This window comes from Tympanuchus pallidicinctus, unplaced genomic scaffold (genome assembly GCF_026119805.1).
Source record: "Tympanuchus pallidicinctus isolate F22 unplaced genomic scaffold, pur_lepc_1.0 scaffold29, whole genome shotgun sequence".
Classification (NCBI taxonomy): Eukaryota; Metazoa; Chordata; class Aves; order Galliformes; family Phasianidae; genus Tympanuchus; species Tympanuchus pallidicinctus.
The window spans coordinates 2,777,674-3,002,213 of record NW_026294746.1 but is presented as its reverse complement, the minus strand read 5'-3'; the positions used below and the strand labels follow the sequence as shown (position 1 = coordinate 3,002,213).

The 224,540-nt window shown below is 53.5% G+C and overlaps 5 protein-coding genes and 2 long non-coding RNA genes across 13 annotated transcripts; 4 read left to right on the top strand and 3 right to left on the bottom strand.

The window, feature by feature from the left end:
* Positions 1 to 20,255: 20,255 nt before the first annotated feature.
* On the top strand, positions 20,256 to 118,516 carry SAMD11 (sterile alpha motif domain containing 11). 3 transcript variants are annotated; one of them, XM_052691546.1, is made up of 24 exons: positions 20,256 to 20,375; positions 21,158 to 21,221; positions 21,972 to 22,058; positions 22,966 to 23,062; positions 23,774 to 23,820; positions 24,286 to 24,391; positions 27,170 to 27,390; positions 28,173 to 28,462; positions 30,533 to 30,632; positions 43,404 to 43,502; positions 54,908 to 54,950; positions 56,203 to 56,982; positions 58,012 to 58,052; positions 75,644 to 75,822; positions 81,511 to 81,561; positions 95,824 to 95,948; positions 101,840 to 101,932; positions 104,402 to 104,566; positions 107,110 to 107,260; positions 110,925 to 111,040; positions 111,148 to 111,226; positions 111,776 to 112,479; positions 114,219 to 114,343; positions 115,201 to 115,554. In XM_052691546.1, the coding sequence occupies exons 12-24, from the start codon at positions 56,214 to 56,216 to the stop codon at positions 115,408 to 115,410; spliced, it is 2,808 nt and encodes a 935-aa protein (XP_052547506.1). In that variant the 5' UTR covers positions 20,256 to 20,375; positions 21,158 to 21,221; positions 21,972 to 22,058; positions 22,966 to 23,062; positions 23,774 to 23,820; positions 24,286 to 24,391; positions 27,170 to 27,390; positions 28,173 to 28,462; positions 30,533 to 30,632; positions 43,404 to 43,502; positions 54,908 to 54,950; positions 56,203 to 56,213; the 3' UTR covers positions 115,411 to 115,554. The 3 variants fall into 3 exon arrangements, with proteins under 3 accessions (XP_052547506.1, XP_052547505.1, XP_052547507.1); XM_052691545.1 differs by having other exon boundaries at positions 20,258 to 20,375; positions 58,012 to 58,103; XM_052691547.1 differs by lacking the exons at positions 20,256 to 20,375; positions 21,158 to 21,221; positions 21,972 to 22,058; ... (5 more) ...; positions 30,533 to 30,632; positions 43,404 to 43,502 and adding an exon at positions 117,662 to 118,516 and having other exon boundaries at positions 54,927 to 54,950; positions 58,012 to 58,103; positions 115,201 to 115,311.
* On the top strand, positions 116,150 to 117,310 carry LOC128084894 (uncharacterized). 5 transcript variants are annotated; one of them, XR_008208721.1, is made up of 6 exons: positions 116,150 to 116,358; positions 116,597 to 116,630; positions 116,801 to 116,902; positions 117,005 to 117,072; positions 117,175 to 117,208; positions 117,243 to 117,286. It is a non-coding gene; the product is annotated as an uncharacterized LOC128084894 (long non-coding RNA). The 5 variants fall into 5 exon arrangements; XR_008208724.1 differs by lacking the exon at positions 117,175 to 117,208 and adding an exon at positions 117,107 to 117,140; XR_008208722.1 differs by lacking the exon at positions 117,175 to 117,208 and having other exon boundaries at positions 117,243 to 117,310.
* Positions 118,085 to 152,959, bottom strand: NOC2L (NOC2 like nucleolar associated transcriptional repressor). Its single transcript, XM_052691548.1, has 20 exons — positions 152,853 to 152,959; positions 152,630 to 152,761; positions 151,938 to 152,112; positions 151,313 to 151,429; positions 150,569 to 150,689; positions 149,962 to 150,052; positions 149,476 to 149,554; positions 148,737 to 148,847; positions 147,491 to 147,604; positions 146,650 to 146,838; positions 145,015 to 145,154; positions 142,180 to 142,291; positions 136,471 to 136,584; positions 136,215 to 136,316; positions 132,064 to 132,207; positions 128,191 to 128,304; positions 125,451 to 125,586; positions 122,215 to 122,358; positions 120,468 to 120,644; positions 118,085 to 119,429 (listed from the first exon to the last, which is right to left on the bottom strand). Exons 1-19 carry the CDS (start codon positions 152,870 to 152,872, stop codon positions 120,514 to 120,516), a joined length of 2,286 nt encoding a protein of 761 aa, XP_052547508.1. The 5' UTR covers positions 152,873 to 152,959; the 3' UTR covers positions 118,085 to 119,429; positions 120,468 to 120,513.
* Positions 152,960 to 153,056: 97 nt separating this feature from the next.
* KLHL17 (kelch like family member 17) lies at positions 153,057 to 168,897 on the top strand. The gene is made up of 12 exons (XM_052691553.1): positions 153,057 to 153,165; positions 159,568 to 159,811; positions 160,357 to 160,478; positions 160,852 to 161,073; positions 161,849 to 161,965; positions 162,415 to 162,628; positions 162,742 to 162,886; positions 163,006 to 163,173; positions 163,533 to 163,621; positions 164,664 to 164,737; positions 165,793 to 165,974; positions 166,196 to 168,897. The coding sequence occupies exons 2-12, from the start codon at positions 159,601 to 159,603 to the stop codon at positions 166,422 to 166,424; spliced, it is 1,773 nt and encodes a 590-aa protein (XP_052547513.1). The 5' UTR covers positions 153,057 to 153,165; positions 159,568 to 159,600; the 3' UTR covers positions 166,425 to 168,897.
* Positions 168,898 to 170,648: 1,751 nt separating this feature from the next.
* Positions 170,649 to 181,970, top strand: PLEKHN1 (pleckstrin homology domain containing N1). Its single transcript, XM_052691552.1, has 15 exons — positions 170,649 to 170,861; positions 171,880 to 171,979; positions 174,284 to 174,430; positions 174,541 to 174,621; positions 175,368 to 175,458; positions 176,746 to 176,870; positions 177,065 to 177,214; positions 177,363 to 177,443; positions 178,967 to 179,036; positions 179,393 to 179,547; positions 179,822 to 180,001; positions 180,139 to 180,375; positions 180,504 to 180,614; positions 180,819 to 180,867; positions 181,063 to 181,970. Exons 1-15 carry the CDS (start codon positions 170,782 to 170,784, stop codon positions 181,233 to 181,235), a joined length of 1,830 nt encoding a protein of 609 aa, XP_052547512.1. The 5' UTR covers positions 170,649 to 170,781; the 3' UTR covers positions 181,236 to 181,970.
* A 763-nt stretch (positions 181,971 to 182,733) lies between these two features.
* Positions 182,734 to 188,576, bottom strand: PERM1 (PPARGC1 and ESRR induced regulator, muscle 1). The gene is made up of 4 exons (XM_052691549.1): positions 188,293 to 188,576; positions 185,989 to 187,821; positions 185,492 to 185,608; positions 182,734 to 183,826 (listed from the first exon to the last, which is right to left on the bottom strand). The coding sequence occupies exons 2-4, from the start codon at positions 187,817 to 187,819 to the stop codon at positions 183,747 to 183,749; spliced, it is 2,028 nt and encodes a 675-aa protein (XP_052547509.1). The 5' UTR covers positions 187,820 to 187,821; positions 188,293 to 188,576; the 3' UTR covers positions 182,734 to 183,746.
* Positions 188,577 to 205,061: 16,485 nt separating this feature from the next.
* On the bottom strand, positions 205,062 to 206,315 carry LOC128084896 (uncharacterized). The gene is made up of 3 exons (XR_008208727.1): positions 206,242 to 206,315; positions 205,602 to 206,089; positions 205,062 to 205,491 (listed from the first exon to the last, which is right to left on the bottom strand). It is a non-coding gene; the product is annotated as an uncharacterized LOC128084896 (long non-coding RNA).
* Between the last annotated feature and the right edge of the window lie 18,225 nt (positions 206,316 to 224,540).

The window sequence follows — 224,540 nt, the reverse complement described above, 5'->3', positions numbered from 1 at the left end:
GAGTTGGGAAGGCAGATGGGGAGGAATGGATGTAGAGGGATGTTGGGCTGGGGAGACCTCAGGGATTTTGTGTCTGCGGTGGTAATGCATTGTGAGCACAGGGGGTAAAGAAGCTCTCGCTGCATCAGGTGGTAAAGAGCAGCAGAACAGGATGGTCCTTCAGCTCTGCTCGCATTTGCAGAGCGGGGAAGGCTTGCATATGAAACAAAGGTGTTGGAGGATGCAGAAGGGAGAGCCAGTCCTGATGGCTCACGGGGACGGGTAGCCTTCACTTCGGGTTAATGGTACGCTATATTTACACAAGGAACGGAGGATTTTCGTGCCTCGTGTTTTCTTAGAGGCGTTACTTTGTGCCGGTGAAGTGAACGCTGGGGCGTCGCGTTGGGGAGCAGCCGGGAAGCAGCGGCGCGAGCCGCTCACCAGCGCCACCTGGCGGCAAGGGCAGGGATTACCAGGCGTGGTGCTCACGAGCGCCACCTGGCGGCACGGGCGGGAATCAGCGCGCGAGCGCCACTTGGCGGCCGCGCTGCGGAGGGCCTGGAACGTTCTAGAGTGCGCGGGCGGGCCGGAGCCGTGGCCAGCTGCCATGCGGACCGCCGGGCTGGGAGGAAAGCTCGGCGTGTTGCCTGCTTGTGGACGGCAATGCGGCACCGGGCAGCGTCCCTCAGTGTCCTTCAGGCAGCCGACGACCCTGCGGTGCTGCGATGGACCCCCGCGGACAGCCCCGTTCGTGCAGTGCCAACAGGTGTGCAATGGGGGAGGGAGGCTGAAAGCTCGCCCAGCTCTGTCGTTAACAAAGTGGCTTTTCCTTGCACCAAAGCACAGCAAGGATGCACAGCTGGCTTAGCATAAGACTTACCAATGGGTCTCGTTGCTGTGGATGGCTTTGCTGGGTGTTTTCTGCTCCTGGGTGCTGTTCTGTGCAATGTCAGCATAAGGGCTCTGTACAGCCTTGCTTGGCTCACAGCGCGGAGCTGCAGGGCTGCATGGTGCATGGGAAACGTGTGCGTGGGGAGGAGTTGCAGTGGGACGGGGGCATTGGCTTTGGAAAAGAGCTTTGTGTGATAGCAGCGCTGCGTTTCACATTGCATGAGGTTTTGCTGGAGCAGACCATGAATCCAGAGTGTGAGATGCAAGTCTGCCATTGCAGATCGATTGGATGAAACTCACTGGCAAAGCACAGGCAATTGCAAGTCAGGGAGTCGAATGTTCGTGGCCTGGTAGTGCTGCTGAATGCATCCATCAGAACGTGCAGCCACAGCTTCATGCTGTTTGCCTTTTTCTACCCTCCTCCATCCACCAAGCTGCTGCATTGAGGCCTGGCCTGCTCTGAATCTTATTGCAGGTGGTATTGATTACCCCAGGTGAAAATAATTCCTTTTCTTCCCTGTTCTGGTGGTTCGGTTTCCAACTGGAAACTGGACTGAAGCTGATGGCAGGATATGTATTCCTTTCTGACAGATTAAGCAGTGAAGCATAATTGTATTGATTATTCTTGCATCTGCTGCTTTTATTCGTTCAAGCATTGCATAGTCCTGGTGTGAAGGAGGCTCTCAATGCCAGCACTGCTGCCTGCTGTTGGTCACTGCTGTTGGTGGGGGATGTTGGTGCTCTGCAGCATCACCGAGTCTGTGCATCAAACCCTGCTGTACCCAATGGGGCAGCTGGTGCTCTTGTGTCACTGCTGGGTATTGCTTTGCTGCTGATGCTGTGACTTCAGAGCTCGCTGTGCTGGCAGTGGTGCTCGCAGAGCTGTTATCCCTTGTTGTCCTTCTGAGCTGCTTACAGCAGAGCTCCTGCTTTCACTCATTCCTTCTGGAGACAAACCTGGGGGCAGGAGCTGTTGGGAGCACCTTCATCTAAATGTAAATGTTGGTTCCCTGCCTTGGGCTGCCTGTCAGAAGTGGCTACCAGTTAATGCTCCCAATCAATTCGTCCCCATTAAGAAATGGTCTTTTATATGCTTATTGCAAACGTGTTGTTCTGGGGTAATAGGACCACATTTGTTTTGTAAGCTGGTGCCTCTGCTGGAATGAGAAATAGAAGAAGGGGAAAATGATGTGAGGCTGCGTGGGGTGGGCACAGCTCAGGCTCTTGGGTTTGGTTTTGGGTGACCTCCTTGCACAGAACCCACTGGAGAGAGGACCAGTCCATGGCTCCAGGCCTCCCTGGGAGCCCCTTGATGTGCTTGGGTCCGTGGTTTCCTCAATCCATGCAGGTTCTTTTTGGTTCTGCCATGCATCCCAGCCACATTGTGCTCTCCCTGTGGATAAAACAGAGGGAAAGAGGCTGGCTCGCCCTGAATCCTGGCTCCTGTTTCCCAGCCGTGGGTGCCAGGCTGATGTTCTCCACCTGATGGCAGCAGATGCTCAGGAAAGGACTGCAGCCCTCTCTACCCGTGGGCTGTTTCCAGGAGCTGGGGGTCTCACAGCAGTCGGTCAGAAAGAATGGTTGAAAGCAAATTAATGACGGTTGTAATTAGCTGTGTTTTGCAATATCTCTAATTATCGGTGGCAAACTCTTGGGGGGTTGGAGCAGAGCCGTGTCTGTGCTGGGAGTACCAGCTGTGTTTGTCAGTGCTGCAGAGAGCGCTCTGTGCTGGAGCATGGAGCAGCCATGGGTGATGCAGGGGGACCCAGCAGCCAGCACCTGTGGTGTCTGTGTCTGTGAATGCAGTGAGTGTGTGTATAGATGTGTGCTGAGTTGGTGCGTGGTGCCACTTGTGCATGCAAATCCGCCAGCAGAACGTGCGTTGGGTCCGGTCTTGATGTTGAATCTAAGCAGTGAAATGCCTTTTTTTTGTCCCAGTTGGTTGCCCTGCTTATTCAGGTAGAGCTTGGTGCTCATTTTGCTGGTGTTTGGTGCTGGGTTCTCTGCAGGCTGTGTCGCCAGGACTGGGAGTGCTGCTGCAACTGCTTGGAGTCTTTCCTGGGAAGCCTTTAAAGCCTGTGTTGGAGTGGGGGGAGGAAATCCGTGTGTCCTTAGCAGGGCCTGCTTTGAATTGCCTCTTGTGTGGTGCTACGTGGGGCTTGGCAGCCTGTCCTCCCCTTCTGCAGATGAGAGATGGCTGCTGTGTAGAGACTGAGTGCTAGGTTAAACGTGATATTAGTTCTGCTTGCTGATACCTGGACTCGTGGGGTAAAGTGCATCCATTCAGGTGGTGTCTTTGGGCAGTCTGTATGGATGCTGAGTGCTTGCTGTGAATTGCAGTGCCTGTGTTCTGTCTGCATCCACGAGCTGTGGAAAGACACCCACTCTAATTAGCAGCCACTGGGGAAGGAGCTCACTTGTGAGCACTGGGATGCAATAAATAAGATATTAACTAGAGGAGGTGGGGAGCCAGGAGGGGCAAACAGGGCAGCACAAAAGCTTTCTAAGAAAGAGGAGCCCAGAATAACAGGAGAAGCTTGGAAGCACACGCTGTGCTGTGCTTGCTGATGCCAATGGAGCCTGGGGCTGCTGTCAGTCCCGTGCACGTCACCGTGCTTCTCTTTTCCCACCAGCAAAGGAAAAGATGTGAGGATGTCCCAAAATACGCGGTTTGATGGAAGTGAATTTCACATGGAGGTGTGAGAGTCATGAGTGGCTGTTGGGAGGCGATGGGAGCCCTCACACAGACTGATTCCATGGAGCACCTAAGAGGAGAGCCGCTAGGTGGGGCAGAGCAAGGTCACACGAGTCCTCCGAGGGCAAAGGAGCAGCTGAAAACTCATTTTGGTTCTTAACAGGAAGGCAGCGAAGCGACTAAAAAGTGGGTGTGATGTGTTGAGATAATCTAATATAAAAAGGTGCCCTGGAGGCAGAAGGGGCCCCGTTTAAAACCATCAGCAGCCGTCGGAAAGCCTTATGGAGAGCAGCAGGAAGATGGAATCATCAATGCCAGAAGGAGAGCGGTGCAGCGCAGCAGCAGGCGGCGCCATGATGTGAGTTGGGTTGTCCAAAGCCTGGCTGCTGGGGAAGGTGGTGGCCCTCCTTGCCATGGCATGTGCTGGAGCAGGGCACGGTGTGTTGTGCATTGCACTGTGGCTGTGCTGAGCACTCGTGTTCCTCAGGCAGGAATTCGTTGTCACCGGTAGGCGTGCATGTGTCCACCTGTACTGACACAGATGCAAATACTTAATGTGCGTTTATTGCAAATAGAAATACACCAAAAGAGGTATGAGAGGAGGAGCAGGGGCTGGGGGGGGAGGGTGGTGGTGAGGAGCTGCTCCAGGACTGCAGCAGGAAGCAGCAAAGACACCCAGAGCAGCGAGCGCCCGGCACGTCTGAGCTTGCAGGCACTGCTCTGATCGTGGCACGACGGAAATGGGACAGAGGTTCAGTGTTACCACTGGCTGAGCGCAGGATAATGAGGGCACAGACAACCGTGGCTGGGCTCATTAGCCATTCTGCTGCCCAATTAGGCTAGGAGCTAATTGCTCATTAACGAGCCTGGACCTGCTGAGGCAGCTGGGCTTCCCTAGAAGTCACGGCTGGAGCCTCAGCGGAGAGAGGGTAGAACAGAGGCACGGTTTGAAGCCAAGGAAATGGAGAAATTCTGCTAAGAAAGGGCTGTGCTGCTCTGCTGCTGCTCCCCGGGGACAGCAGTTCGATCCCTGGCACCGCCGCTGCCTGAAAGGCACGGCAATTAGCCTGGCATCCTGCAGCCCTGCCGATAATGACACGGACAGGGAGATGCTCAGGAGCTTAGGGTGAAAGGTTATTCTGACCTGCGTTTTCCTCTGAGCATCCTCTGGAGAGAGGCCGAGCTGCTGGCTGGGAGGTGTGGTGGTTGGAAGCACAGCAGTCACAGCACAGGGTCAGCAGTGGGACTGCAGGGAAAGCAGAGTGCTGTGCTGGAGCAGCCAGCAGTGCCTCCTGGAGAGGAGAAGCTGGAAGCTGTGATGTGTTTCTACCTGCATGCATCAGCTGCCCTGTAAAATGGGCTTGTATTTAGTTTGGCATCCTGTGGTGCCAGGAGGGTCCAGGTCCCACCTTGCTGGTGGCACAGCATCCCTTCCCTCCATCTCCATACCTGCAGGTCTTTCATTTACCTCGTGCTAAATGCGACGGGGCCGGAATGAGAGCAGCAATGGGACGAAGGCACCAGCATCCTATTTTAGCTTGCAGACTGTCTGTCTGTAGGACAAGCAGAGCAGTGCTAGTCTGGGCTTCACACTGCGTGTCTCCTGGAGCCGGCCCCGCGCCTGCTATGGCAAGAGGTGGGGAGGGAAGGAATGCGTTTCTCATTATGAGCTGCAGCCTGAGAAATCCCCCTCCTCCCCCCCCAGGTTCTCTGCCCCCCAGCAGCTCGCTGATTATTTTCGGCTGAGGATGGAAAGCACAGCCGTAGCATTTTTCCCATAGGGGAGTGACCCATGCTGGAGGGGACTGAAGCCTGAGCTCTTCGTGCTCTTTCAGTCCGTGGCCACGCTTTGCACACCCGCAGCCCCTTTTCTCCCAGCACACCATGGCCTGTCATCATGCCTGTGAACGGCTGCAGGAGATGTGCTTGGGGCAGCAGGCAGAGCAGGGCTGTGCTCTGCACCGTGACCTGGGGCTGGCATTGCCTGGTGCAGGGGGAGCAGCACAGCAGCTGTCCCAGGTCCCCCTTCAACCCCCCCCCAACCCTCAGGCAAGCCCCACGCGCTGGGGAGCAGCCCAGCTTGTTTTCTCAGCTAATAGAAAGCACATGAGGAGTGCAGCAGGCACGGTGACAGCTGCTGGGAATGATTCACTTGGGACACAAACAGGAACTGATCCCTAGGCAGAGCCCAGCCGCTGCTCGGGGGGGGGGTCCGCCAGCTTCACAGCCCCCACCCCAGCCTGACTCACTTCCTCCAGCCTTGCCAGTGCTTGGTGTAGGAGGGCACAAAACCTCCGTTCCCCCCCCCCCTTACCCAACCTCTGTGCTGAGGCTGCAGTGTGTGATCTGCAGGGGAGGCCGCCCAAAGGTCTCCAAGCAGGAATAAATCTGACGTTGTATTGAGCCAGCAGCGGTGCAGGCTGCACAGGAAACAAGGGGAATGTTGGTGCTGCAGGGGTGTGCAGTGCACAGTGTGGGGATGGCTTCTGGTTGCAGCCCGTTTTCTGGGGTGCACTCCTATCCCTCACTGGCCCCTATTAATTAATGTTCTGCTGTTGTCCTGAGTCCTTGGATGGTGAAGGCTGCCTATGAGATGGCTTGCGTTGGGTTTTACCTTTTTCTTACAGCTTGTCTGACAGATTTAGTGCTTGTTTCAAAGCCTGATGTGCTGTGAAGGAGTGCAGTCTCAAAGGGCAAGGCTGGAGCATCTCAGGGCATTGCTGGCTTGCTAGGAAAGTCAAACTGATTTTCCCATCTTGAGGGAAACTCCCTGGGTTGGGTTGGTGGGAGCTGCCTGGACCTGGGGCAGCCAGGCCCTTAACTCCCTTCCAGCAGGAGGGAGCACAGCTCTTGGGGCAGCAGGCAGAGCAGACAGGGAAGAATCTGAGCAAGGGCTGCAGCAGACACGTGGATGGACCCCTTGATCCAGGCGTTGCTTTTTTAAAGCAGGAGGACCCTGTTTTGGGAAGCCTAGCTGTGCATGCAGCAAATCCAGGCACCTGCTCCATCTCAGGCTGCGCTCCGGAGCCGTGCGTCACCCAGAGGAATCCCAACACGAAGCCCAGCTGGCGCCGACCCGGGGATGAGCTCTGAAATCAGAGCTGGCACCTCGTGCTCAGCAGCCTGTCCTGTCCTGGCTGCCCTAGCTGGGTGGGAGCTCTCTGCCTCCCAGTCTGCTCCCCAGCTCTGCCCTTTTGCACTGACGCTGCCCTTGGAGTCGGGCCTGGCAGGTGGGATGCTGTCACTGAGGCTGGAGCAATATGGCACGGTTGAAAAGCACTCACATCATCCCTCCTTCCCTAAACCCCTCACATTTTTTCTGCGGCCGCCAGGCTGCCTGGATACCACTCTCAGCTGTCAGGGGATAATAGCCATCGAGTCCTAATTACAAATCACCCCGGCTGGGAGTTCCATCTGGGTCTGCTCTGGGGGGGGGACTGAAAAGGGAGGGAGCGTAGGAGAAATGCTGCACAAATGTGATGCTCAGAAGCATCCAGGCCTCCAGACCAAAATAGTCCACAGGCTGCAGGGCCTGAGGCTGTGGGAGGCTCTGCAGCACAGCGCTGTGAGATGTGTGCTTGCTTCGTTCAGCCCTGGGAGCTCTGAACTGGAGAGGGCAGATGGACCCAATCGCAAAGCATCTCCTGTCCGTCCTGCATCCATCAGTCCCCCTTGAACCTCCTGTTTGGCTCCCTGCAGGGAGGGGGCAAGCCGAAAAGGTTGCGTTAGCTGGAGCATCTCCAGTGCAGACTGTGGAGACCTGCAGGGTGTCCACGACAAAGTGCTCGAAGGCACCTGCAGCTGCCTGCTGCCTCCAGGGCTGCGCTCTTTGCTTTCCCCGCTGGCTGTCAGCAGCGCTCAGAAACACTCGTGAAGCAAAGTGTCTCCCAGGTACAGGATCCTGCAATGCAGCTTGCAGCCCGGCTCCCCGCAGCGCTGCTCTCCCTAGGAGTTACCCAAGGGCAGCCCCAGGCCAGCGGCCGCCGCCGCTTCTGCATTTCTCCTGCCGCGTTCCAGCCGAGGTCAGGCAACCTCGTGGCTTTTGCAGCCTCGTGACTGCTGGGGAGATTTAATTTTCAAAGCGTTCCTGACATCCCCTGGGATTGACCTTGGCTGAGGGCCGGGGTCCGTGACCGCCGGGAAGAGCTGTGCGAAGGCCAGGCTGATGAACAGCTCGCTGGGTTCCAGCAAGGAAAGAAAGAAAAGAAGCAAAGCAATGGGGAGTTTGGGGGGGGAGCAACCCGCAGCCCTTTTGGCCTTGGGCAGGCTGAGTGATGCCTGCAGCAATGCATAACCTGCTGCTGACACAGCACTGCTGTGCCTGGGGGGGGGATGTGTGTATGGGACCCAATCCCTGGCACACAGATGCTGGGAATCTGCTGCCTGGCACCGGAATGGATTTGTAGGTGCAAAGAGGAGCCTGCAGGGTGAGAAGTAGGGGAGGAGGTGGTGATTTCAGACAGGGGGTGTGGATGTGGGGAAGCAGGAAGGCTGCAAAGTCTGAAATCCTCCCGTGTTTCTGTAGGCATGGCTGCAGAAGCCAAACCAGCAGTGGTTTTGGTTTTAACCTCGTGGAATGCAAACACGAGGAGCGTGCTGGCACGGATTGGCACAGCAGTGTTTGGGTCTGTGGGCGAACATGAGATGCAGTTCCTGTGTATGGCCAGCACGGCTGCTGGGTTTCCTGAAGGCTGCTGCAAATGGTAACTTAAAAAAACCAAACTAATCGGGGGAAGGAGGAATAGCATTCAAAATATGGAACACCTCATAAAGCTGGGAAGGTAGGAAGCAAGGCGAGCAGGCACAGCCGGGGCTTGGACTTGCAGGAGGAATGGTGTACAGTACATAAAGCCCAGGGAATCGGCTCGGGGTGCAGGCTAATGAGCTTTTTAATTAGCTGCAAATGCAAGCGAGGCTGAAAACCCAAATAAATAAGTAAATTAAAGATTTTAAAGGCTGAACGCAATCAATGAGGAAGTCAGCATTTCAAATATTAAATCTCCAAGGCAGTTGAATTTACAGCAGGTTAGCAGCGCTGGGGCTGGGCTGCCCTTTGGAGGAAGAAGGTGCTGTTCTTTGGGCCAGCAGCTCTCTGGCTGGATCATGGCACCTGCAAACCCGTTCATCATGCCGTGCCTGGGATGTCCTGTGGGGCGTCCCACCCCAGAGCAGCGTTTGTGGCTGTGCAGCAGTCTTGGGTTACGTGGTGCAATGGGAATATGGGGCAATGGGGCATGGCCAGCATAACCCTCCTCCTTTTTGCATCCTGCGCAGAATAAGTGCTTGTCAGAAGCAATTCTTAATCAACCAGCGTGTCCCCTCGTGCCTTTGCAAGGAGGCAGAGCAAGAGCAGAAGCTGCTCTTCATTATGCTGATGCCCCTGGCTGCCCTCGGGAAGGGGGAATGCTAAGCAGCTTCAGACCCGCCAGCATGGGGAGCTTGGAGAGCTCGAAGCAGCGTTGGCACGCGGACAGTCATCGTGTCTCAGTGTGTTTGGAGCAGAAGGAAAAGCATTTGTATGTGTGATGTACTGCTGGAGTTTGCACCCAGGCTTTGGTAGTAACAAAAAAGGCCACGTGTGAAGCTCTGATAGCGACTCGCTCGTGGAAAAAATAACTGCATTTGCAAAAGCAAAGCAGTAATACGCAAATTCAGAGCTGCTGGAGTTTGGATGCGTGCTGTAAGGGCCACATGGGTTTGTTCAGATGGTGATTTACTGAGACTTGTGTAAAGGAGGGGGGGAGAGGAAGGTTCCAGCCCCCGGTGGCCTTGAAAGCGATCTGGCAGCGCCTGCTGGCTCCGTGTTGATGGATTTGCTGTCACGTCTCCCTGGCATGAGGTGACAGATTTCTGTGTCGGGTGAAGCCAGAACCAATAGCCATCCATCACCGTGAGGACGGGCAGGAGCAGCGGGGAGGCACAGCCAGGCGGCCACAGGCCCCGGTGAGGGGCTTCCCTGCCCTTCTTTCCTTGTCAGCAGCATCATGGAAACCAGTCCTGCACTGCATACAGAGTGTGGGTGTAGTGGGGACGGATGGCTCCTCGGGATGCTCCTCTTGGGATTTTTATTACTGTGCTGTGTCACCTGCATTGCATTATCCAGCATTTGGGGGAAGGCTCCCAGGGCTGCTGGCAGCCAGTCCTAGCAGATGGAAGGGCAGGTTGGCTGTGCTGCAGCTGGCTGGGCTCTGCCCGGAGCCTTGTCAGCTCTGCCCACCTCTGTGCATGAGCAGCAGAGCCAGAGCTGGAGCTCTCTGCTGCATCCTGCCTGCGGGAGAATGCTGCTCCTTATTGCTCCCTCTGAGTTGAAGTTCCAAGATTGGAGCTGCCTGTCCTGCCGTTTTACTCCTCAAGTTCCATTTCAGAGCTAAACCTGAGGTAAAGGCAATGCTGCATCCATCCAGACTTGTGATGCTGGGTGGAAAAATGCTTTCTCTATCCATACAGGTGGGCAGGAGGAGCTGCCTTGTTGCTCTTTTCCCCAACGTGATGCACGTGGTGTCTGAGCTCAGGTGGGTGGTGCAGTGCTGGGCAGGACCTGATGCTGCCTTACTGCCTTCAGGTGGCTCTGTTCTCTCCCTGGGCTCTCTCTACAGTTTCCAGTGTTGGGTTGTGACTCTGTATGAGGTGTTCGTTTCTAAGTTGCTCCTACAAAGAGCAAAGAGATGGAAAAAAAAAGCCTTGCAAGCAAAGAACACAAGAGCGTTCCTTTAAGCTGAATTAGCATGCACAAAGCTTGGGCTGCCGTTGCTTCTCCCAGGCCTTAGACTTTGCATCTGTTTTTTCATTTGCAATAGGCTAATGTGCTTTGACACTGCACCCCTCTGGGAAGCTGTCAGGAGGCAGTGTCAATATTTCCTTCCCAAAAAAACCCTAAGCATCAGCCCACCACCCTCTAACGCATTGCTTTACAATATGCTTCACAGAATTAAATTACAGAGCATGAAGAAAACATTCCCAAATTCCACCTGCTCACACCTTGCATCCCCAGAGTCTGTTGGTGTGGTTGTCCATCCTTTTCCATCTCCTCTTCAGAAGGGAGGATGCACCTGGAAGCTGTGATGCTGCTCAGCAAGACCTGGACTGGTTGGAGAGTGGGACAGGGAGAAAGCTGATGAGGTTTAACAGGAGCAAGGGTAGAGCTGTGCACCTGGGGGGGAATAACTGCATGCACCAGTACAGGTTGGGTGCTGGAAAGAAGCTCTGCAGAGAAAGACCCGAGGGTCCTTTCTTTTGGAGTGAGAAGGATACGGGGCTTGGACATACAGGAGTGAAGGCTGCATGAAATGTGCTCCCAGGAGAGCCTTGTGATTGCACGGCAAGCAGCAGCAGTGGTGGAGGTGTGCTCTCCCCTGGCTCTGGCATTGCTGCTGGGGAAGTGAAAGTCACACTGCTGCTTTCTTTCCAGCTGGACAGTTCTGTCCATGGAGAGAGAATGAGAAAGGATACAAATCCATCCTGACTCACTCCGGTACCTGACATGCACTGTTAGCATCACCTCTGGGATGCTCCTCGCCATCCCTGGCCCAGCACCTGCTTGATTCCTCAGAGCCCTTTTGCTCAGCTCCCGTCACCCCGTGCTGTCAGCTAACTGACACACAGCTCTTTGCTATCCTTGCTTTTATTTTGGGTATGTATGCAAGAATCAAATTCACCACTTTGTAAAGGGCTGAGGTGAAGTTCTCGAGCTGATAGGGCTTAATGAGAACTGTAAATAGTTCATTGTTCAGCAGCAATCTGCATCCCTTAAAGATGTCTTGCTGAATTAGCAGCATTGGGTTATTGATGTTGTGCTGTTCTACCCTTAAGCAGGCCTTCAATAAGCCAGTCATAAGTTCTCCCATGGAGATTCTGGTGCCTGCTGAGGCTGTGTTCTGATTGCCTCTGGAAAGGGCTTTCTGAACAGGAGCCTCTCCCTTGTCCTTCATGGCAAAGGAGAAGAGAAGGTACACAGTTAATTCTCTTACTGCTTCAAGTGGACTGAAGGCTTATAAACATGCATGCATCCTTCTTAGTTGTGTATCCTTCGTGCTCACGGGAATCTTTATTGCTAGGTGTGTTTCTTCTCGTATTTTCTTACTACTGACTCATTTCTCATTTGAACCTCATGGCATGGACAGTATTCCAAGTGTCCCACGCCTTACGGGGGGCAGCTGCCTCTCTCAAGGATGCAAATGTTATGGTTCTTTTCTGAGCCGTCCTGACTTCATCCTGCCTTCCCTGAAACTCATACACACCAGTGTCCATTGCAGCAGCCGGGGTGACTCCCTGGTCAGCACTGTGGCTTTGGGGTTTGCTCCTTCCCAACAGAAAACCAAAAAGCCCTACAGATTGCCATGTGCTTTCTTGCTCTATTGCACGTTGCCAGGCAGAGGAATTCCCCAGGAAGGCAGCAGGTGGAAGGCAGTCCTTCCTATGGTGATTTAACCCCAGCACTCCCCCTGTGTGATGGTGGGCAGCTCTCAAGAAGTGTGGGTTCAGTCAGAGGCTTTTAGATGAACCCTCACTGAGGCATCACAGCTGCGTTCAAATGCAGGGAGGAGATGAAAGGCGAAGCTTCAGCGCAGAGCTCATCCTCAGGCAGGGCAGAAAATAGAAGCGCTGATTTCTCTGGGCCTTTCCTCTGCCTGGAGATGCTCCGTTGGCCAGAATGTCACTTCTCATTTTCTCTGTGCTGTTTTCTCTCCTCTGTTCTCATTAACCCCTTCCTCCGTGCAGACCCAGCACAGCTCCGCCTGCAGCCAGCACTGCTGTGGGATGCTCCTCCTGCTTCCCTCAGCTGCAGTCCTCAGTCCATAGATGTGCTCTTTTCTGGGAGCACTCTACCTTGCTTAGATCTCTCTGATGTCTCCATTTTTTATGCATTGTAATATCAATACTGTCATTCAAGTCCAGATCTCAGGGACTTCCAACATGCTCAGCTCCTCGGGTACCTTTCAGTAGCATCCCTTGGTCACTCTGCACTTTCATTCCTCAACTGTGCAACCTCTGATGTGTGTCCATCAACACAGCAAGGCCTCACAATCTGCTGGCTCTGCATGGATCATGGAAGTATTTGGTTCTGGTAATTGGGAATCCAAAGTGGCACATCATCATCGCGTGCTGCAGTGCTGTGCGACTCCCAACTTGTGACTCTTTCCCAAGGTGGCCATGAGGGGCACTGCAGGGTAAGGAATGGGGACACCCACACTGCCCCAGGGAAGTTTGGCTTCAGAGGATGCCATTGGGGCACAGCAGTCCCTGCAACCACAAAATGGAACAGCTCTCAGCTGGGTGAGAACCGTGCCCATGGCTGGGCTTTGAGACAGGTTTGTGTGTGTCTGCGGGTGCAGAGGGGACCCGAAAAGAGCTTTGCAGCAGAACCACAAAGCAAATGGAAGGACGTGCGTGTTGAGGGGAATGAAAACGTGCACCTCAAGGTGTGGTGTGTGTCAGTCTGTTGTATTGCAGCAGGCACAGGCGTGTGCATGTGCTCACCCCTCTGCATGCATGAGTGGGTGGCCAGGTGCACACAGGAGTGCCCCTGGGTCCTTGCATTGTGGAGTGTGCAGTCAAACAGGACTTGTAAGTTGCGTGGCAGTAGGACAACCTGCTTGGAAACCACGACAATCCAAGGCATGTCCTTAAAGGAATTTAATAAAACAGAACAGCTGAATGCATCATTATCGATGTTTGGATTTGAGCGTACCAAGGGTCTTGCTGCAGAGGCAATGTTTTCTCCTTGGAATATCATTCAGGTTGAGGCAGGCAGGCAGGCTGGCTAATTTGGTTTGAATGAGCACTCTCTGGAGACAGCACGACTACATGCTGCCCTCAGCACCTGCAGTGCTCACCTGCAGCATGGTGGGATACAGCATGATACATGGCAGCTGGGTGCTGAGGGCTGCGCTCTTCAGCTCTGGGCAGTGGAGCAGCACTGAATCTCCTCCTGCAGGCTCTGCTTTCTCAGGAGGGGGAGCAGAGGAGGGGGGAAGCAGAGCCATCACCTGCCCGAGGTCTCATCTATCACCTTGAATTGTGTCGCGGGATAAAATTACTCATCCAAACCTAATGATAAATTAAATCAAACTTGGAGTAAAGAGGATTAATGGGCTGTGCGCGCACATGCACACGTTTGGCAAAGAGGCCGTGAACCCAGGGAGGTTTGAAATGCCTGCTGGAGCTGATGGAGCCGATCACAGGGTGGGCTGGGACTTTGCATCCCTGCACAGAGTGCAGCTCCCACCCAGCCGTGGTGGAGGTGGCTGCTGGAGGAATCTGAGCTACGTAAGAGTTTATCCTTGGGGAGGATAAGGGCCCGGTGTGGGTGGGGTGAGCATTGAAGGAGGAGAGCTTCTAGTAAATGACTGCTTAAGCTGTAAACATATTTAATGAAGGCCAACAGCATCTGTGTTGTTCCTGCTGAAATAGCGGGCTGGGTAAGAGCAGAGACTTGCAGCATGAACTGAGTGGGAATGTTTGGCTGTTGCAGCCGTCAGCTGCCAAAGCACAGGATGCAACAAATCCCAGAGCTTGTGTTTGCCTGGGGCTGGGAGCTGGGGGGCTCAGGTCCCCTTCTTGCTGTGCCCACAGCTCTGCGGGCTCTAAGCTAAGCTGGGCTGGGGAAGCAGTCCCCGGGACTCCCTTCAGCCTTAAGATCCATGTGTGTTACTTGAGTGAGTAGCTGGGAGGCTCTGATTTTCTGTGCCTGCTAAGTAATGCAGGGCTGAGCACACATGGCATCACCAGGACGTGGCGTGCGTGGAGCCGGCTCAGCTCAGTGCTGTCTGGGCACGAGGGCACTGAGGTGCTCCCTCTCACCCAAACCACTCCAATCACGTTGCCCTATCATCACCTGACAACGCTTTTCAACATCAACAGCCTCATAAAGCTTTTCCTAATCTACAGCAGATGCCGTCAGGACTCCGGTTATTCGCTTCACTTGGGGAGGGGGGGGAAAAAGAAATAACAAAAAACAAGAGCCAGCCTTCCTCCAGCCCACCACGCAGAGCTTCCATAACAAACGTGTGCGTGGGGGGGTGGTACATCCCCAAAGCAAACAGGGTGTTTCGCTCCCGCTCTCTGGTTTGGCTAAAAAAAGCAAACAGACCGCAGAGGAAACGCGTCACGGTGCAAAACCGTAACCAGATGGAGCGTGGGAGGGCAGGGGGGGGGGTTTCTGCGGCACAAAATGCGTGTTGGAGGGTTGGGAGACCTCCCCAGGGTGGGCTGAGGAAGGGGAAAGCCCAGCACCGAAACTGAAATGCTGGGGGCTGCGGGTGGAAAGTGAGATGGGGTGGCACTCGCAGAGCATCTTGCCCAGCTCCTTTCTTTTTCTGTGCTGTTGCCGCGTGCTGCTTTCTCTTCTCCCCCGCTTTTGTCTCTGTAAAATGTACATTTCCCTCTGGTGAGGGGGTCAGCAACCAGGAGGCCCCACGTCCCTCAGTGTGGGGCTCTGAGCAGCCAGGAATGGGGCATGTTGGCCACAGAGCCAGCAGCACTGGCAGGAGTGCAGAGGTATTGGGAGGGCCGTGGGGTGTTACAGTGTGTGTGAGCGGGGAGGCTGGCAGCGAAAACACATCAAGATCACACAGTCAATCATTAGGGCTGGAAAAGGCTTCCAGGAGCATCACTGTCCCCAAGTGCCACATCTGTGTGTTCCTTGAATGCCTTCAGGGATTTGGTGACTGCGCTGCTTCCCCGAGCAGCCTGGCTGATGTCACACATCCATCCTCCAGCCTTCAGAAGGGCTGAGGGATTCTTCCAGCGGGGCAATTCCCATCTGTTTGGATCCCAGGAACAGTGATAACCTGGCCCTGCCAGCCAGGGCTGTGTGAAAGGCTTTGTGCAAGGCTGCAGGTGGGGAGCATGGGGAAGAGTGAGTGAGAGCCGTTAATTAGTGCGACTGAGCGAGCATAGGCAGGAAGGTTTGTGAAAAAGGTATGGCAGGGCTGATTGATAGGAACCCGGGGAAGAGAGGGGTGTCTGAACGACGTGTGGAATGAAAAGCAGTGTGTGACAGCTGCAGGGGAGAGGTTTGTGGGATGCGGTGTGTGGAAATAGAAGATGGAGAGTGGTGAGGTTGCAGAGTGGGGCTGCCAGCAGTGAGAGGTAAGGGAGCCTGGGGGTGTGCGGGGAGTCTGAGCTTGGGGATGGAGGTGGATGGAGGGAGCAGTGGGGCAGGGAGGCTTCATGGAGGGCCAGAGAGGGGCAAGGTGTGCTCTGGGTTTGGGTGCTTGGAGGGTTTGGCTCGTGCACTGCTTTGGCAGTGCTGAGAGCTCTGTCCTGTCAGCATGGCTGATGTGGCTGCAGACTGTGTGCTGCAGGGTGCCCCGGGGGCAGGGTGAAGTTAAGTGCTTTCCACCCATAGAGCGTTTCAGGAAAGGGCTGCTGCAGCAACCGTGGCAGGAGGGAGGCTTGGGCGATCTGCATGGCCAGCCAGAATGGAAAGGGAAGGGTAGAGAGGAAACCGAACGCAGGAATGAAAAGCTGTCTGCGTGTTCCCCTGAGGAGAGGCAGGCACTAGTGGTTCCCCCAGTGACTCTCGGATGATTAGCACGCCTATGGAGCAGAGCTGCTGGCTCTAGAAGTGTGAGAATAGTTCTCAGTACAATGAAATGCAGATTCTTCCCAGTGTTACTGTGCTAGCCTGTGCCTCCCTTCCCAGTCCTACCCCAGCAGCGAGGCAGCTCCCACCCCGACTCTTCCAGACCCTGCAAACATTGCTTTGATGGAGACAAGAGCCTGCCTCGCTCAGTGGCAGCTGCTGGGAGCTGATGCCACTGCTTGCTGGGAGCTGAGCCCTGTGTCTGTTGCCTCTCTTCACCCTGCACGTGTTGCTTCATCTCTAAAATGAAGGCCAACACTGCTGCAACGCATCCTGGCATCACTCCCCAAATGCAGGGATGGTCTGGGGGGCTTTCCCTGCCCAGCGGTGGTCCTGCAGTCATTCACCTCAATGATCTTCCATGTCTTCAACGGAGACACGGCGTTTTCCTTCGCTGAGATGTTTGCTTTTGGTAGGAAGTGTTCCTTGATAACCAGGTCAGATCTTCCCATCCTGAACGTCCCCACACGTCCCTGCAGGCTGGGTGAGGGCTGTCGGGTGAGCGCTGCGTGGTGCAGCTGTTGGCTGCTACTGGAAAGCAGCAGAAGGGGGTTGGAGTTCTCCATTCGCCCTCCCCTCCCTCCCTCTGGGCGAGGGGTGGAGCAGGGAGAGAGGGTGGGAGCTCCAGACGCGGTTCTCATGGAATCCTTTTCCATCCCTTTCCCGGCCCTCGGCATGAAAGCAGTCCCAGCAAAACAGAGATGCAGATGGTCTCACCACTGGAGCCAACGCCTGCGTCGAGAGCCTTGGAAATGTGAGACTGTGCCACCAATGAAGTTCAAAAAGCGCTGCTGTCAATGCTGAGGAGGTTTCCCCACCCTTCTTTTCCTTTTGTTGGTTTTTTTTTTCTGTTTTGTTTTTGGAGATGCCGATGCCTTTCTTGCTTTTGATGCTTTTTGGTGTTGTTTCTCTGCGTTTTGTTTTCTGCTTTCAGTCCTTGGGGGCCCAAAGAAAGGCTGATGGAAATCAGGCACCCCCTACTTGGATGGGTTTTGCCCAGACGTCCCATTCTGAGATCCCATCTGGAAGGGTATTTTCCAGGTGTATCGCTGCACCTCCCCACCCCCTTCCCACATCCCCCCAGCATTACCATGCAATCAGTGCAAGCATTGATTAATGGGTGCCGTGGGCCCCCAGCCAACACCTGACCTGCACAGACAGAGATGACATTCAGCTTTGATTCCCTCAAACAAAGTGAAAAGCTCAGGGCAGAGGGGCTGGGATGCAGCCCAGGCTGGGCAGTGTTGTGGGGACAAAGCCAGAGCACAGGTGGTCCTAAGGGCACCGTCTGCGAGGCAAGAAGATTAATAACAGTGTGTGTAGCTGCTTAAAGCAAATGTAAAAACAGTACTGATGGCCGTGATATTTCTGATGCTGGAGCAGCATGGAGCTTCATCCGTGGGGACGGTGAAAATCTGGTGAATGGAAAAGGACAGGGAGGCATGTGAGCAAAATGCTTGGATGTCAGGGCATAGCAGGGCTCTGTCTGGTGGGCCTCTTCTTAAATTGCCTGGGTGAATGCGCGCCTGTTCCTGATTGATTTCTTCCTTTGAATTTCTAGTTCTGGCTGTAGGTGTGAACCTCTCCCGTTAATTGCAATAGAAACAAAGGGCTGCTCATAAATATCCCCACCTCAACAGGTCTCCTTATCAGAACTCCTGGAGGGGAGGAGCTGGGCTCTGGAGCACAGTGAGGACCTTTCCTCACTCGTTCTGTAAGCAGCGAAGGTGCAAGCAGTGCTCTGAGCTCCTTCACTCCTCTCGTTTCTGTGCTGGAGTTACGCCCTGCTTTTCTTTCACCTGAGCTGTTGCATCAGTCGTAGAATCCTAGAATCATAGAGTGGCTGGGTTGAAAAGCACCACAATCTCATCCAGTTCCAACCCTCTGCTGTGTGCAGGGTCGCCAGCCACCAGACCAGGCTGCCCAGAGCCACATCCAGCCTGGCCTTGAATGCCTCCAGGGATGGGGCATCCACAGCCTCCTTGGGTAACCTGCTCCAGTGAAATGTTCCTGTTCAAGTTTAGTTCAAACTCACTGACATTTTCAGGTGCAGAAATTCTTCTCCTTCAGCTGATGATGCTGCCAGCACACACAGCATCTCTGCTGCAGTGGCCTCGTGCCCTCCTTCCCCTGCAGACAGATGTCCTTGCTGTGCCATACGTTAGTCAAGGCCCACATTGCTGCGAGTCCTTGCATGGTGCCACAGTTTGTATTTCTGCTAAAATATAAGGGCAGGATGGCTGTGCAGAAATGAAAGACCCACAGCGCTGATGCTGAGACCCAGTGAAGCCGTGGTGAGATGCTGCTTGTCCTTCAGGAGCATTTTAGAATGTAAGTTGAAAAACACATGGCCCTTATTTCCAGCCCTCTGCCTGGCCTGTGTGTGGATGAGAAGTGGCTCTGCTGGTGCAGACCACCCCTACGTGCTCTGCAGCAGTACAGCACTGAACTTACTGCTCCCTGGTGTGTAACGAGCACCGCCTGCAGCAGCTCTGAGAACCTGAGCAGGCTCATTGCACTCAGGCCAGATGGTGGAGTAAGGAAATCAGTCCTTGCAGTAGCAAGATGAGTCCTGTCCATGCACGGTGAGTTATCACACTCACTGCAGGCTGGGTCAGCCAGCTGCTCATCGCTCTTCCCGCACCCTTTCCATTTCCTAGGTAGAGCCATCACCTTGCTGCCTCCTCCTTCAGCCAGCAGCTGGGCTGCTTGGCATGCAGTGTGCTGCAAGGCGGATCTGAAAGACACCAAGGAGTCTGGGGAGCACTAGGGTGCTCCCCTTCCCACGCTGCTCCCCAGGCAGGCAGCCCTCGGTGATCTGCGTCTCATTCACAGAAGTGCTTGCTCTTGAGAAGAAATGCCTGGTGGTTAAAGAGGTTCCAGTCAAATACCAGCGTGTAGGTAGCTGATTTCCATCACACAGAGAAGCATCGAGAACACAAACCCCTTGGGCTTGGTCTGCAGCAGAGAAATGCCTCTTGTTGACAGCAGGCGGGAGTGCAGTGCTTGGTGCTGGCCCGGCCTCACTGCTGGTTCTGACCGTTGCCTGCTTAAAGGTTGCTGAATGTGGTTGAAACCACGTATGCTTGAACTGATATTGAACCTTAGAGACAAAAAAAAATTGTTTTTCCAGTGTGGGACAGGGACAAGTGGCCGTACAGAGAGCTGATGTCATCACTGTGCTCTGCAGTAAGGGAGCTGCGCCCTGCATGTGCTGGTAGCTTCTCTTCCTTGGAAAACACTGCTCCAGCTCAACATTGCTTTTCTAAAGGGCTCCGTGATGCTGTTTGGGTTTTTTTCTGCTGCTGCTTGAGCTCCATTGGCTGACTTGCATCTGGAGGTCAAGTGCCTTGCCCCCACAGGTCATACAGCAGGCGAGCCCCTTGATCCCTGTCCTGACAGATGAGAGCAGGGTGAGGCACTGCTGCTGCCATTGCTGGGAGCTGAGCTCCAGGCTCTGGAGGCAGTGCACGGCCTGGGTTAGAGCTCTGTCTGCAGAGATGGGGAAGGAAGAGCTCTTTGCTTCGAACTTGACCTGGTGTAGGGTCTGAAGGCAGGAAGGTTTGTTCTATAAATGGACTTCCATCACTGCTGTTTCAGCTCAGGGAAAGTAAAATGCAGCACTGCACTGTAGCTTGTTCCACGGGCTGCACACCCCAAGGAGCTTGCTGCTGGCTGCGACAGCTGCTGAATGCTCGGCTCTTGCTGCAGTTTCCATTCCTTCTTAATAAACGTGTTTCAGCTCAAGCAGCACTTGAGCAGAAGGTAAACCCCAGGGCCTTCAGACAGCACGGAAGAGTTTTGTTACCTGCAAACATGCTCCTGCAGTGTGTGCACAAGGGCAGGTGGGCTGGGAGGTGCAGAGTGGGCACTGTCAGTGGAACGGCTGGTTTTCTTCTCTTAAACTGATGCCTTCCCTCTGGTCTCTTGTGGAAGTGTTACAGCACAGCCAGGCACTGGAGGTGTCCCCTGTACCATCGTTTCCCATCGTCCTTGGGAAGCTCATCTCTGTTAGGAGGGCTGAGAGAAAAGCCCAAGTGCTGCCTGACCGCCTGCCACAAACATCTTAATGCGTGAAACCTCCCTCTGTGGGCAGGCAGGTTTGGGTGAAGCCTAAGGTATTCCAACTCCCAGCGTTCTTTCCCTTGCAGCCCTTCCCAACATCCAGCAAGGGGAGCTGAGAGCCCGGCCCTATCCCCATCACTGCAACCAAGCTGTCCCTGGGTGAGGATGAACACTTTGCAAGGGGTGGGGGGGGGGAGGGCACACAGAGCAAAAGTTGTGTGTTGTTTTCTCCTGTTGCATCCCAGAGGATGTTGGAGGCTCAGTTGCACTTCAGAAATTTCCATCTTGTGCAGAGATCTCCATACCTCCATGCCTGCACCAGGCGCTGCTTTGTCCCCTGGGTGCAGCCCTGCTCTGGAGCGGCACGTTCAGCAGATCACAGCTGTGCTGGGAGCACGAGACCCCTCAGGCAGGATGCAGGTCGGGGGGAGGAAGCCTGACCTTCCTCTCCATGCTCTGCGGGGAGCTCCGGGTCTCCTGCTCCATGTAACATTGCCTGTAGCAACGTTCTGCCATTCATTCCAACAGGAATGAGGCTGAGTTATGTGTCTGGAGCTCCATGGGAAGAATTCATCCCTGCACACAGTGTTTATTCGTCCCTTGCTGTGCTCCCCTCCCCAGGTCTGTGCTGAGGACAGAGGCTGTGCCAGCATGGCATGCTGGTTTGGCTCTATGCACACTGCCAGAGCCATCCAGGTTGCTCCTGTGACACCAACAAGCAAGGCAGATGCTGACAAATTCCTCTCTCAGTTATTGGCTTCGCTATGGGGAAACAGTTGTGTGCCTTTCCCCAGGTCAGGGGGAGCAGTGCTGCAGGCTGAGAGCCAAAGGGGATGGGGGACTGAGGGGCTGTCCTAAGCACACGTGTAGTAAGTGCTTCTAAATCCCCTTAGAAAAGAAGGCAAAACTGAAGTTAAAAATAAACCCGGTCTGATCTGCAGCGCTCCTGTCTTCCCTCGTTGAATGGTTCCAGCTCCAGCTTGGCAAGGAGGGACTGGCAGACAGGTATTTGCCTCTGATTGGCTTTTATGTTCATTTTAATTGCTGCTCATTCCAACTGTTCCTTATGTTCATGTATGTATATGTATGTATGCATGAACGTACACGTGTACGCACGCAAGCAGCCACGCAGGACCACCCTCCCATGCAGGCAGTCAGGTCAATCACTGAGATCTTTGCACAAATTAGGTTGGAAATGACTTAAACTCTGTGGCATGCTCTGGGTCCTTCCTGGCAGCATGGAGACAGCAGATCTCAGATTTCCCTGATTTCTCTGGTAGGGGAGGAGCCTGCTGGCATTCTGGACCACACAGACATCCGTGTCATAGGGAGTGTGCCCGGGAGGATGATGCTGCTGCTACACAGGCAGCTGGAGCCCTGATATGCTTTAATGCAATTCTGAATGGCCTTGGATCTGCCTCTCGTGTTTCCCATTTAAATGTTCGCTCAGCATCAGACTTGCAAAGCGTGCTGCCTGCTTTTGGCCTCACTGGGAGACCTGCACTGGGGGGGTACAATGTCAGCCTAAAGAATGTGAAATATTTTGAATTATCCCAGCATTGTACTTCACATCTCAGGCATCTGCTCCTTGCGCTGACAGTGCTGAAGGAGAGACAAGCTTTTTATTTCCTCCCATGTTTTTAAGCTGAAGCATCCAAGCCTGGTGTCTCCATTTAGCTCCGATTGGCCACAGCGTAAAATGTGGCCGTGGTTGTAAAGTCCCAGCTGGCAGTGACCTCACTGAATGTTTTGCAGATCAGGGAACTGGTGAGCAGGAGGACTGATGTGAGGATCACACAAAGCTCAGGGGCAGAGGATGGAGCCCGCTCCCCCCGCCGACAGGTAAGAGGTGTCAGGAAGGAGCACTGATTTCCCTGGGGCCTCACGCCTGGCAGATGCTGCCCATCATTGTCACTGTGCTGCAGCTCAGCCACGATGTCACCACACACAGAGAGCTCCGTGGCAGCTTGAAAGGAATGCCACTCATTCATGGGAAATCCCCTGAGTGCAATGCCCAGCGCTGGGGGGAAAAAACTTGGAGGCTTTGCACGTGTTGTTGTTCCTTCCCTACCTCCGTGCTTCAGTTTCAAACGACAACAACCCTTCCCCCGCCCAGTCCACTCAATTTAAAGCATTTCTGCCTCCCAGCAAAGCAGAGCACTGCAGGATGCAGAGGCATGGCTGTCAGTTTGCCTCCCTGGGCCTTTGCTGGCCAAGCTGCATGGCAGTGGGTGCTGAGCAGTGCACGTGTGCATGGGGAGGTGGGTTGAGAGGGGACAGCGCTGCTGTACGTAAGGCTTTTTTCTTCCCACTTCTTGCCAACATAATCAAAATAACTCACTTACACCTAATAAAATAAAACACAGAATCCAAAAGCCTTCCTCCCCTCCAGCGGTTTGTCTGGATCCCATTCCTTGCAGCAGAGCTGAGAAAGCCACAGAGGGTTCTCATTATCATTATTTTTTTGTTAATTTTTTTCCAAAATGAAAAATACTCAGCGAGGCAGAAGGTGCTGCACGTGTCTGGCAAGGTCAGAAGGCAGCTCTTCCTATAGCTGCAGGCTTGGTGGAGACCAAGCTTGGTGGGGGGAGGACTGGGTCAATACCTGTATTTTTCCTTTTTGAGCTTAACGAAGCCCTTCCTTCCTCACAGATAGGTGGGGTTTATCACCTCCCTGCCTGCTCCATGCACATGTGTGTGTGCTTTTCCAATCAGAGCCCACACTCCCTTCCCTTCTGTTTCCATGTAGGACTGCTTTCCATCACAGCTGTAACTCTGCACACTCACGGAGAGTGAAGGTGGGAAGGAGTGACCAGAGGTGATGGCTGCAAAGGTGAAAGAGAAAGGTACTGTCATGTGAAAAACAATAAATTCCATGTGGGCTGGCGGCCATTAATTCACTCTTCTCTGTATGGTAATGGTAACAGCAAAGGGGAATGCTCCTGTGGTCAATTAAAATGCAAAAGCAATGACCTCAGATTGGCCATACAGAGCTGGGTGCTCTTGGTGGAGGCTCTGAGTAACAGTGATTGTGAAATGATCGACTGAGTGTGAGTTTGTCACAGACTGGGAGCTCGCAGCAGCGTGTTGACTTCCAGCAGCAAGAAAAGACCTCAGCTGTGTCCATTTTAGGCCTCTCCTTCAACCAGGAGGCACGGCAGCACTGGGGTGGGTGCAGCCCTGGGAGGATGCAGGAGCATGAGGACCATTGGCAGAGCCCACAGCGAGGCTGCCAGCACCAGGGATCTGAGCACTGGGCTGTTGGAGGGGCTGGAGCTCCTCCTGCTCTTCCAGTCAACCTTTGCAGCCGTTCCCTTGGTGGGAAGCAGCACGATGCACAGCGTGGATGTGACTCAGCCTGGAGATGCTGTCTCAGTGCCCACCGTTCAGCTGCACGGCTGTATGGCATCTAAGGGGGATTTATGTTCATGTTTAGTGTTTTCTTTTTACTGTCATGCATATTTAATACGCAGCTAATAAACAAGGAACTCCCACAGCTAAGCCCACTGTGGCTATGAAAACGTGCACTAACCCAATGCCTCCTAACCTCCTTTCAGCTGAAACAAGGAACAACAGCAAAGGGGAAAGCTGCCCTTTAACTCAGGTGAGTGGTCTCCACTGAAGTCACTGGGGTGTGGGCACATGCCCATCCTTATTACTTGCTAAATCCTTTTCCTCTCAGGCTTCCTCTCATGGTCCTTGTGCTCATGATTTCCCAGAGCTGAGTCCTTTATGCTGCTCAGCAGATGCTGTCACAACACAGACACGTGGTCTACCTTGCAAAGCCCAACTTTTTCAAGAGGCAGATGCAAGCTAAGTAACACCATGGAGCACTGACCCAATGATCACAGCAGTCTCTTCTTCAATCATTGCAATATAGAACATCTGAGGGTGAAATGGAGTTAATCATCCAAACCTGTAATTTTCAGCTCTTATCTGAGTGCTGTCATGCCAGCAGTGGCCAGCACTCAGGAAGGAGGCAGCAGAGAGTTTCTGTTAACACACCACCAACGATACTTTCCATCTGTGGCATATTTAAAAGCTGAAGCATCTGAATGTTTTCTTGCAGGCCGTATCACAGAGTGAAATCCTGCCTCCATCAGTGTCAGCAGAGGGATTGTGTGATCATATAAATTACAGAACACCAGCAAGAGGCAGAACGCAGCAACGTGCAGGTTGGGATAAGCAACCATTAATGCTCAGTTTCTATATATTGAATTATTGAAGTTGTTATTAAGAGTGTAATTGTTCAGCTTGGGTGCTGGTGGCAAGAGATTTCAGATGATAAAGATGTCTCCAGCGCAGCTCATCTCTTCTCACTAGTGTTGCAATTTGGTGAAAGCAGCCTGTATCAAAGGATCTGGAGGTTGGGGTATGGTTTATAGTGCAGAATAGTTTTGACCATGGTAAACTTTCTTGTTCAGGGTTCACATACGCAGCGTTTCTCATTCTTTGTGCATGTCTAAGCCTCATGTAGCATTGAACCACCCAGCTCTGCTTTTGGTTTTGAAAATAAGGAGTAATTGTCACATTTCACCTGCTGGAGCACAGTTCTTCAGCCGTTATCAACAGTCCATGTGAAACCTTTCCTCTCCCTCGTTATGTCACAGCTAGACTGTTAAATGTTTTCAACCATTTTGGAGGAGTCATAAAAACAAAAAGATAGCAAGAAATCAACTTTATCTCCTTAAATACCAAGGAGGAATGAGCTCCCCTAGCATCTTCCACCACTGTCTCTCTCTCATCACAAAAGAAGGACTGTGCTGGTTTGCTGGAAAGAGAAATGGGGGGGGGGGGTGAGATGGCAAAATCTCCCCATCAGTCCCCACCATCCCTGGGGCTCTTTCCAGGAAGCTGCCCCCATTCCTGTGCTGTCTGGAGCTGCTGCTGGCTCCATGCTGTGCCTTTGGCTGCCAGCTGTGGTGGGTGGGCGGCCTCCCTTGGGGGTCCCACTGCTGCCCCAGCATCCATGGGCTGAGCTGAAGCTGCCCCAGCCAAGCTTTGGGCCTGGGGAGGGGAGGAAGGCTTTATTCTGCTCCGGTGGTGCTTCTCAAATGTTTTTACACAGGCTTGCAGTGAGCGAGTGTTTACTGCTGAAAAATAGCACTGTTGGTGCCTCCCTCCCTTCTCCCCCCCACCCCATTCCTCTGGATTGCAAGATCTGTGTGTTTAAAATGTCCAGACCAGCGTAGGAGCGAAGACTCAAAAAGATGGAATTCTAAAGAGAAAATGCTTTGTAACTGCATGTGTGTGGCTTGCAGCAGTGCTGAGAACCTTCCCATATAAAAATCAGCTCCCAGTTCTTCCCCATCCTCCCCCTTCCCCTGGCTCTGTCCCTTGTTCTCGCCTGGCTCCAGCCCAACTTCTGTCCCTGTGCCCCGAGCCACCAGACCCCCGGAGCTCCAAGAGGTGCATGCAGCTGATGTCCCTGCTCAGGAACAGGGACTTTGAAGCATGCTCTAGGAAAGCTGTGCTGGATTAACACCTGGATGGCTTGTTCTGGTCACAGCCGTGCTGATTTCTCAGCCAACATCCAAACAGAGCCCTGAGTGATAGGGCTGCGTGGAGGACGCAGGTATTTCTGGTGCTGGTCCTACTCCATTAAGCTCAGCAGTAAATTTCTTTGGCAGAGGAATGAGATCTAACCAAATATTTTCTTTGGGCTTGGTTCTCTTTTCATTAGCTTTGTTTTATGCAGAAGTGATGTAAGCAAGAGAAGAAATATATATATATATCTATTTTTTGTCTAATTCTTACAGAATTATTACTGTTTTTGTGTAGGATTATTCAACTGACGTGCTGATTTCTGGTCACAGACTGAGATACCTCCAGAGGATGTCATAAACTCTTTTTTTTGGGTGTGATCTTTCTGCATTCTTCACAGCAGGGGTAGGAGATAATGGGGTTGGAATGTCTTCTTGATTGTGCTTTTTAGTTCTTTGTCAGGCAGGATAAAACTCCAGCTAATCCTGCCATAAATTTAGGTATTCCTAATCCTCCAGTATTCCCACTTTTGTTCAGGCGTTAGGTATGTGGTCGGTCCTGTGCCAAAAAAATAAAAGAAAATCTGGGGCCTTTAAGCAGCTACATTAACAAAAATAATATTACAAGCTGCCCAGTATTGCTCAAGTTCAGCTGGTTTTAATAACTCTCCCCTGTAACCTGTCTGGCCATGCAGTCCTTGCATGGGAGAGACCTGGGAGCTCACAATGTCTCTGCTGTGCTGATGGGGGCTTTGCAGGCTGCTGCAAGGAGACCGTGGGCACGCAGCTCCCAGCTTTGCTTTTTTACAAGCATCAAAATAGACAATGGGAGGAAAAAAAAATGATAGAAATAAACAAGCAGGCTGTTTTCGATTAGGAGCAGCCCTGCTCGGCCCGTGTTTGCTTAACAGTACAGATAATTAATCCTCTGAGAATGGATTCCTGGTCCAGGGCAAGACAGCAGGGCCTCCTCCTTGCTCCCGTGGGTCTGATTCTGGTGGGCTCTGCTGGCATGTGCTGGGGGTGAAGCCCATAGAATGGTCACTGGGCAGTTCTGGATCAGGCTCCCTTTTGTACTTGGTGTTGCTAAGCTGAGCTCAGGGGCTGTGTGTGAACTCATTCATCACGATGACCAGCCAGACTTGCCTCACTGCTGTGGTTTATGGGTGCCATCTGCAAGCTGTACTGAGGGCCCATGAAGCTGGGCTTTCTTGACTGTATTCCCAGCTTCTCCAGCTGTTCTATGTGGCCTCTGTGCACCTGAAGCATGGGGACAGCATCCCTACCTGCCCGGCTGTGAGATGCCCACATGAAGGATGCAGCCATGAGCAATTCTTACTGCCCTCATCAGGCCCTGCTGGTGGAAGGGAGAAGCATCCCTCTGCTGCCTTGCTTTAAACAGGGCACAGTGTGAGGCACAGACACAAATGCAGACAGCTCAGCTTCCTTCTTTTCTCTTTTCCCCTGCAGAGAAGCTGGCCCTGATCCTGGTGCAGAAGAGCAATCCTGCTGCTGTCAGAGGAGCTGCACTGACATAAATCTGCTGTAAGCAGGAGCATCACAGAGCCCTGCATTGGATGTTTTCCACCTTCCAGAGTGAACGGGTGGACTCCTCTGAAGCAGACAAGCCTCAGTGTGCACAGCTGTCCTTCTGAGATGGATGTTGCTATCTGCAGCAGGCAGCTTTGCTGGTAATTATCATGATTTCTGATAATTATTATTGATGATGGTAATACGCCGTCACGGAATTTGTGCTGTGGCATTCTGGATTGTTGCAAAACTTCTTGCAGAACAAACAGGCTCCTCTCGTGAGGAACTTTCCAGGTAGCAAAGGAATGTGTGATAAATAATGTCTGTATATCCAACCAGATCGAGATGTGAGTACAGAAGGTCAAGCTTGCTATTCTGCTTTCATACCATTTCTCCAGACACTCCCGTGATAATAAATAATAATGATTACCTAATTAACTGTAAGGCATAATAGCAGCTTTCATCCCAGATCTTAACAACTCTTTGAAAGGCGGATTTTGCAAATGTGGGGCTGCAGCACAGGGGATGAAGAGCTCGATTTTCATCAGCCAGTGCTCAACTCGCCAAAGGGGCACACAGGGAAGCATGCAGCAGAAGGGGCTGAATCTGTGCTCGTTGCAGCACTGCCCAGCACCTCACTGTTGAGGCTGGTTGTGCCACACGCACTCCAGACATCCACCCTTCCCACACTCTGAGCAGGTTGTTGTGTTCCCAGCTCAGAGGACGACCTCACACCTGGGAAGTGCAAGAGCAGGAATGCTCTGAGCACGGTGTGCGCCGATGCTCCGCTCCCAGCCAAGTCATGCAGGCAACACTGTGCAGAGCGTCTTGAAACATTTGCAAGATGAAAAGTAAATTTGTGCTGCTGATCATGTCTAGACCGTTCTGTTTTTGAAAAACAAGTGTGCGAGCAGCTTATCTAAGACAAATGTGTTTGTTTTAGGTTTTTCTTCCCCCACACCGTTTCTGCCAAGAGAACTGGAGGGCTGCGGTCGGTGGCACCACTGAGGGACACATGAGCTGACAGTCAGTCTGCTGCAGCAAATATTGCAGTCGTTTCCAACAAAGGCAAAACAAATCTCACGTATTCAGTGGCACCGCAGGTCAGGCACGAAGCTGTGCCAGCTCCCACAGTTCGGGTAGGAAAAGAAACCCAAGCAGTGCAGAGAGATGAAAATGATGGCTGACCAACCAGCCAGGAGCTTCTAATCACATTACTGCATTCTGCACACAGTGAGTAGTGAAGCAAAAACTCTCAATGAGGGAAAGAAAGGGAGAGAATTGCTAAAGAAAGATGAGGATGGGAGGAGAGGGAGAAGCTTCTCTCTTTGTCCATAAAGCTGGTGTCTTCCTTGCTTGGGAAATGAAGACCCTCTGACCCCCAGAGCTTTTTCCTTCCAGTGTGCAGATATTCTGTCAGACTTTGCTGCGCCCGTTTGGTACCTATAAAGCTTTTACATTCAATTCTATTAGGTTGGCTCTTTCCCAAAGGCATTAAATTCACATAAGAAATAAAAGCGTTTTGCAGCGCTGGAGCCATTCATACCTTAGGAAGTCGTAGAGCTTCATGAGTGGATGGCAGAGAGAAGACCTTCCAGCAAGGTGTCCTTCAGGAGACCTTTTCCATTTGCCACCAAAATGTCTGGGGCAAGAAAAGGGATAGTGATGGGCTGAGCAGGGTATGTGTGGGGAGGGCTGTCTGCTTGGTGGTGAACACCATCCTATGGGAGCAGAGGAGCACACAGTAAGAGCGTGTGTCTAGCAGCAGTGGGAGAAGAAGAAATATTTCCAGACTGGCCTTAATTGGTAGAATTAAGTGGAGCATCCACAGAGGGGAAGGGTGAGAAGCAGCAGTAGAATTCAATAGCATGGTGTACCTGGATGCCCTGCAGTGTTTTAGGAGGAAGCAGCCCCTCCCAGAGGGGCTGTGCAAATGCTTGCAGGGTGGAGGAACTCTCGTGGCTCCTTCAGAGCCTGGAAGAGCTGTGTGTGTTAGGTGTGATGTTTTTGAGGTGCAGCAGGCTCAGAAATGCTTCCCTCCATGCACGGGTAAGGGACTGTGATTAAAAATGCACCCACAGAGAAGAGAATAAAAACAGCAACCCAGAAACTCCTTGAAGAAAGATGTTTATGTCCTAAGTTGTAAGGCTAGCCGAGCTCCCCTAAGAAACAGCAGTAACAGAATTTAGCTGTCGGAACCCAGAGACGCATTGTTCTGATTTAATAATTAATGTGGAGTTAATTGACGCTTTTACTGAACTGAAACAGGATGAAAGAGACCTGCTGGCCTGGGCGCCATGCTGCTCTGAGAACAAGTTTGTTCTGTTCCCCTGTGCCCCTCTGCCCATTGCCTCCCCCCCCCAGAGCAAGGAAACAGAGCTTCCCTGCTTCCCTCTCCTGGGCCATTGCTTGGCAGCAATTTGCCATCCAGGCACTGACTTGGGAAGTCCCTGAGCCAGGCAGCAGTACCAAAGGATGCCTCCAAAAGGCAGCAGAGCAGACAGAGGGAGAGACAGGGAGAAGCTGGCTCCGTGTCATCTTCAAGAAAGTAAATAACAGTCTGAGTTTATGGCTTGAAACGCAGTGCTTTAGAAATTAAGAGTCGTGCAGAGTGTATCCAGAGCAAGATGGCTTTTAACCCTCTTGGAGCCTGTGCAGTGTGAGGAAATAGTCTCAGTCTTGCTAGGAAAAATGGCATAAATTTGGTAGCAGCGTTGTTAGTAGAGAATGGGGTGGTGAGAGGGTTTCAAATTAGGGCATAGCTGTGCTGGTTGTCAGGTCCCATGGGAGGGAGCTGCAATGGCCTCCATCTAATTGCAGCCAGTGAGAATCGCTGTTCCAGTCGCAAGGACCTCTGGATGAAAGTTTATCAGGAAGGAAAAGCTGCTTTCTGTAGATTTGGGGTTGTTTTTGGGAGGGTGCCAGGGTGGATGAATCTTGGAGCAGATCTGCCCCCAGTTCCTGCAGTCTCTGCCTCAGTTCTGTGAAAAATCCCTGTTTTCAGCCTGCTGATGTACTCTGATGCGTGGTGCAAGGTGGGGAGTTCTGCTCATCCAAGAAGGGCAAAAGAAGAGATGTGCAAAGGAATGCTCCTCTTGGTTCTCCTGTCCTTCCTTTCGCCTTTCACCCCATCCTCTATCATCATCTCCTACCTTGAAACTGGAGCAACAGCAGCAGCTGCTCAAGTCCACAGCACTAGCAGCTCGCCAGAAGGCCATTTGCACATCTTCCCATTTAATAACTGCTCTTCAGTGGCTGCCTCTGAAGTGCAGCCTTTCCTGAAGTTTTTCCTTTATTTTCCAGGTGTGCCATCGCCGTGAGCTGCAGTCTGGAGCTCCAAAAACGTGCAAGAGCAGAACTCCTATAAAACACTGACAGCATTGGGATCACCAGCACAAGGGAGGTATGTGACACTTCTTTCTCACTTGTGGTTCGGATGCTCTCTCTGGAGATAAGAATGCTGGAACGTCGGGTGCTTTGTTCTCCAAATAATTCGGGGGACAAGGAGGGATTGCTAAGCTTGTAGGAAGTGCTTTTTCACCACTCTTAAGTCCACGGAACCACGTCCACAGGCCTGAAAACCACCTGGGGTGTTTTCTCCAGCATATCTGCTGTCCTTTGAGTGCTTCCTTATGGAGTCTTCTTGCTGGAGACACTCATTAACCACACTGGGTGTTGACCTGCTCTTTCCTATGTCTGAACACACATTTAAAAGATTTGAATGTATCAATTTGCTACAAGACAAGCACACATGCAGTCCCCACTTCTATGACACGTGAACTGGAAGGAGTTGGGGAATGGAAGTTACAGAGAAGCACGGTGGCCAAGTGCTGCCACCTGCACTGAACGTGTTGTTCTGGGATCTGGTAGTGTACAGGACATAACACATGTTGCTTGTGTCTTATTATGTCTTATTATGCTTTGCTTATGTCTGTGTGGAGTTTACCAGCTGCTGAACGTACCATCTAAAAGCTGCTTTCAGAACCTGGAGAGATGAGCGTGTGTTATTTGGGCTCCCATTTCAGAGTCTCATAGCTGGAGGCCTCTAAGGAATATAATCCCATTTCTTTAGGGTCATGTGAACGTGGGGTGTATGCAGGTACATCCCTGTTTATTAAAAAGGGTTTTTTTTGCATGAGTTTATGCATACGTGGTTGAAAGAAAAGAAGGGGTAAGGATCTGTTTGTGGTCGTTTTTGCCCAGGAAACTAATTTAAGTGAAATAAATAGAGAAACTGTGGCTGTGGAATATTGTTATTTATGTGCAATCCCACAGTAGCCAGAAGCCCATCTTTTTTAATATTGCCAGGTCCTCTGGAGATCTATCGATTCTGCCTTTGGGTGAAATTCTAACCTGCACTTGGTGCTGCTTTTGCTTTGTTGCCATTTAAGATAATAAGACGCTGTGATTCTGTCCGTGGCATCCATAGGAACGGAGTTATGCCAATATTGGTGGTTTCAGAAAATGATTTGCAAGTGTGTGCCAAAGCCCTGCAGGGTTGGCCGTCCAGAAACACCGAAATGAGAAGAAAAGAATGACTCCATTGATCCAGTCTCTAAACTGTTCATTGTCTGACCTTAGGCAACTCATTTAATTCCTCCGTGCCACAGTTTATCTGTCAATAAAATAGGGATAATATCTATTTATCTCTTACAATAGGTTGGAAAATCTAATTTAAAAAAAAATGTTAGCAATAAGCTTTTGATCCCGTCAGGGCGGACAGCAAAGGATGGCATTATTTACAAATTCACATTTTCTCTTGCACGGAGTTGACATTGTTACCGTGCTATCCAGAATTAAGCTGATGCTACATAGCTCCCTGAAACAGAACTGGGCAGATTCACTGCACGTGGGAGGTTCTGATGGGATTCTGCAATTGGAATTTCCCTCTCGTTTGCTTGGGCGGTCGAATGGATTCAGTTTGGGCATTGCACGTTGCCTGTTGGTCCTGCTTGGTTTGGGCACAGGGAGGCTGTGCAGGTGGCCCTGGTTGGCTCCTGTTGTTCTGTAGGTGATGCTGTGGCTCTGGGGGGGGGTCAGCGTGAGGGAAGGACGCTGTGCTGTGCTTTGTAGGAAAGCTGGGCTGTAAGCAGAATAAACTGCAGGCCCAGCTGGATGAGTGCAGTCATGGCCTTCCCAGGGCTGCACCCCTTTTACAGCAGGATGGAAAGAGTGGATCCCTGAGCAAGTCTCCTTCTCAAGGTCCCACAGACCTTACACAGAGGGCACGTGTGCACCAAAGGGGAACAGGCAGAATCGCAGCAGGCGCAGGGGGAGAATTCAATTCAGGCTTTGGAACACCCAAAAGGGGATTAATAACAGTAATTAAAAAAAAAAAAAATTAGGAAAGAAAATAAATCTCCCATCCATTAGAAAATCCTTTGCCTCCCTGCAGGAGAGAGGAGACAGGGAGCTGAGCTGAATGCGGGATGCAAGAGCCAACTGCAGCCCAGTGAATTAGTCTTAACTATAGCGAAAACAGCGCTTGTGTAAATGAGGCCCCTCAGGGCCGATAACCGAGCAGTAAAATGTTACAGGAGGGAAGTAAGTCAGGGCTATAAAGCTGGGAAGTCAGGACTGGGTAGCCGGGATCTGGAGCATAAAACAGGCGAGATTAAAGGATGACAGATGAGGGTTGGGAAGGATGCACGAATCCGGACCGGCCTGAGGATTGTAACTCCTCTGGAGATGGGCTTGTTCCTCCAAGCACTGCCTGGTGCCAGAAAATGAGCAAGATGCCCACTGAGAACTTGAGAGTGGAAGAGTGAGGGATGGATGATAAATAAAAGAAGGGAATCTAATCAAATCAGCATTGAGTGTATTTGATTTAGGAGGACACCAATGAACAGAGAAGGGGAAGAAGGCGGCAGGGTGGGAGTTGCTGTTGGATGGGACCGTGGCTTTGAGTAAGATATAGCACAAGCCCTAAATTATCATCATCATTATTTTTTGGCTGGGCTGTGTTGTGACATCAATACCAATTTACACTCTGGGTGAATAGCACTTACTACCTTCTTGTCTTCATAAATTGTGCATTGTCCTTATTTATTTGCCTCCCCGTCCCCTTCCTCTCCTCCTGCATTGCTTCCCTCCCCCTCCATGTGCTGCTGGCTATCCTTGCTGTGTCCTTGAGCTTGGCATTGAACCCCACTTTGGAACCCCCAGCTCCGGGTATGGGAGCACTCAGTTTGTGTTCTTTAGTGAGAGGAGGATGGCGTGCACAGGAGATGCTGCTCTCGATAGACCTGTTAGCTCCTCTGCTCATCAGGCACCTGGTATTTCTGTTTGTGATGTTTGTGGCTCTCCTGTCTAGCTGTGAGCAGACATATTGACTGCTCTGAGTCAAAGCCTTCTTCCTGACATCACATGCTGTGCGTTCAAAGGTCAGCATTTCCTATGCTCGCTTTCTGCCCAAATTTAGTAAGCCACCTCACGTTGTGAAGTGCCACGAAAGGACTGCTGTGGCATCACGAGACATCTTTAAAGCTACCTTCAAGCATGGAAAAAGCGGGTCAGTCACATCACCACAACCTCAGCAGTGCCTGCAAGCAGGTCAGCTATTTTTGATATGTCCATAGGACAAAGCTGCTCCATCTTCTCCCTGTGCCGACTACATTCTAATGGAGGAACCATGCTGCAGGCCACTTGCCTTCCCAGGGCATCCCTTCCATGCCTGTTGTAGTGTTAAAAAGGCACAGAATCTATTGCTTTAGCTGGAGTGTAGCAGCCAGGAGGGGGAAGGACTGTCAGAACAGCGACCACGTTACCTTTGGTAACCAGATATCTGTCTGCTGTTCAAAAAGAGCAGAGCTTGGAGGGATGGAGTCCCTTCAGTTGCATTTATTATCACAGAATCATAGAATGGCCTGGGTTGAAAAGGACCACAATGCTTATCCAGTTCCAACCCCCTGCTGTGTGCAGGGTCACCAACCAGCAGCCCAGGCTGCCCAGGGCCTCATCCAGCCTGGCCTTGAATGCCTGCAGGGATGGGGCATCCACAGCCTCCTTGGGCAGCCTGTGCCAGTGCCTCACCACCCTACAGGCTGCCTTCTAGCTGGTGTGACTTTTGGCTTTTGATACCAATTCCCACTGTGTGGCTTTGTCGGAGGAAGGTGGTCTGTAACCATGAGCAGGAGTTACGTAAGGAGAAGAAATGTTGATTTGGGAAGCTGAGAAGCTGTCATTCTATGTAGAGATGCAGTGGTTTTACACCAAACTGCTGGATTTTACACCAGAGGAGCTGAGTTGTGCACATGTTCTGCTGCTGTGCCTTTGTGATTGGGCCAGTGATTAAATGAATGAGACAAAGGCTGTTTGGAAAGTGAATGTGTGCCACGTTCCTTTTTCAGTTTCATTTGAAATTATGATATAAAATTAACTGAAATAAATCTGGTTCGAAAGGGAAAACCTTCTTCAGTGGCTTGAAATCACACCTTTGTCTATTTTTGGGAAGTCTGCTTTGCTGAGAGGAAAAGAGATTCAGATGATGCATGGAGAAGCCTGATGCTGGTGCCTGCCCAGAGGAAGCAGACAAAGGAGGGGAAAGGCTAGAGGAAAAAAAAAGACAGAAAAATGACCTTATTTAGGGGTAGCAGATTTAATCATCTCTGATAGAATTACAAGTGAGGAATCTACTATGCTCATCTCTTTCCTGTAAAGACCTTTTTTTCCTTTCCAGTCTGCCTTCTCCTGTAGGGAGGAATCAGTATGTAGACGTTCTCCTTGGACAGCAGCTGTGTGATGGAACCCTCACTGCTGGGTCGTGCCCTTGCATAATGCATGATAAGACAGCAGGTTTGAATATGCTTAACCCTGTACAGGTGCATGGGGAGGAAGAGGGATGCAAAGAACCTTTTTTCTTGCTGGCTCTGTGCTTGGTTTGATTTGGGGGATGCAGATGGCCATCTCCCTGCTGCCTCTTCCCTCAGACAGCACTTCAGTGAACATTCTGGGCAAATATTGGGTAAAATATGCCATGTTTGATCTTCCTAGGCTTCCATTTCCTATTTCTTGTGCCTCTTCTAGGGAATCTCCCTAGAGATAACGACCCCAGAGCGGTGTCATTCCTGTCTTCATTGATGCCACTGTCTTGGATGAGCATGGAAGGATAACCTGGCTAGAGATGCTGGTTTGGAGAACAGCAGATAACCCCCCTCTCCTGATCTGACTACTAAATGTCAGCCAACCCAGCAGTTCTGTGCAGGAATTTGAGGATGTGGCCCCAAACTTGGTGACCACTAGGATGCTTTGCCTTCCTTCCCTGCCTGCTGGCGGATGCTGGGCTCCTGCAGAAGCACTTTGCCACCCATGAGCAAAGCAGAGCATTGGGATTAGCTCCCAACAGCCTGTGCTGCTGATGGAGGTGGCTGAGCTGATGTGAGGATGCCGTTCAGCTCCGTGCTGCTAATCCCTGGCTCTGACAGACAGACTTCTCCCTCCTGCCCTCCTGGTGACCTCAACCTAATCTGGAGGAGCTGGAGGTCAGGGATCATTCATGTGGTGTCGTGCTGTGTCATTCACTGTGAGTGACAGAACTGCTGTGATGAATGGGGAAGGGTCAGCGTGAGCACCAACCCGAGGAATGGATTTGTGGGGCTGCCAGCATCACTGCGTTCAGCATCTGCCCAGCACCCCATGGGCTGCCTGCTGCAGGGCCAGGAACCCAGAGCCTGCATCAGTGCTCCCCAATGGCAGGAGGAGAGGGTGGGAAGCAGCTCCTTTCTGCCCATCTCTTATTTTATGAGGCAGCTCTCCCATGTCATCTCAGATCCTTCCCCTGTACCCACGTAACAGAAGCCATGTAGTTTTTCTAAGCCATGCTAAGGTAAAGCACACGTCGTGACAGCACAGCTGCATCCTTTTAAGGTTGTACTGATAGAACCCTTCTGATAAAATCAAATTCCTCTCTCCCATTTGCTATGAGGCCATACCAGTGCTTGGAGGTGAACCAGGGTCCCACCTTTGGGGCTCAGTACTGCTGACCTGAGGCAGGAGGGGTAGGGCTGCCTTGCAGAGGCCGTCTGGCAGCAGGCTGGGTGTGTAGGTGAGTTTCCTGATGAGGTGTGAAATCCAGCACCCCTCCTCAGGTGAAGTTCTCACTGAAGTCCAGGAGAGCTGTGCCTGAACTGCTGCTCCTTCCTGGCTTCTGCTTGCACAGCTGCATGACTGCAGTTCTTTCCCAATCAGGGCCTGCAGTGCTGGGATGCACCCAGGTACGACTGCCCCAACATCCTGCTGGCAAGTTCTGCCTCACATCCACAGGCATTAACACAATCCTCTTCCTCGTGTTTCCATCATTCCCATGCTTCTAGTGCTGTTAGGGGGCACAGCTCTTACTAATGGGCATCCTGTCCCTCTGTGCATGCAGAACACTGTGCTTTCCCCAGGCTGATATCAGCTGGAAGGACTTTGATTTTTGTCCCATTTTAGGGTAGGCATTCTGAGATTGCTCTGTTTCATTTTCTCAGCAGAGCAAACTCAACTCCTCCTCGATGTGACTCGATGAGATGGGGCAAAACATCATTTAGTGATGAGAGGTGATGGCATTTCACTGAGGTGTCATGGATGAGGCACAATCTGTCTTTCCCATTCCCAAAGTGATTTCCAGGAAGGCAGAATTGAACGTGGGACCATCGTGATAAATGGGTGAGATTTTTAACTGTCGTGTCAGAACAGAAAAATCCCTTCATCTTATACAGGGTATATTTTTTTAGTGTTTGAAAATGAATCCAGAAGGAGGACATCTCCCCTCTGAGAGCTGTCAGGTCAGACAGGGGTGATTAAAACACGGTCCCAATGCAGTTGTTGAAGCAGCTGGCTTAGTGGGGCTGCTTCTGGGTAAGGCAGAGGGTTCCATTCCTGCTCACACACAGCTCAGCTGGAGCATGGTGACACAGGAGCCTTTTCCTGTGCCCAGCACCTCAGTGTCCAAGGCACGTTTTCATCACTGGATGCAGCCTGTGCTCTAATGGACACATCTGGGCTGCTGGGAGGGGAAGGCACCGTGTGTGACACTGTTTGATGTCGCCTGGGAATTCCTGTAGCTTGGTGGTAACGTGCGCGGAGGCAAAAAGTCTGGTGCAGTGCTCTGCTTCTCCTTCCTCCTTTTCCTCTTTTCCTTTTTTCTTCCCTCCTTTTCTCTTTTCCTTCTCTCTTTTCCCCTTTCCTCTTTTCCCTCCCCCTTTTCCTTCTCCTTTTTCCTCCCTCCTTTCCTTCCCCCTTCCTCTATTCCTTTCTCCTTTTTCCTTTCCTCTTTTCCTTCCCCCTTTTCTCTCTCCTTTTTCTTTTTCCCCTTCTCTCCATTTCTTCCCCCTCTTCCCTTCTCGCTTCCCTTCTCGCTTCCCTTCTCGCTTCCCTTCTCGCTTCCCTTCTCGCTTCCCTTCTCGCTTCCCTTCTCGCTTCCCTTCCCTTCCCTTCCCTTCCCTTCCCTTCCCTTCCCTTCCCTTCCCTTCCCTTCCCTTCCCTTCCCTTCCCTTCCCTTCCCTTCCCTTCCCTTCCCTTCCCTTCCCTTCCCTTCCCTTCCTTTCCCTTCCCTTCCCTTCCCATTTCTTCTCCCTTTCCTCTTTTCTCCCTTTCCCCTTTCTCTTCCCCCTCTTCCACTCCTCTTTTCTTTTCCCCTTATTCCTTCCCTCCTCTCCCTTCTCCTTCCCCCTGCTCTGCACACATCTCTATATGTACGTGTGTGTCCCTGCTCTATCGCCCTGTCAAACCTCCCCCCGCCAGCCCGGCCCCGGCCGCCCGTGGAGCGCGTAGGCAGCGCTGACGGCGGCTGTTGCCGCTCCGCTCCGCGCCGCCCCGCAGCGCCCCGGGGGAGAGCAGGCGGGGCCGCCCCGCTAATTGCGGCGTGCCGGCGGCTCAGCGCCGCTCCGGCTCCGCTGCCGCGGCGGCTCCGACCGCAGCGCCCCGGGGTCAGGCGGGGAGGGGGCGGCGGCGCCGGCTGGGCCGGCCCCGGGCAGCGCTCCCGGAGCCCCGCCGGCCCCACGCGGCTCAGCCTCGGCTGCCTCCTCCTTCTCCTCCCCCCCCCTCCTTCTCCTCCCCACCCCCTGCCGTGTCGCTCCCGGGGAGCGGCTCCGCGCTTCGAATCCGCGTGGTGCGGTGATGGCGCGGTCAGGCGGCCGTTTTGATGTCGTGGCGGAGATGATGGGATGATCAGCCAGTCCGTGGGATGCAGAGCAGTGCATGTGTGGCGTAATAAAGCTCTGGCTCTGTGCAAACACACGCAGTACCAAACAGCGTGGAAGGATCAGGAAGCCTTGTATGAGGGGCTGATGGCTCCGGGAAGGACCTGTAGGATGATTTTGTTTTTAACCTCTCTGGACCTATTGGCTGAAAACTCAGCTTTCCCATACTTGCATATAGCAGCACACAGACCTAACGCATTCGTTACGCTTGTTGGCCTCAGCAGTGAGAGTGTTACAGTGCCAAGTGGATCTCAAGGAGGAAAATGGGAGTGGGTTCTGCTTGCTGAAGGGTCTGCAGGAGGTGGTTGGGTGCTGTGCTGCTCTGCTCAGCTCTGGGGCACACGTGGGAAGGCTTCATGGGCAGCAGTGCACGGGGAGCAGAGGTTGTGCTCATGGATGGAGCTTGCATCAGTCTCGGCTGTAAGGGGGGAGGTGGGGTTGGGATTAATGAGATGTGAAAGCAGAAGGGAAGAGAGAAGTACGAGGCTTGGGATGCAGTCATAATTATTGCTCTTTTTTAATAAGAACTATGGATGCTTATCATCCCCGGCGCACAGCATTGTATGAGGTGCCCACGTCTGAGAATTGCTCTTTCCTGCCTCGCTGTCAGGGTCAGAGCAAATGAGTGACAGATCCAAGAACAGCACCTGGGGGTCCTCACCCCACTGCCACCGCCTCGGGCAGGGCGGGGGGCAGCGCTGAGCTGCAACCCCCAGGAGATGGGGGACCACGGCAGGGATGTGCAGGAGCCAGCTGAGATGCCTGGAAGGGAGAAGCAGAGAGCTGGAGCTGAAAAGATGAAGGACCTCATTGAACCTGAAGTGCCTCATTAAGTGCAGCACAGCTCGTGCGTGCACAACTGGCAGATTTTTCGGGAGATAGGCGAAAAGCTCAAACGGGGAGGGGTGGGGAGAGATGGGAAAAACACTTCCAAAAAACCACTAAAATTTCGTAGTAGGATGTGTAAGGAAGAAGATTAATTATGCTGTGCTTACAGGCATCGTGCACCATCCCTTTTAGAGCCGTCTGGCTGCTGTGTAGGGAAGCAGAGCTGTCTGCTCTCCCTGGCTCCTGACTCTGCAGTGCCAAACGCTCTGTGCCTCAGTTTTTCCACAGCTGAGCTGAACGTAATAAGTTGCTATCTCAGAATCTTTGTGCACGGAATCGAAAGGTAGCAAACATCCACGGGGCTGGAAGCAAAAACAAGGGACAGCTCTGCTCGTGCAGGAAGCTGATGTGGAAATTCAACTAAAGTAGGGATACGTTCAGGAATGTGGGAACAGCGGGTTGGTTTTGCCCAGTTCTTGGTACTTGGGGGTGCTGCTGTGAGCCACGTTGGTGTGGCATTGCTGTGATTCCCTGGCTCCCAGCAGTGAAATAAAGCAGTGGCACTCTGGCTGCAGGGAAAAGAGGAAGGGATGTGGGGAAAGGCATCGTTTCGACGTGGTTTAGTGGGCACAGACTTGGTGGGCTTTTCCAACCTGAATGGCTTGGAGAGCTGCCCTCTTGAGAACAGGGTGACTGAAGAGCTCCCTTTCTGGGGGGTGGTTTGCAGCCTGGATTGTCAGTTTGGTCTACAGCTTTAACCCAGAGAATCCAAGCTGGGAGCAGGAAAAGGAGTCAGAGCGGTGCTGGCAAACAGAATGGGGATCTGAGAGAGCAGGGGGAGAGCCCAGGAGTTGTGCCTCGTAGCCAGAAGACACACAATGCAGAATGATTGCTTTTGCTAATGGAAAGGTCATCTTTGGTGTCTGTTAGTGCCATTTTGTGCCAGATGTCGCAGGCTGCAGCTGGGAACTTGGAGCCTTTGTTCCGTGATGCTGGTATTCCCAACTTGGAATGATGGGAGAGGTGAGAAAGCACGCAACTGTTTGCATTCTATTTCTGTTAGTTTTATATATGCTGATGGCAGCTGGTGGCTGGCAGTGCTGGTGGCTAGCAGCAGCTAGCTGTGCTGGGGAGGAAGGGAATGCAGGGTGGGCATCTGGAGCCTGGCGTGGACGTGTTGGATGTTACCCTGCAGACATAAGCATCACTTGGAGATGATCAGTGGCTCACCAGTGTGGTATAATCACCAGAGACGTGCCAAGCACTGGGCCATGGATCACTCTCCAAGTGACAGTGCACTCTTATGCGTGTGCTACGCCTGCCCAAGGCCCCTGGTATAAATCCTCTTGCAGTGGGGCAGCACACCTTCCTTAAAGCATATGTCTGTACACAGGGGTGCCCTAAGTGTGTCACATCACTCTGTTATTGATGGGCACCATCGGGCCTCCATAGGGCCACTTGCACTTAGCAGGAGTAAACGCTCGGTGAAGCTGAATAGCACTCACTGTGACCCCACCCTGCAGCTCCCCAATGCTTGTTGGCCTTCTCATAGACAACTCCAGCATGCACAGCCCCACCATGGGGTGGTATTCTCAGTGTGGAGCCAGGGAAGGCTCCGGGAGGCAGAGGCTGCAGTCAGGGGAGGGGGAAAGATGGAGGTGAGGTGATGTGGGTGCAGAAGTGCTGCAGAGAAAAGCACTCTTCCATCAGCGAGCGCAGCAAAGAGAAGGCAGAGCTCCTGACTGGCACGGTAGGGATGGGTGGGTGGTTGGACCAGGTGGGCTTTTCCAACCTTAACGATTCTGTGACTCTGTCTGAATGGCTGAGCATCCAGAGCTGTGTGTTCAGGGACACAGATGTGGGTATCTGTAGCATGGGATGTGATCGGTGGGCACGGTGGGGGTGAGTCCATGGTCGGACTGGGTGATCTTGCCGGTCTTTTCCAACCTTAATGACTCTGTGATTTGATCAGTGCACTTATCTGCAGGAGCGTGGGGTTTGCACAGCCCTTGGCAAGCACGGCTGGAGATGCCAGACATGTTCTGTCGTCTGGGGCTGTCAGCACTTCTTTTGAAGTTGAGCAGATGTTGGTGCAAACGTTCCGGGGACACCGCCGAAAGAGATGCTCTGAATGCAGAAAGCCATCAGGCTGACATATGGAAAGGTCCAGGGATGTTGGTGTGGTTTATGTGTGAGCTGCCATGTTTAACAAAACAATTAGCATCACTAACGAGCGTTTCAGCATCAGAGAAATTAGAAGGATGTTTCCATAGCTTTTAAATGAGTCTCAGTGCTTCGTGCATTTCCACCCCCTGGCCTGGAAATAGTTGGAAAATGGAATTGGGTGAAGCATCACCTGAGCGAGGAGCACCTGCAGCTGTGGACACCCTCATTGTGCAGGTGGGGAGGGGGCTTAGGAAGGATGCAATGCAGAAGGGATTTGTGTAATTAAAGATGGAATAACCATCCTCTCTGCCTTCTCTCGCTGCATAAAATAGGACTGAGACAGAGGGGCTGCTGGCGATCCAAGCATGGCAGCATGAAAAATGAGGAGGAGTGTGATAAGAAACTCATAATTTATGTTCCAAGCACAGACTCACACCAGCGCGGAGGGAAATTTGTGCCAATAACTCCTACTAACTCAGAAAGGCACGCAATCTTTTATTGCACAAATTATTAACGACCAGAAAATGAATGGCTCTGTAATCAGAGCGGAGCTGCCGGCGCTTTGCTGCTGCTGCTTTTATTTGTGTTAAGTGCTGCAGCCGGTCCAACCCCAAAGCATTGCCCTCCACGTGCTCTGCACTGGTACAGGGTGTGCTGGGATGGAGCATCACAGCCCTATAGCTGGGCCAGGGGAGCCCCTGCTTGCATGGTATGAGGTGAGAATCTGGTTTATTCATATGAAGCCCGTGTGGCTGTGAGGTTTGGGGTGTCTTCCCCACCAGAACAGTTGCATCCTGTGGTGTTGAGTTCAAATCTCTAGGTGGTGAGAATGAAGAAAAGGGGCACGGATGGAAAATGAAGTCCCTGAAAGAGGGAAGAGGATGACGTGGGGTTTAGAATCATAGAATAGCTCAGGTTGGAAAAGACCTTAAATATCAAGTCCAACAGTAACCTAACCAAACTACCCTAGAGTTTGCTGTGGCTCAGCCTGCATGACCTGGCTGGGCTCACTGAGCCCTGTGCTGGAGGTGTGAGGGGTGAAGCTTCATCCAGGAGCCCCATTTTCATTGTGTGAAGCATATCATAGAATGGCCTGGGTTGAAAAGGAGCACAATGCTCATCCAGCTCCAACCCCCTGCTGTGTGCAGGTCACCAACCAGCAGACTGGGCTGCCCAGAGCCACATCCAGCCTGGCCTTGAATGCCTCCAGGGATGGGGCATCCACAGCCTCCTTGGGCAACCTGTGCCAGTGCCTCACCACTCTTTGAGTGAAAAATATGCTAAAGAAGTGCTCCTATTGTTAACTCAGTCCGTTATCAACAGCACTATCTCCCAGATGGCTTCATCTGAATAGGGAGGAGGGGGGGCAGCTCCTCCTTTTGGTTGAGGGGGTGTTGCTGAGGGCTGCAGTAATGAATAATGTTTTCAGGGACTGTCAGGGTTTCATTACTGCTGGTTGTCTGGTGCTGAACTCCCAATCACCACGGAACCATGCGTCTCCAATTGCCTCACAGCTCTCTGATGAACATACTTGTAATCTCATTGACCCGCCGCTCTGCTGCCACGCGTAAATCCAGATTTGGAGATCTCACGTCCAGTCATAAACGGGGCTGGCAGACTTGTGATCAACAGAATAAAGCTGTCTGCTGCCAGGTGGGTGTTTTATTCCCATGGTGGAGGTAGGGCAGCTTTTTGGAGAGCTTAAGCAGCAGGGGGAATCAGAAGCCTGCAGGAGAGGAAAACGGTAAAAAAAGGTGGTGTTTAAATGACATTAACGTTGGAAGTGAACATGGAATGTGGAAAATTGTGAATGGAGGGCTGAAATGGAGGGACATGACTGAAAAATAGAAGCGTTTGGGTGGTGTTTTTCAGACATGCAATTCTGGGTGCAATGCTGTGTGTTTTCTGGTGTTTCCATCCTTTTTGCTTTTTCTCCTTTGACTCCGCCGAGCAGCCCATAGGAAAGCTGTCTCATTCCTGCCCCCCTCCTTGTTTTACAGCATTCTGTTTGGATTCTTTGCCCTGGAGGCAATTGATGACCTTTCTTCAGCTCCGTGTCAATCTGGCCATGCAGGGAGACTTCCCCACACTGACACCAGGTGAGGATGCTCGTGCAGAACCATGCAAACAGCTGGCAGGAGGGAATGCTGCCATGCACCAAGTGCTGTTACTGCTCCATCCCTGTTATCCTCCTGAGTGCTGTCAGATCAGCAGACAGCTTTGGACTCCTCTCCCCCCCCATTGAGAGCTTTCTGTCCTCGCTGTGTATTTTTGAGGGCCTCTTTTCACCGCACGGGGATGGATGGACTCCTAAAATATACAGCCAATTACACAGCAGAATTTATTAGACTTTATTCTGGTGCACGTTACGTGGTGGGGGTGGGGAGGAAAGCGCAAACTCCGGTAGGAAACCCATAGCAACTGCAGCTGTAAGTGTGAGGATGAGAAGTCCCCATAAATACACCTGACTTCGCCATCACTGTTAATTAAATGCACGTCATGAAACACGGGCACAGGGAGCAGCAATGCTCGCAGGCACAGCAAGAGCGAGGCTGCATGGCCTGGGGCTGAGCTGCAGAGCACAGCCAGGGGGGTTAGAGCCATGCAGGTGATTGGGAGAGCCCTTCCCAGCAAGGCAGAGGGGTCTCTCCAATCAGTTAGTAACATTTCTTGCTTTGTCTTCTCATCTTCGTGGGTTTCACTGTAATGATCCGGCGTGCTGCGCTGCTCCGCTGCGGTTTCTGTTCCTGTCCCAGATGGGTGGCAGAGGAGAACTCAGCACTGATGCTAAGAGGGGCATAGGAAGGGCCTGTCCCACTCAGCTCTAAGGGTGAAGCTCAGGAGCCTCGTGCTATGCTTTGTTCCACTTCTGTAGTGTTCTCCCCTCCAAGTGATGCACCAAAATTTGGCTTCTAGGAGCAGCGATGCACGGTGTCCTCCCAGAGATGTGGTCCAGAGAGACCAGGATGAGGTTCTGTGTTAATGCAGCCCTACCTCATTTTTTCCCCCTTCTCATGAAGCATTTTTCCATTCCCAGCTCTGTTTCACCTTTGGTAATCTCCCTGGCATGTACTCCATCTGCACTCCTATGGGGCTGCAGCGCGTAGGAAGTAAAACCCACAGTTCCATCTAATATCTTCTGACTGGTTTTAACCATAGCATTTTCCATTTAATTGGGAAGGCAGGCACACTATGCATATTAACACAGCACAGCCTGCACCTCCTAAGCATTCAAAGCAGAGATGGCTGGGATGTGCCCTGCAGCAGCTGGGAACCTGCTGGGTGTCTGTAGCATCTCAGGGAATGGGATCTGTGCAGCAGGGCTGGCTTTTGCCCTCCTGGTGGATGCCCACTGGATAAGAAAAGGTACTCTCCCCTCAAAAAATTACATGCATTTCCATCATTTAAATAATTGGTCTGCAGACAGTGCAGCTGTTGCTTTGCTGTTGTGTCCATTGTTTTCCTTAGAGCAGAACACTGCTGGTCTCATTGTCTGCTCAGGGGAAAATACCATCTTCCCTCCAAAGCTCTTGGTTGTGTCGCTCCTTCCTCTTCTGTGATCCACCCATCCTCATGAAGGCCCCATTCTTTCCCTTCTTGCCTTCATATGCCACCCATTGCAGGGGTCTGTCTGTGCAAAACCAATAGCTTTGTCTTAATTTCACTGCGGTTTTCAGGACTCTCTTCTCCTTGATCAGTACTTGCCTTGAGACAGGCATATTCATTTGGATTGGGAGGAGGTCTCAGCAGGTCTTTTATGGTGAGAAGGCTTCCCAAGAGCAAGCTCACATACACACCTTGCCATGTGTGAGACACCACGGGCAGCTGTCACTGTGAGCTGCTTCAGAATTACTTGATTGCACGTTAGCTGTGGTCCAGAAAGACAGCAAATGTGCAGTTCTACCAAGAGGAGCTGCATGTTTTAAACTCAAGACAGATCCAACAAACAGTGTTTGCCTTCTCCTGGAAGAAGGCTGGAGCTTGCTGGCTCCACAGAAGCACATAATGATGGCTTCAGGGCACGCAGGGATTGATGGCACCCCTTGTCCTGTGCTAGGGACGGACATTCTGAGCAGCATCCACAGTAGAAGGGCAGCAGGGAATGAAAAGAGCAGTTCTTGCATTGCAACGTGCATTTCCCTGCCTGCTCAGCCCCTGCTGCTCCAGCTTTTCTGGTCAGGTAAGGATGGCATCGCGTCGCTGTCCTGCCCTGCATTTACCCACAGACTTCATAATTATGGCCTTGTTTAAAACAGATACTGCTTGTCGTGCCAGGAATGGTCACAGAGTGAGGAAGCAGCTCAGGATCCATTAAGGAACGAGAGGTGGCTACATTTATTTCTACCTGAAATTTCAATTAAGATTGCAGTGTAAAGTGTGCTTCAGTGTCAGCCAAACGGAGACAGAACGGCGCTGGGTGTTGAATTTTAGAGTCTGTCTGTCAAGAAGGACCAGGTGGAGATTTTGGGGGTTTAAAGGTCCAGGGCAGTGCTGGAATCACAAATGCACGTGGTGTTAATGTTTGAAAGCTGTGTGTCCCAGTGGCAGCAGGAGACCCAGCTCCATTGCATGTTGTTATCAAGGAGCTTTATCAGCAGCTGGAAGAATAGCAGAAGTTGTAGAAATGTCAGATATATAACTCTCCATGGATGGAAACAAAAGGAAGATGGTGGAGGTTGGATGTTCTCCTCATTGCTAAAGCTGGGAGGCACAGAGGGGCAGAGGGGCTCTTGCCCATTGGTTATCACTGCAAAACTCCATCAGGGCATCCCTGAAATGAAGGTGCTAAAAACCACTGGGCTTCTGTGCATCCTGGTGCTTTGTTGAATGGGAAATCTCAAACTCCTGGCTCCTGCAGCGTGCATCTTCCCATCTCCTTCCAGTTGCACCGTCAGCACAGGACTATGAAATGACATCTGTGCAAAGCATGCACACACACAGAGCCATGCAGGGACATGGCAGGGCTGCAGGAGAGCAGGTTGGTGCTGCTCTGCTTGGGTGTCCCTGCACTCCTGAGCACACAAACATGCACACACCTCACTGTGGTTTCTCCAGCCCTGTATCCATTTGATTTTACTATCCAGGCAGGAGATGAACTTCATTAGGGGAGTGGAGGCTCTGACAAGGATGGGGAATGGCAACAGCAGAAGGATGTAGCGATATAAAGTTATGTCAGAAAAACCTTTACAAGAAAAACGTCTGACATTAGAAATGGTGCATTAAAAATTCAAGAGGGTTGGAAGAGGGGCAGGAGTGGAAAGAGAGGAAAACAAACAAACACACGGGCTTTAAACTAATAAATCCTTCTATTTGGGGAATGCATCAAACCCAGCCTGCTATTAAAGCTGGTTTTATTTCTATTATTGTTAATAACAATGATAAATATATTTTTTCTTGGATCTTGATGCTGGGCTTATCTGCCTTTTCAACACACGCTCAGTGGGCTGAGCAGTCCCTCCCTTGCACTGTTTGCTTGTGGCTTAATGTGCTCCCTTTGAAACACAGTAAGAGCCTTCTTTTCTCTGCACCTCTGTGTTGGTGCTGCTGTGTTTGCAGGCATGCAGGCTCTCTCTCTCCCACGATCCTCTTTAATATTATTCATCCTTATTATATATTGTTATTCCTTATTATGATTTATCTGCCACGCCGTGGCTTTATTAAGATTGATACCCCTGTCCCCAAGGAGCTCCCAGCATGCAGCCCCAGCTTTCTCCTGAAGCAGCAAAGTCTCACTTTTCTTCCAAGCCATAACAAGCCTCATGGCTTGGCTTCAGCAGAAGGCCTTGGGCTTGCTTGTACCAAGGTGATGCATCCAGCTTTTGTCCAGCATTGTGGTCCCATTCCACTGCAGCACCAATGGGAGCTGCTTGTTGCTGGCCAGCAGGGAACCACAGCCCTGCTTTATTCTTCTGCATCTCCATTTTCATCTTGCGTATTAGAAGAGATTCGTTGAACTCCCTGAAAGCAGATCCTTGTGCTGGGGGGGGGGACCTTCCCTGGATTGCTTCACTCTGTGCTGCTCTTCAAACAGTTCACAATCTGGGGACATTTTGCACTGATAGAACATCCTACGAGGCAGTGTTACGTGTTGGTATGTACATGTGGGTAACAGAGATGAAGGAAGTGATGCTGGGTGCCAGTAGCATCTGGGAAGGAACCTCCTGCCTGCCTCTGGCACAGAGGTGCCCTGATCTCCAGCTGTGCTGCCTGGGGGGGAGCTGAACCCTGGATGTTCCCTTGTCTGTGTGCAAAGAGAACTGCACAGCCCCCCAGGCTGGAAGGCTGGAGCAGGGAACCTGCCCTGCAGGCTGCAACTGTTGTGTTCAAAGAAATGGAATGGAGATGGAGCTGTCTGAGAAGGAGACTTTGGAAATGCCAGTCCAGACAGCAGCTGGTAACAGGGGGAAAAAAGAGAGGGAAGATCATACACCATGGAATCATTCGCATTGGAGAAAATGACTGTGATCCCCAAGTCCAACCCCAACCCACCCTTTAGGACCATGACATGGGAGCAGACGTTCTTGCTCTGTGAATGGGTGTGGATCCCCTATGTGGGGCAGTGGGATCACTGTGTGGGGCGCAGGAAGCCGCGTGGGTCCCTCCCTGCATTGATTCCTGCACAGTATTTGGGTTTTGGGATCTGGCATCCAGCCTGGATGCCACAGGTTTCTAAAGCTGGCCCAGCATGACTCTGATCCTATTTGAAACGTTGGCAAAGCTCGTGTGGAATTCAGTAATACAAGAAAGAACGGGGCTTTGGAGTGCATGGGTTGTTTGGGACGGGGCTGACCTTTGTCCTCTGATGGTGACTGGAGGCTGTGGGGTGCAAGCAGCAAATTGTCACACTGTGTGAGCAAAGCAGGGCTTGGGGCGCACATATCTGCAGTGTGTGTGAGAGCAACAGACAGTGCTCCCCTTCCTGAGGAGCTGCTCAGCCATCCAGCCGTGTGCTTTAGGGATGAAATACCTCCAGAGATGGCTCAGAGCTGGGGCTGCTCTGTGTCTCCAATGGCCACCAAGGGGTTGAGGAATGGCCCATTTCTGGCTCATTTCTGGCAGGGCAGTGCTGACAAGGCAGCGGTCTGAGCGCTCCAGCCATGGGAGCATGGATTCCGAGGGGGCTGTTGCTTCTCCCTCTCTAATGCGATTGCCTCTTTATAATGGCTTCAACTTTCTATTTTTTTCCCCCCTTTATCATTATTGACCAAGGAGCATCAGTAAGGCTAGAGAATAAATAGTTCCCTGGTGGTTAACAACAGGCTCTCCACCAATTGGAATTCAAGCTGTGCTCCCTCTTACATTCCTTATAATCACACTTTATTGCATAGAGCAGAAAATCAAGCGGCCGCCCCATCCCTGCTCGTCCCCCTGGGTGCCGTGCTGTCTCCCGGCGGAGCAGGTGAGGCCGTTGGTTGAGGGGGGGGGGGAATCCGAAGCATTGCGGGTTGGGCGCCGTTTGCCAAGACCCCAGCTCCGTCAAAGCGGCGGGCGGGCTGGGAATTCAACTCGGGACGATGGGGAAAAGCACGGTGCGCGCATACAGACGTGTAGTTGTGTATCTACAGCGCGTGCATGTGCGCAGCCATGCCCTCCCCGCCCGCCCCCGGCTGCTCTGCACGGCGCAACCCGACGGGGCGGGCGGCGGGGCCGTCTGGCTGCTCGAGCTCCGCGCTGTTTGCTCAGCCACCGCCACCCCTCAACCCCCCCCCCCCCCCCACACACACACACGTCTGGGGCCGGTCCGGGGCTGGCTCCAGGCTCCCGGGGGCGGGAGGTGCTGATTTTCCAGTGGGTATTTGTCAGGTCAGAGTCTGCGCCGCCCGCCGGGCTCCGCGCCGCGCTCCCCGGGTTATTTATTACCTCTCTCCCCGGCGGCAGCGCTGCGGCTCCGGGGCTGCTGCCAGCAAGCCGTGGCGGCGGCGGCGGCGGCGGAGGGAGGGGGGGGGGGGAGCGGGGGGTCCTCCGGGGAGGTTCCCGAGCAGCGACGGGGCCGGCCGGCGGCCCGTCGATCGCTTTTGCCGGGTGTGCGGAGGGAACGTGGAGAGGAACGGCTTGTGTTGGGGCTGCGGGGTTCCAGCAGGCTGGAGATGAGATGGAGAGCGAGGAATCTGCCGGGAAAACGGTTGGCTTTGGTGGAGCTAGAGGCGGCGTTGGCTCTCAGCCTGCATGCTTGCAGTGCGCGGTGGGGGGGCTGAGGCTCCTGGCACCGATGGGCACATCCTTACTGAGGATCTACATAATGCACAGCCTGATATTTGCCCGGGGAGAGCTGCAGGCGCTTTGATTGTGCAGTTTGGGGCTGTTGAGACCCAGCTGTGCTGCTCTGGCACACACGTGCGGCCATGCAGCGTGCTGCTGCTTTTGAGCATTTTCTGCTCAAAATCCCCACGCTGTGATTTGGTGATTTGCATTGGTTGTAGTTCTGTTGAGTCACCGTATGGAAAGCTGGGAGGTCTAAGATAAAAACGAATGCGACCCCTGAGCTGAGTTTATCTGCTACGTTCCCTGGGTGCCTATAATCTAGAGATCTCCTCCTCTCCTAGTGCTTCCCAGGTCGGCTTTATTTCTGGCTGTGTTTCTTTGCATGCAGACTGCTCGTGCACAGGATGGGTTTGCGTGCCTGCAGCCCCCCGTGGGGCTTGTTGGAGGGGTTGTGATGTGGGCCTGCCCCAAGGGATGCGATGGGAGTGATGGATCAGGATGTGCCCCCATGTTTTGGAGTACTGCCACAGCACAGGGGGGAGAACGGCCTTGCTTTGAGGGGCACCACCTGTAGCCCCTCTGCATGATCCATCCCAAAAGAGTCACAGCATGGAGGGGGCTGGAAGGGGCTGCCCATGCAGGTGAGAAGGCCAAGGAGAGGCTAACATGAGAGGTGGTTAGCAGCAGTCAGCAGCTACTAATTATCCCACGCTCCAGCTCGTTCTCAGGAGAGCTGCAGAACTCTTTGATCTGCCTGTGTTTTGCTTTCTAATTGGATTGGGGTTCCGGATGCTGCTGGCTGAGGGGTTCTGGGGAGCTGATGGAAAGGGAGACGTGTGTCGGTCCTTAGACAGCAGCAGGGGAATGTTCTCTGTGCAGCTGGAGGGGTGCTTGGGTCACCATTCTCCTGCTTGTCTCCATGCAGCTATCAATAGGGCTCTTTTATATGGTCTCCTAAATACCCTTTTTCCTTCCCCTGCGTGCCCCTGAGGTTTCATCCCTTTCTCACTCAAGTTTCATGGAGCACAGAACTGAGTGCTGCCTTCCTCCTGCTCAACAATTGCGTTAAGCTTGCATCTCATTGCTGTCCCACTCTTCCAGTCAGTAGGTTTGCTGATTTAGTGGCCTTTTTCAGTCCTTACTGCAGTAGTGAGCCTGAGTAGAACTCCAAGAGCATCAGCAGGGACTGAGAAAGGTCTGTGCTCGAGAAAGAGTTGCAGAAGCACCGGTACAGTTAAAGTGCTGTGGATACAACAGCACGATCTCTATTATTAATCCAAATAGAACGCCTTTCTTCGGTTGAGTAATAAGATCAGAAAAATACCTCTACTCAGAACAGCTTCCAAGGTGGGAATGATGCCTGTGGCAAATATCTGGCGTAAGAACCGACCCCAAGGCCAGTTTCCAGTAAGCACCGTGCCAGCTGTCAGCTTAACCATTGACAGTCCCTCAGAGGTGGCAGCTGTGCATCCTGGTGTTCTTGGGGCTGGGGAGGACACTGTTGCAACAGAAGCAACTGCCGGCTGAAGCTCTTTGTGTGAGTGGTAGAGAAGGATGGGTTGGGGAGGGCTGTTTGCTTCCACCAGCAAATGGGAAACTTCTGTTGTTTTCTGAGAGCAGTAACATGGTGGTGGTGGTTGTGATGAAAACACCAACTAGATTGGAGCAATGAGCATTCTTGTAGTCAGACACAGCAGAGTCCCTGGTGAGCTGTGCTGGGTCTGCTTTCTTGGGTGTTAGCAGGAGACAGGGAGAGCCTTGCACTCGTTAGCATATAGATGTGCATCCTCATTGGAGTTTTGCTGTAGCTGTAATTAGCCCAGACCACTGGGACAGGCTCCCTGAAAGGCTGGAAGGAAGGAGTGAGCGGTTGGGTGGGAATAGGCTTGAGCATCTCCTGGATATTTACAATGGATTAGGCTTTTTATTTTAGGGTCAGCGCAGCCTTAACCTGTGTGCAGTGCTTTATGGCTAATGGCAGCACTGCTTCTGGGTGCAAAGCACATGTGAGGAATGCCTGCATGCCTGATGGACTTAAAAGGGGAAAGGGGAACTTGAAAAGATCTCTTCCCTCCACTGCTCGCCCTCATTGGTCCCAGCTTCCTCCTACCTCTTTCCAGTGAGAAATAAAACGTGTGATAGAACCCATCTTTCTGCCCCTCCAGCTGTTGGCACATCTGTTAGGAGGACGTGATGCAGGTTACCATATGGCTGCAACTGAAAATCTGGCTGCTCCCATAGAGCCAAGCTAATATTTCAGCAGGCTGTCTCTCCCCAGCCAGCACACAGAGACCCTCAGGTTGAATACTGGAGCTCTTCTTGTCTTCTCAGGGCACAAAGCAGAGCAGATGTAACCCTCGTGCTGCACCATGCAGCAGTGCATTGGTGCTTGGTGGCTGTCCCCACCTCTGGAGATGGCTTATGAGCAGAGAGCCCAAATCTGGAGCTGCTTCGTGGATCGCTGCAGTCACACAGCAAAGCAAAATAGGCAGAAATAGAAGCAGGAATGCCTGAGCCCACATGCAGCAAAGTTGGAGCTTGGAAGTGTGACAAACAAATAAAGCTCAGTGCTAACTAGCTGCAGCTTCCCTCGGCCACGGGCATTTGCTATGAAGCAAAGCAAGGGAAAGAGCAGAGAGCTGCACTTCTTCCAGATCACTGTGAAGAGATTGAGAGGGTCTGGCCCTGTCCATAGGTGAGGTTCAGCATGGCTGCGACAGCAGATGTGCAGAAGCAGCAGCCCAGCTGTGTGCTCAACACCCATTTGTAGAAAGGAGGAGAATTAGGATAGCACAGCACCTGGCTGCAGAGGTGCACAGTGATTTAAAGGCTTTAGAGTGTATTAGCACTAATTAACGTGCTGGGAAGCTGGAAGCCAGCTTGGGCAGCACAGAACTTGAGCACCTCTTAAATTGGTCAGGGCAGGCTCTGCCTAGTCTTTAATTTGCCCTCTCCAGCATGCACTGAAGTAGTTAGAACTTGGTGACACCAGAGCCTTGTGACACTTTGCTCCTGGAGGATTAGCTAACAGTTCATCTGCCGAGTCTAAACAGTCGTGCTCTCTGTTTGTATACACATAGGAGTGAGGGGGCAGCCCACAGCTTATTCTTCTATAGATGCTGGAATGGTGCTCCATGGCCTCTTCATCCTGATGGTCACTCATTTGTTATTGGTGTAACCCAGCAGCAGACTGCAGGCCCACGGATGGTCCTCCAGAGCATCTCTTTGTTGCTGTGAGTGCAGGCAGGAAGCAAGGCAGAGGGTGATGTACAAGCATTGGGACACAGCCAGGCTTTGGATTAATGCATCATGAGCATTGTTTCACCATCTTTTGATAGAGTGAGTTTTTCCTAGCCATGGAGCAGATTAAAGTAGCACAGAAAAAAGGCTTTAAGATTAAAAAAAAAGAAGAATCTGATGGAAGCTTTCTTCTGCATTACAGCTTTGATATCTCACGTCTTTCACAACAGTTACAAATTAGTGATAAATAACATCTGAAGAGAGAGGAATAGTAGAGAGGGAAAGATGTGGTTTTAATTGCAATCTGGGCCAACAAAGAAGATGGTTAATACAGAGAGAAGCAGGGGGAAACTGTCCAGTGGCTGAAACTGCAAACTCGTTTTGCTGGTGATTTCTCTAAGTGCTCTTTTTATGCACCTAAATAACAAGTCACATTTAGAAAGCTCCCCCTCCTCTTCCAGGTAGTAATTTGTGAAACTGGTGGCAGAAGGAGGAGGGAAATCCTTATCTGTTAACATGGTGCTTGAAGCACAATCTCTCCTTGTAATGTGCTCTGCAGGACAGCTCTCTCTTTGCTGCTGTTGACACATTGAGAGAAACAAAAGGTCCCGAGTTTTGTTACAGGCTTGCGTGATGTGATCCAGAAGTGAGGGACCAAAGGATAGAAAATGATCACTATTTATTCCCTTTACTGCCACAGTGCTTCTCTGAGCAAATGAAGGATGATGTGTTCGCTTTGCTGGTGCCCTGGAAACACAGAAAGACACAGAAAGTCCTGGTGATTTCTGCCCCCACACCTTACAACACATCCCAGTGGTGTGTTTGCAAAGCAGACCTGGTTCTTTCTTAAACCACGCCTGCATGGATTTGCTTGCATCTGTCTGATGGTGAATGTGTTGATGCTCATCCTGGCAGCATCAGGATGCTGCAGATGGGTTCGGACACCCAGAGACAGCTCTGGTGCTTTATTGCAGCAGGAGGGGCTGGGAGGACTTGGTAGTGAGTTTCAGTGCCTGTAAGGGATGGATGGGATCAGCTGGAAGCTGCGCCTCCCGAATCCTTCCAAACATCACTGAGTTCTGCCAGGAAGCCTCGTGTGCATGCAGGAAGCAGCCTGGCCCACGCCATCCCCATCACAAAGCCCTCCTCTTCCAGTGCCCAATCTCCACCCATAGCATCAAGTGCTCGGGTTTGTTCAGGATCAAAGCACAGCCAGGTAGATGCTGCCTGTCAAAGACAAAGCATATTCTCTTCACTTAGGACCAGGTTCAGATTTGAGCCTGATTTCTTTGGGGAGAAAAAGAAACCGAGCTGACTTGCAGTGGGAAAAACCTCTGGGCAATCAGCTTTTCCTGTAAAGGGGAAGGTTTCTGCTCAGTGTGGCCTCAATGCCTGCATCTCCCAGTGCCTCTTCCAAGCATTGTTCTTGGTTCATTAGGTGATAATAGAAAGTGATTTTTCCCCTGTCACCTTGAGAAATCGGAGGCATTAAGAATGAGAGCCTAAGCCTGAAAGCCTAAATGAGAGGGTTTGATGGGTCTGTGTATCTGCCTCCTTCATTAGAACTGGAAGAGAGAGGATTGCTCCCAGAGCTTGCATTCCTTGAGGATAAGCAGGCGAGAGGAAGGAGTGTGGCCAGGCTGTGTCAGGAGATGAGGTTTGGGGCTTGTTTTCCATCCCCAGACCCACTGAACCTCAGAAGGCTGTTTGCCCCCACCTGTATGGGTTGGAAGCGGTGGCTCATCCCAGCATGGACCACCAGCAGGTGTGGTAGGAGCTGGGAGCAGAGGGGCCAGAAGGAGCACCATGAGATCCTATTGGAGAGCAGATAGGAGGGATGTGAGTGAGTCTTTTCCTCCCTGCCAGGCAGGCAGGGTTAACGTGGCACCTCCTCCTGCAAGGAGATGGGAAGCACAAGGGACACATTGGGACAAAGCTGGGCATTGTGGTGCCTGTTCTGGATGGGGTTGGGATACGCAGCTCTCTTCCTTCTGCCACCTTGTAGGACCTTGTGGGGCATCTCTTGTGCTGTATTTAAGGGATGCTTTCTTTTCACTTCCAGGTAGGATTCTTCGTGCACAGTTGCTCCCATGTAGCATCCAAAGGTAGGGAACTCCGTCTTGTTAACGTGCCGAATTTCCACCAACCACATCACTTCATTTTGGGCTGTGTTGTCCCCCTGGGGCTGTCCTCGATGGACCTAACAGCACACCCAACACAGCTCCGAACACAAAACACAGAACTGAAGTTGGAAGGGACCTTTAAAGGCCATCTGCTCCCACTCCACCAAACAGGGACACCCATCAATGCTCTGAGCACCGACCCCGGTGTGCCTGCAGGGATGGGGAGGCACTCCAATCCTTGCACCAATGCAAAAAGCACAAAAAGCTTTTTCCTTACGCTCAGCCTCCCCCCCCCCCCCCTTCCACCTCGCGAAACCATTTCCATTCCCTTCATCCCATCGCAGCAGGATGAATTAGAAAAAGAAAAAAAAAAAGAAAAGAGAAAAGGAGGCAGCTTGCCAGTGCTGTGCCAGGCGTATCGGGGCGGGCTGGCGGTGGGGATGGCCGTGCCGGAGCCGTGCTGGCTGCCCCCCGGCGCAGCCCCGCCGCCCGTCGTTCACCCCCTCGCCCCCCCGCCGTCGGCGCGCCGTTTGCCAGCGCCTCCGCTTGTTGAAATGGGCCAAGTTCGAGGAGCGGCGGCGGTGGCGGCGGAGGAGCGGCTTTGCTCCGAGAGCCCGAACTGCGTGCAGCGGGAGCCGCGTGGAGGGGAGCCCGGCTGTGCCCGGCGGGGGGCGGCGCTCGGGGCTGCGGGCGATCCCCGGAGCTCCGGAGGACCGCGTGTGGGCATCTCCCATCAAAGCCCCGTCAAAGCGGGAGCGGCCGTCAAACCTCCCCCCCGCCCCCCCCCCACCTCACCCGCCCCCCAACGGCGGCGGTCGGGGCAGGTGGAGCTGCGGGAAAGTTCGCCGCCGGTGCGCGGAGCCCCGCGGGCAGAGCCGGGTTGGGAAGGGGGGGGGAGGGGGGGCGGTGCGGAGGAGCGCAGCGTTTAATTTTAATTATGGCATATAAATAAATAAACCAGGTGTCAGTTGAAAGGAAAAGAGCGGGGAGGGGGGGGGGGGGGGCGGAAGGGGGCTGGCTGGGCGGCGGGGAGCCCTGCAGCCTGGCGAGAAGGTGGGTCGATCTGGGGGAATCAATAAGCGTGGGTCTTTTTTTTTTCTTCTTTTTTTTTTTTTTTCTTTTTTTTTTCCCCCCCCTTTTTCTGTGTGTGTGCGCGTGTGTGTGTGTTGTGTGTTCTTTTTTTTCTTTTTTTTTTTTTTTTTTTGCAACCAAAATAATGTCTCCGGCGGCACAGACCTCTCCGAGATGTCAGGTTGCAGTCCGGAGGGGAAGCTCTGCGCACCGCACGGCAGCTCCCGGGGCTGCACCGCTCCATTAAGCGCTCCGTGGGAGCCGCGCTGGGGAGCCGGGCCGGGGGGGCTGCCCGTGGGCTGCTCCGGGGGAGCCCCGCCACCCCCGGCACCCGGGCGCCAAAGGTGCTCGTGTTGCTGCTGCTGTTGCTGCTGCTGCTGGCGCGTTCCATCCCAACTCCAGCCAGAGCCGGGGCAAGTTGAGCCGGAGACGTTTGAGCCGCCGCTGCGCTTTGGAGAGACGGGGGAGCGCGGCGGCACCATGCCTGCCATCAAGAAGGAGCGACTTGACAGGGAAGAGCTGGCCTTGGCGGCCTTCAACCAACCCATGGAGACCCTCCCCGACTACCTCGCCCCGCTGGCCGCCGCTGCCATGCCGGTGGTGGCCCCGCACCCGCCGGCGTACGAGCAGATCTTCGCCCACCGCGCGTACCTGGGCTTCCACGAGAGCCCCCACCCCCCGCACCCCCCCCACCTCCCCGAGGACCTGATGCTGGAGAGGTTCTCCTCCATCCCGGATTTCCAGCCCTTCTTTGACAACGGAGAGCCTTGCATCGAGGTGGAGTGCGGGGAGAACAAGGCGCTGCTCTACATCAATAAGTTGTGCCAGGGGAGCAAAGGACCCTCCATCCGCTACCGGGGCGAGTGGCTCACCCCCAACGAGTTCCAGTTTGTCAGCGGCAGGGAGACGGCCAAGGATTGGAAGCGCAGCATCAGGCACAAAGGTGAGGAGCCGTGCGGGGCCGTGCGGGGCGGGGGGGTCCGCGGGATGCTCAGAACCCGAGCGGTGCCTCCGTGCCCCCCGCCCGCCCCCCCCCCCGGGTACCCCGAAGTTTTTTTGGGTTTTTTTGTTTTTTCCCCAGCCGGTTTGCGGGGGGAGGAAGGAGAAGAGGAGGAGGGGAGGTGTGCGCGCGTGTGTGCGTGTGCGTGTGTGTGTGTGTGTGCGGGGGGGGGGGGCTGGGGGGGGAGGCGTCTCCTCCTCTCTTCGGGAGAGAAGTTGGGCTCCGTGCGGGCAGAGCGCGGCGGATTGCGGGGCGCGGCGGGGGCACCGCGGGGAGCGGAGGGTGAGGACGGAGCGGCGGCGGCTGGGGGGGATTGGGGGGGGGTGGTGGGAGGTGTTCCCGACGGCGGAGCGCTGCGGGACCTCCCGCACACGGAGCTGCGCTTTGCTCCCCCCCAACCCCCCCCCCCCAGCCTTCCTCTTTGCGGGGCCGGTGCGGGCGGCAGGTGGAGGCGGGGGGAGCCCAGCGGCCACGGAGCGGGGGAGAGGGAAGGAAGGGGGGGTGATGGAAGGCGGGGGGGGTGGGGGGGGGGGCGGCGTGACATGTAATTAGCGAGAGCCGGAGGTGGCAGCCCGGGGGGCTGCGGAGCTATTAGGAGGTGGCTGACACCTCGGCGTGTTTATTGATCGCTGGAGGAAAGGGGAATAACTTCAGGGGCCGCTCATAATGATCGTTATTGCACTCCTTTTAAAAAAAAAAAGGAAAAAAAGCGCTGAGCTGCTGCCTGTGGGAGAGCGCAGATCCTACGGGGTGAGGAGGGAGGATGAAGGCAGCCGGGGGGGCAAACCGCGGGGATCCGGGCTGCGGGAGCGACTCTGCATAGGGCTGAAGGGGGGGGGGGGGGAGAGGGGGCAGGATTGGGGCAGGGATGGGAGGGCTGAATGCGGAGCACTTTCCTTCTGCTGAGGTGCTTAACCTTTTTTCGTTTCTTTTTTTTTTTTCCCTTTCTTTTTTCTCCTTCTCTGCACCCAGGGAAAAGTTTGAAGACTCTTATGTCCAAAGGAATCTTACAGGTACATCCTCCAATCTGTGATTGCCCTGGGTGTCGAATTTCGTCTCCAGTGGTAAGACGATTGTTCAACTATGTGCTTTAGTTAAGACATCTCCCCTCTCCTCCGCCTCCCACCCTCCCATCCCAACCTTCTCTGCCTCTTGTGATCGCGGTTCTGGTCCCACGGCCGGCAGGTGGGGGAGCCGGGCTGAAGGATGCACTGCAGCTGTGCTCCGTGGGCACAGCACTGAGCAGCTCCTTCCTTCTTCTCTCTTAGAGGTGCAGAACGGCTGAATGAAGCGTTATGGCCGCACCCATGTGTTGGAGGCAGCCGGGCTTTGGGAGCTGTTAATGATTTTTTAAGCTGAGCGGGGAACAAACTCATCTTAAGCACTCAGTGCTTCTACAGCGTTCATTTCATAGGTGGCAATCAGTGTATTTGTAGATCTTCGCCCAGGTTTGGGTTCCTTGGGTTTTCTGATTCTCTGTTGCCCACATTTTCCCCAGGAAAGATGTTGGAGCGATCAATGGACTCAAGTAGGGCATGAAAGGCGTTTTGTCACATCCAGAAATAACCATAAGACCAGAAATAACCATAACATCAGAGCTAGACTGCAGAGCCATGTTCAAATGGGTCCTGGGCTGGAGAGTGACTCAGAGCACTGCTGCCAGTGGAGACCCTTCTTTTAATCCACTGCAATTAGCTGCTGTTTCATCTGTTGTTTCTGTGAGATCTGATGGACATCCTTCATTCACATGGAGCATCTTCATGGTGCTGAATGATGGAACCACTGTAAATCATTTCTGTATACTGTCGACGTGCATCCATATTGCTATATATAGAGATGCACACATGGATGTGGGAAGGGGCTTAGAGCAACAATCCAGCATTCCATCAGCTCACACAAGGACCCGGCCACAGCAGCACTGCCTGCTCCCATGGCCAGCCCAGCGGCTCTGGGGTTCATGCAGGATTTGTGCCGTTGCTGTGAGCTTGTGGGGCAGGGTGTGATGCTGTGTGCGGACGGAGCTCACTGCAGCGTGGAGTCGGCTGTGTGACAGCTTGCTGGGCGTCTTCGGGCCGAAATGCCACCTCGTGCGTTCCCAGCGGGAGCGCTGTCGATAGCCATGCGGGGATGCCGCGCGCGCACGGGGGGGAGGCAGCTGCCCGTGGAACAAAGGCTGTATTAAAAGCGGCTCTAAAATAGAACTGAATCTGAGAAGTTCAGACAGAGGAAAAGAGGGGCCGCGTTGTTTTGGGAAAGCAGAAACGGATCCTTCTGCGCTCGCCTCCTTTCGCTCCCCGCCGGCGCTTTGCGGGAGGGGGGCGGTGGGGAGGAACCCCCTGGAGAGCCGCCTTCCGATCCGCGTTTCCCGGTGCGCGCCGCGTCTCCCGGTGACCGACGGCCGTCCGCGCTTCGGACGTGCGGGCAGCCGAGCCGGCCCGGCCGTTCCTCCCCGCCGCATCGCGTTTCCGCCGCCGCCCCGGAGCACCGCGGGGCTTTCCGCCGCCGTCCCCCTCCGTTGGGCCCCCGGCCGAGCTCTGCCCCCGCTCCCCGCCGCGGCCCCGAGCCCGGCCCCGCCGCCCGCAGCCCGGCCTGGCGCCGCGCTGCCCCCGCCCTCCGCCCCCCCGGGGCCTCGGGGCCGGCAGTGCCGGGGGCTCCCCCGCCGCGGCCGGGGAAAGCGGCGCCCGGCCCCCGCCGCGCCCGGCCCCGCCGCCCCGCCGCCCCGTCGCAGCTCGTTTGCTGCAGCTGCAGACGGCGGCCGGCGCCGGGGCTCCGCCACCGACCGCCGGTTTCCTGCGAGGCGGAGGGGGAGCAGCCGCGGCGCGTCGGCTTCGCTGGCGCCTCCGAGCCCCGGGCAGCGACCGCCCCCGCGCCGGCGTCCGTCGATCCGTGTGTCCGTCCTTCAATCCCCCATTGCTTCAGTCTGTTCATCCGTTCCTCCCGCCCTCCATCTGTCCATCCGTTCATGCGTGCATTCTTCTATCTGTCCTTCCATCCATTCGTCTTATCTGGCTCTCCATCTTTCCACACATTCTTCCATTCCTCTATCCCTCCATTCCTCCCTCCCTCCATCCATCCATGTGTCCATCCTTCTACCTGTCCATCCCTCCCATCCTCTGTCTATCCCTCCATGCATCCGTTCTTCCACCCATTCCTCCCTCCTTCCACCGATCCGTCCATCCATCCATGCATCTATCCATGCATCCGTTCTTCCATCCCTCCCTCCATCCCTCTTTCCATCCCTCCGTCCATTCCTCCATCCCTCCATTCATCCCTCCGTCCATCCAGCCATCCATCCATGTATCCACTCCCTCCCTCCCTCTGTTTGTCCATCTGTCCATCCGACCGATTTTCCCATTCTCCTTTCTCTTCCCCCCAAGCCTTACGCCGAAGGTTTTCCAGATCTGGGTGGAGAAGCCATACTCTCAGTCCGTACATTTTTTAGGGGCAAGCAGCTGTGAGCTGTGAGCAGGGGTCTCCTCCATGCCTACATGTGTCAGCTGCAGGCTGGCACAGTTCACCTTGTTCACCCTCTTGCGTACAGCCTTGGGTGGGTTCTAACCCACATTTGCTGGTGATGTTCCCCGTGTTGGAGCAGGACCCTCACAGTGTGCTTCACGTGAGTTGTGCTGCCTCTGGGTGTGAGCTAGGACCACCATTGGCTTCTCCTCATCCTCCTCCTCACGGGAGGGTTCCTTGGGGGATGCCCATGCTGCGGTCTGGGGCTCAGCTCACAGGTGAGGAAGGAAGCTTGTAGAAAGCTGTCAGGCACGGCTGCGTTCAAGCAAAACAAAAAGCACATTTTTTTTTTCCTCCGTCTCCTTCGTTGCGTGTCAGGACACATGGTAATTGTGCAGAACTTGGCCAGTGACTGCGCTCGTTTGTTCGGTTACTGGGGTGGCATTTTGCTGGTGAGTTGATTTATGTGTGATCCTTGCTGTTGGCTCCTTTTCGCTTTGTTGGTGCTGTTTTCTACTGCTGCCTCCCGGAGTGAAGGCGTTGGTCCACAGCTCTGCCTGAGGGGCCCAACGCTGAGCTGAGCGGGGCCGCAGAGAGGGGCAGTGAGACCCTCATCCTGAATCCAGGACCTCAGAGCCACCAGTCCTGCAGGACTGCCCTGTGCAGAGAGCACTTTGCCCACTGCTGCGCAGCAAAGCTGGCTGCTGCAGACACAGGGTTCAGTCTGTTCAGCAGGATGGGATGTGGGTGCCTTTCCGAGCTCCTCCAGCCTCAGGGATTGGAGCTGGAGAGCTGTGGGGTCTGTGCTCACAGCTCTGCCTTCTCTGGGGGCCGCCTTATGGATGTGCAGAAAGCCTTCCTGTAAAGCAAGCTTGTAAAAGTTCTCATCCCCACGAGCTCTTTGTGGATTTATCATTATTTTTGTTAGTTTCATGCAGATTGGGATTGTTGCTGTTAATCCAGCTGTGTTTATTGGGGGCTGGCTTTTGTTTTCAGGTAGGCTCTGCTCAGGTGTGTTGGGCTGCACACCTCCGAGTGAAGTTGGACATCTTAATAAAAGCCTGTCCCAAACCTGAGTGCTGGCACTGGGGCAGGAGGCACTGCGGGAGGCATTCTGCCCACCCAGCAAGGCATTGTTGTGCACTGGGTTCCATTTGGTGGGTTATTAAACAGCCTCTGGAAAGGGAAATATTGATTGGATCGCAGCGAGTGAGCAGCAGAGATGCAGGAGTAGCTTGGGACAATAATGCTGTCTTGCTGTGGAGCTCCAGGTTATAGGATTGCTAACCCACCTGCTGCTGCAGGAGTGTCAGTGTTGTGCTGAGCTGCTTCCCTGTGCTCAACGAGTCCATCAGCCTGTGGAGAGGGAAATTGATGCAAGGTAGCTAAATAAATATATAAAAGCAGCAAAAGCAGCATCGTCTTGTTAGCAGCGTGTCAAGGGCAGTGTAAAGGTGAGATAGGATAAGTAATTTTGCTGTCAAAATTATTTAGAGATGTCATTAAACTGCTTAGGGCTGTCTCTGCTGCTTCAGGGCACAGACACCTGGTTTTAATTTGCAGTGGTCTGCATCCAAACCTGCTGGACTCATTCAGAGGGATCAGTGCTAATTTGGAGCCTGGTGGCAAATGCCTTCAGTGAACACGGGATCCAAATGGCAGAGGTGAGCAGAGGAGCAGAATTAACTCCCTCATAAACTCTCTTGGTTTTCCTTTCTGGAGGTTTGCAACTGCCAAGTAGCTCACGTTGATGGAGCTGATGAACTTCTCAGGTCACTGGAGAGCATCAGAGAGGTCACTTCTGCCTCAGACATTGGGAAAGAGCTCTGTGGCAACTTGTGATGGAGCAGTGCTTGGTCAAGATTTCATGCTCGTAAAACCACTTTTTCCCCCTTTTCTCTCTCCCTATTCCTTCTGGATTGCCTTGCTCTGGTTCCCTCTTGCACTGGCCCTTTATCTGGAGGGCTTCTTGCTGTGCAGCAGATGCTGTGCCCTGTGCCATCTCTGCCCTCCCTCAGATCAACATACATCATCTCCAGAGTGCCAACACCCTTCTCACCACTTCAGGGCCCTTTTCCATTTGAAGATGCTCACCCTCCTCGCTGCTGGTAGATGGCAGTGGAAAGCTCATCATCAAGCTCCACAGTCCAACTTTGTGCTGAGGGCAATGAAAGACATCCCCCAAAGGGTTATTTGTGGTTGCAGGTCTGTAAGGAGGATGGAGAGCATCCTCCAGCTCCCCTGCTTTGCTCTCATTCTGCTCCTGTCTGAAGGTAAATCTTCTGTATGTACAGCCTCCACTGCTGGGGTAATGCATTTCCTTTTCTTTTATTTTTGGCCCTGTTATTAAAAAAAGAAACACAACAAAACAGTGAAAGGGGAGAGGAAATTGCACATTCCCCTGGGTCATAAATACAGTCTGATGGGGGGTTTTGTTGTAACCTGTCTGAGGAGCAGGAGGGATGGGAGAATTCCTAAGCAAGGGAGGAAAGGTTCTGCTTACTGCAGCCTTGCTCCGTAGCTGGAAGGTGATGGGCAGGAGGGGTTTCTTACATTGTGCCAATCAGTTGGGAAAGGAGAATCTTGAGTTTTTTCCAGGTAATTCAGAAGCAGGAAGGCTTTGGAGCTGTTGATGCTAGAAGAGGGATGTGGCATCCTGGTCACCCAGCGCGTGCAACTGACTCTGACTGTTGGCTTGCAGCCGATGCCCACTCAGTGTGGGGAGATGATTCGACTTTGGGTCATTGGGAACACAGCTCAGGGGCTCTTCACTCCCACAGCTCCTCAGTATCAAACACTCCTCTGGAAGGAGAGCAGAGCACGCTGCTGGAGCAGTTTGCCATCTCCCTGTGGGCATCCTATCCCCAGGAGCCCGTGGTTATCATCATATCCCCAGGGCCTCGCTGATGCAGAGCTGCGTGTGCATTCCTCTGGGACGGCAGCTCCCGTGGTGCCTATCTCTCCCCATCAGGCTGCAAACTCCTGCTTGTAACCCCATCCTTTCTCCTTAGCCAGAGATGGATGCGATAGGTGGTACTCGCGCTTGTGCCGCGTTGCCACGGCAACCAGAGAGAACCCCCGAGATGGGAAAGGGCAAAGCATCCCGTTCTGCCACAGTCTGCAGCCTCAGTGATTGAAGGAGATGGGATGGAATTAGATAATCCTGGAATTCGCCGTGATTTGACGCCGGGCCTTTATGAAATAAGTAAAAGTAGCAGCCCTCGTAGTAAAAATGAATTCTCGGAGATCGATAACTTTTCCCACCGTTTGTCACAGCTGTGACTCTGAAGATCTCTTTTCCTGTGATATGGGGTGAACCTCACAAACATCCCTTTCATTTTTTTCCTTCCCAGAGGGAGCTATGATATCAATTCCCCTTTTATTTCCCCCTTGTGATTCACCCACTTAACCGTAAAGCACACTTAGAGAGGAAAGCCTACAAGACCCTTCAGCGATGGTTCAATGAACTCGAGCTTGGAGTCGTTACTTAAAAATTGTACACCATTAGCCTGAAGTATGGCTGTGCTGTGGGGTCAGCAGAAAGGAAAAATGAAAGAAAATAAGCTGGGTGTGATGGCTGGGTGGGCAGCTCTGTGTTTTTGGTGCGTGCAGTGCCTGAAGCTGCTGGGACCTGCTCTGTGCCCACCGACCTGAGCTTGTTGGTATCAGCACTGTGGGTCTCTGCTGAGTCTCAGCCTTACGTTGCTGTGATGGATTTCTCTGATACAAGTTCAATAAAAGTAATTTGGCGAGGCTGATAAGCATTTCTGTCCCCTTGTGGGTGCAGAGGGCAGAAATCATCCTTGCTTTTGGAGGATTTAGTTCCATCAGTGCCTCTGCTATTGTCTTTAAGACACTACAGAATCTCAAGAAGGGTCTTGAGAGGCTGTTTGAAACTACAGGCTCTCACTGTTACTGTGCTTTTCTTCCAGCAGCGTGATGCTGAAAAGCTGACTTACTGAGTGTAACCTCATTGCTTTGGTGGGAGTCCTGATCCCTGCTCTCTCTGTACCGCTGCATCCCCCCCCGTATTGGGTGGGAGTGAGCCTAGGGCAGTCACATTGCCCTTGGCACAATCCTGCTCTGGTGCCCTGCATCACCGTGAACCAACTGTGCAGGATCCAGGGTATCAGCCCAGGGAGGATTTGGCTTTGTAACTCTGATAGCAGTGCAGTAGAGAGCAGGCGTGAGTTCAGTGAGATATCAATTCCTTCAGTGATTTCCCATGCTTGGAGGCCAGCCTCCACCTGGGGAGGTCCCTCCGATCTGACAAAGGGAAATGAATTGGAAACACATGCAGTGCAGAAGTCTTTGTGGTGAGGATTGCACCCTGGCTTTCAGTTGCATGGATGTTTTGAATTGTATCACAAACAAACTGCCCTTAGCTTGTTGGAAATGTGCTCTTCCTCCTGTTTTTTGGGTGCCATCTCAGTGCATGATACTTTTCCTGTAGTGCTGTGTTAAATGCTGGCTCGTCCTCTGACACCCAAGGACAGGTTGGATGGTTGAGTAGTTGAGTGGTTGAGTAGTTGGGTGGTTGGATGATGGAGTGGGTTGGATGATGGGGTGATTGGGTAGTTGGGTGGTTGGTTGGTTGGCAGGTTGGGTAGTTGGGAAGTTGGATAGTTGGGTAGTTGGAATAGTTGGGTGGTTGGATGAAGGGGTGGTTGGGTGATGGGGTGATCAGGTAGTTGGGTGGCTGGGTAGTTGGGTGTTTGGTTGGTTGGCAGGTTGGATAGTTGAGAAGTTGGATAGGTGGGTAGTTGGATAGTTGGGTGGTTGGATGATGGGGTGGTTGGGTGATGGGGTGATCAGGTAGTTGGGTGATCGGATAGTTGGGTGGTTGGGTGGCTGGGCAGTTGGTTGGTTGGGTGATGGGGTGGCTGGGTAGTTAGGTGGTTGGCCGTTTGGCTGGTTGAAATTGACTTTGGGGATCACGTGGGATGGCTGGAAACCATGTGTGCCAGTGGCAAAGCACAGGGAATTTTGGAGAGACGTTTTGCTTTGACTGGTTGCTATTTATTACCACTGAATCCCAAAATAATAGACATCAGATTGTGAGATGTCAGTTGGCAGTGATCCTACTGCGCATTCCCATGGACAGACAGGCATCTCCAGCCAAAAGAAAACTATTCAGTCTCAGAGCTTGATTAAGAAAAACCCAATCTGTAACTTCAGAACAAAAACCACAGTTTGCACTGCGTTCCTCGGTGCCCAGATACCCCTCCTTCCCTTTCCCATCAGGGAGTGGAGCTGTGTTTGGTGCCATGTGTGGCCTTTGGGAATACAGTGCTGACACCTTGCAGTGATTCTGCTTCCCCATATGCAGGCTGGGAGAGCAGCTCCTGCTGCCTCTGGAGATGGGAATGCTGAGATCCACGCACTGCAGGAACCAGAGACCTCAGCGACCATTAGGGCTATAAAATGAACTTCTCCTGGGGGTTAGAAAGCTCTTTGGACTATCCCAGTTATGTTGTATAAACACAGTGCCGTGCTGTGTTTTCCCATTTACTTTGGATTTCCTCATTGCTCTGAGACTCATTAAAAATCCAAGTCAAGTGTGGGAAGAACTTCTCTGGCTAACCCAGCGCGTCTGCTGGGTTCGAGCTACATAACTGGAGAAGTCTCCGTTTGGAAACCTCCTCATTTGCTGCTGGAATGAGAAATATTTCATTTCCATACCAAGTTGGAGGTCGCTTTTTCTCCCAGAGCAGAAATGAAATATTTATTGAACGTTCTTATTTTTTCAGCTTCTCTGACAGTCCCGCCGTTCCCGTCTAGCAACGGGTTGAAACCATGATTGCTTTGCCCTGAACAAGTCAGCGTTTACAAACAGGTCGGGAAGTTTCCAAGGGATGAATGTCAGAAGGGTTGGGAGCCTTGAAGTCCCAGGGCTGGGTGTCCCCCACTGCTCAGGCTGCTCATGGCCTCATCCATAGCTTTCAGTGCCTCCAGGGATGGGGCTGCTGTGGCAGCAGTGCTGAGGGCTTGTTGCCCTCTGTGTAAACGAAGGAATTAGTAAAATTGCAAGCACCCCTCATCCAGCTCCATCCCCACATGAGCCACAACCCCCCATCAGACCCAGCAAGTCCTTTGGAGCAGGGTTGGCTTGCTGGCATTGCCACACTGTTGGCCAGGGCTGGCATGGAGCATGGCAAGCTGTCACTGTTGGCATGTGCCATGCAGAAATAGGGGAGCATCTCCTCCGTGCTTCCCCATAAGGTTCATCTGTTGGACCCCGGTGTCATTGGGGTTGAAGCCTGCCCACAAGAGCTGCAAAGCACCAAATGCAATCTGTTAGGCTCAGCTGGGGATGGGGGACCTGTAGGTGTCTGCTGCAGGGAGCCAGCAGCCCTTGCTTGTGGCAGGTCTTCCAAACCAGAAAATAAAGAGAGCTTTCCAGTCCTCCTGTGGCTGGCTGTGTGAGCCCATCAAACATGAATATGGCTGCTTGCCTACCAACAGATTAGTTTCTTATTGCTTTTGCCACCTCTGTGATGCTGTAAGGCCCAGCTATGCTATATATAGCGTGATAAATCTGCTTTATATCAACGTGAACTTTGATATATCTTATTAATATCACACTCATGATTTGAATATTTAAGCATGCACGGCACGCATCAAAATGTTATTTAGCTTATGCTTGCTTTATTTAATCATTTTAGACTTAGAGAACACCTGTGCCGGCTCACAAGCACCATGCAATTAATTAAATCCACCACTCATCCCAGGTGGAAAATCATTGAGGAGCAAACCTTTTGGCCCTGCTGTCTGCACAGAGGTTTGCTGGGGGCTCCCAAGGCAGGGACAGCAGAGTGGGCTGGATTCAGCCCCAGCAGTGGGGCTGGATAGCATAGTGGGGCCCATGGGATGTTTGGGGTTGGCTGTGCCTGCAGCACAGTGGCAGGGCTGGGGAGAGGCTGAGATGTTTGGGTCAGGATCACTCCTTTGTTCTGTTTCTGCAGGGATGGATAGCAAACTTTGCAGTCTTTGCTGAGGGATCCACAGTTAGACTCATGTAGCTGTCTTGTTTTAGATGCATGCACCATGCCTTGTCTTTGTCCTTTACCCTCCCGTTTCAGATGTGATTTCAGAGGGGATTTTTCTGCAGCTCTAGCTGGCACTCAGTGTCTGAACAGGCTGAGTTCTGCCTGTATTGCTGTCCTTTTACCTCTGCTCTGCTTTGGTCAGGAGTGGCTCTCCTGCCTGGATGCACTGCAGAGCTGGATCCAGCTGAGCCTTCAGAAATGTCCAGAGGGATTTGTCCATCTATCCCTCTTTATTTTAGCAGAACAATCAGACCCAGGGCTGGTTGGACCCCATCACATGTCTCCAGATCCATCAGGTGAATGGTTTTGGTGCTCACCTGGTCTGCTTTTCGGCTTTCTTCCCGTATCTGTCACCATTTGGTCTGTGCTATTTGGCTGTGTTGTTTCTGTGCCTGTGCCAAGGCTGCATCCCGGAGTTCGAGTTGTGCAGCACTTGGGTATTTGCATTCTGCTTTTGTTTTGAGTTGGAATCCAGAGGAGTGGTTTAAATACAGCTGGAAGAGTCAGCATTCCCCTCCCGTGTGTGTTAACCTGCTGGGCCACTGCTCTGCTTCACACAGTGGGGATTACTCACCTCCATGACTAATTCCCTCCACAGGGCCCCTACAGAGGTTTAGAAAACGAGTCCTTCATGGCTCCGGGGCACAAAACATCATCTCTCTTTTATTTATTATTTTTTTAAAATGAATTTGGCTAAATGAGAGCAGAGGTAGAACTGGAACAGCAGCCAGGGAGTCCTCAGACTGGTTTGTTGCGTGGCACCATCCCGAGGATGCAGAATGCTTGGGAGATATCCCAGGGGGAGAGCAGAGCTGCTCCGTGGCTGCAGGACTGCTGCAGGAGGATGCTGTGATGGCAGTGCTGCACTTTGGCTCTCAGGAGTGGCTTTGTTTTTATTTTTCAAATGCAGAGCAGAACCGAGCTGCTTGGTGGCACGCAAGAGGCTGCAGGGAAGCGTTGCGTCTTGCTGGGATGGCAGCAGGCAGTTAGGATTGGTGGGTGTGATTGGCATCGCTTGGTCTTGGCTGGGGTTTTGGTTTGAACAGGGTCAGGAAGTGTCCCATAAGTCATGAATTGGGACCTTACATTTGCTCTGAGGTGCGGGGATTTGAGAAGGAAGAGTGCCACCTATTGAGGTGCAGAGTTCCCCTCCTTCAAAGGGCAGCAGAAGCATCCCACCGTGCTCCTCCATGCACACCCCATGGGGAGGTGGGGATGTGGTTCCTCCTTAGAGCCTCCCCCCGTGCTTGGGATGCTGGCAGTGGTGGTGGCCCATCGCTTCCCACCTCGAGGAGATGCTGGAATGCATGATAGAGGTGGTACCAGCCCCGAGACACAGGGTTCCACCTTTACAACCTAAAGCACCCACCTTCCTCTTGGTTTTCATTTTGATCATGCTTTTCCACTCCTATGGGAGCCAAAGTGCCCCCCTTGCTCAGAAAAACCCTTCCCTTTGGTATTTCTTTTTTTTTTGTTTGTTTGTTATTTTTCTTTTCCCTCCGAGCTCCTTGTTTTTATCCTTCTGATGAATTATTTACCTCTCTCTCGGGGTTGGGGCTTTTTATATTCTCTTTGTGTTGATCTTCAAAACACAGCACTGCCAACGCTCCCTGCCAGCCCTCCCCTTCCTTGTGCTGCCTGCTCCCATTCAGCACTGGGCTCCTGGAGGTGAGCAGCTCAGGCTGTGACATCAGTGCATGATCCTTGACCGTGGATGTTAAGGATGCTGTCTGGATGGTGACACGTCCTCCTGCTGCGTTGTGCTGGATTGAGGGCACGCCAGCCCATAGCAAGGCCATAGGGCAGGAAGGGATGCCAGCAGGGAATTGGCTCAGCAGGATGTGGGTGCATGCTATGCCTCTTACCTGGTGCTCCCAGCCTCTCTCCTTTCATTAATTCCACCCCGCATTAAGGCTCTGAGGAAGCCTGTCTGCTGGCTGTTCAAAATCAGTTAATTTTTAATTGGATTTAAGTCAGACTTTGTGGGCCAGCCCCCCCTCCTTGGAGGACTGCAGGTGGGGAATTGAGGTCTTTCTCCAGGTGAGGTAATTGCCTTTCCCTCACCCTCAGGTCCTGCACCCCGCTGGCTCTGCTCTGGGCTGGGAGGTTTTATCCCTGCAGCCCCAGCCGTGATGCATTGCATTAAGCACACACACTGCAGCCCTCGGGCTGTTAACCCCCCGCGTGTGCAAATAACCCACGGTGGTCCAAGCAGAATAACTTAACATTTGGACCCTGCTCAAGCCCCATTCATTCCCACACCGAGCGACCTGCAGAACTTGCTTGAGGCTCTGTCTCGAAAGTCGCATCCTCATTAGTGGGAATGGGATGTGTTGGGAGCTATCTCTGCATCTCTGCTGGCTGTGCTCCCTGCCCTGCTGGCTGCCAGCCCCGCTGCCCTGCCTCTCCTCCCTGCTGGCATCCCAACAGTGCAGGGCTGGGCTGTGCTGCTGCAGAGCATAGGAGAGAAGGCTGTCCATCAGCCTGGGGTCAGCGTAAATGCAGGTCGTGTGCTTGGGTCTCGAAACCTGAAGGAAATCTGCCCTTTGTTCCACGGCAAATAAAGCAGTCTGTGGGGAAAATAACCATAAATGTTCATTATTTGTACAGGAAAATCAATCTGTAGGCCAATTGACCAAATAAAGTAATGCGATTTGCTGGGAAGTCCCCTCAGTGCAGTGGGGGGGGGTCTGAAGTGGGGGTGGCAGCAGTGGCTGCAGAGGTGGTGTGAGCAGCATGGGGGAGGAGAGAGGGGACAAAACAGCAGCACAGAGCACCTTCTGCTGGGAAGCCAGAAGGCAAAGTGCATGCACTCCACGTGGGAAGGTTAGAACAGACCTTGCAGATCCCCAACCCCAGCCCATCCACTGCTGGAGAGGTGCAGAGCCAGTCCTTGTTCTCCTGAGCAAAGCCTGTGTCTGTCTCCTTCTGGCTGAGCACACTTGGAAACCTCTGGGATCTCCAAGAATTGCTTTCAGCACGTCTCACCAGAGCAGAATATAAGCACAAAACCCCGCTCCATTCCTCTTGCTGGATTGGTTCAGCCTTGCTGGGAAAGGCTGTGTTCTCTCAGACCTGATAGCAGACATTAATTCCTGGGGGAATGGTGGACATGGTTTTGTTCTCTCATCCTTCTCCAGCCCAGCAACAGAGCAGGGAGGTGCCAGGAGTGTCTGAATGCATCCGTGCCCTTTTGCTCCTTGTCTTCACCAGAGTGGAAGAGTGAGGAAGGAAAGAACCAAAGGGGAAAATGCCCGAGTTTGCTTTTGTTTAGGAGACAGCATTGGTGTACCACGTCCTCAGTTGGTGTCAGTTGGCTGCTACTCCCTTAATACTGACTTACATTGCCTGAGGACCTGGCTTCAAATCTCCGCTTCCTTCTTTGCAACCTCAGACTGAAATGGACAGAGTTGTTTGATGTGGGACAGGCACAGAAAACAAAGAGCACAGCGCTCCTCAGGCCTCTTCCAAAGAGGATTTGACAGTGGGTAGCTCCAAAGGGCTGATAGATTCTCTATCCTGGACTATTTCCTTTCAAAGGCTGTGAGTTCCACTTGGCTTTTCCAGAAGAGCGTAGCTCTGAGTCTATTAACAAATCATCCTTGAGGCTTTATAACTCACTCAGAGGTAATAAATGGGAAACACTCCCTTCTGCTCACAGATCTTGTTCATCTGCTTCTTTAGGGCTTCGGGAAATAATGTTGTTAATATCGATGGGAAGAGCTTCCCTTCTCTGTAACTTCCTTTTGGTTTAAAGCACGTTTTTTCTGCAGCCATAATAGTACCTACAGCCCTGTTGTGTGTGTGACCAAGGCATCCTTCTGTGTCCCCAACGCTTACAGTGTAAGCAATACAAGGGGCAGAAGGCATCCTGGTGGCCCCTTGGAGCAGGATGCTGAGCATGATGTCATTGGGTTGCTTTGGATCACAGTGGTCGAGAGCAGTCTTCTCTGACATCCTTTCCCACTCTCAATAAGAATAGACTAAAACTCTAAAACATCATTCTGTAGGATACCCTGAAAATGGTCATGGAGTGTCTGGACTGGAATTGATGGCTTTGTGTAGAGCAGGGTGCTGGCAGCCCTGAATGGTGAAAGGATTTAAGGCAAAGAGACTCCCAGCTCGTGTCTGGAAGTGGTAGCTTGGAGCAGTGGGATGGCTGCTGGTGGTGCCTGCAGCCCTGGAGGGCAGGGAGATGTTTGTACTGCAGTGGGCTGCTGTTATGCTGGTGAAGAAGTGGACGTTTGCCTTCTCACTTGGGTATTTGTGCCTGAAACATCTTGGTGCCCTGAGGACTTCTTTGGGAATTCAGAGTTTTCATCAATTAGTTGCTCTTTGGTGGAGGAGATGTGTTTCACAAAGCACACCCTCACTGAACCTCCGGTGTGCATCCCTCTGGTTCGCTGTCTGTCTCCAGGAAGGTGTTGCAATGGGAACCTCCTGTTGCTCTCAGGAGAAGGATTCCTCATGCTCTACCATGTCAGAACACATCCCATGCAGGTGGGGAGGACTGGGATTGGTAGGGCTGAGCCTGGTGCTGAGTGCTGGCTGGTAATGGGATCCCATCAGGTAACGAGGTAATGGCACTTCTTTAACTCGAGGCTCTAAAGGACAATCAGAGCACAATCTCAGCAAGTTATTTCAAATTGCTGAATGGAAATGGATTATTCTGAACGATCCTCTGATGGGGGTTGTGGAGATCCTGCCTCGTTTGAGACAAGCAATGGGAGTGGGTCTTCCTGGGAGGGGAAGCAGAGCTGTGCATTGCAGAACACAGGTGGTTGGATGGAGCGACACCATGCAGTGATTGCCCAGCATTGCTCTGCCTCCCAGACATCAGAGCTGGGTCAGCTATCCTGAAATCAATGCAAGGGCCACCATGACCTACATGGATGACTAACAGAGGCTACCACCAGGCTTGCATGTGAAGAAAATACTCCAGGAAGAAAGTAGGAGTGTACTTTCACCTATTAAAAACAACCACGTATAAAGGAGTGCTCTGCCCAGATTGATAAGTGTCTGTCTGAACAACAGATCTCTCCTCTGCAAAGTTGTAGGGTGGGGTTGACTGTTGGGGAATGATGGCCTGGTGGTTGCTTGTCTTTTTGGCTGCTGAGCAGTGTAAATATTGCACTGCAAATGGTGGCTGAGCGAAAAGGAGAGGAAGTAGAATCAAGGTTTTCTAATGTCTTCTTCAGGAGATTGGAAACCAAGGCTGGCCTGGATTTTGGTCCTCCTCATGTGTATGAGATGGGGAACAGCAAAGGTGGGGTCTCATCAGCCCATGGGATGCCATGCACCTGTAGGATGCCATCAACCCATGGGAAGCCATCAACTCATGGGATGTCATCAGCCCATGGGGTGCCATATGCTTATAGGATGCCACCAACCCATGGGAAGCCATTGGCCCAATGGATGCTGTCAGCCCATGGGATGCCTGTAGGATGCCACCAACCCATGGGATGTAGCCTTTAGGATGATGGCTACAGGTTCCTAATGAAGGCCCAGGGGAGGGGATTAGCTGGGCAGGTACCTGCCCCTTTCTTGTGTGTTTTTGCTCGTCTCAGCCAGAGCTAAATGTGATCGATGCCATTTCTCCAACGAGGGCTGTGTGGGCTCCGTGGGTGTGTAATTTCCCTAATCAAAGCCATTTGGCTGGGTTGCTGTTTGAAAAAGATTCCAGGCTCTCAGAGCCTCCCCCTTTCCTTTTCCATATCTTTATTATCAATTAAAAAAAAGAGAGAGAGAGAAAATGCTGTCTGGGCTTGAGGATTTCCTTCACATATGGAACAGATTTAGCATTCCTCAGCTCCCAGCATTGGCAGCACACCAACCTCCCTCCTACCCCCCCCCCTCCTGCTCCCTGTGTCTCCCAGACCAACCAAAGGATTGCACATGCTGTTGTTTCTGCAGTTGTGTTGTTTTGGTGGTTTGTTGTTGTTTGGGTTATTTTTAATCCAATAGAAAGGATGGTTGCAGAGGGTTGAATCACGGCATCTCCATGCGTTGGGGTTGGGATGCTGATGGAGCATCCCAGTGGGGATGGTGCCTGCTCATCTCCTTGCTCTGCTCCCACAAGGATCTGGCTGGTGGGCTGGCAGGGCCCAGGCAAGCTGGGAATGGGAATTCTGGCAGTTCTAACAGCTTGGGAAGCCCCCAGCGAGCTCTCAAAGCTGTATGAATAACTGATAGTTTATGGGGGGGGGGTCATTAAAAGGGGTTGGGGTGATGAGATGCAGGGCAGGCCGAGCAATGCAGCGCTGACAGAACAAATTACACCTCACGGTGAGTGCTGTGGGTTCATAAGGTCCTGTTTTCCTTCGTGTCTTTACTGATTTTACATCCTTGTGCTTTTGAGATGAAATGGCAGATAAGGATGCTCCAGCAGCACGAAGCAGGCGTGCAGACCTGCTGCTGGGTGCCTCCAAAGCACAGCTGATTCACTGGAGGTGAACCTAAGAAGCAAAATGGGCTGCTTCCATCCGTTGTCATTTTCTGGGAACGTAGAAAGTAAAATGGAATAGCCCCCATTTCATGGCAAGAATAAAGGCAGCTTTGAAAAATGCATCTGGGGAGCTGGGGTGCACATGGCTGCAAGGGCATGGGGCTGCTGTGTTATCCATCTGCTTGTGTGTTTGTGCTCGAGGGGAGCATTTGGGTGTGGGGTGATACCTGCACAGGTGTGTGTTTGTATGCTGAATGCAGGAATGCCTGTGTGATGTATGCATATGTATGTGTATTTCTACACTGGGCTGTGTGTGTTTGCTGCATTGAAGGGGAGGGATTTCAGAAAGGAGAAGGATGAGCATCTGGAGGAGGGTGCTGCAGCTCAGGGGGGCTGCATGTCCTGCTTTCACACCTCCCCTCTTGCTGCACTCGTGCTCTCATTAGGGTTGATGAGTCCCTGGGTAGCCACTGAGGCCTGGTAACTGCTTGGAGGCACCATAATGGCCATAAAAGGATTTGTAGTATCCGATCAGTGCTATTCTCTTCAGCCTGTGAAGTCACAGCAGAGAGCTGATGGCAATTACTTTGATGCCGGGATTTGCACCCCCTCCCTCCCCCCCACTTTGTTAAGATGAATTGCAACTTCAGAGATAAGCATCACACCCCAGCCTGGGCTGAGGTCTGGTGGCAGCAGTGCCCTCTCCTCCTGGCGTTGCCTTTTTCCTCCTATGTGTGAGTTTTCCCATTCCTAAGCCAGCTCAGCTCCCCTCTTGCTGGGTTCCTGCAGCTTGCATGCAGCTTGGAAGTGCACCAGGATGGGACGGCTTATGAGCCTCCTTGGGGTGATGCCTTCCAGATGGATTTAGCTAATTATCACCGCAATTAGGGCTCCCCCTTAATGACTGCAAGTGGAAATTTATTGACGGAGGTAAACAAGAAGCTTGCATTTTGTCTTCATGGAAAGTTCCTCACTTGCTTAATGCAAAACACATGGCTGAGCCTTGCTCTGCTCTCCCTGCAGAGCCTGCCTGGCGCTCCCAGCATGTTCCCGTCTCACCAGGTTGGGCTGGGAGGTCAGCGTTGCATTTGTTTGACCCTTTTCACACATCTTTCTTCATGTTGTTCCAATCCTTGCTAAAAACATGCTGCTTCTCTTAAGATTTGTCCTCGCCAACTGTGCGCCGTACGGGAGACAAACCTGGCTTGCGAATGCATTATAGATGACTGGGGTCATGTCTTTGCTGTGCCATGGCCCATTTCGCCTGCTGTGCTGTGATAGTTGGCAACATTTGGTAGGAAATATTCCAGAGGGAGAGGCTGGAGCCTTACTGTGCTCCCATCTACCTTCCTTTCCTATTGGCGTGGCTGAGACCCAGTGTAGGGGCGAAGAGGTGGGGAGAGGCTGGAACTGCGTGGTCGAATGCTGGAGCTGGAAGAGCAGAGTGTGGATGTGTCTCTGCTTTTGCAAATAGGCAGCACCCTCTGTACCCGTTTGGAATCTGGAATCTAACTCCTTGCCTTCCAGTGCGACCATTGGAGAGGAGCTTCTTAGTGACGGGTTGCCTAACCAAATCCCTGCCTAACCAAATCCTTCTTTTTCTTCTTTTTCTCTCCCTCTGTTTCCTGTTCCAACTGTTTCTGCCCTGTGCCAGAACCGGGGTCGCCTGGCAGAGAAGAGGACGATCCCCCTGCCCCCAACCAGGATCCCCAAGAAAGAGCTGACCTCCATTTTCTCGCATAGTGACGACAGCGAAGAGAGTGACAAGGGCAATGGTCAGCACCCCGAAGTGAAGCAGGAAGAGGATCTCCATATCAATATCATGAAAAGAAGGTACTTTCCTGCATCTTGTTGGCATTGCAACGGCAAAGGCACTGGGCAGCTGTGTGGGCTGCCCAGTGGAGTCACCTCCAGGCCTTGAAATTCAAATGTTGTGTCCCATTGGAGTTCAGAAGGAGCAGTGGGATCTTCTCTTGTGGTTGCTCGCTCCTGGTTGGGGCTCTAGGGCTCCTGGGGGCCGTGCATCATGGGCCTTGTGTTTGCACTGAAGGCATCTGCATTTGCAGACTGTTCTTTGTTGCATGCTCTCTCCAGAGTTTTGTGTCTTTGTGCCTGGGGAGCCAATTAATTGCATGATCAAGGAGCCGTATGGAAAATGCACAGCAGTGAATGGGTCATAAGTGCTGTCTTTTGCTCTCATTTGCCCAGAAATTTTGATGCAATAGAAACAGGGTGGCTTACTGTTGGTGAGCAAAGCTTTGGCTGGAGGTAGCAGCAATGATGGATGTTACATGTTCTCAGTGACGAGTGTTAGAATGCATCTCCTGGTCACAGGAGTGTCTCTATAGCACAAAATGGGGTTTGGTGGAGTTGCAGCAGGCAGTCAGACACCTCAACACTGAGATTTTGATGCTGCATCTTGCTCAGTACCCCATACATTCCCCTTACAGGGGGAGGAGAAGGGATTGCTCTGGGTTACGTTCTGGTGACTCTCACTTGAGCTCCCATGTAAAGTCTTAGTGCCAGTAATATTCAGCTGCAAAATCTGGGGTTCCCTCATCCCTCAGAAGAAATACGATGTTTAGAGGACCTGTAGCTGCAGGGGAATAAATAGCTAAAGGCACAGTGTCTCAGCCTCCCATGCATATCATTGCAACTCATCTTGATTGTCATCTTTCTCCGATGCATAAAATCACTCAGATCCTAAGACAAGCCCTATAAAAACAGAGGAGTGGAAACCGAAGGCATGTAATTGCTTTTCTTATGTTTTATGTGCTTCTCACTCCCGAGGAGATGAGCTGTTTCCCCCCTTGGCTTCCAGCAGATGCCAGTACATTCAGCTTGGAAGCAGGGAGACCGAACAGCCAGCACTTCTCATAAAGCCCACCTGTAATTAAAGTCTGGGTGATCAATGACAGCAGTGCTGGGGGTTCTCACTGGGAAATAAGAGGTGTTTGGGGATGTGTCTGCCCTGTGCATGCGCATGGGGGGAGAAGGTGCAGAGGGAGCCCTCCTGCCCAGGTTTGGGGCAGCACCCCCCTTTTCACTATGCTTTTAATTCTGCCAAATGAAGGAGCTGGGTTTTCTCATTCAGTGGCTGCCAGTGCATTGCCTGGAAGGTCTCATGCTGGCCCCAGCAAGCAGCAGTGGTGCAGACAGTGTGTAGACACGCCAGCTGGGCCTGCACAGCCAGCCCCCCATCTGCTGCTGCCCCTAATTCACCTGTTGTGTGCTCCCTGGCTGCTATGGATTGGGCTGTGGCTTTATTGCCTCCCACCGAGAGGGAGAAATAGGTTAAACTGTGATAGCAGGAGGACTGGGTTGGAGCCCGAGCAGAGCTGTGTGATTGTCCCATACCCCAGTGGCCCTGTGCACCCCTGTGTGCATTTGCTCGTACAACAGCTGCATCTTTGCTTTGGACATCATTGCCTTTGTTTTTTTCCCCTTTTCTCTGTTTTCTTTCTGTTGGCTCTCTCTGTGGTAAGAGGGGATGCTGTGTGCTGCTCCAAGGGGTGGGAAGAGGGGCCAGGAGCTTAGTTTGGTGGTTCATCCCTCATTCTAGCCTCCCTCATATGGACTCTCAGGCTTTTGCCTATGGCAGTGGCCTTCAGAGGAGGTCTAAGCACTGAGGAAGCTGCCTTAGGGTGTTCTGTTACCACAGAATCACAGAATGAGTTGGAATGGACCATGAAAGGCCATCTGGTCCCACTGCCCTGCAAGAGAATGGGGACACCCACAGCTCCGTCATGTGCTCAGGGCCCCATCCTAGGAAGGAGCAGAGAGCTGCTATCTGTGCCTGTAGCTGATGCATTTCACTGCACGCCAGCTTATTTCCCAGCAAGTCCTTGCAAAACTGTGTCACTTTGCTGCTTTGCACATGTGTGATAAAGCCGAGGGAGCCGAATCTTGCACCGTAAGGAGCTTGGCTCATCTGCTTAGAAATCCAGGTGACCCAGGCTTAAAGGTGAGTGTTTCTCATCTTGTAGTGAGACCCTCTGAGTCCTCCTTAGCCTGCTTTGCAGGGTGTGTTAAGCAGCCGTGGTGTTATGCCGCCTGTCTGGAAAACAGAGGGCTTAAAATCTTGTCTCATATAACCAGAGGCATCTGCTGAGCCTGATACCATAGCTTGATACCCAGACTGTAAGCACTCAGGGAAGAAGCTCTGAGGATTATTGGGGCAGTGCTACTGAGGAATAGCCTTTTTCTTTCGCTCAGACTGCTGGCTCCAGAAATGTTGCTCTCTTACAGCCTGGCTGCACGCAGCACGGCGTTGCCATTCTGGCTCTGGCTGTCCCAGTGCTTGATGAGGTTTTCTGTCTGGCTCTGAAAGTTATTGAGTGGCCCTTGTGCTTCTCTTTGTGCTTCAGGGCTGTGAGGTCCCAGTACCTTCTGGTTGACATGGGATAAATGCAGAACTGCTTCTGCTGTCCTCTCACTTGACCTCCTCCTGAGATGCTGTTAGGACACGTTTCTTTCACAGCTTCCACTGGCTATTTTCTGTTAATTGGCAGAGGCAGCCCCTTCTTCCTTCCTCCGCAGCTCATCATTTGCTTTTCCCTTTCCCTTCCCCTCCCTTCTTTCTCTCTGAACCGTGCACCACTTAATAACAGCCACCATATTCAATTAAAGATCCATCTGGGAAGCGAGGACTGGGCTTGGTCCAGAGCACCAGAAATTGTGTCGTGGTCCTAATGAGGCCATATATTTGTGGAGGAAGAGAAGGAAAATGGCTCCTTATTCTCAGGGATGTTATGGGACAAAAAGTAAGAAATGGGAAGAAGTCCCTTCTTGCCTGAGGAGATGGGAAACTGGAGGGGAGCTGAGGTGTGAGATGGGGAGCAAACAAAATTCTGAGCCATGAGTGCTCCTGGTTGCTGCCTGTAGTTCCTTGCAGCATGGCCATTAAGGATGGAGAAGGCCTCTAAGATCATCAAGTCCAACCTCAACCCACCCCCATCAGTAGTGCCCACTGCACAGCATCACTTCCATCACTTGGCATAGCCAAGACATCCCAACCCCAAGACGTCCCAACCCCAGGTCTCAGTCTTGCTGGAATCTTGAGGTTGCTCTTCTATGCAGAGAGCCCCAGGTTGTGCTGTAAAACAGAATGATGCAGATAGACTCCATCCAGCACAGAGCTGGCCCTGGAGCAAAGGGGAGGAGGAAAGGACAGCTGCAGAGGAGAGGTGGGATGTGGCTGCACAGCGCTCGCCACGTGGCCCTGGGAGCAGGCCGGCCTCGGGCAGGGGCTCAGCAGCAGGACGGCTCACTCCTTTGGCCTCACCACTGCCAAAAAAGCTTGCAGGGTCCTCTGGGGTCCAAGGGAACGATGGGGAAGGAAGAAAAACAAAAAAAAACAACAAAAAAAACTTGAAAATTACAAACTATCCCAGCTGCGCTCCCTTATTTTGCCAGCTCTGTCGCTTTCTTTCCTGGGCTGGATTCGCAATCCGGCGCGGGCTCCCAGGGATGCCTCGAGTAGCCTCAGCCCTTCCTGTTACATCATCCCTTTGGGGTTGTTTTGCATGCATGTAGGAGTGACTTCACCCTCTGCACGGACCCAGCCCTGACACCTCCTCGCTCAGATGCTGACCCACAAGCAGCTGGGGAGCCCATGCGCAGCTCCCATGTGGGGCCCTGGGCTGCTGCACTGAGGTTTGCAACACATCACCCCGTGTCAGAGATCCCGGGTGGGTGAGGAGGTAGAAGACAGCGTTAGCCATGATGTGGGGCTGGTATTCATTTTTTCCCCTCTCTTTTCTGTTATTAATTCATGAGGAACTGTCTCTCGCTCACCGTTCCCCATACAACCCAAGGATGGGCTCCTGCAGCTGATAGCTTGCAAATTATTAGTAATTTGATTTCAGTTGGATGAATAACCCGTTAAAGCAAAATGTGCATTAGGCTCAGAAATCTAATTGGTGATAACGGCGTAGAGACGTGGAAGGAGTGCTTGGTTCTGCTCCCTGTTCCTCTCCTCCACTCCCCCTCCCCCCCGAAAGAAAAGATAATTAGGATTTAATTTCATTCTCACCTATTCATTTGTCTAAATATGGGTGTTTAATTATCCGTCTCAGCTGATAGCTGCCCCTGTGCAGATCTGAGGCTTTCCCTCCCTTGCTTACAGCACTCCCAAGCAGTGTTCTTACACTCTGAAGTTGGCTGGTGCTCAGGCTCATCGAGGATGGTTGTTCCTTCATTTATTTATTCATTTTGGAGGGCCCCAAGCAATGTTTAATAGACAGAAAAGGAGGGGCACGATCCCTTGGCTCCATTTCCAGGCAGTTTTGTGCACTGTCATCCAGGGAGCAGAGCAAAATCAGCCCCACTGACAGCACTGTTGTGCAGGCAGGGTTGGTGCTCCTGGGCCGTAAGAACCACGAGAAGCTTGAATTTGCTTTGAGCTTTGGGTTCTGTTTCTGTTTGCAGATGAAAAGCTGGAGAGGCAGAAAGCCAGGGTGGGTTTCTGAAGCACTGTGTCTGAATAGTGAAGCCTATAGGTACACGTGGAACTGATAAATACAGTTCTGAGCACAGCTTTATCGGTGGAGCTGAATATCTAATAAAATCGAACAGTGCCCTAAAAGAAGTACTCACCCCTGTAAGAACGGCTCAGAGATCAGCAGGACTCCTTTCTGAGCTGCTCTATGGGTGAGCACAAAGGCAGGCTCGAGTTGAGGAGACTCGCAGCCTTGGATATGCAATTATTTCCGTGCCAAGCACTGTTCTCAGCTGATTTCTGAGCAGTGGTTAAGTCCCATTGACTTCGCTGCTCATGCTGAAGTGCTTGCTGGCCCAATTCAGAGCACATTCAAATCAGGCAGGCTTGCATGAGGCTCGTTCTGCTGCCCTCTGCTCACGCTGCTGCTTTTCCTATGGGGCTGCTCATCAATCACCCTGACGGGGAGGGACAGCGGGGGTCAGGGCCCTGCTGGGGGTGGCAGGGGAGCAGTGCTCCCAGTAGCATGCCAAGATAGCAGAGCACAGGTCAGGCATCTGCCTGAGCCCCCTGGGCCGGCGTGGATGCTGCCAGGTTGGAAAGAGGAGAAAAGGGGGGGGGAAGGGGGGGAAAGAGCCAGCACAACCCGTGGCTGCCCTGCCTCGATTGAGGATGTTATTCATCTCGAATCTGCTGTTCCTGCTTGTCAGCAGGCAGAGTGACAGAGTATGGGAAATTAATTTCCGAGGTGGGAAATTGCTAATAATTTATTTACAGCCGGTGCAGGCGTGAAGGAGGGAGTACAGTGCAGAGATATTTGGGTTTTCTTCTTAAAATGGCAGTGCTTAGCCCTTCCTGCATCAGTTGAGACAACACCTTGCAGCCCTTGGGCGTGTTGGGAAGCCTGCAGCAGCAGTGGGGCTCCTTCACCCTGCTGTGAGTCTCACTGCCAGCACAGTGGGGCCCATAGGATACGTGGGCTTTGACTGTGCCTGCAGAGCTGGGGAGAGGGTGGGTCGTGATGGCAAAGGATGCCTTGTTCAGCATGTGCCATTGATCTCTGTTTATTTGTTTGTTGACAGGATACACACCCACTGGGATTTAAACATCTCCTTCCGAGAGACCTCTTGCAGGTACCATTTTGGGGCACCCTCTTTGTATGGTAGGCTAAGCATTTATGGTATGTTACTGGCATATGGATGCTGTTAGATGTAAATGAACGTTTCTGTTTGTCGGTCCTGTGGGGTTTTTCTTCCTTCTTTCTCTTTCTCCCCTTCCCAAATATCCTTCTTTCTATTCTTTTGCTGTGGGGAAAGTTCTCTTGGGGGGAAAACAATCTCTTTTGAAAAGAGAAATGATTGGCTTTGATTGACCAGCAGTTGACCATGAGCCCTCAGTGAGTCTTCCTGACCAGGAGGGCTGTTGGAATCCTGGTTGACCAACAGTTGACCAGTGGTTGACTAAAACAGTTGACAAACTGTTGACCATGAGCCCTCGGTGAGCCCTGGTGGTCAAGAAGGCCAATGGTGTCTTGGTTGACCAACAGTTGACCAACGGTTGACCGTGAACCAACAGGGAGCCCTGCTGGCCAAGAAGGCCAATGGCACCCTGGGGTGCACTGCACAAAGCATGGCCATCTCTGTCCATATCAAAAAACAGCCCAGTGCTGTTTTTGATGTGTGTTTGCTGTAGCCCCTTTTTGGAGGAACGTGAGATTGAGGTGGCCCAGGCATATGTGTGTCCTTACTGGCATGGGAATATGTGTCTTGTTTGCAAAAGTGATGCTTTGCACAAAAGGCTTGAAGCAGTACAACACCAAAGGTAGTATTTTGGGGCAAGAGGCACCGAGGACTTCTCTTTGTGCTGCAAGTAGTTTCTGGTGCTTTGTGTCAACTTCTTGTTCAGTTGCAGGTTAAAAACCAGTAGGAAAATATTAGTACAACTGATGCTGGTGCAGCATGTGTAAGCCAATGGAAGACACTGTTTAACCACCTCCGAAGGACATTGCTCTCAGCATTGTGGCTGATGTAGGCATCAGAGATGGGATGAGAGAGTATCAGAGGTGACTCCCAGCTCCATCAAATGCAGTGCTGGGTTCTGCCTCCATTCTGCTCCCATCAGAGCAAAGGTGGGCAGCGAGGAGCTGAAGGACCAATGGCCTCTGCCAGTTAGATGCACTGATACGTCCCCACGTGAGCACGACGTGGGCTGTTCTGCAGGCAGCAGCAGTGTGTGAAGGTCATACCTGTGTGCCTGGAGAGACAGATCCATCCCTGCTTAATGGAGTGTTGGGTGGGAATTAAGTCTTGCTTCCCCCAAGTGGCTCAATGGAGGAAATGGGGAGGGAATGGTGGGAAACCTGAACCGAGTCACGCTCCGGTGGGGCAGAGGGATTCACTGGTGATTAGGTAAGCACCGACTTTGGCCCTGGAGCATAAAACCTTATAATTCCTAAAATTTACAACATTCAGCATATAAAACCCCCACCCCAACCAGGAGGCGTCTCGGAGCCGGTCCAGGAGGCACATCTCACCCAGTGCTCCTGTAAAAAAACAGCTAAAGGGCTTCTTTTGTGCGCCGGTCCTCAGAGTAAAATCCCTGTTTTGTGGCCGTAAGCTTTTGGGACTCTAAAATAGAAAAGAATGGATTCCTTCCAGGCGGACCCTTTCATGATAAATTTCAGCCTAGAGCAAAGTTTTATGGCTGAGTTATAAACCCCTAAAAGGCAGAGGTTTGTAATGGAAGCGCTGACACGAGCCCTAATTAATAGCTAGCTGAGCGACGATGCTGCAGTTCAGCACAGCCACGGCTCAGGGTGCAAACCTGAGGAAATCAGCATCCCTGTCTTCAAAAATGAGTATTTCTGAGCCTCGTGGTGTAAAACTGCTCTGGTTTTTATGGCAGCAGACACATTTCATGTGCTCTCTCTGCCTGCTTGCTGCCTTCGTTTAGCTTTCTCCTGCCCAGACCGTGGCAGAAGGGTCTCAGTGATGTGCAGAGCTCAGCCCCCAGCAGTTGGGCTGGTCCTCCCCACCCCATGGCAGGACGTGGGACCTGTAGTCTCTGTGCTACATGAAGTCAAGCAGCTATGAGAGCTGCCATCCTAATTTACCTGTCATGGGGCTTGGCTTTGATCTTCCTTTCCTAGCTGCCAGAGGATGCCTGGATTCGTTGGCTTTAGCCACCGTGGAATTGCTGTCAGTCTTGCCCTGGATAAAGACATGTAATTGGGTACAAGGCGTTCTGCCTGCAGAAAACCCAAAGCTGGAGGTAGGGGAATTGTCCTGAGAGGGGAGATTAGGATCTGTCCTTGTGCTGCCAGGTGCTTTTCTCCCATCTCTGTCAAGCTTTGAAGTTAACACTAGCTTTCAGCCTTTGTTTGCAGCTCCCTTCCTTTACAATTGCTTTTTTAAGGTAGAATTTGCTTACACAGATACCTTACTCCTCAAATAGTTAGCTGAAGCGTGTTCTAGATGAGCGTGCACGGGTTGCAGCCCACTCCCTGCCCTCTGCTCTCCTGCTGGTGGCAAAGAGCTGCAGTGGCTCAGCTGCAGATGGGGAGTGAGGGATAGATAAGAGGCAGTGTGTGCTACCAGCATGCAGCCATGCAGCTCTGGATGGACACTAACCTGTAAAGAGTGTATTTTAGGCCAGGAGTGTCTCCTGTGTCGTGCCGTCAGGCCGACACGTTGGGCTTCCCTGTTAGTCCAGCTCTGGCACTGAGCCTTGCAGGCAGGGCTGAGTGTAAGCAGTGTGGCTGCGGTCAGTGCTGTGCAGCTGTGGTCTTATTGGGAAGTGGTGGAATGGGATGAGTTGGTCAGGAAGGAGGAGAAGTGAAACAAATCCGGGCAGGTGGAAGAAGCAGAAGGAAAAATGTTTGGGGAATGGGTTGGGAGGAAAGGCAGTGCACTGGTGTAGTTCATCAAGTGATGCAGGGAGAGAACAAGAGCAGGAGAAATGGAAAAGCAGAAGGTTCTGAGCGTGTCAAGGCTGCTCCTGACTCAGTACAGGCGCTGCTGTGTCGTGCAATGCTGTCAGTGGGGCATCCCACCATGGGCTGATGCAGGACAGCTCTGTGCTGCCTGTTTGCTTAGTTATCTCTTCCTTTTCTGTCTCTTTTCTGCAAGCTTTTGCCTTCTAATCTGGAAGACCTGAAGGAGGGACTGAGAGGTCAGGAGAGGCGTTTAGCAGCTGGGAGGCAGATGTGACCCACAGCACCCTGCAGCCTTCAGCCTGCTGCTAGAGGAGCTGGCTGTGAGCTGATAAAGCCTGCAGCTTACAGCAGGAGGAGCAGACAGCTCCAGGGAGCTGCAGTGCTGGCAGTGAGCTGTGCCCCACTGATTGAGTGGGGCAGATGGGGAGATAGAGCCCTGCAGAACTGCAGCTGCCACTCACACTGCTGGGAAGCTGACTGTGTGCTGCAGAATGGAAAGGATCCCCGTGACGGCCTGCTGTGTGCTTTGTAGGTCCATACAGGGAGGGCTTCTGAGTCACATAGGGCTGAGTTTGGGCTTATTTCTGCCATGGCTTCAGGATGTTGGCTGCCTGCAGGAATGGTTTCATCCGTGTCGTGGCAGAGCACACAAAGAGCTCTCACCTTTATGACTGCTAGAGCTCTGCACCAGGACGTGCTTCCTGAAGGCAGAGGTGCTAAGTACAAGGAAGCTCCTGGTGCTGGCAGGGATGGATGTTCCAGGCGGGTGAGTGCAGCGTGTTCATCAAACAGTGCCTGTTTGATCTGGGACAAAAGCTGCCCCAGTAAAGGGATGTGTTCTTTTGTTTCGCTGGAAGATGAGAAGTAAAGTAAAGCCACACCAAATCCATGTGGCTGATAGATGTCAGCAAGGGCATTCTGTGTCAGGAAGAAGAGCAGAGAGTTGGGAAGATTCAGCCAAGGAGCTCAGCCTCCACTTGCATAGAAGAACACAGGCCACCTTTGCTTTGATGGGTTTGAGCCCCACGAAGCATCCACGTGAAGGCAGAGCATGTAGACACTGAGATGCAATGGGAGGAGCTGTTGTCATTCCAACTCATGTTCCACCAGCTGCTTTGTGAGGGCTTTGCATGGCAGCAGGACGTGCCTCAGGCTGCTTGGCTTAACCATCCTCTTTTTGTGTATCTAAACACCCCCAGGGGATGGGCAGGAGGGAAAGAAAGTCATTCTGTGGCTGGAGGCACTGGTGGAGGTTGGCTCTGGGAGCTGCTGGTGGTCTCCCTGGGTTCTATGGGGCATCTGTAGGTGAGTGAGTGAGGGATCCTCAGGACTTTGCTTCTCCCCTCCCTGTGGGTCTGGTGTTACCCTCTGGTCTTGCCTGTGCAGGTTCTGACACACGTGTGTGCTCAGATGGATGAGTGGGGAGGAGAAGATCTGTTTCCATTGACCTGCTGAAAAGCAACCTTTCATCTCAAAGGATCATTTCACCATCATTTCGTTAGCTTTTTGCTTTGATGGCCATTGACAGAACGCTTCGTGGGGCTGTTGGGGTGGGAATGGGGGAGGACACCATCCGCATGCCTGCAGAGATTCAGAGAAGCAGGATGCAGAGCTGTGTGTCCAGGTGCAAGGGATCTCGTGTGGAACAACCCAACCAAGGGATTCCTGTGCTGTTGGCATGGATGCATGCTAGGTTGCTGCTTCTGGGGAGCGTGCTTGATGCATACAATGATGTCCTTCTGCTTTTAGATTGCATGGCGAATCACAGCTCCAAGGGCACATTGCTGGAGTAGGTTTCTGACCGCCCTCTTCACACCCTACTGGGAAATCAGGTTTCATGTTTAAGTCAGTCTCGCCCTTCATACGTGGGATCTGTGAGCGATTCCTGCAGCTCATCAGCTCCCACCGCTCATTGTCTAAACTTGTGCCTTATCACCCATTTGAGATCGCTCAAATCTGAGTGTTTCCATATTTCATCCGCTCAGAGCAGGCAGCTTAATGAATTGAGAAAATGAGCAGAATTTGGGATGTTTAAAGAGACCTTCCATCCATTGCACCAGCTGCATGTCAGCAACACGTCCTTTTTATTGGCTGAGCAAAACATCTCTGTTTGTCCATGACTCAGTAGTGTTGGAACGCGGCATCCGGATGAGTCCAAGGCTTCAGGGAGCGCTGTGCGTGTCAGCAGGATCAGCCCATTGATTGCAGTGCAAATCAGAGCTGCCAAAAACACTGTAAGGAGGAAAATTGGGACCTCTGGGCCGCCTGGTGCTGCAGGCAGAGAAGCGTTGAGCCCTTCCCTGCACTCATACGCAGGCAGCAGCTGCTTGGCTGAGGGGTGAGGCTGAGTGTGACTTGGGTCTGGCAAGGAGCTGAGCTTTTGGAAGGGCTTTGGAAGGGAGAAGGGTGGAGATGGAGCGTGGGAGGCTGATGTGGAGTGAGTGATGGGGTGGGTGGTTGTGGTAAATGAGGGGACTGAGCAAAGGGTTCGTGTGGGAGCACTGCAAGCCCCTGGGAGGTGGTGGGTGGGGAAACAGAGAGACGGTGCAGCTCTGGGAGGAGGGAGGGATGCATCACCTGGAGCAGGTGGTGCAGGTCTGTGTATGGAAAGGAGGGCAAAATAGAGCTGGTTGCTGGGATGTGTAAATGCAGCTGGCTCAAAATAGCTGGGAAGTGCACGAGCCTCTCCCCCAGCTGTATTCTGCCTGCTCTGCTAGCAAAACTTCCTTTATTTGCGGCCAAGGTGAGCTGCAGGCTGCGGTCAGGAGGGATCGATCGGGGTGTGATGGATGTTGGGAGCAGAGATGTATGGGTGCTATAGTGCTTGTGGCAGGGCCATGGAGATGGGCTGCTGTGAGCCCATCCTGCCTCACTGCTGCATGCACCAAAGGTGGGAGCTGGGGGGCTTTCAGGGGATGAGGCACGGTGTATTTGGGCACGCATCTCTGCTAATAAGAATCAGAAGAGAGACTGTAACCGACCTGCAGGCTTCTTGCCAGCCTGGGCTGCTGGATTCTGCATCACTTCTGTAATCCCCGTGCTGTGCGCAGGTCTGGATGGGGGTCTCACCTGCAGGCTGCAGGTGGAGGAGCAGGAAGGGCAGTGATGGTGGGTGTGAGGGCATTGATGGTGGGTGAGCTTTTCCCCATCTCATTTGTTCTCCTCATTTCTGTTACACTTTGTGTCCCTCTGTCTGAGGTCACCATGCCCTCTGTACTGTTGCACGGTGATTTTTGGCTCCGGGGTTGCAACTGTGGTATTTAGGATGAGAGGTGATGGCCTTAAGCTGTGCCAGGTGACGTTCAGGTTGGGCAGTAGGAAATATTTCTTCCTTGAAAAAGCAGTGATGCATTGGCACAGCTGCCCAGGGAGGAGGGATCACCATCTCTGGAGGTGCTCAGTGTGGAGATGTGGCACTGTGGGACAGCCTCAGTGGGCACGCTGGGATGGGTTGGAGTTGGACTTGGGGATCTTAGAGGTCTTGTCCAACCTTAATGATTCTATGAGATGCATGATAGCTCGTCAAACTCAGCAGCCCTATCTGCATCACTGCAACAGGAGGAGGAATCTGAGGCTCACAGCGTGCCATGCAGGCATCCCGGTGCTGAGTGCTTTTGTGGCACGTGTCACAGCTGTCTGTCAGCATGAGGTGCCCTTAGCAGTGGGCTGGGCTTGTGCTTCACCACAGTGCTTCATCTTTTCCCCATCTCCAGTCCAGCTTCAGTGTGGTGTAGTTCCATCTTCTTTTTATTTATGGGCTGAACGACGAAGCAGGATTACAATAAAAACATCTTTAAACTTATTTCCAGCTCATTTTGGAGTTGCCAGCTCTACTGATCATTTTTATGAACTGTCATGAACATTAATGAAATTTTATGAGCATTTTGCTCAGGACATTGCAAGATGATTTTTTTTCCCCCCAAGATAAGTCTGGAGGGAGAATTAGGTCTGTGTGAGCTGCCTTGGGATCTGCAGGTGTCTAAACCTCCCCCCCTTCCCTCTTGCCTCTGTCACCTTACCTTCCCCTTCCCTTCTGTCATCACAGAGCCGTAGAAGGTTGGAGTTGGAAGGGGCCATTAAAGGCCATCTGGTCCAACTCCCTGCTTTGAATGGGGACACCTGTGGCCAACAGGGACATCTTGCCCCTATCTGATGGGTGACATCTCCTTGGAAGGAGGAGATTCCAGCAGGGCAGGGCAGGGTTGATGTCTGAGGAGGACAGAGCTAGGCTGGATTTGTTTTTTTTAAACTGGTTTTGAAGACTGGAAGCAATATAAATGTACGCAAGGGATCCATGGAAAGAGAGGCAGCCATGCTCTGAGCTTTGCTTGCTGGAAATCCTGCTCGTATCTTGTGCATAGGATGCAAGATCTCCTGGGTACAGCATGGTCCTGTGGCTGTGGGTGCACTCTGTTAGCACTGAGTTGGGTGCTGAGTGCTGTGCAGCCCCATGCCCACCTGGTGCTGCACGGTGCTGTCGGGCACGTGGCAAGCTACAGACACTGATCTCCAGGTCAGTGCCAGCTCTGGGGCTTTGCAACCTGTGGGAAAAGTTGGAGATGAATTACAGAAACGAGGATGGGGAGCCAGAAGGCATTCCTAAGCCTTTGCTGGTGATGGGGATGGGAGAGGCGTGCAGGAGGTGTGCAGGAGCAGCTCCTTTGCGCAGGGCTGATCTTCCCGTGTGATGGCACAGTGGCTGGCAGCAGCTCAGCTGCCTATTGTTTCACAGCTACAAACTTCCCCCCACCCCCATCCATTCCTTTTCGAGTCGCCTGATCGCGGCCTCCAAATCCTTGACCCAAATCCTGCTGCGCCCAGCTTTAGGGCTGATCCTGCTCTGCCTGCCACGGCCAGCGCCTGCCAGCTGGGAAGGTGTCCATCAGCAGGATGCTGCCATCCCAGCTGATAAGCAGGGAGGGGGCAGAGCTTTCCCTGCTGACTCAGGAGCCCCAGGCTTTCCCCTGGTGCTGGCACTGACCTTGCCTGGCACTGCAAGGCCACGCCAGGGCACTGCTGGATGGGAAAGTGCCCATGCAGTGCTGCTCATCCTGCGGTAGCTCTGTTGGGCTGGAAGGTGGGGAGCACCTCCAGCAGTAGGAAGGGCCCTTTTTCTTTGCTGGAAGCTGGTATGCTGATAAAGAGCAGCAGAGGATCTGTTCGTCTCTTAGGGATCCACCTTGCTGGATGCGCGCAGGGTTTGGAGGTGGAGGGTCTCTGTTCTGTCTGCTTGCAGGAAATGTTTTCTTCAAGGGCTGCCGTGTGCACATTGCTTTGGAAATGGGTGATGAGTTTTAGTTTGGGGGTAGAAAAATGTGAACTACCAACAAGAGAGAGCTCAGGGCTGTTATTTCCCCCAGTCCCAGCGCTGTGTAGCTGTGCTGTTACATAAGGTTGTTTCTCGCAGCTGTAATGATGCAACAGTATTTATAGACCAGTCTGGGTTTTCCTTTTAATGGCTTCCATAAAAAGCTCATTATGCCCCCCCTGCACAGCCCTGATTTACATGCCCTCCCCATCCCCACGCTGCGCTCTGACACCGCTCTGCTCCCATCGCGAGGGCAAAGCAAGGAGGGGAGAGCGACCAAACGACCAAACCACCTCCAGCTCTGACAAATGCTATCTGCTTCCTTGGAGCCACGCTCTCCAGCATCACTGGTGCTCCCAGGAGGGACTCAGTGGGACATGAGGATGGCACAGCACAGAGCCAGGGGATTGAGACACAGCCCTGAGCCTGAAGGAGATGGGGTGGGGGAGCCCTGCGTGCTGCTCTGCTCTCCCTGCCCCAACCCGTGCTGCCCTGCATCCCTCCTTTTGCATATTGGATTCTTTATTCTTTATTAGAGGGAGGGGCAGAGGGCTGGGACAGTTTTATGGCAGCGGTATCGATCGGTAAAATTTAATATAATCCCTGCAGTTACTGAGTGATCGTTAAGGGGATGGAGAGCCGGTGAAACATATTTAAAAAGAAATATTTTTCAGTTTTATTTCCTCCCAGTGCTACTTCTCAGAGTCTCTGCTCCCTTCCAAACCCGGCATCGCTCCCCTGCTCCCCGTCCCTTGGAAGACACCCATCTGTTTCTGACCTGGTTCTCCCCACTTGCCCTGCAGCCAATTGAAAATCAGCAGAAGGCCAGTAGGAGAGCATGGCTCCTTCCATACAGCAGCTCCATCTGTAGCTCTTTGGCTGTAGCACCTCGCTGGCTGATGCCTCCCACTCTCCCCATGCCCACGTGCCACCCCATGCAGACACTTGGTGAGGTTTCTGTTGTTGTTTGGAGGGCTGCAGTGCACCAGGAAGCAGCCACTGTTGGAAACGATGGAAATTTTGGCCCAATTTTGCCCTTTCCCTGCCCTCCCACTCCGTGCCATCGCTCTTTGCAGTCGCTCAGAGCACTGCATCCCATCCCCAGGCCTCGTGGGCGCCTGGCTGCCTCCGCTGGCTGCGAGGGCTGCGACACTGATTTATCTTTTGGTTAATTGTCTCCATCCATTAGTCTCCCCATCCTTCTCCTTGTTAAAGATGCAGCCGCCGCTCATCTCCGTAAGTAAAACACATTTAGCAGGCGTCGCTCCCAGCCCGAATGCGGCTCAGAAGCAGCTGAGCATCCCCAGGGTGCTGTGGGTACCCCCCATTCCTTGCCTGCTCCCCTGCTTAACTTCACAAGCACTGCTGGGCAGAGGGTTCTGTTGCAGATGTTGCTCAAAACAACCAACCACCCAACCCTGATGTTCCCAGAAGTCACTCACAGAGGCTAGTGGCATGCCTGGTACCCTCAGCCTCCTCCTGATCCATTGGTACCCCCACGAGGATGGCTGTGCATAGCAAATCTGATAGACTCATCCTTCCCTGTTTGCACTGGGGCTCCGTGGGGAGCACCTCCCCATGCAGGCAGCTGCTCTGACAGCCTCATGAGTGCCTGTTCCTGGAAGCACTGCAGCTATCGAGTGACTGCTGGTGCCCCATTACTGTGCCATTACAGAGCCTCATCAGAGCCACCCGTGCTGGGGAGACGGAGGGCCAGGCAGTGCCATTAAGCATAGCACAGCAGCCAGAGCCTTCGCAGAGAGCATTAGCGGCGGTTTCTTTTCCTCCAGAGGTAATTTTTGCAGCCATTAGTTGGCAGCGTATCTCAGTGCTGCGCTTCCCTGTGATGCACGGCGAGCTTCTGGGCAGGGAGAGCCTTCATCACCACTTCCCTGCGCTCCTGGAGGGGGGATCTGCTGCTCCCATTCATTAGGATTTGGAAACTGCCCAAGCTTTTGTAATTACCCAACCCCTTCTCCTCCTTAGCAGCGAGGCAGAGCCCGCTGACAGGCCAGGGTTCCCGTGGGATGGCAGCTTGCAGCAGCCTGGGGTGTTCTTTGCAGTGGAGAATAGGCAGAGGCATGGCATACAGTATGTTTGGTGGGATGGTTCCCTTCTGAGGCTCTGCAGAGCACAGCAGTAAACATCACCGAGACACCGACAGTGACCTCAGGTTTAGTTCAGTGTGAGCTCTGCACCACATGGTTGGCCAGAGTTGGCCTTAGAGATGTCCCCAGCACTGCTGCGTGTCCCTTAGCTCTATAGCAGGAGGGACAGCCTGGTGAGCACAGCATCCCATTCCTTCCTCAGCCATCAGCACTCTCTTCTTTTTGCCCCTTTCCCACCCCCACCCTTCCTGAACGTATCCTGCTCTGTGCAGCTGCTCACAGAACCAGGACGATGGGTTCAGATAGGGAGCAGCGCGTCAGCTGTGATTGGAAGTGACAAAAGGAGTTCAGCTAGGCTGGGTTCACTGCTCAGATGCAGGGCTGGGTGAAGCTCAGTTGTGGACTCAAGGCTGCTCGTGCTAGGAGTGCATTGCAAAGCTAAAATAGCAGGAATACCTGCAGATCAGAGCTCCCATCATCCAGGAATGGGGGGGTTATGAAGCTGTCAGCATCACTGAGCCACGTCCCAGCGAGCCCAGAGCCTCTCCCTGCAGCAGTGCTCTGGGAGCTGAAGTGCCCAAGCTCAGGGCGTGCACCTCTGCTGCTCACAAACACCTGTGTCACCACGGCCCTAAAGCATTAATTACCCAAACCCCATGCAAACCCAGTATTGCCATGGCAACCTGCAGCCCCACAGAAGGCTGTTTGTCTCCTCCTTGACCTTTCGGGAGATGTGTATCTTGCTCAAGCCCCTCTTCTCTAATCCGGTTTTTAAAATATAATATTATGCTACTGGAAGGGATCAGACCTTTAATCTGATTGTGTGTGCATGTGTGTTTGTGCATGGGTGGGGGGAGCCTGCGTCGGCAGCACCAGGCAGCGAGACAAAGGAGAGCAGAGCCCTGTGCCCTGCTGGGCTGCAAGTGAGCACCTGGGGGGGGATTACAGCCTTCTGTACAGATGGAGAAATCCTCCACGTGGCTCTTTGCAATCCCCTCAGTGGGGCTCCTGCCTGTGGGGCTGCGCTGGAGTGGAGCTGTAGGGGTGATGCTCTCCCAGCCGTTTCATTTTTCCTTCCAGGGAGCCTCGGTTGCTGGTCTTGAGGTGCTTTAATGCTTGCCAGGACAAGCAGCCAGGTTTCAGGTGCTGCTATCCGTTGTCATCCCTGGTTTTGGATGTTAGTATCCTGCAAACTGGATTGCGTTCCCTGCAAGAGAAGGGTCTTCAGTCCTGTGCTGGCTGCGTGCGCTGCAGCTCTGTTCTGTGCACAACAAGATTGCAGTGAGTGAGTCTGCTTGCAGGGCTGTCACCATCGCTGGGGCTGCTCAGGAGCTGTGGGGATGTGACACAGAGGCTCACTGTGACATGGGTGGGCGTTGCATATGGGGATCTTGGTGGTCTTTTCCAGCCTGAATGGGTCTGTGATGGTGTGATTCTGGGGTGGAGGTTGGAAGAGACCACTGAGATCACCAAGTCCAGCCATGAAGGCAAAGATGTGAGCACAAATTACCAGCAGCCAGGGTGAGCAGGACGGAGCAATCAGGGCCCAGCTGGCCAGAGGGAGCTGCCCTGGGCCAGCATTGGTCAGCTGGGTGATAGGACCAGCTGTGGGCCAGCCCTGCCCAGGTGCTGCTCACTGTGTATCAGTGCTGGTGGTTGGGCAGTGTGCAGTTGGCTTTTGGCAGAGGTGAGTGCTGGGGGCAATTTTTCCAGGAGCTGCTTTTTGTTGAGAAACACCGTTTTTGGGGGGTTTTAGGGCAAGTGGAGCTGGTGGTGTAGGGCTGGTGGTGGTGGGGATGGGTTGGTGTAGGGCAGGACTGAGCTGGGAGGATGCTTTGCCGGCTGCAGGGGGACAGAGGGGGCACCTGGAGGACTGAGATTCAGTTCCAAGTTAAGCTTCCTCAAGGTTGGCTTTTTTTGTGTTGTTACTTAATTTTCTTTTTAAAAGATGTTGGGATGAAAGCAGTCAGTTGGGCTTTGCTCATTGGAGGTCTAAGAGAATTGCTGGTGAAAATGCTGCAAGTTTTCTGTCTCGAACAGGCAGGGGATGGCAGAGTGAGCTCCCAGCACAACCGAGTGCTGCAGAGCTGCTCCTGGGGATGGTGCAATGTGCTAAAAGCTGTCTGATCCTACGTGCTCTGCTCTGTGTCCCTTTTCCCTCAATGTCACCTTCGTGTCAGCTTTGTCTTCTGCAGAGCCATTGGGCAAAGCTGCATTTTAGGGATGGCCATCAGCCCTGCTTGGGCGTGGGTCAGGTCTTTTAGGTGTCGCTGCCAGTGCTGGGGTGTTGATAAATGTGATGGGACACCTAAAAACATAGGTGGCTTTTGGGGATAAAAGCTTAAGATTTGAAGCAGTTTCCTCCCCTGTAGAAGGCAGCTGTGTTTCAGTGTAGGCAGAAGCCCATTCCTTCTACAGGAAGGAATAGGTTGGTGTGCTTGGCTGTGAGAGGTGCTCATTGGGATGCAGGATGCTCTGCCATTGCAAAGATGTCACGATCCTATTTTTCTCTCCCCCTGCACTCCTCTCCTCCACCCCTTCCCGAGCGTTGTGCTGATGGCAGCGTTTATCTGCATTTGTCCTCTGTCCCTGACATCCAGTTATTGATTGGCATGATTAAAAAGAACTGATAATCACTTCACATTAATCCCCTAAATGACTTAAGACACCAAAACATTTGCATAATGCATCTTAAAGGTGGCGGCTAAAAGAGGATAAGACCCAAAAGTGCTTGGCAAAGGAGAAACGGGCTTCCCACTCACCTGTGGGCTCGTTTAAGTCATGAGCCTCCTGCTTGCATAAGGAGCAATCCGTGCGGGCTTAGCGGAGGAAGACGCACCGGGTGCTCAGCAGCTTTGGGATTTGAGCATCCCTGAGGATGCCGGGGGGAGCAGCAGGTTGGAGAACCTCTCCAGTCTGCCTCACCCTGTGCAAATCTGGAGCCAGACGCCCGCGGAAAGTACCTCTGTCTAGAAAGACTTTCTGCCCTAAACTTATCTGATTAGCCGGCAGCTAGACGACAGATTAGCCCCCGCTTGTGCACCGGGCCGAGGATCTGGTGCTGAGAGTGGGCTGAGGGAGGGGAAGAAGGGGATCAGAAGGGGATATTTAAGGGCAGGCAGGAGCTGGGTGAGTGCAGACCATGCACCCTGCGTGCAGTCCCGCTGCTCCCAGGTGAGGCCATCTCCTGCAGCGGGAGCGGTGGCCATGTGCTGTGTGTGGCAGCACCGGGCGGGCACGCTTGGCACGTGAGTAGGGCTGGGGGGCTGCACTCCCCCGTGGGGCATCTTCCTGCAGGGAGATGGGTGAGGAGCAGCCCTGCTGAGCACCTGCTGCTGGGGAGGTGGAGGGGGAGCATTGGAGGGCAAAGGGAGGCTCGCAGCTCTTCTGTTTGCGTTTATGGAGGAGTGTTTTGCAAGAGCTTGGCTGCACTGAATGTCTTGCTGAGTTTGGGTCCTTCTCCATAGGGAGGAAGCCAAAACTGGTTGGACCCAGCCCGCTCCTCGGCATTCTGATGCAAGGAGAGGAGCAGATAGTGCTCCGAGGGCTCTGTAGATAGAGCTGTGCCATGTGCTCTGAGTGCTGCATGCGTGCAGATCCACGGTGGGCTTCTCTCTGAACAGAAGAGCAGTTTCCAAGCAAACAACGGTGCGTTCCAGCAGCGCCGGAATGGAAAATCTTACTTCTCGAGGATAGAAGGGATGGCAGCTGATAGAAAACTATCAGTTCTCTCCGTTCAAGTTTCCTATGAGTGCTGGGACGGAGCTGCAATTCAGTTTTTCCATCCACGCGGCCCACGCACCTTGTGTGTATCTGGCACAGCTGACAGCTGGCGGCCGCTCAGCCCTTTACGGGAAGCGTTTTGCTCTCCCAAACCAAGGGGGGGGTGATTTGGGAATGGATCCCAAGGAGAAACCCACCCCCCTTCCCCCCCCCCAGGGTTGGGGTAAACCTGAGCTGCTCACACAGGCGTCCGCACGCGAAAATCAATTACGTGGCGGCAAATAGGATTTCCTTAACTTGGTGCTTTTCTGCTCTGTTGCAGCCGTGATAACGACCTCTCCACTATCATCTCCAACCTGCATCAGAGCCGCCAGCTCGTTATGCCAGAGACCCAGAGCCGCTGTGAATTCAAGAGGAACAGCGTGGATGTTGGCTTGGGAGCTGCAGGTAAGCGGCCGGAGCCGGTCCTGTTCCTTCAGCCCCAGATTTGTGCTTTCCTTGGGACGGCTCTGTTCTGTTCTCCTGCTGCTCTTTGTTGTTCTGAGCGAGCCCTGTGAGGTTTCGTGGTGTTCTGGGTGGCAGTGAACGTGGAAGGGAATTCTCGGGGATGTGAAGTGCTGCAGTGTTTTGAGATCTCAGCCCTGCGTTATCCTCACGTCCAGTGGTCTGTGTTAAACTACTGCAAATCAGCCCGTGCCAGCAAAGTGCAGCATCCCCGGGGCTAGCATCAAGTGAAGCAGAAAGGCCTTGCAGAGAGCGTGGCTTGATTTGTAATTTCATTAATCAGAGGCTTCCCTGCTTCTCCTCCTGCATGAGGCTCCCTCCTGGCTGGGGCTGCAGGGGGGTTGTGCTGTCTGCAGAGCAGCCCCAGCAGCTCCCCCTCCTTGCTGGCACGGCTGAATCTCCTTTTCTCCTTCATTACACAGCTCTGAGAGGCAAACTGGCCGGGGAGATAAGTTGTTCCTTGTGACCTGCCTCGTGTCTGGGTGTCTCGGCTGACCTCGTGTGTTAAAATGGTCTTTAATGTTGTTTGCTTCACAGGGACACAGCTGGCCCTTATCAGTGCTGCTGAAATTCTGAGATCCTTAACATGCCAGAAATGCAAAGCGTACTTCTCGCTAAGCAGCAGCAAAGATGAGAGGCAGAGGTCCTCATTTGTACCTGCTGGAACTGTTGTGTGAGGTTCTCCCATTGCAGGAGAAGGAAGAAATGCACAGCTGAGGCAACGAGGACAGCAATGTGAGCTGGAACTGATGCTCACACCATTCCTGGTGTGCTTGTAGGGCAGGGTGAGGAGCCTAATGTGGGTGCACTTGGCTCTTGGGCTGAGCAGAGGGCAGTGCAAACGGAGGTTTGTTTACTGCAGGGCCCGTGGGGCCAAGAAGAGGATCGAAGTCGGCAGGGTTGGTTGGTTTATGATGAATTCTGTGAGAGCTGCTTGATTTATGGTTGAGACCATGATTAGAGGCAGGGCTGTAGTTCTGAACAGCGTGGACTGGGAAAGCGGAATTATTGCTGGGTCTTGAATGCTCTTTGCAATGTAGAAAGGGACTGAAACTGCTGGGAATGAATGGCATGTGTTAGTTCTGGGCTCTGCAGGGTAGGGCTCGAGCATCTGCAGAAGTCTGGATCAGCAAAGCTGAGAGCTGCAGGGCCTGGGAAATGCATTTATAGTCAGAAATGAGAAGGGTGCTCTTGCTGCTCTGCAAGGCTCACGGGGGACAGGTGATGGTTGTGCTGCTGGTGCACACCTTGTGCTGCTCTGAAGTGCATGAGAACAGCAGGGCATGGAGAGGCAGATCAGCCCACAGTAGGGCAGGCATAGCTCTACTTCCTGCCTCGTCTTTCCTGGCTTCTTTGCTAGACTCTGTTTGTGCAGATTGGGGATGTAGAGCAAGGGAATTTAGCTCTCTTCTCTGCTGCTCCCCTTTGATTAAAATGATACCCAGCTCCTGTTTGGACGTCAGGGTTGCGTCTGCATTGGGCTCCCATCCATCTCCTCCTGCTCTGCCCTGAAACTGACTCTTATTTTAAAAACAAATAGGTGATCATCATTGAAAATTGAAGCTTTCTAGCGGAGATGCTGGAAGTAAGGCTGGTCCTGGGTGGAGAAACCTGGAGGTGAGCTGTGATGTTTGGGTGATACCCACAGCCCCCAGGCTCACTGGAGATGGGGGGATGCTCTCCCCTCTCTTGTCCCCGTGAGTTTTCTGCTCTGTCCTTCCCTTCTGGTGCTCGCTGAATGGCAGGATGTAATATTTAATATGCCAAATGGAGGAGGAAAGGAAAAGTACCTCAGAAGGGGGTCTTAATGGAGAGAAGCACCCTGCAATGGGTCCCTTCCAACTCTGGGTGTTCTGTGGTTCTCTCTCTTCTCACCCCAAGGTTATTTGTTCCTCTGTTTTAACACTCCTGTCACATCTTTCCACTCAATGCTCTGCCAGGGGGGCGAAGGAGGAGAAGTTTTGGGATGGAATGGAAGCAGATTAGCATTTAAAAATGGGTCTGGGGGCTTTGAGGACTTGTGGCTGGTGTAGCCGCCTACCTCCCCTTCCTTGGGGCTGCTTTAAGGCACCAACCTGGAGCTTTCATCTGCAGGGGAGGGGAGAGGAAGGGTTGGGCCCGGGGATGTTGTGGCTGATGGTAAGAGACAGCATCCCAGAGGCTGCGTGTCATAATGAGCTGGGATGCAGCCGTGTTTTCATTTAACAAAGCAAAACAACAACAGCCAAGCTGCCTCTATTGAATTGTTGCCTTAAATTGAGCAGAAAATCATCACCACGTGGACAGCTGGGAGTTGGATGCCCGGGCACCTTGGCTTGCAGGAAGGCCGGCTGCTCACCTAGGCAGTGGGAGGGTCTGTGCTGTGCCTGTCTGGAGGCTTGTCTGCCCTTTGTGCTTTCTTCAGGTTCCTGTTTATTTCTTCTGAAGCCCAGCAGGAGGCACCCAGCATCCTTTGGAGGTGAAGGTCCTGGGAGATGAAGCAAAAATGGCAAAACGTGGTGTGGAAATGCTTGGCGTTGCCTTTTGCTGTGCCCTGCAGGTGCAGCTGCAGCAGAGCTTTGGGCAGGGGCACCTTGATGCAGCGTCACAGCGAGAGGCTTCCCCACAGCAGCCCAAACAGCTGTATATAATCAGCAACTTTCCCTCCCTTTCCTTGCAGCTCTGGGAAGAGCCAGATGATCCTCCTTCCAAAAATAACCTCCTCTGCTTCCACCTCCTCTCCCAGGTGTCTCACAGGCAGCTGAAAACAAACTGTCAGCACGGTGGCATCTCCCTGCTGCTATGGATGTGCATAGGGATGAGTTGGTTCCTACGCATCAAATCCGCTCCCTTGTCCTCCTGTTGGCCCTTCCCAGCCTCCCTTCATCCCTGGGCTCCTCAGCAGAGGGCAGTTGGATGGCTTTCCCCCCCCCCTGGCAGCTGAGAGCCCCTTCCTTGGAGCCAATCAATGGAAACCTTCCCACCCCAGTGGGGCTTGGCAAACATAGGATCAATAAGTTATTAGCACCATTCTGTCAGCTGTAATGTGGAGATTGATCGGGGCCGGGGCTCCTGCACGCTGCCTGGCACTTCCTCAGCCTGATAAAGATGACAGATTAAGGGAATAAGAAAAAGGAATTAAGGAGTCTGGCTGTCAGAGCTGTCACGGGCTGCAGCGGCGCGGGGCTTTGCAGGGGTTGGATGAGAGCAATTGGACATTTAAATGGTGCTGAGGGCACAGCACTGCAAAGCCAGCAGGTCCCCAGCACGCCCGGACCTCCAGCCCTGCCTCCTTCCATGCATCTCTTCCAAAAAGCAAAGGGGGGATTCACAAGTTTGCAATTGCTAAACAGCCTCTCTGCAGCATATAAAATGAATCCAGATCTCTCTCTTAAGTGCAGTATATCCTCTCTGTGAGTGTTTTCCATACTATGAATATTTACCACCTTTTTATGGCACGGTGCACGCCGTAAAAGGGAATTTTGCAGGGAGCTGGGAGACCTGGGGACATCAGTGTGCCTTCCTTATTAACCAACCCCATTCCAGACGGGTCAGAGGTTGGTTCAGCCCTGCTTCCTTCCTTGGGAAGGGAAATACTGGAGCAGGTTTTGGGGCTGGCCATGGGGAGGTGGGAAGGAGCGGGATGCTGCCTGCATGGTGGGAGGAGAGGCAGATGGCCAGTGAGAGCAGAGAAGGGGGATCCAACCTAGGGGCGGATGGAGGATGTGCTGGGCTTTGGGAATCCTGCTGCTTTGTGCTTGAGACAGTGACATGGGTCCGTGCTGTGTGACACACGGGTCTGAGAGTGACAGCTTGCAGCTAACTTCAAACAACAGCCAACAAATGGATGTGGAGAGGGAACAGAGCGTGGGGAGAACGCGGTGCAGTAGTGCAGAGTTGAAGCCTGCTGCTGCCGTGTCCTCAGGGCCGTCCAGCTGACCTGCTGCTAGAGGATGCTGCCTTTGTTTTGCTGCTAAGTGGCAGAAACCCTTTGCTCCCCTTTGCCTGGCCCTCCAATCATTCCCATTTCCATTCTCCTTGCCCTCTGTTAAAGGACAGCCCGCTCTTCCCATGACCTTGCGCTGCGCTCTGCCTTTGTTCCATTGATCCCTGCTGGCAAAGGCTGGGACCGGCTTGCTGCTCCTCCTGCCCGGCCCCTCATCCCATGGCTGCTGCTGGGGGCAGCCCAGGGCTCTGATACTGGTGGGGAAGGACATCCCCTGTGTCCCTGCAGGGCTGTCATTCACGTTGCGCTGAGGGATTGGAGAGAACTGAGCCCGTGGAGCTGCTGCCAAAGCATCGTGGTGTGGTTCTGGGAATTGTCATCTCCTGGGGTTGGGTTTGATGATGCTCTGTGGGGAAGCCTAGAGCTGAGCTTCCAGCCTGCCCAGCTGCCTTAGGCTCTGAAATCCTGCTGTCAGAGCACGGTGACTAGAAAAAAAAAGCATTTTCATTTCTCAGTCTGCATGGGGGTGTGCAACGTCACCTACCCTGCCCTGATAGCAGCGCAGTCCTGCTGATAACATCCTTCCCAATTGGGCTGTTGTGGAAGGCAGGAGGCAGAAGTGGAAAAAAGAAAGGAAAGAAAAAACCCACATGGGTTTGCTGCCTGCTGGCCAGGCTGGGAGAAGTTATTTCAAGGGTAAACTGAGGCAGGAGGAGTGATGGGATGTGGAAGGCAGCCAGGGCTGATTTGTGGCTCTGCACCTGGGATGTGAACTCTGGCTGGCTCCATCCTCCCGTCTGTTCTGCTGTTTGATGGCAGTTATTGGGGCTCTGCTGCCAGCTCGGTGCTGTCTGTGCTAGCAGGTGGGTGGTGCAGGGGGCAGCCTGTGCTGCTGGAAGCCAGGAGATGCCACTTGTAGCTGTGCAGAGCTGGGGATGCTCCTGAGCTGCAGCGTGGTGCTCAGTGCCAGGGGAAGTGCAGCACCTGGGCCCACCCAGGGACTCTGAGCACGAAGGACACTTGCCTTGGCTCACAATGTCACCTGGAATCTGCTTGCTCATAAATAGCACCGTGGGGCTGTGTAGCCTTCCCTAACGAGTGCACGCTGCAAGCTGCAGCAGCGTTGGCTTGCAGGTGCTCTGTGTGCCGGCTCAGATGCTGCTTGTTTGTGAGCTCTCCTCCCGAAGATGCTGCATCTTTAACAAGCCCTTGATAGATGAGGATTTGATGCTCGCAGTGACAAACAGCCTCTTCCTTCCTGCCCATATGCAACATCATGCTTTCAGTTTCCCCAGCGTTATTATGGGAGGCTATCGATTCGGAATCCGTTTGGGGATGCTGTAATTGTGCATTGGGTATTTGGTTCGTGGGGCTGCGCTAATGCAAAGGGCTCGAGCGTTTCCGAAGGGAAAGATTGCAGAGGACCTTGAGGTTTTGAAGAGGAGAGAGAGGGAGGGAGGAGGGGGAAGAGAGAGAGAGAGAGAGGGAGAGAGAGAGACACGGTGGTGGTGGGAAGAGTCGCGGAGCTGTTGTGCTTTTGGCGTGTTGTTTTTTCTTGCATCGGGGCATGAAAGGAGTGGAAGCACCGGGGGGACAAAAGGCAGCAGAACAAACGATGAAACTCAGTAAGGAAACGAGGCGGGTTGGGGATTTATGGCTGGAGAGCGTGGCATTGATCAGAGCTCCAGCAGTCATTACGCGCTTTGGGGCTGCGTGATTAGGAAAGCAGAGCGCGGCTCTCGGGATGATGATTTTTCTTACTTCAGGGCTTGGTTTGGTTTTTTGGGGGGGTGGTTTTTCTTTTTCCTTTGCCTGTAGTACACGTGAGCGTGCGTTGGAGAGCAGCAGAGCCCCCCCCAGCTGCTTCTGCACGGGGCAGCCTCTGACACCCAGCTCTCATCTCTCCTAGATGACATTTTAGGCAAGAGAAGAGTATGCTCTCCCAACAGCAGCAGTGAGTGCCCGTTAGAGAGCAAGAAAGCCCGAAGTGAGTCCCCAAAGGGTAAGTGCCACCTCCCTCCGCCCCTTTCTTCTCCTTTCTTAACTTAATTGAGACGGGGGGGGGGGCTTTATCTCATCGAAGGGGGGGGAATTGTATCTTAATGAGAAGGATGGCTTTGAGGTCTGCAGAGCAAGCTGCAGCTTCGCGGTGGGTTTGAGGGGTGTCTGCTCTTCAGGCAGAATGCCTTGATTACATGTTTAATATAAAAGATACGGCGGGGCTTATCGTGCTGGCATCTGCTCCCTTAAAGGGAGGATGGGGCTGCCTGGCTGCTCTCCTGGCAGCGTTCCTGCAGACATGTGATCTGCAGAAGGTTTCTCTTTTAGAGGGGATTTAAAAATGTGATTTGTTCCACGGCTCCTTGCTGCAAAGGCGATTTGAAAACTTTCTTTACAGCCAGCAGAGTAATGGAGCCTGCAGCTAATGAGTTTGTCTCCGCGTTGCCTAAAGGAGGGCGTGCAGGCCGCTGGCTTGCAGGCTTTGTTGTAAAGTTGTGCCTAATGAGCTGCCAGCAGTGCCCACCCCATCTGCAGTCCCCTGGCTGTGGGAAGGAGTGAGAGCTGTCAGGGCCGGGTGCTCTGGAGGTGTGTTCTTGGAGGGGGGGGGTCCTGCAGGCTGAAACCTGACGTGCTGGTGTGTCTGGATGTATTGTAGGTGATGGTGCCTGGTTTGATGGCATGTCCCTCTCTGCTGGTGATTCCCTGTCCCTGCGTTATGGGATGCTCGTGTCACTTCTTGCAGCGTGCCAGATCTTTTGTTTCACGTGTCCCACCTCCCCTGTGCTCTCTGTTCCTACCAGGAGCACCTTAGCTTTTCACTGAGAGGTGCAAAGGGGGAACCCTGTATGCTGCCCTTGGCTTCTTCTCCTTTCATCACCCACCTGCCCTATTGCTGTTGCATTGGGATTCTCCATGGAAGAGCCCAATGGATGGATGGTTTTGCCATGGGAGCAGTGGTCCCATGCTGTCCCATCCTCTGCCTTCCCACTGCCCCTATAGGGCTGAGCACAGCCCTACAGGGGCAGTGCCCCCTGAGCACAGCTTTGCTCTCAGGACCCAAATGCTCCTGTTGACTCAGGCAGGGATTCCCCCACTCGTTCTGAGAGGGGTTCCCAGGAAGCCTGGCATAAAAGCAAACTTTCCACTCCCACTTCTTTTCTCAGAAAGTCTTTCCCTGCCCTTTGCAAGACAGGGTGGAAAGTCTGAGCTGAGCTGTCTGGCAGCCCCCACGTTCCCTGGTTTGTGTCGTGCTCGAGCACAGGGGGCTCCCCAGCAATTCTTGGCACCTGTCAGGTGTTCTGGGCCTCAGAATGGGAGGAAGAGAAGGGATGGAGATGCTTTCTGAGTCTCAATTTGCCCACTTTCTGCCACGTAAAGGGGCCGAAGGGGGGTTAGAAGTGTCTTTGCATCCTGTGCCACAGACTCCATGGGCTGCCGATGTGGGATTTGGGACCCCAACTGTAGGAAGAGGGAAGGTGACCCCGTGTCATAGCAAAGAGCCAGAGCCAGCGGGCCAGTCCTTCCCTGGCCCAGGGAAAAGCACCTGTGGGGCTGGGAGTGCTCCCAGCAGGGCAGCAGCCCTCCCTCCATCATCCCTCCCTCCCCTGGGATGCTCAGGAGGAGCCCTGGCGGTGCAGCAGTGGCTGTCAAGCAGAGCAGAACGTTCTGGCGTCTCATATGGAAATGTGAGCGTGTAGGGCTGGCAGGGCATGGGGGGAGGGGGTGACAATCCTCCAAGCTGTGAAGGGAAGGCATCAGGCAGCGTGCCTGCCTGGCACTGGGGGCACAGTGTGGGGCTGGGGGCACGCTGTAGGGGGTCCCGTGGTTCTCCTGCCCACCTTGCTGCTGGGAGTTCCCCCATCACGGGAAGGGTTTGGCCCTGGAGGAGATCCGAGATAAAACCACCACGGAGGGGGAGAAGGGTAATCACTGTGCGTTGCTTACAGTAAACACAGAGCTTCTGTGGTTTCATCTCCTCGTTGCCAGCCTGGGTGTGATTATGTTGGCCTCGGGGCGGTGGGGCTGCGTGCGCAGACCCGCAGCAGTGTGCTGCGTGTGCTCCTGCACTGCCTGGCTGTCCTCACTGCCTGCCGTGGGGATCAGAGCTGGCAAAGGGGAAGAAGATGCAAAAGCAGCCGTGTGTGGGCATGGGCTGCCCGGGGAGGGTGGAGGGGTTGCCATCATCGGGGTGCTGAGATGTGGCACTGTGAGGGGCATGGAGTGGGCAAGGTGGGGTGGGGATCTGAACGATGCTGCGGTTCTGTGGTCGTCTAGATTGGTGTCCTTCCAGTTGTGTGATTGTGTCCTGTGCTAAAGACCAGCATCTGTGTGTTGTGGGTGTTGCTGTGTGTGAGCACGGCCGTGGCTGGAGGCCTAGCCATGGGTATGCACACACTGGCACCTCATTGGGTTCTGCACGTGCTCGAGCTAAAGGGAGATTGTCCCAACACCAAACCTTTCTGTCCTTTAGAAAACTCCCACACGCCTCTGCTGGAGGACTCAGTGACTCAGATGACCCCAGAGGAGCACTACAGGCGCATGATGTCGGCGCTGAACGAGCACGGCACGTTTGAGGAGCAGCAGCAGCAGCGGCTCTACCAGCTGGCCAACAGCATGGCAGTGCCCAGCCACGGAGGTAGGGCTTGGGTTTGAGGTGGGGAGCTCGGGTTTTGTCAGATGGGCTGTTCCCAGTTCGCTGCGTGTGGTTGTGGTGCCATGGGATGCCCTTTGCTGATGGGCTTTGGGGTGTGGTGTCGTTAAGCATCGACAGCGTGTGGTCAGAAGGTTTGTGCATGCAGACAAAATTGCTGTCGGTGGCCTTTTGCCTTAATGAGAGTTAGGAGTCCTATGGCTTTACAAACAATTAAAATGTGTAGATGCAGCTGAGATGCAGGGAGATGCTGCAGTCGGTGGGACAGGTTCTTACATGGTGTCATCTCTTGAACTTAGTGGTGTTTGCATCCCCAGGGCTCACTCTGGTCCCCAGCAGTGGGGGCTTCCCAGGTTGCACGTAGGTTGCAGCTTCCAGCACCAAGGAGTTGGCTGCAGGCCTTCCCAGGATGGTCTGCTCCTCTGAGGTGGAGTTGGGTGCTTAGGGACAGCAGGGGACCCCTGGTCCTGCTTTATTCCATCCCTGCTTTGTACCCTGAGCTGGGACAGTGTCGTGTGGGAGGAGTCCTGCTGTGCCTGTTGGGTGCTGCATGATAGGAAGGGTCACTGCTGGGTTTGCCATCAGATGGGGACAAAGCTGCCTGAATGCAGCGTGGCTGCACGATGCTGTGCTGTGCCTAAAGGGGGCACCAGGCAGATGGAGGTTCCACCCTGGGGAGGACTCAGCATCCTCAGGAGCTCATCGTCCTTGGGATGCTCAGCATCCCCACGCAAGCAAGCTGCAGGCTCCTGTGCTGCGGGGAGGATGGATGGGACCCAGCTGCCTGCATGTGGCAGTGCAGGAGAGGCAGGAGGTGACAGCATGGCTCCAGCCTGGGAGCAGAGAGCAGGAGCACTGCTGACGAGTGGTGCTGTGCAGAACCCACGGGCCCTTTGCTGCTTCCCAGCCAGGGCTGTGGGGAAGGAGCACGAGCAGCACCCGCGAAGCATTCCATCCATCCATCCATCCATCCATCCATCCATCCATCCATCCATCCATCCATCCATCCATCCAGCAGGAGCTGGAGGAGAATCTCCAGTCTGGGAGCGCAAATCCCCAGGGCTCCTTGTTAGGTTAATGAAGAGGCTGTCTTCTTTTCCACTCTGTTTGATTTGATTGGCTTCTCTGGGGGCAAGAAGGCGATTCCTGTTGTTGGAGAGTCAGAATTGGCTCATCAGTGTTCCCACACCATGGCAGAGCTGCGGAGCTCCGTGGGGCAGAACCCCCCCAGTGCCACCCCCCACTGAAGGAGCTCATTACCTTAAAAGCCCAATGTATGTATATATATATAATGGTTGTGAGGCAGTTTTCTCCTTGGCGGAAGGGTCACCCTGAGCGTTGGGGAGCAGAGACAGAACTCGGTGCGTTTTGGATGGGCTCCACACCGCAGCTATCAATTATTACTGCCCCTACAAAGCGCAGTTTATCCGCTGGCTCGCACGGAGGCACCGATACCATTAATAATTTAAAAAACGTTAATAATTTAGGGCTTTTTTTTTGTTTTTTTTTAATTCCTCCCCCCCCCCCCCCCCCCCCCCCCCCCCTCCGCCTCCCCTTCTCCTCAACCTCTTTTCCCTCCAGCCCGCCTGGAACCTCAACCGGCGGCGTCCCGCTGTCCATCAATCTGATTTCCCAACTGTCAGAGTGCAGGATTGTAAATAGCAGAGCTTGTGTGTGTGTGTGTGATTGGGGGGGGGGGGGGTGAGGGGATATAGGGGGGGGCGGCGGGGGTTGTTGTGGTCGCTGGGGATCGATGCGGCTGCTGCAGCTGGCTGCACGCCAGGCGGCTGAATTACCGCCGCGAGGGGTGACCTGGGTCCTGCAGGTAATTAATTAATGAGCGTGGAAGGAGCGCTGTGCCCGGCTCCGAGTGCTCCGGGCTTTAATGCGGTCCTGTGGGGGTTTGAGCTGAGAGAAAGAAGGGGGAGGAGGGAAAGGAGGGGGGGGGGGGGAATGGCTGTTGTTGGGGGGGGGGGGTCTTACGGTGCGGATGGGTTTGGTGAGGGAACAGCAGCCTTCTCCTGTCCCGCAGCAGCACCAGGCGTGCAGCAACCTGCCGGACCAGCATCCTGCTGCTGCTGTGGGGGGGGCCTCCTTTCCTCCTCCCCTCCCTCTGCCATGCGAGGCAATTAAGCCCCCCCTCCTTCTCTCCTCCATCCCCCCCCCCCCCCCTCCCCGCTTCTCTCGGAGTTGCACAATTTCCTCTGCTGCCAAACTCCTGCGGAGGTGGAGGCGGCTCTGCTCCACCGAGTGAGCGCCGCGTGACAGCAGAGATGGGGGGGAAGAAGAAGTGGGGGGGGGGGGGGTGGCTGTCGCCCAAGGGCCGCAGGGATGAAGGATGGGGAGGGGGGGACACGGGGAGAGGGGGGAGCTGGAGGAGCGCTGTCACCCGCGGGGAGCCGGCAGCAGCGCAGGGGGAAGTGGGGCAGGGAGAGGGGGGGCTGTCTGGGAGGAAGGGGGGGGGGGGGGGGGATACCAGGGACCCCAGGGTTAGCGGGGCCTGGGCTCAGCACTTCCCTTCTCCCCAGATCTCCTCCGGGCTCGGCAGGAGGTGGCAGCGGCGGCGGCTGCGCGGAACCCGGGAGCGATGGAAGCTCACATCCCCACTGCCGGCAATTCGTCCTCGCAACGCAGGAAGCAGGGCCTCCCCCAGCACAGGGACAGCCACTTCCCCGACAGGTAACCCACCGCTGCGGGGCTGGGGAGGGGGGCTGCAGCTCGTGCAGGTGTAACGTGGGGTGTTCAGAAGGCGATGCGCCCACCCTGTGGCTGTGGGGAGCCCAGACCCCCTGCCCGGCTCTGCCCAGAGCGAAGTGGAGACGTTGAAGTTTGTGTTTTGTGGCTTCTCCAGATGAGAGACAGAAGGAATGTGCTGGGATGGAAGAAAAAGAGAAGAAATTTCCTTTTATTATTATTATTTTTTTTTTTTTTGAGGAAGAAGGAGGCGAGGCTTCTCTCTCCTGCTGCCAGCAGTGCTGGGAAGCCGGCCCTCCCCTCCCCAGCCGTGCCCTCTGCAATCAGCAACTCCAGAGGGAAATGAACTGAGTGCTTCGTGCCTCCCCACCAGAGCTGGGAGGTGGGGATGCTCACAGGAGCTGCAGCCTCCGCCTTCCATCCGGGGCAGAGGAATCCCACAGGGCTGGGTGCAGACCTTCCCCTGCCCTTTGGGTCACCCTCCCTCCCCCCCCCCCCCCCCCCCCCATTTGGATGCCCACAGTGCAGAAGCACCCCCAGGTGTGGCCCATTCATAAGGCTGCTGGGTACCTGTGCCAGCTGTGTGTGCAGCCCTCAGGAAGTCCTATGCCTCACTTTCCCTCATTGTGATTGTTTTCCTTGCTCTGAAAGCATACGGTCCAGGAAAGCCCCTGAGAACTGCAGTCAAAGCAGAGCAGCACAAAGCAGGATGTTGGCAGCCACGTGCCAGCTTGCACACAAGCAGAACGAGTCGTGTCAGTGGGAATGAGGCAGGCAAGCAAAGGAAGCACGGTCCAATCCAGCAGCCTGAGACACCAGCAGCAGAGCCCTGTCTGTGCATCGTGCTCCTGGTGCAGTCTCCTTGGGTGCCTGAGCACCCCGAGAGCCATTGGGATGCTGCACATTGCTAAGCAGGAAAGCACTGGGTTAACTCCTGCCATGGGGTAACTCTTGCTGTGGGTTAACTCCTAGCATGTGTCCTGCCTGCAGCTGTCAGCAGGGCACTTGGGCCATGCTCTGTATCAGGGTAAATCAAAGCAGCTTTTGTGCACCTCTGCTTCAGAGGGGTAAGAAATTTCAGAGGTTCAGGCGGGCACTGAGCATTGAGGAGGTGGTGATGGAGGCAGACTGCAGGTGGGATGGAGGCTGCTCCATTCCCAGCAGCAGAAGCAGCTTGGTGGGCGCAGGGCTGGGGTTCCAGGTGGGTTCAGGGATGGAGCTCCTACAGCAGGCAGGTTGTAGGGGAGGGCGGTTGGGGTTGGAGCTAGAAAAAGGTTTGGAAGGAGGAAGGATGGAGCTGGGAGGTGTCGTGATGATGGCTGCAGCCTGCTGCCAGCACAGCCAGCCAGCCCCGAGCTGCGTGCCGCCTGCCTCTTACCTCGGGTTTCAAGTGTCTCTTCCTATCAAACGCAGAGCAGAAGGGAGCAGAGCTCTCATGCCTTCTTATTCCCCCTTCTTCCAGCCGTTCTAAATTTATTTCCACGCCTTGCCGCTTCCAATCTGCGTTCCCAGCCCCGTTCCCATCTCCCACTGCAGCCTTTGGAGCACGCTGGGAGGATGCGATGGGGTTAAAGCGTGAGGCTCCGATTTAACAGTATAATGTGTAACCCCATAATGACTTTAAATATTGATTATTTGAAGGCCATTAGCGCTTATTGTTAAGGAAAAGTCGATACTTTTTAAGCCTTGCGAACCATTTGTCTCCTGTTAAAGGACATATCAAATTTAGCAGCATGCAGTGCAAATCCCCTAATACTGTGCTCGGGAGGCTCCAGCTGGCATGGCAGGGGGGCAAAGAGGGCTGGGGGCGATATGCAGGAGCACTCTGATGGTCACAGAATTGCTCGTTGCAAAGGCGAGGCTTATCGGATGCGATGGCCCAGGGCTGCGTTGGTGTTCTGGGAGTGCAGCTCAGCCCTTGGTCAGGGAGGCAGAAGAAGGGGAGGAAGGGGAGGATCAGCTGAAGGCTGAGATCTGCCTGAGGGAGGAGAGCGCGAGGCTCTGGCTTTTGGTCTGAGGCTGCATCTCCACATCCCATTGGGGTCCCCGCTGCTGTTGGCCATGTGCATGGCAGCACGGTCCTTCCTTCCCAGCAGAGCATCGCTTCCCAGCCCTGAGCATCTCAGCCCCTGCAGGGCTGGCGGTGGCACAGCTCCTCCTGGAGCAGAGGGGCTGAGCAAGAGCGGGTGTGGATTCCTTTGGGATCACAGCGTGCAACCTTAAGCACAAAACCATCCTCTGGTTAACGCTCTGCTTGCCTCTAACCAGAGAGCCTTCCGTTTTCCTCATGCCCAGCCCTGGTCCCCAGCACAGATTGACTCTTCTCAGCTAAAATCTGGGTTTTTAAGCATCTCTGTGGGCAGCCCCGTTCTCCCCACGCCGATTCCCCTTCTCCGTGCCCACAGATAGGGGGTGCACCCAGCGTTTGCCTGGCCGGGGAACGGTTAAAAGCCGACTCCGTTCCCTAAATTGCTTCTTATCAAACGAACAGCACGTCTGCCAGCCTCGTCTCCCCGTGATTACAGCTAATTACGATCGAACGGACACCTCCTCGCCCCCGTCATGCCGCTTTAATTGTCCGTTATTCATCTGCAGGCTGTCCGGGGTGGCAAAGCACTTGGCAGCCCAGCGACCGAGGCCTCAGCTAATTGTGAGGCCTCGGGGATTAGGGCAGGTGATTACACACTTCATGGTGTAATTACATAAGCATCGCTTGGCTGCTGCCCCGGCTCGGAGCCGAAGGTCACGGCGCTGCGTTACCTGAGATTAATTGGAGCTGCCACCGAAGTGCGAGGTGCTGGCGGAGCGGTTATACGATTAGCATTAACATTTCAGCAGCGACGGATCGATCCGTGGCTCTCCTCCAGACACGGCGAGCTGTGCAATTAGTTTAGAGGAGAGCTAGGGGAGGAAGGAGGGAGGGAAGGAGAGCCGGAGGCGGCCGGGAAGGGGAGGAATTTCAGAGGGCGGCATCCTTCTCTTGCAGTTGGAAAGCTGCAGTGCTGTGCAGCCATCTGCCCGTGGCACCTCACGCTGTGTGCCCTGCTGGCTGTCTGTCCCCGCCTGGGATTCTCCCCTTGTCCCACACTCACAAGTCCCCATTCCTCCCCGCTGCCTTCCAGTCTCTCCCAAAGCAGATTTTATGGGGAGATGCTGTAAAATGAAAATAAATGGCGCAGCACTTGGCTCTGCCTCTGGATGCCCCGGTGAAGGTAATAATGTTGTAAGTGGCCATCAAAAGGAATTAAGAGACGTGCAGCCGGAAAGCAGAGATTTGCTTGCAGGCTCCCAGGGCAGATTTGACTAATGGAAGAGACCTTGGCTCCTATTCCTTTCTTGCATGTTCTTGTTTTCTCCTATTTTTTTTCTTTGCAAAGCAAGCAAGCTCTACCTGCCGTGCTTCCATGCATTGTCCCCTTCCCACCCCTCACATCTCCTGCAGCTCACTGACCGGCCCATCCAGCTCCCAAAGCAATTCTTGGCATGGACTCCACTCCCTGCTTGCATTCCTCTTTTCAAGTTCTGCATATGGGCAGTGGACATCTTTTTATCTCAGCCTTTATCTCACAGAAGAGATGCTCTGCCTAAGCCAGCACCTTCCCATCACTGCTTCCAGGTGTTCAGCATGGATTTCTTTTGTTTCCTGCAGGGAGATAACCCACCCACCGCCTCTGCTCTCGCCCCAGAACGCTCCCCATATTGCCCTGGGGCCCCACTTGCGACCTCCTTTCCTCGGGGTGCCTTCAGCCCTGTGCCAGACACCAGGTGAGCACAGCCCTTCCCTGCGCAGCCCTCTGGAGAGCTGGCCCTCCTGGGTGAGCCAGGATTGCACGCAGAGATGAATAACCCAGTGTTCTTCTCCCTGTCCCCAGGTTACGGGTTCCTACAGCCGGCACAAGCAGAGATGTTTGCACGGCAGCAAGAGATGCTACGAAAGCAAAACCTGGCAAGGTAAGGAGTACAGAGGGCTGGTGCAGAAGACAAGCCTCCCGTTGCCTTCCACTGCCTCCCGTTGCCTTCTGTTGTTTCCCATTACCCTCTCTTGGCTTCCATTACATTTCATTGCCTCCTGTTGCCTTCCGTTCCCTTCAGTTGCCATCCATTATTTTCCCTTCTCTTTCATAACCTTCTATTATCCTTTCCCTTTCGTTCTGTTGCCTTCCTTTGCCTTCCCTTCTGTTATTCCTCTTGCCTCCCCTTGCCTCCCATTCCTTTCCTTTCCCTTCCATTGCTTTTCCTCCCCTTGCTTTCCATTACCTTCCATTGCCCTCTGTTCCCTTTGCTACCCTTCCGCTGCCTTGTTTTGCCTCCCGTTGCCTTTCCCCTTCACCTGTGGAATGGTGCACGATGCCAGTCTGGAGGAGCTGCCCCTAAGCAGCCTGGCCAGGCGAGACAAGTGGGTGTGCAGGGGGGCTGTACTTGAGGCGCCCCCGAGCTCCAGTGAGGCTTAGCGAGCTTTGGAGCCCCCTCTCCCACTTTCCGCCATTTCTCTCCTCGCAGGTTGGAGATGTCGGCTGAGATCATCCGCCAGAAGGAGCTGGAGAACCTTCACCGGCAACGACTGCTGGCTGGTGACCCTCTAAGCCTGCACCCCGGCTTGCCCCCGGACCACCCCGCCCTGCGCAACGTGCACGACATCCCCGAGGGCCACCCGCTGCGGGACGAGCTGTCGCGACGCAACGCCATGCTGGTGCTGCGGCACAACAACGCACCGCTGCTGTCCCTCAACCCCAGCATCCCCAGCAGCTCCACGCCGCCCAAGGAACAGCCGCGGCGGGGCAGCCGGAAGGCGGCACATCACCGCGCCGAGCCGCAGGGATCCAGCGAGGCCAAGGAAGCGGCGGAGCCGCGGGCGCGGGACGGAGCACAGGACTGTAATGACGAGGAGATGAAGGACTCGGAGAGCGACGCCGACGTCAGCGATGAGAAAGCGGAGAGCTTGAAGGCAGAGAGCAGCGGCTCAGCCACGGAGCTGAAGGAGTGCAAAGAGACGGGCAAAGGGTGCGAGGGGGGCAAGGAGCTGGGCGAAGGGACCGGCAGCCAGAACGCGCCCTGCAGCTCCTCCAGCGCCGAGTCCCCCAGCCACCTGCTTGGTGCTGGCATCAACAAGAGCGAGGTGAAGTACCTGCCGCCAGCCTCCATCCCGCCGCCTCAGCCGCTGCCTTTCGGCTTCCCCTACACCATGAGCCCCTACTTCCATGCAGGTGGGTTTCGGGGTGCAGCAGCGCGCCGAAGAGCGGGGCTGGGTGTTGGGAAAAGGGTCTGCAGGGAGGCGGTGGAGTCACTGCCCGTGGATGAGCTCAAAAACCATGGAGATGTGGCACTGAGGGACGTGGCGTTGCATGGGATGGTCTGATGGTCTTTTCCAACCGTGATGGTTCTGTGGTTTGATGATTCTGCGAGTGAACATGGTGATGGTGGTGGGTCAGCCTCTTAGAGGTCTTTTCCAGCTTTGAGGACTCTGTGGTTGTGTGTGCGGGCATGGTGGTGATGGGGCAGGGGGGATCTTGATGTTTTAAGTGGTCTTTTCCAACCTTATTGATTCTACGGTTCTTCTCTGTGGCTGCGGGAAGCAAACACCTTTTAATGAGCTTAAAGGTCTCTGTGTGCACTGAGGGAAGACAAGGATGGTGATAATTGCCAGCAGGGACAAAGTTGAGTCCAAGCCACACGCACAGGCTGGATAGTGTGATGGATGGAGGCATCTCCCCATTGCAGGGACCTTCACCCGGGGGCCATGGACAGCTTCAGGAAGAGGCAGTGGGAATTCTTAATGGGAACGGCCAGAAGTGGTGTGCTGGGAAGGGAGGAGCTCACCCAGTTTCCAAGCCCAAATCGTTGGGCTGTGTGTGTGTGTGTGTAATCGCCCCCTGCAGCAAACTGCACGGCTGGGACAAGGCAGGGAATCCACCGCACCACCTCTCTGTCAGCCAAAAGCCCGAACCCACCTCAGCTCGCAGCAATTAGCAGAGCAATTAGCAGGAGGCAGCGCGGCGCTGGGGCTCGGCAGGGAGCCGTGCTGCGGGTGGGCTCGCTGCCCCCGGCACCGCCGGTTCCTTAACAGCCATTTATTATCATCGCTTTGCATTTCCATCACCAGCGCTGTCTGCAGGCTTTGGCAGCGATCTCGCTGCTGCTTCGCAGAGCAAGCCCTGCGTCTTTTCCTAAGGGCTCTTTTGCTCCGTGCATCCCCGTAGCAGAGGCTGCAGAGAGTTCCCAGCTCTTCCAAAACGGCTGGAGGAAAAATGACAGGCAGGTCGGCTTTGGGTTGGGTTGCAGCAGGGACTGTGCTGTGACACCTGTCCGTGGGGCACTGCCTTGGGACGATGAGCGCCGCTCCCTGCCGCACGCTGGGCCCCATCTGCGTGCTGCTCCACAATCCATTACCGCTCCGTCGGCCCATCATTTATCACCGAGGCAGACAGAGGCTTGGCAGGGAACAACGCTGCCCTTCTCGCATCCTCCGGGCCGGCAGCACCCGGTGACATGTCATTATTAGAACAGAAGGTGCATCCCTCCGAGCTGCCCGCTGCCTATTTGTTATCATTGTGCGAGCTGCCAGCACGGCGGAGCAGGGCTGGAGCGGGGGACAGCCTCCAGCCTGGGCACTGAGCTGCTGCTTCTCTGGGTTCTGTGCCTTTTTCCCCTTTTCCCCCACCTCTCTTTGCTCCCTTCCCCCCGTCTCTTCCCTGCAGCTGAAGCACATTGCACACATGCAATGCATTAGCTAGGATTTTTCCTTTCCCTGCCCCCCTTGCTAAGCTGGGGACCTCCAGGAGGAAGAAGCTATGAATTGACCCTGCCCAACGCTTTAATTGACAGGTCATTAAAGATGAATGTGTGGCTGGAGAAAAATATTCAGATTGCAGGCTGGCTGTTGCCCGTGTGGGATTTTAATGATTTATGTGCCTTTCCCCACCCCTCCCTCCCACCCCTGACCCAGGCACTATGGGAGGTCTCTTTCTGGATGGCGATGAGAGCCCAGCACTGGAGGACATCAGCAAATGGACGGTGGAGGACGTGTGCAGCTTCGTGTCCAACCTGGCGGGCTGCACTGAGTACACTCAGGTAATGCTCTGTGCTGGGGATGCCATCCGTGCCACCATCCCTGGGGGCACACAGCTCGGCTCTTGGCAGCTTTGCTCAGGCATCGTGGGCAGATGAGGCTTCAGCAACAATACGTAGCTTTGTCCCCGTGGTGGCTCAGCACCCGTGGGACAGCTGGGGAGGACGGCTGCTTTGCTCGGTTTGGGTTTTAGCACTGAAGGGAGGGAGGCTGCTGGCTCCTGGCCACGCTGTCTTCGGAGGAAGGAAACGGGCATATTAAGTTTCGCAGGGTCAAAGAGCAGAAACACACACTGCAGTCATAAGCAGTTTTGCTTGTGGAGCCCAGCGATAAAAAACACTGCCTGCAATCTGACAGGGAGTGGAAAGCTGCCCTCGCTGTGCTGCTGGGTGATGGCAGTGCCATGTGCAGAGGAGGCTGTGGGATTGGGATGCCCAACAAACCCAACACAATGGGCATGGGATTGACGTGGCCCAGAACCTGGCTTGCTTAGTTTGAAGGAGCAATAAGCCCATGTGTGCAGCCCTTCACAGCACAGAACTCCTGCATCACCTTGCCCACAGAGATAGATGGGGGCAGGTTTAAAAATGCATTCAGATGGCACAGTTGAGCAAGGCTGGGTGCATTAGAATGCGTTCTGTGGAGCTGCTTTTTTATCAGCCAGCAGGGTGAGGGCTGCGTGTGCCCACTGAAGGCTGCTGTGCTTTACAAGCCAGATGGCTCCGCTTTCTCCAAACAGTAGGAGTGACCCCAGGGGTTGTCAGAGTGGAGATGCTTTCCTCCTGTGTCTCGTGCATGGATAATGGCCTGCAGTGCTGCTGCCCTGTGCTGAGCCCGGCTCCTGCTCCCTTCCCTGCAGGTATTCCGTGAGCAGGCCATTGATGGTGAGACCCTGCCCTTGCTGACAGAGGAGCACCTGCTGAACAACATGGGGCTGAAGCTGGGGCCAGCACTGAAGATACGCTCACAGGTAGGGCCCCTTCCTCAGCTGCACTCGGTCATTCAGTCTGGTTTCAAGCAGGCTCATTCCGGCCTCCAAAACACCCCACAAGCTCACCTATCTACCTGATGAGCTTCTCATTGCCTTCCATTAACTGCCAATGGGGAGCTGGCTGCAGAGGACACAATGCACAGAGTGCCATCCCCAGAGGGTGCCATGCTGGTAGCTGGTAGCTGGGATGGCAGCTTGCACGCAGGCACTGCTCACACAGGGTTTCCCTAACCCACGAGCTGTGCATTTGTTGTATGATGGTAAAACAATAATGGTGAGTTTACTACTTTCCCTACAGCCCTCACTGTTTATGAGGAGTCTAATAAAAAGGTTCTGTGGGCAATTGTTCCCCGTGGGTCAATTCAGCAGGAAATAAAACTCTTATGTTTCTTAAAAAACAGTGGATGCCAAATAGCTCACAGACATACCGAGATTGGATTTGGTAGGGGAGAATGTGAGATACGGGCTGAAGCTAGAGAAACCCTGCTTCAATTTAATCAATAGTGTTTAAAGTTCTATAATAAGGCATGGGGAGCGAGGGGGGGAGCAGCGTCCCGATGCTGCTAACTGAATAATGCCCCAGTTGTCTGGTTGGAGCACATGCCTGTGTTTTTGTTTAAGCTCAAATGTGAACCAGCTGTGTAGGTGCTGGGAAGCTGGGAGGCCTTTGGCCCTTGCTGGGAGGCAAAAGCGGCTGCGGGAAGGGAGAGGCTGCAGGCTCATGGCTTCCTGTGCACCCCATAGCCAGGCTCTTTCTTTTTTTTTTCCCCCTCTTCCTCTTAGAGTTGGTCCTGCTGTGCACAAGTGGGCACGGACTGTGCTGTAGCCTTCCTGGTAGGTTTGGGGTGAGCAGGAGGAGAGCAGAAGGGTTCTATTGGCCCAGTGCTGCTTGCAGTGACAGCTAGCAGGCTGGTATCCCTCAGCCAGCTCAAAGGGAAGCTGCAGGCAGCAGGGAGCCCCGGTAGGAGGGCAGCAGGACCTGCTGTCACCACTACTACCACCAGCACTGCAGCCTAACCTGGCCAGGTACGTGGGCTCCAGCTTCCCCTTGCTTGGCCAGGTACATGGGCTCCAACTTCCCCTTACTTGGCCAGGTACATGAGCTCCAACTTCCCCTTACTTGGCCAGGTACATGGGCTCCAGCTTCCCCTTACTTGGCCATGTACATGGGCTCCAACTTCCCCTTACTTGGCCAGGTACATGGGCTCCAGCTTCTCCTTACTTGGCCATGTACATGGGCTCCAACTTCCCCTTACTTGGCCAGGTACATGGGCTCCAGCTTCCCCTTACTTGGCCAGGTACATGGGCTCCAACTTCCCCTTACTTGGCCAGGTACATGGGCTCCAGCTTCCCCTTACTTGGCCATGTACATGGGCTCCAACTTCCCCTTACTTGGCCAGGTACATGGGCTCCAACTTCCCCTTACTTGGCCAGGTACATGGGCTCCAGCTTCTCCTTACTTGGCCAGGTACATGGGCTCCAGCTTCCCCTTACTTGGCCAGGTACATGAGCTCCAACTTCCCCTTACTTGGCCAGGTACATGGGCTCCAGCTTCCCCTTGCTTGGCCAGGTACATGGGCTCCAGCTTCTCCTTACTTGGCCATGTACATGGGCTCCAACTTCCCCTTACTTGGCCAGGTACATGAGCTCCAACTTCCCCTTACTTGGCCAGGTACATGGGCTCCAGCTTCCCCTTACTTGGCCAGGTACATGGGCTCCAGCTTCCCCTTACTTGGCCAGGTACATGGGCTCCAGCTTCTCCTTACTTGGCCAGGTACATGGGCTCCAGCTTCCCCTTACTTGGCCAGGTACATGGGCTCCAACTTCCCCTTACTTGGCCAGGTACATGGGCTCCAGCTTCCCCTTACTTGGCCAGGTACATGAGCTCCAACTTCCCCTTACTTGGCCAGGTACATGGGCTCCAGCTTCCCCTTACTTGGCCAGGTACATGGGCTCCAACTTCCCCTTACTTGGCCAGGTACATGGGCTCCAGCTTCCCCTTACTTGGCCAGGGACATGGGCATCTGGTTCCCCTGACCTGGCTATGTACGTGGGGTCCACATTCCCCTTATCTGGCCATGTACAGGGGCTCCTGGTTCCCCTCACCTGGGGCTACGTACATGGGTTCCACGTTCCCCTCACCTGGCCAGGTAAGCAGGCTGCAATTTCTCCATGTTTCCACAAACCCTTCATGGGACAGCAAGACCTGAGCACTGCAGTGTGGACTTTGGTTCGGCGCCGTGCCGCGAGCTTCCCTTTATAGAACAGGCACAAAACAAGCAGCAGGAAAACGCAACCCTTGCATTTAACGCTCCTCCCTTTCCAACAGGTGGCCAAGCGAGTGGGCAGGGTGCTCTACATGGCTGGATTCCCCATGGCTTTCCCCCTGCAGCCCCCAGGGCTCAGGCCACCAGAGAGGGACCTTCCTCCAGCTGAGCTGCGGCCCTCATCCACGGGCAGCGTCTCCTCCCCGTTCAGCAGCGCTCTGCCTTCCGCCAGCCGCATCTCCCCCAAGCAGGAGAATGGGAACCCGTCCATTGGGGCTGGGCTCAGCGACACCACCAAACCACCATCCTAACAGCTCCCAGCTGCTCCTGGAACTGAAGGATGGGTCGAACGAATGGAAGGTTTTTGGGGAGCAGGAGAGCCTCCCTGGGCAGCGTGAGACGGAGGAGCGAGGAGGAAGGAGGGTTTGATTTGTTGTTATTTTTTCTGGGATGTGTTTTGCTTTTTTTTTTTTGGCTTAAAAAGGAAAAAAAAAAAAACCAAAACAAAACAGTAAAAAAAAAAAACAAAACCTGTCAAAAGGGAAGGAATAAACGATCCAAAGATGTATTGAGACAAGGCCAAGTGAAGAAGAGAAGGGAGGCGGTGCTGGAGGGCTGCGGTGCCGTTCCCTTCGCCTTCTCACGCACTGGGAAAGCAGAGCTGTGATGGTTGGGAATGCTTTTTGCCTTCGAGGAGCTTCCAGGCACTGGGGGGGGGACTGGCACTGCTCCTCCATCAGGACTCAGCGCTGCTGAGCCACAACATCCATCACCAACAGAGCTCCCCCCCTTCCCACGGATCTCCTCCTCTCCCCTGGAAACTGCGCTCAGTTCCTCCATTCAGGTGTCTATGCATCTCTAGTGAACTTTTGCAAACAATACCAAAGACAAGACAACGAGTTACACAAAAACACACACACACACAAAAAAAAAAAGGAAAAAAAAAAAAAAAATGAAGAAAAAAAGGCAAGTTTGTGGTCCATGTTTACTCTGGTGTGGATGGTACGGCACAGGCAGTGTGGGGCTGCCCATGCACACACTGCTGGACTCTGCCCAGCCCTGCAGAGCTGGATTTGCTTGAGCTCTAAGGAAGAAATGAGTGTGTGCTCATTGGGGGAGTTCAGGGTTAACCCCCCCCTGCCCCCCCCAGTCACATGTACTGCGGACTCATTTATACACCTTTGGGGTTTTTTTGGTTGTTGGTTGGTTTGTAGGATTCCTGTTCTTTTTCAAGCCTTGTTACAGAGGTGGCTGTCGTTGCACATTCAGGCCTGCTGCAGACCATGGGACAGAGGTCCCTGTGTGCCCCCAGAAAGGGGGGGGAGGATACTGGGGGGGCAACAACAGCAGGCAGGGTTTTGACTACTGTGAATGCAATGGTAACTCCTGGGGGCAACCTCCTGTGACCTGTACAGTTGTGAGCAACAATCACAATCAATCACATGTGGTACTTCTTTATCTCTCTCTCTGTCTCCTTCCCTCTCCTCTTTTTGTTTTGTTGAAACCTTGCACGTGCTGCCATCTTTTTTTCTTACCCAATAGCTTGGTGGTACATTAGCTTCTTTATATTGTAAAAAAGAGAAAAAAGAAAAAAAAAAAAGAAAAAAAAGCAACAAAAAAACCCAACTCCTCCCCCCCCCCCCCTTGTCATTATCCATCACATCACAATAAAAAAAGATGCTTTCCAGCAATCAGTTTGAATAAAAAAGGACACCACTCCGTTTACAAACAGTACCTGGCCTCCTGAGCCCCTGGCATGGCTGTATGCTTTCCTTGCTGTGTGCTGTGCTGCTGCCACTGGGAGGTGGGGGCAATAAGCACCGTGCTCAGCTACCTTACAAGAAGTAAAGGTAAGTGAATGTGTTTGTCTTGAAGGCAGGGCCCCAAAGTTTCCATCCCAGGCTCCTCTGTGTCCCTGCCATCAGAGGTACAGAGCCTCAGCCCTGAGCTCTGAAGCCCCAGTAAAGCAGCAGGTGCTCTGCCCCCGCAGAGGGAGCTGTAAATATAACAATAAATTATTAATTTTGGAGGAAACTTCCTCCCCCCCCCCCCCCCCCCCCCTTCTGGGACTCTGAGGCTGATAATTATTGTCAGTGCAGTTGGGAAAAAAATACACCCTTTCTGTTCCTGTTTCTGCCTCTCCAAAAAGACATTGTGAGTTCAGAATAAAGCAGAAGCAAACAGCCCACGCTGCTGTATGACTGCAGCAATTGCCTGTTTACCTGTGCAGTAATTTTTGGGAGCAGCACTGTGGAGGAAGGCAGGGCTCAGTCACACCTGCAGGCCCTGACTTATCACTTAGCATGGGGCTATTGGACACTTGTGTATTTCCTTACACTGTTAGATTTAATTTTTCCTACTCCATCCTACTTCTCAGCCCTTCCCTTTGCGTCCTCCCATAGCCCAACGTTTGTTCCTTAAGGTGAATTTCTTCAGTATACATAAAGCCAGCGTGGCAGATGGATCTAATGATTCCAGTGCTGCTGATTAAAGGCTTCCACTTGCAGTGATAGAAAGCTCTAAATGCTCTACACGACCCCTGAGAGCCCTTGGGGGGAGGGCTTGGAGAGAACCCCAGAGCCCAGGGGTGGTTGGATGGGCAGAGAGGAGTCCTCGTGCAAAGAGCTTGTCCTTCCCACTTGATCAGCTGCTCCAGCAGGAGCTGAAACTGACCCCTGTGTTATTTAAACCAGATTTTAATGCGGGCTTTTTTATTACCTACACCAGTTTGACTGGCTTCGATGTGACCACAGAACATCAGCAAAAAAAACATGGGGGTCGAACAACCTGCAAAAGTCCAAGCAGCTTCAGCGCCGTGCCTCACTGCAACAGTCCTGGGGGGCAGCACCTCCTGCCCCAAGAGCTTACCGCCTCCTGGAGAACCAGCCAGGGGGGCTGCAGGGTCGGGGAGGGCTCAGTCATCATCGGAGAAAGCCAAATCTTCCACCACATCCTCCTCGCCATGGGCCAGCTGCTCGAGGTCGGAACGTGACAGCGCCTGGGGGCTGCTCCTCTGTGAGCCCCGAGGGGCTGCCTTGTCTTCCTCTGGGGGTGGAAAGAGGGAGAGGTGTAAATCCTGCTGTACTGAGGCAGGTGGAGGCAACTCGTCGCTAATTAATGCCAGACACTCATTAATTTATCAGTGTTGCTGCAGCTCCCAGATAGCAGTAGAGTACTGCAGGGTGATGTACAGTGCTGGCTCGGAGTATTGGGGGAGATAGGAGAGCGAAGTCACTGCTGTGCCTGTTCCTACCTGTGGTCTCACAGGCTCTGACCTGCTGGAGCTCTTCCCTGCTACACCACCAGACCTGTGTGCTTTGTGGAAAAGCAGGGCAGGGATGCTCAGCATGGAGCTGAAGGCCTGGAGGACCCATCCATCCACCCTGAGCTGCCACCCATGGGTGTTCAGCCAGTGAGAGCACAGCCAAGAGGGAAAGAAGCAGCCACCATGGGTGAAAAAAGGGAGGACCAAGAGTTCCTGCTCCCATTACACTAAGCTCATCTGCACATGCCAGGAACAGAGAGGGAAAATGCTCTCTCTCCATCCTTTGACGTTGTCAGAACATGCACCAAATACCCATCTATTCTGGGCTCTGAGGGTGGGCTGTGCATGCCAAGCCACAGCCATCTGCCACATGAAATCAGGTTCTGCTCTCACTTGGACTCTTTCCCCCTTCCTGCTCTCGTTGCCCCCCAAACTGGTAAAGAAAGGCAGCACCACAGGAGAGCTTCCGTGGCTGCTCCCCACAACCACACATGACACCCAAAGGCATGCAGTGGAGCAGAGGCTTGGTCCTCTGACACCCAGGCTCAAAGTGATGGTAAAGATAAACCCATCCAGAAAAGAGCAGAGCAGCAGAGCCCTGGCAGCCCCCACTCTCGTCTGCTCAGCTCGCAGCGAGTTGGCAGGGGCAGGCAGCTGAACGTGGTTACTGTGCTGCTGGGCACAGAGAAGGCTCTGAGCTGGCTGCAACTCTGTGCAGGAGGCAGGGATGGCACAGAGCTGCTGGCCCAGCACCACACCAACACTACACACTGGGAGAAGCAAGCAGGACCAAGCATGGAACAAAGCTGCCTCTTGCAGAGCCTGCACTGCTTACCTACAGTGTTAAAAAAAAACAGATGAATGCATGGCTTGGCCAACATCTCCTAGCTGACCTATCCTGGGAGGAGCAACTGCTAAAGGTTATCCCTGTGCAGCCCCTCGTGCCCCTGGCACTGCTCAAAGGAAAGGTGAGGTACCCCCACCACACTCCCCTGCACAAGTAACCCACGGGGAGCCTTCAAGCAAAGCCTGCTGGGGTGGGCTCTACTTCAAGCATTTGTTTGAGCCTCGCTGCATGAGGCCCCTGCACTGAGATGAAAGGGGCTGGTGGCTTGTTAGAGCAGGGGCTGCAAAGCCCTTAACCCTTTAGCTCTCAGTGTGAGCACAGAACTGACAGGTCTCCCTGTCCACGCAGTGTGTATGAGAGAAGCCCTCCTGACACCCTGCAGCTCAAAACAGCAGCAGAGCAAGAACAGAGAAGACAGCTCCTTTGTAGGAAAGACCCCAGGATACAGACCAGCCTCCGGCCATCAATAATTCCTTTTCCCTTTGCCCAGGTGCACTACTCACCATCTGAGTCACTGTCTTCCTCTAAATCTTCCTCGTCCTCCTCGATTTCATACTCTCCCTCTTCATCCTCATCATCCTCGCCATAGTCCTCCTTGCTGCTGCCTTCTGAGCTGTCGTCTGATGCCTCCTTGCCTTTGCCTTTCCCTGTAAGTATTTGTACTTTGTCAATGGAAACACAAAGAGGAGCACAAGAGCAGGAAGCACACACAAAGGGCACATCACCAACACCCCAACGTTCACCTCCCCGTGCTGGAGGGAACCTCACCGCACTGCTCTTGCTGGTGTGCTGCCCAAAGGCCTTCACACTACAGCCCAGAGAATGATGCACAGCATTTCAAAAGCTTCTGGCTTGAATTCATCCACAAATAGGCATTTGAGATGGCCAGGAAAACACCTTCCTGCCCTGCTCAGGGAGCTGTGAGTGTTAGGAGAGGGAGATGGACAGCAGAGTGCAATGAGGAGAAATGGGGCTGCTGAAGAGACTTAGCAAAAGCACAAGTCATGAAGCTGGGCCAAGAGAAGGGCTGGTTCCTGGGAGCAATAGTGTACAGCCTCCATCCCTCAGCTGCTATACACAACTGCAGACATGGGCTGCATGGTTCAGGGCATCCTTATAAACCCTCTGAGCTTCATTCCCTCCAAAAGTCACAACAGAAAGGTTCAGAACCAGATGTCACTGCAAATCCCCTCCTAACCAGGTCCAAGGCAGTCAGGAAAGCAGCACCAAGAGCCTCTGGGTGCACGGCCTGGGCAGAGAAGCACCTCAGAGCCTCTGGATCAGACTGCCCCCGAGCACTGAATCACCACGTGTCTAAATGGCAAAGGCATCCTGCACAGGGAAGAGCACAGCCACAGCCTCTGCTCACCTCCTTTCAGCCCCAAGCTAAGCCCAGCTCACTGCTGCAACCTCCCTTCGCCTGCATCCAAAATTGCCATTTACCCACGCATCAGTCAGTCTCTCTGCTACTGGTGCACATCCTTCTCATTTTGGCATCTCTTCTGTTGTGTTTTTTTTGCCTTATCCTCCCTTCCCAGCAGCCGATCCAGCCAGGCTGGCCACAGAGCCATCCATAAGCTGGCTGCCAGCTCGCCGCTCGCCGCCATCCGTCAGCGCCGCGGCCCCAGGGGCAGCCACAGCCACATCTCACAGCAGGAGCCTCCCGGGCAGCCATGCAGAGAGCTGAGGAGATGGATGGCAGCGCTGCTGCCGGCGCCGAGCATATTGATGGGCACCTGAGAGCTCCGGCAGCGGCGCGCGCTCATCCATCAGGCAGGGCCGGCGGCAGCGCCGACAGCTCGGCTGGGAGCACGCAGAGAGAGCAGCTGTGGGCAGGGAGAGGAGCCGGGCTGCTCCTGCACACCCTGAGCTCGGAGCACGCCTCCTTTTGTATCATGCACGCAGGTCCTGGTGCATTCTGCAGGCAGAAGTTGAGCCGTAGGTAGGAGCACACCTGTCAGGCTCGAGCTCCCTGCTCCTCAGGATTGCGTATCTCCTTCCCTGGACCCTGCGTGCAGCAGGAATTCTGCCGTGATTATTCTGCTAGGAAACAAGAATAGAACTAAGCTCTCTTTCCACACCCCCGGCCCCCACCGGCCTGGCATTAAATTGATGCAATATGATTACGTGAGGAATAAATGAAGAAAGCCGTTTGAGTTCATTAGCAGCACACCGGCACCTAACGCAGACGGCTGGGCTGGCTCACTGCACGCTGCCTTTAATTGCTGCACCACCAGGCTGCCCACACCTCTTTCCCAGCCATTAATAATCTCCAGGAGCGGCCGCCTCCCCCCCTGGAGAGCTGTCAGCTGGGAAATGAGAGGAATGCAGGAGCTCCCCCACCTCCTTGGTGACACACATTGATCAAATCCACGCTTTCCTCCCCACCGCAGGGCTCCTTCCACCCTTGCCTGCTTGGTGGTTCCTAAAAGGTGCAAACTCCTTTCTCTTCACGCCTTGCAGAGAGGCAACCAAGCGACTCTGGCCTGCCCAGTGCTTTCTCTGCTCCAAAGGGGCACCATTCCTGCCCCTCTGGGGGGGTCCGTTCAGCTCCACCTGCACAGAGCATAAGATGAGGGCAAGGGGAATCTCCCCTCAGATCCACCAGATTAAGAAATGATTGAAAACTCATTGCTCTCCTTCCTTTCCCGTTGCTGTTCACTCATCCCCATGCAGCTTCCAGCCAGATGCAGACCAAAATAAAGCAACCAGAACAAGGCAGCACTGCCTGGTTAGGAGTGCAATGCTGTGATCCTGAGCAGGCAAACCTGTACGAAAGTCCCCTTCAGAGGGTAAGGAGTTTGGTCTGAGCTCACTGGCACAACTCCATCTTCATTCACTTAGAAAGCCCCCAAATTAATCAGCAGTGCTGGTGCTGACATTGCAGAGCTCAGGCCACAAGGTAAGCCAGTGAGACCTCTCAGTAACTCCTCTGCAGAGATCTACAGGTCCCCAGGACTCCAGAACTGGCTCTTTCCAGTAAGAACTCCAAACACAGCTTTGTGTGCTGCTGCACAGGACCTCATCCTACAAAAACACACCAACCTCAGCCTCAGCAAGGTCAGTTTTCTGACTGCTTCTTCCTCCTGTATCACAGCACCCTGTGAGGGAGCCAACATGCATTACTTCTGTGCTAATCTCATGACTGATGCTCACACCTCATGTGTGCCACACACAAGACTCTATCTGCAGATCGAATCTCTAAACAAGAAAATCTCTTTTGCAGGGATGACATTCCTGCAAGCCTCCCTTCTACATACATGATAACACATTGGTTAGACGTGCAATAGCCCAAACTTTCCCTGGTGACAAAGAAGTTTTTCTCAAGCCTCGAGGTGAACTTTTTCAGGTTCCACAATTTACTGTGGCCCCCTCGTGGTCACAGCCAGTGAGAGACACCACTCCATCTCTGGAGCATTCAGACTTCCTCAGGAAAACCTTCAACGTCATGAACTGAGCAATAAAGGCATCAGAAGTGCACACAAGGAGAGGATGACCATTCTCCCATCAATGATTGCTCTGGTAGCCAGCCCCTACAGCAGTTACTGTTTGCAGTGACTTACAGAGTGGAGACCAAGCGAGCCATCAGGTAGAACAACATCCTTACCCTAACAGAAGATGGATTTCTGCATCTCCACCCTCTGTGCAACAGACAGCAAACACGTCTTGTCCCAGGTCAGCTACACTGCCCCACATTACAGAGCTGGACAAGGAGCCCAGCCCAGCCCTGGAGCTGTACCTTTTATGGGGAATCCAACGTTCTCCTCATCAGAGTCTGTGTCCAGCTCAAACAGGTCCTTGAATTCCTTCTTATCTTCCTCCTTCCTTTCATCTAGCTTCTTGCGTTTAATTTCTGGGAAGTTCAAATCTTCAAGCTGGAAGAAACAACAAAACCAACAGTGAGAACAACTTTAGTTTGTACTTCTGAACATAAAATGCACGACACATGAACTTGGCTCTGCCCTGTGAGAGCAGTTGGTCTGCCTGCTGCCAACCAGCAGACAGATCTGTGAGCCCATTGCCAAGGTGAACAACACATGCAGAGCACCACTGCCCCCCTGATCTTTATGCACTACACTACATTTGCTAAAGGGCAGCCCACTGCTGGCACCTTGGCTTTTCATCAGGACACCCCTGACAAGCTGGCTGTCCCACAGCTCTGGAATGCAAGTCATGCAGGCTGTTCTGGTCATCTCTGACATATTCCACTGATGCCAAAAGCTGTGGCAGCCATAGCAGCACTGTTTTTTTGGCTTCACACTCAGCACAGCTCAGTGGTAAGGTGCTGAAGGCTCTGTCTGCACCACGGCTCACCCTGTTGCTGGCCCCGATGGAGATCAGTGGGCCAAGCCTCACCGCTGCAGGCACAGCCAATATCAATGCCATTAAGTACTTGCAATTGACACCACCTCACCGCTCTTTACACCTCTCCAGAGGGGGATTAGGGGGAGGATTTACTTGCCAGGGCTCAGGCCAGCAGGGCGAAGATAATCAGAATGCAAATTAAATCCCAAGTGCACTCTGAACATCAGCTGCCCGCTGCCTGTGCCTGGCTGCACACCTCCTGGGAAGCACTCATGCATTAGCACACATTAGCTTGCTTGGAAACATTGGCCCTACGAGTAATAACTCATTTGCTCTCCCACCCATCAGCCCTCCTCTCTGCCCACTGCCCTCCCCAGCCCTGCCAGGAGCTTCCCCAGTGGGACAGGCACACTCCATCCACAAAGGCAGCCCTCTGGGAAGGGGAAGGAGCTGTGCATTTGTTCCTGCAGCCAATTCCAGCAATTTCTCCCGACCTGTTTCATGGTTATGGTCCCCAGCTGAGCAATATTGATTGTGGGAGCTGAGTACTTACAGGCAATCATCTGCAGCACCAGGATGGGAAGTCAGAAGGTGGACAGAGAGGGGAGCAAAGCACCAAGCTCCTGCCCTGATGGCACCCCATAGCCAGCTGCCACTGCTCTCCTGCAGCAGTGAGACAGGAGCCTGGCACTGCCCAGGACAGAGCTGGGGTTGGAAGTGTCTCAGTCCCTGCACAAGGAACAGCCAACAGAAGGGAAAAAGCTGACAACTGCCCAGGTCCCTGTTGTGAGCCCTGTTTTCCACAGCCCTGGTCACAGTTCTCTGCAGCAGCAGCAGCAAATGAAATGCAAAAATCACCCAAGGTCTCACGGTGACCCCTCATGCATTCCTACAACACATCACACAGGTTTGCAAGCAGGGCTGCAACTGTTCAGGCTGGGCACCTCAAAATAAAGGCCCCAGAAATCCCTCCCAGCTGTGGAGCCATCCCAAAGTAAGGGAATGAGGACTTGTGCTGAGCCCCAGCTCACAGATACAGCCTGTGCTCAGCACCCAGCAGCAGTAATCAGGTAATTTGGAGGTCAGTCTTTTAATTCCCAAATAGAAGGTTACTATCTGCTGAGTCTCACGAAGCTGATTAGTCTGCATCCCATTAAAAACCATTGGGAAAAGCAAATGGACAGACAGGGTCAGCACTGTTACACAAGGCAAGCTGCAGCTCATGGCAGCTGAGAGCCAGGCTGATTTTTTTTTCCTGTTATTATTTTTTCCCCCCAATGGCTGCTAATGGGACATGGATTTTCCCAGCCCTAATGGGCCTCATGGTGTTCACTCTCCTGCTGGGGCTCACAATGCTGCATCATTAAGCTTGCAGTCCCCACCGAGAGAGACAACAGCCCCATTCACCAAGCAAAGATGTCAGGCAGCCACAGGCCCATCTGAAAGCTAACTCCCAAATCTCTCTCTCTGCAGTTGATCCCTTCAGCCCACTTTCTCCAGCAGGGAACAAGTCCCCATCACTGCCCTTGAGACTTCCCCTGGTTTCTGAAGTCATCCTCCTGAGCCACGCTATGCCAAAGCAACAGCCCTTCAGTTACCCCAGGGAACCTCAGCCTCCTGCCCTTATCTCAGCACAGAGCACTGAGCGCTTCCAGGATCTCCCACGTCTTCTGCTGCACTCTGGGACCTGGCTCAAAGCCAGTCATGCTCATGTCCCATCGATTATTTTAATTGTTCCCCACCATACGCTGGAGACACCAATTACATCTATTTCCTGCTCCCTGGCCAAGCAGCCTAGCTCAGCCACTTTCATTGCATTAGCATCGAGACAGCTTTCCTTCAGACTCCTAATGTAAGCACAGCTCCCACCCCCACCTCCTGCACATAGACTGTGCAGGAGTGGATACAGAGCCTTCCCTTTGGCAGAAGGTAAAAGAAATGGCAGGCTGGGCACCTCTGTGCAGACAGCAGGTCCCACCTCTCCAATGGTCACGCAGCACGAGCCTGAACAGGGACAGAGACAAGTTCACCCTGGCACTCCTTCAACCACGCTCTATTAACTTGGGCAAGCCAGCAGGGTACAGGCAGGGCACACAGGCACTGATGCCAGGACATGGCTCTCTCCCTGCCATAGTTACAGGTGATGTGCAGTAAGGAAGGTGTTTTGGTCTTACTCTTTCTTTGCCGGTGATTTCCAGCTGTATCTCCTTCTCTCTTAGCTTCTTCCACTGGGTGTAGTACTTGGTCAGAGGTGTCCCCTCCTCTCTGACCTGCTTCTCCCATTGCTCCTGTGGACAGAGAGGGTGATAATTTAGGGAAGCTTTTAAAGCAGCTCTGCGATACAGCCTTGGCAAATGCAGGGAGTTAAGAGTTGAAGAGCGTCCCCCAAACTGCACTCAGGGTAGGAGGCTGGCAGTCATGGCTAAGGCTGCAAGCAGGACTGAGTGTGAAATTCAGGCAGCAACAACAGCCACCACTGAGTCGGGAGTGGTGTGACTGACAGCTCTCCAAAGAGAATCAAAGGCACAGCTCAGAGAATCTATCAGGACAAAATCCATCCCCTGCTCTCTCGATGGGAGCATTTGATCGCCTGCTCAGCTCTTGGTTTTAATTCAGAAAAACCTCATGCAAGCATTTACAAGATCTAAGTACAAAAGAAGTTTGATTGCCTCTTCCCACTGTTCTACAGCCAAGTGTTTATTTTTGAAACAGACATTTCCTTGCAGGGACTTGGACCCATCCCAACCATGGGAGAGCAGAGAAGGAAGAAATGCTGAACTTGTTTCCTCTGTCCAAGCTGGGAGGATGTGGAGGTGCAAACACCACAAATGCTGGGAAGCAAACGAGATGGTTAAAAACTCTTTCAGGCTTTAATTGTTAGGAATGTTAGTGCTGAAAGAGGTTGGGGGCAGCATTCCAAATCCAAGTGTTCACGTGCTTTTTGACAATTTCAAATCCACGTGGAGCTGTACCTGTTACATGGGTTACCACAGTGCCCAGAGGTTTTGCTCTATCCCACTGCAAAAAGTCCACCTCGTGCAGCAACAGAGACGTGATATGCAAGCAGGAATTTAACAGGTGGAAGAAAAAGGGGATGAGCAATGGGAGAGGCTTAAGACAGGTCCATAAAGAGCATCCAGGCAGGGCTGGTGCACCGCTGGCTCCAGCAGCTCCGCTGCAGACGCCGGCAGGCAGACAGCACAGCTCCAGATTGCACAGGGAGGGATTCCTGAGCAGTACAAAGTCACCCCACTTATAGATCAGGCTGCTATCAGGCTGCCAGCTGTAATCAGGCCATTTGTTGATGCTGCTCGGTATGGACAGCTTCTGAGAAAGGCTCTTCTCAAGGAAGCCAGATGTCTATTTGTTCCGTCTGAGACAGCTCTTTTGGTTTCAGAGTGTGCTGCATGCAGAGATTGAAAGAAAAAAAAAAGAGAAAAGCCACTGAAACACTGCTATCTTTCTAGTCTGCACACTTCAACAGGAGTCTGGAGAGTGGATGCCACCCGACCAACCTCAACCATTTGCCATTCTCCTTCTTTGTCTGCCTCTGCATCACTGTGCTGCTATGGGACATCCAGCAGGGACCAAGACTGTACAAATATAACATCACTGCCCTCCACAAACACAGATGAGGCTCGCTTCAACTTTTTTTCTCTGCATGTCACATTTCAGGATGCTGCTTGCAAGAATCAGCTCAGAATCTGGGCTCTGCTCCTTGGAGTGGAGCAGCACAAATGCATGGATGGGAACAGCGGAGAGCATTTGCTTTCAATCGCTCTTGCTGGCAAGGGGGACAAGCAAATACTTCTGGCCTCCCTCTTTTCCCTCCTCATGCTTCCTCCTCCCTTCCCTTTTCTGGCAGCGTTTACTCCTGCAGAAATGCCAGTGTCCTGCATACACTGGAGACAGCCTGGCAAACTCAGCTCAGATTACGAGGGACAGTCCAAGCCGTTCTGGGAAGCCCAGTCTCTATGAGAGTTTTGGTCCTTCTTGGAAATCTACACCATCTATTTGCCAAGGAGCAGGGGGAAAGTGCGTGGCCATGAGCCACAGAGCTCGTCCCCAGGCACAGAGATAAGCCAGGATCCTCCACGCCAGAGAAGCACTGAGCAGGCTGTTTGCTTTGCTCCCGAGAGCACTGAGAGCCCATGAACCCAAAGAGAAGAAAGGCTTCCTCCTCTCACAGGCCAACGACACGATGCAGAAATACATTTTGCACTAGCAATCCAGGCATCCTCTCTAAGCAGCACTCTGCTTTGCTGCTGTAGCCCTTAAACTGCAGAAAAGGCAGTGTCCCACCAGGCTGGGCAAACCACCACCTGCTTTCCCTCACTAACCCCTTTCCCAGAGGCAGGCTGCTTGCAGCTGCCCCACTGGGACCAGCCCTGCTAGACCCAAGCTGCGATGCTCCTGGGCAAGCAGGTGCACCAGCATCAGCCAGGAGCTGTGCAGGCAGCAAGATGTTAAATTAATCCATTCTTAAAACAGGGGCTGCAGCTAGAGCTGCTGGGAAAAGCAGACTGTGTGGTAGAGTGGTTGGAAACCTTTGGTTGTTTTTTTTTCTAAGCCACGATCTTCCCCAGCCCATCATTCCACAGGGAGCCCTGGGGGCTGAAATCTCTACCTCTGCAGTGTGGGTGGGTGGTCACAGCACTGTCTGTCTGCAAAAAAACACAAAACAAAACCCTAACCACTTTGCTCCAGACGGGAAATAACTCCTCTGGCAAAGCAGCCCCAGCCAGAAATGCCTTTACAGAACCCGAGACCATTTCATCTCTTCAAACCAGTTCTATCAGCCCCTTAATCCCAGAACAACACTGCTGTGTCCAGGCATTGATATGGCAGGATTTCAAAGGATAATTTTCCTGCAGTTACTGCCCCTGCGTGTCCGAAGATGAATTAGTCTGCAGCACAGCTCTGCTCCATCTCCACCTGTTAGCAGTGATATCCAGTGATACCACATGGCCAAAGAGCCATCACTCTGATCCCATCAACAACCTCCCAGACGCAGACATTTTCACCTCTCTCCTGCTTGCCAAGGAAGAATCAGAGCCACCACTTTCTAACAGAGGCACACACACGCACAGTTCACCTGCTACCAGGCTTGCAGAGGGCACTGTGCTGAATAAATACAAATGCAAAGCAAACAGAGCTTCACTAACAGGGCTTAATTGACACAGGGCCCCAATTTCAGCTGAGCATGACAGCAGGTCCCCAAAGGACTGAGGAAAGCAGATAACACCCGTAGCAATGCCAGTTTTGATTCAGGAGGACAGCATCTCTCGACCCGTTAGTCAGATGGCCAACGGTTCATTTTCTAAGGTGAGTTCTGTAGCATCACCCCAGCCACTCTCCTCCACCTCAGCACTAAGGCAGAATTACTCTGAGGTTCAACTGACGGACCCCACACATCACCCAGGGCCAGTGTAGCTTTTCTAGGCATCAATTGTGATCAGCATCTTATCAGCAGGAGGGACAGCAGACAGAAGACAGCACCGGTGTCCCTCGAGAGCAGTTTGCCTGATTGTGGCTCTTACAGCTCACAACTTTACTGACTCCATCATCCTGTTTCCACGAGGAAAGGTTTGCCTCAAGAGTCTGAACTGTCACGTGTCAGCTGTTCTGTGCTGCTGGAGGCAGCTCTCTGCAGGTTGGGAGGAAACCTACAGAGAGGCAGAATCCCCCCCTTCACCTTAGGTAAAAACTGCCACCTATGTATTGGGAGCAGGTAACGAAAAGCAAGAAACTTCCCAGCAAAGGGTATTGCCCCAGCAAAGCAAGGCTCTTCCACACTCGTGCGTATTACAAACAACACAAGGCTGCAATTTACGGGCTGTATTTTCCATGAGTCTCTTGGTTGCAGAGCTTTGCCAGCTCCAGCATCAGAGCCCAGCCGAGCTCAGTTGTTTGCGAGCGTCTGCCCGACCCCACGCTCCCATTCCATGATCTGCTCCTCCTCCCTTCCCCCCCTGCCACCCCCTCGGCCCCAGCAGCTGGAGCCTGACTGTCTTTCCAGGAAGCCCAAATGGAAGCAGCAGACTCACCACAGACTCCCTGCTGGCCACACCGAAGGTGGCTTTCTGACGCCTGCTGGCGATGTAGGCAGAATTTTCCTGCAGTTTCTCCAGGAGCTGCCGGATGGGTTTGCAGTAGTTGGCAATCTTGCATTCCTTCAGGAAAGATTTGAGCTGGGAAGAGGGAAAGGAGAGGAAGAATGAAAGCAATCTAATCGTTTCCAGAGTCCCTCAGCAAGAAGACATCTCCCATCTCAGTGGCAGCATGGGGTGCTGCTAGATGCTGTTGCAGTGCAAAGTATCAGGTCTGTGCTTAGGCAGAAATAAGGGGACAAATGCACAGAGAGAAGAAGCAACAGTGGATGCAAGGTGGCCCAAAGCACAGAGAAGCTACAGCTAGGATGGGAGAAGGTGTCTGCGGGTTAAGGCAACAGCTATTGGGAAGGGAATAGCAAGGGCTGTGGCTTGAGACTGCAGGCTGGGATTGAAGGCAGAGATTGAGAAGATACTGGATACTGGAAATTTCTGCAGAATGGGTCTTCAGCACAGCTCAGTGAGAAGTGTGGGGCTGCTAGAGCTGCAGGTCATGCCAGATGGCCATCTGCAGGGTCATGTGGGGTGAAGTTGGCTTGGTGTCTGAACTACTGACCCAGCTCTGACTGGCACCTCCTATTTTTCAAGGGCACAAACCCACACAGCCACCACACAAAGCTTTACACAATGACTCTGTTGTGGACAACCCACATTGCTGTGCCTAGATACTCCTTTCTTTTCAGACCCAAGGGCTTAGGTGGGATGGTTGGGACAAGAGCCAGTCTGCCAGGAAACCACAAACCCTACTGCTGCCAGCCAGACCATCCCACTTGCAGAAAGTCAGCTCTTGCTCTCTCTGTGTGCAGGAAACACACTGCTGCTCTCACACAGTGAGACTATTTCACTCACACTGAGCCTGTTTTTGTGTTATTGTCTATCTCAGTAGCCACGTCCCCAAGCAAGCCCCTCTTCTTCCCACCAGTACAAACCACCATGCACAGCCCTGACACCTCCAAGCTGAACGGTGAGGCTGCAGCGGATGCTCTCGATGCCAGGAGAGATGCGGGTCTCCAGATTGACCCATAGCTTGAATTCCAGCTCAGCATGCTGTGTGCTAGAAGTTTTTACCAGCCCCAAGACAGCTACATGGAGGGCAGGAGCAGGCTCCTTGCTAGAGCCATGCATACACGAGGCATTTGACATAGAGGAGACCCAACAGGGCCTTCATCTCACCAGGACCTGCAGATGCTATCAGGATTGAGATAATGGGTTTCTAAGCCAGCAAACACGGTGCTGCCTCCTCTAATTATGGCTTCAAAAGCTCTGCCTGAACAGAGAGAGATGGGCAAAGGAGAGGTACACATCCCTCCTGCCAAGCCTACACGCCAAGTGGGTTGGTATGAAACGTGCCCCTCTGTCAGGGCACCGTGCTCTGCTGGGTGGAATCCTGCAGGATGCTCTCCATCACGGAGCAGCAGGGCTCCTCTCGTCCTTTATCCCCACCTGTCAGTGCTCATCCAGCTCAGACAAATGGGAGTTAACACGAACACCTTCCTCCCTTTCCACAAAGCAAAGAGCCCATCAAGCAAGTACAAAGGAACCAGCAGCAAAATGCTCCTGCTGGTCAAGCCTGGCCTCTCCTCACCCACCCTTTCTAAAATATTTATTTTTTAGAGGCGCTGCATATTTATCTCCACCGAGAGATGCATTTGTCATTCCATTTATCTCACTTGATCCCCGCAGCTGCAGCCCCAGATCCATTTCATCCGCTGCCACATACATTATCATTTTTCTTTCGCTGCAGAAGTGTCACCTGAAATCCTGCAAAATCTCAGGCTCTATCTGGGCAGGTTGGTGCTGTCTATGCTCACTCTCACAGCTGTATGCTTCATTTCTCCTCTCCCCCTCCTCTCCCTGACCCCGGCAATCCCTCACAGCCCCACTGCTATCTGCCACGGATATTAACGGGAGGTAATGAGATCTCAGCTCTGTGTGAAGAGGCAGGGAGCAACCAAGAGGGCAAAAGAAGATGGAAAAAAAGGGACCCTCCGAATGCCTTTTCTTCCCCTCTGCCAAACACAGCGACCACTGCTTTCCAGAATAAAAGCAATTAGAACATATGTGTGTGCCTGTATGTGTCTATGCCGTTAACATCCCCGGTCGGTTCCTCGCTGTGATCAGTGGGATTGATTCTGTTCAACTGCCAGCCTTAAACACCGATGCCTTAGACCAGCAGAAACCATGGCAAAACTTCAGCTCCTCTTACAGCAAACACAGGGAGCTACGAGTGATCTGAAGCAGCTGGGCCTGTGTGCGCCAGGGAACCCAAAACCACCCTGACCCCCCACTCAGAGCAGAGGGAGCATTCACTGGGGAGCAGAGGGTGAGCATGAGGCTGGTAGTGACCAGGACCTCCTCCCCTTCTGCAAATCCTGCCTAGCCCACATAGGACCCTACGGAAGGGAGCCAGCCTATGGAAGCAATGACTGCCCAGGAGTCAGCCCAGCTGGCTGGCTGGCTAGAAAACAGCAGCCTTTGAGCTGCCTCCCTCCTCACTGCCTCTACTCCCCTTTGATCTGCCCGCTGCTTCCTGCCTTGCAGGCTTCCCAAGTTCAGGCTGAAGGCAGCTCAGCCCCGCTTCTCCCAGAGCTGCTGCAGCCGTGGCCAGCTGGAAGCCAGCCCCTGCAGCACGGCGCTGAGCAGCGTGAGCTCATTGCAGGGGGAAGGATGGGACAGATGGATTTTTATAGTTAACTGGAACCGTTCCAGGGGAAAAGCCTTCCCCCCACACATTTTCCCGAAGGCTCTCCAAGATTTTGGGAAGCTAACCTCAGCACCCTGGCCCAGCAGACGCCACGAGGCTGTGGTTAGAGGCAGCCAAATAGGAATCCAATAGCATTAATTCTCTGCAGAAACACAGCCTGGTCTCAGGGCGCATTTGGAAGCCACGGGGCTCTGAGTGCCAGAGGGCTGTCAGCCGCTCCTCATTCCGGCTCCGACAGCCCTGCTGCCCCCAGCAGCTGCTGACTGAGAGGAGAGGGCTTTGTTCACTGCTGATAAGCGAGTGGAGGAGCTGCTCCTGGAGCCCAGAGAGCTCCTGTCAGCTCCCATTAACCGCAGCAGCAGGCTGCCAGCCAGGCAGTGCCCGTGCCAGGCGGGACCCAGCCAAAGGCATGTGCCTGGCAGCTGCCAGCCTGCTGCACAGAGCAGAAACAAGGGGATCTGTAGCACGGGGACTCAGCTGAGATGCTGCTCCCACGTCAGCCGGAGGCACTGACAACGTGTGCAGACACGCTGGCTCGTGGCATCGAGGAGAGGTGTGTGTCCCCACAGAGCCCCCTGCCAAGCCAGCATGACACCTGCCACTCAGGAGTTAAAAATAGAGAGGAAGGAGAGGAAAGGAGGGGACGAGTTCCAAGTTCCAACATGTTTGCACTGAGCAATCTTGCTGCTCAAAGCAGAGGTCGCAGCTCATTCTAAACCAAAGCCACCCAGCTAGCAAGGTGTTAGGGGAGGATTATGCACAATACACCCAGACGCACAGCCCTATGAGGCAGTTTTATTACAGGCAATGAATTATGTAAACGTCAGTGGTGAGGAAGAGCAGCTGTGGCAGAAGGAAAGGAGAGAACTTTGCAGCAGTGCTGCGAGGAAGAGGGACAGAAATGGGAACTGTGGCTTTTTGCAAGGATGAATTTGGGATTTGGGGATCGTTGTCTTGTGGAGAGCACATGGTGGAGGTCATAGGCAGGCAGTATGAGCTCTGAGAGCACAGGTACTACGGTGAGGTAACACAGCAATTCTGAACCAATTAAGAACTGCATTCACCAGTCAGAAATGCATCACCACAGGGATCACGTAGCACCTCACCCCTCTTCGTGTTCCAGAAGAGTGATTCATTCTAAAGCCCTTTTCACCCACCTTCAGCCTTGTTTTACATGCGATGCCTTCATTCTCCCCAGAGTTCCCCAAAAACGATGGTTAGGAAGAGGTGAGCAGCTCTCTGCTCACACTTAGTTTGTTGTCAGGTTAATGGTTAGGAAGAGGTGAGCAGCTCTCTGCTCACACTTAGTTTGTTGTCAGGTTAAAAGACTTTGTCCCACTCTGTTCACAGTCCTGCTGTGACCAAGAGATACCTTACACCTTACCTGAATGACAGTAGGGAGGACCAGCTCTGGGAATCCAATGCTGTGGGCTTGACAATGAAGATACTCAAGAATCAGGTCATAGAGCTGGTCAATGAGTCCATCCTGGGTAGGGAATGCAGAAATAGATATCAGATAGGAACCAGCCTGGGAAATGAGTCTCTAACCTATGGGATGTGATCACAAAACACACTGCCAGGGGCAACTTTTGATCGTGTTTCTAAGGGTGGGCACTGCGAGCAGCTGAGGTTCCACTTACTCGGAAGGCTTTCTCCTGCAGGTTGGCATTTGAAAGCTTCAAGATCACTGCAAAGTTTATAGGTTTAGCACTCATACGTCCCGGCCTCTTGTTGAAGTCCACTTGTTGGAAAATCTACAACAGAAGAAAAGGAGACTAAAGATGATTACGTCCCAAAACACACCACAGTCCTGCTGAGATCATGCAGTCAACAGCAGAGCTGAGAAGGTGAACAGAAATGCTGGTAGCCTCTTCTGAGTACTGGCCTTCTTTACACATCCCAGCAAGGGACAGTTTGGGAGCCTGTGTGCTGTGCTGCTCGAAGCCCCGTGACACAAGAAGGACCAAAAGGTTTCAGTTCAAATGTGCCCTTTCCCAGCCTGGCAGGGGCAGACCTCAGGAGAAAGATGCTAAGAACTACAAAAGCCAGTTGATTAGGGCATGTTCTCAAAGGCCCCCATGAGGGGATTGGAAGGGGCAACCGAGGGAGGCTCATTAGTAATGGATTCTCATTTTGAAAAGCCAGTCAACAACTGGCAAACATCTGCACACCAGATGACAGCCTATGAGGGGGGCTGACACAGCACACGTTCTGCCCACCTGCGTTTTTGAGCACCTATGCACAGCCTCACATCCCTGCCTCCAAGGCACTCAGGCTCTAGAATCCTCAACAAACTTAAATCTCACTCTGGGGGGGGGGGGAAATAATTTCTATTCTCCCAATGCAGCAGCAAGGCATCCATCATCAGACCCCAACCAGCCAGGAACGTGGCAATACAGCACACAGACTGCTGAAGGGCAAGGTGGGAAGGAAAGGAGGGTGGTCAGGTCACACTGATGCCCCCAGGCCAGAAAAGCATGGAGGCAACTATTGATTTTTTTTAATATATATTTTATTTGTCAATCCAGGTTATTTGGAAGGGAGGGACAAGCTTGGTGGCTTGTGAAAACAAAGAGCCCTAGCCTAGAGAATCGATGCTATAAACCTCGTTATGCACGGTTATTTCTTTGGCCAAAACAATAGTATTGATCCCTAAGGTCAGATGCATTAAAGCAAAAGGCACCAAGCCTGTGAGCTGCCTACATGCCACGATGCAAGCAGGGGAATGCAACAGAGGCACCAGGGAGTCTCTCAGGAAACATAGGAAGGGAGGGGGGAAAACATGGTTCCCAGCTTAAGATTGTATAGAACAGCTCAGCTAGGGACCAGAATGGAAGGATAACTGATGTCTAAGGATCCTGTGGCATGGTAGAAAGGGGATAATGATGGATGAGAGGGCCAGAAGATGGCAGAAACCAATGATCTGACCCATGTGATGAGCAGCAGCAGACAGAGGAACGGACAGGGCAACATGGGTAGGAAGGAGATGGATTTAGGGCAATCTCATGATCAGTTTCTAGAGAGGCAGTGCGTGCAGAAATACAGCCTGAGCTGACAGAAAACCAGAGGACCAAGGCTGCACCCACAGCACATCCACTTTATTACCCCATCCTCGTTTCTTTCTCTCAGGCTGTAGCAGAAGCCCCCTGGCAGGGCTTTGATCAGCCCCAGGCAGGGATGCTGAGCACAGCAGGACCTGCCTGCAGCTCCCCTCCAGCTGCTCTACCACCCTCCCCTCCATACCTAAGGCACCCAGCTAAGCTGCTCCAGCTCAAACGAGCTGCCTTTTCTTTTTTTTCAGATGCACATATTAATTCCCTGTTTTGCATTTTGCACATATTGCATCCCATCCTGTCACTAGGTGCCATTGAGAAAAGCCTTCACTTCTTCAGTCACACAAAGGTTGAGATGAGAAATGTCCCCTGCAGGTCATCTGCTCCAAAGTAGGGCCTCCAAGAACCAGCTCCAGGCAGCTTCTGAGTATCTCCAAATATAGAGACTGCTTTCAGTATCCCTCATTCACTTATCTGGTCCACGATTCACCAGCTTGTCTGGGAGGAAGCTATGAGAGATGGTATCCAATACCTTGATTTGATAAAGTGAAAATAAACCACCTTGCTCTCCACCAAGCCAACTGCCTCATTATTTGAGTCCATTAGATTGGGCAGATACCATTTCACTCTAACAACTTCTGACACACGAGTTGTGATCCACAACTTAAAAGCTGCAGTGCAGTGGTGCAGGGAGGAGGATGATGCAAATGAGGAATGAGAATGTATATGCAGTGGGTGCAGCAGTTCAGCCTGGCGAGTCTAAAGATCTCATTTCTCCTCTGTGTAAAGGATGCAGAGTCCAGATCTTGCACAAAAACAGTGTTTAAGTGTTTAACATTGTCCAGCACTAAGCTCCAACCACAATCTTTGCATCCTCTATCCACCACCCACATGTTGGACTTCAAGCCCCTTCTCCAAAGCAAGCAGCACATCCAAAACAGAACTCAAGCCATTTAAGTGTCAAAGTGAAAAACTCTCACCTTCCTAAGCTTCTCAGGGTTAACCTCTTTCCCAATCCCTCCACAGGGAAGCTAATTTTAAATTGGCATGTCAAGCCTGCCTATGGGGAGATTTCCACCTTGTTTATCCACACCTGCCTTCCAGCAGATGAGCCACCAGTTCTCCTGCTGCAGAAACGAACGCCTGTCACAAAATAATTGAAGTGCTGAAGAAAATATTAAAAGCCAGGGATCTCACAGGCCCTTCGAGGGGAGGAACACCACAAAAATAAAAGCCTGCCTGCTTTACACTCTCTTGAGCCATCTCCTCTTGCCTAAGAGGCAATTTCAGCAATTTCTTTTACTCCATCCTGAAAAGTAGAGCCAAAGAGGACACAGCGCTGGATGTCCGTGCTGGGGAGCCATCAGCCCTTGTCACGATGCATCAAGCAGACAGTTCTTATTTCTATTGGCAGGGGCTTGGGGAATTCCTGTGCCTATGGGAATTGCACAAACATTCCATCTGCTGCCTCCTGACAGCACAGCAGCGACAGGGCTGAGACAAGAGGCAAGGGCTGCTTTTCCTTGATGGTGAGGGGGAAGGGAAACAGTTGCACAGTTCCTCTTTACAGAGAGCTTTTCAGAATCCACTTTAAGGCTATACAAAGCCTTCTCAAAAAAAAAAACAAGTGGCTCCAGATGCAGACAAAACAGGGCCACAAAGTCCAGAGCCATTCCTTGACCACATTTGGATTCAGCTGCAGCAACAGACCAGGCAGTCTGCTGCCTTTCACATCAAATGGAGCATGGGAAGGCTTCGATCTGCTCCCTGACCCCAGCCATGCCCCTCAAGTCTGTTCCTGCTTAAAATACCAGCACTGATTAGATTCCTATGTCTCATGATGAGATCACGATGTCTCCACGATTCCTTGTTTCAACCTGGAGAGTGAGAGGAAAATGCACAGGCATTGGAAGCAGGGCCAGGTAACCTGGGAGGAGTATGGGGATGCTGCTGGGCTGAACAGAGTTGGGGTCAGGAAGACCAAGGCTCAACTGAAATTAAACTTGGCAGGGGGTACGAAGAAGAGCAAGAAAGGCTTCCACTGGTACATCAACTGGAAAAAGAAGTCTTGGAGGGCATACTCCCTCCTTAGTGAGCAAAACAAGCAGCTGGAACAACAGACAAGGAGAAGGCTGACTGGAAGGAGAACTGGTGGCTCATCTGCTGGAAGGCAGGCGTGGATAAACAAGGTGGAAATCTCCCCATAGGCAGGCTTGGCATGCCAATTTAAAGTTATTGAATAACTCCTCCCCCCAGTCTTCACTAGTGACTACTTAACACACAGCCCAGCCCTGGAACAGAAGATTTGGAAGGTGGGAACTGGGGAAGCTATGCCCCTCCCATTGAAAGCAAAGATCAGCTTCAACAAATCCAAGTGTAAGGTCTGCACATGGGCCACAGCAATTCCTGCTATGAATATCAGCTGGGGATGTAAGGATAGAGCACAGCCCTGCTGCAAATGACTTGGGGGTATTGGCAGCTGGACATAAGCCAGCAATGTGCCCTCATTGCCCAGAATGCCAACCACATTCCAGGCTGCATCAAAAGCAGCATGGCCAGCAGGGTGAGGGAGGTGATCCTGTACCTCTGCTACACTGGTGAGACGTCACCTGGAGTACTGTGTCCAGATGTAGAGTTCTCAGTACAGGAGACATGGACCTGCAGGAGTGCATCCAGAGAAGGGCCACGAAAATGATCCCAGTGAGGGCAGGCTGAGAGCTGTGCAGCCTGGAGAAGGGAAGGCTGTAGGGAGAGCTGAGAGGGGCCTCTCCATGGCTAAAAGGGGGCTATAAGAAGGGATAGACCCTTTAGCAGGGTCTGCTGAGGCAGGACAAGGGGAAACTTTCAAACTAAGACAAGATTTCAATTGGACATAAGGAAGAAGTTTCTTCTACAAAGAGGGTAGATTTTCTAGTATGAAAAGGCTCATTGTAAAGCACTAAGTTGGGATCAGCACATGGTTTCTCCTCTCAGCAGTGCCAGACACCTTGGACTTCAGGCACTTCAATTCTCCTCTGTGTGCTGCTGCTCCTGCCATCTCACCTGCACAGCTGCAGTACAGCTCCTAAAGTAGGATTTGCAAGAGCATTCAGGGACCTCTGCTAGAGGAGTTGGGAAGAAACAGAAGGGCAAAGGGAACAGCTACTAGGAATTCCTCAGGGTGTTTGAGGGATCCCTTGCAGGAGATGGGCAGGAAGAAGGGAAAGGCTGGCAGCTGCTGGGAGGTTTGAGGTTAACACTCCATGTTGAAGTTAAAGGAATGCAAAAGTATGTGAGCAACACACCCAACACGCATGCAGACATTTCCCCTGCTCCCATGTCACCAAGGTCTGGACAAGCTGGGCTAAGCAATGCCTCACACAGCAGGGTAGGATGTGGTCAGGGGCTCGTGGAAGCAGGGAGGAAGCTCAGCACTGAGTGTGGTAACATCTGGCTGGAGCCTGACACAGATTACAGCCAAGGTGTTGGGGCCAGAACACAACAAGGAGGGGGGAGGCAACCTCAAGGGGAAAATAGCATCTCTCAGAGCTTTAGAAAAAAATAAGCAGCAGAGGAATCATCCTCCCCCCCAGGCTCCACCACCACGGAGCAGAGATGCCTCTATCACTAAATCTGGCTGGCAGAATTTCAAATGTGTGTGAACAAGAGGAAGGAAGCAGGCGAATGGCAAAGCCACACAGGCCAGGGCCAGGGCAGAGTGGAGGGGGGATAGGAGGAGATTTATAAACACCACCGGCTCCCGCAGGCTCAGAGGATGTGGTTTGTGAAGGACGTTTACAACAACACCAAACCACAAGAGCCTCTGCTTCAACAGAACTTGATTAGGAATGAGCCTGGCTGACTCAGGTCATTTATTATAGAAGCCTCCCTCACTCTTGTTGAACGCCCTGCCTTATGCTGACCTGCTGGTGCTTTGTGTTCCTCACCTTGCTCTGTTCCCTCACACAAAGGCCCCTCTTCAAAGAAACGTGGCTGCACTACTTCTGTGCCCCCACAGCAAGATCTGTGTGGAGAGATGTCAGCAGTCTGATACGTGGGGCATCATCCTAAGAGAAACACAGCCCCAAGAATTCAACTGAACATGTTGTTTTGCCAGGCTGCCTTTATGGGATACTTTTCCTAAATAAATTCTTCATTCTTAGGAGGAGTTTTTCCCTTTCTTTCTCCTTTTGTAAGTGGATATGAGAAACTCTTCCTAAGATACATCAACAGGATTGAGTAACAGCACAGCTCAGGGGTGTTACTGCATGAGACAACAGGCATCAGCCTCTGCTAGATCAGCAGGAGCCAACTAACCTCCAGGATGAATGGCAACACTGGGATGAAGGTCCTGGTGTTCTCTGACAGCAGGGTGAGGGCACGGATGCAGTGCATGCGCAGAGGGTAGAAACGAGCTGTGGGCACCAGCCTAGAGAGCAGAAAGAGGAAAGGATATCAGGTCATGTTAATACAGGAGCTGCATCTGCAGCCTTCAGCAACGTTCTGGAGCACTTTCTACACTAGAAAAGGAGGACAGCTTTAATATCACACAGCAAATCAAGCTGTGGAAGCCATCCCACAATGGGAAATGAAATTCACACGTGCTGGAGCTGTAATACTAACAAGTTTCTGCAACCCAAGCACCAGGTTGCCAGGTTCTGATGGGGAAGGAGCTGCCCCATGCCATGTAAGCCAGCAGAGGACAATGCAGTGCCCATCAGACACAAACCTACCACTCCAGAAAGCTCTCACTATGCACTGCCTCAGCCTGGAAGACACGGATACCATTACATTAACAAGTCTGGGAATTATACTAAGGAAAACAAACAACAGCCTTACATCTGATAGATCAGTGCATCACCCCCCACCCAAGAAGAGCTTGCTGAGCAACCCAGGAGCAGGAAAAAAACACCACCATTTGACCAGAAACCATAAATCACCTCCATCCTTCTCCCCCTAACCCCACTATAGTGAAATAATTATCATTGGATCCATTAGAGAAATAAATCTACTTTGCACCCCTGATCTGGCACCAGTGGAGATGACGAAAGCCATTCTCAGGAATTAATTGATCGAGGGATAAACCTGTTAAATGTATAGATTTACTGTAAACCAAGACCATTAATTTTAGAGTGCTCTGCGATGCACCAATCTGCTTAACTTCCTGCTGGCTGGATGCACAGGGAATACAAAGCATAGCTTTGGCTCTGCAAAGAAGAGCTGACCAGGGGTCACCCCAGGGGTTCCAAGCCTTCTCTCCTCTAAGCACATCAGCAGGATGGAAAGCAAAACTTCAGTGCACCACAAATATTTGTTTAGCTGTAAGCCACGAAGGGGCACCATGTTTATAGCATGGCTTTCTACCTTGTCTGCTAGGGACAGGAACAAGATAGAAAAAAACCTTTCCAGAATGGGGGGGAAAAAGAAAAAAAAACAGGAGCTTCTGCAGCAAAGCAGCATTGTTCAGCATCACTAAGGCAAAAGCCATCAAACTCCAGCATTTCCCCATTCAGCACTCCTCTCTGAATCAGCATCTTGCTCACATGCCTCTTCAACACGTTCTTCTGAAATGTATTCTTAAAAATAGTTTGAAAGCATTTTATTTTCATTTTAGCAGCAACTCCCTGCTCCTCATTATCTTGCTTCCATCACGTTTCTAATTCTGCTTTGGTCCCTGCCTAGAGCACAAAGCCTGTGAGGAGCGGTGCTTTCCCCACCTGAGCCCCAGGGGCAGCAAGAGGAGCCAATGCAGCCCTGCAGACAGACATCCCCACTTGCTGCTTTTCAGTGGAGCCAGGCGCCACCTCCCGGCCTACAGGCACTTGGGGAAGGAGCATCTCCACCTCTAAGTGCTACCCATCACCCTCCTGGTGCTCCCAAGAAGGCTACGCCAGCAGGGCAACTGAGAGGTTGTGCAGGGGAGGCTGCATGCCCAGCTTCCCTCCCTCCCATCCATGGCACAGCTGAGCAGCAGGGTGACAGAGGGGCAGCTCATACTGTCTGTGCAAAGCAGCCTGCTCAGCACAACACCATGCAGCCCCATTCCCCTATCTGAACCTTCCAGAAATGCCTGAAATTAAGCAAGAACTAAGAACAGGCAGTCTGCTCCTGGGCACAGACTCAGGCAGGAGCCCACACTGCCGTACCATTCCCATCCACACTTATCTGTACATCCCATACACGCTAACATATCTACTCTGTACATCCCAGACACTGGCTTTGTTAACCTGGGATCCATTTCTATTTTCCCCACTGCAAAATCCATCCAAACCTTTGAAGCATTGTCAGATGGTAACTGTATGCCATGCCAACCAGCCCTGTACATCAGACAGGAGCATTATTTATTATTTGCTGCTCTTGCTGAGGCTCACCCCATTCACCTTTCCTTGGCCCCAGCTAGCTGATTTATCCACTCAGACAGGCAAAAAACTGCCTTGAATTGTCTGCAGGACAGCTAAAGCTCTGCAGCAGCAGTGAGAAGCAGCCTGTGCACATGGGGGATGGGGTAAGGATGCATGCATGCTCTAACGATCGTTTAAATCTGCTTATCTTCATCACCACTTGGGAGTTTTTCAAGACCAGGCGGGTGGTGCTTTAAAGCTGAGAATCTGGTTACAGAGCTAACAGGATTTCAGAGATCACCAGAGATTCAGAAATTCCCTCAATGCCCATTAACAGCAGCTTCTATCTAAGCACACAAACCACTAGGAAAAAAATCCAGCCTCTCAGCAGAGGCATACTAAAAACAGTAAGCATGCCCCTAGAACTTCAGATAGCAACAAATGCACACAGAAATCCAGTTCTTCACAGAGCTGAAGGCTCGATTCTGTGTTTAGCACTCTCTGCTGCAAGACAGTTAAGCACATTTTCTCCCTGTACAACTGGGAGTTGTGCCCAGTCCTTTGTGCACAGTACCTGGTTTTACATGCCTGAGCCCATGATCTTAGCTAGGAAAACAGAGGTGCTGAATTCCCCTTCAGAAGTCTTCTAATTCCTCTGTGGCACGTGCTCACAATGCTTCCATCAAAAGCAGCTCACAGTTCCTCACAAAGCAACCTTAACTCCAAATCACACAGCAGTAACACCCCTCAGACAGTGCTCTGCTGTATCAGATGAGAGCAGCACTGCCAGCAGAGAGAAAAAACGACTTACTTGATACAGCCTATGATGACTTGTGTCAGAGGATAGATCAATGGCTCCATGACCTCGCTGGGATAAATTGTGCTGAGAACTCGACACCAGAAATACAGGCAGTGCACATATTGCCAGTTATAGACAGACTGGAAGTTCTCCTGGAGAAAAGGAATCAACATCAAGACCTGAGAGATCGCTCTGGTTTCTCTGCAAGGCCCTTTACTCAGCATTCTCCAAGAGGACAGAGAATTTGCCCAAAGAGACCCAAAGCTCCAGCTGTGGCTCATGCATCACCCAGCAAATTCAGTGCTGTGTCTGGCACACAACCAGCAGCTTCAGGCTGGCTGAGCAGCTCAAATCCAAGAGTTTTTAAAGAACCTCTGGGTGAGTCCCTACCCACACCTGCCTTGAGCTTAAGCAACTTCTCTAGGGTCAGACTAAACAAGCCCCTTAAGGACACTCTTTCCAAGGAGTCATGCACTTCCCACAATCCAAAGCATTACATTTCTGAAGAGATTATGCTTTCGAGGGAGCCTCAGCTCCAACCCATCCTTCATACAGACTTCCAAAGCCCAGGTCACTCTTTCACGTGATGGAAACAAGGTGTGCAAGAACTGGAGAAAGAGCAGAAATACTTAATGGCAACTACTGGCCCAAACCTTGTGGCAGGGATTGGGCTGCAGCTGGAAATGACAGCTCTCCCAGCTCACTATGACGTACCAAGGCCTGTTCTCAGCTTCTCTTGTACAGCACAACCTGCTCTCGTAATCACCTTCCATAACCACCCACTACTCAATTTAAATTAATTGGCTTACTGCTGAGATTTGTACATTTTGGCTGTGCTGATGTCACATAAAGTTCCCACAACCCACCCCAGCTGTGAAAACAAGTGGATTTAAGTCTTGTCTGGGCCAAGACTGAGTGTGTAAGAAGCCAACACAATCCAATTAGAGAATATATAGCCCAGACTTCATTTATCCCCATGTCTGAACAGCCAGGAGATTTAACTGGTTACCAGTCCTGCAATGTTTGGGAGCAGCTCAGCCATTAATCTACAGGGATCTGTTTTGCTAAACAAGAATAAAGCCATGATTAGCAATCTGACTCAAATTTGCTAGGTCAGACTGGAGTGGCCCAAATCAGGACTGTTCCCAAGAGGTCTGAGCTGCTTTGTTCAGTGATGCCCTATAAGTAGTACAGATTGGCAATACCAGCTGCAGACAAGTGGGGCAGATGCACCTTTGGGCACAGCACTGGAAAGATGAACACGTCAGGGTCAGTCCTGGTCCCCAGTACTCTGGGATTTTGCAACAGCAAAACTGTAGTTTCACAAAGAAAAAGCAGCACATCCAACAGAGAAAAGGGGAAGCTTGTCAAACTCTTGGCAAGCTGCAGAGAGGGAAGTGACTTCCACTCTGCAGCAGTCTGTTCTCTCCTTCATTACTGAAGCTCTAAAACTAACACAGAAAAGAATTCACAGACAGCTGTGAAGCACCCAGCCTCTGGCAAAATTATTCCCTGGCACATTATGAAATGGATCAGATAAGTACTGAGAATTAGGAGACACCAAAAGCCTCAAGCAGCTGCAGTCATTTTCCTCCCTCCACACGTGCCCCACAGGGGGGGACTCCTTCCACACTGGCAAACACCCACCTTCTTCTTTATGGTCATTGCACTGCGCAGATGAATGGCAAGCTGGCGGATGTAGATGAAGGCATGCTGGTAGGAGGTGTGTGTGTCCAGGGCATACATCTCTGCCAGCGTGCGCTGCATGAAGTTGATCATGGGCAGCACACTGGGAGAGGTAAACCTTGAATTCTTCACAAATGCAATGTACATTTGCTGTCGGGGAAAGAGAATGAGATACAAACCACGTTGAAGGCAGAACAAAACCTTCCCCACCCCCTGGTGTTTCCTAACAGGATTCCTTCTGTAAGAAGAGCCACTTCAGAAGAATAAGCAAAGGTAGTTTTAGCATGCTCCTTCCTCAGCAGAGCCAGGAAAGAGAACCTTCCCACCTCTACATTGTTTAGCACAGAGCTTGAACATTGCCACTGCTCCTCCAAACAAATTGAGGACAGAACTGTTGGGATGTCTTTGAGCCATACATGCTTGCAGCTGGTCACAGTGGTTAACAAGGCTCTCTTTGCAAGAACAGTAACGAAGCAAACTACACTTGGGATCCTCAGCTATTAGCTGAAAGATGAGAGCAGCTCAGCAGCACCAAACAGCTGCTTGAAGAAAGCCCTCAAGGTTTTGGAGTAGTATTTATCCTGTAGACAAACTGCATTGCCTGCTAGAACTCTGCCTACATGCCTTCAGCAAGAATGGCAGTAGTAACAAACAAGAGACCACACCTCAACCTAGCATTTTCACCCAGTTCATTTTCTGGGGGTGCCAATACCTGTTGTACTTCACACAATGAAGCTGCTGCCTTAAGGTTTTTGCATCTGACTTCAGGAAAGCTGCAGAGTAAAAGAAATGCCAAGCTTACCTTGAGCAAGTGACTCAGGTACACCTCTTTCCTGTGGCGGCAGATCTTGTTCAGCACAAGGAAGGACAGCACTCTCACTGTTTCTTCACCCGTGCTCCACAAATGGATTGCTTGCTGGAATAGAAAAGATTCAGGTAAGTGAAGGGACACAGAGCCCCTCCTGCTAACAGAAAGGTCTGGGCCCCTGCCTTCACATCAAAGCAAGGGAAAGAGGAAGATTACAAAGATGGCAGGCCATAAGTTACAGAATCTGTCACAACAGCTACTCTGTCCTCAAGCTCTAGCTACAACAGCATGCAAAATGTTACATTAATACATCCCCAATCAATACAACTTCACAAATCAACACCTCTGAGAAATGGATGTCGCTTTATTGACATACACTGTGGCACAAACCTGATGAGCACCCAGTGCATCACAGCACTAACTGGACCAGCTTCAGGGAGGACAGCCTCTGCAGAGCTCTAGGCTAACAGACATCCCACATGACCTCAAACACTGCTCTGACTGATGTCTGGTTGCCTTATGCATGTATCTCTCCTTAACATCTTGAAGAGGAAGTGAACAGATTCAAGTTTTCCCAGTCCTGCCTGTCCTCACCTGCTCAGCCTGCAGATTCAGCTGGACATGTATGCCTCTGTCAGAAAGCATCTGGTGCAGCAGCACCATAATCACGATGCAAGCTTGCAACAACTTCCTCTACTAATAAATTCTTCAGGAAATCAGAAACAGTCCAGCTGCAGGGCTGAAAAGCTTTTCAACAAAATCCTCTCTACAGCAGTTACCAAACAATACCAGGTGGACCGTACTTTACCAGAGCACTCCCAGCTTCATTTAAATGATGTGTTGCAGCTTTTCATACCAACACGTCACCCTGTTGCCCTCTTTCTTTTCTTCCACACCTCCTCTGTTGCTCTTAAGCACTTAGCAGTTGTGACTAAGTTTCTCTGCAAAAATATTCCACCCCCAGCTCTTGAGAGTGTAATACCATCACAGACTAAACACAGCCTCAGCACCCAGGCAGCACGTTCTCCATCTGCAGCAAAGAAACAGACAGCTTCCCCAGAACACCCACACTTTGTGTGGGGACTAGCAGCAGTAACACACAGCATCATGCCCATCATCTCACCATGAAAGAGATTCACAGCACCCAGAAAGCCCAGAAGAGAAGCACAAGCCCTGAAAGGACTGGAAGAAAAAGAGAGCCTTGATCAGACTACCATGAAACCACAGCATGCCACCTTACCTTGAGAAGTATCCGGCACTGCTTTGGGAAGGACAGATAATAAGGCAGTATGGAATTGACATGCTGGAGAACTGCTGCTCCAACAGAGGCTTCTGTTAGACAAGACAGGAGCTACAGGGAAAAACAAAGCAAGCTTAGTTAGCTTGCAGTCTTCCTTTAACTATGAAGCATCTCATTTGACTGTTCTCAAGTAACTGTGTTACCAAAGGACTGGAACAAAAGCCTCCTCCAGAAGGAAGCCCAAAAACCTGAGCTATATCAGGAATAGAGCAAGACTGTGCCAGGTTAAATCACTGCCCTGAACCTACATCATCTTGGCAAACAGGAGCACAGGGTGCTGGCATGCAGGTTCATCACTTAAATGATGCAGTGTAACAACTCAGGGTATATATTGTTTAAGACACCTTATAGACAACACCAGTACCACTGTCACCTCATTATAAATGGCCAAATCTTTCTCATTCTCCTTGCACTGCAAGGACTCTGCACTGAGTCTCTTGCAAGTTCTGCCACTGGCAAGAAGCACCACAACTTGAGGAAAAGGCTCTGCAGATCAAAATGCTGCTCCTGCTAGGTCATTCTGCCACCACTGCCTCACAGCACACCTGCCTTGTTGACTGTTTGGCTCTCCTTTTAGTGATGGTGAGCAAAAGCTCACCTGCCTCATTCCAAAACACCCAGATCAAAAGCCCACAGATACACAGCCCAGTGCTGGCAACACAAACATGAGGTTTCTTACCTGGATGGTACAGGACAGGTACATTCTTACATCCAGTCGCAATTTGCTCCAAAGTGGACTGCTGGAAGGGAGGGCCATCCTGCAAGTGAACAAGAGTTGGGCTTAGATTTAAAAAGCAGCAGCAAAGCATGAAGAACAGTGGATTTGTTTCCTCAGTACTGCCAGGCAGTAGAAACAACTGCTTGAAGTACTTGGCCTCGTTGTATGCAGAAGGCTTGGGCCTCCTTCCTCTGAGATCTGACTCACCATGCCTTAACACTGCTCTTGAACACAAGCACACACAATTCTAGATGCCCTTCTGTTAAACCCAATGCACTGTGCAAGCAGCTGGAGTCTAACATTAGAGAGGATGCCCTTTCAGAAGGGAAAAAGAAAACTTGGCTAGGCAGCTCTGAAGCTGCCATCTTTTTCCAGCCTCATGCCAGAATGCAGATCTGAAATAATCTCACACAGCTCTCACCTGCAATTCTCAAATCTCAGACTTACTTTTGTTTGTTCTTAGGGGCTTTCACAAGCAGCAGCTTTTGCAGGCAGTTGAAGAGGTCCCGGACACAGAAGGACACAAGGGCATTGAACACTGGTTAGAAAAAGTTAAAGCATTTACAAATGATTGTTTCATAAATATTTTTTTTTTCCATAGCTTCTCAGCTGAGAAGAGCTCCTCAAAAAAGAGCTGAAGCCAGTAACTCCCACAGAACTACAGTTTCCACAAGCTTCCAGCCTGATCCATGATTTCTGGTCAGAAATATACCACTCTCCCCCAGAGTACAGCCTGGAGCTCACATAAAAGGGAGGTAAGTTCTATGTCATCTGTGCTACAACACAGTAATTCTATAGAGGAGATCTACATCTGCAGTATTTTGAGAGGTCCTGGCTAGGGATATATGAACTTGACAGCAGAACTGAGCTCCAAACGACAGTGCAGGACATCATAGGGGGAAAAGACAAAATAATCTTGTAAGATCAGCCCTAAAGACAACAGCAAGGAGGAAAGGGTAAGTTTGCTCCATCAGTGCTTACCCTCTCTTCCAACAGAGCAGCTTTCCCTCCAAAATGGATTCCCTTCTCACACAAAGCACAGCAATCAACTCACCTGCAGCATCAAGGACTTGAAACTTGCTGGGATCAGCACCACCATTGTCTCCTTTGGTAGTTGCTACAGCTGCTTTGAATGCTTGAGTGATTTCATGGAAAAGTCTTGGTGTTAGCCCTCTCTGAGGAAAGAATAAAAACCAAACAGCAAACTTCTGAAGTATTTTATAGGGATAGGAGTGCTGGAATTTATTTTAACTGTAAAAAAAATAGAACTTTTAACATAAGAAAAAGCATTGAAGCAATCAGCAACTGCTAATGGCTTTCACCTGCTTTAAAAGTTGAAGGCTTTTAATTGGTTGAGGGGCAAGAGATTGGAGAAGCAGAAACAGCTGCAAGTAATTATCCAGCTTAACCTTTCCCTCCCACTGTCACATACAGCAAGATATTTCATCAGAATACATTGCTCAAAATGTAACTTCAGGTAAGTTCTTGGAACTGTCCAAGACACAACACACAGCAATGAAGAGAACAAGAATTAATCGTTCTGCCTGCTTCTGAACCACTCTTCACTTCTTTCACTATCTTTCCCTTCAGAGCAAGAGTAATATTGCAGCCCAAGTGAAAACTGCAAAGATAAGTCACACTGAACTAACACAAACTCTATGGGCAGGACCAGCACACATCTCCTCTGTACTTCTGTGAAAGATGAACAAATTAAAACACAGCCTTTAGATGTGGCAACATGTGGACCAACATTTAAAAGAACACGCTCCAGTGCTTTGTATTCTAATTCCCTGCTCACCTCTGCAGCTTTCTTCCATTCCTCAACCATCTTCAAGCTCACAGGGATGGATTCAACTTTCTTCTGTTTGCCTTTCTCCTGTTCTTCTTCATCTTCTTCACCTTCATCACTCGCTTCCTAAAAAAGTTGATATCAAGACTTAGAAAATGCTCATACACATATTTTGTGGTCCCATCTCTTTTGTTGAATAACTAGAGAGGAGGCAAGTAGGCAGTAGCAACAACTTGTGTTATCAGCACTTTGTGTAAAGCTGTAACAAAATTAAGGTTATTACTAATTGCAATAAAGCTACTTCAGCCCTGCAGCTTCACTACATAAGTATGATGTGCAGTAATTGAAATCACCAAGGTCAAGGCTTGAAGTAAAATAAACTTTCATTGAGGAAATAAATACAAGCCTAAAGCCACAGGGAAAAGGTGGTGCAAGGCTCTGCCTTCACAATCTTTAACTCATGCTCAATTCAAAGCCACAGCTGATTTCTGGGTTACAAGCACAAACACCTGCAGCTGATCTTTGGAGAACCCCTTCACTAGTGCAATCATCAGTCCAAATATAATTAACACCTGCACTGAAATTCAAAACATTTCACATGTAATTGAAATAACTGATTTCAGCATTCTGGTACCTCTAATGAGTCAGGTGGGATGTGCAAGCCTCCCTCCTCCTCCTCCTCAGAACTGTCTGAAGCATCAAAGTTCAGCAGCGTGCGGTCATTTTCTTCCAAGAACTTGTAAAATTCAGGATCCTTTTCCTTCAGTCGGGCGAGCTGGTCTTTATGCTCAGATGCCTTTCCTTTCTTTCTGATAGAGAAGAGTTAAAAGATGTTTACTCATTGCTCAAGCTTCTGCTGGTGCTCTATGAAAAGCAAGCAACCACTGGGCACTATGCACACCTGCAGCTAATTAAAGTGGTGATTGGACAATCAGAGCTGTGGCTCCAACACCTGCTCTGGCCTCATCAAAGCTTATTTTAACTCAGGATTAAGAAAACACAAAATTATTGAATACCTTTGGTTGGAAGGGACCTTAAAGCACTCACAGACCCCAACCCCTATTGTGGGCTGGGTGCCCCCCACCGCGTCACACTGCCCAAGGCTCAGCCTGGGCTTGGGACGGGGCACTCACACTGCTCTGGGCAGCAGCATCAGAGCCTCACTGCCCTCTACGAGCCCCCCGGATGGCAGCACGGCGGTCTCCCCAGAGCCTTCTCTTCCCCAAGAAAAACAAAGGCAGTTCACGCAGCCTCTCCCGAGAGCCAGGCCTGCTCCCCCTCCTTGCAGAGCTGGCTGAAGCCCAGCCCCGACCCCCAGATCCTCACCGAACGGCCGCCTTGGGCCGGGGCCGCCTCCCCCCCGCCTTGGGCCGGGCCTCCTCCTCCTCCGAACCGCCGTCGGGCTCCGACTCGAAGCCATTAGCGAGGAACTCGTCGACGCTCAGCTCCTCCAGCTTCCTGCGGGCCCAAAGGAGAAACGCGAAGAGAGAGAGTTAAGCGGAACGCACCCCGCTCCCAGCCGGGCCTTCCCCGCCCGCACAGCCCTCACCTCCTCCCGGCAGCCGCCATGCCGCCCGCGCGCTCCTCGCGGCAGCCGCACTTCCGCTCCCAACATGCCGCGCGGCGTGGGGATGTGGCCACGCAGCGCCCGGGCGTGGTTAACTCTTTTGTAGGCGTGGCTTAGCGCGGTTCAACCGCTGTCGATGTTTTAGCCCCGCCTCTAGCCCCGCCCCTTTGTCCTCCAGGCCCCGCCCCCGCCGCGGGGCTGGCGGCAGCGGCGCGGGCAGAGCGGAGCCCGCAGCATCCCGCGGGCCGGGCCGTGCGGAGCCGTGAGTAGCGCGGGCACGGCCCTGCCGGCAACGGTACGGGCGATCGGGGCAGGTCGGAGGTGGGAAGGGCCTGGCCGGTGAGGATGGAGAGGCTCGGGGTCGGTGGGGCTGCGGGCGGGGGCTCGCAATGAGGCGTCCCGGGAGATCGGTGGGTGCAGCCCCGGAGCGAGTTGGCACCGCCGGGATGCGGAAGGGCAGCGCTGCGCTCCGCACCTCTCCCGTTAAGGCTGTCCTCTTACCGGCCCGCTGTGTGCCCGGTCACGGAGCCATCCCAAGGCGCAGAACGGGGTTGTCGCGCTGCCGGGCCCGACGGTGGCTCTGCGATCTCGTTTTGTGTCATCTCCGTAAACGCACAGCGGCTGTTGGGTGCTGTTTGCTGCGGAGGAGCTGAAGGGCAAAGGGAGAAATGTCAGCGCGGTTTGGTGGTACCCGGGGGATGCGGGATGCAGTGCGGGATGGAGGTTTTGGGGCCTCTGCAGTGACCATCAGGGCACGGAGCTCTTCTTGCTGGGAGCCAGCAGGGCAGCAGGGGGCTGGAGTCATCACCAGCACATCCAGCTGCTGGGCTGGGTCAGCAGAGTGCACGGATGCTGTCCTGGAATGATGGGGTCTCTGCAGGAGGGAGAGTGGCTCCAGGGTGATTCAGCAACACGGGGAGCTGATGGTGGCCAGGTGAATGGAGGCAATTTATTGGCTCCAAGGACTGAGAGGAGCCTCAGAGGTCTCCTGACCATCCATCCGTTGTATAGGGATCCTGCAACAGGTTTGTGATGCCTGCGTGCCAGCGCTCTGTGAGATGCTCCTTTGTTTGGTCCCAGTGAGGAAGTCACCCAGCCTCCCTAAGAGCAAAATAGCTGTGGCTGTAAGGAAGAAGCAAACAATGCAGCTAACCTTATGTTCCCTCAGCTGCTGGCTGCCCCATTTGCAGCACCAAGCTGGCTCCAAGTGGGACACAGAGTGCTGTGCAGATCCCAAATGCAGAAAGGTCATCTGACATTGTGGACTTTTGGGCTCACATAGCGGGCACAGTGGTGATGGACTGGAGTTGGACTAGATGATCTTTGAGGTCTTTATCAACCTTAATGATTCTGTGGTTCTGTGATTCAGTACAACTTTCTGGTTAGAATCACTGCAGCCAAGCAATTGCTCCTGGAATCTCCTCTCTGCAGCCCAAATTTCCCTCCTGACCCTGGCATTCAGCATAGCAGTGAGTGAGGCTGAAGGATTTGGGATGTAAAGGTCGGAATTTCCTTCCTGAGAGCTGATTGATGCACGAATGAAGCAAACATTCAGAGCAGGAGATGGCAGGAATTGTAGTTCCCTCTCTCTTGGCTTGATGATCTAGGATTGAATGGAACCACTGCTTAGCACCTTGGGTGACAAGGAAGGTCCCTTGTCCTTCTCTCAACTTTTTCCTTGTCTCTTCTACCCTCCTCCCCCATGTCACCTTGCCTCATGTCATCAGCACTCCCTTGAGAAGCCAGTTAGTAACCCACGAGTGTCACCACATCCATAGCTCCTGCCTGATGTCGAGGCAACACAGCGAAGTAATCAGAGAATCGTGAAAGCATTCAGGTAGGAGAAGACCACTGATGCCCCCAAATCCCATCCCAGCCCATCCCCACGGTGCCCACTGACCACAGCCTGTTCCAAGCTGGCCCGATGCCACCCGCTGCAGTCACCATCGCTGTGCAGAGCAGGCAGGTGGGAGGGCACAGTGCTAATTGAAGGGCAATGGAAAAAGGTGCCATTGGGATGTTCCATGACAAGACATGGGAGCCAGGAGTGCAGTGTTCCTCCCCCAGGGGCTGCCTGCACCTGGCCCGGGCTCTGCTTGTGACTCTGTTTGCCTTTCTGGAGAGGAAGTTGGGGTCAGAGGTGTCTGTCAGAGGAGCTCACGAGTGCCACTGTGATGGGTAGTGCAGTTGGAGCTGTTAGTTGTTGCCTGAAGGGACCTTCTCCATGCCTCTGTGTGGAGGTTTGACACTGCTTGTGCCATAAAGCAGTGCTGGATGTGACAGCTGCTCTCCATTGTATGCTGAGTGATGCTGGGAAGGGGGATTTGGGACATGGCCCACATTTCCAGCCCTTGGCAGAGGCAGGAGGATTTGCTTTTGTTTGGATTTTGGTGTGCTTTGTGCTGGACTGTAGGAGCTGCTGTGTGATCCCAGTGCAGCTGGAGACCTGCGCCTTTTGCTGAGCATCTCAAAGGCATCTTTATGAATTAGTTCCCATTGCTTGTTTCTTCCCATTGCTGGAACTGAAACCATTCGGGCCTGAACCATTACTTGATGTTACCCAAACATCAGCACAGCTGCCTCTGAGTCCATCAGCTGTGCATGGAGCTGAGCCCATCCCCCTTGTGCAAGCAACGTGAGAGCTGCATTGAGGATATCTGCAGGAAGAGTGGCTGCCTGGGAGGGGTGTGCATGGGGCAGGGAGCAGAGCGTGCACCCAGGGAAATCCTTTCTCTTTTTTCACCTATGGCAGCAAAGGCATTTCTGAATAGGGGTTGGGGGAACTGGGATCCAAACAAAACGCCCCAGGAGAAATGGGGAGAAAAGCTTCCATTAGGAGACCTCCAGCCTTCTGTATGCACCAGAACCTATTGATTACAACCCGCTGAGCTGCTGAAAGGCACTGACGAGGTCAATGTGCTGAATGCCCTTCTTGCCTGAAGCCAGCGCTGTGTCTGTGCTGTAGAGCTGGCAATTGTGTGCAGTGTTCCCCTGCCCTCCCCACCCCCTTGCCAAGGCTCCACATCCTCTCTGGCAGCTTGTCACTTCTCTGCAGATGTCTAGACAGGAGGATTCAGCGCGTGTCACTTATGCCTAATTCATTAAAAAAACACACACAACACAACCCTACTGAGAGCTGGGGATTCTCAGTCCTGCAGACTCAGCGCTGTCTGTGGCTCTCAGATTAATTCCACTGCTTGCAGGAGCAGCACAGGCCTTGCTTGCCACCCACAGCACGAGGGTTTGGGGAGCAGAAGGAGGATGTGAGGGATAGGAGGACACAACCAGCTCCATATGGGGGCTCTGCCACCCCATGGGGTCACTGCAGCAGCAGTGCTGGAGCAGTGCACTTGCAGCTCCTGAGCTATTAGTGCCCTCTGCTTCCTCACAATTGGTGACTTCATCTCTTCCAGGCTGAACACTTGATTAACCTCATGTTAAAGAGGAGCTGCTGCGTGCTGTCCGTTCAGATTCCCTGGATGAATGCAGAGCGAGGAGAGGCTGAGTTTCTCAGTGCTGTAGTGAGGGCACAGAGTGTCCTGTCTGTGCCAGTGATGCCAGCACAAGCTCTGCTGAGGACAATTACCCAGATTTAGTGCCCTGGGTGTATACAGCTGGATGATTTCCAACCTGCTTCAATCATGTTTGCTGTCGGGAAGGGAGCGGGAGTGGTAGCAGAGCAATATATTCTACCATGAGCCGTGTCAGGCTCTCTGAAATCAGCAAAAATTTGGGCTATCTCAGTTGGAGGTGTAAGGGCAGGTAGTGTGCATCAGCTGCAGCTTGTGCAAACGGCGCTGCTGTCTCAGAGCTGCCTGCTGCAAGAGGATTACTGATGCTAGCTTAAAGCTTCTCTTCAAACGCAGCCCTCAGAGCCCAGAGATGCACCAGAAGGGGTGGCTCAGCAAGAGCACACAGCTTCACGGGACCTCCGTGATGCCAGATGGAAGGGGAGATGTGTGGGCAGCCTGCATTGTGCCCAGCCAGGTCCCTGGGTGTCCGTACTGCTGTGTTTGTGGCCTCACGCTGCAGCAGCACAACAGCAGCTATTGTTCCTGCCAGCTCAGCTCATGATTGTGTCTCATGATTGCTGAAGGGAAGGAGCAGTCCCCGGAATGCAGGAGAACATCTTCTCCACAGCCTGGCTCCAAGAGGGAGGAAGATGCTTCCCTACCCGAGCTGGGCAGCAGTTGCCTGTGCCCCCTGTTCTGTCCAGTCTGGCTTTTCTCTGAGCTTTAACATTAACTGGGTATCTCTGTTCATTATGGGAATGCTGGATGCAGAAGGATGCTTGCTGGGAAACGATTCAGGACCCATCGCAGTGGGGTTGGAGTGGGATTCTGAGTGCTGGTGTAGGGCTGTTTTCACCCTCTCCCCTCCCCTGGCCAGCTGTGCAGGATATCTGCTGGCAGACAGAAACCTTCACCCAGGGCAGCCAACAAAGGGCCGTTCTGCTGGGCCTGGCTGGGGAAGGGGCCATCAGCGAGCTTCTCCCCAGAGGATGCTCTGCTCTCTGCTTATTGCTCAGCATGCTTCTCTTCACTCTCAGCAAAATATGTTTTATTTTTTTTTTGTGCGGAGAGAACAGGCCTCCCTTTGGGCAGGGATCATTTGCATTCATTAACAGAGCTGTTATGCATGGCCACGCTCTGTCGCAGAGGAGCCAAACAAATGCCTGCTTTTTTTTTGTCATAACCCAGGAGTGCTTACAAGTCAGCACGGCATCCGCTCCAGCTGATGCATAACACGTGCACTTGGGCTGCTGCACACCCCACAAAAGTGGGTTTGTATGGACTTCCCTCCCCCCTGGAGCCCTGCACACTGCCTTACTGTCTCCTGTGGTCCAAATGATGTTCCCCATTAATTATATCTTAGCAGGGCTCATAGACTTTCATTTCCTGGGAATGAAGTTTGCTTTTCCGTGTGCTGATGCATGGGGCCAGGAGGGAGGAGGGCTTTGTAGGAGCTGTTTCTTTGTGTAGCTCCTAAGGGAGGGCCCGTCCATGGGGTGGGGATGCTGCTGGGTGCCCAGTGGGAGGGGGGTTGGGGTGGTGTCTCCCTTGGGTGCTGCTTGGTTGCTTTGGAGCCCAATGGCGCAGCTGGCAGCACAGAGCACTGGGGCATAGGAGGTGCTGGTGGGGCTCTGACCGTGCTCAGAGGTTCACTGCAGGGAATAATGTCACCCTTGTCACTTCTGCATCTGTGCTTGCCCGGAGTTGTGCAATGACTCAGTGGCAGGGCTGGGAAGAGAGCCCAATGCTTCCGACCCTCTTTGGAAATGCATTTGATTGCTGGAGCTGAGGATGCGCTGGCAGCAATGTACCCTTCAGCTGTGCCCTCTGTCTGTCCCCACCTCTGCAACCACATCCTGTGCCACCCCCTGGAGGCACGCTGTCCTTCCCACCCTACAAGCACCCTGTCCTGCTTTGTCCCCTCCATGCCCTCCCAACAGTGATGATGGAGAGAAGGATGCTTGGTGGTGCATTAAAGAGAGGCACCGACTGGAGCAGGTTGGGAGGACCCTCAGGCTTGCAGCCAGGGGAGGGGAATAAAGGAGTGAGAGCAACGTCTGCTCCTCTACTAAATCAGGTCTGGTCCCAGCTGCTGATATTGCAGTGCCTTCATGCAGCAGGGTCCACAAGTGTTCCTTATAGGCATGTCCTGGGGATGCTGCAGCTTTCTGCAGAGCTCAGCTCAGTGCTTAACTGAAGGGCATGGAGCACCCTGCTCTCACTGCTGGAAAGCGTTGCTTTCACGATGCTCCCGCCCTGGCAGCGAAGAGGGAATCTCACATCACACTGATGATGCACGGAGAAGAGGGTATTGCAGGCCTCTCTCCCACTCAAAAAAGATGTTTATTCATCTTTTCCCTCCCCCAGACTCTGGTACATGACACAACTGCTATTTGAACATGAATAGAGCTTCAGCAGCTCAGCCGGCGCAGCGTGGGGGGCTCTATTTTTAGGCTGGAGATGTGGAGGTGTGGCCAGGCAATGGGGAGCAGAGGGGATTCTCTATCCGCAGGGATGCGGGGGCTGGTGGATGGATGCAGCACGATGACTTCCTTCCTTCCTCCATGCTCCCCTCCTCCCTCCTGGGCAGCTGGGCTGTGCCTGGGTAGGAGATGCAGGAGGGCAGCATGTCCTGTTTGTTGCTTGTTTAAGCTTTATAGAGTCAGAGAACATTCTGAGTTGGAAGGGAACCCATAAGGATCACTGGGTCATGTTTGTTGTCCACTGTAGCTTATTTAGGCTGTGTCTAATCACAGAATCACAGAATGGCCCAAGTTGGAAGGGACCTCAAGGATGATGAATCTCCAACCCCCCTGCCACACACAGGGCCACCAACCTCCACATTTAATACCAACCCAGGCTGCCCAGGGCACCATCCAACCTCCAGGGATGGACGGGGCATCCACAGCCTCTCTGGGCAGCTGTTCCAGCACCTCACCGCTCTCATAGTAAAGAATTTGAATCAATACAAGACAGGTGTGCCCCAGTGAGGCGCCTGAGGTTGGTGATGTGATGGAGATGTTGTGCAGCAGTGCCCTTTTGACGGCAGGTGAGGAGGATGCTGACCCACGGATGGCCTGGGCACAGAGCAGTGAAGACCCTCAGCCCGTATACTTGAGAGCCATGGAAGTTGTGTGGATCTCAAGCCGTTCCTTCAGCCTAACACGTTGTTTTTCTCACTCCAGTGAGGCCGGGAAGGGAGAGCTCCCAGCACAGCCATGGAGGGAGGCGTGCAGCTCCTCAACCGCGATGGCCACAGCATCTCACACAACTCCAAGCGCCATTACCACGACGCCTTCGTGTGCATGAACCGCATGCGGCAGCGCGGGCTGCTCTGCGACATCGTGCTGCACGTGGGCACCAAGGAGATCAAGGCCCACAAGGTGGTGCTGGCGTCCTGCAGCCCCTACTTCCACGCCATGTTCACAAGCAAGTAGCCTCCTCCTCTCTTCCTCTCTATCCCTCTCTTTGCTGCACACCTCTCCCCTTTCCATCCATCTCCTACCTCATGGAAATGTGACGTCAGCGTATCATCGATATGAGAAAGCAAACTTCCTCCTTTGGCTCCCTTCTGTGAAGCTACCCTGGTAGCTTGGGTGAGACCCATTCCCTGCAATGCACTGCTGCTTCTCCCTGCTGAGAAGAGAGCAGGAGACCTTCCTTGGCCTTGATGCCAGGCTGTGGAGGTGGAGGGTTCTGTCTCCAGAAGAGGAAGGAGCCAAGGGCACAGCCTCACATCCCCTTTCTGTAGCCTCTGGGCTCTTCCAGGAGCCATCTCTTTATCAGGCAGAGCTGAGCTCATGGTTTACTGCTAGCTTGCATCCCCTCTCCCAGACAACCTTCTGCACCACTGTGTTGTCTGCCTACGATTCAGCCAGGCCACAAACATCGCATAGACATGGAACAGGAGCTAGATGACAAGAAAGAAACATGCTGAGGGCTATTGTTCATATCTGGTGTCTGTGTTGCCCCAGATGAGATGAGTGAGAGCCGCCAGACCCATGTGACACTGCACGACATCGACCCACAGGCCCTGGAGCAGTTGGTGCAATATGCTTACACAGCAGAGATCGTGGTGGGAGAGGGCAATGTGCAGGTAGGAGCCCCCCCAGACCCATCTATCGCACAAAGCCTTACCTCTGGAGCTCTCCTCTCCCTCTGCTCAGGGCTTTCTGCTGTTGCTGCATCTAACAGTGGTCGTCTGCTCTCCTGCAGCTGCTGTGAATGGGAGTGCTCCTTAAAACACTACTGCAGTGGCCATTTCCTAGCCCTGTGTGGGGTCATGGGTGTCTTTTTTGGCTCTTAAGCTCCATCCTGTTGGAAACGAGGAGTGCTTTGTCCTCCGTGTGCTTGTGTGCATGAAGTTGCTCATTAAACCTGTTCTACTGTTGAAACTGGTGATGGAAATGGTGTTTCCTTGCCCTGGAAGCTCCTTTTTTTTTTCCCCTCCATTCTTTTCCATTGCCCAGACACTTCTTCCTGCTGCCAGCCTGCTTCAGCTCAATGGGGTGCGGGATGCATGCTGCAAGTTCCTGCTCAGCCAACTCGACCCATCCAACTGCCTGGGGATCCGGGGCTTTGCCGACACGCACTCCTGCAGTGACCTCCTCAAGTCTGCCCACAAATACGTCCTCCAGCACTTCGTGGAGGTGTCCAAGACAGAGGAGTTCATGTTGCTGCCTCTTAAACAGGTGAGATCCTGATGGAAGCACAGAGGTGTGGGACTGGCAAAGCTTTTCTTGCTCCGTTCTGAATGGCGCGGTCAGAACAGGACAGGGTTTAGCAGGGGAATGCAGCCAGATTCTGTGCTTTGGTCCTTTCTGTTTGATGGGGAAACAATACATGTGGAGAATACTGTCAGAGAGTGAGCTTAATCCCCTGTGAAATAGGGATGGGAAGGCAACGGGGAGGATAATTGCTGTCACTGGTGCCTGCCACCCGAGCTCTGAATGCTCTGCCTTCTCCCTGGGAGCACAAACCTGGGAGCCACTTCGCTCCATCCATCCCTGGGGCTGTGGGGTGCATGGCAGCAAGGGGGAGATGAATCTCCACCTGCTCCAGCTCTGTCCTTGGCAGGCAAAGCGAGCACGCTGCGAGCAGCCAGAGCACCTGGCTCCATCCCATGAAATATTGAAGGGACCTGTGCAAGCACAGTCGTCCGCCTGATCTCGCTGATGTTTATTGGAAGTGTCAGGCGTTGCAGCAGCTTCAGACGCAGAAATGGGGGAATGAGCCAAGGAGGGGACCGAGGGCAGAGCTGTTTCTGGGAGGAGGGGGAGGCACAGCTGCAGCCTGCTGGGGGTCCAGCTGCCCTTAGCTGTATACCCCTCGGCCACCAGCATCTGCAGGATGCTGCTTTGTACCTCTCTGTGCTGCTCTGCTGGGCCAATTCCCTGCTGTGGGAACGTGATCCCTTCCTCCTGTGCTGCACCAGCTGGGAGTTGCCTTTTCCATCCTTCTCCGCAGGTGCTGGACCTCATTTCTAGTGACAGCCTCAATGTGCCATCAGAGGAGGAGGTGTACCGGGCTGTGCTCAGCTGGGTCAAACATGATGTGGACAGCAGGAGACAGCATGTCCCCAGGGTGAGTCCGCTGGGGAAGGTGACCTGGTTCAACCCAGCAGTGCCTGTGTATGGCATGGGTGGGTGAGCAGGATGGGATGGAATGGCCTCACGTTGCACCAGGTGAGGTTCAGGTTGGATATTGGGAAAAACTTCTCTTAAAAGAGCAGTCAGGCACTGGTACAGACCTGCCCAGGAGGTGGGGGTGTCACCATCCCTGGAGGTGTTCAAGAACTGTGGAGATGTGGCACCGAGGGATGTGGGCAGTGGGCAATATTGGTGGCAGGTGGGCGGTTGGACTAGATGATCTTAGATCCAGATTGTCTTCTCCAACCTTAATTCTGTGATTCTAAGGAAGCTGTAGGGTGGCCGGAGGATGGGCCGTGGGCAGAAATAGGAAGAGGAGAAATGGGGGCTGCACTGCCGGACCCTTCCCACCCCACAGACGGGATGCAACCCCTCTCTTTTCAGCTCATGAAGTGCGTGAGGCTGCCCCTGCTGAGCCGGGACTTCCTGATGAGCAACGTGGACACGGAGCTGCTGGTGCGGCACCACTCGGAATGCAAGGACCTGCTGATCGAAGCCCTCAAGTACCACCTCATGCCTGAGCAGAGGGGGGTCCTCAGCAACAGCAGGACCAGGCCACGGCGCTGCGAGGGGGCCAGCACTGTGCTCTTTGCTGTGGGTAAGGCTCTCCCAACGAGGGGGTTACCCTCAGACCCTGCCCAAAGCTCCAGCTTTCCAAGCTTTCCCGAGGTTTACCCTTGGCCTCGGGGACGATGAGTGCTCTGTTTGCAGGTGGGGGCAGCCTGTTTGCCATCCACGGGGACTGCGAGGCTTACGACACGCGGACGGACCGCTGGCACATGGTGGCCTCCATGTCGACCCGCAGGGCCAGGGTGGGCGTCGCGGCCATTGGGAACAAGCTGTACGCCGTGGGAGGGTAAGGGGACAAAGGGACAGGGGTGGGAGCAGGGATCTGAGCCAGGCCCTGGGTCCAGCTCGCAGACCGTACAGTCTGAACTTCCCAGCTCTCACACTCTCTGTTTTTTCTCCCTTCAGTTATGATGGGACCTCAGATTTGGCCACGGTGGAGTCCTACGATCCTGTCACCAACTCCTGGCAGCCGGAGGTGTCCATGGGCACAAGGAGGAGCTGCCTGGGTGTAGCAGCACTTCATGGGCTTCTCTACGCTGCTGGGGGATACGATGGGGCCTCATGCCTGAACAGGTAGGGAATGGCTCGCTGCGGGCTCCTCCATTTCTCTTGCATGCTCTGTCCTTGATGCTGTGTGCTGGGAAGCCCACGAGGTCTGCTCCTGACTGAGTAGGTTTCTTGCAATCCAGCTCTGTCTTCCAGTGTCTTTGGCCCAGGCAGTTTCTTCAGGGAAAAACAAACAAACAGACAACACCATTTTGCAGCCCTCTGCCCCAAACCAAACGATGGCCCCTCTGTTAGTTCTTCCCTCCATTTTTCCCTCCCTTTTCCCAAGCTTCTTTGGGAGCTGCCCAGGAGGGCTTGTGTCAAAGGGCTTTGAGCTGGGCCTTGCCAGTGTCACACCTGAATTCCTGTGTCCCTGCCTGCTGCAGCGCAGAGCGGTACGACCCTCTGACAGGCACCTGGACATCCATCGCTGCCATGAGCACCAGGAGACGCTACGTCCGGGTGGCAACGCTAGGTGGGTGCTGGCATGAGGACACAACCTGCTTCTGTGCAGACTGTCTCTTGCATTTCTGGTGGTTCCTTCTGACGTCCTGTTCAAATTCCTGCCCCACCTTCCTCACATTCCCCAGCTGTGGGTCTGGGTAGCTCTGCCATCCCTCTGCTATGTCCTGACATGCTCCCTGCCTTTGCTCTGCTCCTTGGTTTCTGCAGTAGTTGGGCTTCATCACATTCTGGGGTCAGCTCCCCAGGGAACCCCACAACTTGCTCCTCAGCCCCTGTGTCTTCCCTTCTAGCTTGGAGCAAGGGGGCTGGATGCAGGAGGAGGCCACCTTATTTCTCCTCCCCTATGAAAGGCAGTTCCTTTCCTAATTATCCAAGTAGTAGTGTGGTGTCAAAACTGCCTCTACAAGAGGTGCCACAGCATTAGGTGCGATGTCTCACGACTCCATTGAGTTCTGTCCCTAAGGAGGATGCAGGATGAGAAGCGGCCACTTGATTGTTTAGTGCAGCTCTGGGGTCGATGCAAGTGAGGTTAATTGCAAGTGGGGTCGATGCAAGTGCCACCTCCCCCCCAGCTGGTGTCACACACAGCTCCTCACCATCCCACCATCAGCTGCGAGGTATCCCCTGCTGCCTCTTCCCTGCCGTCTGCTTTCAGCTCTCAGTGCTGACTCAGAGGTTCCCTCCCTTCCATCACAGCTCACACACCGCCTGCCACAGCCCTTATTGGCTTTCCACGTGCTCCAGCCCCTGCCTCCAAAAATAACCCGCTGCTCCAGCAGGGAGCACTCGCAGCTCCCTTAACGAGGAGGTCAGGAAGCAGCAGGAGGGCGAGTTCTTTGGGAAGTGCTGAGAAATTGCCTGGTGAACCTTTCACAGTGCTGCAAGGCAGGGGGGAGTGGGGAGCCGTGCTGAGAGCTGCTTGGCTGCTGGGGAGCGGGGGCACTGTGGGGGGCATGCAGCCCACAGCCTCCTTGGGCACCCCATAAATCCTGTGCTGGGACTGCAGCTGTGCTTTGTAGCTAATCTGTGTGTGTATATGACTGTCTTTGCAGAAGGCAACCTCTATGCTGTTGGGGGATATGACAGCTCATCCCACTTAGCCACAGTAGAAAAGTATGAGCCCCAGGTAATCACAGAAGAAAGCATGCCTGGTAACCCTCCTCCTCCTCCTCCTCTTCTTCCTCCTCCTCCTTTTCCTCTTCCTCCTTCTCTCCTGGTGGGTGTCTGATGGAGCCCTGCAGCCAAGCAGCAGGCACATGAGGATGTTGCAGACTGTGAGCAAGCAGCTGTACGTGGTTCTGTAGCACACAGCTGCTGTAGCTTGGGATGTGTCCACTTCCCAGCACTGTGCAGCACAGAGCTGCCTGCCTCCTTGGAGGTGCACGAAATGGAGGGGGTCTCAACCCCTTGTCCAGCTCTTTTGCAGGGACTGGGTGCAGTCCAGAGCAAAAACTCACCCGTGCAAACTCTGAGATCTCTCTCGCAGGCTTTCAGCCCCCAGAGCCCTCTCTATCCTCATTGCCTGAGGTCCTCGCTGCATCCCCTTCCCAGCAGTTACTTGGGATTGCAGTGGGTGATTGGGTCTGGGGTCCTGTAGCTCTGTTAGAGCATGCTGCATCGCTGCAGAAAGATCAAAGCATCAGTTCCAGAAGCTTTCGGTGAGCTGTAAAGCCCCAGCTGTGCCTTGTGCAAATTTAAATTGATACAGCTCGATTCCCATGGCTGGGGTTCAGCTGTGACGTGCTGGTAGCCTGGCACAGAGCAGTGCTCAGGGAAGGGCTCTGCCAGCTGCACTGTGCTTTCCTGAGCTGTCGGCAGAGGTCTCTCCTGGGGCACTGCAGTTCTTCCTGCAGGAGAAATTCTCCTTTGCAAATTTTGCTGTTATCCGACTGCAGGTGAGCTGGAAAGGCAGCTTGGCCCTTTGTGTTTGTGGCAGCCAGAAGTGCTGTAGTCCAGCCCGCAAGCAAGCTCATTGCTTCTGCTCCAGGTAGCAATGGAATGAGGGTTGCTCCTCACTGGCCTTTTGGATGAAGGGGAAAGAGCTGGGATCCTGCAAGAAGTCTTTTGGTTAGGGTTAGGATTAGGGCACTGCCCTAATTGTCCTACCAGGGCTAACATCACAGGGACACGTGGAAAATGACCCATACCTGTGGCTTATTAATCCATATTTCCCTTTCCCAGATCAACACGTGGACGCCCATTGCCAACATGCTGAGCCGCCGGAGCAGCGCAGGGGTGGCTGTGCTGGAGGGGATGCTCTACGTGGCTGGTGGAAATGATGGGACCAGCTGCCTTAACTCCGTTGAGCGTTACAACCCCAAAACCAACACGTGGGAGAGCGTGGCACCCATGAACATCCGCAGGTAAGGAACTGCTGGGTTGCAGCTGCTGCAGGGATGGTTGGGAGCTTGTTTCTAAGAGCCTTGCTTCACTTGGCACTGCGAAATACAGACCGTGCCCAGGGGGGGGCCAGCTAGCCCTGCTGGCTCCGTGCTCCCTGCACAAAGGCAGCAGCATATCAGAGCAAAGGGAAAGACTGGAGGCAGTGTTTGAGCTCTGCACTGTCTCTGCGTGCTCCTTCTAGGAGCACCCACGACCTGGTGGCCATGGACGGCTGGCTGTACGCGGTGGGTGGCAACGACGGCAGCTCCAGCCTGAACTCCATCGAGAAGTACAACCCACGTACCAACAAATGGGTGGCAGCCTCCTGCATGTTCACCCGTCGCAGCAGCGTTGGGGTGGCCGTGCTGGAACTGCTCAACTTCCCACCTCCCTCATCTCCCACTCTCTCCGTGTCCTCGACGAGCCTTTGACAAAGGATCGGGACCTGCCTTACCTCCAGGGGGTCGGGGGTCCGTCCTGCGGGGCAGCCGCTCGCTGTAGGAGCAGAGCGAAGGCCTTGGCTGCCATCCCCAGCCCCTGTGCTCCCATGGAGCCTGGAGCCATCCCTGGCACACGCCTCGGATCAGCGAGCCCCAAACTGTGCTTCCTGGGGGCCCACCCTCCATCCCTGGGACTCATCTCACCGCTCTCCCAAAGGGTTACGTGTTTTCTTTGGGGAAGGGGACCTCAAAACCATCGCTGCTTATTGGATTCAGGCAATCCAGCCGGTGCCACGTGGGCAGCACTGCCAACCCAGGGGCTTCGCCGTGGTGGGCAGTGCTCCTCCCAGGGACGTGGTTGGATGTGCAGCGTCCCTCCGAATGTCACTGTAGCCAAACTCTTGACCAAGCCTAATGTGCACTGTTAAAGACTCTGAGGCCGCCGCACGGTTCTCAATGGTGTCTAATTGATGCCTTAAAAATACACAAATGAAGCCCAGCGAAGGGACCGGGCCTGGAGGAGGTGAAATTTGGAGACAAAGCCTCATTCACAGAGACCCAACCGGCCATGGGGAGCCATGCAAGTGGATGGGATGGACCTGCCTGCACCCATCCCTGCTCCCTCCATGCATCCCACTGCGCCGTCTGGCTGGGAACAGAGCAGCCTGTTGCTGTTTCCCTCTTTGCAGAGCAGATTCCAGCTTGATGGCAAGGTCCAGCCTTCCAGACAAGGAGGATTGCCTGGCGTTATTTTTGTTGGCGTTCACTTTCCACCTTCTTTTTTTTTTTTTTTTTTTTAATTTGAACGCAAGATTTTAATTTTAACGACTTCATATCATTTTATTTTTACACCCTGCCGGTATTCCCCATCCCATCTGCTTTGGAGGCAGCAGAAGGGATGCAATTACTTTTCTTAATTGTTGATGAGATGATGACTGCGTCCTGGAAGACGTTCTCTATAGATGTGTGGGTGTGTGTGCATGTGTGAGATACCATATGTACAGTGAAAACAGCACGGAAGGGACCGTGCGCAATTAGCAACTCCTTGGCAATTAGGCAACCACTTCAAATGAAGGTTGGAATCAATTAGCACCGTAAATCACAAGCCTGTCCTTCCAGACCTGTGCCATGGAACCTCTGGGGTTGCTTAGATTTCAGTGTGTGTGCTGTAGGGTGTGAGTCTTGGATTGGGAGAGTGTTCCCCACGTTGGAGGGGAATGACTCAGCCACCGGTACCTCAACAGCATCCAGTTGTGGCCTTGGGAACATGGTGACACTGTTTGTTTGTTTGTTTCAGGCTGATGCCTTTCTCCTCGTTCCCACACTCCTCATTTCCCGTTTACAGAGTTCATATTTTACCTGTAGGATCGTAATCGTAGAGTCGCTAAGGTTGGAAAGACTGCTGAGATCATCAAGTCCACCCCATCTGCACAGTGATGGCATTTGGCCTAAATTTTCATAGGGGTTCCCTGCTTTCTCCTCTCCTTGGGGTGAAAGCTGAGTTTGGGATGAGCCAAGGACCCCCCAGTTTAGTTCAAATTAACCCTGACATGGGTGAAATGGACACAGCGTGCGTGTACATGGGTGTGTGTGTGCGTGCATGAGAGAGGTCTCGCCTCTTTTCATACCATCCCTGTAAGCAACACGAGGAGTGTAACGCTGCTGGACTCCTGCAGCCAGCAGCTCCAGGATCCTCTGCGAAGGAGATGCTGCTGCTGAGGCCAACGAGAGGAACGGAAGAAGGGTGGTGGGAACCTTCAGCAACGGCGATGCTGTCCTTCCTCTGGGGATCAGCAGCACGGGCAGCATCACCTCTGTCACCCACCGCTTGGGTCCTGAGCAATACCAGCCCCGAGGCTGTTCTGCAAAACAGAAACCTGGGGAGCCTCCCGCGCCCCACGTCCTAACTATGCAGGTGCTCGCTGCTTTCCTCTGTGGGAAACGAAGGAAGGAAAGGGAGAAATCGGAGCACCCCGACCCGCACTGTGTGGACACGAGGTGTCGGCACCTGCCCCCGGGTTGACACCGGGGTCGGGATTGCTTCTGGTGCTGCACGACCTCAGCGGGGCCGTGCGTCCGTCTGTGTCCGTCCCTGCGTGGGGAGGAGAACCGCCAGCTCTCCGCGGCTCCTCTGCCGTCCTCACTGAGTGCTGTCTCACCCCAAATCCTCCCCAGATGTGCTGTTTCCCATGTGAGCTCCGTCCCCCTAGGCGAGGGGCTCCCGCTGTGTCCCCCAGGGGTCCCGCTGTGGCTGGCAGTGCTGACCCCATTATGGGCACAGCTCGCCCCTCGCCGCTAGCAGACCCGCCGTGTCCACGTCCAACCGTCGTCACTTTGGTTTCTCTGTAAGTTTCCCTACTTATTTATGTGGAACTCCGTTTCAAGGAATTTTTTGCACTACATGGGACCGGGGAGGGGATACAAGCAATACAAAGCCAACGTGTACAATAAAGACGTTTTCTTGAATACAGGATCCTGCCTTTTGCATCCTTCTTTTGCACTTCCCTGGCGGACTCAGACAGCACTGCTGGGAAGACAAAGCAAGGGGAGGGGGTCCTGCTGGAGCTCATTGGGACAAACCCAGCTCGAGGCATGGGGGCTTTGGAGGCAGAGTGATTTACACCTCTCTCAGCCTTTAAATCCCAGCCTGGGCTCCCCAGGAGCCTCCAGCACTGCTGACAGCTTTCCCTGCCGTGGAAATGAAAACCAGACGGGAAACATCCTCCTTTCCTCCAGCTGTCACCGGGGTGGGAGGAGAGGGCTCGGATCTGCCTTCATGAGCTGCTGCCACTCACTGCTGGCTGGGGGGAGTGCCAGACCCCTTTCATGGGAGCAGGGGGTGAAAAGGGCAGCGTGGAGCTGCATGGCAAGGGGTAACTGCATCCGTGGGGCCCGAGGGGGGACTTTCCTGTGCACACACTCCCAACCCTGCAGCACAGCCCTGTGCTGTCACACTGGCTTGGCTGCAGCCCGGCCGTGTCCTCTTTCTGTCTGCTCCCCAGGCTCCTGCTTCTCTTTCGGGCTTCTATAAATAACTGTAAAAGTCTTTCCGAGGTCTGGAACCCAGCAAACACGGCGGAGGAACAGCACGTTTCTGGTCACGGTGCTGAGCGTGTTAGCCACGGCTCTTAGCAGAAATCGGACCTTTCCTGACCAAATCCCAGTTGTTGCCATCGGCTGTGAGCTTCGGTGGCTGCCAGGAGTCGCCAGCATTTGGCTGTGCAGGGTGTGCAGAAGTGCCCGGCCGTAAGATATATGGGGCTCCTGCAGGGGGCAGGGGGTGTCCCATGGTTTTACCTGGCCACAAAGGGTTAATGAGTTACACAAGGAGTGGGAGAAGGGGCTGATTTAAAAGTGGAAGGTGCAGGAGCCTTTGGCAGATGTTCTGCTCTTAGCAGCCCCCTCCCCAGCTGCGGGATTGGCGCTGTGGGATGTGCTGCTCTTGTTCAGCTCCAACACAAGGTGGGTGCAAACGGAGTCCAACAATCCCAGCGTGTCCCTGTGGCCTCCCAGAGCCAATCCCAGCATGGTTCAAACATCCCTGCAAGCAAAACATCCTCTCCCGGTCTTAAAACCCCATGTCAGAGAATCCATCATAATCTGGGAGGTGTTCCAGCATGGGACGAACCTTCCTGTTCAAAACACACACGCTGCTTTGGGCTTAAATCGCCTTTCTCAGCATCTGCCTTTGCTGCTGCTCTGCCAGGTTATTGCAGGTCTGTGACTCTGCAGGGACAAAACCTGCACCCTGCAAACCCCTCACTGCCACAGGGGCCTTCTTCACCCACCAAGATAGCACTGTCCCCATTAACTCCTTCCGTGCCAAATGCTAAACAGCCACAACCCAAGAATCTCCTCGCAGAACCCTCAGCCGTGAGCTGTCTGCGTGCTTTGGGTTTGATTCATAATAACACTATGGAGTTTCCCTATTTGCTGTGACCACCCAGCCCAGCTTTTTTTTCTTTTCTCAATCAGCAGGACAAGGATACTCATTCCGCATCCACCTTTCACACCATCATCAGCGACTCCGCGTCGTCACCACCTCTTTCCTCATCCCTTTCCCCTTCCAGCAACCATCGACTCCCTGGAAGAAGAATGTTCCCGGGCCATTTCTTCAACCCTATCCTCTGCGGTGAGCTGGGCTCAGCCCTGGGACGCAGCCCCTCCCCAAACGTCCCGGCCCTACACGGGGCGGAGGAGAAGCAGCCGGTGAGAGCCCTGGGCCAAAAGTCTGTTTGCTGCCGGCTCACACCCACAAGTCAGTGCCGACAGACGGAAGCGGGGCATGGCTGCGTGACACACGCTCTGCTTCTGCTCCCAGTGCTCCCAGTGCTCCTGGGCTGCTGGAATGGGGAACATTGCGTGCGTCCCGCAGGCGCCTGGGGGGTTCCGGCACTCCTTCAGGAGGAAACCTTCGCTGAAGAAAGAGTGAGTACGAATGCTTTCGTTGGGAACGGGGTCGGCGCTGAGCTCTTCTTGGGAATCCCAAAGAGTGTTCCACCAGCAATGGGAGGTTTGGGGGGTTTGGAGTGGTGCCACGGCAGCTGGAGGTGCCTTGGGAGGGGGATCGTGGTGCTGCGCCGGAGTGCTGCAGCCACACTGCCCTGAGGAACAGCGTGATTTATTTCGCTGGAGTTGGGAAATATCACCTCCCCACCGTGGGGCACAGAGCTGAGCGCTCAGCATTCCTTTGTTTTGCATTTTATTTGTGCTGCCCTAACTCTAACCATAACCCTGTCCATAGCCCTAACCCTAATCCTAACCCTAACCTTAACAGTAACCCTAACCATAACCCCGGTGGTAACCCTAACCATAGGGTTACTGGCCATAATCCTAACGGTAACGTTAACCAAACCTAACCTTAACTCTCACCCTCACCCTAACCCAGTGTACCCATCCTACCCATCCCTATCCCTTTAGAAGGAAAACCCCAAACCCTGGCACTCAGCTTGACCCCTGCTGTGCCCCCATGGGAAGCAGACACCTCTGCAGGGTGGTACTGCAGCCCCAGATGGGGCTCCTTGTGTGCTGTACCAGGGGGGCTCTGCTGGGGGTGGAAGGGAAGAGAGGAAAACCACAAAGACCCCATAACACCAGTGGTGTGCATGCATGCATGTGTGTGTGTGCGTGTGCACACGCAGCTCTGCCCTGAGGGTCTCACAGTGGGGCTGGAGGTGGCACATTGCAATAGGACATCGCTGCTACCGGGCTCAGCTGAGAATATTTGGTGATGTGAAGAAATGGAAAATAAAACAAAGAAACACCAACAGGTGCAGCACGAAACCCGCTGTAATCATTCCAGGCGGTTATCAGCTCAGTGCTGGGCTGGGGTGATTAGAAAGCCCACAGCAAACTGCTCACAGAGCTTTCCAAGTTCCCTTTTTTTCTGAGCAGAACTCGCTCTGCATCAGCTCAGATCTGTGCCGTTTCTTCCCCTGCCCCATAGGCAAAATGGCAAGAAAAAGCTGCCCAGCTTCCTCGGCATAGACGGCGATGGGGAGAGGGATACAACGACAGACAAAATCCTGCAGTACATCCCTGGGAAGGCAAGTACCAGCACATCCTGCCCCACAGGCTGCATTCCCACCCATCCCAGGGCCAAAGGTGCACCAGGCTGCACGGCAGGGCAGCTCAGGGGTGAGCCCTGTGCTTGGGATCCCCACAGAGGGGGGGGGATAAGGACATGCTGCATCTCTACGTGTGTGATTCGGGGGGAGTGCAGTGTGGTGGGAACATCATCGCTGTTCTCAGTTCTTTGTTTCTGGGTAGGAAGGGAAAATGCGAGCGAACACTCAAAGGTAGGATGATTCATTCCCACGCTGGAATGAGACGGAGCAGGCAGCGTCTTAGCAATGAGAGCTGGGAAGATAATCAGGAAGGGCAGGTCTGCCCCGGGCACGTAGCAGCCCCGTGGCCATATGGCTGCATCCCAGCAGTGCTCGGGGAACGCTGCACTGTGTGTTTGCCCAGGACCTCGGGGTGGTCCAGGGCTGCGGATGGGGCGGCGCTGAGTGCGTGCTGCTGTAGGGCAATTGAGCCACGTGAATGTGGGGAAAGGGGGAAACTGAGGCATGGTGCTACGAGGGACATCCTGAGTGGAACTCGGCACCATCTGTTGTGGGACACCTCCATCTGGGAGGTGATGGAGTCAGTCTAGCTGCGTGCACAGTGCTGGGGGCATCCCCCAATCCCTGCTCCCACCCCACCACCGCTAGCATCCTTGTGCAGCTCCCACACCCCGCCCTTCCCTTTGCTTCCCACCCCTCCCAGCCACAGCAAATCCTCAGGGGAAGGATATTGCCCGGAGCACAGCTCTGGCTTTGGGTAACTGTGCGAGGGACTGAGCCCTTCCTGCAGGGTGATTCAGCGGGGAGTCAGCGGGGGCTGCAGGGTACGGGCAGGTTAATCAGCAACCGGCTCTACCTGCGGGATGAGCAGCGGAGATGTGGGGAGGGCAAGGAGGTGTCGGGGTTGGCACTGCTTGCAGAGCCCTGGGAGAAAGCTGCTCGCCTGGGATCCGTGCTGCCTGCAGCCCCTGTGGAGCAGAAATGGGAGAAAAACACAGAGCCCCGCCTGGTAAAAAATTGACCTGAGCTGCCCCACTTCTTTCTGCCTGACCAAAAGACCTGATCGGTGCTGATAAGACCGCTGGCGCTTGGAAGCCCTTCTCAATTACATCTTTCTCAAGAGAGAAAAATCCCAATCCCTCCCTTTGCCCACCGGCCATGCAGGGTCAGAGCTGCTCCCCTGCCCCCTCCAGCCCTGACCCCGGGCTGCAGCTGGAAACACAAGAGCTGGCTCCAGGCTTCTCCAAGGGCAGATGGTGATGATGTGGAGGGAAAAAAAACTGAGTCACCGGGCCCTGTGAGTGCTGAGGTTTGAGCCTGGGAAGCACAGGAGCAGACATTAATTGCCTCTGGTGAGAGCATCACCAGGCAGCCTGCAGCTCCCCACGGCCCGGATGTGTGTGCATGGCACTGCGTGGAGCTGGGAGGGAGACCGCAGCAGCAAAGGGCTTAGCTGCACCTGGAGGAGATTTCAGAGACCTCTGTGGGTGCAAAAGGAGCTCAGCTCTGCAGGTATGAGGGTCCTGTGAGCCGCTGAGCACCAGGGATGGCTGGGGTTGGTGCCATTCCACCGGGGTGAGTCACTGGGGCCCACAGGGGTGAGCTTGTGCTGCTGGCTCTGCATTCATCACGGGGCGCAGCTGCTGTCTCTGTGCTGTCCCCCGGCTCCCTGCTGCGTGCCTGGAAATGCTGCTTCAACATGTCACCACCGCAGCCCTCCCGCCTCGACATGGGAGGAAATATCCCATGTAAAGGGGTAAAAAAGGTCCCTCTCAGGCTTGCAGCCTGGTTCAGGGTGAGCTCGTGGCTCTTATCCTCTCTCTTCTGCTTGGCAATGAGTATCTCTGAGCCTGTGTGCAATACCCCATGGGCTGCAGGCAGTGGAGTGCAATAGGGGCGTGGGTTTGTGCCGTTGCACAAGGAAGGAATTTCCATCGAACCAGAGCTCAGGAAACATGGGAAACCCCTGGCCTGGAAGGCAAACTGCACTGTCTTAGCCTTGCTTGGTCCTTGTCCCAGTCAATTGGGTCAGGATGGCAGGAGGTCAGGGTTGGGAAACCCTAAATACGCTTTTGCACACTCCCTTTCCCACCCTAGAAAACATCCCTCCAGCTCCCGTCTCCCCCACTGCACACATCCCCATCTCTGCCAGCTGAGCTCAAAGCTGATTTCAGCACAGAGACCCCAAATCCGGAGCAGATGCAGAGTGCTGTGCTGGGGGACACCTCCTCCATCCATCCCACATCCCACCTCTGACTTGTTTATCCCCAATCTTTGGTACAGAGCATTCAGAACCAAGAAAACCAGAAGGAAAACCTGGACCAGAGGTTCCCCAGCCTGTTCAAGAAGGGACGGAGGAAAACGGTCGTCAGGAACCTGGGGAAAATCATCTATTATTCCAAGGTCAAATTCAAGTTTCAGCACTGCCAGGTAATTCACAGCCTGACCCTGCAGGGCTGGGATGTGGGGAGAAATGCTGGGCAATGGCACCTACAGCTGTGGCAGACGTTTGTCAGAAACCCCAAACGTGTTTCCTGCAGGAGGTCAATGATTGCTACCTGGAGCTCTTCCAGTCTCACCTCTACTTCCAGTCCGTGGGCTCCAATGGGCTCACCTACCAGGTAGGGCACCTCCAAGGGGCAGCACGGCCAAAATGGGGGCACTGGGTGGGATGGCCAAGATGGGATGGGCCTCTACCAGCAACCTTTGGTGATGTGGGTTCATTAAAGGCTATTATGCACATACAGCTGAAAAATCACAGCCAAAACCGACCCTGAATGCTTTCTCCCTCTGCAGGAGTGAGTAACAACAACCAAGCGTGGCTGCTTTGTGGATGTTGGGGAAACTTATCCCCTTTAGAAATGATTTATTGTCTTCTAGGTCACTTGAGGTTAATGCAATATGACGATGTGCTCTCTTGACTCACGCAGCAAGCCAGCCATCAGACACACAGCAGAATGCAAACACCATCACCAATCCCCCACCTGCTTTACAAACAGCCCCTTGGATTATTAATCCTAAAGGAATTAAGAAGGAATTAAATGTGCCAGCAGAGGCCCCAAGACATCACAGCAATTAGCATCTTTCACAGCCCCTGTTCCAAGAGCCCCAGATGGGAGCACATGCTTGTCATCATTCCTGTGCACTGTGTGTGAAGGGTTGGGGTATGGGAAGAGAGCAGCTCAGTTCCTCTTTGTGCTATTCCCATATTCCTGTGTTTGGTTTTGCTGAGGTTTTCTCCAAGATCTGGAAGCAGCTCTGGATGGAAGGCTCAGATGTTTCCAGCTGTTGGCAGCCCAACCTATGGGAAAAGGGGCATTCTTTGTTGTGGGCTGCCCCAATAATGCAGTGTCTCCTTCCCACGCAGGGCCTGCTGCCTTTGAAAGAGCTGAATGTCTGTGAGGTGGAGAGCAGGAGGAGCGCTGGGCAGGAGGAGCAGCACGCCTTCCGCATCACAGGTCTGTGCCCCAGGGTTTGAGAGGCTGTGGGTGAAACCACAGCTGCCCCATGGTGACAAAGTGGAAAACCACACCGTGGGGGGAGGAGGCAGGGAACTGATGCTCTGCATCCTTAGCTGGTAGGGATGCCCAAGGCTGCGGGCAGGGAAAGGGTTGAGTGGGGACTCCCCTGTCAGCGCTGCTGCCTTGAAGAGTTTTTAGGCTTTCCAACTGCTCGCCTTGCTTATACAAGGGATAATGAGCTGTCTGCAGTGTGGCCAGAGGCTTCTTTGCTGAGTTACAGCAGCCCCAAGGCCCCAGGGGTGGTAGTTAGAGCCTGGAGTGCACAGAAATAGGGAAGGATTGCTGGGAAGATGCAGAGCCAAGGAAGAGAAAACCATGCCATGGCCACCCAGAGATAGTAAAAAGGAGATGCTGATAATATTGCTATGCCTTGGGTTTGTGGTCCAGCTGCTGGTGGGACTGTGAGCAGCCCAGCCTGGCTCAGAGATGGCCCAAAGCCTTCCTGCAGAAAGAGGAAGGATGGGGCTGTGGGACGGAGCACGAGGCTGGCACAGGTTGCTCAGCACGGCTGTGTCATTGCTGCTGCTCTGCAGGACCATGGTAAACACCCATAGCCACCCAAGTTCCTGGGTAATGCTATTAGCACCTTGACCCCCTACTGTGCAGGGGATCTCTTGATCCCCATTGCAAAGATGAGGAAACCAAGGCAGGGAAGAGGGGTGAGCCCTGGACCTGCATAACTCCTCGTACCCAACCAGTGAGATGGAGCTGAGCGGAGTGATGCAGGGGCAGCTGCTCTGCCTCAGCTTCCCCCCTCCCACCTGCCGTCTTTGTGTCAGTGCATTTCTGACAAGCCAGAGGTGTTTCAATGTCTTAATTACCTGATCTTCATAACTAACACAGGTCTCATGAGATGAAAGGCTCCACAAAGGGCAAAGTACCGTGTTTATCCCGTGCGCTCGCTTATCTGGCTCCTTCCGAGCCCCACAAATCCCCATCTCACCGAGTTTGTTATAACCTGAGATCACTGGTCAATTATTAATCCCAACATCCATCCTGCAGCCTGCCAGAAGTGATGATTAACATCATTAGAGTGTCTCTGCAGTGAGTAGCAGGGGGTGTGAGCCTTCACTTGCACTGCAGCTTGTCTGGCACAGGTGCAGCAATGAATACATACATGGGGAAGTGGTTGGTCTATACATTTATAGCCGAAGCAAAGCTGAGAAGCATGTGGTGCCCTTTGATGCTGCATAGCTCAACACATCTCATCTCTCCAACACCCAGGTCCATTGCTGAACCCTTTGATTGTGTTCTGCCCCACGGAGCCGGAGCTGAAGCAGTGGCTCTATCACCTGGAGAAGCAGATCCACTTGAACGGAGGGAACCTGGGCTTGCCCTTCATTGCTCAGGTTGGTGCTTGGGGCTGGGATGCAGAGGCTCAGTGCTGGGTGAATGCTGTGCTCTGCAGCACACTGCTCCCCCATCACCTCTTGCAGCACCTTGGCTTGGGTCTGGGGAAATTCTCAATATCCAATACCCAATATCCGGAGCTCGATGAGCATTTCAAAGAGGAGGGCACATCTCTGCTTTGGTCCATCTCTAGGATGACTGGAAGCAGAGCTCGGTGGGGAAGGAAGAGCTGCGGTGGTCGGTGCAGAACATGCCTGTCCAGGAGTGGAGGGGGACCCAGCGGGAATCCCTCGGTGACGTCCTCTGCGTTTCCAAAGTGAAGCTCCAGCACCTGCCTTTCCAGGTAGGACCACCGTGGTGCCCCTGAAGAGCCCTTCAACGCACATCGTGGGGCAGTGCTCATCCCCACTCTGCTGGCCCAGCTGCAGTGTCTGGGGATGGAGCAGGAGAGCACTGTCCCTGGGCTCAGCACCGCTCTTTTCCTTCTCTAGGAGCAGCACGAGCGCCTGCTGGTGCTGTACCCCTCCACGCTGGTGATTGTGTCTGAAGAACACAACGGCCTCTACTTTAAGGTACATTCATCCTCCAGCATCTCTCTTTTCTCTCCCCAACCCACAGCACGGCTTCGGCTCTTTGTTCCCTCTACCTGGCTCCCCTCCTCCTCTTGGCAAGGGCTCTGCCTCCCTCGCCAGCTGGCAGGTGAACAGCAGCGGGGTGTTGCAAGCCCTCTTCCCATGAGAAACACCTTGCCCTCCTACAAAGCCCTGCGGGAAAGGAGCTGGCTGCCGAGCACCGCGATGCAGGGAGGAGGAGGTGAAAGTCAGCAGCACCCAGGCAGCATGCATGGTATGGGGGCTGCACCTGTATCACCTGCAGTGCGATTGGCCCCCCGAGCCAACATCTCAGGCATCACTCCAAGGGCTGTCAAGAAGCCACGTGCGCTCCAAGGCTGTTTTTTTCAGGTTTGAGCAGAGAAAAAAGCAGCGCGGTGCCCAACCGACAGGTGCGCAGCGCCAGGATGCGATGTCACCACATCTGTGCCATGCCCTGCGGCGTGCAGGCTGCTTTTAATTGGAGTGGGAAGAGCTGCGTGGAGCATCCACGGGCTGGAGCAGGGCCATGCACCATGAGAGCTCTCCCTGAACACCCGCCTGGGTGTTTTCCTGTGCCACACCTCGGGCTGAGCTTGTTTTCGGGAGCGCGTTGTCGGCAGCTCCTGGGAAGAGGACGCTGCACGAGGGGGCCTTGGGTTGGGCTCCTGGATGAACTCATCTCTTTTGAAACCTTAAACTGGATTTGTCTTCCCCATCCTTCGCTGTGCTGCCTTCCCACGGTGCGGGGCTGCAGGGGATTCCCCTTGAACCGGCTCTTCCACGGGCATGCTGGGGCACAGCAGCCTTCTCCCGGCGCTTCTACAAGCCTGCTGAGCCCTCACGTAGATGTGAAAAGAGTCTGGCCCTTCTCCTTGCTGGTTTTGGGGGTTGCCATGCTCAGGAGGGCTGTTTGCAAGCGATGCTCTGTGCCTGCCCCACGCCAGCCCCCGCCCATGCGTAGCAGCACCAAAGTCCATTTCTTACAGCAGCAACAGGGGAAAACTGAGTCACAGAGCGCTGCTTTAGTTTTTCCTCCCAAGGTCTGCACTGCTCGGACCATAAATGGCTTTCCTACACAGGAAAAATGCTGCAGGAGTTTGTCATCCCTCTCTCAGCACCAAACCACCTCCATGGCTGTGCAATTCCGCTGTGGACGTGCGTGCAATGATTGCATTGTGCTCAGCACTGAGGACGAGTTGGGGACAGAGAGCTTCAGCCTCTGCCATGTGTGCCACCGGAGTGGCAGCCACAAATGTGTGCCCTACAGCCCAGGGCTCACGTTTCAGCTGCTGGCACCCGTGGGGCTCAGCCCTGTCTTTGTGAGGCTTTGCAGGGTATGGAGGGGAGATTCCTGGCTTCCAGGCTGGAAATCCCAGCCAGCAGGTCAGCTTCTGTGGGGACAACGCTTGTGCAGTGTTTTGGAGACATCAGCTGCTAAAAGGTGGGAAAATGTTGCCGAGAGGGCTAGAAAAGAGACAGTGATTTTTTTCTATCCCCAACAGGGCGAGCTGCCACTCAATGCCATCCAGGTGTTGTTTGAAGAGAACGATAAAACCTCATTTTTAATAGAAGGTACATATTTAGGGCTGCGCTGGATGCAATCTGGATTTGGGCTGGGAGATCCTCTTGTCCCGTGGTGGTGTAGGGATCTGGTGCCTGGGGATGAGGTATGGGGATGGTGTATGGTGTGTGGGGATGGGGTATGGGACAGCAATGGGGGTGGGGATGGGGAATGGGGGATGGAGTTGAGGGATGGGAATAGGGTGTGGGGGTGGCTAAAGGGGAATGGGGTATGGAGATGCAGTGTGGGGATGGGGATGGAGATAAGGTATGGGGAATGGGTATGGGAACGACCATGGGTTCCTGGGGGAGGCACCGTGGGCTGCAGCCCGGCCCCAGCAGCAGCCCCGCGTGATGCTGTCTCGCAGGCCGGCTGATCAACTCCATCCGCGTCATCTGCCGCAGCTATGAGGATTACCAGGAGTGGCTCTACTGCCTCAAAACTGCCCAGTTTCGAAATGCTGACTCCTCCTTGTCCGGATCAGAGAGTTTCTCAGGATCAAAGCTGCCACACCTCAGCCAGGTAACAGCTGTTGCGGATTTGTGTGGAAACCAGTATAAATCCAGTGGGGATGGGGATGGGTGGCCCTGATGCAAGAGCCCAGGCTGAGCTGGACTGTGAAGCTTTAGCCCCATCCATAGGTATCTCAGCCCAAGGGAGCTCCATCTGTAGGATGCTCAGCCCTGGGGTTGCCTCTATCCGTGGGATGCCCAGCCCTATGGAGCAGCACATGTCAATGCAGGGTGTTGGGATGCTCAGGTTTGCTCTGATGCAACCCTTTTCTCTTCCTCTGCAGTTTGCTGGCAGTGGGAGAGGCTCACTGGCCTCCGATGGCCGCACCAACTCTTGGGCATCTGGAGGGAAAGGGACCAACACCCTGACACACCTGTCCCAGCACAGCGGCTCGCTGCACGACGCTCAGTCCTTCATGCTGCTGGAGGAGCCACACAGCCCTGGTTATTCCCAACCTCTCCATGTGAGTGAAAGCCATGCCCAAATCCCAGGAAATTAGTGGGAAGGGAGCAGGTGGAGCACCCAAGAGAGGCGGTGACCATGCATCGCTCACATGTGGGTCCAGGCTGATGGAAAAGAGCCAGCTTTGCCTTTTTGCAGTGCCTGCCCCACACCAACTGGCCAAGCACCGTGCTGCCTGTGCAGGAGCTGCAGAGGGGCAGCAGCACCAAGAAGCCCAAAGGCAGATGTGGTCCAGGCACGCAGGATGTGGAACAGGCACCGTGCAGCCTCATCTCCCAGCACCCCGTCCTGCCTGCGCTGTACAGTGAGCCCTACTGCACCTATAGCACACCGCATCGCCCCACGGACCCCCCAGCACAGCTGGAAATGAGCAACGTAAGGTTTCCTCCTCTCCGATTCCTTCTGTTTTCCTCACTGTGATGCTTGTGGAAATAGCAGCCCTGACTGCTGCCGTATGATGGGCATCGATGATGGGCATCAGCTCTGCCATTTGCTCTGTTTAGGTCCTGCAGTGTCAGAAGATTGCCCAGCCCCTGCCCGGCAGGCACTGGATGGAGGTGCTCGGGGCACAGAGACACCCCCAGCTTCCTGCAGATGCTCCATACCTTGCCAACGTGAGTTTGTCAGTGCAGTCCAGGGGCAGGGAGCAGCCCTGCAGTGCTGTTCTGTAAGCACCTGGGAGGGGCTGGGAACTTGATTTGTCTCTCTCAGGATTGGAGCCCATTGTGTGGGTGCAACGTGGGGAGTGTGGAGGGCACGGGGGTACCCCAGGGCTGCAGCACTGTGCCATCCCAATCGGTTCATCTCTTCCTTTCCAGGTGTCATCTCTGCCAGAGGAACATCTGGGCCCCTTGCTGCAGCCACCAGGTGAGGCCCGTGGGTGCTGCTGGGTTCTCCATCCCCATCTCCAGCCTCATCCACGTCCCTCATCGGTGTCTTTGGAGCAGGGCTGAAGGAGGAGTGCAGGGCCCCATTTGTGCCCTTCCCTCCTCCTTGCTGACCGCAGGCAGCTGAATCAGGCTGCCTTGGAGGGACTCTCAGGGCTGTGCTGTTTCCCTGCAGATGATGGCATGGGTGCCTACGATGTGCCAGAAGGCGGCTGCCTGCACCGTGACTCTGCAGTGTACCACGACTATGCTGAGCTGCAGAGCTTCCAGAGCGAGCTCAGCTATGACAACCTGTGGGACGCCGAGGGCAGGGAGCCAGACAGCCCAGCACCCTGCTATGAAGTGTGAACAGAGGTCTCACCGGGCACAGGATGACCCCTGGGCTCTGTTCTCCCACCCCGGTGGGTGTGGGAAGCAAAGGGATCCGCAGCGATCCCTGGGAGCAGTGTTAAGGACATCCCAGAATGGTTCCCACTGCGAGGGGGGGATGGGGGAAGGGGGCCACATCCTCCTCCCATCCCTCAGCATCTGGGGGCACCTGGGGAGATCAGGGCACAAACAACAGGGGACAGAGTCTGGGTGCTATCGCTCTGCAGCCTCTTGGCCAGATCCCTCAGCACATATGAGGTCAGCAGCAAACCCAAATGTTTTCTTTTTTACCTGAGGCTCCAAATTCTTAACCTTTGTCCCCTCCGGAGGCTGCAAACCAAACATAGCGATGAAATCTCTGTTTTGGTGCACACAAAGCAACCCAGCAGCGTTTCGTACTTGAATGTCTACGTATTACATTGTACTTACCTGTATTTTCCAGAAGGTATCCAGCAAAGTTTACATTGCGAGGTTTGAGTGAATTTGATGTATTTAATGTGTACATGTGGCTGAGTCGGGGATGTATTTAATGTTGAAGCTGTGGATGAGGCTCGGTGCTGCGGTGCGTGTGTTGGGTTGGGTCTTCTGCTGTCGTCGTGTCGTTCCAGGTTTACCTTTTGTTGGGAAGCTGTGTGCTAATAACCAACAGGATCTATTTATTCAGAATGGAATGGTACTGTGAGCCCTACAATTACAGCGCACCTTCCTCTGGCAGGCGTTGTTCTCTCTTTGCCATCCCTTCGCCTTCACTCTCCCCCCGTGTCCTGGGGGTCTCAGGAAGGGGCTTTCCAATTCACTCCATGCGCCTGCAGCAAGCTGCTCGGCCTTGCTGGCAGCACTGCAACCCTCAGCAGCAGCCCTCTGCCCCCACAGCTGCACTGGGTTAAATTGCATCCCTGGTGCATGGCTGCAGTGTTGGCTCCTGGGCTCCATCTGGGTGAGACTCAAATATCTCCTCCTGGCATTGCTCTGACACAGCAGGAGGTGGCAATAGCAGCACGGTCCCACTGCGCCGTTCCAGCTCCCAGCTCTCCCTCTGAAGCCCTCTTGCTGGCAATGACACAGCCCTGACCTAACAGAAATGTCCGCAGGAAGCTTTGCTCTCATCTCATGACAGGAGATGTGACTGAAATATAAAAGGAGCTGCTGTGGCCAAGCAGATTGCAGCACAGAGCCGTTGCCCCCTCGGCGCACACGGTGCAAGCAGGCCAGCACCTGCCTGACTTTTTCAAGGAGGTGACAGCCATGGGAGCTGCGTGCAGGGCAGGGTGGCACTGCGCCCACCTCGGTGACACGCACGAAGCCTCCAGGATGCACCCAAAAGGTCGTTTCTATGGTGGTGGTGGGGCTGAGATGCTGAGCTGCTGGCTGCTCCCACTTGCACCTCGGGTTCACCTGGCTGCTAAGAGAGGTGAGCGCTGGAAAGCCCAGGCTCTGAAGGAGCTCACCATGCAGACACGGGAGTGCACACAAAGTATTAAAGGAGATAGATCTTTATTGGAAGCTTCCAGCATATTTAGTCTGTTCTCTTCCTCCACACAACTCCTCATACCCAACGTACAGCTCCTACACAGTCTACACAGAGCCAGTATCTCTCCCTCATCACGTGCTGATATGTATCCCACTGCATAATTGCACTGTGTGCTCTCTGCTCTGCACTTCAGGTCTTCAGTGCAACCCATGCATGGCACTCTGTATTGTAAAAGAAGAGCAGAACCTCTTCTTCTTGCCCCTTGTTGCATCGGGCTGCTCCTATAAAGCTCCTAGGCAGACCCACATGGGATTTTAGGGAAGATTTCCCCAGTACCTGTGTGGATCTGGTCCCTAAGTGCCTACCCAACTCCTCATTTCTGCTGTTCGCAGACTTGTGAGCGCAGAAAACCCTCTTGAATAATGCTCTTGGGTGACTAGACACAGAACCGTTCTGTTTTTGCCTCTCACCCCTTCGTCCCCCACAAGGTCACACTCACCCTCCTCCTCCTCCTCCCACTCCATGTCTCCAGGACAGGAGCAGCATGGAACAAACAGACCCCAGGGCTGGCACCCATCAGAGCCACATGTGCACTCCTTGTGCCCCCTCCGACACGCTCCTGTCCTTGCCAGGGCTCTTCCCAGTGCACAGCCCCGATCCCTTTTGTAGAACATGAAGCACTTTTTCTGTTTGTTCTTTTTGCTCTCCATCTCGGTGTTTTGCCAGTGGGTGACCCCCACAGGGAGGTCGGGTGCCAATCCTGCTCCTTGCAGGCAGCATAAATATGCAAGAAGTGTGCGAAGAAAGAACAGAGCTGGCCCACGCCAGGCTCCTCTCCTGTCCGGCACAGGTACAAACCGCCTACCGTGTTGTCACCGGAAGGATCCTGCTCCCCGTGACATCTTGTCCCCTTTGGGGATGGCTCCTCAGAAGTCTCAGTGCTGGGCTCCGGGCTCCTCGTGCTGCCCAAGAACAAGGTGCCCATCCTCAGCTGTCCTTGGGTACGTGCTATCCTGGGGCTAGGTGCGGGGCCGTCCTTCCCTGACCTGCCGTCGGAAGTAGCGGATGGCAGACAGCGTGCCAAAGCTTGCCAGGAACACTGCAAAAGAGCCCGTCACATTCCCATGGTGAGGGTGGCAGCTTCTTGCAACCTAGAGAGTGTTTTCCCAACTTGGAGGCCATGGGACCTCCTGCTACGTATCCCCATCTCATGAGGTTGTTCCCAGTGCATCCTGCGCTGCCTGCACCTTGGAGACCACATCTGGATGTCTAGTTTGGGCACATGGGTCATAGCTCCACCAGATGGCTGTTTCAAGGGAAAGGATGCACAGACTTCACTTGTGTGCTGAGAAGTGAAAGGACTGAGCACCACGGTGGTGATGGATTGAGCACCATGATGATGTTGGATTGAGCACCGTGATGGTGTTGGATTGAGCACCATGTTGGTATTGCATTGAACACCATGATGGTGTTGGATTGAGCACTGTGATGGTGTTGGATTGAGCACAATGTTGGTGTTGGATTGAGCACCACGATGGTGTTGGATTGAGCACCATGATGATGTTGGATTGAGCACCATGATGGTGTTGGATTGAGCACCATGTTGGAGTTGGATTGAGCACCATGATGGTGTTGGATTGAGCACCACGATGGTGTTGGATTGAGCACCATGTTGGAGTTGGATTGAGCACCATGTTGGTGTTGGATTGAGCACCACGATGGTGTTGGATTGAGCACCATGTTGGTGTTGGATTGAGCACCACGATGGTGTTGGATTGAGCACCGTGATGGTGTTGGATTGAGCACCATGATGGTGTTGGATTGAGCACCATGTTGGTGTTGGATTGAGCACCACAATGGTGTTGGATTGAGCACCATGTTGGTGTTGGATTGAGCGACAATGTTGCATTGATCACAGTACATCTACACAAGGTTTGGATGTCAGGATGATGATGGTGGTTGTGTCTGGCATGGCTTACGACAACTTATATATGAGATACTGGGGAAAAAAACCATTGCAGCAAGCTGCATCTCTTGAGTTAGCTCTCCTGATATCTCAAAGGCAATGGCCTTAACTTGGTGCCAACACAGTGCCAGGAGTTTTTGTAATCCCAGGCCCCTGTCCCACCACACATCAGACATCCTGATCCCAGCCAAAAGCAGAAAATACCCAAAACTCAGAACAAATGGATGGAGCTCTTCTGTGAACACCCAGCAAAATCTTCCAGTTTGGCTCATAGCAGAGATCAGATCATCTCATACGTGCCCAAGAAAAGCTCCTTGCACACTGCTTTATGCAATCCCATGGCATGAGGCACACTGTGCCCACGTCTGCCCCTGATACTAAGAAGGCAAGGAAGAGCTGGCCAAGAGCTCCTTGTGATCGTGGTGTGGAGCTGCTTTAGCTAGCATGCTATTCTCAGCCTGGGTGTCAGCTTCCTGGTGACCTTCGTGGGGAACATTTCTCCCATCAGCCTGGGGCCACCTCGATGCCATCTTGGTGCCGCCTCAATGGCACCTTGGTCCCAACCAGCAAAGGCTGTTCTGGGATAAAATTGGGGTCTCTTGTAGGCTACGTGCAAGACAACAGACCCCATTCACAGGGAAAGACCCTAAGCAAGGTGTCAGAACCAACATTCCTGTAGATGTTAGAAAGCACCTTTGGAATAGCAGGAAAACAGCTACATTTTCCCACCAGCACATTTCGGTGATGAGATCCCCGCCTTCCTCCCTGCACACCCCATCCTCCCCCAACCCCACACACCGGTTTTCCAGGCATCCGGAGCCTGCAGGTCGGAGGTCTTCACCGCCCAGGAGGCAAAGGCACAGAAGACAAGGCACATGTCCTTGTGGGTCAGCGCCAGCGGGGCCTCGGGTCTGCCTGTGGGAAGGGGAGCAAGCTCAGGGTACAGCCCCAAAGTTGGTGCTTTTTTTCTCCCAAATCATCAGTCTGCAGCTCAGCAGTCATTGGCATATCTCAGGGTCCCTTGGTGCAGAAGGATTTGGCCATTTTCCCTCCCATCCCCTCACCAGGAACTGGTGTACGTTGTTCCACAGGATGGCACAACCATAGGGACAACTAACCCTGCTAGGAGAAGGATTGGGGCAGGCACACAGCCTGCTGCATGCATGCAAACTGCACACCCTGCTAAATGCATGCACAGTGCACACCTTGTTGCATGCATACACCATGCAAAGCCAGCAATGCACAGATCTCAGCAGTCTCCATGCAGAGCCACACGTGGGCTCCAGCTGCTTTACCTCTCAGTGCAAGGGCCATGTCCAAAGCTGGTGGATACTCAGGACCCCCTCCCAGTGGCACCAGGGCAAGGTGGGACCCACTCCGTGCCAGTGATGGGGAGGTCAGCGCTTGGGTTGTGCTGTGTGGCTTTGGCCTCTGCAGGATGGACATCAGAGCCCCCATGGCTTTCCTCACCTCAGAGGCTGGTGAATAGAAGAGAAATCCCCTCCAGCCCCCCCTGCGCTGGGGTCTGTCGGGGAAGAAGTGTTCATACAGCTCAGGCACTGTGGCAACCGGGGGCTCTTTGGCTGTAGCCGCTTCGGGATCCTCCTTTTGCAGCTCAGCGTGGTGCAAGCCAAAGAACTCCTTCCTCTTCCTCTCCTTACGCTTGGCTTTTTTCCTACTTCCTTCAGGTTCATTGAAAAAATACTCATACAGTTCAGGCAAGGATATTTCCCTTTCCAAGGGTGTTTTCTCACCCTCCATCGTGTTCTCTGCTGCTTCTTCTTCCCCCTGGGACTCACAGAACAAATACTCGTACATCTCAGGCCATGTCACATCCAAGGTGCCTGCCCCAGGGGAGCCCCCAGCTGTGAATGCTGGGGAGCCCATCTCCTGGGGGGGGCTGGCTGTGAAATCCCTGCAGCCCCCAGCAGCAGCAGCCACACTTTGGGGACCGAGAGCCTTCCCCTCCTGGCATGGCTCTCCCAGCCCAGTGACAACCACTGGTGTGGTGACAACCACTGGTGTGGTGACAACCACTGGCATGGCATCTGGTATAGCAACAACAACCGATGGGGTGACAACCACTGGCGTGGCGTCCGGTGCAGTGACCACCACTGGCACAGTGTCACACGCCCCTGTGCCCCCCACCTGCCTGGCCAGCTTGTTGGCCCTTGCCTTCCCTGGTGACTGTGCTCCTGACTCCTTTGCCTTCAGCTTTGGGGACACGTTGGGGGGCACAACCCCCAGCTCCACACCAGGGCTGCCCGTCGGCCGTTTGCTCTCCGCAGCCTCCTCACTGCTCAGCCTCATGGGTGCCGCTTTGGCCGCCTTCTCCTTCCCTTTGCCCTTCCTTGAGGTCAGTGGGGAGGACGAGGGGGCCCTGCTGGATGCTGTGCTGCCCCTCACCGGGCTTCCTGCTGGCTCCTTGTCCCCAGGGGTCACCTCGGTGCCACCAACTCCACGCTGCTTGCGGCTCTTCCTTGCTGATGCTGGCACTTTGGGTCTCACCACCTCCAGGACGCTGGGCTGGCTGGCTGCTTTCTCCCCAAGCTCTGCAGCAGGCTCTGCAGCAGGGTGCTCATGGGTAGGTCCCGGCACCCCAGCATGGCTTTTCCATGCAGTAGCCTCTTGGGCACCACCCTGTGCCACTACTGGGCTCCCACAGGGCTGCCTATCGGCGTCTTCTCCTTGGGCACGGGGCGCAGCAGGGTGCTCAGCATGCTCCATGGCCCCACTGCCAGCATCTCCCTCTCCCGACGCTGCATCGTGCCCCGCGGTGCCCTCAGCTGCAGGTGGATGGGGCGGCTGCCTGCCCTGCACGCTGGGCATGGCAGCAAACAGAGGGCAGATGGGCTGCTTGCCTTCACGTAGAGTGGATGAGCACAGATCTGCTTCGTCCTCTCCGCACAGCCCACGTGGGGAACAGCTCGCCTTGCCAAGCCCTGGCTCGGCGCCTGCCCTGATGCTGCACGGAGCGGGCACACCGTCCCCTTGCTCAATGTCACTGAGGCACTGCTCCTCTGCTGTGGCCAGGGCAGCCGGCTCTTGGTTGCATTCCTCCACCGCCCGCAAGAACTCAGCCCAGTCGCGGTCGTTCAGCTGGATGCTGTACTCGAAGTTATCCATGCCTGCAGCAGCACAGCAAGGGGAGGGGGCCGGAGAAAGCAGGGAGTGAGGAGGGGGCATGGCATCACTAGTGGAGCATGCCCCCTTGCCATCGGCCCCGCTCATTTTGGGGCTGGAATCAGTGGGATCTCATCCCGTGAGGATGGCTCGTGGCAAACCCCACAGGTGGTGCTGAGCTGGCTATGGCCACGGCCGCTCCGTTCTTGGCTGCTCCGGGTATTCCCTCTGCACAGCACCAGGATATTGCATCTCTCCTTCCCTTTTCCCACTTGCTTTTCCCCCAACCTGTGCAAAAAAGCAGAGAGCTGAGGCTCTTTCCTGCTGCCCAGTGCCATGCAGGAGAGAGCATGCAGTGCAACCCAAGCAGAGAAGTTTGTAGCTTTTTGGGGTAGGAAATGCAACAGAGCCCTGAGCCAGCAGGGGGGACCCAGCAGCAGGAGGAGAAGCAGAGAGGCCACAACATTGCATCCTACCTGTGCCACAGCCCCAGATGGTGACAGAGCCATTCAGAGAGCCATGCAGGAAAATCCCCCCAGCACAACATGATGCCGTACCCTTGACGGGGGCAGAGAGCTTCAGCTCTGCTCCATTCACTGCTAAAAATAGTCCCCGTGTCACCTGAGCTGTGGGGAGGGCAGCTCCTTATTTAGAAGCTGCTGGGGCAGAGGCGAGGCGGCGGGCGGCACATTTCTGCCCTGTGCTCTATGGGGTCCATGGGATTGCAGCCCCAAGGGATGGGCATCGCAGCCCTATGGGCATCGCAGCCCCACGGGATGTCCCATAGATGGGTCACGGAGAGCATCAGTGGGATCATAGGGTGCGCACAGGGGAACCGAGCAGCCACGGGACGGCAATCAGAACCAGAAATAACCCCAGCAGCCAGAAATAGCTGGGAACTGCTGCCCTGCCCCTGCTGTGGCCCCGTCCTGCAGGGAGGAAGCTCCCCTGCGCGGCTGCCGTCACGCACTGCACGGCCACGCGGCAGCACGCGGCCCTGTGCATCCTGCAGGCTGACGCACACGGGGAGAGAGCCAGTGGGAACATGGGGGAGGAAAGAGGGCTGCTGCCTGCCAGCCCTATCTGCCGTCTGATCTGGCTGCGCCCTGCTCCCCCTGCTCCCCGCACGTGCTCGCAGACGCAGAAGGGAAACCAGCCGGCTTCCTCCCCTTGGCTGCGCCCGCTTCCTTCCCTTTGAGCCCTCCACCCCGCCTCGCAGACCGCAGCGGGGAACATGAAAGCTGCAGGCGCAGCGGGACGGAACCAGAGCCAGCAGCGGGCTGTTAGCGGTGTCACATTGACAACCGGCACCAAACCCAACAGGAACTGCACACACCCCGGCCCGCGGGATGCGAGCACGGCTCGGAGCGAGAGGCATCCAAGTGTTTATTTTGTTGACCGGGGTGAAGCCCACGCACCATCCTCGGGGGAGCTGCACATCTGCAGGCGCTTCCCTGCCTTCCTCTGGGCTGACCCTGAAGGCACGGCGTGCTGCACCCCATGCTGCTCGGGGGATGCTCCTGTACCTCCGGCTGCCGCCTGCTCCCAGGCCCACACATTGCTGCTTGGGCGCTCAGGATGTGATATAAATAACGGATGTCACCCTGTAATTAGAGATGGGACTGAAATAACGCAGCAGATGAGGCCCCTCTCTGCCCGATGGCACAGGATGGAGCGTGGGAGAAGGAGCCAGGAGCAAGGGAATGGAGCTCAGGGAAACTGAGGATCCTCTTTTGTGCAAAGGGTTTCTTTGGGCTGAACCCACTCCAGGGGCAGTGCAGCGTGGGCTGGGTCACAGAGAAGATCTCCCTGCCTTGATCCAGATCCATCACAGTGTGTCTGCACAGAGGGAGGGATGGGTTTGCAAGAAGCAAGGTAGACAATTACAATAAGCATGATGGAAAGAGAAAGACATCTCCAGATCCAGGAAGGGGTTAACCTTGCACTGAAACTCCGAGCTCTGTGCTGCAACCACCAGGCTGGTTCTGCTGGTTTGGGGCAGGTGAGGCTGGGAATCATCACCCCCAAACCATAGAGGTCGGCATTGTTTTTCCCTAACCCCCCTTTTTTGTGTGTGTGTGTGTGTGCATGGAAATCTGTCCCCAGGCTCTGTTAACATCCCAGCCCATGCTTCCCAGTGGGCTCACTCAAAGGTCAGCGCCTTGGCTGCTGCGAAACCCAGCCTGCGCCTGGCTGACACCCCGCCAAGCTCTCCCAAAGCCTCGCATCCTGGCCTGAGTTTCGGGTTGCTCATCCAAGTCTCGCTGGGTTTCAGGTTTCCCTGCAAGCGTTGGCTGCTCTCGGTGTGCAGCAGCCTTGGGACACAGCTCCGTGCTGGCAGGATGGGTCCCTGTGCCAAGGGGACGTCAGCTGCGCCCACGTGGAGCTGCAGAAGGAGTCAGGGCCACCGCGGGGTTATGGTGTAAAGCTGCATCGCTGCGGCGTGACGCAGTCACACACAGTGTGGTTTGTGGTGGCGGTGGCTGGGGACCAGCATCCACCACCAGGTGACAGCTGTCACCCCACAGCCACCTCTCCGCGGTGCGCTCTGAGACGCCTCCAAGCCCTTCCCTAGCAGCTCTGCTCTCTTTGTCCTTTTTTTGTCCCCATGAGTCTCCTGGGCCGAAGCTCCAGCTCACAGACACCCGATTTCCACTGCCAGCAGGATCGGTGCTTCACCTGCAGAAACCATTTCCCGGCCATTTCCACTAGGTGTCACTTCCACCCAGAAAGTCAGCGCTTCCCCCCCCCCCACCCCGATTTTTCACCTCCTGGTGCACAACCCTAAAAAGAGGCTGCAATGACCAGGAGGTTGGGTTGTGGAGTTCCAGGGTAGGAACGTTGTTGGATTAGGATGTTGCTGGGTTGGGATGAGGTTGGGTTGCAATACTGTTGGGTTGTGATGGGGTTGGGTTGGATGGGATGGGATGGGAATTGGGGTTGGAATGGGATTGGTTTGAGACAGTGTTGGGGTAGGGTGGGATGGGATTGGGATGGGGTTGGGCTGTTGGGTTGCAATAGGGTTGGATGGGGATAGAACTGTGTTGGGATGAGGTTGGATTGGGATGCTGTTGGGTTGGAATGAGGTTGGATGGAGATAGAGTTGGGTTGGGATGAGGTTGGATGGGGATGGAGTTGGGTTGGGATGAGGTTGGATGGGGATGGAGTTGGGTTGGGATGAGGTTGGATGGGGATGGAGTTGTGTTGGGATGAGGTTGGATGGGGATGGAGTTGTGTTGGGATGAGGTTGGATGGGGATGGAGTTGTGTTGGGATGAGGTTGGATGGGGATGGAATTGGGTTGGGATGCTGTTGGGTTGAGAGGGGTTTGGATTGGAATGGGGTTGTGTTGGGAAGCTGTTGTGTTGGGATGCTGTTGTGTTGGGATGGAGTTGAGCAGGCTAGGGACAGATGTCAGTGCTTGGAGAGAATTGGAGAGTTGGCTGGAGAATTCAAATGCCACTAACACAGTGTGCGTGGTCATCCCAGTACCACCAGCAACTCCAGTGTCCCTACTGCCACCAGTGCTACCAGTAACCCCAGTGCCACCAGTGCCACAAGCTGCCATGCTCCTGGCTGGGCCATGCAGAAGGCAGGAAGCAGGAGGAAGCAGGAGCTGTGATGCTCCAGCACTGCTCACATCCTGGTTCTGGTGGCACCATCAGAAATGGGAACCCATCTGCCTCCCAGCAGGGCAAATAAACCCACCTCCCTCTATTAGGCCATTGTCTTTTGAGGAAATGTTATTGTTTCCAGCAAAGCCCTTCCATTGCAGAGCTCTCCCATCTTCCTGTCTCCCTGCTCACATCTGGGAATCCTATTTCAAGAGCACATTTTTTTTCACGAAAGTAAAATATTTCTTCTTCCCCCTTTCCCTTGCAAGGGGGGTGGATTTGCACACCAGTTGGGCTTGGGCTGGATGTTCTAAATGACTGAGGTGCTTTGCGTGCTGCAAAAGGCCTCGTGGTTCCTTGAGCAGAACTTAAGGCACCCCTGGATGCAATGGCTCTGCATGTTGGGATGTGCACAGCACAGTGCCATGCAGGGCTGCAGCCACTGCAATAACCCCACTAATAGCAATGCCAGCACACGGCGCTAATGGAAATCCGTGCTACCTGTCTGACTCATCTCTGCCCATTGATTTAGCAGCTGAGGCCGAACCGAAGAGACAATAACAACTGCAAAGCAGGAGCAGACAGCAGAATTACAGCTGGAAGGAGATGAAAGGGTTGGGAGGAGCACGCTCCATCCCTGATAGCTCTCAGTGCTCTGATCGCCGGCCGCAGGAGCGTGGCATTGCAACCCAGCTCTGCCCCATGGGATGTGTGGGGGGGGTCTGAGGCTGTGACTGCACCCAGGGGGCTGCCCACAGCTCGCCCACCTCTGCACGAGGCCGTGGTTTAGAGAACCCAGCGTGGGAGCAGGTCTGCCCCGCTCCGGCATCTTAACAAGAAGCAGCTGCTGGAGGCGGAGGGAGGGATTGCACAAGGAAAAGGCCCCACTGCATTAATTAAAGGTCACGGGGCCATTCCAGAGGCTTCCCAATTACCTTTGGAAGAGTGTCGCTAATGTGAGATAATGATGTCATACGGCCACTAATGAGGCAGGTTAACCAGACCCGCCGCCCCCTCCCCACGCCAGCACAGCCCTTCCCCCACCCCTCCAATTAAGGTGCCTCACCCCACTCATAACGGGGGAGAAGGAAGAGGCCGTGCCCCACTTTGGGGTTTTGCACCCAGGAGAAGTTCCAGCAAGGCTCATTTTGGTGAAGTGCTCCTTGGGAGTGATGTCAACAGGATATTGTCCCGCCCTGACCTTACTGCCCACGTGGCCCGACCAAATCCAACCCCATTAGCGCTCCTTAATGGAGCATAATTGCAAGCTGCAAATCCTCCTCCCGATGTGTGGAGCTCCCGGGGGGCTTTGGGGCACGAACCCACCTTGGGGACAACCTCACCCCCTCGGACCTGCCCTGAGCAACGCACTGGGATGAGGGTCTGGGGAGCAGGGAAAGCTCTGCCATTCCACCCTGCATCGACCCACGTGCAGGAGCTGCTCCTGCAAATGGGGGCTGGCTGATAAGCCGTAATAGCAGCCACCTCCGGAGAGCTGATAAGCATCCCCTGTCCCCAGCTCAAACCCACAAGCACACACAAAATAAGCCGAGGAGCTGCCAGCTGCAATTTATCAGCGACGGGAAGAGACAGCGCACGGCTGGGAGCGAGGGAGAGCTTGCAGAGGTGGAGGGAGCGCTCCTGGGAAGGCAGAACAGAGCAGTGCTGGGTTATTAATTATCCACAGCGTTCATCCCTCCCACGTTCTGCAAAGAGGAGGGGGAAAAAAAAAAAAAAGAAAAAAAAAAAAAGAAATAAAATAAAAGTTGTCAGGGCCAAATGGAAATGGGCGGATGGGAGATGAAAAGGGGAACGGCGGGGAGAGGAGGAGCAGGGCTGTGCTGGGAGCTGCCAAGCTGTGCCAGGGCCGGGAGAGCACGGCGCTGCTGATAAGGAGCTGTTTGCCCATAGGGATCCCACGAATCCCCCAACTCGCTGAGGAGGCTGAAGGGTGGGGTGTTTTCCCTTTTGCCAGAGCGCTGACATCTGCTGCAGGAATCCTGCTCCCGTGGCTCCCCGAACGCTGGGTGGGATTTTTCCATGCGCTCACGGCTCAGCCTAAACCAACAAAATCCTCCCCAACCTGCAGGGGAGGAAGGGCTGGGAAGGGCTGGAGCAGTAATCCCTGACCTTTGCTAATCCGCAGGCAATCGCTGCGCGCGAGCTGCGTGCTGCAGCAGACCGCAGGCTACGCTCTCCCCGTGGGCAGCAGTTGGAACCTCAGCAGCTCGGAGCTGCCCTGTGGGGGCAGGGGGAGGCTATGGGGCCATTGGATGGGCCCTGCAGGCTGTGGGACCTTTGGAACTCCGTGATGTGCTGAGTTGGGAGCTGAGCCGAAGGGCAGCATCTCCCCCTCGCTCATTTCTTCCATGCTGAAATGAGGATAATGAGCCCGAGAGAGCTGGGAGATGCTGCTCCAAAAACCAGCTCTGTGTAGCAACTGAGGTTGTTAGCACCGGTGGGAAAGTGCTCTCAGCTCCAAGCAAAAATATGGATGCTGAGAGCAAATTCCTCTCGCCAGGATTCTCACCACAGACCCAGAGCCTCATTTTGGGTCGAAGTTTTCTGGTCCCCAGTGCCTCCCTTCAGCCACGGTGCAAATCCAGCCTGTCACCCGGCCCCAGGTCTATGAGAAAACACCCGCTGCAGCACACCAAGTATTTTCCAGCTAAAAAAGCACCCAGAGAGCTGCAGAGATGAGCAACACCTGCATTCAAAGCCATCCTCAGCTCCCCACCTCCCTGCTCAGCTGCACTGTGGGTTACCCCTGGCTCGAGGTGCACAGCCACAGGGCTGCTCTGAGCCGTGCACTGGCACTTCTGCCTTGCAATGGGTGCTGCTGCCTTATGGTGTGCTCACTTCAGCCCCATCCTATGTGATGGGACCATCCAGCTCAACACAACCTTTTGCAACTGGTTTGGCCAACCTACCCTACATCAGCTTCCCTCTGAAGTGCTGCAGCTTTGCATGGAGCGAAGCACGACTTTGCACAGAGCACAGCACCAACACATGAGGCTTCCTGAGTCCATAACCTCAAAGCACCAAGGGGGAGGCAGGAAGGGGGGGTGGGCTGTGCATCCTTCCCACCAGGCTGCCAATATCACCTGGCAAAGCAGGGCCATCGGAAGACATTGTCCTGCATGCTCCCCTCCTCCCTGTCTGGCACCGCCGGGCACTTGTGAATGTTGATCTCTGATCAGGCTGAGTGTGAGTTGCTAATTGCTGCTGACACCTGCCTGGATGGCTGGGGTATGTGTGCCCCTTCCCCAACATCCCAAGGCGCTGGGACTTTGCAATGTGGGACCCTGAATGCACTGCATCTCCTGGGCATGAGCTTGGCATCCTATCTGTGCCACGCTGCAGCAGCTTTGGCCGTGTTTTAATCTGTGCAGCTTCAATCTGAACCTTCCCTGGGGAAGCCTCCCTCCCCCACCACCTCTAATAGGCCTCCCCATCTCTGTATGGAGCTGACAAGGGCAGTGCTTGGTGTCTGCAGGCAACACCCACAGTGTGAGGGTGGCCAGGCTGCCCCATTGTCTCCTTCACATTGTCCCCCATCGTGGTCCCAGGAGGGGACATGGGAGCAGCACGGGGGAGGGAGCTCTGGTGCAATCCTATAAATGCTGGGATGAGATCCCAAAGCTCTGCCTCTGTACCCCGAGATTCCAAGAGGCTGCCTCCAGGATGGCACTGATGGGGGGCAGTTATTCATCAGTATTTAATGAGGATATTAAACCGTGGCGTTCAACCCCGGTCTGCGCATGGGATGAGTCTTTGGGGAGTAATTGCGCTGAGAAATGCTCACTCCCAGGGACAGACATGTGATGAATTGACTTTGGCAATACTTGCAAACCGTGTCATGCCAATCAGGCGGTGGAGATTGAAAAAGAGCTGAAGTGGAAAGGTGGGCAGAGCCGAGGGGCCTGGAGACAATTGGCAGAGACAGGGCAGGGACGAAGGCAGGGCGAGCCCTCACTGCAGCCCCACAACACCTTTAGGGCTTGAGGCAAAGTGACAGCCAGGAGCAATCTCAAACACCACTGCCCCGAGAAACCCCCAGGAGAGCCCCCAGCACACAGCAGGGTTGGTGGGGTTGGGCAGCAGGACCCCCAGCAGAACACCAGTTAGAATTGGGTTGGCTGACCCCATCTGGATCCCCTTGGAGAGCAGCAGCCCGTCCTTGCTGTTGATCTTGGCCATCGCAGGGGCTCGCAGTATTTTTCCAGCTGCAGAGTTTGGGCTTTGCTTTCTTTTTCTCTCTTCTTTTTTTCTTTTTTTTTCTCTCCCCCAAGCCAGATCCATATCAAACTGTGTTATTCTGCATTGCAAAGTGTAAACACCATCCAACAGTGCAGAGGGAAGTGGGGCAGAGCCAGCATGGGGCAGGGCTGTGCTGTGCACCCCAGGCTGCACCCGTGAACTCCCCGACACGGAAAGCACGGCGCGTTGCTGTCTGCTGCCACTCTGCTCTCCTCCCATCACTTCCCCATTGCAGAGCTGCTCCCAGCTCTGCAGTGCACTGGGGTTGTTCACTCTGAAGCCCAAGGAGGAACGCTGTGGGGCAGCTGTAATTAACCATTGCATTCCTGTGTGGGCTTTTTTTTCTGATACATGAGCCTGCACGGTCACTGAGTTAATCTGAGTTTCAGCAAGAGTGAACTGAGGGCTTTGCTCTGTGCTCCTGTTTCCCTCTTATTAAATGCTGCAGAAAGGACCTCAACACTTTGCATCCCTCTTGCACGCAGAGCAAAGCAATGCGAAGGATGCAAAGCAAATAAGCAGAGCAAAGCAAAGCACAGCAGCACCCAGGGCTGCCCCATTGCCTGCTCCACAGCCCCATGCCCCACTGCCTTCCTCCTACGCTCCAGCCTGCTTGCTGGCACGCCTGCTGCAATGAATGAGAACCTCCCTGTGTCGCTGTGCGCAGGGTGGAGCAGCCAGCCCTTGGGTGGATGCCTTCGAGTCATCTCACCTCTATGACTCCATCCTCCTGCCTTGCACTCAGAGGCAGATCCTGATGAGCCACATGCATTTTTCAAGCACGTTTCCAAGCTGCCCGAAGCCTGAACTTTGCCCAAAACCCATTGAAGTGTCCCCATTGGCAGCAGCCCTAGGAGTGCCCCATGGGGCACAAAGCAGCAGCTGTGTCTTGTCCATCAGATTGCTGCTGACTCAACCCCAAGAGGCTGGGAGCTCTGCAGACGGGGCGATCCTGTTCTTTTACAGCTGATTCACACTGAGGCTACCAATGAGGTTGAGTGGAAATGCTACACCTGAACAGCTCAAAGTGCAAGGACCAGCTGGAGGTTTTCATTGCATGGCTTGGGTGTCCTTCCATCTAGAAAAGGCACAAGAGGGGAAGGGAAGACACAGAGAGAAGTGTGATGGTGGGACATGGCCTGGCTTTCAGCTCACCAGATAGAATCAGAATCATTGAGGTTGGAAAAGACCACGGAGATCCAGCAGTCCAACTATCAGCCCATCACCACCGTGCCCACTGACCACGTCATGAGAATCAGTGGTGTTGGAGCAGTGGTGCTGGGGGATTTCCCTCCCTCCTCTCCCACATTGCCAAGCACAAGGTTAGGCAATGCTGGCTGATAAGAGCAAACCCATAAAAGGCGTGTGAGGGCTTCCCACGCTCACCTCAGCAGCCCCGTCCCTTCCTTTCTCTCCCTGCCCCATGCATCACTCATTAACCCAGCACCCAGCTCACCCTGGGGCTGCACAGTTGCCTGGCACTGGGTGAGGCTGAGGCTTCCCATAGGCAGGGGATGGGCTGGGGGCAGAGACCCACATCCAGCCTGTCCCCACACCCATCCATCCCCTCATTCCTGCATCCATCCCTGCATCCATTCCCACTTCCATCCCTACATCCCTGCAACCTCTTCCTCACCTCTCCAGCATCACCACCCATGCCACTTGGGCCGGAGGACAATCCCACCATGTCAGACAGTCCTGCAGGACGGAGCTTCGTTCAGCACACCCTATAGCAAACCCACCAGAAACCCGAGCTCAGTCCTCCTCCATGCAGAACTACTGGGGGGTCCTGCACGAGCAGGCTCCAGAGATGAGCCACGCTCCTGCATCCCTGCCCAGCAGCACGTATTGCAGAGCTTGCCTCCTGCAGGAGTTAATTACTGTCACGACTAATAGCACCCTAGTTGCTGTTTGCAGCTTTTACCCCGCGGACCTGCTCGGCAGGGTAAGGATAGCATGCAGGGCAGCAGCTGAGGTCCCTCCTAGCCCAGAGCCACCGTGACAGCACAGGGCAAGCTGCAGCAAGTTTCCGACCCATTAGCAATATCTCTAATTACTCAGTGACCCGCTCTGCCGGGACCTGGGGTATCAGCAGGCTGCAAGCAGGGAGCAGCACGTGGGCAGCCGAGCGCTGTCATCTCCCATCAAAAGCACTGGGCCTCCCGGCGCAGGGATGTTCACAGTAATTATCAGCTTTATTCTGCAAGAGGGCACTTTGTCTGGATGCCTTTATTTGTCGCAAGAGGCAGATAGGCATCAAGATGTGAATGCATGCAAAAGCACGGGTGTGTGTGTGCATGGTTTGAGTGCTGCCTGGGCTGTGCACACGTGCTCACACGCGGCATGTTGCGTGGATGCTTATCGGCGAGGCAGGGATGTAGGACGGCCCCGGTTCAAGAAAGCACTTAAACAGGTGTGCAGCTTAAAACACGGTCCTAAGTGCTTTGTTGAATCTAAAGGCACTTAGGAAAATACTTAAATGCCATCTGAAAGAAGGGCTGCTTTCCAGCGCCGCAGACAAATGGCAGAGCCAGCGGAGAGGAAGCCGGTGTGTTAATGTAGAAACTGAATTATTTATTTTGTCTGACTTCAAATGCCTTCCTCTGCTCTAATATCTGAGTACTAAGAGCAAAGATACTCTCATTTCCTGAGGATGCCAAAGCCCTTTTCTAATTCTATATGAAAAAAAAGACAAGCTCCCATCCTCACCCCGGTCAATGGCATCTCCAGAAGGCTCACTTGGTGCTGCACATAAGTAATGGGGGAAAATGAAGGCTGGCACTTTCTCCACATTTCAGATCTCTGTGCATCCTGCAGCAGGGAAGCACAGCTTTATGTTGCCCAGGTACTGCAATGGCTTGCCCATTAGTTTTGCTGCCTTGATTTATGTCGTCCCTAATTTGAGACAGTCTGGTTGGGTTTGGTTGGGTTTGATTTGGTTTGGTCCAGTTGTTTTTATTTTGGTTGGGTTGAGCTGGGTTGGATTTGGTTGGGTTGGGTTGGTTTGAGCGGGGTTGGATTTGGTTGGGTTGGGTTCGGTTTGGTCCAGTTGTTTTTAGTTTAGTTGGGTTGGGCTGGGTTGGATTTGGTTGGGTTGGATTCAGTTTGGTTTGATCTGGTTTAGTTTGATTCTGTTTGGTTTGGTTTGTTCAGCCCTCGGCATACCAACACTCATTTTCCTCCACCTTTAAAATAAAGCCAGTGTGCAAAGAGTTGCAGTGAGAACAGATCGAGAAGGACTGAGTGCCATTATGAGGACTGCCAGAAGGGTCATGTGAAGTCGGTAGCAGAACAAACCTTGATTGCTTGAAAATCTACAGCCTTGCAAGAGCCTTTTGTCCTGGTACCACACTGGAGGCAGTGCTGCTGGAGCTGTGTGGGGAGGCACTTTATAAGGGGATGAGAGCTCAGAAAATGAGCTGTCTGCCAACACCCAGGGTTCTCCTCTGGGGTGTCACACCCCTGGGTGGAGTGATGCCCAATGGACCCATGCAAGGCCCAGGCACTGATTTGATGGGGATTTTCCTACACTGCCTTGAGCCAGGCAGAGGTGTTGGAAAGCTCTCCAGTCCCCCTGGGGTGCTCAGCAAGGGGTTAAATGGCACAGAAACGATCAGCAAACAGGCAGATAATGGTGGGCTCAGTGGGTGCGTCTCCCCTCCTTCCTCTCCACTGCAAAATATTCCACCTGCTTGCTCCAGCCATAAAGCCATTCCTGGGGCTGTGAGGAGCACTTGTAAAATCAACAGGGCTTATCGGACCTAAACTTCGGTAAATACTCAGACAATCACTCCCCTTGTGCTTTCATGCTGGGAGTGTGTTAGGAGCCGGTAATGCACCTGCAAAATGAAGTGCCAGCAGTAGGATCTGCATTCTGGAGGTCTCAGCTCAGTGTCGATGGGGATACGTGGATCAGACCCATGGGGAATGGAGTGAGGTGGGATGGGGGAGAGGTGCTGCTGGGTGCCCCCTGGGATGGGGAGGGCCGATTTTAGTGCAGGGCTCCAAATGCACTCCCTGCCCAGTGTTCTGCACGCCCCAGGCCAGAGCTGGCTGCAGAACGCCGACATCTGCGCTCGCTCTGTGCGTTCCTCGTGCCACGGGGGGGGGGGGGATGGAAACATCTGGGGGAAGGATGGAGCGAGCCCTGCAGAAGGAGGAAGGTGATGTGGAACAGATGCTGGGAGCCGGCAGAGCCTTTGGAAGGGCTGCGTGCGTGCGCGCATGTGTGCAAGAGCTTTGTGGCTTCTGCTGGGAGCAGGGAGCTGCCCTGCTGTCTGCCACCCAGGGAGCGAGCCGCCCCACTGCGACGGGAGCCGGGCTGCCGTGCCAGGAGGTCACACGTTTCTCAAAGCTGCCGGAAGGCGGACAGCTTTGCAGCCAAGCAGATGCCGTGCGCGCGGTGCTCACCGCCCCGGGGAGCTGCAGGAGGGCCCTTGGCAGCCGCTGGCAACAGCGCGTGCTCTGGGACACCGAACAGCAAAGCCACAGAGCCTCAGCATGATGGGGTTGTGTGTTCAGAGGGAACTTGCACCCTCTGGACTCGCCAAACAGCGGCCAAACCCGCGAGCGGAGCGCGGCGGCCCGCCAGCCCCTTGGATTTGCTCTGTTACAAATTACACACACCCCGGGCAGGCAGGGCCTCTGCTCTTTGAAAACCTATCCCCCGGTGTTTATTATAGAAATCAGTTGCCCTATCTGTTGACAGCCAAATTGCAAAAGGCCCCGCTGGAACCGCCGCCCCCGTGCTCCCCTTCTGCCTGGGATGCCTTCATCCCAATGGGCTTTGAGGTGCTGTGCTTGGGGACAGGGCTGCACAGCCACCCCCTGGTGCCACCAAGCGCTCTCACCGTGGAGAAAGCTCACCTAAATGATTGCAATGCCACAAAGAGGACAGAAGGTAATAATTAAATCAGAGAGGCAACGTGAGGTCCTTTCACACCCCAACATGTTTTGCTGTGCCTCCAGGAGCGCCCACAGGAGGTAGAGGGCTGTGCATTGAGGGTTATCTCAGGAAAGGTTTCCTTAAAGCGCAGCACTGGGCTGCATTGCTCAGGGTTTGCAGGAGGGAATGCCATGTGCCACGCACTGCTGTGTGCCATGCATTCCCCGTGCCATGCATTGCCCTGTACCATGCATTCCCTGTGCCATGCATTGCCCTGTACCATGCGTTGCCCTGTACCATGCATTCCCTGTGCCATGCATTCCCTGTGCCATGCATTGCTGTGTGCCAGAGTGAGCCATGAACCCCGCTTATCGCTGCGCTGGGCGAGCGGGTCTGTTCCCAGCTCCTGCAGGTGAGTCACTTCCCCTCTATCTTCTGCATTTCCCATGGTTAAAACGGGCTCGATAAGCACAGGTGTGTTTAAGGGATTTAACCCCGGTGTGGCTGCACGGTGCCCTGGGGGGCCAGGCTGGGTTCCTCTTCTCTTTTTTCTTCCAGGGTTTCCCTAAGGGGCATAAGCACCAGAATGGCACTGCTGGCAGCACGGGGCTGCAGTTTGCTTCCTTGCAGCACAACCCACAAAGAGCAGAGCAGCGAGCCCTCCAGCACCCCCAGCACTGCACCCCATGGGATACCAGCACACAGCATCCCTCCCCACCCCCTGCACTGCACTGTCCACTCTGTGCCCCCCACAGGGACCCCCAGCGGGGAGCTGCAGCCTGGGCCGGGCGCCAGCATTTCTTCCCCATTTTTTTTTTTTTTATTTCACTTTATTTTATTATTTTATTTTTTTGGAGGCTTCGCCGGTGTCTGCCTGCTGACTGAAGCTGTCATTATCAGCTCAATAAATCTCTGGCGCGGGTTTTATTGAATCGCTGCCTGAGGGGGAACAAGCCTGTAAAGGTTGAGGAGAGCAGAGCTTTCCCACGCCTGAGACACGCTGCCGGAGCTCTTGCACACATTCCGGGCCTGCCAGCACTCTGCAAATGTTTGGACAGCCTTGAACAAATAACACACCTTTAAAGAGGCCAGCATGAAATTTTTCCTCACCCCTCGGCCGCCCTCCCGCTGCCTCGTGCCCCCCCAGCACCCCGCAGTGCTCCGTGTGTGTGCGCACGGGGTTTATTTTAGGCTCGTGGCCGCGCTCCAGTTTCGGGGAGGAGGATGGAGGATGGGGATGGGAGGAGGTCTGGCTTTTCCTCCCGCAGGTAGGAACTGGCTCCAGCTGTGATTTGGGGGATGCCAATGCTTCTTTATTCGTATTCTTTTTGTTGCACGGTTCCAGGGATGCTCCGCTCCGTGCCCCCGTGGCACAGCGCAGGGGTTGAAGCAGGATTTGCCCCAACGCGGTTGTGGGGCCGTGGGGAGCCTCAGCAAGGATTAATGGAGCAGCCAGCTGCCTGCCTGCTGAGTTCTGGGAATGTCAAACACTGCAGCCATCTCAACAGCTCCTAAAATTCCCCCTGACTCGTTTCCTGTTGCTGCTTTCCCGATGCTGAAAGGCTCGGGCTCCCGTGGATAAAAAAATTTAAAAAAAAAAAAATAATAATAAAAAAAAAATTGGAAGGATTCCAGAATTTAGGTTTCTGCCTCCTCCATCTTCCCTGTCAACGCGTCGTTAAATAAGAAGCAGGAACGCTGCCTTCGCCGTGCGCTCGTCACCAAAGAGCCGAGCGAAAATCCTGCTGGATGGAGCAGGTGACAAGTGGGTTCCTTGCTCCCAGGGTCTGTCCCCACGTGCCATACCCGAGCAGAGGGCGGCAGGAGCTGCACAGACCACGACTTGGCTCCCTTTGGGGAAACAGAGGCACACCTGAGGCAGGGATGCTGCAAGGGACAGGCAGCAAGCTGCTGCACGCACCCGCCGACAACCAACCGCACCTTGGGCAAGGTCAACAGCGAACGTAGAATGGGAAGAGCGAAGGTTGAGCAGCACGGCGCAGGGCTGGGTGCAAGGTCCATTGCCAGCACGCTCATAAAGCGTGGATAAGGGAGTGGTTTCTAGCTGAGAAAACCTCTCACGTTGGTTTAGAGGCCACCCAGGTGTCCCCAGGTTGAAGGGAGCCGTGTGTCACAGCGAGGAGGAGGCTGTGCCGTGCTTTGGTTCTGCGTTGGAAAGGCTTTGCACGCACATTGCTGGCATGGGGTGGGTGGTCAATGCTTCCTTCCTTGTGACCACACCCGTGCAGATTTGAGTCACCGTGGGATGATACCAGGCAGGGGTTGGGCTGTGCTCTTCTCTCCCAAAAAACCTTTGGGAGGTTGGGCGCATTCCAGGAACTACAGCAGGGTTTGGAGCTTCCCAGCACTTGCTGTGGCTTGGTTGGTTTGGCCAAGGTCTCAGCCTAGCTCTCTGGTGCAGCTGCTCCCCCAAAAAAGGCACAGGAACCACCAGTTTGCAGCAGGAGGTGGATCAAACCTCCTGTTTGCTTTCAAGCCTTCAATTGTCCGTTAGCAAAGTGCAGACCACAGAATGGGTGGCCCCTTTCCTGCAGAAGCTGTGAAAACCTGCTCGGTTCCTGTGCTAGGAAAGCAAACAAACAAACACGACCCGGCGCTGGGTTTCAGCACATCAGAGCATCTGGAAGCAAACCCTGAGCCCTTGCCTTGCTGATAAGAGCCAGCTCCATTGCCCACCGATGGGAGAACCCGGAGATGTAATTAGAAATGCGAAACGCTGGAAACAAAGGGCAAAAAAAGCAATCAGCAAAAGGTAATTAAAACGGATTCAACGAAGCAAAAATGATCCAAACTTAACACTGGGAGCGGATCCAGCTGAGCAGGCTGGGGCACGGCGGACCCACGGCTCTGTGTCTGTGCTTTAGTGCTGCTTTGCACTTCTGCAGCCCACGGCTCTGCAGGGGTCACAACGCAGGCATCAGGGTGGCTCAGCAGAGGGGCAGAGGGATTTATGGCAGACCTTGGGAGCGGGAGGCTGTGCTGTCAGAGTCTGTGCCATCCGAAGGCAGTGCACGTGGGGAGCTCGTTCCTCCTCACTTATTTTTAGCACTGAGGTTTATATCAGGAATGACAAATTTGGCATCGGCGCTCGGATGTGGCTGGGATGGGAGCAGCGTGCAACAATACAGTCCCAAACACAGCAGGGCTGCCTCTTCCTCTGCTGTCAAGGCTGGGGGCGGTGGGGAGCCCAGCAAAGCCAGCCAGCCCCAGCACTCAGCAGCAGGGAGCAGATGGAAGTGAAGAGAAGCACGTTACACTTGTCCCTGGGCAAAAAAAGCAATGTGTTTTGTATCCCTATTAAAGAGAAAGCTCGTGTCACTGGAAAATGGATCAGGTTTTTGGGAGACTGGGGAATGCAATCGCTCTGTTTCTTGCCCCGTGCTTGGGCTGTGCTCAGTGCTGAAAATCCCATATCTGAATGTGGGGTGATGAATGTGCTGTGTCCCACGGGATCCTGGGCTCTCATATGGCCTCAGGTCTCTGCAATGAGTGAGTCTTTAGGAAGACACCATCCAAAATGCTGCCTTGGTGCCGGATGCATTCCCCTTGCTCCTAGCTGGTCCTCCTGCGTGGGATGCTCCACGCTCAAGGCAGTTCGCTGGGATTAGGATGGGGTGCTCACGGGATGAGGCACTGCCCAAACAACAACAAAACCCCACTGCAGCCAAGCACCGTGCTGGGAACACGGAGTAACCCACGTGTGCGTGTGGGAAGCTCTGTGCCCGAGGTTATCCAGTGCTGCGGGGGGTGGGCATGGGGGAATGCTGTCCTCAGCGCTGCCTTGTGCAGCTTGCTGCTGGAGATAGAAGCTGCACGCAGCCTTATCCCTCCCACCAGCTCCCATGTTTTGGCTGGGGCCGACGGGAATTAGCGGCAGTGCAGTGTTTGTTCTCACCGAGCAGGGGGGAGGCTGAGAGGGAGAGACACCAAGAAAATAACAGGGGAGAGAAGGAAGGAAGGGGAGGGGATGTGCGCAGAGCCACGAATTCACGGCATCCTTCCAGGACGCATTGGGAGGGCGCAGTGGGGGTGGTTTGAAGAGCTGGGACAGCTCTGGGAGAGAGAGTCCGTTCAGACATCGATCTGCTGATATAGGTCAGCTCCAGTCATTATGCAGAGCTCTAAAAACAGGGCATCAATCACCGCAGCCAGACTTCAACCGCTGGGACAGAACCGGCAGTGAGAGGGGGTCTGGAGGTCGGCTTTGCCCTAGATTTATTTTTCCCCCATTTGCAGCCGGAATGGGTCGGGTGGAAGGCAGCATGTTGCCTTCTATGGGGCTTATCGCTCCCATGGCCCTCTGCCCCTCCCTGTCTGGCTGGCAGCTACCTGGCCGCGAGCAGCGATGCTATCACACAGCACACCGATAAGGGCCACGGGGATGTGGCAAGCGCTGGCCCTGTAGGACTGCAAACACAGGGACGCACCCCGCCCTGCTTAATACCCCAAAATGCTGTGTTTGGGACGTTTCCTTTTGAAAGTTCCAAGCGGGTGACTCACCCCATGTACCTTGACTCCTTTTTCTGCACTTTATTATTTTGTTTTATGGCTGGAATTTGTCCCCTTCGCTCCGACCCTTGCACTGCCAAGGAGCAGCCCCACGCTCGCAGCTTGCCGGTGGTTCTACGGGCGCTCAGCCCCTCGGTGTGGGTGGAGGGCAGCCCCCTTTGCAATGCCATGAGCGGTGCCACGGCCTATAGGAAGCTGCTGGGCTCTTCACCAAGGGATCCTAAAAGACAGAGGGGCAAAGTGCAGCTGGATGGAGCCGGTTCTGTCTATGGAATAATTGCTTGAGGTGCAGCATCGCTCAATTTCAGCAGCCAGTTGGTGATGGCCGTGGTTGTCATGGACTGCTGCAACGGAGATTGGTTGGATTTATGGCCCCTCTTGCATGAGCTAGTTAAAAAAAAATAGTACAAACATTTAAACACCAGTGGCAGTAAAGATAAAAATGCAAGCCTGATTAGATAAAGATACATATTTCATATTTACACCTGGACCATAACCTTTGTTTGCTCCAGCTTGAGGCTACTCAAATGCACGAGTGCTCCGCAGAGATTTCCTGGAGGCCCCAACACCTCCTGGTGCAATGGGATTTGGGAGTGGGCACCCAGAACGTGCAGGAGAGCTCCTTGGGGACAGGGACAGCGGCGAGGACACATCCTGCAGGTGCTGTGGGGCAGGGATGGGGCAGCAGGTGCAGCCTGGAAAACTCTGCCTTGCAAAGCGTGGATCCTATGGGCGCTGCTGCCTCTGCGGCGTGTTGACACCGAGGTTAAACCAGTGCAGCCCCGCGGACTCGGTGGCACTGCCCGCTTCTGAGACACGTGTCAAGGGCTTGGGGACACGGTGGCACATGCCTTTCTCTTCTCTTTTTTTTTTCCCTTCTGCTTTTTGCACACGTCAACCGAGCAGATTCCATGTTAATGTCACGTCCGTGCGGCGGCGGTGCATTCCTCCCAGCGTTGCCATGTGAGGCCGGGACGGCGTTTGGCTGCGGTTAAAATGCTTTATCAGTTGCTGAAGTCACTTTGTAAATAGCGGCAGCCAAGAGCCGGGAGTTGGGGAGGATGGGGAGGAGGGGGGGGGGGGGGGGGGAAGGAAGGGAGAAAAAAATAAAAGCAGGAAGAAAAAGGGCTTTGTTACTTTTAATAGGGTGTGTTATGTTCTTCCTTCATCTCCCAGATATGCCACACTCGGCGATGACAACGCTGCTTTATGGGGTGTCCCCCCCCCCCTCTCCCCGCTGAGCTCAAACCCCCCCCCCCCCCACCGCATAGCAGAGCACAGCCGCCCCGCGCTGCTGCCTGGCGAGCCGACAACGCCGCTCTGTTTTCATCACGGAAAAGCCTCCGGGCGCATATTTTTGTAATTAGGGCTTTTCTGCTCAGCAGTTTTTGCAGCTGTGATGACACTTGGGTGTCGCCCCCTGGTTTCTCACGCTCTTTCTTGCCAAGGCGCCGGGCTGCAGCCAGAGCCGGCCGTGTGCTGTGCAAACCCCGCGGCTCGTGGGCGACGGCCGCGGTCCCACGTCGAGGTTGTGGTCTCTTTCTGGTGGTGGCACGGCTCTCTCTGTCCCTTTGCATTGGTGGAGAGACCCGGCGAGTAATGGGGAGGCTGCCCCATGGATGCTGTGGGGTTGTGGTGCTGTGCCACACAGTTGGCGGCCCCAGAAGTTTGCTCCAGCTGTGCCTTGTTAGAGCCAGGATGCCTCTGCGGGATGGGGAGAGCCACAGGGGTCATTAATAACAGCTAACGATGCTGCCTCGCGTGCCAGGCATGGAGCAGCTGCTCCCACGCAAGAAGCAAGAAGTGTCCCTGCTTTCAGTGCACGGCACTGCAGCCCCATTAATGAGCTCCTTCGTGTCCCAGAGGGACGTGTCACCCTTTTCTGGGTCCCACCCATTGCATCCATGCAGCTCCAGCAGATCTGGCAGCACCTTTCTCCCCTCCACTCCCTCCATAGGGGCAGGAGCCACAGAAGCTATCCCCAAATGTAGCCCTAAGGACCGGGCTCTGCTCTCAGATGTTCACCTACCAAAGGACAACAAGCCAAGGAATTCATTTCTGTCCTCAGTTTCTCCTCCACTTTGTTTACTTAGCAGTGCATCACTTGGAGCGGAGGTGACATCTCTCTATGCACAGAGGTTTCTCCTTCTGTTCTTGGCCTCTACCAGAATTAACATTGAGCAGCTGTCACAGAGCATTCAGTGAACTTGGGCTTCTGTTCCTCCCCGTGAGTTTAGCAGCAGCTCCTTGGTGCTGAGAGTGCAGGTGTTGGACCTGGGCCAGTCCTTATGGAAGTGGGTGGGTGGACAGATGGACAGACAGATGGATGGATAGGTGGGTGGGTGGATGAGGGGATGGACAACAGGTGGATGGATGGATAGATGGATGGATGGATGGATGGATGGATGGACGGATGGACAAGGAGGATGGACATCCCATGCTGTACAGTTGCCCTCACATCACCCATTGCTGATGGCAGTAACAAAGACTCTGTCCACAGTGGGTTTGTGGGACTTTCTTGGTATCTCCTCCTCCAGCAGAGTGTTTCTCCCTGAGAATTTTCCTCGGGGTCCACCTGCTGCATTAAAATGTACCTCTCCTGTAGGAAAATGCAGGTTTTCATTTTACACAGGGCTCTCATTCTTGCAAAATGGCAGCTTGAGCAGATGAATCCACCACAAAAGCGCCTTACAAACACGGGGTTTAAAACAGATCATCTTCTGATCCTGGGCTATTTCTCATAGCAGTGAAGGCTTTGGGCACGCTTTCTTTTTTTCTTTCAACAGAAAGCTAATTTTTCTGCTGAGATCACTTGATTCCAGGAGCTACAACCCCGTGCAAACCCCCACTTTGTGCTGCAAAATGCAGTGGTGAACCTACAGGGCAGCAGCCGCTTCCCCTGGAAACCCAGGAAGAGGAAAGAAGGAAGCCAGCAGCTTTGAAAGAGCTTACTGAAGTGCTCTCATTTATTCTTACTCCCAAGCCTTTGCATGCCAGCTTCCTTGCAAAACACTTCTATAAAAAAAAAAATATCTAGAAGGAAATTAGATTTAAAATAGGAAAAAAAAAAAAAAAGAAAAAAAGAACCCCAACCCTTTCATACCACCGCATAAATCATTTTGTTCTGAACCAAAGCGAAAAGATGCAGCTCTGGCCTTGGTTTCATTAAGTGACAGGGTGGCTTTATTCAGGGTGGAACAAAACAGCAGTTTCTGCTCAGGAGCCCACAGAATCTGCCCTCAGGGTGGAATTTGCACTTGAGAGGCTGATGGTGTCTGGGGCTGCGCTGCCCTTTGGTTTGAGGGCTTTCACCCCAGGCTGTGTCCCCGTGTCCCCACGTGCCTCCTCACATTGCTCAATCGCACTCCTGCGTCTCCCATTGCAGCAGGACTGGTGAGCTCCAGCCCTGGGGCTGCTCCCACACCCCACAGATGGGGATTTGGGACATTCTGGGTTCTCCATTCCTATTTCAGCCCGCTGGCTGCAGCTGCTTTCCCTCAGTAAGGACATGGCTTTGTAGGGCAGCCACTGGAACCGGACCCACGCCAAGCACCCCCAGCTCTCCCATGAAGCCATAACACCCACTGGGCTCCAGCTGAAGGTTGCTGATGTTGGTTGACCACATACCCATGGGCATCAAACCCACACCCCACCAACCCCCCCCCCCAGCTCCTGGCACTGGGACAGTCACATAGAATTAAGTTCCAAATAAACAACAGTGGGAGAGGAGGGAGGATGAAGGAAGGAGAGATTTGGGGAAAGCCAGTATAATTGGCCTAGGCCTTTTGACCCTGTCTATTATGGAGGATCTGAGGCTCCTTCATTACCCGGCTCCACGTGCATTGTGAGTGTCAGATCTCTCCGCCAGCACGCATTTAGAATCAGACAAGTGTAGAAAATCCCCCGGGCTCCCCCAGCTGAAGCAATGGAGGATTCGGGGCTCTGTGCTGCTCCCACTCCTCCCGTTGGACCTCTTGCTCCGGGCACAGCGACCCACCGCCGGGTGCTGACCCCACCATAGAGCCCCGTCAGAGTTCACTGGAGGCAAAGGACGTGGCACGGCCAGGGAGGAGGGGATGCGTTGGGAATTGTGCCCGGACAAAAGGAACAGCTCACCAGTGCCATTTCTGTGAAATTCCTTTTTTATTTTTGGGGGGCAGAGCGCGGCTTTGTAGGGGAGGGTGGAGCAGGGACCCAGGTGGTTGCACATCCTGAAGCCATCAGGCAGCATCCTGCCCTTCCAGGTTGCTTCTTGAAAGCACCCACAGCCTCTGCTGGTGACCGTCATCAGAGAGCAGCACGTCCACAGCACATCTCACTGTGGAATCATACTACCATTAAGATTGGAAATGATCAGTAAGATCCCCAAATCCAACCTCAGCCCACCCCCACTGTGCCCACTCATACAATCACCCATACAATTCTGTGTCCTTGATAAAAGGACCTCCAGGATCTCCAAGTCCAACTGTAGACCCATCACCCCCATGCCCCCCAAACCTTAACCCTTCTCCTACTTCGTGCATACCGTGTATTAATGGAAATGATGTTCAGATTTATTTCTTTTTGCCATGATATCTTAAAATAAGCTCAGGTTGGTTTAGTTTTCTGTCCACAGGACAGCTCAGAGCTGTAGGTCTTTTGGTAGGATGATAGAATGGGTTGAGTTGGAAGCGACCCTTAAAGGCCATGCAGTCCCTCTCCCTGCACTGAGCATCCCTGCATAGCACTGGGGACACCCATGCGTCCTCCATGCTGGTCGTTGGGAGCATCCTTCACTCTCCTCTGTGCTTCTTCCTCTCTCTGGTGACTGCTAAACATTTCCAAGTGATTTTTACAGCCAACCAGCTGATGCCATTTGTTAAAAATAACTTTTTTGTGCATCTAACGCTGCCTGCTTTGGAGGCAACGTGTGACACAAACCTGTCTGTTCCCAGATCCGAGCGCTTCTCCAAATTTCTAATAAATCAGCAATCCTGCTGTAGCTGACACGATTTCAGCTCTTTGCCAAACGGGGATGAATGATGATAGATCCACATTTAGAAAGAACTTTGAGATCTTCCAGTTACAAATAGCATCCAGAGAAAGAGAAAGAGTCAGTGAACCTGGCGGGGACTATTTCTGAAGGTTACAGAAGAGTGCTGCCAACTCATCCAGACCATTTTTATCACGGCTTATGCCTCCAGGGTTCCTCTGCTCTGCTCTGCCAGCAGTTGTTTTGGGGGTTCCTTCCTTTGGTTTCTCTGATTTTCTATGCACCGTTTCTCCTGGTCTCCACGACCTGTTGCATTTTGTTACTCGTGGTTGAGTTCTGCTTCAGACGTGAAGGTGCCCATCTCAAGCACGATCAGAAAGACACAGGGTCATAGAATGGCTTAGGCTGGAAGGGACTTTAAAGACCATCCAGTTCCAGCCTCTGCTGCAGGCTGGGTTGCCACATCAGATAACATGAAAACAGCAAAGGAGACGTGGTAGGAGCCAACCTGCCATGCTCTGCAGCCACGGCCCCAGAGATCTCATCATGAGTCAGTCCAAGACATGCACAGGGAAAATGAAATTTAGAATCCTCGACACTCAGAAGATGGAGAGATGTTGGGTTCTGCTGGCCGTGCCATTTTTCAGCCTCTGATGACATTTCTGAGCTTTCCTCCTGGCCACATTTTGATCACTTTGAACAAAACCTGAGATTCTCGCACAAGGTTTGGAACTTCAGCCTTACTCCCAAAGTCAGTTCTGAGGGCAGAGCTTTGAAAGGACTCCCTGCAGTCGCACCTCTGCGATGCCTTTGCACGCTGAGCCTGGCACAAAGCACACAGAGAAGGCGTGCCAGCTGCAGGACAAGCAAAAGCCGCCATCGCTGAGCCCAGTTGGGAAACCCCTTTCATCCCATGGCTCAGCAATCCAGGGGAGTTATCCCAACAAGTGATTCTGTGATCCCTTGGCTCTGTGATATCTGGCACCCCAGGATGGAGCGGCGGCGTGGAGCACGGGTGCCCTCCTCACCCCATCTGCTCACCGCAGGGATGCTCAGGGTCCCCAGGAGAAGGGAAAGAGCTGAATGTGTTTCTTCTGCAGCTCAGTTTCAAGGAAAATTTGCCCTTTCACAGTTGCTTAAGCAAAATGTCAGCGAATGCCAAATGCCCGGAGCCACATATGCTCTACACAAGAGAGGCTCCATAAATCAGGGAGCAGTTAGTGGGAAAAAATCAGGTTCCAAGGAGGAAAGCAGTGGGATACGCTTTTTTTCCACCACCCCCCCCCTCCTTCATGCCAGGGCAGCGGTGTTTGGGTTCATTATGCGGCGCAGCAGTGAAGGAATCCATCACATTGTCACCCCCTTCTTTTTTTTTTTTCACCCGGGTCTGTGTGCATTGGGGGGGGGGGGGGGAGGGAAGGAAAAACTCTGTATGAAATCGATGCTCACAATGCGGGACAAAGGCTGGGGGGCTGGTGGCTCAGCTGGGAGCCCGGGCAGCACAGCTGTGACCAATGCCAACACAGTTCCCGTCAATATGGAGTGACCCTGGCTCTTTTCGCAACCTGCTTCCAGGCTCATCTCCAATAATTCTCACAAAGGACGGGAACAAACAAAACCTTTGTCAGCACTTCCAAGACTTTCCCTGGAAAATCTTAAATATTTCATTAGGCTCTTCTCGCCTCTTTCTTTCTCTTTCACCTGAGCTGGGCTTGAAAAAGCAAATGTGGACACTAAAACTCTGGGTCAACAAATGATGAAAGGACAGGCTTGAAAGGCGGAGGGCTGGGGTGGGGGGAAGCTGCTCCTACTACTGCTGTCCAGTGTGAAACAGCACAAAGGCAAGAAAGGAAAGAATGAAGCTCTCCCTCTTGTTGGTTAACACTCCAGGCAAGGACAGTATTATGATTTTTTTCTTTTCCAATCTGTTTGCTTAGAGAGGCCCAGATTTGAGTACTGTAGCCAGGGGATGGGAGGAGGCTTGGCTTCAGCGCTGTGCATTGTGCCTGACCTTGCAGTCCCTCCAATGTGCTGTCAGGAGCTGGATGTATGGGTCAGCACTGGTGTCCTGGCACAGCTAGCACCCTTCTTCCTGAACTGCTCTCCGACCCTGGTGAGCTTGGATGGGGTTGGGTCAGGAAAAAATAAATCAGTGTGAGCAAAAGTTGCATCAGCGGATATCAGATTGGATGCCAGATTGGTTATCAGGAAGAATTTGGTCTTGGAAATTGTGGTTGAGCGTCAGGGTGGACGACCCAAGAATCACTGAGGTTGGAAAGGATCACTACGATCATCAAGTCCAACCATTGACCCATCACCAGCCACGTGTAAATGTGGCATTAAGGGACACGGTTCAGTGGTGGGACTCTGGAGGTCAAGCTGGGGGATGGAGTGGTGACTCTGAAGGTCTTTTCCAACCTAAAGGATTGACAGTTTGCCATAACCAACCATGTGTCCTCCTACACCTGCTTGCTCAGGCACCAACCCAGAACAGAAGCTGTGAAGCTGTGTGCTTGAAAATGACGCTGCGAATGGGCAAGTAGGAAGGTGGACCCAAACTCTGGAAGGTGCAATGCTTGCTCCCTGCTCCACACTGAAGCTGTCAGGGAGGAGAGCACAGCACGCAGCAGTCAGGCCATCCTGGTACCCAAGCGATGCTCCTCCGGCTCCATCCCGCCCCACTCCCCTCCTCCTGCCCTCTACCAGCAGTGGCAGTGGCAGCACAAAGGCATCACTCCACCTTTGTCTCAGCCTTGATTTAGGCACCCTTTTAAGGACCCTGCTGAATAATTCAGTGTTATCATTCAGGATGACGCCGGATTATTACAAGGGTTTCTCCTCCTCCCCCCCCCTTCCTTACCCCACACCCCTCTTCCCCCCCCCCCCAATAACCTTTAAATTCTTTTCACACGTGAATGGGTTCAAAGGAAGTCGTGTAAGGAAAACACACAACGAGGAGGTTGCCGCTCTCCCCCTCCGCTGTCAGTTTGATAAATATAATGTGTCACCAATTAAAAACTCATTGCCATTCTCCCGCCGCAGCCATTGCCTCGTTAAGGTCCTCCTCCCGGGGTGGCTCCCAGGATCTGCTGCTATCATTGTCGATAACAGAGGGGCTGTTTTTTTCCCATCCTGGGCCATTTCAGCGCTGCACATTGGCATGTAAATAAGTTATTCACTCGGCATCACTTTCTGATAGAAAAATGACCATGAAACTCTTTGATTTTGGGTTTGCTCTTGTCACCAGCGCACAATGAAATCAAGAGTTTCACTTTTGCGTCTGTGTGTCTTGTGGAGGGCTTTTTTTTTTTCCTTTTTTTTTTTCCTTTTTTTTTTTGGCCTTTTCTCTTTTGCCAATGCCTCTTTTCAGCATTTGTATGGAAATGGTCCCATCCTACAATTTAATGCAGGCATAGTTTGACCTGGTAGGTGTCCCGACTCCAATATAGCAGATTGTTGTTTATTTTTGCCTTCCCCAGGAACATTAAAAAACAATCAGGGTCATCAATAAAGAGTCGCTTTCTCATTCTTTTTTTCTTTCCTCTTTGCACCATTGATGCCTTTGAAGGAGAGGAGAGAGGCTGGCACCAGGGACCCCAGCCTTTCCCTTGTGGATCCATGGAAGAGGCCACTGGGACTGCCCCATACAAAGGGCAGGGAGCTCCAGGGTAGGCTGGTGGTCGTGGAGACCAACGACATATTGAAATATTAAAGAATATTATGCTTTTCCCTTAGATATCCAAAACTGCAGCTCTGTTCTCCCTTCTGGATCCCAACGCTCTCACCAAACCCTGTGACGTTCAGCAGCCCAGCAAAAAACGATGGAGACAACTCCTCAGGAGGCATTAAATGCCACTCCATGCTGCCACTGCCATCCTGGTTGCCTTTGTGCTGCTGCTCCAAGACGACCTCCAGATCTTTGCTTCTTTCTCAGGTTAAAGCTCTAGCACGCGTGCTGTTCATCACTGAGAGCATCTTGTCATTGGCTTGCTTATTTCTTGGCAAAAAGCTCTTGTGTTATAATTGGGAAACTGTCCAATGGAGTGGTAGGGGCTGGGTCGTGGTGCGTGCTTGGCTTTCATGCTGAACACGGAGAGTTTGGGGAGTTTGGTCTTTGAAACACAAACACAGACGTGGTTCTTGATTTCATCCTCTTGAATGTTTCAGTGCTTTGCTCTCCCAAAGAATGGAGCATTTCCAGGCAGGGAACTCCATGACCAGAGCTTTCTGCAGCTTCCTTTCTGCCTTTTCTCTTTCTTTCTCTCTGTCTTGTATTTCTTAAGGTTTCAACGGAGACTTTGGAGCTCTCGGAAGCTTTCGTATTGGGGAGCTGGGACACCAATTTCAGCAATAAGGATAATTCTGTGCGGCGTTTGAAGTGGAAATGCATGCAGATTTGAAGCATGTATGCTCCCAGCAATGTTCTGGAAAGCCTTGATTGTTAGAACAACTTAATAAAGCAAAAAAAAAAAGAAAGCCTCCACTCTCCCCCACACCCCGCCTGCTCTCTCTCCTGGCTCAGCCCTCAATCTGCTGCAAATTTCCCCCTCATCTGCCAGCACCACCTTCAAGACAGGGAGTTCCCTGGAGCCTACAGACAAAAGGGTTTGCAATCAAAGTCTTGGAATAGGAAGGAAAAAAAATATATATAAAGGAAAAGAAGAAAAGGCTGTAAAAAGTTTTTTTTATTATTATTATTATTTTTTTTTTCCATAAGCATCCATGATCTGTGGGCGTGTTGGAAGAGGACGGGGAGAGCTGTGAAGCAAGCAGAGCAACAACCGTGCCCAACAGAGCCACGAAGACACACGAGTGCTGGCTGCCCATCTCTCTGAGCTCATTTCATGGTCCTGTGCTGGCAAGAAGACAAGGGGGTTCCACACTATGGGACATGACTTCGCCTTCCAACTGTAGGGTGATGCCAACGTCTCCTCAGTTGGGATGAGGTGCCAGCAGCACAGACACACGCTGGAAACCTCACTCCACACATCCAGCCCTCCTCCCCCCTCGTTATCCTTTAACTTCCCAAGGCAATCGTCCCCCTGTTTGCTTGTGGCTGTCACCAGGCTGCATCGCTTGGCCCTGAGGTCAGCGGGGATTGACACCTTCACCCAGAGCCCCAGATTCCACCCTGCCCTCCTTAGAGATGCACCAGGCTGTCAGTAACGAGGCCACAGGTTTATTCAGTGGAGATCTCCAGATCTCAAAAGATAATCTGGGAATAATTGGGACTTAAGGAACTTGTGTGAATCTGATTTTTCTGCGGCGCTGCCATTCACAAAACAGATGGACATCTTATTTCTCCCTAATTTGATGGGCTTTCTTGACAAAATGGCAGAGGTTGCACTTTGCTACAATAATAACCTGCCACTCAGACTTTGTAAGGGGTTTGTGTAGATTTCTTCTTAATTAGACCGTGTCTCGCTATCGGCGAGCTGCGTGCGTGTGTGCAGAGCAGGGAGATGGGGAGCAGCTCCTCTGCATGACAGAGGGAGAGAAATCAGGGGGGCTTTCATGTTTGTGCCACCGGTTGGTTGTGGGGTTGTTGTGGGGTTTTTTTTTTTTGTTTTTTTTTTAAAGTCTCATTTGAAAAATAAAGATTGGGATGCGAGCTCATTGTCTGGATGATAATGTATTCATGGGTTTGCTCCTTCTCGCCCTGCAAGCTTCCAGGTTGGGGAGCAAGCCTGAAGGCACTGCAAACCCTCGGGATTACTCTCGGGTTTGCAAAACCCACTTTTCACTTGCAAAAGCTTCCCAGCGCTGCCGTTTAACCCCTGACCTTCTCTTCTGCTTCCCTTTCCCTCCTGACCCCCAGCAAAGTGGATCCTTTGGTCAAGGCGTGGAGCTGGGGCTCCTCCAGCACACCAGTATCAGCCAGCAGCACGCTTTCCTTGCTATCTACTGAGTAAGGAAAAAGCAATTGGGAACTTTTTAATTACTCAGATCCTTAATCAAGCCTTGATGTCTGGTTAGGGACCAACAAAACTCACCCACAAGCAAAGATTGTTGGGTTGGGTGTTATTTTTGCTCATCTTGCTTTTGTGCCTTTAGAGATAGGGCTCTTAGCTCATCTCTGGATGACATTAACCAGGTTTGAGACAAAATGCTTCTTCTCCCTGTTGGTGGATCACAGCTTTCTTCTTCTCACTGGGATCAGCCTGGTCTGGTGGTTGGTGATCCTGCACATAGCAGGTGGGTTGAAACAAGGGGATGATGATGGTCCTTTTCAACCCAGGCCATTCTATGATATATGATTCTCCCTATTGGGATCACATCCTTCTCTCCCTTGGTGCATCCATGCGACAGATCACACACACAGCAGGCTGGGAGCTCTGGTCATCACTTGTGGCACTTATATCTGCATGGCTCACATGCTCCTTTCCCACAGGAGCTCCTTGCCTCAGCAGCAGGTGATGGAATAAAGCCAAGCTGAGTCACCACGTCTTCAGCTTTCCCTTCACCATCCCATCCAGCAGCTCTCAGCTATGCAGTGCCATCAGTTAGGACGTGTTTCTTGGTGAGGAAGCTGCCTGGGGCAGGCAGGCTCCCCTGGGCAGTGATCTGCTAGAGTTCAAGAAGCATTGAGGCAACGCTTTCAGATCTTTGGGTGGTGCTGTGTGGGGGCTGGTGTCGGTCTCAATGATCTGTGTGGGTCCCTTCCAACCTCCATACCACTCGATTCACCCCATTTGGTGCCCACTGCCCCTAAAAACCAAAACCCAGCACCCCTCCCTCCAGGCAGACCACTGCTCCAAACCAACCCTTCTCTCACTCCCGCCCCAACCGGGCTCAAGGCATTTCCTCCCCCTTCTCCCAACCCTTTGCAAACCTCCCAGACCTCGGTGCTCAAACAAACCCCAACGTTCCTCCGTGCAAAAGTTTAACGGGAGGTCAGAGCTGTGTGCCACCCCCTGCAAACACCGCAGAGATGCAGCGGGGCCTTTGGGAGCATCCCCATCGTCGGGCACCAACGCGGAGCATCTCCCCACCATTTATCCCTCCTGGGCGATGAGGTGGCATGAAGGATTTAAAGAAGCCCATCTAATGGAGTGCTGGAAATTATAAATCAGCCGGGCTTTGTCGGGGTTATTACTTTAGACAAAGAAGGGGTTGAATGGAGCCAATTAAACGGCACCTGAATTGATAAACAAACTGGTTATTGTCGGGGGTTGCTCTGCAGCCCCGGGTCCCCCCCTCGATCTGAGATGAATACGGAGCAAGGCCTGGGGAGAAATTTACATCTGATTGGAGTTTAATGGGCCGCAACAGGCCTCCCATCCCATCGCCATGGAAACCGGCCCTTTCTCAAGATTTTAAACAGTCTGAAATGTCCTTTTATTGTCTGCTTAAAATGTGTCATGTGAGCCCCGACGGGGTGGGCGCCTTGTATGTATCAATTTGTTTCTGTCGACGGAGGGGCCATGAATATATGAGGGGGGGTACGTAGGGACAAAGGGCCCGGCCCATGGGGCTCCATGGAGACCCCCGCGATGGAATGGTGACATATGGTCCCTCCTGACCCCGGGCAGCCCTACAATGGGCAACCACGCTGCCCCACGCCGCATCGCGCTCCGTGCCGCCCATTCATCGCATGGCCAAGGCAGCTCACCCAGCCCTCAGCCCCTGCTTGCTTTATTTTTTCTTTTAACTTGTTATTTTTTGTGGTTTTTTTGTGTGTGTTTTTTATAAATCTCGGCCGTTGATCATTGGAGTCCGGCGAAAGAAAGAAGGAGAGGGAGAAAAGGAATAAAGAGGGGAAGAAAAAGGCTCTCCATGTCCCGGAGATGTTTGCTTTCCACTTGATTGGAAGCTGAATGGAGGTGAATGTTGGAGCAGAATGGTGGCCGACATCGGAGCAGCTCGGCTGTGTCCTGGGATCCTGCCCTGGGTGATCTCCAGTGCGGGATATGTGTCAAAGCATCCACCAAGGACTGGGAATGTTAAGGAATGTCACCCTTATACTCAAACTGGAGTAACTCCAGGCTGCCAGGGCATCGTGCATCGTAGGAACATGCAGTCATAGAAATATTAAGGTTGAAAAAGAGGACTGAGAGCATCCAGTCCCACCGCCTGCCCACTGAACTGTGCACCTCAGTGCCACATCTCTGCGCTTTGGGAACACCTCTAAGAGTGCCTCCAGCTCCCATCATTTCAGCTCCCTGCAAAAACAAACTGAGAACAGCAACTCTGAACCCATCTCCTCCTCCAGGTGCGATTCCATGACATGGATAATGTCCAGAAGAACCCCAAAGCCAGACGTGCAGAGCCTCACTGCAGACACACGGACCCCTCCATGCCATCCATGCAGGGAGAGACCAGGCAACGCTGTGCCGTGGGAGCACACGAGAGCGAGCAAACAGGAGATGGCAACACGGGAGGAGGAATGCTTTCAAAACAATGAATCTACAGAAGGAAATCTTCCCCAGGCAGGGAAAAGGGAAAAATCTGTTCAGCCACTCGCTGCGACGCGGTTGCCAAGCTGTGCATAATGCTCATGCTGTAACATGCTCACTGTTTGCTCCTGGGGAAGGGAGTTTTTTCCAAGGGCGACAGCGAGACAGGATGCTGCCTGTGATATTAAAAGCCTCGCTGCTTTCTGTCCCCTGCCTTTTACTGCTGTCAGAGCCATCCAGAGGTGCAGCGGGACGCATCCATCCCAAAGAGTGCTATCCTACTTTGCTGGGCTGTGGGAAAAATCTAGCTCTTATCCTTAGCAGATGCTGCCAAGAAAACCTCTTCATTCACGCTATCTATTAGCCCATTCTGGTTTGGCTTCATTTTTTCGACTCCTTTTTTTAAAGGACTTTGCTCTCAACCTGGGATCCACGGAGGCCGGGCTGCCAGAAATACAACTGCAATGAGAGCACCTCTCTTTGCATGCCACGGGCTGGCCATTTGCTTGGGAATGATTTCCCTGCCAAGTTTATTGCCGCTCCTTGCATTTGAAAGAAAATTGCTGTCATTTAGCTGGGAGAGCGACTGAAAGCACAGAGGGAAGGTTGGAGTCTTGCAGGAGGCGTTCACCTGCAGGACCAGCTGCGGTGCAGTGGCTTTGTGCTCACCAACCCGAGGAGCTTCGTCTCTTGAACTCTGCAGAATGATTTAATTGTGGGCTGAGGAGCAAAGGAAGGCTGTAAGGTGAGACTGAAAGAGAGGAAGTGACGCCAATCCCACCTCACATCCTGACCTTTAGCACGCTGCTCCGCTTCAAAGTTCAGGAATGAATCCTTCTCTCTTGCTAGCTAATTACCCCGGCTATTTCCAACATCCCTTCTGCTCATCAAGAAGAGCACGGCTATAAATGCAGAGGGAGGAAATGGCTCGCATGCAACGCGTGGGAATGGCACGGTTTGGTTCTTTCTTTAGCCCCAGGAATTGCTGCCTGAGAGCAGATGCAGCGCTGGGCACGTGTGCTAGGGGAGGGCTGGGGGGGGTGGGTTGAGTTGTTCCAATGGTAAAGGGATGGGAATTTGTGCAGCGGGGAAACCGTCATAGGAAACTCCTTCCTGATTTGCAAAGCCTGTGGTGAAGGCTGAGCCAGCCCCTGGGTAAATGCTCAGCAGCGTGGAGTTACAATCAAAGGCACTGGAACAAACCAAAAAATCCCACTTTATGGCATCCATTTGGTCCCTAATGGATTAATGTTCTCCGTGTTTCTTGCAGCCTTTAACATCTGTGCCCGTTGTAAACTGACTTTTTCTCTCTCCTGTTCTTCCTTGCCTTCCAAATGGCTGCTTTCAGCCTCCCAGCCCATCCACAGCCCCAAATCCCCAAACAATACAGCAGTACAGGCGAGATCCATGAAGCTGGAGGGTCTGGAGGCATCTTAGAGCCACAGAACCACAGAACCGTAAGATCACAGAATCACTGAATTGGAGGAACAGAGAATAGAATCATAGAGTGATTAAGGTTGGAAAAGACCACTTAAGGTCATCTAGTCCACCCACTGGCCCATCAAATCATCCCAACCAATCGATCCATAGGATCACAGAACCACAGGAGCATGGAACCAGAGAATCAGTGAGCCATAGAGTCAGTGAACCATTGAGCCATCAACTCACAGAACCTTAGAACCATAGAGTCGTAGAACTGTAGAATCACAGAGTCATAGAACTATAGGATTTTAGAACCACGGAATAACAGAATGGCATCAAATGGGAAAGACCTTAAAGATGAGCCAGATCCAAACCCATGGTTGCAGCTTGGTGGTGCCCAGCTTGCATTGCTGCACCCGAGGATGCTGCAGTGCCTCAGCATGGCTCTGCCTTGCCTTGCTCCTTCCTCTTTTGAGAGTGCAAAAGGAATGGGGCCAGGCTCTGCCCAGCAATGCCCAGGGCACTGGGCACAAAGTGGAGCACAGTGGAGTCTCCAACTGTGCACAGGGAAACCGTGCAGGTGACCAAGCAGTAACAGAGGTCTGGAGAGCATTTCCAGCCCCCAGCTGGGGTGATAGGGTTCATTGCTAAGGAGTGGGCTATAAAAGTGGATTCAAGCTTTTACGGCCATCAGGACTGGTGACTGTGCTGGCAAAGAGTTTAGAATACATCAGGAAGTGGCCTCAGCCCCAATGGGTGGACAGACAGAAGAAGAAAGGGCTATTCAGCAAGAGGATGGATTCCTCCAAACCAAACAGCATGCACCTCCCCTCACCAGGCCTGTTTTATGGCTTGGTGCTGCTGGGGGAGCCTTGCAAGTGAGGAAACAGCTGGGCTGGAGGCAGGGGAGACCCAAGGGTCGAGGATGGGTCCTTGTCCTGCTCCCAGCTCACTGCAGGTGGAGGGTTCTGCTTGCTGGGAGCACAGACTGCAAAGTGGAGGTGGAAATAAACTAATTGAAAATAGCATCTTGCTTTCTCTGGGGCTTGAGTGCTCCAAGCAGAGAGCCTGCAAATGAATCTCTGCAAACTCTGGGACTCGTCCTCTTCCAGTGTTTGCCTGCAATACAACACAACTGACGTCAGAGGCAGTGAACAGGGCTGTGCCTCTTCCACTGGGCAGTCTGCAGGGTGTAAACACCTCCAGGGCTTGCTGCATGTTGGGAATTAGGAAGGGTTTCTTCATGGTCATGCACTGCAATGGCTGTCCATGGCACTGCTGGAGTCCCAAGCCCTGCAAGTATGTAAGCGACACAAGGACATGGCTCTAAGGGACACAGCTTGGGGAGGAGACTCGGAAGTCCAGGCCGCTAGGTGGACTTGGTGCTCTTGAAGGATGTTACCAGCCTAGATGTTCTTACAGTTCTATGATTCTCCAAGCTTGCAGAGCTCATTTTGCCAATCCTGTGGCCACACCTGAGCACCAGCTGGGCGAGACGGGCCGGTCCCTGTGCCCTGCACCAACACCTCTGAGTCAGCAGCTGGGAGGGAACCAGCACTATGCAATGGGCTCCGGGAGCTGCTGCACCAGCACTGCTCAGAGCAGCTCAGAGATACTGCTGAGCCCAGCCCACCTTAAGGTCCCCTCTCCCCCATATTTCTGGTGTATTTTCAGACCTCCCGTGCTTTCCCCACTCAGTCCCTGCAATGCCATTCAGCAGCACCCCAGGAGGACAGAGGGTGGGGAGCGGGATGCAGGTGGGCATGAGGTCCTCCCCATGGATGGGACGTGGCCTCCTGGTGCGAGGAGAACAGCTCAGCATCTCTCCAATAGGATAAACTCATCCTTTCCATTCTGTCACCCTTCAAACGAGCCCCGGGGCTGCTCTGGATGTTCTGTCTCAATGGCTAACAGCGAGCGGAGAGGAAAACAAACGTGGCAACAGAGTGACAGGAGGGAAATCAAGCTGGGAGGGGAACGGAGACAACTCAAGGGCAGGCAGCGATGGGCAGGAGGACTGCTGCCACTTCCAGGCATGTCACAGCAGAGCAAAGCCGTGCAGACGCAGCGTTAGCGTCCTTAAAGCACGCGGGATAGGGAGGGGCTCCCTGGGAATGGTGGTGATTTTCTTAGGAGAGAGGGAAAGAATAAAGAGCATCGCACACTGGGAAGGGCAGGGGCAAGGGTTGAACCCCAGCCTGTCGCTCCTGGGCTGCCCTGGAGAAGGGATGGGGTTGCAGAGCAGAGGGTCCGGAGCAATGGGGCTGCCTGGGAGATGTCTCTGCTATCACATGCAAGCCATTTCGCTCCAGTTTTATTGCTTGCTGAGTGCTTTTCCAAATGGGACCCGCAGCTTTCATACGCGCTCCTCTGCCTCTCCTGCATTCTCTTATTCCTCGGAGGCATGAGGATTTCTATCTTCATCCAGCATTAAAAAAAAATCCATAAAACCAGCTGCCTTAAAAAATAAAGCCCCTTTCCTACCCTATGCTAATAATTTACTATTATCCCAGGTTTTATTGCAAGCTCTTTCAAGGGCTGCCCAGAGCCCCATCCGTAAATAGCACATAACTCAGGCCATGAGGATTTCCTCCCCGATGGGACCCTTAATGTCTAAACCAGAGGTGTCAAACCAGCAGCTCAAAGCCCAGTTGTGGCCCTGGGGATCTCCACATCTGGACTATATCTCAGCGCTTAACACATTAGCTTTTGCCCCGAGCAGCTCCGGATTTCCCTCGTCAGTTTGCACTGAGCCTGAGTTAGGTTTGATTTAAGAGGTTCAAAAGGAAAGGAAAGGTACCTGCAAAAGTGCTGTGGGGTTTGGGATGCGGTGTGGGTCGGGGATGGAAAGCAAACAGATGAGGGTGGGAAGCAGCAGCTTTGTGCCACGGCATGAGCCCTCCCTGCTATGGGATGGAGCCTCGTGACCCAGAGGGGGACCTGGGAGCTGCCGCCTCCATCACCTCCGTGGGTGGCACAAAGCCATTTCCTCCTCTGCTCTGGGGTGAAGCAGTGTGACCCTGTGCCTCGCACACGCAGAGAGGTGGAGGCTGTGCCACATCCCTCCCCCTCCTGCAGGGACGTCTGTCTGCAATAAAACAGAGGTTTCAACATCTCAGGGCTAATTCCTCCTGGCTCAGTCGGAGCAGCATGCTGGGTGCAGCCTCAACCTGCGAGCCCAGCCTGGGTGCAGGGCTTGGTGCTGTGCAGCTCACCGAGCAGGGAAAGGGCCGGGGGCTGCGCACACGGTGAGGTCGTAGGACCATCGGATGATGGAATCACGGGATCACGGCAGCATGAGGGTGGAGGCAGGCTGCCAGCTCCCCTCTCCCTGCAGCAGGTTGATAGGTGAAACCAGCAGCTCCTGGAAGTGCCGTCGTGCCACGAAGCAGCCGCCAGCGGCAAGTTTCCAGCGCCTCCGCCTCCAGCGTGCAATCTTGGCAGGCTGACACGTTCCCATGCCTTCTGCCCTCTGTCAGAGGGGAGGTGGGCCACTCCCAGCCCGACAGCTCCGGCAGGATACCTCCGTGCTGAGTGCAATCCCCGACCTAGCGATGGGAAAACCAGGCCAAGAAAACCCAAGGGTGAATGACGAGATGAATAACTTCCCCAAAGCCGCGGCCCCGAGCATGCCTTGGCCTGCCGCTGGTTCACCAGCTGACTTCCCCTCCTTCCCTACGCCTGGAGACAGACCTGTCTGGATTCTTTCAGCCTAAAATAGCTGAAAGGGTTCAGGGAGGGAGCGGGGAGGACAGGCAGGGCAAAGCTGCCAGAGATAGAGATGCCCTCCCTGCGTGGAGGAGCATTTGCTGCAGCACGTGCCAGGGTTGCAGCACGTTGCCATGCATAGCAGCAGCAGGTCGGTTGCCTTAGGAGCTCTGCTCCCCATTGGGTTGCTCGGTGCTTAGAGCTCCCAGCAGGCGATCAAAGCACGGCATGGAGGTTCTTCCCAACTCTTTGCTTTCTGCCCAGGGTTTTAAAATGCACCACGGCTCCGTCCAGTTGGAGGCGAGTCCCGTTCCGATTCGCATTCCATATTCTGCAATTCGTGGAGGCGTCAATCAAACCTGTTGTTAGCCATAGCTGTCACGTCAAGTCCACGTCTAACAGCGCGGGTGATTGACAGCCAAGTTTGTTATCTGTGAATGTGTCATCCCATCCAGCACCCAGCGCTGCAGCGCTGCCTGACAGGTCATCAGTGGGAGCCTTCCATCATCCATATATTATGAGATGGGTCGAACAAATCATTCCCCAGCTCGGCGCAGCGCACGCGCTCGCCTGCATCGCTGTTAAGCGGAGCTATAGGGTTTGACAAGGGAAGGGGTCGGGTGAAACCCGAAGGGTCAGCAGATAAGGAGGGGCTGTGTGCTTTTCTGTCCCTGCTCTGCTCCTGGAATTGGAGGCAGCGAAGGCAAAGCAGAAGTTGGGGAGAGAAGCAGAGCGCTGGTGGGTTTTTGTTAGGAAGCCTCAAGCTTTAGCTAATTTTACACTGCAAGCCTCCTCGTTTGCCTCCTTGCTCTCTGTTTTTCCCTTTGCAAAGAGCTGCCGTGACGAGCGATGCACACATCCGGGCTTCATTGTGGCCCCAGGAATGGGATGGATGCATGGAGCCCAATGTGTGTTATCATGTTGTATCAAAGAGATAT

Bases quoted from the DNA above. Each gene is read 5' to 3' on its own strand.
- SAMD11 (XM_052691547.1), top strand. From the start codon at position 56,214: ATGTCAGGTTGCAGTCCGGAGGGGAAGCTCTGCGCACCGCACGGCAGC. The intron at 104,567-107,109 runs GTAGGGCTTGGG...CCTTCTCCCCAG, and splicing joins GGCAGTGCCCAGCCACGGAG to ATCTCCTCCGGGCTCGGCAG. The intron at 111,041-111,147 runs GTGAGCACAGCC...CCCTGTCCCCAG, and splicing joins AGCCCTGTGCCAGACACCAG to GTTACGGGTTCCTACAGCCG.
- NOC2L (XM_052691548.1), bottom strand. From the start codon at position 152,872: ATGGCGGCTGCCGGGAGGAG. The intron at 150,690-151,312 runs GTGAGCAGGGAA...TTCTTTCCTCAG, and splicing joins AATGGAAGAAAGCTGCAGAG to AGAGGGCTAACACCAAGACT. The intron at 146,839-147,490 runs GTAAGCTTGGCA...TTTCCCCGACAG, and splicing joins ACCTGAGTCACTTGCTCAAG to CAAATGTACATTGCATTTGT.
- KLHL17 (XM_052691553.1), top strand. From the start codon at position 159,601: ATGGAGGGAGGCGTGCAGCTCCTCAACCGCGATGGCCACAGCATCTCA. The intron at 161,074-161,848 runs GTGAGATCCTGA...CCTTCTCCGCAG, and splicing joins TGTTGCTGCCTCTTAAACAG to GTGCTGGACCTCATTTCTAG. The intron at 161,966-162,414 runs GTGAGTCCGCTG...CTCTCTTTTCAG, and splicing joins GGAGACAGCATGTCCCCAGG to CTCATGAAGTGCGTGAGGCT.
- PLEKHN1 (XM_052691552.1), top strand. From the start codon at position 170,782: ATGGGGAACATTGCGTGCGTCCCGCAGGCGCCTGGGGGGTTCCGGCAC. The intron at 171,980-174,283 runs GCAAGTACCAGC...TCTTTGGTACAG, and splicing joins TGCAGTACATCCCTGGGAAG to AGCATTCAGAACCAAGAAAA. The intron at 174,622-175,367 runs GTAGGGCACCTC...CTTCCCACGCAG, and splicing joins CCAATGGGCTCACCTACCAG to GGCCTGCTGCCTTTGAAAGA.
- PERM1 (XM_052691549.1), bottom strand. From the start codon at position 187,819: ATGGATAACTTCGAGTACAGCATCCAGCTGAACGACCGCGACTGGGCT. The intron at 185,609-185,988 runs GTAAAGCAGCTG...CCCTTCCCACAG, and splicing joins CATGGCCCTTGCACTGAGAG to GCAGACCCGAGGCCCCGCTG. The intron at 183,827-185,491 runs GTGTGTGGGGTT...GCTCTTTTGCAG, and splicing joins TCCGGATGCCTGGAAAACCG to TGTTCCTGGCAAGCTTTGGC.